The following is a 288,358-nucleotide window of genomic DNA, read 5'->3' as shown; positions in this document are numbered from 1 at the left end:
CAATTTTGTGTGTCTGGCACTTTGAAATGCACGTTACAGGCAAAATCTCATGTACTCCTTACTCCAACTCCATGAGGTAGGTAACTCTTACCGCCTGCATTTGACAGATGATTAAAGAACAGAGAGGTAAGTACTTGCTTAAAGTAACACAGTGAGTGATGAAGCCAAGGCTATATTTCAGATAGCAGGGTTTTTATAAAACTGCCCCAAGAATCAAGAGCATGACCTTGGGTGGCCTCAGAGCCTCAGTTTTCTATTCTTAAAATGAGAGGAGGTTGATCTCAGGGCTCCTCCCAGCTCAAACATCCTACAAATATATTGAAACATGATCTTCCCATCCAGCCAGACACTCTCTCTTAAACAAAGTGTAATGAACAGCACTTTGTGCTGGCTCAGAAGAATAGACAGTTTTCAGGAGGTAACCAGGTGTTAGAATGGCTGTCTTTTTTTAATTCTTAAAAATGAAAAAGTTACGGCCAGGCGCGGTGGCTCACGTCTGTAATCCCAGCACTTTGGGAGGCCGAGGCGGGTGGATCACGAGGTCAGGAGTTCGGGACCATCCTGGCTAACATGGTGAAACCCCGTCTCTACTAAAATTACAAAAAATTAGCCGGACGTGGTGGCGTGCGCCTGTAGTCCCAGCTACTTGGGAAGCTGAGGCAGGAGAATGGCGTGAACCCGGGAGGCGGAGCTTGCAGTGAGCCAAGATTGTGCCACTGCACTCCAGCCTGGGCAACAGAGCGAGACTCCATCTCAAAAAAAAAAAAAAAAAAAATGAAAAAGTTACGTTAGCACTACTAAGAGCAATACCTGGGCATTCAACGTGTTGGGTGGAAAAAGAACTATCAACCTACTGAGTGGATGGGGAAATTTGAAGTCATGCTCTTGTGTTATGGCATTGTGTTGCTGTAACCAAGGCTTGGGGAGGCTTAGTGCCTCAGCTGTTCCATCAGCTGGGAACTATTCATGTTTCTCAATTCTCAGAGTTATTGTGCTTTAAGCAGAATCATTTTCCACAAAGACATTTAACAGGTGGCCTAGAGTCCCTATCTGGTGCCCAGGACAGTCATAATAACCAGTCCTTGCTGCAGACAACTTTTCAGAAGAGGAAGTGCCTTTCTTTACAACCTGGAGCAGACTTCATCTGGGACCTGCCTCTTGTTGATTTATCTTAAGTCTACTTTTATCATTCCAGGGAAGCCCCATAAATAAGCTACTCCTGGCTGTGGCTATGGGTTCATAAATCTCACTTCAGCACTTAAGAACACCACCTTGGTTAGGTCACCTAACACCTCCAAACCTCAGCCTCCTCACCTGGAAAACTGAGATTATGTTAGGCTCATGCAAAAGTAATTGCCGTTTTTGCCATTGTACTTTACAGGCTCACTGACAGTATTAATTAAGGGATTTTTTTATACGAGAATATGCCCAGCATAGGGTTTCTATACATTAAGTATTGCATAAGCATTTGTTAAATCGAAATGGTAAGTGGCAAATCTCACAGCCTGGAAGAGGAAAGTTAAAGATTGTATGTCATGCAGAGGAAAGTTATTTTGGAACTCTATGTAGCCTCCAAAAGTAACTGGAAATTTCATTCCATTTATTCAGCAAGTCTTTATTGAGTATCTACTGTGTACCAGGCACTGTTCAAGGCATTGAGGATACAGAGATGAACACAACAGGCAAGAAAGTGCTCACATGGCACTTAATGTAAGCTACTTGGAATTTTCAAAAGTTTAAATCCACTTGGAAACACAGTATCACTTAAAGCTATTAGGCCATTAAGAAAACCCTGTCCCAGGCCAGGCACGGTGGCTCACACCTGCAATCTCTGCACTTCGGGAGGCCGAGGCGGTCAGATCACCTGAGGTCAGGAGTTCGAGACCACCCTGGCCAACATGGCAAAACCCCGTCTCCACTAAAAATACAAAAATTAGCCAGGCATGGTGGCACACACCTCTAATCCCAGCTCTCGGGAGGCTGAGGCAGGAGAATCGCTTGAACCCAGGAGGCAGAGGTTGCAGTGATCCAAGATCACACCACTGCACTCCAGCCTGAGTGACAGAGTGAGACTGCTTCTCAAACAAAAACAAAAAACAAAAACCACCTCTGGCCTCTAAGCTTGGCATTAGCAAAGGACAGCCACATGCTATTACAACACATTTCTTGATGGCCCTATCAGAGAGCAAATTCCTGGGCTGGAAGGATGGTACTCTCACCCAGTGTGACATTTCCTGTGTCCTCAGGTATCCTTTCTGGCCTCAGTGGACAGGCAGTGTGGCGTAACACAGCCTCTCTTTCCCAACATATGTTCCTCAAGGCATAACTAGATGAGCAATGGAAACTTCCCACATAAGTTCAAGCAACAATGGATTGAACCAAGTTAAACAGGTTTCTTTGCTTCAGGCCTTCTCTGAGACTTTAGTAAGCTAAGTCGCTTATGAACCTCCAAGAGAGGATTTGCAATTTGCAGCCTTCCCACATTGCTTTGACCATGGAATGTTCTTTATTCCAGAGCAATGTGGAATGTGGTTCTTTATTCCAGCATGTTCTTCACTGGAGAGCAAGAGACCCCAAAGGACTCTTTCAGGAGGAAGACTGGTCTTCAACAGCACACATTTCCAGGCTTGGAAAGAAGTCAGGAGCCCCGAGTTCTGGGCCCAGTATGACACTGACTCACTGTATGACCTCAAGTGGGTCAACTTACCTCCCTAGGGCATAGTTTCCTCAGCTAGAAAATATGTTTGTGCTGTTAAGGTGGGCTAGGTAATGAAGAGGAGGGAGGAGGCTGAACTACAACCCCCGAAGGTCTCTTTTAGGAGGAAGACTTCATCACCAGGGAGGCCACCAACCTCCCTGGTGTACAAGCAGGCTCAAGACTTTCCACTGGCCTGTAGGATTCAGTGAGCCCCTCACCACCAGGACCCTGTGTTGGACTGGGCTGCATTCTCCATCCCAAGGATTGTTCCTGCTTCTCCCCTTCAAACCTACTAGAGGCTCTCCATCCTATGGCCTACTAGTTCCCTAAACCCCCTCCATAGCCTGTGCCAGCAGCCAAGTAGAGCCTTTAAGAGGTTCCAGGACAAGCAAAACTGAGCACAGTCCCAACTGAACTGTTTCTAGAGGGCCAGGTGAAAATTGTACAAATAGTATTCCTATTTCTAGCAGGATCAACCATGTACAAATAATATATTGATCTCTCCCCCTTGAGAGAGCTCTCACTCTATGTATAGATATCTATGGAAATATATCTAGAAAGAGAAAAAAACCCTAGAGAAGATGCAGCCAATACAATAAAATATTAACAGTGGTTTTCTTTGGGTTATAGGACAAACCACTGCTAATATTTTATTATTTAAAATATTGAACTCTTTAAACGTTTCTACATTTCCTAAATGGCCTTTAATAAGCATGTATTATTTTTATGATGCAAAAACAAAACTAGCCCCTCCCCTCCCCCTTTGTAAAAGTCATCTAGTGTAGGTCTGAGTGTGGAAGAAACCACCCAGCATTTTGTCAAGTTGCCCCAGCAAGAGTCCTCCGTGTTCCTGTCTCCCATTACCTTGGCTTACTTCCGTGATTCCTAATTTTCAACACCAACACCCAAGAAGTTTTTAATAGCTCCTCAGCTGAGTTCCTGGCATTTCCCTGTGACCTCCTGATATCAGCTGGTGCAGGCCCCAAGGCCTCAGAGTAGCCATATGTAGTCGTGTGGATTGTCCTCTGCACAACTCAAGGAGTTACAACTGAAATATGACAATGTGAATGGCACCTCCTAAGTTGTGCAGTGCACAGTCCACCCAACCATACATGGCAGCCCTGCCTGGTGCTCCGAGCCATTATCATGATTGTCTAAACATTTTATTACATGAGGTGCTACTCAGAAGACGAAAGTCACTGGGCTTGGGAGGTAGCACACTGATCTATCACAGCATGGGCTCCAGAATCAGATTGCCTGGTTTATACACTGCCTCTGCCACTTAACAGATGAGTGATCTCAGATAAATTATTTAATTTCTCTACTAGCACAGCTTCAGTTTCCTTACCTATAAAGGGAGATAACACTAGTACTTACCTCCTACTGTTGCTCTGATAATAAAATAAAGTTAAAAAATAGCTCGTTTAATTTTCTGTCCCATAGTAAGCATTCAGTATGTTAGCTATTATAACTGATTCATTTCCTATGAAGTCACACACAGAGACCTACGACAAGGTCTTCCATGCTAATTACATCTTGTATTTTTATTTAGCTTTCTCTGAGTAGGGTGTGGTGGCAGGCACGCTAGGGTGGGAGTACGTTCCGTAGGACCAGAGCTGACTCACGGGTACTCACCAAAGTCGCACGGAGTCCAGAGAGCCAGGCTGATTCGGGGATGGCGAGGGTTGCCTAAGAATAGACACCAGCAGCAACGGCAAGAGACAAGGGCAGGGACGCCAAGACTGCAGCATCCAATGGGAAAGACACTGGGGGGTGCCAAGGACGGAGTCCTTGAACTTGAACGAACTCCTTGAACAGGAGCTCCTGAACCACCGCTGGGAGACCCTTGGGATGCTCCCAGCTTGTGTGTGGAGACACTGGGTCTGTTGGGCCTCCTTAAATGTCAGAGTTAAGGCCGTTTCTTTCTACAGGAGTTAGGGTTGGCTCCAGCTGTGAGTTTTGAAAACACCTGAAATAACAGTGGCATGGCCGACGCAGTGGCTCGCACCTGTAATCCCAGGACTTTGGGAGGCTGGGGTGGGTGGATCACTTGAGGTCACGAGTTCAAGACCAGCCTGGCCAACATGGTGAAACCCCATCTCTACTAAAAATACAAAAATTAGCCAGGTTTGGTGGCGTACGGCTATAAGCCCAGCTACTCGGGAGGCTGAGGCAGGAAAATGGCTTGAACCGGGGAGGCGGAGGTTGCAGTGAGCCAAGATTGTGCCACTGCACTCCAGCCTGGGTGAGAGTGAAACTCCATCTTAAAAAAAAAAAAAAAAAGGCGGGGGGGCTTGAACAAGATAGAAGTTTATTTCTTGCCCAAGTGAAGGTGTGGAGATGAGAATCCCAAGGCTGGTCTTATGGCGCTGCTCCTTCCAGCTCACGCCTCCATTCTCTTCAGGGTATAGCCTCATTCTTGTGGTCCAACTGGCATCCATGTCTAGGCTGCAGTGGGAAAGAGAGCTGAAGAGAGGGAGGTGGTCTAACATTGCCAGAAGCTGCCACACAGCTGTTCCTCCTATGCCCAGAACTTAGTCATGGCCACACCTGGATGCAGGAAAGCTGAGCAGAGTCTTTATTTGGGGCAGTATATTAGTTTCCTGTTGCTGCGTAGCAAATCACCACAAACTTAGCAGCTTGAAACAACACAGATCTATTATCTTACAGTTCCAGAGGCCTGAAGTCTAAAGTGGGTCTCCCTGGGCTAAAATGAAGCTGTCGGTAGGGCTGGTTCCTTCTGGAGGCTGTAGGGGAAAACCTATTGTCATGCCCCTTCCAGCTTCTAGTTGTCCGCGCTTCAGTCCTGGTCACCTTCCGTCTTCAAAGCCAGCAATGGCTGGGCGAGTCTTTTTCCCGAGGCCCTTTCTCTGGTTCTGCCTCTTTTCTGCCTCCCTCTTTCCCATTTAAGGGCCCTGTGATTACACTAGGCACACCTGCATAATCCAGGTTAATCTCATTAAGAACAGTTTATTAGCATCCTTAATTCAACCTGCAACCTCAATTCTCCCTCCCCACCCTTTCCATGAAACATAACAGATGCCTACGTTCCGGGGATTGGGATGTGAACATTTTTGGGTGGAGTGGCAGGGGATTATTCTACCTACCACAGGCAACTGTGGCAAAAATTCTGTCCCTGTCGAGAAAGCAAGGACATCCCAGATTCTCCAACCAAGCTATGATTTCAGAGATGGTGCCAATCAGAATTCGGGATGAAGCCATTGTTTCAAGAAACGGGCCTGTGGCCCAAGCCAGGTCAGTCATGTCATTCCTCGTAGTTGGGCTGGAATTTTGATATTCTTTTTTTCTAGGATCACCAGTTCTGAGAAGAGTGAAAACAGAGACGTAGCAGTGGCCATCTCTGTCACCATTTGAAAAGCCCCCTGGTGTTGAACCCAGTGCAGAAGTGAGCAAGGATCTAAAATGGAAAGAAAGAGACTGAGGCTCAGGGCGTCCAGCCTTGGCCACAGCCCAAGATCCACCCCTGGGCTTTTCAAGCACGTAGGCCAATACCTCTCTTCCTCTCTTGGGTTTTTCCTTAAACTAATTTGAGTTTCTTTCACTTGCACCCACGTGCCCTCACTAATACACTCAAGAAATATATGTTGGGACATGGCACAACTTCCCAGAACCCTGGGAACCCTAAATTCTAGATATAAAATGCTATCATTCTACATCAATGATTAGGACTGTGAGTCCCTTCCGGCTTTTATATGCCCTAATTAATATTCAAATGTCCTTGAGGTCACTTGGCCTAGCTCAGCCCAAAGGCATACACAATTTCTCCAAGTCCGTTATTCTACATGGGAAATGCCTCATGTAAGCAGAAGGCCCCACCTGACAAACTTGCCTTCTCTCCTCCTTATGCATCTGCTGGGAACACTAACGAACACTCATGGGTAACTAACTGCAGCTCTCCATGGCTCTCGTAGGACATCCATATGGAAACTGGTGGCAGCAGGAAGAAGAGGACCCCAGAGAGAAAGAAGAAACGGCTTGCTTTCTTTGAGTGGCAGCTGCAAAGGAATGGAGGTGTTTCCTCTCTTCCCAAGCCTCTTCCCTAGCACAGCATTTCATGGCCCAAGTCCCTCCCTAAAGTCCAGTTCTTGGCTCTGCTCCAAGTTGTTCCAAGTGAAAGTCACATCTTGAAATGCAGCCTGAAGCAGGAATACTACCTTCCGGGAATTCAGCCATTAAGAAAGACATTTAGGAGGAATAAACGTTACCCAGCGATCTACTATGCAGGGTAATGTCAAAATCAGAGCCCCCTGGAGCTGCCAGAAGGGGCTGTGGAACTGAAGAATTTTCCAAAGCACTGAGAAGCCATGTTCCTAATGTAAGTATCCCATTCCAGAATCCCCTGTGGGTAGGGTCCCTGGCTCATAAGAGCAGGTGTGCACATCCCTCCACAGACTTAAACATGTCCTGGTACCCTTCACATTCTCTCAGGTGGATGGGACCTTCTCTATCATGCAGGGCTAGAGAGCCCTGAAGCTTCATCTGGCTTCTGGTGGCTTTAAGGACACCAACATCATTTTAGGTCACTAATTAAATGAAAAATTAATCCTCATGATCTTAATATTTGGACTAAAATGAAGTGTGAAATCATAGTAATAACCACCATTTATGTAGTGCCTCCCAGGTACCAGGCACTTGACGCCATTACCTTCTCTAAACCTAACCACGACCTACCAAGGAGGCCTTATTATCCCCATCTTACAAACCCAGAGAGGGTAAGTTAGTTGCCCAGGGTCTCACTTACAACAAGAAGGTATGTGCTCAAACATAACTCAATTCTATGGAATTAATTAATAAATTTTAAATGAATTTAAATGAATTAATAAATTTTAAATAATTTAAATTAATTTAAATGAATTAGTTAATACATATTAAATTATTTTAAATAGTTTAAATTAATTTAAATGAATTAATTAATACATACTAAATTAATTTGAATAAATTGATTTATTAATAAATTCATTTAAATTCATTAATAAATCAATGAATTTTATCTAGCAGATAACTCAAAATGAATGCCTCATTGTAACCTATGATAAGGTTGTTGTAAATAAAAGCTCCACATTTATTTACCTTCTATATGACTTTATTCTGAGAAAAATCCCTCGATGACATGGAGTTGAAGACTACTGAGGTTGTGCAAAGACCCCAGATCTTCGAGAGTGGGTTTTGGATGTAATTCTGGCTCCACCACTGACTAGCTGTGCAATTTTGGACAAATCAGGTGCTACGGTTTGAATGCTTGTGTCTCTTTCAAAATTTATATTGAAACTTAATTCCCAATGCAACAGTCTCAAGAGGTGAGGCCTTTCAGAGTGATTAGGCCAGGAGGGCTCCACCTTTATGAATGATGAGTGCCTTTATAAAAGGACTTGAGGGAGCAAGTTCCTTCCATCCCTTCCGCCACTTGAGGATGCAACACCATGGCGCCATCTTGGAAGCAGAGAGTGAGCCCTTGCCAGACATCAAATTTGATGGCACCTTGATCTTGGACATACCAAACTCCAGAACTGTGAGAATTAAATTTCTGTTCTTTATAAAGTACCCAGTCTAAGGTATTTTGTTATAGCACCATGAAGAGAGTAAGCATCAAGTAAGCAAGCTGAGCTTCAATCTTATGTTAAAAATTGGTGCTACAAATACCCACCTCTCTGGGTTTTTGTAAGGATCTTAGATAATTTCTGTGAAGTACCTAGCAATGAGCACATAGTGAGTACTCAATTGCACGTTGTTATAAGAACTGAGATAATGATAACTGATTGACCTGGGACAAAGTCATGGGCTCCATGTATGGGCAGATGGTAAAAGCAAAGAACCCACTGAAAGAAAGCCTGGGAGAGATACAGTTAGGAGACTGGATGGCCAGCCCAGAGCAGAGGTCACCAGACAGTAAGATTCAAGGGCAGGGAAGTGTAGAGAGGATCAGAGGCTGTAGGGGGAGAGCTGAGAGTTATGGAAGTGGTTCCATTACCAACGTGCCAAGGACTCCATGGCCTGGAACTCAAGAGCTGGCTTCAGGTAAAACCCCCTCTAAGACCTCTCCTCCAGAAGGCACACTTGCCCAGATGCTGACCTAACACCAAGGCTCTTGAGTTAACTTCCTATGCAAAGGGGCTGAGGCTCACGCAAGTTCACTTGCTCACTTGCTCTTCCACCATAAGATCAACAGCCCCTCTGCCTCCCCTACCCCCTTCCCCCATCACCCTCCAGGAGGCTGAGTTGAAACATTCTCTAGAGACACCTTTTCTTTGCAAAGGATGGTTGGGAGGCCCTTAAAAAGCAAATATTCAGCCTCATAAACATGTCATAAATCCATAGCCAAGTTCTCCATGTTCTCTGTGTTTTTCTGTGATGCATCTAATATCTTTCTACCCATGACTTTGAACCTACATCTTCTAGGTTCAGGTTACTAAGAAGTGGCTGTTCACAGGAGATTTTATTACTATTTACTACTCTTGTATGGATGGAGCAGTTGCTTCTTTTTTATTCATCTCCAAGAAAATGTATTCCCTGATGATCTCAGATAAAACCTATGAGATAGATTTTCTTTTCTTTCTTTCTTTTTTTTTTTTTTTGGAAGAAGTTCCTTCTACTTCTGGTAGGTTATTTTCTGACCTGGATTTTCCAGAAGCTGGATTGCCTTAGTGGTTTGAAAGTGGTGGTCATTATGTGGGAAACTGTTAATACATCTACTTCCTTCCCTCAGAATGAATGTGCTCAAGACAAGTGCCATCTGATGCCCACTAGGCCCCTTGCAAATTCTGTCCATAAACATCCACAAATGACAAAATGCAGGAGAGCCAACTCTTGGTTAACCAGCATTCCACACACTCAAACTGTCAATTACTCAAAGCTTTGTACTTGACTTGAGAGGAGAAGACTAAGAACATGGAAGAAGCTGATATTAGAAGGTTTGCTCTAGAAACCAAAATCTTCCAGTGGCTGTTTTGATAATCCCAATAATTGCTAGGAGCTTATGGGATGCCAGACACACTGTTAAGTAGCTTATTTTTTATTTATTTATTTATTTATTTATTTATTTTTTTGAGACAGAGTCTCCCTCTGTCACCCAGGCCAGAGTACACAGGCACAATCACGGCTCACAGCAACTTCTCACTCAACCTCCTTGCTCAAGTGCTCAACCCACCTCAGCCTTCCAAGTGGCTGGGACTACAGGCACACGCCACTACACTCAGCTAATTTTTGTATGTTTTATATATATGGGCTTTTGTCATGTTGCCCAGGCTGGTCTCGAACTCCTGGGCTCAATTCAAACCATCTGCCTTGGCCTTCCAAAGAGCTGGGATTACAGACATTAGCCACCATGCCCAGCCCACACACATGATATAATTAAATCCTCACAACCCTTAAAGAAAGTAGTGTTATTGTCCCCATTTTGCAAATAAGAAAACTGAGTCTTACAGTGGTTGAATAACTTGCATCACACAAGTCTGCCCTTGAACTCAGGACACTGACTTCTGAGTCCACAGGTTTAACTCATACTCGGTTGTTCTAGGAAATCAATAAATCCATGTCCAATACCTACAACTACTGCAGAGACCTTTAGAGCTGGTTGAAAAAAGCCTATTCACCTGTCTTTTTATAGTCGAGGAGGCAGATGCCCAAATAGAGAAAGGAGTCCATCTGAACTCAGCCAGCAACCACTAGCACCAGGATTTGAAACAAGTTCATACCCGCAGGGCGTTGCCTAGAGGCTGCATGTTTAGAAAGATGACAGTCTCCTGTCTCCCACAACAGCCTCCCCTACGGTTGCTAGGGCTCCCTAAAAATAGCACAGTGAGATCATATCTTTTGGACCTATTTCCAATAAGAAAATTGGGAGGGGAGTAAGTTAATCACTTAATTAAATTTTTTAATCAATTAAGTAGCAGGGCCAAATTGAAGATTCCTTTGGATGTTAGATTCAACAAGCCAACATGATAGACAACAGCCATTGGCCAGGTGCGGTGGCTCACACTTGTAATCTCAGCACTTTGGGATGTCGAGGCAGGTGAATCACCTGAGGTCAGGAGTTTGAGACCATTCTGGTGAACATGGTGAAACCCCTCCTCTACTAAAACTACAAAAATTCGCCCAGGCATGGTGGCACATGCCTGTAATCCCAGCTACTCGGGAGGCTGAGGCAGGAGAATCACTTGAACCCGGGAGGTGGAGGTTGAAGTGAGCCGAGATCACGCCACTGCACTCCACCCTGGGCAACAGATCAAGACCCCACCTCAAAAAGAAAAAAAAAAAAAAACAGCCATGAAGTACACACAATGGTCCAAGTTCCATCCCAATCAATTTACATACTTTAACTTAGTTCTTCCTCACAGAGCTAATGAGGGGGGACGAATATTACCCCCACTTCACAGGTGATGAAACTGAGGCACAGAGAGATTAAGTACTTGCTCAAGTTCTGTTAACTTTACCTAATATCCATATAATAATGCTTCCACACATATTTTCTTATTTAATATCATAAGCTTGAGATTTACAGATAAATATTTTATTATTTTTATCACCTCCATTTGTGGGAAACCGAAGTTTTTGCCTTAGCCCTGTCACTACTGAGCTAAGGAACCCTGAGCTTTTCCTCTTCAGGCCCCAGTGTCCTCCTCTGCAAAGTGAGAGGCTTGGAACTGGATTGTTTCTGAGGTCTCTCCAGTGTAAATACCCAAGAAAATAAAGAGACAACCTTGTTCTCTGGAATGTCCTTCCCTTATGGTCTGACAAATGTGAGGTTTCTTGGCTTAAATACAGGTAGGTTGGCATCCCCTCCGTGGTTGTAAATAAGTATGTGATTTAATTATCCATGTGCCCAAGGGCAGAGGAGAGTGGATGCATTATTACATTGATCTTATCAAAGCCTGTGTAATCCAGGATGAGGCCTCTCATCTGGCACAACATCTCTGTTTCCACGAGCACTAGATGTATGGTCTGGGCAGGCTTCTCTTGAGATGGTGATGAAGATACAGGAGTTTACTCATGAAAAGTCCTGGGGGCACTAGCCAAGAAATAATCCACATGTTTCTCAATATATTTTCCTTTAGGACAGAGGGTAGAAGAATTTTTGCCATCAGGCCACAACTCTCAAGGGCTAAGGCAGCAGGGAAACTCCCCACTCTCATATGCATGGCAAGATCAGAGTCCTCGTGTTTGTTCTGAGTGTTTTTGTTTCAGTTTGGTTCTTGCTTTTTAAGGCGATTAATTCTGCTTATATTTAAAAGGGCACTGTGTTCTGGCAGGATTTACTTTTAAAACAAAAGGTGAAGGATAGATAAGAAATTAATAGACCCGTTGAGTACATGATGACCTATCATAGCTTTGACACCTGACATTTGGATAGTGGGGAGCACATGGGAAATAATATGGTAAGTCTTTCAATTAATCAAAAGGTTCAGAGAACTGGGCATTTTGTCAGAAACTGTCAAACAACTATAATGTGTTCAAACTTGGCTTTTCACCTATTACTAGAGTGAAGATTGTTTTTTTCTACCCAACATAGAACTTTCCTGCTCTACAGAACTCTCCCACAGTGTGTCATAGGGTAAGGCAAGCCTACTTCTACTATAGAAGCCAAAAAGACCAAATATTCACTGTCCTGGCTTCCCTTGCAGCTAAGTCACAGACAATTAAATAGACATATGGACTTTCAATCAGAAGCTTATGATGCACAGAAGGACCAATGGAAAAGGCATTCTGGTGAGGCCAGCAGCAGTAGCAACAATGTCTGATATCCAGGGACCATGATGGCAGCAGTGGTATACTTGGTAGTGTCCTCTGTTCAGCGGGGATGACAGCAGTATCCTCACTAGACTCTTCTCTGGTACGATTTTGGGCATAGTCTGGGCTGTCATCTTGCTTTCCTTGTTCCAACTCATGTTCCAAGCCTGGGTCTTCCTGGTGATTATGTGAGTTCCCCAGTAGCTTGTCAATAAATTCCTTTTCTTAAATCAGCCACAGTTGGCTTCTGTTATTTATAATTAGGAATTCTAATGGATATACTAGTTATATGACTTGGATAAGTTATTTAATCTCCCTGACTCAGCTTCCCTGTCTGTAAAACGAGAATCATACTCCTCTGTCTTTACAACAGAATATCGTTCAGTCATAAAAAGAAATGAAATACTGATACATGATACAATATGGATGAACCTTAAAAACATCATGCTAAGTGAAAGAAGACAGACACAAAAGGCCACATATTTCCTGACTCCATTTCTATGAAGTGTCCAGTATAGAGAAATCCACAGAAACAGAAAAGGGATTAGTGGTTTCCAGTGGCTAGAGAGAGAGAGGGAATAGGGACTTCTAAAGGTTATAGAGTTTTCTTCTGGAATTTCCTTCTGGAAATAGTATGAGAGGCTCATCTGGGTTACTGGGGAGCTCACAAAATCACCAGAAGACCCAGGTTTGGAACATGAGTTGGAATAAGGAAAGCAAGATGGCAGCCCAGACCATGCCCAAAATCACACCTGAGAAAAGCCTAGTGAGGATACTGCTGGCATCCCCGCTGAACAGAGGACATTACCAAGTGTACCACTGCTGCCATCATGGTCCCTGGGTATCACACATTATTGCTACTGCTGCTGGCCTCACCAGAATGCCCTTTCCATTGGCCCTATTCTCTGCATCATCAGCTTCTGATTGAAAGTCCATAGGTCAATTTAATTGGCTTCTAATTTCCTTCGGGAATTAGATAGTGGTGATGGTTGCCCAAACCTGTGAATATACTAAAAACCATTGAATTTTACACGTTTAAAGGGTACATTTTAAGGTATGTGGATTATATCTCAAAAGAGGGCTTTCACATTTATTCAGTTCTTCATCACTGTTTCCCTTTATGCCCCACCTACTTTCTCTCCTAACACTGATAGTTGACCTCAGCACTACTAAGAAAGCGTCTGGCAACCTTCCATGCACAGCAGCCCCATCAGACAGAGACCCTCCCTCTCTGGGGGTCTCCCCAGATCAATTCCACAGGAGACTGTGATTGGCCCTACTTGGGTCACATGCCCATCTATGGCCCAATCACTGTTCCAAGGGTAGGAACTGTAACTGACTCAGCTTTGTTACTTGGCAACCCCTGTTGGTATTGTGGGAGGAGAGAGTACTGTGATGAGCAGCCCTACAGGAACCATGTGGAAAAGGGAAAATTTTACCCCAAAGGAAAGGAGGTACGGTTAGCAAAAAAAGGGAAGATGAGATGGTGTACATGGTCACCAACATCTATCCTGATTCACCATGATCACTACAGAAACCAAGCCTGTTCTAGGGGCGCCAGCAAGACTCTCGTTGAGGACATTAAAGCTGAGACCTAGAGAATAAGTAGAAATAATGAAGTACCTGAGCAAGATTGCTATAGGCAGCAGGAATGCCTCACAGCAGGTAATATATGTTAAAATGCATCATCGACACTAAACCACTGAATATGTTATTTTTATTATTTTAAGGCCCAGGAATCCTGACTCCCAGATGAGGTCCCTTTCTACTCGAGAGAGCTGGGACTTAGACAACACCCGGCCTCAGGTTCCCCTGCAGAAGCTCAATGCTGAGAGCCATCCCTGTCAGTGGAGTAACTGCCTCATTCTTGAAGACTCTCCAGCTGTTTAGTATCACAAGCACAGTAAATACCATTTCATGCCTAGTGTTCCAGCCCTCTTCTCACATAAAAGCTATAATCAGATATTTTAATAGTCCTTGCTTTCATCTAGGTAAAACTGCTCTAAGGGATGATAACATCAGCTCAAGCACATTGCTTGGATCTTGGAATGCTCTGCAGAGCGGGCTTTTTTTCTTTTTCTTTTCTTTTCTTTTTTTTTTTTTTTTTCTTCTTTTAACTGCAAAAAGGGATAGGGGAAGATTGCAAGACTGGCCTGATACAGATTCATAGACTTTCTGGGGCTGGAAGAGAACATTAAAGTCAATCGCCTGCTCATCGTAAAGATCAGAAAATCAAGGAGAACTGACTGGAAGGCTTTAGTTGACTTAATCAAATCCACACAGATGTTCCTGTCCCTTGAACTGCCCATTTCTGAGTTAGTCAAGGCCCATTTGGTTGCAAAGAACAGAAAACTTAAGAAGTCCACGGGTGGGGTTGAATCCAGGGGCTCGAACAGTGTCATTGGGACACATGTTCACTCTCTCCTTGGGGTTACCAACTGTCCTGGTCTGCCTAGAACTGAAGGGGTTCCTACGATTTTAAAACTTTTAGTTTTAAAATCAGGACAGTCTCAGGCAAACTGTGATGCATTGGTCACCCAAGTCTACATCTTCGGTTATGCTGTCCTCTGTTAACTCCATTCTCTGGCAGGTTCTCCTCTCACAGAGGCAAGACAGCAGCCAACAGCTACAGGGTTTCACCCCACCCTCTCAGCAATGCCTGTGGAAAGGGGCCTTCCCAGTCTCACTGGCAGAAGTCCTGTAATTGGCTCTGATTGGCCTGATTTGGGTCACATGCCTTGAATGCCCCACTGTATCCAGGAGGATGATTGACCAAGCCTGTGCTCACCCTCCTAGACCTTCTAGAAAAAGACACACAAGCCAACCTACTGGTCACCATTCCATCACTATAATTTTATGCCCATGTGTGATGCCTCTCCAGGATAGCAACCCAGAGAGAGAGACAGAGACCCTCCCTCTCTGGGGACCTCCCTAGATCAATTCCAGAGAATACTCTGATTAGCCCTGCTTGGGTCACATGCCCATCTATGGCCCCCAATCACTGTCCCAGGAGTAGGAACTGTAATTGGCTCAGCTTTGTTACTTGGCAACGCCTATTGGTATTGTGGGAGGAGAGAGCACTGTGATGAACAGCCCCACCAAACCACACAGAAAAGGGAAAATTTTCCCCCAAAGGAAAGGAGGGCCAGTTAGCAGAAAAAAGGAGGATGTATGAAACCATACACATATATGGTTACTCACCGTTTATTTAGGGATAAATATTTGGATATCCCTAATCCAAAAATCCAAAATCTGAAATGCTCCAAAATCCAACATTTTTTGAGTGCTGACATGACATTCAAAGGAAATTCTGATTACATTTTGGATTTCAGATTTTCAGATTAGGGATACTGAACCAGTATATATATAACCATATAAGAAGATACATAACCCAGGAACCCTATAGCAAGATGGCACTGATGATCCAGTGACAAATTGTTCCTAGAACCTAGATGTCAGATCCAGGTGACACAACTTACAGAAGCACTTTTTGCAAGCACATAACACTGCAGTGATTTCAACAGGACTTCCTCAGTCTGTACAGGCAGAATCCCATCACCATAAACCCAAATGTGTCTCCTACAAGAAAAAGCGGTGACCGAAAGAAGCAGTTCCCCCAAAACATCTTCCAGCTTGAAACCCTCTGGGGCACTTTGCTAAGAGTGGAGCCTCTGTGCTTCCCACATCAGTAAGACTGTGACACCTGTAAGACTCACTGCATGTTAAAGCTGCTGCATGCAGAGCAGACAAGGCAAGGGACCTGAACCAGGAATCTCCTCTTTATCCCTGACTGGTTGCACTGGGTATTTTCCATTTTCCTTTCCAGACCCAACACTTTGCCCTTGTCTGCCTCGGTCTGTGCCCTGGGAGGCTGACCCATATGGGCTGCATCAATGGGCTCCTTTGACCTCTAGCTTCTGGTCGGGCTTTGCCAGTGAAGGCACTGGCAAGACATCAACAGGCAGAAGGAGAGTGAGTTCAGAATACTGATATCCCTTTTGGCTGCATCCTTCTACCAAAGGCCACAGCTCCTATCTGGAGACCCCCCTATATCATAGCCCTTCTCTCCAGGGCCCTGTAATTGCTCCCTCTGTCTCCCCCTTTAGGCCTAGGGATGGCGGTGTCCCTCCCCATGGCTATCCCCAGGGTGCCCCCCATCCTTTGTTCATTTCCCTTGCCCTGCCCATTCCACTGCAAACTGTCTTTTCACCAAACTATCCTCAATCCCCGCCATCTGCAATTGCCATGTATTTCCTAAAAGGACCCCGATTTGATATCCCAGCTAGGTGACCTAAAGCAAATTACTCACCTTCCGGGAACCTTAGTCTTACAACTGAGAATGAGGATAACTATACTTATGTCTCAAGGTCATTATGGGATGACATCTATGGAATCCAGCACGTTGCGTGACACACAGCAGACACTGCCTGTAGACATAGCTCCTGCACTAGACTGGTCTGATCTCTCAGACCACAGATGTCATTTTATTCATCTGTGAATCAGTAGCACCTAACACTGAGTGTGGTATACTCCATGTGCTCAATAAATGTGATTTTATATAGTGTCCTTCTCTTTTTGGCCCTTCTTCCTTCCCTTTGGTCCTGGAAAATAGGTAAGAAAAATAAAGCAGCACTGGACATTGATCCCTAATGTCCACCAATGCCAGAAGCTGATTCTTCATGTTGTATCTTACATTTTTGTTATGTTGTAAAAGGAAACTGATTTGGTCACATACAGTCCATGTGCTTTCTCTAGAAGGAACCCAGCCAGGAAGGGATGCTATTTAAACATGACGGTCCTGTCCCAATATTTGGAGACTTTGTACTTCAAGACAATACTCTGGACCCATTGGTTTCCCCTTGCTTAGGGACTTCTAATACAGCTTCAGTCATTTCAACTGTTTAAAGCACAAGAAAGTGGAGTGCTCCTCCCACAGGGATGGGCACACACTGGTTTCAACATGCCTCCAGTGTTCTAGGGTTGAACACCACGGGAGATGCTCACCTCACTCGCATAGGGCTCTCTGCTTCTATTCTAGCTGAAGACTTCATATGGCAGAGGAAGATCTTCGCAGCAGGTCCTAACTTGTCTTCCACTCATTCTCCGTATCTCCTTCCATGCAGCCTCTGCCCCAGCCAAACTGAGTTCACCACCTTTTCCAAAACACCGCAGATACTCTCACTCTTACATGGCTTTGCCCTCTCCCTGGAGTGTCATCCTCCTTGTCATTTGTCCAGTGAAACTATGCTCCTCTTTAATTTTTATTTTTTCAATTTTTTTTTCCTCGAGACAGAGTCTTACTCTCTCACCCAGGCTGGAGTGCAGTGACACAAGCTCGGCTCACTGCAACCTCCACCTCCCAGGCTCTAGCAAACCTCCCACCTCAGCCTCCCAGCCAGCTGAGATTACAGGCACGTAGCACCACGCCCAGCTAATTTTTGTATTTTTTGTAGAGATGGAGTTTCAGATGTTGCCCAGGCTGGTCTTGAACTCCTGAGCTCAAGTAATCCACCCATCTCGGCCTCTCAAAGTGCTGGGATTACAGGCATGAGCCACCACGCCAGCCCCAGGCTCTTCTTTTAAGTGTCACCTCTTCTCTGGGACCCTCCATGATTTCCCCATAACAGAATAAGTTCTTTCCTTCTCTGCACTCCCTTATTTGCACATGTATACCATGCATTACATTTTATTGGAATGGGTCTGTCTCCCCAATAGAGGATCATAATCTCTAGCATTTATTAATCATCTACTATGTGCCTACTGCTTCATTTAATTCTCATCTCATTTAATTCTCACAACTCTGTGAAGGAGATCCCTAGACCACAAATGCCATGACTGCAGAGACAATCTGGTAAGTGGGATTTATATTTGTTTGGGGTAGGTTTTGTGTTGTTTTCTTGCTTTTTTCTTTTCTTTTCTTTTCTTCTTGTTCTGGAGGCTTTTTTGTTTTGTTTTGTTTTGGGGGATTTTTCCCCTCAGTCTTCTACCTCCACTGCATGCATTGTCACATAGCAAGAATTCAGTAACTGTTGAATGAATGAAAGTCAGTATTATTTTTACACATGGAAACACTCTAGGCCGGGCATCGTGGCTCACACCTGTAATCCCAGCACTTTGGGAGATTGAGGTGGGTAGATGACTTTGAGCTCAGGAGTTGGAGACCAGCCTAGGCAATATGGTGAAACCCCGTCTCTACTGAAAATACAAAAATTAGCTTGGTGTAGTGGCACACACCTGTAGTCCCAGCTACTCAGGCGGCTGAGGCTGAAGAATCGCTTGAACCCCAGAGGCAAAAGTTGCAGTGAGCCTAGATCAAACCGTTGCACACCAGCCTGGGTGACAGAGTGAGATCCTGTATCCAAAAAAAAAAAAAGCCTGGGCACGGTGGCTCATGCCTGTAATCCCAGCACTTGGGAGGCCAAGGCAGGTAAATCACTTAAGGACAGGAGTTTGAGACCAGTCTGGCCAACATGGTAAAACCCCATCTCTACTAAAAATACAAAAAATTAGCTGGACTTGGTGGTGGGCACCTGTAATCCCAGCTACTCGGGAGGCTGAGGCAGGAGAATCGCTTGAACCCGGGAGATGGAGGTTGCAGTGAGCCAAGATAGCGCCATTGCACTCCAGCCTGGGTGACAGAGCGAGACTCCAGCTCAAAAAACAAAACAAAACAAATACAAAAACAAAAGCATAAAGAAAACACTTTAAAGCACAGACTTGAATGAATGTGCCCATGGCCTCTCACACTATGCCCAACTTATTCCCGGTGGGCAAAGGCCACAGCTCACTTATCTTTATTTCACCAGTGGCAGGGCCTTGGCGTGGCACTCAGAAACTACCAGAAAAAGGCATGGAGAAGGAACAAATGAATATTTGGTTTCCGCAAATCCCAAAGGATTTTCATTTGATGATAGCCAATAGAAAAAGGTGAAGTAATAGCCAAGTTCTACCACATGTCTGTAGAAGTCAATTTTCTCATTTATGACATAGACATTTTTGTGATAAGTCTGCGAGGAGGAAAGTACATTTGCCTAAGTTTCTTAGATAAAATCAACTTTTAAAGTAGCCTCCTCCCCTTATTTTATATGACTTCTGGCATGACATCTTGGAAGTCTGCATATAAATCAGATGTTTGTAGAGCCAATTGACTTAAATATCACAGAGATTCGCGTTTTCAAAAAATACCATACGTATCTTCTGGGAAAATGAAGACTGCTTCAATAAAATGAAATCCACACCCAATGTGCATCACCCCGGGGCCCAGCAGGTTACAAAACTTTGTTCAAATGCTTTGACTTAAGAGATTTTTAATAAAGGGACCAGTTACAGAGGTGCAGATGATAGGGTTCGTGGAAACTACGAGACTAGCATCTGTGGGAAGCTGTTGCTACCTCTGGGTCTTAAGGGAAAAGGGGAGGAAAGTGCTTTCACAGAATCCAGTGACAGCTGAAATCAGGGCAGAGGGGTGGCCTGGCAGGAACTGAGGTCACAGAAGAACTAAGGCTTAGGTGCTGATGCCTAAGTTCTTCTCATCTTCTGCTAAGTACCTTCAGCGACCAACAGCAACTGGAAACCAGACAGCAAGAGAACCCAGGTGAGGTGGTTTGGAGGGCTCAGCCTCCTTAGGCCTAAAGAAGAATACAAAATGGATTGGAGAGAAGTGAAGGGGAGAGATGCAGAGAATAACCTGCATGGTCCACCCCTTTTGTATCCACTCAGCATCTATCTTGCCCCTCACTCGGGTGAAGAAACTCTCATCCTCAGCATTTTCGAGACGGAGTCTTATACACTGTCACGTCATGGTAAGAGATGTCAATACAGTCATACTCTCACCTGGAACCTAAATTGTAGTGTGCTTTTCACACAACGGAGCGGAAAGGTGAGAGGGAAAAGAAAATTATAATCCATTAGATAAGACGAGCATAACAGTTACATTCCACACCTCAGTAACTGGTCATGTAACGGAAATCAACAGCCATAGCTTCCTCCTTCCCACCTCTCCTTACCCTCAGCATCTCAGATGGGTGGAGTTTTTACCTGATAGAATGACTCAACCCTTTATTTCCCAGGATCCAAGCCCTAGTGATCCTGTATTACTGAGCTGTCACAGTTTGCCATCAACCATTATGATCGCACATAGGAGTGCTAAGAAGTGACCCACTGAGTCTTTTAGGCTCCTAGACATGGTTTTTTTGCCATCGTTAGATAGCAGTGGCCTAATTTCCCTTGATTAAGATCAGTCACTCCAGTCACTACAGTAACCTTCTTGTCTGTCTGTTGATTCAGTAGCATGAGGATCTTAAAATGCCTAGGGGACAGTTTTAGCTTCAGATTTAATAGAAGCATGTCTGTTTCCTCAGTGGCAATCAGAATCTGCAAATGCACCAACCCAGGGTTTCAGGGATGAAAACCCAAAAGGCTACATCTAAGTTACTATGTGTGATAGTCTCAAACGAGATTGGGCTACACCCATTCCTTCCACCCTTGGTTCCAAGACCACATACTCTGGACATAGAGGAAACAACACCATATCGACCTCCTTCTGTAGGGCAGTATCCCTACATTTTTACAATGTTATTTCTTAGTTGGTCTTTAGAAGGTCATTCTGCAGTTCTGCAAAAGCTTCTGAGTGATGAGTTACATATAAGATCAGTTCATTTCACCAATAAGAGCGCGGGCCTGTACTTCTTTTGCTGTAACGTGAGTTTCTTGGTTATTTAGAGGTGATATTGTATGAGTTATCAAGATAATCAAAACTCCTCAGACTACGCAATGACGGCTATGAAAAACCAGTCAGCTATGTCTTCAGTCCCGATTCTCATTTACATGGAAGAAGAATGTTCTTCTAAATTCTAAAGTCTCTCTCTCTGTACTTTTCTCTCCTGTTGACCTCAGGAAATCTTTGAGAGAGGCAGATATGGTAGGATAGGAAGAACACAAGCTTTGGAGTCAAAAGTCCTGGATTCAAATTCCAGTTCTACCACTGGTGAACTGTGTGATTCTGAGCAAGTCACCTACTTAGTTTCCTTGTGAATACAACAGAAATGTTATACCTCCTTTGTAAGGTTTTGAGGTAAATTAAATAAACCAATGTAAGGCCAGGCATGATGGCTCACACCTGTAATCCCAGCATTTTGGGAGGCCAAGGGGGGAGGATCATTTGAGTCCAGGAGTTCAAGACCAACCTGGGGAACATAACAAGACTCTGTCCCTATAAAAAATATAAAAAGTTAGCCAGGTGTGGTGGCACATGCCTGTAGTCCTGGCTACTCAGGAGGCTGAAGCAGGCAGATCCTTTGAGCTGAGGAATTCGAGGCAGGAGTGAGCTATGATTGCACCACTGTGCTCCAACCTGGACGGCAGAGCGAGACCCCATCTCAAAAATAAAATAAATACACAAAGCAACACAGATGAAAGTCATTCACACGATAGGCACTCAATAAATGTTAGTCCCTTCCTCCTGCCTTCAAACTAAATTTCATGTCTGAAGCATGAATTTTAGAAATCATTTGCAACAAAACACGTGCCTTGGGTACATTTATAAAATCTCACCAAATGCACTTTCTCTGGGCTCGCCCTTGCTGCAGTGATGATACTCTTGCCATGGTTTTATAAGCAAAATCTACAGCTCTAAGCTTTTCAATACTTCATCTTTGACTGTCACAGAGGGATAATTCAACATTCTTTTCTGTCTCAGTATTTCTAAATCTGCCAGTTTTGTGCAACACAAAATCCTTTCTCTGGGCTTGAGTCCAGTTTTCTCAGCAGATGATTTCTTTTGGTAAGTCCTAATACAAATCATTCTTTCTGGTCTAATTCAACCCTTGGCCCCAGTACACACATAAGCACGTAAGATTGGAGGGGCTCTGGGGAGTAACGGGTGAAGGAGAAGGTGAGTGTGTGTGACCCTGTCTCTGGATACTTCTCCTGCATGGAAGGTCTACACTGTCAGGACCAGTTTGCAAGAAACAGAAATCAACCCTGGCTCAGGCAAAGATTTTATTAAAAGACTATTTGGGTGCATAGTATCAGCAAGAGGCTGAAGACACAGACTTGAGAAATGCAGGAACTGAGAAAGCTCCGGAGGACCAGGCCGCAAGAACCATAGGAAAGCTCCCACCACAGGAACCATTTGTGGTCAGCACCCCTCACCGATGCTGGCAGGAATGCCCTCCCAACAGAGAACCACCAACCTCCTTCCCTCACTCCCCCAAAAGAATGTGTCATTCGCCAAACCTTTTAGTCACATCCTGGTACCCTGGCTGGACCACAGCAGAGAGTGAAAAGATCAGATCTTTTTAGGTCCTGTTTTGGAAGTGAGTGTGACCTCCCACCAACACTGCACGCAGTGAAGCACCCTCTAAAAATCAGGGGGCTAGCAGAAAATGGGTCCTAACCAGATGGCAAAAAAAAAAAGAGAATTTTTACCATGAGTTCATCGACTTACTGATTTCAGGTCATTTCATTATTTGTTTGTTTGGTTAAAATAAAGTTTATTATAACCACTTTATAGAGAGAACTAGCATGATATATAAAATATATAATTATATATATATATTCATAACATTTTTAAGGCATTTGAAAATGGAACATGTACAGGAGTGCTGTAACCACTGGCACAGAAAGACCATTTTATTCAAGATGGATCAGATAGGTGAAGGTAACAAGAACAGATCCCTTCTGAATGTTGTTCCAAATACAGTTCCTGCCTCTTCCTCTGGGCAGGCCTGGGCAATTAGGAAGAAATCCTTCCAGCAACACAGGCCATCTCCCCAGGGGCACAGGAAGCACAGAATTTGTTCTGTTCTTGGCCTGAAAGCCAGAGAAAGTGAAGTCTCTCTCAGAACAATGAGACTGCAGTCCTCAGGCTTCCACTCAACCATTTATTTCTTCTTTTACCTAAACCAGAATCTTGAAAGGCCCTGCTTGGCGCTTCCCTTTCCTCATCCCTTGCAAGGAGGCAGTCAGGGTGTCCTACAGTGTTTGCATCTTAGGTATGGAGTAAGTCTGTCCCGGCTCTCTGTGGCACTCCCAGTTCTGCTGCTCATCAACTGCTGCTTGGAAACAGCCACATCCTCCTAACTGGTCTCTTGCCCTCTGTCATGTACTTCTTCTATCCATCTCTCTACTCCGCAAGAGAATCTCCCATAGCGCTATCTGCCCATTGGCGGTCTCCTGCTTACAGCTCTTCCATGGCTCCCATCATTTCAGACAAAGCCCGGGCTTTCCAGTGAGGCACATGGAGGCCTCTGCAATCTCACCCTTGCCTATTTCCCCATCACCAGCTATCCTCATGTCCTGCTCCACATACTATTCTTCACCATGTCCTATGCTGCTCCTCTCCTCTCTGCCATTGTTCCTACTGTCTCCTCTCCCCGGAATGCCCACCCACTCCCATCCTTACCTCCATTTGCTTGATTAGTTCCTACCCATCTTTTAAGACCTAACTGAAGACCAACTCCATGAAGCTTCCTCTGACTATTCCAGGCTGATTAGGTGCTTTACCCTCCTAAGTGTTCTAATAGTACCCTGTATCTATCTCTCTGTCTCTCTCTCTCTCTCTCTCTCTCTCTCTCTCTCTCTCTCTCTCTCTCTCTCCCGCTCTCTCTCTCTCCCCGCCCCCCCATCCCTCCCTACCTCCCTCTCTTCTCCACCCCCCTCACTGCACATAGGCTCAGCTTTAGATATACATATTAATGTCTCTCTCTCTCTCTCCTTACAGCCTGTACACTCACTAAGGGTAAGTGTTCATCTTTGTGTTCTCAAAGCTGCTTTAGAAAAGCCCCAGGATCATAGCAAGGGCATGATGCATCCCTATTGAGACAATGAATGAATAATAATTTGTAGTAAATTTTACCACCCCAAGAATGCTCTAAAACAGAACTAAAGATAAGCATTCCTATTGCTTAGCTGATAGAGCAGGGGAAAAAAAAATCTAAGACATGCACCATCTCTTCAAAATATACACAGTTTCAAGACATTTAGCAAAGGTTTTATGGCATACCATTTTTAGCAAAGCAGATGCTTAAAAGACTAAATTATTTCTTAAATTACTATCAACCATGGTTGAAAATATTATGTCCTTTAAGGGACTGAACTTCTCAGGCTGTAGTTGGAATGAAAGAGAAGATGAACATTCTGTACTTCTTTTTAAATCACTTTCTTCTTCCTGAAATGAAGGCACTATTTAAAAGAAATCAAGGATCCATTTGCTTTTTATTCTTATTGAATCGCCTGAGAGAAGCAGTTAAGACGGCTTGCAGTTGATGGGCCACAGTTGACACACACTGAGATCTCCTATGTGCCAGGGATCAGGTATTTTTTTTTTCATAAAATAACTTCTATACAGGATTAGTAGATCTGTTTACATACAAAAAACAGAAAGGACCTCATTACAGTCAGATTTCACATAAATTACACATTGACTTTTAAAAACTACTATTCAATTTCATTTAAAGTCCCTTTTAAGGACAGCATTAGGAGAAATACCTAATGTAGATGACAAGACGATGGGTGCAGCAAACTACCATGGTATGTATATACCTATGTAACAAATCTGCATGTTCTGCACATGTATCCCAGAACTTAAAAGTATAATAATAAAATAATAAAGTCTCTTTTAAAAATTTCATTTTTGCTGGGTACCGTGGCTCATGCCTGTAGTCCCAGCACTTTGGGAGGCCTAGGTGGGCAGATCACAAGGTCAGGAGTTTGAGACCAGCCTGGCCAACATGGTGAAACCCTGTCTCTATGAAAGATACAAAAAATTGGCTGGGCGTGGTAGCTTACGCCTGCAATCCCAGCACTTTAGGAGGCTGAGGGGGGCAGATCATGAGGTCAGGAGATCGAGACCATCCTGGCTAACACGGTGAAACCCTGTCTCTACTAAAAATACAAAAACTTAGCTGGGCGTGGTGGCAGACTCCTATAGTCCCAGCTATTTGGGAGGCTGAGGCAGGAGAATGGTGTGAACCCGGGAGGCGGAGCTTGCAGTGAGCCGAGATCGCGCCACTGCACTCCAGCCTGGGCGACAAAGTGAGACTCCGTCTCAAAAAAAAAAAAAAAAAGAAAAAACAGATACAAAAAATTAGCCGGGCATGGTGGCACACTGTAATCCCAGCTACTTGGGAGGCTGAGGCAGGAGAATCGCTTGAACCTGGGAGGCGGAGGTTGCAGTGAGCCGAGATCATGCCATTGCACTCCAGCCTGGGCAACAGGGCAAGACTCGGTCTCAAAAAAAAAAAAAAAAAAAAAAAAAGTCATTTTGAGGCCAGGCACAGTGGCTCATGCCTGTAATCCCAGCACTCTGGAAGGCCGAGGCAGGCGGATCACTTGGGGTCAGGAGTTCAAAACCAGCCTGGCCAACATGGTGAAACCCCATCTCTACTAAAAATAACAAAAATTTGCTGGGCATGGTGATGCACGCCTGTAATCCCAGCTACTCAGGAGGCTGAGGCAGGAGAATCACTTGGACCCAGGAGGTGGAGTTTGCAGTGAGCCAAGACCGCATCACTGCACTGCAGCGTGGGCAACAGAACAAGACTCTGTCTCAAAAAAAAAAAAAAAAAAAAAAAAATCATTTTCAAGGCACCGTGCATGAAATAAACCAAAGACTGAAGCACTTGAGATAAGTGGGTGTTGGGCACCTCATATAAACAGTTATAGGTTGCTCTGGAACTGGGAGTATCACTTGGAAAAAACTGGAGAGGTGAAAAGTTTGCAGACTACAACTGCAGACTTTTGCTTTCTGTGAAAAAATGACAGACACAACAGGCAAAAATAGACAAACCACCCCAGAAAAAGGACAGGAGGAATTGTGTTTTTCTATTTCCTAATGAAAAATTGTCATCACTGTTAATGATCATCCTTCAATCAATAATGTCAAAGATCCATACAACATGGCTGTGCATGGTGGCTCACACCTGTAATCCCAGCACTTTGGGAGGCACAGGTGGGCAGATCACTTGAGCTGAAGAGTTTGAGACCAGCCTGGGCAACATGGCAAAACCCTGTCTCTACGAAAAAAAAAAAAAAAAAAAAATTAGCTGGACATGGTGGTGCACACCTGTAGTCACAGCTACTTGGGAAACTGAGGTGGGAAGATCACTTGAGCCTGGGAGGCAGAGGTCGCAGTGAGCCAAGATCACACCACTGCACTCAGAGCAAGACTCTGTCTCAAAAAAAAAAAAAAAAAGAACCATACAACCACAACCATCTTTATAATGTGTGTGTGTATAAACGTGAAAACAGAACACCAAACAGGTTACATGACTTCTCCAGAATCCAACAGATCAAGAGCTGACTCACACAAGGAAACACACTTAAATGACTCAGAAAACGCTTCTCCAATCACTAGAGTCGACCAGTCAAAACATGCAGTGGTGACAAAAATGTGTGCAAGAATAACCAGCAGCAGATCTGCATTTATTCTGGTGGTCAGGGAAGGGCTTCCAGGGTGCCTGATTTTCAAATCTGTTGTTTCTCTAGGATTCTGGTTGACTTTGAAGAGTAATCGCTTTTGGGGCTTAAGTACCTGTTACCGTTTTTCTTGTATTCTTTGGACAAAACTCATTAGATGAGAAGTCCTGAAAATATTCAGTTACTGGGATGTGTAAATCAGATGATTTGAATTTTACTTCAACATTATATTTCTCAGGGACATTGGTCAGAACAGTAAGTGTAATGGAATATTCTGTCCCTGTTGGTTTGGTCTCATGGTGTCCAATTCTGCTACTACCAGCTAGCTCTGTGTACTTCAGTGAGTCTCTCTTCTGTGAGCCTTAGCTTTCTCATGGGTAAAGGAGGACTGGACTAGGTCACCTCTAACATCTATTCTGGGTTTTTTAATTTTGTTTTTGTTTTTGAGACAGAGTCTCGCTTATGTGACCCAGGTTGGTCCCAAACTCCTGCTGGTCAAGCAGTCTTCCTGCCTCAGCCTCTTAAGTCGCTGAGATTACAGGCATGAGCCACCACACCCAGCTCCTGTTATGATTTTTAAGCAGACCTATGAGTAAGTTAACACATCTGAGCCTCAGTCTCTTCATCTGTAAAATGGGAATAAAAAGGTCTACCTTGCAAAGTTACATGAACATTGTTGATAAAAGTAAACCACCAGACACGTATCTAGACAAATTTCAGTCCAAGCTATTTTTGCACATGAGAAATCTCAGAACTAAAATATGACACTCACTCATCCAAGATACCATTTGAAGGATTATTGATAGGCTGGTTTTAACCAATTTCAGGCACTAATATTGTATTGAAAGCTCTGCATCCATAACAAATTTAACATACAAAATTGACGGTCACAAATTTAACATCCTCACTTTAAAATCTTTTTTTAAAGATACACTAGAAATTTGACCTATTGATGTAAATGTTGTGGTTTCATTCACTTCCTTATATTACACAAAATTTAGCAGGCTTGTCTTCAAATCCTTTTTGCTACTTATTAAGAGAAAAAAAAAAAGAATTTTCATTAAAACTGAGCAATTGGCCTACAAAGGGGGGAGGAGGATTACAAAATCCCCTTGACTCTCTCTCAGAAACAGAACCAGGCCCACATTTGAGGAATGCCAAATGATTCTCATTAAAGTAATGAGCATACTTTCAGTGACATGTGTCTGACCGCCTTTAATTTAGTTGGCAGGACTTGTGGCAGCCAGAAACCCAAAAATATCACCCAGCTGGCAATTCCTGCTCACACACCTAACAGACGTATTTCACACTGTTTCAGAGATGCCCCACCCTAGACAGATGGGGTGTAAGGTCATATGCAAATTGTTGTGACATTAAACATACATTCCTTGTGACCACACTAACAGGTTGAATTTAATACATTGAATTCCCCTAGTTCCTTCTTTATAAAATTCCCTCTAACTTGAACAGATTTAGTTGCTTTCTGCTCCTGCCCTACCCAACAAGCTAAAGTTATTTTTAACTTACAACTACTACTGATAAGTACTTTTCACCAAAAAAAAAAAAAAAAACCCTTTCAGAAAGAGACACTATGAAAAAACAAAGTATCATTGCACTTCAGTGAGAAGTAGTCAGCCCCTCAGCCAAAGCTATAAACCAAAGTCATTTTGGTTTAGAAGCAACAAAATACTTTATGTTTATGATTTTTTTCACAGTCCTTTCTACAATTTCTGTAAACAGTCTTATGAGGAAGTGGACAGGTAAATTTGTGTTGTGTGTACCTTTGAAAATATAGTCTTCCAGCCGGGTATGGTGGCTCACTCCTATAATCCCAGCACTTTGGGAGGCCGAGGTGGGTGGATCACCTGAGGTCAGGAGTTCAAGACCAGCCTGGCCAAGATGGTGAAACCCAGTCTCTACTAAAAATACAAAAAAGGCCAGGCACGGTGGCTCACACCTGTAATCTCAGCACTTTGGGAGGCCAAGGCAGGCGGATCACCAGAGGTCAGAAGTTCAAGACCAGCCTGGCCAACATGGTGAAACCCTGTTTCCACTAAAAAATTACAAAAATTAGCAGGGCATGGTGGCAGGTGCCTGTAATCCCAGTTACTCAAGAGGCTGCGGCAGGAGAATCTCTTGAACCCAGGAGGCAGATGTTGCAGTTAGCCGAGATCACGCCATCGAACTCCAGCCTAGGCGACAAGAACGAGACTTCGTCTCAAAAAAAAAAAAATTAGACGGACGTGTGGCGTGCACCTGTAATCCCAGCTGCTCAGGAGGCTGAGGCGGATAATTGCTTGAACCTGGGAGGCGGAGGTTGCAGTGAGCCGAGATCGTGCCGCTGCACTCCAGCCTGGGTGACAGAGCAAGACTCTATCTCAAAAAAAAGAAAAGAAAAAGAAAATATAGTCTTCCACATTTTCTACTGAATAAGGCCCATTTCCATAGTTCAAGTGTAATAAATAGTAACTAATAAGATGCAAGGAATTATTTCATTATACTTGTACTCCATTAGACACATTTGTCCCACATCTGGAAATTTGCTGAGTGAGCTATGCTCCATGCCCTTAAAACCTTACAGTTTGATGGGGAAGGTGGACATGACTTAATTGAGTAAAAGATGGAGGTGCAAACTTTGCATAAAGATAATGACAATAAAGAGCCATTAGCATTGGCACTGTTAGAAGTCCTTCATACATATTACCTCAATAAATCCTCAAAACACCTTTTGAGGTAGGTACTATCATTATTCCCATTTTACAAAGGAAGGAAGTATGGTACAGAGATGTTAAGTAACTTGCCCAAGATCACACAGCTTTTTAAGTGGGGACTATGATTTGGACCCAGTGAGTCTGGCTCTAGTCAGGGTTAGAGGTAAGCCTGGGTACCCGCTGGAGTCCCACCACATCTGCTAGGTGATCTCATGCAGGCTATTTAACTTTTCTGAGCTGAAGTTTCCTCATCTATAAAATTGGACTAGCCAGGAGATCGAGACCATCCTGGCTAACATGGTGAAACCCCGTCTCTACTAAAAAATACAAAAAAAAACAAAAACAAAAAAAACTAGCCAGGTGCGGTGGCGGGCGCCTGTAGTCCCAGCTACTCGGGAGGCTGAGGCAGGAGAATGGCGTAAACCCGGGGGGCAGAGCTTGCAGTGAGCCGAGATCCGGGCACTGCTCTCCAGCCTGGGCGACAGAGGAAGACTCCGTCTCAAAAAAAAAAAAAAAGAAAAGAAAATTGGACTAGCAATTTCTAGCTCACAGGTTTATGAGGAGTATGAAACAGGAGTGTGTTTGCAAAGTGACTGGCACACTGTCCTCAGCATGGCAGACATCTATCATCAGTGGAATAGGACATTAATTTTTTTTTTCTAAGATGCCACCTTTTGACTACCTTCCCCATCTGCCTCACTAACCCGTAAAGCATCACTATTGGAGAATGCAGCTATACGAGGCAGGACTGTGGACTGCCAACCCTCCCTTTGCCCCACCCTGCTATGTCCCTAGAAGTAATAAAATGTCAATAGGTAAAGACATAGGAGTTAGCGTTAGTGCCTTCCAGGTCAGCTCAACAACATTTGTTGATTTTTTTTTTTATTTTATTTTATTTTTTTTGAGAAGGAGTCTCACTTTTGTCACCCAGGCTGTGCAATGGTACAATCCTGGCTAACTGCAACATCCACCTCCTGGGTTCAAGCGATTCTCCTGCCTCAGCCTCCTGAGTAGCTGGGATTACAGGCACACACCAACACGCCTGGCTAATTTTTATATTTTTAGTAGAGATGGGGTTTCACCACGTTGGCCAGGCTGGTCTCGAACTCCTGATCGAGGTGATGCGCCCTCCTTGGCCTCCCAAAGTGCTGGAATTACAGGTGTGAGCCACTACGTCAGGCCCATTTGTTGATTTATTGATGTAAATGTACCATGTACCAAGAACCTTGTTAGACACTGTGGCACTAAACTCCTAAGACACAGTCCTGCCATCAAGGAGCTCACACTCCTAGAGGGGAGAAGAAAACACAAAAAATGAAATACCCAGCATGTAATTTGGGTAATGTGTTATACAAAACTATGCAGGAGAGGCAGTAGCTAAGTGTCTAAGCAATGAAACACACAGCCATGGTACACACGTTGTGTACACTGCCAAACCATTATGCTGCATGGGGTCCTAACCAGTCTGTGCTGTGCCTTGTGAAATTCTCTGAGTATCCACCTGTCTCTATGTCTTCAACCTGAAGCTATAACACTGATATTTTGCCTTTGGTGATTCTCAAATGCTCAGCTATGATAGGGTTTACAATCACAGAGCCTTCACAAAGTCAAGCCAGCATCTGATGTGAAGGTAACTGTTCTGGACATAGCCTAGCAAGTTCTTTTTCTTGAGGGGTCCAGCATCACAAAACTTCCCAGTAGAAACCATGTGTTTAAGTAAGTGTCAGCTGCCTGTACTCCTAATGCTTTGGGAGGCCAAGGCAGGAGGATCACTTGAGGCCAGAAGTTTGAGATGAGCCTGAGCAACATAGCAAGACCACATCTCTCAAAAAAATTTTTTCTTAATCAACCAGGCATGGTGTTGCACGCCTCTTGTCCTAGCTGCTCAGGAGGTTGAGGCAGGAGAATCACTTTAGCTTAAGAGTTCAAGGCTGCAGTGAGCCATGAATTGCACCAGTACACTCCAGCCTGGGTGATAGAGAAAGATCCTGGTTCAAAAAAAAAAAAAAAAAAAGTGTCAATTTAGATTTTTTATGGTGGGAAAAATCTAAAACAGTCAATCATACTTCAGAAGAAGCCTGCATTAAGATATGATAGCAACACTTCTGGGTTTTTTTGTTTTGTTTTGTTTTGTTTTTTGAGCAACAGAAAGCTGAAGGACTAGAGACAAACACTGAGGCTTCCTAAGATTAGTTATTAGACAAAAAGACAAGGACAAAAATAATTGTAATCTCCTATTTGTGCTTGAATTTTAGAAGTTAAAGAAACTTTCACCAACTTTGAGCCACTCAACCCTTTATAGTAGTCAGCCATCAACACAATAATGCTGTGTAACAATAAATCACAAAAATCTCAGTAGCATTCAACAAGACACATTTATTTCTTGCTAACACATCTGTGGGGTCAACTGGCGTGTCTGCTCCATGTGTCACATCCTGGGGACACATGAACATCACGCAAGCCACTCCAGGAGCAGTGGCTACTCAGGGTATGCTCTTTTCATGGAGCAGGTGAACACACAAAACATCAAGACCAACCAGGCAAGTACATACATCAGATCCTCTGCTCACATCACATCCATCAGCATCCCATTGGCTAAAGCCAGTCACATGGCCAAGCCCACTGTCAAGAATTAGAAAAATACACATCACCAAAAAGTGTGGGCGCATGATGCTACTGGAAAGGAGGGAAGAATGGTTACTAATAATTCAATCTACCACAGCTTTTAAACCATCCTGAAAGGTAGGCATTATTGGCTCCATTTTTTCATGACAGTTGAGTAAATGGGGCCTTAAGAGTTTAAGTCATTCATCCGAGGGAGGACAGGTAGTAAGTATGCTGCTCCAGCAGAATTAGAATTCAAATCTTCTACCTTCTGGCCCTTTGTGGTTTCTATAGGTATGTAGCTAGCTTACTAACACATAACTAACACACATCTTTAATAATCACATCCCAGCTGGGCATGGTGGCCAACGCCTGTAATCCTAACACTTTGGGAGGCCAAGGAAGGAGGATCAGTTGAGCCCAGGAGTTCAAGACTAGCCTGGGCAAGATGGCAAAACCCCATCTCTACAAAAAATATAAAAAATTAGCCTGGTGCAGTGGTGAGTGCCTGTAGTCCCAGCTACTGGGGCTGAGGTGGGAGGATCGCTTGAGCTGGGGAGGCTGAGGCTACAGTGAGCCATGATCACTCACTCTAGCCTGGGTGACAGAATGAGATCCTGTCTCAAAAATAATCATAATCACATCCCTTAATTATGCAGATACCAATTCTCTCCAACAGAGACCAGACACAACATTGCCTCATTTGTTAGCACCATCACAGTGTTTAACATTTGTTTGGGACTTCTGTAATGTTTTTACAAGCTTTTTTTTTACTATTATTACACCAATAAATTATTTACGGTGGGAAATCTAAATCAGAAAGCTCTGGCTACTTGAAAACAAACTTTATTAAAAACATCTTCCCAGTCCAACATGTAGCCTCATAGGGCACACACAGTTTCTTTGCCTGAGCCTTAAAGATTACACCGAGTCATTGGACGAGATGATATTGACGGCAGCAGAGAAAGGAGTATGGAAGAATCAAGTTTGAAGCTAATGCTTGAGCGTGGGATTTTTACTCTGCTGCTGCTGTCCTGTGCAAACTAATTGCCAAATAGACCAGGCTGTAAAGCATCATAACTAGAGGTGATGAAGGGCAAGAAGCCACCCTCACGCCAGCAGCCTCCCATGTCCATTCACTTATTCACACAGTTGCTGAAGGCCTGCACCGGGCCTGGCAGTGTGCAGGGGCTGAAATGCCTCCAGAACAAGACAGACCAGCTCTCATGGAGTTCCCACTGCTGACAGGGGTAGATTGTTACAACAACAACATAAAGTAAAAGCAAACAGGGTAGTTTCAGATTGTACTGTAGCATTGGCCCTGGGTACATCATTTAACCCCTGTCTTAGAGTGTTCGGGTAGGGTGGGGGCGCTGTTCTTTTTCTCCACTCCCACCCTGCGGGAACCAGATACCTCCCGGGGCTTCCTCTCCTTCCCCTCCTTTGCTACCCCAGAGGCAGGCCTGATGGAGGACTGGTTAGTGACAGCTAAGAGGTCCGGAGGGCTGGGAGGCTGTCCCTCCTCCCCGCTCCAACCCTCGCGCGCTAGGGCGGGGTTGGAGCTGTGAGCGAGGTCAGTAGGCTGCGCCCCCTACTCTCCGCCCGGCTACGCGGTGCCGGCCACAGCTCTGCGGACGGTCTCGGAGGCTGATCTGGCTGCGGAGGTCCATCCTGACAGCTACAGGGCAGGAAGGGGGCTGGCCCTGCTCCCCACGCCCACCACGCAGGGACCCAGACGCCGCTCCGGCCGCTTCCCTGCACCTCGTCAGCCCGGGAGCTGCAGGAGACCCGAGGACAGCTTTCCGAGCGCCGGGCCTCGCTCTGGGACGACGGTGTCCTGGGGGAGGGGAGGGCGCGCGGAGGTGCCAGGGGCTGCGGCGGACCCGGCCTGGCAGCACCGCTTCAAGTTTCCACCGGCGCGGTTGTGCAACCGGGAGAGGAGCGTGAGCCGCAGGCGCCTCGGAAAACAAGCCGAGCCCATAAACAAAGCCACGTGGCCTCCGGGCCGGGGGGCCGGGCTAAGAGCAGGCGGCTCTTCCGGCAACAAAGAGCAGCGGCCGGCAGCGGGCATAAATACTGCGGCAGCGACTGCCGCGCAGCACTCCCGGAGCCTGCAGCGCCTGAGACCACCCCCCCCGCCCTCCGAGCCCGCCGCCCGGCAGGGTGCCCCGCGCCGTTCCCGCCGCCCCCACGCCTGTTCCCGGCCGTCGTCCCCGTCGCGGGCCCCTGCACCCCGAGCATCCGCCCCGGGTGGCGCGTCCCCGAGGCCACCAGGCCGGCCTCTTTTCCCCATCCGTCCCGTCCGCTCGCGGTGCCATGCCATTCCTCGGGCAGGACTGGCGGTCCCCTGGGCAGAGCTGGGTGAAGACGGCCGACGGCTGGAAGCGCTTCCTGGATGAGAAGAGCGGCAGCTTCGTGAGCGACCTCAGCAGGTGAGGGGACCCGCCACCAACTTCCAGCCCCCGCGAAACTGACCCGGGCTGGTCTAGGGGGCGCAGGGACCGCGAATGAGGCGTAGGCAGGGCTGGAGCGGGCTGAGGAGGGAGACCGTGGCCCGGAGGGTGGGACTGCAGTGCCTGATTTCTGTAGAGGTCTCCGGACCATCGGAGACGGGAAATTCGGTTTCTCTTCTTGTTCAAGGTCAGTGTCTCCAAGTGGACACGACTCCTTACAGAACACCTGGTCCCTCTGAGAGTCTGATGACATTCGCGGATCGTGTCCCCAAACGCTCGCTGAAACTTAATGACACAGCTTTAGTGGTCCATGCTTTAAGGACACAGAAGTCGCGCACTTTGCCCTTGTGGGGGCGCGGGCTGGTGGGCTGAGCCCCTTCACCGCGGGGTGGCCCGGCTCCCAGCGCCCAAGCACTGTGGACGCGACGGGTGACGGGATCCGACGCAGGTCCCGCCTGGAGCGGTTCCAGGCCCTGCCCAGGCACGGGCAACCACAAGTGGCCGGGAGGATGAGTAACTAGGAAGGGACAGACAGATGGTCCCTGGAGCAGCCGCTTACTGGGCGGACTTGGGAGCGGTGGAGGCTCGGGGCTGCAGAGGTGCAGAGGAGGGAAGTGGGCAGGGGATGAAACCCACGACAGCTCTGCTTCTGGGAGGACAGGGCTCTTGCACCTGTTTCCTCGGTGGCCCTCTCGGTCGATCGGCTTTATATAGAGAGTGCGCTCCGTTTCCAGGGGTGCCTGTCAGCTGCGAAAAGCCTGCCTGGCCCCGGTGAACCTCTGGATTTGAGGTCTTACCTGAGCCCTGTGGTCTGATGGGAAACCTGAGGTCCGCTGCGCTCCCCGCTCAGCTTGGCGAACGACGCTAGCGCCCGGCTAGTAAGTCAGGTAGCCTGGAATTTCTCAGCCCCTGATCTCAACAGTTGACTTTCAGAGACTCTTAGCATTTAGTCTCGTGAGGCGGGGGGGCGATGAAAGTGGTTCCAGAAGGGACTGGTGCAGCCAGAGTCACCCTTGGGAGCCTTTTCCTGCCGCCTTTGGTTAAAACCATGGGCCCCTGCACCCTTAAATTGGCTTCAATGGAGAATTCTGTTTCTGGGCCAGGTTCCCGCTTACTGAGATTTACCAGTGGTTGCTTGGAAAAAGCATTGGCAATAAATTTTGAGAAGACTATCAAGAAAATGTGGTTATTTTGTCAGCTTGACCTCCCGTGCCTCCCATTTGTTTGCGATTTGTAATGCATCAAATTCCCATTGTCTCACAATGTAAAGAAAGACATTATTTAATCCTGGTGGTCTGTCCGGAGAGACTTAAGCATATTAACTGCCAGCATATAACCATTTATGTTGTAGTTACTTGGAGGCAGTCCCAGGGGAATTTAGGGACCACCATAAGGAAATCTTATTTACATAAAATCAGGTAATTTATTTACAGTAAAGTAAGACCAACTGCTGTTGACAGACTGTGTCTTTTATCTACTGGAGTTACCAATTATGCCTAAATTATTCTCCCTCAACAAAATGGGAAACTTCCTTCCTCCTTGTTCCTAAGGACAATGATCTAATATTTTGGTACTTTATTTCTGTCTACAAGTTCAGGTTCTTTCTAGAAAAGTGCAGAAAGGGTCTGAAGAGTCATATTAGAGCCACTCACCCAAATATAATTTCAGGATGCTTCTCAGTGGATAGCAGATGATTGCGTTCAGCAGGAGAAGATTTAAAATGTAGGGTTGTATTAATACTCACGCTACTCGGGAGGCTGAGGTAGGAGGATCGCCCAGAAGTTCAAGGTGGCAGCAAGTCATGACTGTGCCACTGCGCTCCAGTCTGGGCCACAGACCAAGACCCTGTCTCTAAAAATAAATAAACAATTAAAATTTGCTTTAAAATACCCTGTACCAGCATCAGGAGAGAAACTGGTGTCACTCTCCCTTAGAAATAAATAGTGGCATCTTTGTCTTCACAGTGTGGAAGACCTGAAGATGGTCTTAACTTACCACAAAAGTTTAGACTGGGCTGGGATCAGGTGGCTTCCTGCACAGCCCCCCTCCCATGTCCCTGTCCCCTTCATAAGCCTCTTTTCTTTCTTCCCATTTCACACCTGAGCTGGAGCTGTCACATCCATCATCATTACCGCAAATAGTCATTGATATACTGACCACCTGTGGTCTCCTTTGAGTCAGCGTTTAGGAATCATTGGGTAGCCTCCTAGCAAAGCAGCTGGCTGTTTGTTTGCAGGGTATTTTTTTTTTCCAGCAACTGTAAACAATCCCTTCCCTACTTAGCATGAGAAGCCTGCCAACTTCTTAAAAGCAGTTGGCCTTCTGTGGTCTGGGTGTGTCATCTTAAATATCCTCAGTTTTTGGTGTTGGTGACGTTTCCCCGTGATGTCAGGTTTGGGCTGCGTGTCTGCCTACACAGGTGAAGCTGAATGCTTCTCCTGTTTTGAGAAAACAAAAGGCAGGCCCTTAAGCGGGCAAGGATCATGAAATAGAACTACAGAGACATGGTAGACTAATTCTCTAATTCCACAGACCATTCAGCAAGCGGCCCGAACAAGAACCCAGGATAAAGGATGCATGTGTTGGTTTTCAGCCTGGGGTTATTATTTTGTGTTGACCAAGGCTTGTCCACACAGCACACCTATTCTGGACTCAGCTGGCCATCTTCTCTGTGGTCCGGGACTCCAACCTTCTCCAGTGTAAAATGTTACAAATCCAGTCTCAGCCTTGTGTCCAGGAGTGAGATCATGGGAGGATTTAAGATAAGCTTAAAGCAGGACCCCTTCTCAAAAATGTTGAAATTATATAAAATAGAAGGGGAATGGCAAGTGTTAAATATGGTGGGGCAGATTTAAAATGCAAGGAAAGAGCTTGGCGTGAATTGGGATGATCCAAGAATGCTTCAAGGAAGTGGTGGTTCAGGCGCCTGCACAGCCCTCCTCAGCAACCACCCCCTCACCGCCCACCCCCAGGATGAGTAACCTAAGCTGTCTGAGCCTCTGCCACTCTTTTCTAAGCCTACACTTCTGTCTTTGAAAACTGACTCAAATGTTGCTTTACTGTATAGCTAAGGCTGGACCCGGAAGCAGGAAGTTTACCTTGGTGCCTGGATAAAAATAATAGTTCAGATTTTATGAGTGCTTACTGTGTGCAAGACACTGTTCTATGAGCGTTATACACTAGGCTGTTGGTTTCACCAGAGCATTCTGGGTACTAGCCTTGTGAGTTTGGCGATCTAGAGATGTGTCAGTAAATTGGCGTAGAAATCTCACTGGCTTTCATCAAGGCTATATAACTACAATTAAGCCTCTGGAGGCACGTCACAGCTTTCTTAAATGGTTTTTATTGCAAATGAAATGAGAAATAGGGCTTTATTTTTTTTTTCATTCCCTTCTTTATCTGCTGCCAAAACAGTCTTATTTATGGTCTTATTTTGAATTTTTTCTACATTTTTAAAAAGTTGCCTTAAAGTGTCTTGGTATGTGGTAATGTGGGGCTGGGGAGTGCGTCTTTTTCTTATTCTAGGCCTGTGCCTATAAAAATCAAGATTAGTAAATAGTGACTACAAAATAGCAACTTGCTGGCTATTATTGAATTTAGTGAAGAAAGCAGCCTCGTTGAGATGGTTTTGCTTATTAAAAAAAAAAAAAATCCAGTGCTCCAATTCCTAAATGGTGGTGGTTTTTCTTGTTAAAAATTTCGGTTGTAATTTTCCATTGGCTTTGCATTTTCTTGAAAAGGACACAATTGAACTCTCAAAATAGCCTCTGACTGAATATATTATTGCTTAAAAGAAAACATATAAGTAGGCAACACAAATAAACCCCATAGGCCTTCTTTCCAGGCCCTACCTCCGGAATCTAATACCAAGTGAAAATATAGGGTTTCTCTTTGGTTAAAACTTTTCTACATTCGACAGTGAGAGAACATCATCAATTATGTAAAATTCTTTCTAAACTAGCTTTTGAAATGAGTCACTCAGGCTTAAAGCAGGTTATTGTAGTTTCTGAGGAAAGTGAGTGCTCCAGTTCCTTTAAAGAATGTTTTCAACTGGAAAAGAAAAAGATGAAATATAAATATTTGACCTTGCTAAGTAATGATCACAGTGTATGGCCCAGGCTCGGAAAATCTGCTGCTGAACCTTAAATGTTGAGAATAAGACAACCTCATTTTATGATTCTCTCTATGTGGAATTTATACTGTAGGTTTTTGTTGTTTGTGGGGGGTGTGTGTGTTCTTTCTAAGGAAGCCTTCATGTGGTATTTTTGCACACAAAATGTTCTAGCTTTGCTTTCTAAAGCTGATCTCAGCTGTGGTACATCACGGACCACTCAAATGACCTTCCATCTTTTGCTGTTTTTCTCAACGTTGATTGAAATGTCTTAAGTTAGCCTCAGGAATTCAGCTCTGTTCTTTGTTCTGTCCCTCTTTTCCTTCTGACCTTGGAGCAGAAAATCAACTGGTCAGTGATTCTATACCCCTATAGTCATGCAAATAGACAGAAACACACTCCTGTGTTATACAAAGCTTGGCCCAAAACACTCATCCTTGGCTTGTTTTCAAAAGTGCCTCTGAGAGGACATTTCTGCAGGACTCTATCTGAAACCTAAAAATATCCTGTTTCCCTGGATGAAAAGAAGGCTATCGAGTTTAGTAGGAAACTCAGTAAATGGTATTAAGCATGGCCTTATGAAGGAAGATTAACAAATGATTATTTATCATGTTAGCCCTTAAGGGTCCAGAAAAGCAACACTGAGTATATTGTTGGAGATGTCATATGTGAGCATATTAGCAAGATACTTGTACTAACTGAAGTGCTACTTAAGACAGTATTGTATTAATAACAAAAAGATACTGGAAGTTGCTTCAAATCTTTTTTTCTCTTCTACCATTTATACAATGCCAAGGAAATAGAGAAGTGCAGATGTACATAATTATACCCAGCAGATGTACATATTTATACCCAACAGATGTATATCCAAAAAAGATATAAATCAAATTGCATTTTAAATTCAGCAGAAAAACTCAGAACATTAAAGGAGTATAAAATATCGGTGGTATAGCAAAAAAAAAAAAAAATCTAATTTATGTTTTACCAGTTGGCATTATAAATCCTGTTTTATATACTTCGTGGGGGTTGAGGGAGTTAGGGAACCTATCTTATCATACTTCAACATTTCTCCTGCATTCCTTCTGTGGAAATTATTCAGATTTACTTTGAAGTAACATTGTATAGTTGAATAGCTTACTACCCCTCAAATGATTGCTCAGCCCACCGAGGGAAATAATCGCCAGGCCCGAGGTGAGCCTGCCCATCCTTCAGTGACCTGTGAATTAGGCAGGTACATCCAATGTCTGTTCAGCCCTTATAAACTTATCAATTATAAGTTTACCTTGTACAGTCAAGACCCAAAGTCTTCGCCTCACAGCATGATGCCTAGTGTGTGTTAGTCAAGGCACTACATGAAACCTAAGCAACTAGCACTATACACAAAGCATCTCCTAGAAATGGAGTTTATATGTCAGATTTTTGTAAATGTGATTGTGTTTTAAAGACATGTTGGAAGGATACTACTTAAAAGCAGCTTAAGTATACTTTAAATGGATGAATTGTATGGTATGTGAAGTTTATCTCAACGAAGCTGTGTTTTTTTGTTGTTGTTTTCTTTTTCTTAAGCAGCAGCAGCAGCAGCTTGGGGTAGAGGCTTTCGCAAAATGAAGGCATTGTGTAGTACAGCGATACCAGTAATCACCCCTCCCCTCCATTCATCGTTTTTGTTTCAAGTAATATTGTAGTACTCTGCATTGCTCTTAGTTGAAGAGTAGAGTGCTGTGTGTCAAATTACAATGCAAGGCACTGTTAAGGAATTCAAAAGAAGTAGAAGCTCCCATCCCTGCCTTCCACACAGATGTGAACTTGCTTCATCCTAAAGGAGAAGTCTGTGCCTATATAGACTTTTTATTTTTTTTGAGTGATCATTTTATTGTTTTATTTTGTTTGAGAAGCCTGTATGTTTGTTTGTCTTATAACTCAGTGAGTTATTTATAGAAACAGCTCAGGTTCATGTATAGCTGTTACATCTCATCCTCTTTGTCTTCTGTTATTCATAGTTACTGCAACAAGGAGGTATACAATAAGGAGAATCTTTTCAACAGCCTGAACTATGATGTTGCAGCCAAGAAGAGAAAGAAGGACATGCTGAATAGCAAAACCAAAACTCAGTGTAAGCCATTTGTTTTGAACTTCAGAAAAAATCTGTTTGAAGATAGTTATGATTGGTTCTTGGAGGAAAAAAAAAAAAAAAAACACCTCCCATGTCACACGTCTGCCTCAGTGTTTTACTGTGTGTCCCTGACAGAGGTTACTGAGATCTTAGCACTCAGAAACCTGGCTGTGCATTTTACAAGCGAGATTAACATATTCTTTATAGTCTTGTTTATAAGTCAGTTGCTAGTTGAGGGCCTTTTTTCCTGCCAGTCATTTGTATTTGGTTATTTTACAGTGATGTGGTCGGCTGAATCAGTTCCAGTATGTATTTTTATTTTGAACTGTTTTGAGGCTTTGAAAACAGATTTTTCTCCCTCTTTCCTTCTATAAATCCTATTAACATTTCTAGATACTATATGTAAGTATCAGCAGAGAATATAAAGTTGTATTAATAGCAGGAATTACAGGTTACTTTATCTGTAACGCATGTTTTCCTCATGTTATCTGTTTGATTTCTACTTTTCATGGGCTTATAGAAGTTTCAGGTTTGGCATTGAAAATAAACTTGTACTTGAGTATTAGGTTTGTGTGGTTTTTTTATTTTTTTATTTTTTATTTTTTGGTGTTTTTTTGTTTGTTTGTTTTTGTTTTTTGAGACAGTCTCTCTCTGTCACCCAGGCTGGAGTCAGTGGCATGATCTCAGCTCACTGCAACCTCCACCTCCCGGGTTTAAGTGATTCTCATGCCTCAGCCTCCTGAGTAGCTGGGATTACAAGCACCTGCCATCACACCTTGCTAATTTTTGTGTTTTTAGTAGAGACGGGGTCTTGCCATATTGCCATGTTGCCCAGGCTGGTCTCAAACTCCAGGGCTCAAGCCATCCACGCCCCTCTGTGCACAGCATGTGACTCAGTCTGTCAAAGCCTAATTTCATTTTTTGGTGGGGACGGAGTCTCACTCCGTCGCCCAGGCTAGAGTGCAGTGGCACAATCTTGGCTCACTGCAACCTCCATCTCCCGGTTTCAAGTGATTTTCCTGCCTCAACCTCCCAAGTACCTGGGATTACAGGCGCCTGCCACCACACCCAGCTAATTTTTATATTTTTAGAAGAGATGGGATTTCACCGTGTTGGCCAGGCTGGTCTCGAACTCCTGACCTCTAGTGATCTGCCTGCCTCAACCTCCCACAGTGCTGGGATTTCAGGCGTGAGCCATTGCATCCGGACTGTAATTTCTTATGGCATAATGTTTTAGAAAATAATAATAATAATTTGGAGCTTTGGTATAGGAAATCTGGCTATCAAAGATTTAGAGTGCTTCAGACAAAGCAACTTATAGCCCCAGTATTTCTACACTGCAGAAATTAAGCACTTGAAACTCCTTAGGTTGTCAGTAGAGTCCTTATCTTTTTTGTCAAAACTTTTAAAACTTTGGAATACATGAAATGAAATGTTTTAAATCTTGAGCATGTTGCAGATATTAAAGCTGTGTATTCTTTTTGTCTCTATAGATTTCCACCAAGAAAAATGGATCTATGTTCACAAAGGAAGTACTAAAGAGGTGAGCATCCATTCATTTACTAAGTTATGCTAAACCTTATCCCTTCCTGATAGCGTAGGGAGGGAGGGATATGGTAGGGAGGGAAATTACTTCAAATCATCAGTGTCTTCTTGGATGTGGGAGACAGCAGCTATTAGTCTATTATCTAGCCAACCATCAGAGTTTGGAACAACAGAGAGAGAAAGAAGCAAAAGTCACCAGGTGGACCCTCTAGACGTTCAATGAAATTATGTATGTAAAAGTGCTTTATAAAGACTGACATGCCCATCTCAACCATATTATTATATCGTCCTGGGTTTTGCCTGAGGGCAATGTCTCCCTTTTGTTCTAAGATCTCTTTGGACTTCAACTCAGTTAAATTTCAGTCCTGGAAGGAATAATCACTAAATATAGTAGAAGTTTTCAGTGCCTGCTCAGTGTGATGTGGGAGGGGACAAGACATTATAATAACTACATTTGTATGGCACTTTATAAAGCCCTTTTATGTATATTTTCTCTCTGCACAGGCATTTGCTAAAATAACTAGGATACAAGCATATGAAAGAATTTCTCTGACTGTCAGGGACCTCAGTGAACATCTAGTTCCCTCTGTGATTTGAGGTCCAGAGGGGGTCACTGATAGTCCCAAGACCACCCAGATACCCAGATACCAGGACTACGAGCCAGGACTTTATACTCCCAATTCCCTCTGTGTTCATAGGTTAAAAGATCAAAACTTCTTTGCTTTCTCCCAAAACCTTAAAAACACTTTTGATGATCACAGTGAGAAAAGCACTATTGGTATAAGGCAAGCTGGTGACACAGTTGGCGCAGGTAGGTCTAATTCTCCTCCTAGGAGTACGTTACAGTCACCAACCATCATGACCTCCCGTATCCCATACCTTGCTCCCAGTCTTCCCTTAATACACAATTACTTATGATTTTTCTAGACTAATATGTGGAAAAATCATAAGCAAGGTCCCAAATGGTACAAGTCAAGAAAAGGGCGTGTTTAACATGTGAGGGGCTGACTGAGGTAGCTGCTGGCTGTGTTACCCACCTTGGTGCCTCTCAAGGGCTTGTGGGTACAGGAAAGAAGCCAGTGCCCCAGGTCACCTAAGACAGGCATCAAGCTCATTTGGCAAAATCCAGTTGGGTTGTTGTAACTGGCTCATTCTGACATGGATGACCTCTGCATGCAGGAGTAACTTCTGTGCCTTTGTTTTCGCGTTCAGCGCCATGGATATTGCACTCTGGGGGAAGCTTTCAACAGACTGGACTTCTCAACTGCCATTTTGGATTCCAGAAGATTTAACTACGTGGTCCGGGTAAGTCTCAAATGCCTAAAGGCTCATCCAGGCCCTTTCCCAAGTTGAATCATCTCTTTGGGTTGTCTTGAAGTGGTTTCCCCAAAAAGTAACTTTTTAGGACCTTAAGAATTTTGAGGCAAGCAGAAAACAGACCCCTCAATCTCCTTCTTCCCCAACATACTTCAAGTTCTTAAGTGGGTCGCACTAGGATGTCCCTGAGATTGGCCAGGACGGGCAGGGGCCGCCATATTACCCCCGTGAGTGGGTTAAAGAGCCAGCCTCTTCAAGTGAAATTTCACGCCAAGCCCCTTCCAAGCCCGCCCTGTGGATACATGGGAACATGTCACAGGCAGCACCAGCCCTGGCAACAGCCTTAGCAAGAGAGAATTCAGCAGGAAGCAAACCCTAGAGCACTTTGGCCTGTTTCAAAACCCAGCACCTCTGACTGTTCTCACTGTCTCCCACTTGTCCTACTTCAGCTGACTCTGGGGGACCCCAAGGCATTCTCAGAAGAGGCCACAAAACTGGATGAGTTAAAGCACCTCCGTGTTTTGTGCCTGTGGTTCCCTTCCACCCCCGTGTGATAACAGTATTCAATCCCATGTCCACCGAAAGCTTAAAACTGCCTGTTTTGGCCAAGTGCAGTGGCTCACACCTGTAATCCCAGCACTTTGGGAGGCCGAAGTGGGTGGATCACCTGAGGTCAGGAGTTTGAGACCAGCCTGGACAACGTGGTGAAACCTCATCTCTACTAAATTCAAGAAAATTAGCCAGGCGTGGTGGCACACACCTGTAATCCCAGCTACTCAGGAGGCTGAGGCAGGAGAATTGCTTGAACCCGGGAGGTAGACATTGCAGTGAGCTGAGATCACGCCATTGTATTCTAGCCCGGGCAATAGGAGTGAGACTCCATCTTAAAAAAAGAAAAAAATACAATTCTGACTGTTTGGATCTGCCATTTTCCATTTTAAACCCATTTTGAAAAAAAAAAAGACTGATTGCGGTGACTCATGCCTGTAATCCCAGCACTTTGAGAGACTGAGGCAGGCGAATCACGAGGTCAGGAGTTCAAGACCAGCCTGGCCAACATAGTGAAACCCTGTCTCTACTAAAAATATAAAAAAAAATTATCCGGGTGTGGTGGCAGGTGCCTGTAATCCCAGCTACTCAGGAGGCTAAGGCTGGAGAATCACTTGAACCTGGGAGACAGAGGTTGCAGTGAGCTGAGATGGCGCCACTGCACTCCATCCTGGGCAACAGTGCGAGACTCCATCTCAAAAAAGAAAAAGTTAATGAGCAAAATATTAATGATGAATATGGTAAAGCAGATCAGCTTAACCATGACTGTCATGTTATTATTTTTAATTGGTTTATTATTTTGTTATCTCTGCCTACCCTCCAAAGCTCCCTTGTGTATTTTTGTCAGCAGTCAACCTGGGAGGTAGCAGCTGTTTGGGTTTTAGGCTCAGAAGTAGGAGGGAATTTTCCCCCGTGGGTGTGGTTGGTTTGGTTTTTATTTTCTTTTTCCTGGATTGTTGTGCTTCTCGGTGCTGTGCCACTGAGTCAGATGATTGCAGAGGCTCAGCCAGGGTGATGACATTCAAGGCCCCTTGAGACCTGGATCCTTCACCTGTCATCTGGGCAGATGCAGGCTTGGCTGTCCAAAGTGACCTGATAAAAACCCAGGCCTGCAAGAAGCAGGTTAGGAGCTGTGAGCTGAGCCTGTGACCAACAGAGCAGATATATTCGCTCTTCAGCTAAGCTCTTCTTCCAATCCAAAAGGGATAAAAATAAGAGACCTTCTTGGGTGAAATGTTCACGCCATTCAGTGTGACTCTGCAAGTTCACGGAGGTCACCTAGTCCTCCTAGGGCCCACAGACTAGTCTAGGCTGGTTGGAAATGGGCCCAGGATGATCTGGAAGCTTCTACTGCTAAGAATACGAATAGTTTCCATCTTCTGGGTATTAGAGGAAGACGCTTAGATCTGATGTCTTATTACAAACTGATCTTCAAAATGGTCAGTTTTTAGATGGCCTTCCTTTCTACCTGCTTTTCCTTTTACAAGAAATAAAGCAAAGGAACAAGCATCATGATAGTGAAAATCTATTTCATCCAATATGTTCATTTTCACCTTTTATCTTTTTAGTAACCCTATAAAATATGGGTGCTTTGATTATCTCTCTTTAAACAAATGCTAGTACAGTAAGATAAAATGACTTGTCCACGATCACAAAGGGATGAAATCAAGATCTGAAATCTGGGCAGTCTTAGAGTCTACACTTTTAACTGCTACCATGAGTTCTCTGTGAGCAGAGGATCTGAAGTAAAACAGCCTGAGGGCAGGTCCTAGCTCCACTGATTTCAAACTGTCTCAGCCTCCCTAGAGACATGGTTTCCTCCTCTGTAACAATGACTTACCTCAACTTTCCAAGGTAACTGGGGAAACTTAGTGATATAAACAGAAGCACTTTGCACAGTAGAATCTATAAGCACTTTGCACAGTAGAATCTATCTACTGTGCAAAGTCAGCCGCTAATGTTTACTATTACCCACTTACCAAAATTATTGATTTCCCCCTAAGATGCCTTTTCAGTTGAGTTGATTAAAATGTTTTCTACTTTTAAAAAAATAATTGGTGAATCTGGCACTTGCGTAAGACGCAGCACAGAGAACACGTATCCAAGAGTATCTAATTGTAAAATACATCATGAGCATTTTGCTTTAAATAATCTTAGAGAAACTGCTGAATGCTTTCAAAGTTGTTAGGCTCAGAAATAGTGGAAAAATATGTCTATTTTGCAAAGAACAATTTTTCCCCATCACTATTAGAGACCTCTGTAATTTGAGGAATAATATGTTATTTTTATAAAGAACTTAAAACTTTTTAATGATAGCCACCGTGTTTTGAGGTTTTCCTTCTTAGGAACTCAGTATACTTCTCATACACTCTTATCCTTAAACCAACTCTGCAAAGTAGCTTGCCAGTATATTATCCCCATCATACTACTTTGACCTAATGGTGTTTAAATGCTACAATGATTACTGGTTTCACTAAGGAGCTAAACTGATTTTAAGGGCCATTTGGAGGAAAAAAAAAAAAGTTCAAAGCCTTGAGAGCCAAATACATTTTCTGAAAATCTGTTATGTTCATGCTGGTTGTCATCTTCCCAAAAAGAGCCATGCAGAGGTAATAAAAGAGACGGCTAACACTGCTATCTCAAAGTGTTATCACTCAGCATGAAAATTTCATGGAATGTTTAGAGTTGGAAAATTTTTTACTATAACTTGGAAAGATGTTTATATAACATTTCTACATCAATTTCACTGGCTACAAGCTACATGTATTGGCCCTGCTCCCTCCCCTACACAGCCCCAGTGACATAAAGACAGTTCTAGCTATGTGTTTTAAAGATTTCACATCTCTAGAAGCAGCAGCTTACCTACTCGTAGAAGGACATTTAAAACATAGTTTACCCTATAGCTCAAGACCAACACATTTTGGAAATTCCCTCGGGGAGCTGGAGAGGATTCCAGAGGCTGAGCCAGTCGGACTGGAAGTTTGTAAACATGAGTAGGTGAGTGCTGACTAACCAGGTCACAGAGAGGTCAGAGGATTGAGTGAGTCTTGAGCATCAAGTCAACCAGGAGAAGGTTTCAGAGACCATCACCCATGTAATGGCTCTGCAGTGAGCCTGCTGTGATCCCAGTGGTTCTTAGCCCTGGCTGCACATTGAAATCACCTTCGAAGCTTGTTAAACTACAGAAGCCCACCTCTGGAGTTTCCAATTTAATTAGTTGAAGGTGGTACCCAGGCATTGCTACTTTTAAAACGTCTGCCTGGTGATCTCAATGAGTTTTCAAGTTTACAGACCAGCTCGGAAACTACTTTGGAGCCCAGATATTACATTTTGCATATTAATGAGAATTTTTAAACAAAGTGCATGGAGACATTAAACTCTAGATATGACTTCTGGTCCTTCAGGAATTTAGTGATGGAAAGAGGACAGCCCCTCCTATATTCCAGCTCAAAGTTCGAAGTTTGTTTTTTGTGGTACCTTCTGCGCATCAATCACTTTACTTCTCTGAACTATAAAACTGGGATAACCATACCATACCTATACTGAAGCATTTTTATGAGAATGAACAAATAAAATGTAAAAATAAAGGCAGTGGGTGTAAACGTGTTATATACATTTCAAAATGCAATGTAACTTACTTTTCAGAAAGTTAAGTAGGATTTTAGCATATGCAACCACCTTTCTAGGGTGACTAAACCTGAAGACTCAATTCATAGGCCAGATACAGTTGGGGACAGAGATTTGCCTATTTGCAGTGGGACTTCTGAGGCCCTTAGAATGGTTGTACATTTTTAAAATCTTTATATTCTCGCCAGAGAGGCTCAATGACAGAAAACACCAACATTTATCCAAACAACTGCCCCTGTTCCCTTGGTCCCTAGTGAGTCCCTTGAGAAACTGCATTATTGGGATAAGATGGAATTAAGATAAAAACTGAGCAGTACCAATAAAAAGTATGGCTTTAAAAGGTCATGAAAGCAACTGTTATTTGGTGTCTGTTATTGCTGAGTACAATGTAATACAGAGCTTAAACTTGAATTCAAACTTGTACTCCTCTAAAACCTGTATTATTTTCTCCAGGCCCTGCCACTATAGCCAGTGAGGGAAATAGATGAAATAAATCTGACTCTACCTTGAAGGTCTGCAGCAGGGGTCAGCCAACTCCTAGCCCTCAGGTCAATAGCCTACCATCTGTTTTTATATGGCCCATGAGCTAAGAATGATTTGTACGTTTTTCAATGTTTTAAAAAATTAAAAGTATAATATTTCATAACACATGGAAATTATGTGCAGCTCAAATTTCAGTATCCATAAATAAAGTTTTATTGGAACAGCTATGCTCATTCATTAGATACTGTCTGTGGCTGTTTTTGTGCAAAATGGCAGAGTTGGGTTCAGAGTTGAGCAACAGAGAGCTTATAGCCTGCAAGCCTAAAATATTTACTATCTGGATTTCTACAGAAAGAAAAAAAAGTATTGCCCCCTGCCATACAGTATAACTGATAGCCTGAGAAGTGTGCATTAGAAGAAGTTACCTACTCTGACACCATGAGAATGAATTTGAAAAGAACCAAGATGTGCTAGAGGCAGATAGGCTATGAAGTTTCGGAAGGGTAGCATTACTGTGGGCAGGATATTCAAGAAAGACTTCAAGGAGAAAGTGGGATTTAAACTGGTCTTGAGTAAGGGTAGAACTCAGGGGAACTGGTTTGAGGCAGGCAGGCAGGTATAAGGTCTGTTGAGAGATCAGTGAGCAGAATATTCAAGTATGGACAGAAGTAGCACAGTGTGCTTTAGAATATAGATCATGGGCTGGGTGCAGTGGCTCATACCTGTAATCCCAGCACTTTGGGAGGCTGAGGCAGGAGGATCACTTGAGGTCAGGAGTTCAAGACCAGCCTGGCCAACATGGTGAAACCCTGTCTCTACTAAAAATACAAAAATTAGCCAGGTGTGGTGGTGCACACCTGTTAATCCCAGCTACTTGGGAGGCTGAGGCAGGAGAATCACTTGAACCTGGGAGGCAGAGGTTACAGTGAGCCAAGATCGTGCCACTGCCCTCTAGCCTGGGTGACAGAGGCTGTTGTTTTAGAAACTCTGTCTCAAAAAAAATAATAATATAAGATCATCGAAGGGTGTTGCCACGAGCTGGTTATTATGATCTTGGGCAGGCCTCTGTTGCCCATCTGTAAGATGGAAATGATGACAATAGCACCCTGCTCCTAGATATGATGAGGACTAAATGAGATAAGCAGTTTATGAGTGTTAGTCATGTATAGTAAGAAGTTTATAAACACTACTGATGATTGTTCATTTAAATATGGCTAGAAAAGGAGATTGGACAGACTTGAGAAGAGGCTTCGAGTGTGAGGCTACATTATCTAGTACGCAGGAGGAAGCCACTGGAAAAAAACAAGAAACAGCACCTTGGCCAAGCAGTGTTTCAGAAGGTCATGACTTCTAACAGGCTCTGGCATCCCCAGATGCCATCAACCAGCAAATTATAAATCTGTTACTTTGTGGTTTACAAATTCCATCTTTGTGTATCTACGTCTTTGATAAGCACAGTCAGGCTGTACAGTAGGCAGATGTTGTTAACCCATTTTAGAGGTGAGGAAGCAGAGGCCAGGGAACTGGGTGATTTGCACAAGGTTGCCTGCCCAGGAAGGGACGTGGAATAGAGGCAGGACCTAAGCCTGGTTCTCCAACTCCTGCTCCAGTGCTCTCTCCTTTCAACCGCATTGCTTAGAAGGCAAAATGCAAAATGGAGCCTGCCTTTTATCACCACTAAAATATTTGCACACATGCACACACGCTATCACAGGAGAGGGTCTTAATGCCAGAATGACCTTTGATCTGATTACTCCTAGCTCTCTCTATGGGATGAGAATGAGCCCAACTCTATAGTAACTGTAGCTGCCATTAACAGCCCAGGAAGGTCAGGGAGAACTTGAGTACCAGTTTTCTCACTGGAGTAAACTGACCCATACATGCTAGTGGATGAAGAAGGACAAATAAAAGCTTGCAACCCCAGTTTCTTTGTCCCTCTGCAGCAGAGCATCACAACCTAAACCGATGCACATTCCTATTTTTTTCTGCGTTACCACCCTAAGTGCATTTGAATGTTTCCAGCAAGTTACTGCATTCCTACCACCCCTGAAAGCATTTTCCAAAAACATGTTTTAGTTTAAGTTGACTGGCGGTTTGGCAAACAAAAGGCTGGAATATGGCACAATGACTCAAATTTAAACCCAATGCCTTAAATTAAAGGCATGCTGTTGCCAAGCCCCTGGTGGGCCTTGATGTGCATCAGCATCCTGGCCCCTTCACACAGGTTCCTCTGCCACAGTGACCTTGGATTCACTGGAGGCTGTACATGCAGAGGCCTTCCTCTGATGGAGGGTGGCCTCAGCCACCTGGGCTTTAAACTGGTGCTATCTGGGATGAAGGAAAGGCCAACCACTGCAGCAGCAATAAAGGCAAAAGAGCAGAATCATGGGCCTGTTTGAAAATGATGCACAGAGTCAGGCGTGGTGGCTCACACCTGTAATCCCAGCACTCTGGGAGGCCACGGCAGGCAGATCACCTGAGGTCAGGAGTTTGAGACCAGCCTGGCCAACATGGTGAAACTCCATCTCTACTAAAAATACAAAAATTAGCTGGGCTGATGACACACTGCTGTAATCCCAGCTACTCTGAAGGCTGAGGCATGAGAATCACTTGAACCCGGGAGCCAAGATCTTGCCACCGCACTCCAGCCTGGGTAACAGAGGGAGACTCTGTCTCAAAACAAGAAAAAAGAAAAGAAATGATGCACAGAAATGATTGTGATCCCACCCTTCTGAAACTTCCAAGCCTATCTGCCTCCACCATATCTTGGTACTGGGAGCATTCACTTAGTCCCAGCTACTCAGAAGGCTGAGGCAGGAGAATCATTTGAACCCAAAAGGCGGAGGTTGAGGGCACAGGGTGGGTCCCTCAGTGACTGCTGGTTAAACTGCTAGTGATTTCATGGGAGGAAATCTGTATCTCCTGGAATTTCTGGCCTTGTTATTCATTTTTATTAGCATTCAGGCAGGCAGATCCTGAGGTGTCTAGGTGCCCACAGAAGTGGAGGCTGCTCACAGACACGGGGACATGGCCACAGCATTAGAGGGGGCTGTGCGGAAAAAGGAGGCCACCTGAAGAAGTGGGAGATGCCCGCACCACCCTAGGTGTAGTAGGGTATTTGCAGAAGTAGGAGGGTACCCACAGAAATGAGGGCTCCCGTGGAAATGGGGGAAGATTAAGAGACTAGAGCATAGACTCCTAATAGTATAAAATAATTTAAGCATGCACTCTCAATTTATGCATATTCATAAATTCACTTAGAACTCATACACCTCTAAAAGATGCCAGTAATGACATCTACCCTGCAGTGTTGCTGTGAGAATGAAACTGAATGTCAACCTGGTAAATGCTGTAGAACCACACCTGGGATGTGGTAACATTCAAGGAGTGTAGTAGTTGTTGCTGTTACTGTCATCATCAACTTGAGGGACCTTATTGTGGGCATTAGAAAATACACAAAATCAGAGATTAAAGATCATATAAAATACTGAGATTTCTGTTTTGTTAGTTTTCTACCTGATTTTCTTTCCAGTACTACTTCAGAGACTGCTGGATTGAAAGTGTGCCCATTTTGTATAATTTTTTTTCTTGATGACTCAGGATCTAAACCTATAGCACTAGCATCCCAGCAGTGTTTTTTCTTTTTTTTTGTTTTTGTTTTTTGTTTTTGTTTGTTTTTTCTTTGTTTTTGTTTTGTTTTGTTTTGAGACAGAGTCTCGCTCTGTCACCAGGCTGGAGTGCAGTGGCACGATCTCAGCTCACTGCCACCTCTGCCTCCTGGGTTTAAGTGATTCTCCCGCCTCAGCCTCCTGAGTAGCTGGGATTACAGATGCCAGCCACCACACCCGGCTAATTTTTGTATTTTTAGTAGAGACAGGGTTTCACCATGTTGGCCAGGATGGTCTCTATCTCTTGACCTTGCGATCCACCTGTCTCAGCCTCCAAAAGTGCTGGGATTACAGGCGTGAGCCACCGTGCCCGGCCAATGTTTTCTATTAAAATTCTAGCTAAGCATCTTGGCCCTGTCGGGGGCTTATCACACCTTGGGATGTGCCAAATTGTTCAGGTGAGCTGGGTTTTCAGTGCCAGTCCCACAGACCTTTTCTCATCCAAGGAGGGATGCTCCTGAGAGCATTTACACTGTGCTCTAAGTATCTGGGACCCAGAATCTAAAGGCCTCATGAGTCCAGTAAAGGAAGAGGTCTCCGACGGCAAGAAGTGGGAATTGACAGCATCCTCCTGCTAGGTCTCCATATGCAGCAAATTGCTTCAAATGAATGCTTTTGAATCCCTGAACAGGTATTTCTACATTGGGCCCAAACACCTAGTGTTGCCATAGCCACTTGAGAATCATGTCAGACCTGGCCCCTGCTTGTCAGGTGCTTCTGGGCTACTCTGGGGGGGACAAAGTATAACTATTCAAATGGCAAATTGAATTAGCACAGTCTGGGAGCCTTGGAGATGGCTTCTTGAAAGAGGTAGAACCTGAAATTCTCCTTCCTTGGGGGACGGCCAGTATTTGGCCAGATGGAAAGACAAGTGGAAGGCTTTGCAGAGACAAGCGATGTAAGCAGAACCTAGAAATGGGAAGGAGCGAACGTGAAGGGGAATGATTTTGGGTCGGGGTCAATAGCAATATGACATTCAGCCTGTAAAACTGTAGGGCAGAGGTGAGCGTTGCTGGAATAGATGGGAGCTCAGTTTAAGGAAGATCACTGCCAAACGTCACTGTTCAGATGGATGCAATGGGGAATCAACGGCCATTATCAATTCAAAAGTAACCAGGGCCAGGTGTGGTGGCTCACACCTGTAATCCCGACACTTTGGGAGACTGAGGCGGGTGATCACTTGAGGTGAGGAGTTTGAGACCAGCCTAGCCAACATGGTGAAACGCCATCTCTGTTAAAAATACAAAAATCAGCCGGACATGGTGGCAGGTACCTGTAGTCCCAGCTACTCAGAAGGCTGAGGCAGGAGAATTATTTGAACCTGAAAGGGGGAGGTTGCAGTGAGCCAGTTCACACCACTGCACTCTAGCCTGGGCAGCACAGTGAGACTCCGTCTCAAAAAAAAAAAAAAGAAAGAAAAGTAACCAGGATGGGTGAAAGATGAAGAGGCAAGTCTCTCTCTGCTGAGAATACAATTAATGCATATAAACTTGGCTCTCCTTATTATTTTAACTCCCTCTGTTAAAAGAGAGCTGTTTCACTTGCAAATAATATTTATCCAATCTTGACATGCCTGCAGATTATTAATGTCGCTGAAATTTTTTTCTCTTTCAACCTGTCAGTGTTCAAGCTCAAAGTCAGAAGAAAACTTTCCAGGTTTTTTATCTGTGTTATTCGCTGAGTAAATAAGGGTCTTGGAAGTACCCAGCACTCAGAGCAGGGAGAGGCACTGCCTAGTCTAACTGAAGGTTTATTATAGAAGACGCCACCTTCCTATAGATGGACACCCAACTTGGGTATTGAGCATGTGAGGCATGGCAAGGCTGCTTGAGGCTGGGCCTCGTTTCTGCCTTTGATAACTCTGGCAGATTTTCCAATCAGACATATACTTCATACTGTAGCACCCCACTTGTATACAAGATAAGGAATTTGGGGATAAATTGTGTTCTTATTCTTAACAATTCTGTATGAGAATGATAGAGTATACTTAGGTAAGAGCCTTGTGGTTTTGTCCTTTTAAACTAACAGGTAGAAGAAGCTGCTATTTTTGTTGATGCTTCTGAAAGCCCAAGTGTTTACTGTCCCTCCAGATCTCAGGCTGCTTGCCCTTCTGGAAAGTGTTTGAGATGTGTTTGCATTATAAGTAATTTACTCCTATGGCCCATGCCACTCCTGGGGCATCAGTCTGGAACCAGTCCCCATACAGATATCAGCCTGACCAGCCAGATGGTCTGCCATGGACCTTGATATGTCATTTGGCCATCATGAGCCGCCTCACCTGTAGCAGGAGGAAATTTGGGTAAACTGTTTCCTGAGTCCCTTCCAGCTACAACACTCTTTGATTCAAAAAGACAAATGTATGTTTAAAAAAAACACTATTTGTTGAGTGCCAGGCTGGGGGTAGAGTGGGAAACAGGACAACACTTGCTGTCTTGAGGGTTCCATCCTAATTAGCCCATCAGCAAGTAAGTGAGCAAGACCAGTTCAGATATGCATAAATGGAACAATGAAGAACAATGAAACCATAGTAAGATGAAGATGGCACCAGGGAGGCTTTCACATGAGATGGCCAGGAAAGGGTCCTCTGAGCCCGGGGCAGGCCACATTTGAACTGAGACCTGAGGGATGGGATGGAGCTGAGCATGTAAAGATGTGGCAGAGGCAAAGGCCCAGAGGTGAGAATAAGCTTGACCTACTCAAGAGACAAATAACCTGTGTAGCCAGAGCAGAATGAAATTGTGCAAAACTAGGCTGGAAAAGGAGTAGAAACCAGATCAGGGAGAACCTTGCCAGTCATGGTAAGGAGCTTGAGTTTTTTCCTAAGTGCAAGGAGAAGCCATTTGAGGATTTTAAGCAAAGAAGTAATGTGAACTGATGGATTTTTTAAACTATGAATGCTATACTAAAATAAATTGTAGGGAAGAAGATGTAAGAAGCCTGCTCTTGACACAAGTGTAGTGAGATAAGAGGGAAATCTCTCTTCTGCCCATTCATCTTGCACACACCACTTCAAACTCTGGTTCATATCCGCTCTGAGATTTGCTAGACGATATTGCTTGCAACTAGATTTGTCTCCTGTTCGTTGCCTCCAGAACTAGCATGAGCCAAAGCTGAAGGGCAGGATGTGGTTTCAGCATGTGGTGACCACCATCCCTCCCTCCAGTAGCTCAGAGCCGTTCCTGCTACTGCACAGCTCGTCACTGCAGATCATGCCGGATGCCCAGAGTGCCCACACGATAATGACACCATGGAATTCCAGAGGAGCCGAGAAGCCTCCTCCTCCTTCCCCTTCCCTCCCCCTGCCTCTCTTTAAACATAGCCACAAATTACTGGCACCTGGGCTAAAATTTGCCCAGTCAAAAACAAGCAGCCACTTCCAAACAAGACATTTTCCTCTGTTCTCTTTTTCTCTTGTGGCTAGGGGCAAAGAATCCAATTGGCTAAGTCATGTTGGTACACAGATTGCTAGATACAAACCTACTTTCCTAGGCACACAGCTCTCTTAACACAAATAAAAGCGATAAATTTGGGCTGTGCGCGATGGCTCACGCATGTAGTCCCAACACTTTGGGAGGCCAAAGTAGGTGGATCACCTGAGGTCAGGAGTTCAGGACCAGCCTGGCCAACATGGTAAAACTCAATCTCTACTAAAAATACAAAAAGTATCCAGGTGTGGTGGCGAGCACCTGTAATCCCAGCTACTCAGAAGGCTGAGGCAGGAGAATCATTTGAACCCAGGAGGTGGAGGTTGCAGTGAGCTGAGATCGCACCATTACACTCCAGCCTGGGCAACAGAGCGAGACTCTGTCTCAAAAATAAAAAAATAATTTGAAAGTCGGTAAATTCTGCTCTCTTCACCACTAGTTCCATACATCACTACCTAGTGGCTCTGGGCCTATAGAGTGATGCTGATGTGGGAAGTAGAACCTGTGGTTTACCTAAAGCAGTTGCTTCATCCTAAATGTGCTCTTAGCACTTTCTGGGCATTATAGCGCCCTTAATATTAAAAGTTGATTACCAGTCACAGCATAATATTATGTAAAATTTCTAGACTCTGTTTCCCCAGAACACAACAGTAAATGGTATTGCTCCATTTTTGGAGTAAAATTTGGCCCTCCATGCAAATTGATTGGCCTTGACAAACTGAAGTCCTGAAACTGTCAGAATATATGTTCTGCCAGGCACAGTGGCTCATGCCTGCAATCCCAGCACTTTGCGAGGCTGAAACAGGAGGATCACTTGATCCCACAAGTTCAAGGCCAGCCTGGGTAACATAGGAAGACTCTGTCTCTACAAATAGAAATAAAAAACTTAGCCAGGCATAGTGGTGTGCCCCTGTGGTCCCAGCTACTTGGGAGGCTGAGGTGGGAAGATAACTTGAGCCTCGGAGGTCAAGGCTACAGTGAGCCATGACTGTGCCACTGCACTCCAGCCTAGGTGACAGAGTGAGACTGTCTCAATTAAAAAAAAGAAAATGTGTTCTCTATTAGACATATCTGGGCTCAAGTCCTGGCTCCACCATTTGCTACTGCTGGTATGGCTTTAGGTGAGTGCTTCTCTGAGCCTCAGTATCCTCATTGGTTAAATGGAGAACCTACCTCATTGGGTTGTTGTTAAAGATAAACAAGATTACACATGTATAGTGCTTAGCGCAGTTGCTGACACATAGTAAGCACCCCATTGTTATTGTTATTGTTATTGTTAGCAAAATAAGACTCCATGGTAGAAAAACCATGCAAGTCATAAAATGTATCAGCATTAACTTTTATCAACAGATAGGGTGCTATTAAATGTATCACCAACATAGTAAAATGATAGAAAGGAATATTACAGTGTGAAAGCATTTATGCATTTGTTTGACAACAGGTACAATTGAAATACAAATATGCATTTGTTTGACAACAGGTACAATTGAAGCAATTCCAAAGGTCTTTAAATGGGTTGTATTTGCCCTGTTAACTCAGTATTTCCTGACTGGCAATAATTTTACTTGGTAATGCTCTGTATTATGGTAAAAGCTAACGATAATAATTTATCGAGTATATTCTTTGTACCAGGCACAGTTATGAATGCTATGTGAACACATTTAATCTTCACTGCAACTCGGAAGTAGGTACTATTACTGTGCATATTTTGCAGGTGGGAAAACTGAAGCGGACAGTTTGCCTCTGGAGCCCTCACTCTTAAACTCTATGATATATACCAGAAACTCTATGATACAGCCCAGGTGCCAAATCTGGCGCTCCACCTGATTTGTAAATAAAGCTTTATTGGAACACACCCACGCCCACTCATTGACACATTGTCTATAGCCATTTCTGTACTATAGCTTCAGGGTGGAGTAGTTGCTCCAGAGACCATGTGGCCCACAAACCTTAAAACACCTACTGTTTAGCACTTTATGGAAAAAGTTTGCCAACCCCTGATGTCAACTTTAAACTTCACAAAAAGACTGGAGTTCAGAAAGGAAAGAAAGAATACCTTGTAATAAAAATGCTTATGTTTGGTATTTACTGTGGATTTGTACATATTTATCTCACTTAATTCTCATAGCAATCCTGTGAAGTAAGTAGTCTTTTTATTTCCATTTTAGAAATGAAGAATCAGGAGTTCAGAGGGATTAAATGATTTACACTGTAGGCTGGAGAGCAAACTCCATGAGTCTAGGGATCATGTGTCTTCATCGTCATGTCCCTGTCACCTACCACGATGCTGGCACAGGGTGGACACTCAGAAAATACTTGCTAAATGAATGACAGTTACAAAGGTCATCCAGCTAGAGAATCCAGGTCTTCTCCTATTCCAGGGTTCTTTCTCCTGACTCCACAACTGTCTGACAGTTAAAAAAAAGGTCCGGCGGGGGGGGGACTTTCCCTTGAGATAGGATGAAGCCCAGAGTGGTTAACATGTCATTATGCTGTCAATTGACAAGTTTTTGCTGCTATGTTCCTCCTTCTCCTTAGTCAGAGAAGATAATCAGACCAAAAGGCAGTTCGTTTCTCCTCCAATGCACAGTCATGGTGTTGAGAGTTTACTTGTCCTTGTGATTGGTGCATATTTTGACAAGATTAAAACTGACACCCTCATGAGATGGTAGTCACATGGAATCTGGGTTTTGGATGGATTTCAGGCAGTGCTCTGGCTGCCTTCCTCCCAACCCCTTGCCCCACCTCCTACCCAGTGATGAGTCACAGTGCACAGCCGATTGCCCTTCAAGAGCTGACCCAAGGCTTTTGTTTTCTTTCATCTGCTTCATGCTGGTCATGTGAGGATCAGGGTATTATTAGACCATCATCTTGGGCTTCTAAATCTTGCTGTTGGTCAGGGAGATACATGAAAGGTTTAGTCAGTCCCTTTGTGCCATTTTCACTCCTCTCTTGACTGTCACATGCTGGTTGGTGGCAAAGCTAAACCACAGAATTCAGTGTGATCACCGCCCATGGCCATGGTCTCTACTGGTGTTTTGATTTCCCGCCTCTTTTAGCAGACACTCGGTGAGCTCCTAACTTCAGACTAGATCACCAGTACTGATTGTAACAAACCACCTCCTCCTCCGGTCAGCTGGCCTCATCTCTCCCTGCATGTGGAAAAGATACAGAAGCAGGGAGAAAAAGGAGTTTGGATGGGGGTGGGTTTTTTTATATGTAAAGTAAAATTACATTCAGGAAATTAAAAGTCTGTGTGTGGTTTAACAGGCTCCTAAAGGACTCCAGAGGGACAAAAATTTTACACAAATGCCATGGAAGCAGAGGTGCTCTGAATTGCCTAGGCTGTTGATCCAAAAGTTTCCATTCTCCTCTGCCACCCAATCTTTAAAATTTCATTTTGCTTCTTCCCTTGGGCTTGATTCCAGCGCCCACCAGAGTGTCATGCTCAGTGTTTATTGACCTGAAATGAAGTCGGGCTGAAACCTAGCCAGGAGATGAAATTCTCTTAGAGAGTTTCCTAACAGCGAAGATTCTAGCTTCAATGTAAAGGAGGGTTCTCGGTTCTCTATGTCTAGTCTACTGAGTCTCAGGCTACTTATTACCCCAACTACTTTTGCACCAGCCTGATAGTTTTCTCTGGGGGCCTGGTGGGTTCTCATGAAGTTAATTACTTTCACTTTATATCCTCCTCTTTTGTTTGTTAACCCTGTGAATGCATGAAGTGTGTTCTTTTATTTTGCTGTGTTGAGAAGGACTCTGCTGAGTCCTCACTGGTTGTGGAGTGGCTCATAAGGTGGGTCTCTTGAGCCTCACTTTGCTCATCTGTTAAGTGGATTGAACTAGATGGTCTCTTAAGATTCCTTCCGGTCTAAAGTTTCATTTTTCAACAATAGGATCTTTGTTTTTTATTTTTATTTTTTTATTTTTTAAGATGGAGTCTTGCTCTGTTGCCCAGGTGGGAGTGCAATGGCACAATCTCGGCTCACTGCAACCTCTGCCTCCTGGCTTCAAGCAATTCTCCTGCCTCAGCCTCCTGAGTAGCTGGGAGTACAGGCATGTGCCAGCATGCCCAGCTCATTTTTTGTATTTTTAGTAGAGATGGGGTTTCACCATGTTAGCCAGGCTGGTCCTGAACTCCTGACCTCAAGTGATTCTCCCGCTTTGGCCTCCCAAAGTGCTGGGATTACAGGCATGAGCCACTGCACCCTGTCTGTATTTGTTTTTTAATCTTGCCACATCGGTAAAGAATTTTGCTATAGAAGGAAAAAAAGACTGGACTAAGTATGCACTAACCTCAGTTATTATCTTCCTTTATTTTTGTCTGGCGATTATGGGGTGGTAGGAATGGGACATACTTTTTCAACAAACAAACTGGCTGGGCTTGGTGGCTCATGCCTGTAATCCCAGCATTTGGAGAGGCCAAGGCGGTCGGATCACCTGAGGTCAGGAGTTTGAGAGCAGCCTGTCCAACATAGCAAAACCCTGTCTCCACTAAAAATACAAAAAAAAAAAAAAAGAAAATTAGCCAGGCATGGTGGCGGGCATCTGTAATCCCAGCGACTTGGGAGGCTGAGGCAGGAGAATCACTTGAACCCGGGAGGCGGAGGTTGCAGTAAGCTGAGATTGCACCATTTCACTCCAGCCTGGGCAACAAAGCAAGACTCCATCTCAAAAAAAAAAACACTCTGTTTAGCACCGAATTAGTGCCAGGCACTTGCTGAGGGCTTTATGTGCATTCTCCTATTATCACTCACAACAACCTTGTATTATTGACTCTACCTTGTATTAAAGGTATTAAATACTCAACCTTGTATTAAAGACTCTAAGTATTACTAGTATAGGTGAACAAACTGGGTAGGGCACCAAGAAATATAGTAACTTGCCCATCATCATGGAGCTAATACATGGTCAAATCAAGACTTGAATCTAAGGCCAAGAGCTACAAGGATCCAAGTTTTTAGCCACAGTGACATCATATAAAATACATCCCTGCATTTCTCTCTCTTTCTGTGATAGGCATCTTTCTGCAGAAATTTAAGTGCGATGAAAGAGTCTAATTAATAGACATGTTTATTGAACACTGCAGAAGCAGGAGGTATCAGGATAAGACTCTCCACTTCCATGGAAAGTGCACGTGGCTGCTGAACATGGGCTTTAGGTGCCTTGTGAGCAGTCAGTGCCAATAAGGAAGAAGTTCAAGCGGGGGCAGAAGAATTCCCCTGGGGAGGTGATTCTGCAGAACTCAGCCATTCACAGGTCGTGGGAGATTTTGTTCCCTTCAGGATACGTCAGCTTCACTTGCTGAAGTAGGACAAATAGAATGAATTAGCCCTGGCTGAAGCCAAAATTCTTTATATTTAAAAGAAGAAAAGCAATTAAATACTCAGCCCAATCCTGGGTTTTGAATTACCCCATTTATCTTTCACTCTGAGCATCTGCTTTTTATTGCATTGTGGCCCTGCCTGCCATTTATCTCTCCCTGTCAGTCTGTATCCACGTGTCATGGGACTCAAAAGTGAAGATTAGAGGAGAAAAATATCTCTGTATTCTAAGCCTGGCAACTTCTATTTTTATCCTCAGCTGTTGGAGCTGATAGCAAAGTCACAGCTCACATCCCTGAGTGGCATCGCCCAGAAGAACTTCATGAATATTTTGGAAAAAGTGGTTCTGAAAGGTGAGCCTTCTGTCACTCTCTCGCCCCTTTTAATAGGCTTGGAGGTGGGCAGATGGGTTTTCCAATAGAGTGGACATGTCATTAGATTTAAAGATGTGTGAATGGATGAAATGAACAACTCCAGCTACATTTCAGAGGCACTAAATTCCAGTTCAGAAGGGGGTGCAGTGCATCCTCATGGCAAAGGGTGAGACCGTCGCCCTCCTGTCCTTCCTTTGGGACCATCTACTTGCCCTACTAAAAGCCTCGTAGGCTTCTCAGTGTAGACACAGGTCCCAACACTGGCTCCCGAGCCTCCAGGTCCCAAATTCCTAGAAAATCGACACGTGTACAAAATCAGAATAGATTCGTAGACTATTCGAGCTAGAAGGAACCTTAGGTCTCTGGTTCACCTGACTCATTATACACATGGAGAAACTGAGGCCCATGAGGAGAAGTGATTTGTCCACAATCACACAGAGTCAGCCAGACAGGATTAGAGCCCAGGCTCCAAACCCCTGAAACTATGCTCCTTCCACTGACTGTCCTAAAGGGGGGGTCACTTCTGGGCAAAAGGAGTGGCTTCTGATCAGGTGAGCCATGGCTGCTGGGAGAACAATGAAGAGAAAGAGGCTTTATAGAAAATGAGAGAGAAGAGAACCAAGAGGGACCTAGATAATGGAAACTCTACCTTTTGACCTCAAGTGCAGAAGTTTGGCCAACCGTATAGTAAACACGCGTGAGGAAGAAAACCGTATCCCCAGAGGCAGTGCCTGGGTAACATGACTGGAATAGAGACAGAGAAAAGCTCATGTGTAAAATACAGGGTGTTCCAGTATCATAACTTTGATTATTTTTTTCTTTCCCACTCAAGTCCTTGAAGACCAGCAAAACATTAGACTAATAAGGGAACTACTCCAGACCCTCTACACGTCCTTATGTACACTGGTCCAAAGAGTCGGCAAGTCCGTGCTGGTTGGCAACATTAACATGTGGGTGTATCGGATGGAGACGATTCTCCACTGGCAGCAGCAGCTGAACAACATTCAGATCACCAGGGTAAGCGGGCAGGCCCAGCCTCCTCCCAGCAGTGGGTTCCTCCACGGAGACACTGAACAGCCTCGCCAAGACTTTGAATTCACTCCCAGGACAGAAGAGTCCGGTCTTTTCTGATGGCTGCTTTGTCCTGGTGCTGAGGGCGGGCTGGGGGACCTCCTGATAAAGGGAGGTGGGAAGAAAAACTTGGCAAAACGGGATCAAAGTACATGAAAGATGGCAGCCTGGTGAACTACTGTGGGAAAGCTGGAAACTGGGCTTTTGGGGAGAAGCAGCCCCGCTGCTGAAATCTTTAGCGGGGTTCAGAGATGTCTGTTTGCTCATTTCCTCATAAAGGATGACTTGCTTGCCGCTTTAGGTTGCTGTCTTGAATATAACAGAGCTGGGAAGGCTTGGAGAACTGGTACCAGCCTTTTAAAATCCTAGTTCCGATTATTGGTAGTTATGACAAAGGAAGCCTTTGATTAAAGTCTGCGAGCTTACATGTGGGAAAATGATGAGCAATTCTCAAAGCACAAAGGAAAAGCCCTATATTACCAGTGAGGTTTGGCGATCTACAGCAGTTGTTCCTTTTGGCTTTCACAACCTAGCTTGGCCCTCAGCTCTTGTCCTCCTAATAGTGAGCAGGAGGACCAAGGCACAAAAAAAAAAAAAGGAAGATGCTGGTGCAATCTCTTAGGACTCACTAATGGACAGACACACTCAGGCGGCTCATGTAGCACTTTGCTTACTTATCTCATCACAGACTGTAACTGGCTTAAGTGGTTTCCGGGACCCACACTGATAAAATTTGAGGTTGCCTCATATCAGGAGAAGGTAGCAGGAAGAAATCCTTTGACTGCTTTTAAATAACTCTTTTACTAGATGAAGTTTTTAGAATGCATGTTCATGACTTTACTGGTAATTACCTCTCTGTCCCTTCGCTTTTTAAGCTGTGAAACAGAATCATTCGAAGGCTCAGAGTTACGTGACTTCCTTAGAGTCACGTAGGTTACAACACCTACACGCTGTTGCCACAGACACACACGCAGAGCAGAGCACAGATGCAAGTCATCTTTCAGAAATCATCTCGCGTATTTGATTTGTTTAAGAGAATGTACATATTTATTATGAACATTCACCTGATTGATTCTAATAATTTACCCCATTCCTACATCTCAAGTGTAGGCACATAGTCTGACCGTGTGAACGTGAGACCCAAGTTCCCAGCTTCTCTCTCACAGAAAACCCACATACACGTTCTACCTGGTTTCTGGCATTCTCTATGGCCTGGACTGACTGACTAGGATTTTTCTAAGACCAGGAGAGAACTGCCAAGCCAGTGATATAAACAAGCAGGTCCCATGTGTCCCAAGGGCACTTCCCTTCAGCAACTTCAGAACACCCATTTAGATGGTCACAGTTGGCCAGGTGCGGTGGCTCATGTCTGTAATCCTAGCACTTTGGGAGACTGAAGCAGGCAGATCACTTGAGGTCAGGAGATCGAGACCACCCCAGTCAACATGGTGAAACCCCATCTCTACTAAACATACAAAAATTAGCCAGGTGTGGTGGTGCACACCTGTAGTCCCAGCTACTTGGGAGGCTGAGGCAGGAGAATCACTTGAACCCGGGAGTTGAAGGTTGCAGTAAGCCGAGATCACACCACTACTTACCAGCCTGGGTGACACACTGAGACTGCATCTCAAGGAAAAAAAAAAAAAAAGGAAAAACTCTAGATGGTCACACTTGCCTGGAGCTTGCCTCTGTTCCCTCTGTCCACCTCCAAGGACCCCTTCTGGCCACATCTGCCCGCATACCCTGCACTGCCATAGGCTTACATGCTCAGAACCCTTCTTAGCTGATCCACCAACGCTCTTCGGAGCTAGCTGTTGTAGCTGTTGTTACCCCTCTTGGAGTGGAGGTGGAGTGGCGACCAGAGATGCCCAGTGACTTTCCAAGCGATATACAGCAGTTAGGGCCAGAGCTGAGGCCAGAACCCTGGATTCCATATTCCTAAAATGTCAAAGCTTGCTTGAGTTTCCAAACTTTTTCAATCCAGCTTTCTTCCAACTATTTATCCAATGATCCAGCTGTTTAAAAAACTCTCTTTGATCCAATGAGATCCCACAAAGAAGAGATCAAACACTGAAGTTCACTCACTATCTCTTCTACATGAGGAGGTCCAGCCAAGCCAAGTCATTCTCTGCACTCTCCAGGCTTGGCCCTGCCTCAGGGTTTTGAAGCTTGCTGCCTTCTTTGACCATCCAATCTATGGACGTCACCATCATATCACCTTCCTCTGAGCAGTTATGATCTGAAATTGTCTATAATGTGTACTTTTCTGTCTCTGTCCACTGGGTTATAAACTCCACAAAGAAAGGACATTACCCATCTATTCCCTGTTCCTGGCACAGAGCAGGAGACAGTCAGTAAATCTGAGTTGAATGAATGAGTGGTTGAAAGGGAGTCTCCTTCCATTGCCTGCCTGAGTACTCGTTCAGTGTTCAAAAGAACACAGTTGGAAAACATGGCCCTGTATTATGAATGATGATGATCATTTACCAGCTGCAGGATTTCTTTTTTTGAGACAGGGTCTCTGTCGCCCACGCTGGAGTACAGTGGCACGATCTCAGCTCACTGCACCCTCCACCTCCTGGGTTCAGGCGATTCTCCCACCTTAGACTCCCCAGTAGCTAGGATTACAGGCGTGCACCACCATGCCCGGCTAATTTTTGTATTTTTTGGTAGAGACAGGGTTTCACCATGTTGGCCAGGCTGGTCTCGAACTCCTGGCCTCAAGTAATCCACCCACCTCAGCCTCCCAAAGTGCTGGGATTACAAGCATGAACCACCACGCCCGGCCCCAACTGCAGGATTTGAGGCAAGTTATTCAGTCTCTCCATGCCTCACTTTCCTCATTTGGAAAATAGTTGCAGTAGTGTCAACTCATAGCCATCGTGTGAGATTTAATAAGTTAATATATAGAAAGCAAATGGCACAGTGCCTAATGTACAGTAAATATTGTAAACATGTCAGCTGTTATTATTAAGGGCTGGCTCTGTGCAGGCCCTCTTCTTTTTTTTTTTTTTTTTTTTTTTTTTTGAGACAGAGTCTCGCTCTGTCGCCCAGGCTGGAGTGCAGTGGCCGGATCTCAGCTCACTGCAAGCTCCGCCTCCCAGGTTTATGCCATTCTCCTGCCTCAGCCTCCCGAGTAGCTGGGACTACAGGCGCCCGCCACCTCGCCCGGCTAGTTTTTTGTATTTTTTAGTAGAGACGGGGTTTCACTGGGTTAGCCAGGATGGTCTCGATCTGCTGACCTCGTGATCCGCCCGTCTTGGCCTCCCAAAGTGCTGGGATTACAGGCTTGAGCCACCGCGCCCGGCCTAGGCCCTCTTCTAAGTCCTTTACATGTATTGATTAACTCACCTAGTGAAGAATTGTTAAGTAGGAGTCATCACAGTGGCTAGCATTTACTGGGCACTACACTGAATGCTTCTATGCATTATCTCATCCGCCCCACCCAACAACATTGGAGGATAAGCTTTTTCTCATGTTATAAATGAGAACAATTAGAACGAGTAGTTAAGAATCATTTGGCTGAGGCCTCATGCTCAGTAGGATGTAACACAAGAACTGAACCCAGGCCTGTCCACAGAGGCTGTGCTTTCAACCACTGTGCCTTCCTCCCGCTGTCCTCTGTCCCAACCCTCCTTGGCTCTGAGCTTTCTTATGTTGAGAGCTGTACTGGAACCCACAGAGCCTTAAAGGGCTTTTCTTTTTTTGTTTTTGTTTTTTTTTGTTTTTTTTTTTTTTTTTTTTTGAGACAGGGTCTTATTCCCATTGCCCAGGCTAGAATGCAGTGTCACGGTCCTAGCTCACTGCAGCCTTGGCCTCCCAGGTTCACGTGATTCTCCCACCTCAGCCTCCCAAGTAGCTGGGACTACAGGCACTCGCCACCACACCCAGCTAATTTTTGTATTTTTAGTAGGGAGGGCGTTTCACCATCTTGCCCAGGCTGGTCTCGAACTTTTGGGCTCAAGCAATCCTCCTGCTTCAGCTTCCCAAAGTACTAGGATTACAGGCGCGAGCCACTGCGCCCAGCCTCCACACACAAGCTTAACTCTCCAGGGGAAGGAGAAATGGAGAGAAAGAGAAAAGACTTAATTACTTCAGTCTGGACTGTATTTTAAAACTTACTTTTTTTTTAACAGTTTGACCCAGAGAGAAGTACATTATTACATGCAAATATGAAGTTGACTTTCAGAGTAAATGCTTTCTATTTTGCCAAAATTCTATCATTCTCCTCCCAGCATAAAATCTTATTTTCCTGCGAAATGTTCATATCTAATTCTATGGAGCCCATTTTTACTGGCAAAATAATATAATAAAGAATGAAGGAAAGAAATTAAGAGAACTGGGTCTTAGGGGGAAAAAAATCAAAGACAGTGACAGTATGTGGTGGGCAGGGCACTGTTTTGAAACATGTGAGGAGTGACATAGACCCGAATGGATGTTAGCCAAATGCTTGACTAGAGGAGCGAGAGTGACTAATTTTTCTTTTATACGTTTATATTCGAAAGGAGGAGGCATGTAAGCAGTTAACCACTTATCAGGAGGAAGGGCTCAGCATGGGGTCTGGGCACGGATTTTGGAAAAGTTCAGGTTTGAAAATTTGACAGAGTGAACTCCGCCAAGTGGGCTTGCCTTTAGTAGGAGTTAATGTAATAATTGGCCTGGGAGTTTTAACCAAAAAAGTAGAGGCTTTGAAGTGTTGGAAACGAAAAGAAAATCTCGTGGCAGTTTTATGAGCTCATATGATCAGCAGCAGATGAAAAACGATAAATAGGTCTAGGGCCTTCTGCGGCTGGCAAAGACCTGAAGTTTGCAAACAATTGAGAGTTCTGCCCAGCAGCCTGGGGTAGAACTGAGCCCTATAAATTGTCAAGTCATGGATACTTTGAATGAAACAGGAGGCTGAAGTCCTTCTACAACTGAGATTGTTGGAGCTGGGAGGGATCCTCAGAGTCTTCTAAGCCATTCATTTTGGACATGGGGAGACTTCCCAGGGGATCCAGATGTGCTGCCTGTCGGTCGGTGTTCCTCCCCTGCACCTCCCATTCTTCTCCGCAGCTCAGCCTTCCCAAGGCCCCTTGCCACCGCTCCCTCCCCACCTCATGCCTACCCAGCCTTGCCGGGACACAGGAGAGAATTGCCCAGACCTAGTGTCTCCTGGAATCCTCCATGTGTTTAGGCTTCGATGTGCTTCATACAGAGTTTGGCTCCTGTAAAAATTTGGGCAGGGAAATTGATACCCATTCTCAGGATATTTTCCCCTGAGCTAAGGGAGGGTTTCTTCATCCTGTATTGTTTTTCTCCTGTGACCTCTCAGAGGTCACAGAACATTGATCTAAAAATGTGAGTAGTCCAAAATCAAGAGCTCACCCAGAACCAGCAGGGGCAGGACAAGGAGCCGCAGTCCCAGGTGGTCTATTGATCTATCTGGATGGCAGCATCCTGTTGCCATTCAAGACACATCAGCAAATACACGTGCGGATTCCCAGGTGCAGATTCTCCCCACGGAGCTTTGTGCTTCCCTCCATGACAGCACTTACTGTCTTATTTTATATTATTTTATGATTATTTGTTTCTGCCTCTGGGTCTCTCACCAGCCTAAAGAGCTTATTGCAGCCACTTCAGCACCAGGCCATAGCAGACGCTCAGGAGAGGTGGCTTGTGCTGGGCTGGTCTACAAGGGACATAAAATTAGACCCTGCCTTCAAGGATGTAGATCTGGGCAGGGTATCATAAGCTCATCAAAATTTAAAACAATAAAGGCTTAAATATATTAGTAAGTTCAGGGGTGTACCAGAAGCTCTTGGAGAAGCTCACAATTAATTGCCAAGGTATTATCCACAGACCAACAGTTTTCACAATGTTCCACGGAGGCCTCGGTTAGAATAGAGATGTCTCAAGGGATGGTGGAGCTTGGGCCAAGGGCTTCTGGACCTGCCATTCCCAATGTGCGTGCGTGCACGCACACACACACACACACACACACACACACACACACACACCCCAGCACAGAGTCTTTGTGTTGTTTTCTACCTATTTAATTATTTGGGCTTCATTCATTCCACCGGTATTTGTTGAGTGCCTTCTATGTGCTGGACACTCCTGTAGACACCCAGGACACAGTAGCGAAAACAGATTAAAATTCCTGCCTTCATAGAACTTAAGTTCCAGCAAGAATGTTCCTTTCAAAGTTTCTTTTAGAAAAAAAGCTCATGTTGCATGACAAAAAGAAGGATATTGCAAAAAGTGTCTCAAAGAGGTCCTAGGAATTCTAGGAAGGTGCAGTGGGTAAGGGAGTCACAAAAACAGAGAAGGCCTTTCAGAGGAAGTAGGTTTGAACTGGATCTGAGCAGGACGACCACGTGGCCGAGCAGAGAGGACTGGGGAGGCGAGGGCATTGAGGTCAGGCTGAGTCAGGTGTGTTTAGGTGCCAGTGAGTAAACCTACTTGGAGGGACCTGAGGTCTGGAGGGCGGCCAGAGAGATGGGTCTTGGGGTGGCTGGCTGGGCCACTCCATCCAGGGCAGTGAGGCCTTCAGGAAAGCAGCAAATCTTGTAACTCTGTGAACTGAGTAAAGCACATGCACCATTTGGAGAGTCTTTAAGAGTGAAAGTTTCAAGCTTTGGAAATGTAGGGAGATCCCTCTGGCACCACTCAGCTCAGCCCACTCCACACAGTTCTTTGTGGCTCACGGCCATGGCCTCGTGTCTGCTTTTGGGATGGGGAGATTTACTCTGCTTTCGAGCTCTTATCAATAAACTGCCTCGAGGGTGGAGGACGGGGGCAGCTGCATGCCTAGAAGGCCTGGTGAATCGCTGCTCTCTGGCATCCCACCTATTGTCACCCTTCTCTCTGCAGCCTGCCTTCAAAGGCCTCACCTTCACGGACCTGCCTTTGTGCCTACAACTGAACATCATGCAGAGGCTGAGCGACGGGCGGGACCTGGTCAGCCTGGGCCAGGCGGCCCCCGACCTGCACGTGCTCAGTGAAGACCGGCTGCTGTGGAAGAAACTCTGCCAGTACCACTTCTCTGAGCGGCAGGTGGGCAAGGCCCAGCGGGCTTTCCTCCCACCCTCCTCTGGCCCCCACCCCAAGCTTCCTTGGTGCCCTGCTCAAGCCTGAGGTCTGGGTTCGCCCTACTCCAGGTTTGACTGAACCTTCCCTGGTTTGACTGAAAAATGACAGTTGAAGGAGTTTTGTGATTTTGTTTCTTGTTTTTTGAGACAGGGTCTTGCTCTATGGCCCAGGCTGGAGTGCAGTGAGGCAATCATAGCTCACTGCAACCTCAGCCACTTGGGCTCAAGCGACCCTCCCACCTCAGCCCCCCGAGTAACTGGGACTACAGGCTCATGCCACAACACCCGGATAATTTTTTTATTATTGTTTTTGTAGAAGTAGGGTCTCTCTATGTTGCCCAGGCTGGCCTCAAACTCCTGGCCTCAAGCGGTCCTTCTGCCTCGGCCTCCCCAAAGCACTGGGATTACAGGCATGAGCCCCCATGCCTACCCAGTCTTGAGTTTTTAAATAGAGATGTTGTCTGTGTGTTTTTTTCAGGTAGTTTTTATGAAAAAAATTGAACTTACATTCTTAACCTATTCTTATTTTACAACTCACTCAAAAAAATCATAAATTGGCACCCATCCTTTTTATCTATAACCCCATAACTTACATTTTCTGAGTGCCTTAAAGTACTTTTTTTGTTGTTTTTTTCTTTTTTTTTTTGAGACAGAATCTCACTCTGTCACCCAGGCTGGAGTAAAATGGTGCAGTCTCGGCTCACTGCAACCTCTGCCTCCCTGGTTCAAATGATTCTCCTGCCTCAGCCTCCCAAGTAGCTGGGATTACAGGTGTGCGCCACCATGCCCGGCTAATTTTTGTATTTTTAGTAGAGACAGGGTTTCACCATGTTGGCCAGGCTGGTCTCGAACTCCTGACCTCAGGTGATCCGCTTGCCTCAGCCTCCCAAAGTACTGGGATTACAGGTGTGAGCCACCGTGCCCGGCCTTAAAGTACTTTCATAGATATTATTTCATTTTATTCTAATGGCCCAGGGAAGGATAGGTATTGTTGTGCCTACTTCAAACAGATGAAGGGACTAAAGCCACAAATGGCTAAGTGACATATCCAAATTAATGAAGTAGCTCTTTGGGTGAAGAAACTGGCCCTGACCTTGAATTTGGACCTTCAGACACCAACTCCAAGCCTGTTTCCCTTCATCATGCTGCCTCAAGTTTGTTGGTCTTTTTCCAGTTTCTTTATATGGATGTGTGAGTTCAACAAGTTCTGTTCATGAAGCCACTAATATTTAGATATAAACTAGAGCCCTGGTGCCAAGCAGTTATTGCGTCTCCCTGGAAATGATCACTCAAATCTATAGCAAAGAAAAGATTGAAGTTGTTTATTGAGATCCCCTAAACTTTAAAGGACCATCCAGCCGCAGTTTAGTAAAGGTCACTAGCAACGTGTCACCAGCCACCTGTGTTTTTGTTTTGTTTTGTTTTGTTTTGTTTTGTTTTAAGCTTGGTGAAAAGCTACTGTTTAACTGAGGAGAGCTAACAAGGTACTTGTTTATATAGTGACAGTTCTCCCCTCGCTATTGTAGAGCTGAAAAGAGGGGGAAAGGGTGAGAGTCAACCTTTTCAGAACCAGAAAACCACAAGCCATCTTCTTGACAAACTCTCTTGCAATTTCTTTTATTCATTTGATTTTTTAGATCCGCAAACGATTAATTCTGTCAGACAAAGGGCAGCTGGATTGGAAGAAGATGTATTTCAAACTTGTCCGATGTTACCCGAGGAAAGAGCAGTATGGAGATACCCTTCAGCTCTGCAAACACTGTCACATCCTTTCCTGGAAGGTATGTGTCTCAGAGGTGGCTGCCACAGACCCCCAGCCCAGTCCCTAAGAGCCAAGAGTGCCAGCCAGCATGGTGAGGCCAGCGCCTTTCCGCCTCTTCCCCATCATAGCCCCCGGCTGAAAGTCAGGGTAAACTGATTCAGTGCCTGGGAGGGTGGGGGTTCCCTTTGTCTGACAGACTTTCATAGACCTCCATTTTCTTCACTTTTCTTATGTTTACATTTTTCTGCATTCCACCCACCCACCCACCCTTAAATCCTCCTCTCTCTGTGTGTACCAGTACACACACTTACACACGGAAACACATGCCTTCGAGTTTTTCCAGACTTGTAAAATGTTTTCATTGATGCGTAATACATAGTTTCAGGGTCCATGTGATAATGTTATTCATGTAATTTGTAAAAATTAAATCAATGTACTTGACACATTCATAACCTTAAGTGTTTGTCACTTATTTATGCTAGAACCATTCCAATTCTTCTCTTCTGGCTATTTTGAAATGTTCAATAGTTTTTTGTTGTTTTTTTTGAGGCGGAGTCTCACTCACTCTGTCACCCAGATTGGAGTGCAGTGGTGGGATCTCGGCTCATTGCAACCTCCACCTCCCAGGTTCAAGCGATTCTCTTGCATCAGCCTCCCTGAGTATCTGGGACTACAGGCACATGCCACCACACCCAGGCTAATTTTTGTAATTTTTAGTAGAGATGGGGTTTCGCCATGTTGGCCAGGCTGGTCTTGAACTTTTGACCTCAAGTGATCCACCTGCCTAGGCCTCCCAAAGTGCTGGGATTACAGGCATGAGCCATCGCGCCCAGCCTGAAATAATCAATAGATTATTGTAAATTACGTTCACTTACTGATCTAACAGCAGGTCTTACTCCTTCTATCATACCATGTATTTGTACCCATTGATCCACTTCTCTGCATCCCCTTCCTTTTCCCTTTCTCTGCACTGGTAACCACCAGTCTACTCTCTGTCTTCATGAAATCTACTTTTATAGCTCCCACATACAAGTGAGAACATGCAACATTTAGGCCTGGGGCGGCATTATTGACAGAGAGTCGTTGCTTTGAAGTTGGAAAATGCCTTTTGGTGCCAAAAGCCAATGAGAGGCCTCTGAGAACTTGAAGCTAACCGTGTGTTCCTTTCCAGGGCACTGACCATCCGTGCACTGCCAATAACCCAGAGAGCTGCTCCGTTTCACTTTCACCCCAGGACTTTATCAACTTGTTCAAGTTCTGAATCCCAGCACATGCCAACACTTCAGAAAGGTCCCCCTGCTGACTGGAGAGCTGGGAATATGGCATTTGGACACTTCATTTGTAAATAGTGTACATTTTAAACATTGGCCTGGAACTTCAGAGATAAGTCACGGAGAGGACTTGGAGGGGAGAAATGCAGTTGCTGACTGGGAATTTAAGAATGTGAACTTCTCACTAGAATTGGTATGGAAAAGCAAAATACTGTAAATAAACTTTTTTTCTAACAATTTGCCAGCAAGACTATAAGGGCAATAATTCTGTTTCAGCGGTGAAAATGGAATCCTCTTAATGGTCACAGAAACTCCCTTATAGTTCCCTAGGAAGAAAAAGGCAAAACTCAAATACAAAATAGGACGCTTTGTTTACAATGTGAAAATGTGTTTAGAAAAGAAAAAAGAAGAAGGAAAGCTACATAGGAGAAATCCCTGGGCTTTGGGGTTTGATCTGGTGTTTGTTTTGAGAAGGCGAAGGAAGCGCCACCCATCCTAAACCTGCATGGGCACAGAGCCTTACCCTACAGAGATACCACACAATGGTCTACCTCTCAAAGTGTAGAGTGCCCTCTCTGACGACGCATGTGATCCAGTAGGCAGTGTCTGTTTTTCTTGTAAGTGTTCTCATCACTATAAAAAGTGATTTAAAATGGAAAGGGATATTGGAGGCAACCCTCATCTGGTTCCACACTTCCTTTTCAGGCAAACAGGGCCCTCCTTGGAGTTATCTGTTTACCAGAACAACCCGAAAGCACACGTTCCTTTTTTCCTGTCATGTTGTAGCTCATTTGGGGGAAGAGAAGGCCAACTTAAAACAGTCCCAGGGGAGGATTGCTTGAGCCCAGGAGTTCGAGGTTTGCAGTGAGCTATGATCGTGCCACTGCACTCCAGCCTGTCTCCAAAACAAAAGCCATCCCAGAGGAAGTCCTGCTGCAGAAAAGATGATAGAATTAGTCACCCAACTGATAGCTGTGAAGACTTTCTTATTCCTGCTTAACTTTCTTCCTTGGATATCTTCATGGATAAGCCTGTGTCTGTGGACAGAGTGGGGCCCAAGTGCTGAGGCTCGGAAGACAGGTTTTACAATCAGCCAGTTAAACATCTTACCAGTCGCCGTTCCCCTTGCCAGGGGGATGAGCTGAGGAGCTTCTTTTCTTTAGGTCCAACATCAAAATGAGTCCATCTGAGCTAAGGCTTTTTGCAAAGGTGATTAAAAATCAAGGCTGGAGTTCCAGCCAAATAGGGAGGAGAGGTACCACAAGTTCATCTTAAACTTGCTTCCAGGCTGGATAGTTAAAACAGGAAGATCCCAAGGGGATTTTGCGAGGCAAATAGCAGCAGGTAACTGTGGAAGAAAGGAAATCTCAGGACCTAGTGAGTTCATTGTAAAATATTCTTGGGAGTAGATGGGGGATCTACTCCCAGTTTTTTACTTTCCACAGAATGTTGTTGCTTTCCTACAACAATGTACATATATTTGCAGTTGTATATGCTTTTCTTTTTTTTTTTTTTTTTTTTCCCAAATAAAGTTGTCACCCTGCATGCCCTTGGCAAATAAGTGAAGCAGAAATAGGAACATGATCCACATGCAAGTTGAGGAACAGTTTATCTTTAAGAACTGACCTTTGGGGTGACCTGGAAAGGGGGAAAGATGGCTAAGCACGGAGAGAAATGAGGCAAGAGACAAGCTATGATACAACACCTCTTCAACCCCTGCCCTCAATAGCACACAACCCATGTATCAGCTTTCTGAAGAGAAGGAACTTACTATTCAGTGCTCCTCACTTTGCAATGTTTCTGCTATGCCAGGATTTCTCCAATTTTTTTTTCATTATCATCCCCCCAAGGAGAAAAAAATTACATTGAATTTAGATTTTCCCTAATAAGGAAAATTAAATATGAAAGAGTAGGATTTTGTTGGGTAAGATTGAGCTTTGGAAGATCACGAACCATTATACTATCTAAGGTGTGTTTTCTTTTTTTTTTTTTTTTTTTTTTTTGCAGTCCCTCTCCCCCCTGAATCAATTTCACATTGGGAATGCGGAACCTAGACTGTTGAATAAAAAGCTACTTCTTCCATAATTATCAGGTTCTCTCCAATTTCTCAGCCTCCTCAAAGACGTGGGGTGGAGTTGGGTGTGCCACCACTGAGAGAGCTCTGGAACCTTTGACTCTCGGTGACATTTTTAGATTTAGGGGTTCGTGGCCTTCCACATGTTGCCACCAACTTGCGATCTCTGCCCCTTCATGCTGATCAAGAAAATAGAAACTCCTTGTCGCCTTCAAGTTTGCAATCCCAGAAACATTGCCTGCTGTGGACTGTCAGCACAAAACTGGGAACTGGTCTCATTTAGACTGTCAGCAGTGCACGTGATTGTACGATAGACCCCAGGCAACCAGGTGCATCTGGCAAGATGACCCCTGCCCCAAGAGAAGGGTTACAGTCTTCTTAAATGTTTACCAAGATGGTGCCGGTGGGCTCTCCCCATGTCCTTTGGTGTTACTGGAGTTGGTGTATGACAGAGTCAAGGAAATGTTTTAAGGAAAATGAAGAATAAATCAACCTTTATGGTTCTCTTTCATTGGAAGAGGAGAATAAAGAAGGAAATGGCAGGTAGAGAGGGAGGGGGAAAGGAATAGAAATGGCATGTCTTTGATGTTGTGGCTTGTGTGGGGATGATGGGAAGAGCACAGCAGGCACAGCGTATCTGTGCTAGTGCCACGTGGTATCTGTTAAGTATGGCCAGAGCCTCACATATAAGTGAAGAGAGTTAAGACAATTATTGCTCTTTGAACAATAATAGTCTATAGAATTTCTATTGGCAAACTGTCCCAGACAATCTGACCTATCAAACAAAAGCAAATAATCCCTGTCTCAGAACTGCTGGTCTAAAAGCCAGAAGGGGCATGACGATGGAAATTGCTAGAAAAGAGAGAATGCTCTACTCTCTTTCCTGGGCCTACCTACCCCCATCCTAAACCCTGTAAAACAGAATTTCAAAATAGATGTCAAATATGAAGTAACTCAGACTTCCAAAGAAGGAAGGAGTTCTGCCCAGGGCAGTATGAGCAAATCCACAGGGATGTTAAGATTTGGTCCAACTCAAAGGTTTATGGGCAGTGAGCCTAGAGTCTCTTGAGAGTAAGCACTTGCATTTGGGACAAGGAGAATATGTGAAGCTCAGGAGTGCTCACACTAGAGCAAGATCTGGAAAAAAAAAAATCCAATGGCATTTTAAACTAGATTGCATTATCACTCAATGCTGTTACTTTGAGCAGACAAATCAGTTGAATGGGAGGGCAAATGGCAGAAATGAACAAAAGCTGTTAGGTGAAAGCATCCCCAATGTATCAGTTGTGAGATGATTTTTGTTTAATGATGATCAGGTTTACATTGAAGTGGCTTGGAAGATGTATTTCAGAGGGACTGGGTTTGCACTGCAAATCTGAACACTAGAGCAGGTTCTACTAGCACTTGGGCAGTAAGGTAGTGGGTGTGTATAATGCTGTTGCCACAGTTCTCATCTTTGTGGATTCACATACCCTTTCCCATGAAGAGCTTGCTACTAACAGAGGCTCCTTGTTTCTGTTGTTTTTATACGGGAGAAGAGAAAGACCTTGGAATTTCAATTGTCTAAACAAGTGGTATGATTTACTAGGAAGCAAACTATTCAAGAGATGTTCAACAGTATATCATTCTTAGCATTCAATACAATGTTTATGATAAAATATACACCTGAGTTTATGTTTTTCTGCCAGGCTGAAAGGCAATAATGTCTTGCTATGCAAACACTATTTTATGTGTGGATTTTTTAACTGCAATTTTATGTGTGAATTTTTTTTAACTAAACTCTATCATCATTTTCTATGTTGACATCTTTTTTTTTTTTTTAATCTGTTTCCAACTCTGAGTCTGTGAACTGTCTCTTCTGACTGGATGCTGGCCTAAAATCCTATTAGTGCTTAAACAGACCTCGAAACACTCTGATCCTCTAGGCCAATACAGAGATGTTGTTATTTGATATATCTTGGGTCCTTGATGGCTTCAACAAACAAGGTCATAATTTGTTTAAATTCAATGTTTTCTGTAGATACTTTCTTCTCAGTTTCATTAAGGAGAGTAACCATCTTTGGTTTTCCAAAGAATGGAAACTCCTACCCCAGACTTCAGACTTAGAGCTTCTGCCTTTCACGATCACGATGAGGAAGAGATCCAGAATGTTTAGGGGACGTGCGTCAGCCCACCTGGTACTCAGTGGCAGAGCTGAATGCCAACTTGAGGCCTCCTGAGGCCTGACCTTGTGTGCCCCCAGCCCTCCACCCCAAGCACCTTTTGGTGTGGCTGGAGACACATGACGTTGGATGTGATTTTTCTCAAGCCCTTCACTGTGGAAGGCATGGGAGACTGCCCAGCACTGGGCATCTGGCTGTTAACGTTTCCATTTCAAGTCCCTGATTCTTACTGGAGAAGTTAAGGAGCCACTTAATGTTTTTATAGACCTCTGATTCTGTTGTGAATGTGGCATTCCAATGAGTACAACCTGCTTGCTATAAAGAAAGCAGCATATTTTGACAACTTTATTTTTTCCTTGGGTACTTACATTTTTATTACAAAAACGGCCCTTATTAAAAAAAAGGGCTGGGCAGTGACTTACTTCCTAGAAACTGAGATTCCAAAGCAGGTGTTTCCTCTCCGCTAGACTCAGAGGTACATTTAATCCATCTTCTCCATTTCCTCCTTCAGGACCAGCTATGAGATTCAGTGCATTTCTGTCCCAGCGGATGTTCATTCTCCGCTAAACTTCATCTTTTACTAAGCAAAGGGGGATTATTCCATGAGGCAGCCAGGAGCAAGGGGCCATGATATTCATGACTTTGTCTGCTGAGCATTTTTCAAAGTGTCCTTGAATTCACTCAGCAAACAAAGCTTTCTGGAGAATCTCTCAAAACAGGCCCTGCTCCATTTGGCCAAAAACGATGGCTGCTCCAAAACTCTGAACTTCTTGAAACTCCATCTGCTACATTATTTCTGGAGTTTAAACACGACTTTTTCTGTCTTTGAGTATAGATGTGTTTGTTTAATTAACGAAGCACAAATCTGTTAAGCAGAAGGCTCCAAGCTGTATTCTATACTTGGGAACCCTTGGTGCCATCTTTATTTTACCAAGTGCCAATCACCATGGCTAAAGTGGGTGTATATTACAGCCTGTGTCCTAAGCTTAGACGCTTTAATGTACTTTTTTAAATGAAAAATATTAGAGGGGGTTGAACATTGTAACTAAAGCATAAAGCTAGACCAATTACATGCAGAGATGTTTATTTAATATTGTGTGAGCTGAGTCCATCTGTATAAATTATTTGCACACTTTTCTTGCATGATGAACTGATTTTTTTATAGTTGTTTGTACCAGACGGTGGCATATTTTTGTAAAAAACTTTTGACACTGAATTGCAATAAATGTTTTTCCAACAACACACACTGGTGCATTTTTAGTATGTCCCAATTCAAGTTGGCTTTTTATCATACTAAATATGTTTATCTTTTGCCTATTGAGACTTATATTCCTTCTCCCAGAAACTTGTCACCATTTTTGTAAAATTTCTAGGAATCCATAGAAAAACAAGCTTGTTGCTGAATACCAACCTGAGTCCATAATACAGCGTTATGCTTAAACTGAAGGTTTTCATATACTATTTGCACAGCAGAATGATTAGGGAATAATGAATTTTGAAGTCAACATCAGTTTATTCATCAACAGGCATTTATGGAACAGCTGCTATATGCTAGACCTGTGCAAGGCACTGGGAATAGGGTGGTGAACAAGATAGAAATTGTCTTTGCCTTTTGTGTGTGGTTTTGTTTTGTTTCGTTTTGTTTTGTTTTTTGGTGACAAGGATGGGATCGTCCTTACCTTAATGAAATTTAGATTTTAGTAAGAAAGGGGGCCGGGGTGCAGTGGCTCACGCCTGTAATCCCAACATTTTGGGAGGCCGAGGCGGGTGGCTCACTTGAGGTCAGACGCTCAAGACAAGCCTGGTCAACATGGTGAAGCACCGTCTCTACTAAAAATACAAAAATTACCTGGGCATGGTGGCACATGCCTGTAGGCTCAGCTAATCAGGAGGCTGAGGCAGGAGAATCTCTTGAACCTGGGAGGCGGAGGTTGCAATGAGCCGAGATAGCGCCATGCATTCCAGCCTGGGTGACAGAGGAAGACTCTGTCTCAAAAAAAAAAAAGGCAGGGGGAGGGAGTGGAGGAGAAAGCAAGTAAAAAAAAATTATTTGTAATAACCAATACGAAGGGAATAAACAAAGGATTGAGATATAGAATAACAAGTGGGACCCAGTTAAGACAGTGAGAACCGAAGCAGCGGGGGCTTCTCTGAAGAAGTGATGTTGAAGGAGCCAGCCCCAGAGGAATGAGGGCAAGAGCATTCCGGAAAGAGAAACAGCTTGTACAAGGTTCAAATCATGGTCCTGCCACTTACCTGCAGAGTGGCCTTTGTCACCTCACTTCACCCCTCTGTGTCTCAATTTCCTCAACGCTAAGAATACCTATCTCTTATGGCTCAGAGGGTTAAGTGAACTAACACATATGAAGTGCTTGGAGACAGGCACAAAATATGAGTACAGCCAGTGTTAATGATTATTGTTATTCCCTGAGCAACAAGAGTCTAAGAATCGGGTTCAGAATTGCACTGTGTTTCCAGGAGGGTATGATATATTCAGGTGACTGACTTGCGGGAGATTGGCTTACTTGATACTTTCACTCTGGTACACCCTTCACTCTGACCACTAACTGTCAATCAGAAAATGACAAAAGGTACATGAGAGTAATTAGAGATCATTTTTTTAAACCTCCACCAGGGTCACAAAATCTCACCATTCCCTAAATATGACAAGTCTTCTTTGCTCAGGTAGTGTGCCTCCTTAGTATGTTCTACCATCTGTCTGATTAGCACCTTTGGGCCACTTCCTCACTAAAGTCTCCCCAAGCCGAGTAAATCTCATTTCCCATCACACTTCTTTGCCTAGGGACTTTGTTACATTGTAGTCTTACTTGTGGCAATTGCATGGTACCTAGCACTGTGCCAGGACTGAATGAATTAATAGGACCATATCTACCAGGGGTCCCCAACCCCCAGACCATGGACCAGCACTGGCCCATGGCCTGTTAGGAACTGGGCCATGCAGCAGGAGGTGAGCAGCAGGCAAGTGAGCGTCACCACCTGAGCTCCACCTCCTGTCAATCAGCGGTGGCATTAGAGTCTCATAGGAACATGAACCCTGTTGTGAACTGCGCATGCGAGGCATCTAGGTTGTGTGCTCCATATGAAAATCTAACGCCTGATGATCTGATGTAGAACAGTTCCATTCCAGAACCATCCCCCCCGCACCCCCTGGTCCACAGAATCCAGTCTCTGGTACCAAAAAGGTTGGGGACCACTGATATATACACTCAAAAAATGCTTTTGAAAGTCTTAGGACCATATACTTACCCTTAACTAGAACAAAAATTGGCATGAGTTTATGTGCATAGATAGAATTACTTACAGCTTTTTGGTTTAAAATTACTGTTTGTTGATAAAGTAACAAATACAGAGACCCAGTTTTCATTAAAGTTTCCTTTAAATTCCACTAACAAATCTTGATATTTACAAGCCTAGTAAATTTTAATACAAAATAGTAGGACCTTTTATTCCTCTTAATAAACTCAAATTTAATAGATCACATTCCCTCTAAAAAGTAATTCTCTTTTACAAACTTAATAAAAAAAATCCTTTAAACATTTTAAAGCTGCAATTATAAATCTGTTACTTTTGATTTGTAAGCACTTCAATTATAAATTGAATGCATTTGCTTTTTTAAAAAGCACTGCAGGCTGGGCGCAGTGGCTCATGCTTACAATCCCAGCACTTTGGGAGGCCGAGGCGGGTGGATCACGAGGTCAAGAGATCGAGCACCAACCTGGCCAACATGATGAAACCCCATCTCTACTAAAAATACAAAAATTAGCTGGGTGTGGTGGTACAAGCCTGTAGTCCCAGCTACTCAGGAAGCTGAGGCAGGAGAATCACTTGAACCTGGGAGGCAGAGGTTGCAGTGAGCTGAGATCGCACCACTGCACTCCAACCTGGGGACAGAATGAGACTTTGTCCCAAATAAACAAAGAAACAAACAAAACACTGCAAATACCTGCTCAGATAAGCTTACAGCCTTAATAAGCAAAACATTCTCAAGTAAGTTACAAATTTAACAAATTAAGCATGAATATATTTTATCTCAAACTCTCTTAGAAACTCTAACATTGTTAAGTAAAATTATCATACCTTTCCATTTAAAATCATATCTTACACTAATTACTTATTTTAAATGGAAATCATAAGGCTACCACGGTAGGCAAAATAATAGCTCCCTAAGGATGTCCACATCCTAATTCCTGGAACCTATGAATATGTTGCTATGTGGTAAAGAGAAAAACGCAAATGTGATTAAATTAAGCACCTTTAGATGTCGGGGTTATCCTGGACTACTTGGGTGGGCCCAATGTAACTTCTTTTTTTCTTTTTTTTTTTTTTTGAGACTGAGTCTCACTCTGGACTACAAGCACATGCCACCATGCCCAGCTAATTTTTGTATTTTTAGTGGAGACGGAGTTTCACCATGTTGGCCAAGATGGTCTTGATCTCCTGACCTCATGATCCCTCCTAGGCCTTCTAAAGTGTTGGGATTACAGGCGTGAGCCATCACGCCCAGCCTTTTTTTTTTTTTTTTTTTTTTTTTTTTTGAGATGGAGTTTTATTCTTGTCGCCCAGGCTGGAGTGCAGTGGTGTGATCTCAGCTCACTACAATCTCCATCCCCCAGGTTCAAGCGATTCCCCTGCCTCAGCCTCCCAAGTAGCTGGGATTACAGATGCCCGCCACCACACCCGGCTAATTTTTGTATTTTTAGTAGAGAACGAGGTTTTGTCATGTCGGCCAGGCTGGTGTCAAACTCCTGACCTCAGCTGATCCACCCACCTCGGCCTCCCAAAGTGCTGGGATTACAGGCATGAGCCAGCGCCCCCAGTCCCAATGTAACATTTACGGAAGGGTCTTTAAAAGTACAAAAGGAGGCCGGGCGCGGTGGCTCACGCCTGTAATCCCAGCACTTTGGGAGGCCGAGGCGGGCGGATCACAAGGTCAGGAGATCGAGACCACGGTGAAACCCCGTCTTTACTAAAAATACAAAAAATTAGCCGGGCGCGGTGGCGGGCGCCTGTAGTCCCAGCTACTCAGGAGGCTGAGGCAGGAGAATGGCGTAAACCCAGGAGGCGGAGCTTGCAGTGAGCCGAGATCGCGCCACTGCACTCCAGCCTGGGCGACAGAGCGAGACTCCGTCTCAAAAAACAAAAAACAAACAAACAAAAAAAAAGTACAAAAGGAATGCAGCAGAGGTCAGACTGATGCAACACAAGGACTCCACTGGCCCTTGCTGACTTTGAAGGTGGAGGGGGAGGCTACCAGCCAAGGAATGAGAGCAGCACCTATAATCCGGAAAAGGCAAGGAAAGGGATTCTCCCCTAGAGCTCCCAGAAGGGAACAGAGCCCTACCAACATCTTGACGTCAGTCTACCAAAACCTGTGTCAGATCGACCTGCTGAACTATAAAAATAACAAATTTGTGTTGTTTTAAGCCATTGAAAGTGTGATTTGTTGCAGTAGTAATAGGAAACGAATACAGTTAAGCTGGCAGCTTCTCTAGTATGTCTACAACATACTAGAGAACAGCTTTTCCCTGCCAGTTCTGCCCCCACCCCAGACAAACTCCCACTGTCCCTACTGCTGCATAGCCCTCAACCCAAGCTGGGCAAAGATCTGTCTGAAAATAAAAGGCACAACCATCTTCACTGCCTAATTCAGCAGCAAGACTTATTTTGACCACCAGATATGTGGAAGTGCAAAAGCTAGACAGGGGGTGTCAGCCTCTGTCCATGGTAGGTGTGAAGTTTTCTCCTTCCTGTTTCACATAGGCTTAAATTGAGGATGACACCAATCACGTTTCTGCCCAAGAAACATCACAGAGAATCGGCGTTGCAAATTATCTCCACTGAGCAATGTTTATGAAGCAGCAGTGTCCTGGGCACTGGAGCAGCCAGGAAGAAGAGTGAGCTTAGCCCTTGCCCTCAGGGAACTTACCCCGCTGGTGGAGGAGTGGGAGGGGCTGGAAAATGTGTATCAATTACAATACAGGAGCCAAAGTTGTAAATGCCCAGAGTCAGTTATGATGCACTAGAGGAGTTCAGATAGGAAGAAGAACTGAGTTCACGCTTTTGAGAAGGAGAACAATGTGGGATGAAACATGAGCTCCTTCATTGGAAGCCAGAAATGGGACTAGGGATCAAAGGCCAGAGAACAATACTTAACACTTCCCAACCAAAGTCCATTCTGTGCATTGATAGATTTCTTGGGAGGGGAAAAAAAGTACTCTAAGGTTTGGACAGAGTTCCCTTTTAGAGAGAATTAAAGCTGTGTCCCTGGGATCTCAGTACCAGAGCTTTCCCAGTGTTCTAGAAAACTGACAGAAGCTCAAATGACCTGAGGTTCATTTGGTTCTAACCAAATGAATCAAATGAACCTTCAAATGGTTCTGTGATGGTTAATTTTATGTGCCAACTTGGCTAGGCCATGGTACCCCAATGTTTGGTCAAGCATCAGTCTAGTTGTTGCTGTGAAGGTATTTTTTACGTGTGATTAACATTTACATCAGCAGACCATGGGTAAGGCCTTCCATAATGTGGGTACACCTCATCCAATCAGCTGAAGGCCTTGAGAGAACAGAGTGACATCTCCTGAAGAAGGAATTCTGCCTTTAGACTGCCTTTGAACTCAAGATGGCAACATCAACTCTTCCTTAGCTCTCCAGGCTGCCAGCCTACCCTGGAGATTTTGGACCTGCTACTCTCACAATTGCATAAGCCAATTTCTTTCCTTTCTTTCTTTTTTCTTTTTTTTTTTTTTTTTTTTTTGAGGTGGAGTCTCACTCTGTCGCCCAGACTGGAGTGCAGTGGCACAATCTCGGCTCACTGCAACCTCCACCTCCCAGATTCAAGCAATTCTCCTGCCTCAGCCTCCCGAGTAGCTGGGACTACAGGTGCCTGCAACCATGCCCTGCTAATTTTTTGTATTTTTTAGTAGAGACGAGGTTTCACGGTGTTAGCCAGGATGGTCTCCATCTCCTGACCTCGTGATCCACCCGCCTCAGCCTCCCAAAGTGCTGGGATTACAGGCGTGAGCCACGGCACCCAGCAAGCCAATTTCTTAAAATAAATCTACATACATACTGTATTAGTCTGTTTTCATGCTGCTGATAAAGACATACTCGAGACTGAGAAGACCATGCTGCTGATAAAGAGATAACCCAAGACTGGGAGAAAAACAGGTTTAATTGGACTTACAGTTCCACATGGCTGGGGAGGCCTCAGAATCACGGCAGGAGGTGAAAGGCACTTCTTACATCCCAGCAGCAACAGAAAAATGAGGAAGAAGCAAAAGCAGAACCCCCCAATAAAGCCATCAGATCTCTTGAGACTTACTACACAAGGATAGCACAGGAAAGACCAGCCCCCATTGTTCAATTACCTCTCCCACAACACGTGGGAATTCTGGGAGATACAACGCAAGTTGAGATTTGGGTGGGGACACAGCCAAACCATATCACATACATACATAGATGATAGAGATAAATAGAGATAAAGGTACAGAGAGAGATTTTTAAAAAAAATTTTTTTGAGACAGGATCTCACTCTGTCGTCAAGGCTGCAGTGCAGTAGTACAATCATAGCTCACTGCAACTTTGAACTCCTGGCCTCAATGGATTTTCCTGCCTCCGCCTCCTGTGTATCTGGGACTACAGGCACACACCACACACTGGGCTATTCTTATTTTTTGTAGAGATGGGGTCTTGCTATGTTGCCCAGGCTGGTCTCAAACTACTAGCCTCAAGCAATTCTCCTACCTTGGCCTCCCAAAGTGCTAGGATTACAGGCATGAGCCATTGTGCCTAGCCAAATATAGGCCAATTTTAAGGAATAAAACATTTCACTTTACCTAATAAAGTAGTTAAAAGAATAAAATATATCAGCCAGGTGCAGCGGCTTACACCTGTAATCGCTTTGGGAGGCCAAGGCGGGCAGATCACTTGAGGCCAGGAAGTCGAGACCAGACTGGCCAACATAGTGAAACCTGCCTCTACAAAAAATACAAAAATTAGCCTGGGGTTGTGGCACGCACCCGAAACCCCAGCTATTCAGGAGGTTGAGGCACAAGAATCGCTTGAACCTGGGAGGTGGAGGTTGTAGTGAGCCGAGATCATGCTGCTGCACACCAGCCTGGGCGATGGAGCAAAACTCTGTCAAAAACAAAAACAAACTACCTATATAAGCATATATGGAGATGATAGATGATAGATAGATAGATATAGATAGATGATAGATAGACAGAGATACTAGACAGAGATTTAGAGACAGAGAGATCATATATATATATACACACACACACACACACACACACACACACACATTATAAATAGAGAGAAAGACATGCACCTCCTACTGGTTCCATTTCTCTGAAGACTAATACAAGCTCCTAGAAAGAGAAAAAGGGCAAGGAAAGTCTAGAGGAAGGTTTCAGAAGGCAGGGGGAAAGGGAGAAAAACCAGAGAGAGAACAGAATCCAGTGGCCGCAAGGGCAGTCGGCCAACCACCACATCCTGAGAAATCAGGCTTGGCAGATGCCAAAGAGCGCAACAAAACAGTCACTCCTGACCCACATAAAAGTGCCTGTGTGGCTCCCTCTTTTTTGTACTTTTAAAACGCCTATTCAAACGTTTTCATTACATTGTACGATTTAATCCTTTCTTAATGTCAAAAGTGTCCCGAAGAGCCCCTACTTCCTTCAGAGAGGCAGAGCATAGCACAGTGGTGAGGGGCCCAGGATCTGAAGCCAGCCCACCACTTCCCAGCTGTGTTGGACAGTGTGTTAAACCTTGACCAGCCTGGCCAACAAAGTGAAACTTGCCTCTACAAAAAATACAAAAACGCCTCAGTCCCTCCATCTGCAAAATAGGCACAATGACAGCATCTGCATCATAGATTTGCCATGAGGAGTCATTGAGTTAGTGCATTTTGCATGATTTGATACGTTATGTGGTTAGAGCAGTGCTTGGCACATAGTAAGCTTTACATAAACATTTATTATTCGTATTCACTAAGTCCACTTTCCATTTTTTGTCTCTGTCTCATATGCTCAAATCTGCCTAGCCTTATACCCAGTGTTGGGGTTTTTTGTTATTGTTGTTTTTTCAGAGACGGAGTATCGCTCTTTCGCCCAGGCTGGAATGCAGTGACATGATCTCGGCTCACTGCAACCTCTGCCTCCCAGGTTCAAGTGATTCTCCTGCCTCAGCTTCCAAAGTAGCTAGGATTACAGGCATGAGCCACCATGCCCAGCTAATTTCTCTATTTTTTTAGTAGAGATGGGGTTTCACTATATGTTGGCCAGGCTGATCTCGAACTCCTGACCTCAGGTGATCCGCCCACCTCAGCCTCCCAAAGTGCTGCGATTATAGGCATGAGCCACTGTGCCTGGCCTACCCAGTGTTCTTTTATGACACCACCGTTGTCTCTCCCACACAGCACCTAGTGTAAAACTTTGGGAAGAGTCTGTGAAATATGTTTCCTGCACCAGATACCCAAGGTCTCTAGGATAAACCTTCATTAGCCTTGCCAACCAAATGAGCTTTCTATTGGAGGAAGACTTGCTGACAAATAACTGAAATATCTCAACTTGTGCTAAGACCCTGCCTCTGATAAGTGGGAATACACTAGACACAGAGCACTGTTCGGCTTCCATTTCCCTCATGTGGATGAACACAATGCTCTCTCCTTCCCCAGCTAGGATTTGTCCCTCTTTCTATGTCTGGCACTTCACAACTATGAAGGGCTTTGATATGAATGTAGTTTTTGCAACAAAGGTGAGAAGAGAAAAACCTTGAAACCAAGCAAACCTAAAACCATGAACTCTATAGACTCAAAGTGATACCTCACAGAGATCTGAAGAGGTGACGTGGTCCAGCTTCTGCCACCTTCCTACAGGCATACCCACCACCCCCATTTCACAGATGAGACAACCAAGACCTAGAAATGTTAATGACCTGCCCCCAAAAAACTGTAATAGGGCATCATACTCTGTAATTAACTAATTACTGTAATAGATGTTGAATGGAGTTTACTTTATTTTCCCAGAACTTTAGTTAAAAGTTAATGCTGGCCGGCCATGGTGGTTCATGCCTATAATCCCAGCACTTTGGGAGGCTGAGGCAGGAGGATCACTTGAGGCCAAAAGTTCCCGACAAGCCTGGCCAACATAGTGAGACGCCCATCTCTACAAAATGTACAAAAAAAAAAAAAAAAATTAGTCTGGGATGGTGATGTGCACCTGTGGTCCTAGCTACTCAGCATGCAGGACTATTTGAGCCCAAGAGTTTGAGGCTGTAGTAAACTATGATCACACCACTGCACTCCAGCCTGTGTGACAGAGGAAGACCCTGTATCTAAAATAAATAAATGAATTTCTTTTAAAACCCAGTTCAGAGGACAAATGGCATTGAGTATCCTCCTGATATTCTAGTTTCCAATTTCAATAGTTGGAGCCAGCCACCTCCCTACAAGGTTTATCAAGAGGCCAGAATTGATCCTACTCATTCCCAGCATCAATATAAAAGAAGGGGTGAGGAGAAAGGACACCCTGGAAAGGAGAATAGTATTCATGGAAAGAGCCTGTCTTATCCTGTAAGTCATAGTGGGGACTCCAGGGGAATCATTCACAAAGCGCCGAAGTGGAACAGCATCGTTCATCTGGGGTGATACCTGAGATTCGTTGTCTCATGGCCACAGAAAACTAGGACACAGACACACAAAGAGTGAGTTTAAGAGCAGAAGTTTAATAGGCAAAAGCAAGAGAATAGCTCTCTCTGCTGCAGAGAAAGGGGTGCCCAATGGGTTTCGGTTCCATGGTGAAATGCAGGGGTTTTTTTCAGATGAGCTTGGGGCGGTGTCTGATTTACATAGGGACAAAAGATTGGTCAGATCAGGTGTGCCATTTCCATAGGGTGTGAATTTCTGGACACTCCACCTTAATCTTTTATTATGCAGATGTTCTCTACCTGGCTGGCACCAGGTTGCTTCTTTCTGTATTGTACATGTGGTAACAAATAAAAGGGAAGATGGAGCCTCCATGTTGAACATACCTGGCCCCCAGGTAGCCCTTTCTATTGGCACAGAGGCCGGCATTCACCTGTTCAAGCTTCCAGCTTGCTTATCTGTTTGCAGCTTGATATTTTCGGTGTGATCTTTATTAGAAAAAAGAATTTCTTAGGCTGATTTTTGTTAAAAGGGAAGCCCTGCAGAGGACTCTTTTACCCTCAATGTCTGCCTAAATAATTCTTTTTCTTTTTCTTTTTCTTTTTTTTTTTTTTTTTTTGAGACAGAGTCTCACTCTGTCACCCAGGCTGGAGTTCAGTAGTGGCACGATCTCGGCTCACTGCAACCTCTGCCTTCCGGGTTCAAGCGATTCTCCTGCCTCAGCCTCCTGAGTAGCTGAGATTACAGGAACCCATCACCACGCCCGGCTGATTTTTGTATTTTTAGTAGAGACAGGGTTTCACCATGTTGGCCAGACTGAACTCCTGATCTCAAGTGATCTGCCTTTCTCGGACTTCCAGAGTGCTGGGATTACAGGTGTGAGCCACCGTACCCAGCATGCCTTAATAATTTCTTTCTGTCTTCTGCACCAGAAGCTCCAGTTGGGCAAGTGTATGGGGAAATAGTCCCAAAGGACTTGCTCCCATGCCCCACGGGATAGCGAGCTTGGAATGCCTACCCCGGGGAGACCCGGCAGCAACAACCCACAGGGAGAGGAGAGAAACCTCTTTTTGAACGGCCAAGTCAAGAGGCAACTCTGCCTACTCCTAACTACCACCCCACCACACTCTTATCCCCCAACACCCATATAAGCTCCAGAAACAGAGACAGCTACAAGGGTCCCAGTGGCCATTGGGAGCTTTGCCCTGCACTGTCAGGGAGAAAAGGAGAACTGCAGATGGATCCAAGATAGACATTATGAAATAATGTTCTGTATCAGAAGTGCCAGCAACATGCAAGCCGGTCAATCATTCTCCTATGCATGGCTGCTGGGTCAACAGACTTGCATATATTGCTTGGGGCTGGGGAAGAGAGACTTGGACAGGACAGAGGCCTGGGAGCTGGAGGGGTGGTGAGGCAGCTTTCATTGCTCCCAGCAGCATACAAGGGTATGAGAGCTTTCCATAAATTGAGAGGATACCAAGAAGGTAGCTGGGTTTGAGCCATCTTTGCTGCTTCTCATTAATGGATGTCCCCCAGTTCAGCGGCCTCAGCAGCCAGTAAAGGAGGTGGGGACTGAAGTGGTGTTTGTGGAACCATCCCAGCTCCCAAACAAGGGCTGCTAGTCACTGTAATTACAGGCTTGCAGCCTGTTACTGGGGAGGAAAAAAAACAAGGATAATAGCTCCATCTGCCTGTGGAATCCAAGCTCTCTCTGAAATCATTCAAAACATCTATTTTTATTCAATAAATAGAATATAGTTGCCCCCTACCTGAAGAGGACCATGGCCTCATAAATGACATCATTGCATCTGGGTAGCATTTTGTGAAACTGAGAGGCTCCTCTGAGGTTCCCAACCATACAAATCCCCCAAAACATATTCTTTAATCAAGAATAGTGAGTTCCACTTCATAAGCATAAGACATGTTCATTAATCCATACTGTGGAGCAGGATTCCAGATGCCCAAATCCTGCATAGCGTCTTAGATCCAGTGAAACAGACTCGTGACTGAGACACAGAGCCCGTCAATTCTAAACACCTTTCCCGGATCAGCCGCCTCCTCTCCTCCACCGCCTGCCCTCTGACACAAGCCCTCAGCATTGCTTGCCTGGAATTTTGCAAGAAGTGCTTAACCTATCTCCCCTCCTCTAGGCTGAAGCCCTCCAATCCACCCACTTAGCTTTCCCATAGGTCTTTCTAGAACACATTCCTAATCGTATCACTCCCCTGTTTATAATTACTCAATAGATCACTGTTGAATCTGGGTAATGGGCAAATAATTCCTTTTACTATTTTCTCTATATTTGGTAGATTTGAAATGTTACATCACAAAACAGGTAATTTGTCAATGAAGATGGCACTAGACCATTAACAATGTCTGTAGCAGGAAAAGTCACAAGCAAAACCCCTCAGACACCAAGTTAAAGAAGGAAGGGCTTCATTCCTCCAGGAGCGCCGGCAAGACTCACGTCTCAAAAACCAAGCTCCCTGAGTGAGTAATTTCTTTCCCTCTTAAGGGCTTACAACTCTAAGGGGGTCCACATGAGAGGGTCGTGATCGATTGAGCCAGCAGGGGGTACGTGACTGGGGACTGCATACACCGGTAATTAGAACGGAACAGAACAGGACAGGGATTTTCACAGTGTTGTTCCATACAATGTCTGTAATCTACAGATAACATAACTGATTAGGTCAGGGGTCGATCTTTAACTACCAGGCCCAGGGTGTGGCGCCAGGCTGTCTGCCTGTGGATTTCATTTCTGCAGTTCAGTTTTTACTTCTTCTTTCTTTGGAGGCAGAAATTGGGCATAAGACAATATGAGGGGTAGTCTCCTCCCTTATATCTATCTACCTCATTTTGGATGGGAGGAGGGATTCGGATGGACACACAGAGGACATCCAAAACAACAAACAAAAAATAACTGCGTAATTTGGAAGTTTGCCAAGAGTTACTTTTTTCATTTTTGTAATAAATGTTAGAATCATTTGGAATCTTCCCATTAACTCTGGTCTAACACCCCAGCTCACTGCCATGGCAACAGGCCAGTACTCTCAAAGCCTCATCGAAAGCCACATGCATCCTCTGTTCCAGCCACACCAAATCGGTGCAGCTCCCTGAACGGATCGCCTACTTCATGCCTCTGTTGCACGTGTTGGTCTCATTGTCTAGAATGCCCTTCCCTGACTCGTCTGCCTGGTAAACTCTCTCCCTCCAAAGCCTAGCTAAATTAAAGGCTTCTCTAAGCATCACCCCCTCCAAGTCAACCCTTTCTTCACTTCTCATTCATTTTCCACCCTTCTTTGTCTTCTTTGTGGCCTGGGAGGTGGACCTGCTGAACGGCATCTGTGGGTTCCTTGGCTGTAGCTTCTGGCCAGGCCTGGCCTATAGAAGGAAGACAGGAAGATTGGAGCATGAGGCAGGGTGAGGGTGGAGTGTTTATTCCAAATGACGCCTCCTTGCCAGCCCGCAAGAGAGCTGGGTGTCGATTGACTGTCCGTGCAGCCTCCCTGGAATCTGGTCACACCCACACCCTTGCTGCTGCTTTATGCGTAAGGGTGTGAAGCCCCTGCATCCACTTCCTATTGCTGCTATAAAAAATTACCTCATATCTGTGGCCTTAAAACAAGACAAATGTGTTGTTTTATAGTTCTATAGGTCAGAAGTTTAAAATGGGGCTGGGCGCAGTGGCTCACATCTGTAATCTCTTTGGGAGGCTGAGGCGGGCGGATCACCTGAGGTCAGGAGTTCGAGACCAGCCTGGCCAACATGGTGAAACCCCATCTCTACTAAAAATACAAAAATTAGACAGGCTTGGTGGTGCCCACCGGGAGGTGGAGGTTGCAGTGAGCCAGTATCTCACCACTGCACTCCAGCCTGGGAGACAGAGAGAGATTCTGTCTCCAAAAAAAAAAAAAAAAAAGTCTAAAATGGGTTGGCAAGGCTCCATTGCTTCTGGAGGTTCTAGGGAAGAATTCATTTTTTGTCTTTTTCGGTTTCTAGAAGCTGTTTTCATTCCTTGGTTTGTGTCCTCGCATCACTCTGGCCTCAGCTTCTATGGTCACATCCCTTTTCCATCTCCGACCTTACAGCCTCCCAGTTACAAGGACCTGTGATTGCATTGAGCCACCTGGATAATCCAGGATAATCTCCTTCCATGAAGGTCCCTAACTTAACCACATCTGCAAAGTCTCTTTTATCATGTAAATTAGCATATTCACAAGAACAGGCGATTTGAACCTGGGGACTCTGGGAGCCCATTGCATTACCTACCATGGCTCTCCATCATTATTTTTGTTTTATCTTATTTGAGACAGTCTCCCTTTGTTGCCCAGGCTGGACTGCAGTGGTGCAATCACAGCTCACTGCAGCCTCGACCTCCTGGACTCAAATGATCCTCTCACCTCAGCCTCCCAAGTAGCTGGGACTACAGGCACACGCCATCATGCATGGCTAATTTTGATTATTTTTTATAAAGATGAGGTCGAGGTCTCACTATGTTGCAGAGGCTGGTCCCAAACTCCTGGGTTCACACAATCCTCTCCTGCCTCAACCTCCCAACATGCTGTGATTACAAGCATGAGCCACCAGGCCCGGCCCACAGCTCCCTATTATTCATTACCTTGGCCACTGCATCGTCCTTGGTTGCTTCTCCTAACCCTGCCCATGGCTTTGTAAACACTCCATTTATACGTTAAGGGAGATGTTATACTCCAAATGATCCAGATGAAGTATTACTTCTGTTTCTTGCCAGGACTCTGACAACAGAACCATCCAAGATAGGACTTTATTCTGCATTTCCAGCCTCATCTGTCCTTTGGTCCCACACAAACCCTCTGAGGTTGTAATTCTCCTCTAAACAACCACAGGCCTTTCTCATGGGTTTCATATCCAGATTACCAGGGAGGAGGAGGGACACAGAGACCAAGATGGGAAGCCCCAGAATCACAGGAACCATGGGAGGGCTCAAGGCTATCACGCAACTGGGGATTCAGGTCAAGCGTAGTGAGATCTCTACGGGGAAGGGAAGCCTCAGGTCACATCCAGGTGACGCTATTGTATGTGCAGTGACGACGCAGGGTGCAAGAGTTGTGTTAGAGGACAGTATGAGACCACCTGAACAGAGTGTACATGATATGTACACTTGGCACCAGGGTATGGTGAAAATGCCTCCTTCCTCACTGAGGGAAAGTTCTTTGGTCCCCACCATCTCTAATAGTTTGTCATCCAGGCTCCACTTTGATTCCAGCAACACTGATTTCCAGTGGCAAGGAGGTGGCTACTACAACACTACAACAGCTCTGGAAGGAAGCTCTTCTCTGGGCTGTGCACAAACCTCCCTGTCATTTGCTCATTAGTCCACTTCTGATCCCAGAAACCACCAATGTAAGTCTAATTCATGTCCGCACTTCAGCCCTTCAGATATGGAAGACAGCCCTTGTGTCATCTGCCCTGTCTTCTCACACAAACCACACTCAGTCAGGATGGAACTCTGAGACTTCTGCAATTATTTCTAAGCTCTTCACCATCTTGTTCCCTGCCTTTGAAAGCAATCCAGAACTTCAAGACACAGGAGCCAGAAGTGACCCAAACAGTGTAACTCATCCCTCTCCACTCTGTATACGCCATGTATGTTAGTATATCATATTTTCATGTGTATATTAAGATGGAATTAATTGTGGGAAGCAACAATGACCTACTGTTGACCCACATTATGTTTTCTGTCAACTAAAAGGCCTGGGACTTCTGGCTCTCCATCACGTTGAACCTTTTTTTTCAACCTACCTATAGGACTTCTCATTTTCATTACTATTACGTGATATCCTGATTTCCATCTCTTCTTCAAGTCTACAAAAATTTTTAGAGGTCACACTTCTGTCATCTGTCTTTTATCTCATACTTTCTGTATCTTTATTCAAGTTGGCAACAGAATATATTGAAGAGGATGAGACAAAGGGAAAAACCCCACCCACAAGTTTCTGAACCTGTGACTCGGCCCATCAGTGTGCCATGGCTCCACCAGCCTTCAAACCATCCGGCTGTGAGTTTAGTGGCCACGTTTCTCCACTGTGCCCACATCTAATCATGAGGGCCTGTGCCAGCTGCTATAATGAAAACAAGACACACTTCATTCAGGGCATTCTCCTTTCTACACTTCATCTTAGCCAAAAGGCCGAGAAGCGATGGGCACTCTCCTTTCTAAGTAGTCTTACACAGTAACACGATAAATTTAAAAAGCAATGAGGTTCCTTTGGTATGAATTTATTCTTGAATTTATGGCGGCCTTTCATGATCATAGGTTCTCTAAGTATGTACGTTAATTTTCCCTCCTGGAAATACTTGACCACCTGTACCACTCCTTCTTCCACCAGCTTCCAAGGTCCCATACACCTTGTGTTGCATACAGGAGGGTTACTGGTTGACGGGCACAGAAGTGGGAAGGAGTCACTGTATACCCTTTTGCAATTTTATTTTATTTATTTATTTATTTATTTATTTATTTATTTATTTATTTTATTTTTGAGATGGAGCCTCGCTCTGTCACCCAGGCTGCAGTGCAATGGCGTGATGTCACCTCACTGCAACCTCTGCCTTCCGGGTTCAAGCAATTCTCCTGCTTCAGCCTCCTGAGTAGCTGGGATTACAGGCACCCACCACCGTGCCCAGCTAATTTTTGCATTTTTAGTAGAGATGGGGTTTTACTGTGTTGGTCAGGCTGGTCTCAAACTCCTGACCTCAGGTGATCCACCCACGTCAGTCTCCCAAAGTGCTGGGATTACAGGTGTGAGCCACTGCACCCAGCCCCTTTTGTAATTTTAGATCTTGATATCTTATAAATGGATGATATGTTAAAAAATAATTATTTAAAAAAAAAAAAAAAAGATGGCTCACACCTGTAATCCCAGCACTTTGGGAGGCCGAGGCGGGCAGATCGTGAGATCAAGAGATCAAGACCATCCTGGCCAACATGGTGAAATCCCATCTCTACTAAAAATATAAAAATTAGCTGGGCATGGTGGTGCATGCCTGTAGTCCCAGATACTTGGGAGGCTAAGGCAGGAGAATCACCTGAACCCAGGAGGCGGAGGTTGCAGTGAGCCGAGATCACACCACTGCACTCTAGCCTGGGTGACAGAGCAAGGCTCTGTCATAAATAAATAAATAAGCTATTTTCTTCTATTTGAGAAAATCCACAAAATATTCATTTCCAAATTCTGCATATCACCTTTCTTTCCTTAGGTAAGGCATATAAAAATCCCTGACATGTAGCACCCCTTCCTTAGTTTCTAACCTAACAAGCCATGTCCTGGAGATGAGTCCCATAACAGTATTTGAAATTGGGGTATTTTATGCTATGGTTCCAAATGATTATCCCTTTGTGTAAAAGAATAATTCTTCCTTGCCCCATTGACATCTCTGACATGTAACTTACTTCTGCCAATGTAATGCAAGCAGAAATGACCTGTGTCACGTTGAGTAGATGTTTTAAGAGCTATTGCATGGTTCCACCACAACTCTTCTCATGTGCCATAGATTGGTGTGGCCCAGATAGGGGCTATTTCTTCAGCCTGAATCCCAATTGAAAAGCCACAGTGGACTCACAGTGGACCTATATATAACACAAATGGAAAATAAGATTTTGCTGTATAAATCACAGAGAATTGAGGGTTACATGTTACTGGAGCAAAACCTAACAAAAACTGACTAAGATAGTAATAAGTGTACATATTTGTTTACTTTAATACCCCATGAGATGGTATTTCCCCAAATTAAAATGTATGAGTCACCTTAATTTCTCCCCTTTCCCTTATCCTCCACATCCAATCCTCATGGATCAAGTCTTGTCAATTCCCAAATCTGTCAATCTGTCAGCTTCTTTCTCCCACAGCTGCTGCTTCATCCAAGCCACCATCATTTTCTGCACAACGAGGTCCAACCACCTTCTTATTCCATCTAGTCCTTTCTCCACATGGAAGCAAATCAGATCACGGCACTCACCTATTCAGGACCCTTTGGAGAGTTTCTATTAAACTTGGAATAAAACCCAATTTCTCATCAAGAACCATGCAGACCCTGCATGATCTGGTTCCGGTCTCCTCTCATTCTGTTAGGCTCCAGCCACACTCATCCTGTAACCCAGGGTCCCTGGTCTTTGGGTGCACGCTATGACAGGGTAACCACTTGTAACTGTTGTGCCTTGAGTTTCCATTGTTCTAGGAAGAAGCCCAGCTATAGCAAAACAAAAACCAGCTGGAAGTAGAGATGCCTCAGTTAGAGATGAACTTTGGTGAACTCTCAGCATCACCACACTAAAAAGCCTGCCCAGGGAGGAGCCTATTCTCCATTTTCTTTTTCTTTTTCTTTTAAGGAGCAGAGAGTTTAATAGGCAAGAAAGGCAAGAAGGAAGGGAGAAGGAAGAAGCTCCCCTGTACAGAGACAGAGGGAGGGAGGCTCCAAAGCCGGGAGAGGGAACTCCACCTACCACAGATACCAGCTAGGTACCTATACAGAGGCTGGAGGAGGTAGTGTCTCATTTGCATAGGGATCAGGGGTTGGGTTTGACTGTGTCATTCACATAGCCCTCAAAACAGCTGGCCCTCCCACCCTAGCCTTTTGATATGCAAATGCAGGGCACCATGATGTTCTGCACACGTGGGGATAGTGGGGGCGCCCATGTTGCCAGGAACATGTGGGGAAAGGGCAAGAAGGCCAGCAGGAATCGCCATGTTTGGGTGGACCCAGTTTCTAATGGCTGGCATTCGCATATCAAAGGTTGCTGACCTGGCTCTAAGAGCCGTGGCTTTACAAGAAACTTTTCTGGGGATGCTTTAAAAAACGAAAACTTCCCAAGGACCTCTTTTCCTCTCTGCCTAAAATAATTTTTTAGTAACTCCTACGACGTTCCCCCCTGTGGAGATGCCACACTAACTGCTGTTAGGGGGTTTTGGGCGATGACTCCTTCTGGCTACTTCCTGCAGAAAAAGGGCATCGAATAGGCAACAGCAGCTAGGGCTCCTCCTGGGGCCCATCTAAGGGTCCTCGGAAGAATGGCGTGTCCATGTGTGGTTCAGTTTACAGCACCATTTGGAATTTGATTGCTTCTAGGCGAGAAGAAGCAATTCGAGTTACAGTATTGTGTATACAGGGTCCAAATATCAATACAAGACATATAAGCAAGAGAGGGCTTAATAAAGGGGTTAGCCAATTCCATAAAGACGACTGGAATTTATTAAAGAGGCATTGTAGGCACTCAAGACTGAAGCCAGCATTTTCCCTGAGCCTGTCAATCATTTTCTCTTCGCCATTTTCAATACTTTCCATGTGTGAAGAAACAGGATCTGCGACTGCACCTGCACTACCTTTACCCCCCCACCCCGCACTATCTTTACCCCACCTTTACATGCAGTGACTCAGCCAACAGCACAGTAGAAGCCCTGCTTTCACCTTCATTCCAGGAGACACTGCTTTGGGAACTATCCCCGGTATTCTTACTTGTTGCAAGTACTAAAACCCCATTGTTGCATTATCCTTGATTGTGGTCACTGGGTTCACAATAGCCCTACAAGGCTATAGCATGCCAACTAAGAACATATGTTATATGGAATCATATCGATTTAGGTTCAAATGTCAGCTGCTACTCTTGCAAATTCCTTAACTTGTCTGTACTTTCATGTCCTCATCTGTAAAGATGTTCACCCACCAACAACTGAACCCACCCATTATATGGATAACAATTCTCCAGCCCCTCGAACTCATCAAGCTCTTTCCCGCCTCAGAGCTTTTGCATGCGTTGTTCCCTCTTCCTAGGCTCTTTCCCATCATCTGGTCTTAAATGTCACCTACTACAGGAAGCCTTCCTTTACTACCCCATACAAAGTAGGATCCAGACCCTCCTCCCCATGTCCCAAATCCACTAACTCTTTGATTATTTTCTTGGTGGCACTTACCACAATTTGCAAAGATTTCTTTTTATTTTTAATTCTCTACTAGACTGTAAATACCACGAACAAAAGGATTAAGTCTTATCTAACATTGTGTCCCTACAGGCTTTGAGTCTGAGAAGCAAGCACTTGGTGCAATATTTGTTACATATGTTATATGGTCATTTTATAGACTCTAAGAAGCAATGGTTAATACAGTCAACATTGCAAACTTTATCTTAGTGTAGACCAGTTTCCTTTACTTGTTTACAAACTCTCTAACCCGATCAACTGTCATCATTATTGTATCTTTGGCCTCACTGCAATGTTGCATAATATAAATACATTTAGCACCAATCATCACTACTGCTATTCAATTCTTTTCAAATCAATAGATACTTAAGAGCATTAAGTGCTGTGTATCTTATTAATACATCAAGAGGATGAGTAGCATCACCTACTTATATGAAAAAACAGCATTATTTTGCTCATACATGTAAGTAATACCTGGAATTAATTGTGATGCTTATCATGGACCAGGGACTATGGTAAGTTTGTTACATACATCATCTCCTGTCGTCTTCACAACAGCCCTACAAGGGTATAGCATACCAAGTAAGAACATAGGTTATAAAATCATATTGATTTGGGTTCATATGCCAGTTATGCTACTGTTGCAAATTCCTTACCTTCTCCATGCTTTCATTTCTTCATTTGTAAAATGGGGGCAATAGGCTGGGCACAGTGGCTCACACCTATAATCACGGTATTTTGGGAGGCCAAGGTGGGCAGATCACTTGAACTCATGAGTTTAAGAACAGCCTGGCCAACATGATGAAACCCTATCTCTACTAAAAATACAGAAAAAAAAAAAAAAAAAAAGCTAGGCGTGGTGGTGCACGCCTGTAATCCCAGCTACTCAGGAGACTGAGACATGAGAATCGTTTGAACCTGGGAGGAACAGGTTGCAGTGAGACAAGATCACGCCATTGCACTCCAGCCTGGGCGACAGAGAGAGACCATGTCTCAAGAAAAAAAAAAAAAAAAAAAAAAAAAAAGAGGGAAACAGTAGCAACCACACCTTAGGAATGGGTGCATTGAGGATTCAATAAGATGATGCATGTAATGTGCTTAGCTCAGTGCCTGACACACAGAAAAGTGTTCCAGAAATGTTAGCTGTCTCTTCTTAACTTGCTGTTCTGGGGGTATTTTACGTCCTAAAGCATCGTGTCCGGCACAGAGGGAGAATGAGTTCCTGCCTCTTAGGAGCACACAGTCAGAGACAGCGTGGAGCACATTTGCAATCAGAATAGGACAGCAAACATGTTTTTAGAATGGTTGCATTCATTTTTATGGTCCAAGCATAGTAAACTCGTGTTCTCATTTCCTTTTCCACCAAAACAGCTATCTCTGCTCCCTGAAGAGGCCTTGGATTATTATAGTTCCTTAAATTCCCTGAAATTCTCAGGAGAGAAGGAATATTTTTTTAAAGCAAGCACAGCTTGGAGCTAGAAAACAAAAGGTTACTAGGACAATGTAACTCATTTCCTGTTTTTCTCAACTGTCTAGACACAGATCTCATAAGCATTAGCCATGAATCCCACCGTCAGGTTAAAAATAGAAGGTTTAAATATGAAATGCTGTGGTGGAGGAAAGATTATAGGTTTCCACCTTTGTCCACAAAATGACTGCTTTGAAATAGGATTTTTTGCCTTTTTTGTTAGTTTTGCCATAAGTTTTGTGAAGCAGTATTTCAATGGCAGGAATAGAGAACACCTTTTTTCTAAAGAATATATTTGCCCCTTGTAAAGCTAATGCAATTTAGGTTTTAAAAACCACTTGAAGACAAGCTTATGGTAGCCTATCCTAACAAAAAATCTGATCACAGTTATAGTACTTGAAACATTTCAGGTTATTGCACATACCAACATTTAACCTCAAAAAAATTTGTGCAACAGAAAATGCATACAGATTTGACATGTCTATTTTTTCTTTTTTTTCTATCTTCTGCCTCCATAAAATTATTAGGCAAGTATTTTGTTTTGAACATAGAATTATTCTGCAAAACAAAAAAAAATTTTTTTTGAGACAGGGTCTCACTCTGTTGCCCAGGCTGGAGTGCAGTGGTGTGATCTCAGCTCGCTACAACCTCTCCCTCCAGGACTCAAGCGATCTTCCCACCTCAGCCTTCCAAGTAGCTGAGACTACAGGAGTGCACACAGCTAATGTTTTTTGTATTTTTTAGAGACAGGTCTTCACCATGTTGCCTAGGCTGGTCTCGAACTCCTGGACTCAAAAGATCCACCTGCCTCAGCCTCCCAAAGTGCTGGGATTACCAGTGTGAGCCACTGCACCCAGCCTGGAAAACAAATTTTTAAAAACTCCTTTAATAATCCATAGGCATGCTGGGGATGGTGTCTCACACCTGTAATCTCGCAACTCAGGAGACTGAAGTGGGAGGAGTGCTTGGGCCCAGGAGTTTGAGACCAGCCTGGGCAACATGGCAAGACCCCATCCCTAAAAGTAAACAAACATATAAATAAAATGATCCATGGGTAGTGTCACACAAGTGTGGAGGATCTACAATGCTGTTTCCCAAACTTACTGAACCACAAAACCCTTTGATCAGGATAATGCTATTAATACCTCCTAAAATAGTACTCCATGGAATACCAGTTCAGGAAATAAGAATTGGATAGTTCCATGATTTCTTTTTCTGGTTCCAGAATTATATAAGGCTAGGTCTCTTCTCTGACAACCTCAGCTATCTGAATTACAACATAAAACTTGAAAGTAAACAAGTACTAATGACTCTGCAACATTGTAATGGACCTACTCTCTTTATTATTGGGAGATAAGTAGAAGGATGCCTTAGAGATATTCATGCATTTACTTGAACGTATTCATTGCGGTCCTTAATAGTTATACAGATATATGTTGAGATAAGCATAGATTTATAACATATTTATAATTTTATAACATAAACATTTAAAATTATACAATTTTATAATTTATAAATATAAACATATGCATGTTTGCTAGCATACCTACATATATTTCCAAACTCTGTCCACTAAGAGGAAGTAGAATCAATAAAACCCCAGTAGCAATGAGAATACTCAGTGCCAAGATCTTGGTTCCTAAGTCCATTTTCCAATAAAAGGAATTAGAGTTCTTTGGAGAAAAGATCAATTCCATGGCTGGGGCAAAGAAAGTACAAGATGAGCCTAGATTAAAAAGTAAGCATCAAAAGGCAAGAAAACACTAAAAATAATAAGGCATTTGAAAGGATACAGGAGCCAACCTGGTTAAGCTCCTAATGCCCAGAGCTGGAACCACTGGAGCAACAAAATAAATAATGACAGTGTTTGATTATAACCCATAAAATAAAATAAATATTCATCAGCCCATATTGATATAAAAAATGAGGGAGAATAACTCTTATAGAAGACTTCCTATTAATAGAGAAGAAAGAAAGGAAACAGAAAATCACTAATAGGCAAACGATGTAGTAATAATTGTGACAGGCAAGAATCATCCATAGATGCTAAAACTAGTGGGCGAAGGTACAAGAAACAGGATATTTGAATAGTTTTGTTTTTCTCTTTGTTTTGAGACAGAGTTTCGCTCTTGTCCCCCAGGCTAGGGTGCAATGGCACGATCTTGGCTCACTGCAACCTCCGCCTGCTGGGTTCAAGCTATTCTCCTGCCTCAGCCTCCCGGGTAGCTGGGATTATAGGCATGCACCACCACTTTTTGGTAGAGATGGGGTTTCACATGTTGGCCACGCTGGTCTCAAACTCCTGACCTCAAGTGATCTGCCCGCCTTGGCCTCCCAAGGTGCTAGGATTACAGGCGTATGCCACCACATCCAGCAATATTTGCATAATTTTAAAGTATTTCCCCAAGATATTTGTTAGTCACCAAGGGAAAAATGGTAATTTAGCAGAGAAACCTGGAAGACACCACTTTAACCCAGAGATCAACATTAATTTCACCAGTAATAATGTATACCGGCATTGTGTACTTCTTGATACGGTGTATGAGAAAGGACATAACATTACTTCTGAGGTATTCTTGCAAAAACTGTATTATCTCAATTTAATCAGAGAAAATACAGACAAAGCCAAATTGGAGGGCATTCTACAAAGTTACTGACCAGCTTTCTTCAGAAGTGTCAAAATCATGAAAGACAAAGAAAAACTAACTTATAAAAGACAAAGTTTGTCTCCTTCTCATAACTAAGTTCAATTGGAGCTCAAGGTTTGGATCCCGGATCAGAAAAAACCATGAATGGGAAAACCTGCAAATTCAAGTCAAATCTATAGTTTACTTAATAGTATTGTAGCAATGTTAATTTCCCAGTTTTGATCATCATACTCTGCTTACATAAGATGTTAAACAGTAGGGGAAGTTGGGTGACGAAATATATGGGAATTGTCTGTATTATTTTTGTAACTTTTTTAAGACAAAAATTATTTCCATTTTTAAAATAACAAATAAGTTCACAAGTCAAATATGTATAACTCAGTGTCTTGCATACCGATGATATTAATAATAACAGTAATAATAATAACAATGCGATTAAAAAAAAAAAAACTTTTACTTCCTGACGACCCATAATGTACCAGAAGCTTTTATATGTGCTCTTTCCTTTAACATCCACAATTAGAGGTCATAAAGTTAAGTAACATAAACAAGATGATATTTCTAGTAAGTGGCAAAGTTATAATGTCAACTTTTGTTATAACCTAGCAGGGAAGATCAAAGTAAATTACTTACTGCTTGAAAGAGACCAAATAGAAACCTAAAATTATGTGGCAATGTTGACTATATGTGCTACATGATTTCTGTTTCTTGCTCATTGTCTAAGACTTCAAGGCAGGTCAACAATGTAGAAATTCAAGAATACAGGCTGGGCATGGTGGCTCATGCCTATAATCCCAGCACTTTGGGAGGCCAAGGCCAGCAGATCAGTTGAGGTCAGGAGTTCGAGACCAGCCTACCAACATGGTGAAACCATCTCTACTAAAAATACAAAAATTAGCCGGGCGTGGTGGCATGCGCCTGTAGTCCCAGTTACTTGGGAGGCTGAGGCAGGAGAACTGCTTTAGCCCAGGGCATGAAGGTTGCAGTGAGCGGAGATCACACCACTGCACTCCAGCCTGGGCAACAGAGCAAGACTCCATCTCAAAAAAAAAAAAAAAAGAATTTCAAGAATACAAATTAATTAATACCCTAGGTGAGTAATGGATGCCTTACTTTCTGAATAATTTTCTACGAAAGTCCCTCAGGGCTGTATGCCTTGGAAGATTTTCCCAGACACTTTCTTACACATTGATTTTGTGATTGGTTGTATGTGATTTAATAATACATGCAACCACCAAATGAGACAAGTTTCATTTTCTCCATTTTTGCAAAAAAAGAAAACTAAGTCTCAAGCGGATTGAGAGACCTTCCACTGAACACCTTCCCATCCCCTCATCCCAACAGTTAACAGTTAACAACGGGCATTTGTGTCCATTCAAATGAAGGTAAACTAATATCCAGGACATCCTTGGATAAGAAAATAGGTAATGAAAGGAAAGAGGGAAGAGGGAAGAGGGCAAGAAGGAAGACACTTTGGCTAATGAGTACACATGAAAGCTCAGCTCAGCCACTTAACTGTGACCTGGGCAAGTTACTCTCCCTGCCTCTTTCTCTTCCACAGAAAAAAGAGTTTTAGTAAGTATAGGGGGTTGTATAGACAAATGGAATTATATCAAACTTAAAAACTTTTGTGCACCAAAAGACACAATCAATATTGTGAGGCAACTTACGGAATGGAAGAAAATATACTCATATAATACATCTGAGAAGGGACTAATATCTAGAATATATAAAGAATTCCTTCAACTCAACAACAAAAATCAAATAACCCAATTAAAAAATGGGCAAAGTACTTGAACAGATGTGTCTCCAAAAGTGATATACAAATGGCCAATAAGCACATGAAAAGATGTTCACATTACTAATCATCAGAAAAATGCAACTGAAACCCACAATGAGATATCACCTCACTCCCATTAGGATGGCCACTGTGAAAAGAAAGAAGGGAGATTGTATAACAACTGCTTGCTGGTAAAGATGTAAAGAAATTAAAACATTTGTACACTGTTTGTGGAATGTAAAATGGTACAGCCCATGGAAAACAGAATGCAGCTTCCTCAAAAAATTAAAAATAGAATTACCAGCAACTATATGACCAGCAATCCCATTCCTTGATACATATCCAAAAGAACTGAAAAAAGATCTCATGGAAATATTTGCACATCTATGTCACTTGCAGCATTATTCACAATAGCCAAGAGGTGGATGCAACCTAAATGTTCAGTGATGGAAAACTGATAAAGCAAATGTGATATATACATACAATGGAATATTATTCAGTCCTTCAAAATAAGAAAATCCTATCATACACTATAATATGAACGAAACTGGAGGACATTAAAGCTAAGTAAAATAATGCAGATAAATGCTTTATGATTTCACGTATATGAGGTATCTAAAGTAGTTACACTTACAGAAACAGAAAGTAGAATGTGGTTACTGGGGGGGGATATGGGGAGAGGAAAATGGGGAGTTGTTTGATGAATACAGAGCTTCCATTTGCAAGATGAAAACTTCTGGAGATCTGTGGCATGATGATGCAAATATACTTTACTGTACACTTATAGATGGTTAAGATGGTAAGTCTTATGTTATATTTTTACCATAAATAGATAAACACATAAAGTTTTGAATGCATTGGTGTTTGGGGTAGGAGGAAGCATATTCCCTACCCCACTACCCTCTTTGGGGGCCATGCAAGAATCCCTATCTTCTGAGGCCCTTTCCCAACTCATCTCCTGACATGGTGGGCATCCCCTTGCTCTGGCCTCCTGCTTCAGTTTGTTTACCTCTCATTTAGAGACCTCGAACCTCCAGCACATTGGGAGGCCCAGGCAGGTGGATCACCTGAGGTCAGGAGTTCGAGACCAGCCTCATCAACATGGCAAACCCTGTCTCTACTAAAAATACAAAATTAGCAGGGAGTGGTGGCCGGCGCCTGTGATCCTAGCTACTTGGGAGACGGAGGCAGGAGAATCGCTTGAACCTGGGAGGCAGAGGTTGCAGTGCGAGACCATGCCATTGCACTCCAGCCTGGGCAACAAGAGTAAAACTCCATCTCTAAATAAGTAAATAAATAAAATAAAACAAAAATAGACACCTTGAACCTGTCTCTTGTATTTACTGCTCCTCTGGCCCTTGCCTCTCCCTTTCTTCCTTGCCCACAATTCTACAGGGTTTGGTCTGGTTCTAACTACTCCAAGGAACCCTCTGGAACCTGGATATGAATGGCCAGTAATTAATTTATGAAATCAGACTCTCAGCCACATACTATACTCAAGATATTAAAGCCAAGCTTAAAGACATTGATAAAACACTTAATACAAAAATTATCATATTATGAAAACACTTTAAAAATTATTTCAAACATCAAAATGGCACTTAAACCCCATTACATTAACAATCTTATGACACTATCTCATGCCGTTGAATACGTGATAAAACCTTCATACAATATCTGGTGGGAATGTAAGTTGGCACAAACATTTAGAAAAGCAATTTGGCGGCCAGGCGCAATGGCTCACTCCTGTAATCCCAGGACTTTAGGAGTCCAAGGCAGTTCGATCACTTGAGGCCAGGAGTTTAAGACCAGTTTCACCAACATGGCGAAACCCCCTCTCACTAAAAATACAAAAATTAGCCAGGAATGGTGGTGCATGCCTGTAGTTCCAGCTACTCGGGAGGCTGAGAATCACTTGAACCCAGGAGGCGGAGCTTGCAGTGAGCTGGAATCACGCAACTGCATTCCAGCCTGGGCAACAGAGTGAGACTCTGCCAAGGGAAGGGAAGGGAAGGGGAGGGGAGGGGAGGGGAGGGGAGGGGTAGGGGAGGGAAAAAGAAAGAAAGAGAGAAAGAAAAACAATTTGGAATATGTTTCAAGAACCACAAACATTTCCCGGCCCTTTGACCTATTAATCACATTCTCAGGAATTTGCTCTAAGGAAAATTATACTATTAAAAAAAGAACTTATATATAGAAGATGTTTATTTCCAAGTTATTTATGTAACTGATATGGTAACATAATCAAAATGCCACTTAACTGTTTTTCTTCCATCATCCCTTTAATGTAAAATGGTATCACCCATGAAAAACAGAATGGAGGTTCCTCAAAAAATTAAAAATAGAATTACCAGCAATCCCATTGCTTGATAGATATCCAAAAGAACTGAAAACAAGATCTCAAAGAGATATTTGCACATCCATGCATACAGTTTGCCGGGGGGGAATAGGGACGAGGGGCAGCAGGAGGAAATAATCTTGTCCTCACTCCAGATGAAAACAATTGCAGGCTCCTGCCTGCTGTGTCACTTTCAGGTAATGACAGTCTGATAGTTACATCAAGTCACAACCACGGTCTTACTAGAGTAATTCAATGAGTCAGTTCATTCTATTAATCAACAATTCCATTTTCACTCAAAAGATTTCTTCCCCTTCTTTGTGAGAGCTGGCAGTTCCCAGGGAGATGAGGGGAAACTAGTCATTTTCTTCCATCTTGCACCATGCGCCATAATCCTCCTCCACTCACTGGCTCCTGGTTTGGATCCCATGCCCAAACGGACAGAAGGCAAAGAGGTTATGTCTGGAGCTACTTTAATTGGCTTCTGAGTGGCACAGTTGTAAGCTGACTTCCTGCTCACTGGGCTTTGCAGCTATAATAAAGCTGCCTCTCACTTGGGGCACTTTTCTTGGGATCTTTGGTGATTCCCATCTCTGGGAACCTCTCCAGCTGTAATTCTCAGAACAAGGGAAAAGCATTCCATTCCAGCTGCCATTGCTCTCAGCCCCGGGTTCTCTGGCAATCCCCTCCACTCAGACTTCACTCTTTGGCTTCCTCTCACCCTCCCAGAGGGTCCTCTTGGACAGGATTTAAAATAACTTTCATGCAGAATGACAAACTGCAAATGGGTATACAACAGAATACGACTCTAAGTTATAGGGAAAGAATGAACTATTGATACATGCAACAACATGGATGGAATTCAAAGATGTCATGCTGGCTGGGTGCAGTGGCTCATGCCTGTAATTCCAACACTTTGGGAGGCCGAGGTGGGTGGATCGCTTGAGCCCTGGAGTTCTGAGACCAGCCTGGGCAACATGATGAAACCCCATCTCTACTGAAAACACAAAAATTAGCCTGGCGTGGTGGCGGGCGCCTGTAATCCCAGCTACTCAGGAGGCTGAGGCACAAGAATTGCTTGAACCCAGGAGGCGAAGTTTGCAGTGAGCCAAGATCGTGCCACTGCACTCCAGCCTGAGTGACAGAGTAAGACTCTGCTCAAAAAAAAAAAAAAAAAAAGATGTTATGCTGAGTGAAAAAAGCCAATCTCAAAAGAGTACATACTGCATAATTCCATTTACAGAACACTCTTAAAATGACAAAATTCTGGTGATAGAGAACAGAGAAGTGGTTGCCAGGGGTTAGGGTTGGCAGGAGGGTCTGACTACAAAGCTATAGTATGAGGGAGTTTCTCTGCAGTGACGGAAGCTGGTGATGGTGTCCTTGTTGTGGTGGTGATTACACATATCTATATGTGTGACAAGATTTTATAGTACTGTGTATACACACACACACACAAAAGCATGTCAAAACTCATGAAAATCAAGTAAGGTCTATAGTTTAGTTCACAGTATTGTGTCAATGTCAATGTCAATTTTCTAGTTTTGAAAATATACGGTGGTTCTACATTATCATTAGGGAAAGCCAGATGAAGGGCACATGGAACTCCCTTTTATTTTTGCAATTTCTTCTGAGTCTTAAATTCATTCAAAATAAAAGGGCTCTGGCCCAGTATCATCTCTCCCATGGGACCCACACTTTTTTTTTTTGCCTGAGACGGAGTCTGGCTCTGTTGCCCAGGCAGGAGTGCAGTGGTGTGATCTGGGCTCACTGCAACCTCCACCTCCCAGGTTCAAGTGATTCTCGTGCCTCAGTCTTCCAAGTAGCTAGGATTACAGGCGCATGACACCACACCCAGGTAATTTTTATATTTTTAGTAGAGACAGCGTTTCACTGTGTTGGCCAGGCTGGTCTCAAACTCCTGACCTCAAGTGATCCGTCTCCCAAAGTGCTGAGATTATAGGCGTGAGCCATGGTGCCTGGCCAAGGGCCCACATTTAAGCCCCGGGAAACACTCTCTCATCTCTTGCCCCAACAAACCCTGGGAACACAGTACCAAACCCAGCCCTCTGTGTCCTGCTGCCACAAGCCACTCTAGCCAGTTACATATTTCCCAACCGTAGGAAATACATAAGTTAAATATGTGGTCCTATGGGAGCCCCCATTGTACCCTTGAGGTGAAGGTGGTAGCACTCCTGGCCCTTCCCCCTGGGGAGGGAGAGTGGAGGTACAGCCTGGCAATGCTCTCTCCAGTGGCGTCTCTTTGCCCTTCCTCCTCATGTCACTGCCACTCTGACCTCTTGTGTATTCAGTCTGAGGGGATCCAAGGTTAGGCAACATGTTCATGAGCATTTCCCTGCTATTATGGATGCTGTGGTCCCTGCCCAGATCTCCCCTTCCTGACTGAGGCCCTCATTTCTATTCCGAGTCTCTCTGAAAATTGCTCTAAGCTGAAGGGAGTTACCATGATCACATGTTTGTCCCAGGGGCAGCCTGCATCCATTGACTGGTCCCTTTAGGGGTATAAAGACCCAGCCTTCTTGCCCCAGAAGGCAACAATTCTGCAAGACCATCTGTATTAGTCTGTTCTCACACTGCTAAGAAAGACACACCTGAGACAGGGTAATTTATAAAGGAAAGAGGTTTAATGGATTCACAGTGCCACATGGCTGGGGAGGCCTCACAATCATGGTGGAAGGTGAAGGAAAAGCAAAGTCACGTCTTAACATGGCGGCAGGCAAGACAGCATGTGCAGGGGAACTCCCCTTTATAAAGCTATCAGATTTCGTGAGATGTATTCACTATCATAAGAACAGCACAGGAAAGACCTGCCGCCATGATTCAATTACCTCCCACCAGGTCCCTCCCACGACACATGGGAATTATGGGAACTACGATTCAACATGAGATTTGGGTGGAGACACAGCCAACTATCACCATCCCAGCTCTAGAGGTTCCTGGGGATTGGCTGAGTAGGGATTGCATCACAGTTCAACACCTCCCTGTGTCTCATCCTCCTTCCTTTCTTCCACCTTAGCTGTTGAGCCCCAAACACTCCCCCAATAAAACGCCTCCATACAAATGTCCATCAAGAGCCTTTTACAAGGAACCTAACCTGTGACACTTGATGAATTCCGTATACCACGTCAATCTCACACTCACTTTGGATTCTGATATCTATTTAATTGGTGCCTGAGTCAAAACTGAGAAAGGGGAAGTCCCAGTTAACATCATGGTATACTTATAACAGGAATAAACAATAGCAATCAAAGAGAAACTTAATAAAGCATGGCAAATCAACTTTATGGGTTATTCAATAAACAGTAAAAATTATAAGCATTTTGCAGCAAAATATTCCAGAAGAATAACTGTGATCTAATATTAAGAGAATATAAAATTTATTCGGGATTGAAACCCAAAAGAGCAATAAAGAACATCTTGGGGATATTTGGAGAAGTTTGAATACAGACCACATATTAGACATCATTGTTGCATCAATGTTAAGTTTCTTGGACATGATAATAATATCGTCATAAGGCAGAAGAATGTCTTTCTTAGGAAATCCTTCTGAAGTATTTATAGGTGAAGTCTCCTGATATTTGCAACTTGCTTTCAAGTTCTTCAGAAAGAAAAATGTGTTTTTCAGTGAGTGAGAAAGAGAGAAAGAAAAAATGTGGTTCCCTACAAAGAGCAGGAATACTCATTTCCTGGAGCCACCTTATTCCCATTCCTGTACTAAATGCTCCCCCTGGTGTACCAAGAGAGCAGAATGCATTCATCAAAATGTATTTCAAAATGCCCTTCACCGTGGGAAAGTAAAGTCCCAAGACTTTTAAAGAACTTGACCAAAGTGACACACTTTTTAATATATCTTCTCCCAAGTCCTGATCAACAGTATAGTTCCTGTTCCCCAGTTTGCTCTCTGTGGTGTCAAAATCTTGAGTTTCAATTCTGGTGAACTGGGGGCATGCTTGGGGAAGGAGTGAAGAGAAGGGTACCTATAGCCATGCCTGTGAATGCATGAGCTCTGGAGTCAGTCAAATGAATCCCACTTTGGCCACTTATTGGCTAGGGAACTTCTTTCAGTGTCAGCTTCGTAATCCGTGAAGTGGGAATGATAACAAGACTCATATCAAAGAGGATTAAATGAGATAACACAGACCAAGACTTAGCATGGGGCTTGGCACATAGTCTAATTGGAATTCAATAAGTAGTAATCAATTATTATCATCTTCTCCTTTTTGAGGCGGCTCCTAAGAGTGCCTTAGAAGTCCTAGTGCCTTGTGTAGTTCAAAAACTACTGCCCTAGAGTATCTGAGTTGTATACTTAACTCTGCTGAGAAAATCCATCCAATGTTCTTTCTACAGAGTTATAATAACTAATCTCATATTAAAAACAAAACACAGGCCCAGCACGGTGGCTCACACCTGTAATTCCAACACTTTGGGAAGCTGAGGCAGGCAGATCATATGAGGTCAGGAGTTCAAGACCAGCCTGGCCAGCATGATGAAACCCCTTCTATACTAAAAATACAAAAAAAAAAAAAAAAAAAAAAAAAAAAAGCCAGACGTGGTGGCACACGCCTGTAGTCTCAGCTACTCGGGAGGCTGAGGCATGAGAATCACTTGAACCTGGGAGGAGGGGGTTGCAGTGAGCTGAGATCACGCCACTGCACTCCAGCCTGGGTGACACAGTGAGACTGTCTTAAAAAAAAGAAAAAATTAAAAAGAAAACCTCCCGTTTAGGGATACATGCACTGAAAAATATTTTTTCACTAGATTTCCCCCTCTCACACATTATTTCCAGAAAAATGATTTTTTAAGTTCTCTAATTTTCTGCTCACGCGTGGGCCTCCTGGGCTTCTGCCCGTGACACTGTAGCCATAGCCTCCTCCAAAGCAAGTCACTCTTGTGCCCCATGTCAAGAAGGAGCACAAGAGTCTCTCTCCTCTGCCCCAACTTCATGCTCCCAACTGTCTTCTCTTCCCCCACATACTTCTTCTTGCTCTATCTCCCTTCCTTTCAATAAATCCTTATTAAGCAAATGCACATATATGTTTTTATCTTTTAGTACAGATTTCCACTTGCTCTTTAATTGTATTACATATATAATATAGGTTCACTACATATTTAATATAGGTTTAATTTGAAAGGCAAAAACAGCAATTACTTTTGCACCGACTAATACATACAAAATAATATTTATATCATGTTTAAGGTTTTTTTTTTTTAAATTTTGGCTGTGTGCAGTGGCTCATGCCTGTAATCCTAGCACTTTGGGAGGCCTAGGTGGGTGGATCACTTGAAGTCAGGAGTTTCAGACCAGCCTGGCCAACATGGGGAAACCCCGTCTCTACTGAAAACACAAAAATTAGCCGGGCGTGGTGGTTCACACCTGTAATCCCAGCCACTCAGTAGGCTGAGGCAGGAGAATTGCTTGAACCAGGGAGGCAGAGGTTGCAGTGAGCCGAGATCACACCACTGTACTCCAGCCTAGGTGACAGAGGGAGACTCTGTCTCGAAAAAATATATATCTATATATAGAGAGATATTTATAGATATATAGATTTTTTTTAAATGTTAAGCCGCCACTCAGCTTAAAAAACAAACATTTCATCAGCCCCCTGTTAATAAGCCTACAGGTGGTTTCCAACTTCCTGTTGTTATGCCCACAGCTACAATGAGTATCCTTGTGTATCCACCATTTTATATGTGTGCAGTATATATCTGTAAGATAAATTCCTAGATGAGGATTTCCTAAGTCAAAAGGGATGGTCACAGGTCATTTCTATCGAAAAATATCTGCATTGCCCTCCCCAGAAGTTGAAAACAATTGATTCGTTTGTTTTTGAAAGTTTGCAAGATGCCTAGAAGTTTAACAGGTGGCAAAATCATTTAAGTGACAGAAGACAGGAAAGCAAAAAGATCTTACTTAAGTGACATTTCTTGTTAAAAACATATAAAGCATTAACCATCTCTTGTTTCCCCTGAGGCAATCATGTAAAACAACTCCTGAGGGTGCCTTCAGTACTTGGGGAAGGGCCCGTATACTTCATTCTGGTATAATTCCTGTAAGGATTAATATTGCTCAGAACTGACAGGAATGATTACTTCCTGCAATGAGGTAATTATGGAATCAAGTTCAGCCACACTTTTTGTGACTTTGTTTACTTTAAAATGCCTGCTGCGTTAGATATTTAAGATGTGCATCTTGGGTTCCAAGTTTTGAAACAAAAATCCCTGCAGAGGCAGAGGCTGCAGTAAGCCAAGATTGTGCCACTGTATACCAGCCTGAGCGACAGAGCAAGACTGTCTCAAAACAACAACAACAAAAATCCCCACAATATATAAGTTCTCTCAATATTCAAAAGCATAAGGAACAAGCAGGATGATTATTAACAAAGGATTTATCCAGAAATACAACAACTGTCAGATTATAGGAACCTCTGCAATGCAATGTCATGGCCACTGGGGTTTGGCATTGGAGATGCAAGCAACTAAATATCACCCGCCTTGGGGAGGGCCACTAACTTGAGCCCTGCCATAAGGATCAGACCTGAAAAGATGTTCTTAAAATCCAGAGATTGAAGAAAGTCAATATTCCCCCACCTGACCAGATGCCTAACTCAAGAGTATCAGCACATTTTAGAACCAAACATGAATGGGCTGAGATACAGTTCCTCACCTCTCTTGCCACTTCCTGTAATTAGCCACAGCAGCCACCACTTTGGAAAGGTACTAAAGTTTACCCACTTACTAAAAACAGCCTAATTACACTTAAAATTAGCAATATACCTAAATCCATATTTCATGACACATGGTCCCAGAACACCTGCAGTAGACTTCTGGGTGGGAAGTGGGAGTGAGTCTGGCTATTAAAATGCTGATTTCGGCAATGGCTCACACCTGTAATCTCAGCACTTTGGGAGGCCGAGGAGGGTGGATTGCCTGAGCTCAGGAGTTTGAGACCAGCCTGGGAAACATGGTAAAACCCCGTTTCTACTAAAATTACAAAAATCAGCCAGGCATGGTGGCACACGCCTGTAGTCTCAGCTACTCAGGAGGCTGAAGCAGAGAATCGCTTGAACCCAGCAGGCAATGGTTGTAGTGAGCCAAGATCGTGCCACTGCACTCCAGCCCAGGCGACAGTGCGAGACTCCATCTCAAAAAAAAAAAAAAAAAAAAAAAAAAGCTGATTTCTGGACATGGGGTTTGAGGATATTGGTAACACAAACGGTTGCTCACTACGAGTCCTCACTGGAAACAGCACTAAAGAACCACTATGTGGACTGACTCCTCTGTGCAAGTCACTGACAGCGCCCCTGTGTTTATACTGTGGACCCACGAACCAAGCAGCCATGGCGGCAGGGACGGAGGTGTGCATGGACTCAGCCACTGTCTTTCACTCACCAGAGCTGACTCGGCTGCCTTCTCGCTGAAGCCATAAGTGGAGACCAAGGCTGAGCTATGGCATCTTAATTATGAGGGATCCCTTCCAAAAGGGAAGACAGAGCTTTGCGCAGTGGCAGTATCATAGCCAATGAGGTTTATCCGAGGTGCGATAATTGCTAATTGAAAACAAAATGGAAGACAGGTGACTTTTCCCCCTCCCTTGAGTAAACACTTCTTCCACAGATGAATTTCCTTTTCCTAATTACCATGCTTCTGCCAGCAACTTACCAGCTCATTGAATGCCTCGTCCACTGCCACAATGCCAGACACCCACATTGCTTCTGATCACAAATACATTCACAACAAAAGAAATGGGTCCATATGCTGGTGCCCCCCAGATGCTCTGACCTCACCGTGGTCCCCAGGGGTAGGTGATCTTCTGGATGGTAGAATGAATGGCCCATTGGAGACTGAGCTACAGCATCTGCTGGCAGACACCCCCTGGTGATGCTGGGGTTCTGTCCCTTAGGATGCAGTAGATGCTGTGAACCAGTGACAGTACTGCCAGAGTTCACAGGTCTGGGCACCAGAGGTAGACGTGAGTGCATCTCTGACTGCCACACCTATGACTGTTTCTCTAGATGTTTGTTTCCCGTCTCCATCACTTTGAATCAAATGCCTTTTGGATTCACGTAGCGAGTGATTTCTGCTGTCTGCCGCTGAGACCTGACTGGTATGCTCACTAAACCAGAACCACCGGCATTTGCCTTTCTAACAAGTTTGACATTTACTCATAAAGGTTCTTTGAGGTAACTACAGGGTAAGTTACTTCAGGTGGATGGTTGTGAAGGACACTTCATCACGACCGTGGGGAAGCTCAGTGACCCACTCCTGCCCTACAACAGACAGCACCTTGCTAGTGACCCATTATCTGATTACAGAATGTGGGCATGAACTGGGTGAACTGGGAACTAGGTAAAATGGATAGCAGCCAGGCCCTGGAGCAGGAATGCCTAGATCCAAATCCTGTCTCCACCACTCACTAGCTATGTGGCTTTACATAAGTCACTTTACTTCACTGTGCCTACACAGTGTAACATGAGGAGAATAATGGTATCTACCTTATATTATTATTTTGAGGATTGAGGACTGAGGATTAAGTGAGTTCATACACATGAAGAGCTTAGATGCGCTAATCTGGGGCCAGGCACAATGACTCATACCTGTAATCCCACCGCTTTGGGAGGCCAAAGCAGGTGGATCACCTGAGGTCAAGGGTTCGTGACCAGCCTGGCCAACATGGTGAAACCCTGTCTCTACTAAAAATACAAAATTAGCCAGGCGTGATGGCAGGTGCCTATAGTCCCAGCTACTCCGGAGGCTGAGGCGGGAAAATAACTTGAACCCGAGAGGCAGAGGTTGCAGTGAGCTGAGATCGCGCCAATGCACTCCAGCCTGGCGACAAGAGCAAAACTCCGTTCAAAACCAAAACAAAACAACAAAACACTTCACCTTGCCACGTATGAAATATTATCTTCCCCGCCAACACACACACAATCTCATTTAAGCCTCAAAATAATTCTTAGGTGAGGCAACAAAGGCCCAGAGAGGTTAAGTGACTTACCCAAGGTCACACAGTATGTCACTCACAAATGTAAAACTGTAACGGGGGCCAAGGACTTAAACTTATTTTTCCTGTATTCCAGATGCAGGGACAAGATCTCCTCAGCATCTGGCCCCAAGGAGGTCAAACATAGCCCTGCATCCTGTGGGCCTTGAGTGGGAACTGATTCAACCGTCACCTATGGCTGCAGAAACAGCGTGTGCCATAACAGTGTGACTGTATTAACATCTTGCCCCACAATTTCCTTCCAACGTTCTTCCCAGAAATTGCTCTAAAACTCCCAAGTCCCCATGGAAACCTCAGGAGAGATTGCCTATTGACTCTAAGAGAAATTCTGCTACAACTGCTCCCTAAATAATAAATGGATGCTTTTTTTTTTTTTTTTTTTGAGAGGGAATTTCGCTCTGGTTGCCCAGTTTGGAGGGTAATGGCGCAATCTCGGCTCACCGCAACCTCTGCCTCCAGAGTTCAAGCAATTCTCCTGCCTCAGCCTCCTGAGTAGCAGGCATTTGCCACCATGCCTGGCTAATTTTTTTGTATTTTTAGTAGAGACAGGGTTTCTCTACGTCGGTCGGGCTGGTCTCGAACTCCTAACCTCAGGTAATCTGCCTGCCTTGGCCTCCCAAAGTGTTGGGATTACAAGCATGAGCCACTGCAAGCAGCCTTGTTAAATTTTATTTATTTTTGTGTGTATGTGGAGACCAAGTCTTGCTCTGTCACCCAGGCTGGAGTGCAATGGCTCGATCTCAGCTCACTGCAACCTCCACCTCCCAGGTTCAAGAGATCCTCCTGCCTCAGCCTCCCAAGTAGCTGGGATTACAGGCATCTGTCATCACACCCAGCTAATTTTTGTATTTTTAGTAGAGACAGGGTTTCACCATGTTGGCCAGGCTGGTCTCGAACTCCTGTTCAAGTGATCCACCTGCCTTGGCCTCCCAAAGTGCTGGGATTACAGGCGTGAGTCACTGCGCCCGACCAATAAATGGATGTTATTAAAAGCCTGGCCTGAACAGATACCTGCTGTAAAGCTCAGGGCCAAAGCCACATTCTCCCTGGACTGCCAGGGTAAAAGACATAGTTCATTCTCTGGTGCTAGGCTGCATGGTCAGCTTGGAGGAAAGGGGAAAAGTGTACTGTGAGCTCCTGCTCTCAACATCAAACACAAGACATGGTGCTTTCCATATCTGTGTTTGTGACAAGGGGCTGGAATGAGGTGCCTGCCAAGCATGTGAGAGAACTAATTAAATAAATCCATGGTGTTCTTTGCTCTCTGCAGAAGTCATTCATAATGTGCTTTTCAGACCACAAGGTGGAAGACTAGGGCTTGGAGTTAAGGCTGAAGGGACTGCAGACGAAACCTGTTTGAAAAAGGACAAGATAATCTAAAAAAGCAACAGAATCTAGTCAAAGAGAAGAATTCAAAGAACAAGACTTCAGCAGCAGTTTTCCAGCATTATCCTGAGACTCAAGGGAGTGGCGGACTTGATGTTCCAGACCCCTTTGGTGACAGGACTTGTTCCTTTATTGAATACTTGAGGAATATTTGTTGAGTGCTTACTATAAGGAGTCAGATACTGTACTAGACACTATATTACAGTGGAGAATAAGGCAGGGAGGACTCACAGTGCAATGGAGGGAGATAGAAAACAGACTTTTAGACCAGGTGTGGTGGCTCATGCCTGTAATCCCAGCACTTTGGGAGGCTGAGGTGGGCAGACCACTTGAAGTCAAGAGTTCGAGACCAGACTGGTCAACATGATGAAACTCCATCTCTAATAAAAATACAAAAATTAGCCAGGTGTGGTGGCACATGCCTATAATCCCAGCTACTTGAGAGGCTGAGGCAGGAGAATCTCTTGAACCCAGGAGGCGGAGGCTGCAGTTAGTCGAGATCATGCCACTGCATTCCAGCCTGGGTGACAGAGCAAGACTCCATTTTAATTAAAAAAAAAAAAAAGGAAAACAGACTTTTAAACAAATAAGTGTGCAAGATCATTTCAGTTAATGATAATTGCTATGAAGAAAAAAAGGTACTGTCATGTTGACTGGGGCAGTCAGCTTTAGATGCGTCATCAGGGAAGTATTACCAGACTCGGAGCTCAGACCTCAATGTCAGGGAGTGTCAGCCAACAGAAGACAAAGGGAAAAAAAAGGGTCAGATCAGAGTAAACAGAATGTGAGGTCCCTGAGGAAGGAATGAGCTTGTCCTGCTCACCAAGAGAAACCTAATGGGGGAAGCAGGACAGGGAATGGGCCAGCAGTGGCAGAGCTGAAATCACAGAGACAGCTGCAATCCAGACCACACAGGGCCCGAGAGCCAGGGTAGAACAGTGGATTTAGCTTAAGGACATGCTGAGGCCATTGCAAAGTGGTAGTGATTTGTTGTTGTTTGAAAACAGGGGAATGAGATGGTCTGGTTTTTAACAGATCACTCTGTATGAAGGAGAAATGAAGCAGAAAGAAAAAAGAAAAAAAGATCACTTTGGCTTCTTTGTGGAGAAAACATTGCAAAGTGGGAAGAGGTCAAGGAAAAAAGCAAAGAGTTATTGGGGTGGTGCCTGAGGCTTCCCCATGACCTGGATGAAATATCCCTGAAAGTTAGCCAGCTTTCTTTCATCTCTGTCAATGCTGAAGAAGGGCTGCATGAACCAAGGGATGGACTGAATCAAAGGGAGTGTCCTACGGAGTGAGAACCGAGGAGTGTTTGCCCTGCTCGAGACAGTGGCCCTGGAGGACAGAGGTTTGGATGTCATGGGAGGTCTCCTTGGAGGGGCAGAAATGGATAATTCATTCTTCATACTGGAAGAACTGGCTGAGGGCCAGGCAAACAGCAGTCTCCCCTGCTGACCCACATCCCCCTGCAGTACCAGCCCCTTCCTCTGCCCCCTTCCCAAACCACTCTACTTCCTTCCTCCCATTCCCTCCTGAACCCACTGAAATTAGGCTGTCATCCTCATCACTCCACTGAAATTGCCCAAAGACCTCCACACTGCCAAAACCAATGGTCATCTCAGTCCTCAACTTACTCATCAGCAACATCTGACGGAGCTGACCCCTCTCCCCTTCTAATACCACTTTCTCCTTTGGGCATCCTTGTTTTCTCCTTCCTCCATGACCATTCCATCTGCCTCCCCATCTCCTAAGCCCTAAATAAAAGGCTAGGTCCCTGGACCTTTCCTCTATCCACACACATCCTTTCAATGATATTATAGAGTCCTGTACCTTTAAATATCATCTATTAACGGATGTCTCCCAATTTGATATTCCCATCCTACACCTCTCCACTGACTCTGGGACCCCTTTATCCAACTCATATATATATATGTTATATATATATAACATATATAATTAATAAATATATATTTAATAAATTATGAGTTGGATAAGGGGTATATATATTTAATAAATTAATTATATATGTGTGTGTGTGTGTATATATATATATATATATAGAGAGAGAGAGACAGTCTCGCTCTGTTGCCCAGGCTGGAGTGCAGTGGCGTGATCTCAGGCTCACTACAACCTCCGCCTACCACACCTGGCTACCAACTCCTATTTGACAGCTCCTTAGACACCCAACTGGCACCTCAAATTTAGCATACCCCCAATAAAATTCTTGATCTTCCTCCCCAAAATTACTCCACCCACAATCTTCCCAAACTCAGTAAACAGCAACCAATCTTCCACTCAATGTAGAAGTTCACTGTCTGTCTTCTCCACAAGAATGTAATATCCATGAGCGCAGGATTCACTGCTGAATCACCAGGGCAGTGATACAGCAACAGTAGAGGTCTTCAACTCCTGGCCTCAAGTGATCTGCCTGTCTCAGCCTCCCAAAGTGCTGGGATTATAGGCATGAGGCACCACACCCAGCCCTCCAGCTCTTTTAAATAAGCATCCTCCATGAAGAATTTCTGCAAATCATCAAGGTGTTAATTGCTATATGCTGAAGGTACACAAGCCCCTACCAGTCTGAGAGTCCCGTGTAAGTCATTTTCTCTTTCAAAGTCCTGATGAAAAGGGGACTCACAGAGAATCCAAACCACAGCCTGCAGGCTTCCTCATGCTTCTGCTTCACTGCTGAGCCAGCCACTGGTCATGGCCTGTACTGCTGTCAACCACCAAAATACCAGACTCAGTCAGAACATTGCTGTCCACTGTTCTCCTACGGAAAATCAGCAGTTACTTCCAAGGTTCCCACGGAGCCACATGGGGCCCCCAGTAACACAGTTCTTTCTTTCCTTCCCAAGAGACAGGGCTTTCTAGAGAGTAAGAGAAAAGGGGTAAGGGTGCACCGTGGCACATCTCTCATTGCACCTGCCATCAAGGAACCCTCTAATGTATAATCATCTAGTCTGGTCCCCTCAGTCAGATGTCATCTTCACTTGCATTGATTTTCTCTCAGGGACCTGTTCATATTTTTCTCTCCTCTAGCAAAGGCATCTCTGAGGACCTCTAGCCCACGGGACAAGCCTATACGCGTCTGAAAGCTAAATGAGAACACAGACCATTTGGCTTCTTTCCCACAAGGCTCTTGAACCTCATGCAAAACAACAGGACCAGATAGACATCTGTGTTCAGGGTTTGTGAACATTCTGGGAGTGGTGACAATTCCACAAAAACTGTGGGACACAAAGGGGGCAGTCTGCACAAAGACACAGAAGCTCACACCACAAATTCTTTTTCTTTTTTTTTTTTTTGAGATGGAGTCTCACTCTTGTCGCCCAGGCTGGAGTGCAGTGGTGCAATCTTGGCTCACTGCAACCTCCACCTCCCAGGTTCAAGTGATTCTCGTGCCTCAGCCTCCCGAGTAAGTGGGATTACAGGCATGCGCCACCATGCCTGGCTACTTTTTGTATTTTGGGGAGAGACGGGGTTTCACCATGTTGGCCAGGCTGGTCTCGAACTCCTGACCTCAAGTGATCTGCCCGTCCTTGGCCTTTCAAAGTGCTAGGATTATAGGTGTGAGCCACCGTACCCGGCCTGGAACACCACAAATTCTTATTTCTGACCCAGCTAAAAATATCCTGTTACATGCTTGAATGCGCACTGAATTATTTAGGGAGGACTGAACAGCCAAATCAAAACTCACCAAGAATTCTGTGACTTAAAAAATACACAAGTTTGTCTCCTATGAAAGAGTTCCACAATATAGTATTTAGACAGGCATGCAACTCGGCTCCACAGAGTCACCAGGAATCCAGGTTGAAGGTGGCTACCAACTGCCTTTGATAAGTAGCTTCTGAGGTCTCTCCAGTCACACCATTTCATCCAGTAAGAAAGCGGGCAAAGGTGTGAAGGAGTGGGCAGGAGTTTCACAGGTCATGTAAGTGGTACACACACGTCCTCTTGTATCCAGCTGGTCACATGTCCACACCTGACTGCAAAGGAGACTGGGAAATGTAGTCCATGGCAGAGTAGCCACACATCAGTCACAAGGGACAGCAAGCTATGGCCCAAGGGCCAACTCTACCAGCTCTTGGTTTTGCAAAGTTGTTTTTTTTTTTGTTTTTTTGTTTGCCATATACAAACATATTTTTATATGAAATTATATAAAATACAGAAAGAGGCACAATGAATGTATGCAGGATGGTGGTTACCCTGAGAGAGTAAGGGGGTAATCAGAAAGCAGCATGAAGCTTCTCAGGTGCTTTTTTTCCTGAAATTGCATCCTGGCTCTACTACTTACTAGCTAGTAACTTGGTGAGCTATATGAAAACCTCTCCCTGCATCAGTTTCCTTATCTGTAAAATAGGGATAAAAATAGTACCGACCCCATCATATCAGAAAATTGCCTGGCATACAATGACTTCCAGATAATACACAATGAGCTCTATTAGTTATTTTCTCTAGACAGTTATATTCTTAAAACCAGGGTGATTATCAAAAAGGACATTAGATTTATCCATCACATTGTATATTTTTTAAAAAGAACATGTTTATATATTAATTATAAATAAAAATTAATCTTGTAATATGAATATTAAGCAAAAGACAAGCACTGCTCTTTAGTGGTATGTGGATCTGAGCCTAAGATTAAGTTTTATTATAAAAATGTAAGTCTAATTTTTTTAATAGTAAGCAACTCAAGCCTAGCAAAAATACTGCTTCTGTTGCTACTCAGTGAGAAAACATATTTATATATTTAAAAAGCTAAGCGATTTGTACAAGGACACCTAGACAGAAAAGTAAACTTAGAATGAGGTTTCTGATAATGAAGGTTACTGTTTTTCCCCTCTACAGACAGACTGGCAGAATATTCAAGCAGACAATGAACAGGGCACAGATGATAACAGAACCCTGACGCTCAGCTCAGCGGTGATCAGTTCGGAGAGATCAGGACGTGGTCAAAAATTGCAGGCTTCCCCATGTTGTTGTTGTTCCTACTTTCGGCTTGGAACCAGACAGAGAAAACCAAACATACTCCTCCAATCACTTAGGATGTCCAGCTTCTAGCTGGAAAAAGAAAACCACGTTTTTCCTTAACCTCCTAAGTTCATAGTTGGAGCAGAGTCTGTTGTGGAAGCTGTAAATCCAAGATTAGGGCTGAGCAGATTATGTTGTCTGGTGAGGACTTGGTCTCTGCTTTGAAGATGGCACTGAGAGGCTCCGATGAGTGGAGGAGCACCAGGGCTCTTGTCTTGCGCAAATTGGATAAAATGACACAGACACAGTTGGAGTTGTTTTAAGGAGCAGAGCGTTTAATAGGCAAGAAAGAAGAGAGAAGAAAGAAGGAAAAAGTTCCCCTGTACAGAGACAGAGGGAGGGGGGCTCCAAAGCCAAGAGAGAAGACCCAAGTTTTACTGGAGCTCAGCCATACCTATTCATTTACATATTGCCTGTGGCTGCTCTTTTCGGCTACAAAGGCAGAGTTGAGTAGTTGGGGCAGAGGCCTTAAGGCCTGCAAAGTCTAACATTTACTGTTTGGCCATTTGCAGAAAACATTTGCCAACCCCTGCTCTAGAAAAAGAAGAGAAGGGCCAGATGCAGTGGCTCATGACTGTAATCCCAGCACTTTGGGAGGCTGAGGTGGTGGGGGGATCACTTGAGGCCAGGAGTTTGAGACCAGCCTGGCAAACAGGGTGAACCTCTGTCTCTACTATAATAAAACCACACACAAAAAATTAGCCAGGTGTGGTAGTGCACACCTGTAATCTCAGCTACTCAAGAGGCTGAGGCCCGAGAATCGCTTGAACCTGGGAGGTGGAGGTTGCAGTCAGCTGAGATCGCGCCATTGCACTCCAGTCTGGGTGACAGAGTGAGACTCTGTCTCAAAAAAAAAAAAAAAAAAAAAGAAAAGAAAAAGAAAAAGATAACAAAACATAACAAAACAATGGATTTGGTGGGACAACTAGCAGTCTACGGTTTCATAATTCATCTTGGGGCCGGGTGCAGTGGCTCACGCCTATAATCCCAGCACTCTGGGAGGCTGAGGCAGGCGGATCACCTGAGGCCAGGAGTTCGAGACCAGCCTGGCCAACATGGTGAAACCTGCCTCTATTAAAAATATAAAAATTAGCCAAGTGTGTTGGCGCACGCCTATAATCCCAGCCACTGGGGAGACTGAGGCAGGAGAATTGCTTCAACCCGGGAGGCTGAGGTTACAGTGAGCTGAGATCATAACACTGCACTCCAACCTGGGCAACAGAGTGAGACTCTGTCTCAAAAAATAAAAAATTTTTAAAAACTTTAAAAATTCATCTTGGAAATTCTTATGAAACAAAAACATTTATTGTAGCATTTTTTTTTTTTTTTGTCATACCAAGAAGCAAAAAACAACTTATAAAGGACTGTTAAATTATGGACCATATGTATCGCAGAATACAATGTAGCCTTTAAAAAGAATTTTCTCATTCTTGTTGATTTTCCAATCAATATGTACTGATTAGAAAACATTCAAATATATTAACTTTAAAAAGTAAAATGTATTTTTATTTGTTTAGTGAAAGGAAAAAAAGTAAAATACAGTACAATATGTTTAGGATGCTACCATTTGTCAGGGGGGGAAACAGAATTTAATGTATAATACATACCTCTATGTTTACACAGGCATAGAAAATTCCTGGAAAGGAGGATATAAAATAAACTGAAAAAGAGGTTGTTTCTGGGTGGGAACATCAGGAAATTGGAGGACAAAGCAGGAGGGAAGTTTACTTTTCACCAAATACTCTTCCATACATTTTGAATTGGTACAATGTACATGGTACCATCTATTTTTTAATTAATTAAAAACTAAACCAAGGAAAACACACAAAAAGGTTTGCATTTACTACCATTGCTAACCAATTCCTCTTCTGAAAGACATACTTTTCTTAAAAGCTCCAATTTATTTTTATTTATTTGTTTATTTTTAAGACAGTGTCTAGCTCTGTCACCCAGGCTGGAGTGTAGTGGTATGATCACAGCTCACTGCAGCTGGGAACTTCAATCAGGGAGAGCCAGTTCTACTGAGCTGGGAACCATTTTATATTTTCTTATTTGCTTCCCAACTCCTTGGTGTGTCAAGTTTTCAGAGATACCCTGTTTCTCTTGCTTTCATAGTCAACTGACAAATTCTGCTTTAGGCAGGGCGCAGTGGCTCACGCCTGTAATCCCAGCACTTTGGGAGGCCGAGGCAGGCGGATCACGAGGTCAGGAGATAGAGATCATCCTGGCTAACACAGTGAAACCCCGTCTCCACTAAAAAGACAAAAAAAAAAAAAAAATTAGCTGGGCATGGTGGTGGGTGCCTGTAGTCCCGGCTACTCAGGAGGCTGAGGCAGGAGAATGGCGTGAACCTGGGAGGCGGAGCTTGCAGTTAGCCAAGATCACGCCACTGCACTCCAGCCTGGGCAATAGAGTGAGACTCCGTCTCAAAAAAAATTTTTTTTTGCTTTAGTCAGCCAGGCGCTATGGCCCATACTTGTAATCTTAGCATTCTGGGAGGCCGAAGTGGGTGGATCACGAGGTCATGAGTTCGAGACCAGCCTGGCCAACATGGTAAAATCCCCTCTCTACTAAAAATACAAAAATTAGCCAGGTGTGGTGGCACATGCCTGTAATCCCAGAAACTCAGGAAGCAGAGGCAGGAGAGTTGCTTAAATCTGGGAGGTGGAAGTTGCAGCGAGTCAAGACTGTGCCACTGCACTCTAGTCTGGGCAACAGAGCAGGACTGCATCTCAAACAAAAACAAGCAAACAAACAAAATTCTACTTTAGTCCCCTGCTTTTCTTGAAATTTCCTCTTTCCAAACAGAAAATCCTCTCACACATGTTGAATACTAAGAGAAAGAAACATGACCTCAAAGAAAACTTGTCTTAGTTTGGGTTCAAAAACAAAAAGAAAAAAAAGTTTAAACAGAAAAATTAAGCACAGACAGACACAAATAACAGTTCCTAAGCCTGATAAACAATTCTGAAGAAAAATCTTGTAAGAAAACCTATCTTTTGGCCGGGCGCGGTGGCTCAAGCCTGTAATCCCAGCACTTTGGGAGGCCCAGACGGGCGGATCATGAGGTTAGGAGATCAAGACCATCCTGGCTAACACGGTGAAACCCCGTCTCTACTAAAAAATACAAAAAAACTAGCCGGGCGAGGTGGCGGGCGCCTGTAGTCCCAGCTACTCGGGATGCTGAGGCAGGAGAATGGCGTGAACCCGGGAGGCGGAGCTTGCAGTGAGCTGAGATCCGGCCACTGCACTCCAGCCTGGGCAACAGAGCGAGACTCCGCCTCAAAAAAAAAAAAAAAAAGAAAACCTATCTTTCAGTTAAAAATAACAGAAATACAACTCACACAAGCTGAAGAGAAAAAGGAATCCACTGGCTCAGAGAACCAGGAAGTGCAGGCCGGACACGGTGGCTCACACCTGTAATCTCAGCACTTTCGGAGGCCAAGGTGGGTGGATTGCTTGAGTCCCGAAGTTCAAGACCAGCCTGAGCAACATGGCAAAACCTCATCTCTACTAAAAATATAAAAATTAGCCGGGCACTGTGGCACACCTATAGTCCCAGCTATTCAGAAGGCTGAGGTGGGAGGATTGCTTGAGCCTCAGAGGTGGAAGTTGCAGTAAGCAGAGATCACACCAGTGCTCTCCAGCCTTGGTGACAGAGCAAGACATTCTCAAAAACAAAAAAGGGGGCTTGGTTGCAAGCACAGATCAATCTGAAACAGAGCAGGCAAGTCCCAAAGTAGGGCTGAGCCCATAAGACTTCTCGGCTTTGCCTAGGAAAGAATTCAAGGGCAAGCTGAAGGTGAAAGAAAACAGCTTAGGCCAGGCGCAGTGGCTCACGCCTGTTATTCCAGCACTTTGGGAGGACGAGGCGGGTGGATCACGAGGTAAGGAGATCGAGACCATCCTGGCTAACACGGTGAAACCCCATCTCTACTAAAAATACAAAAAATTAGCCGGACATTGTGGCGGGCATCTGTAGTCCCAGCTACTTGGGAGGCTGAGGCAGAAGAATGGTGTGAACCTGGGAGGCGGAGCTTGCAGTGAGCTGAGATTGCGCCACTGCACTCCAGCCTGGGCGACACAGCGAGACTCCATCTCAGACAAAAAAAAAAAAAAAAGAAAACAGCTTTATTGAAGCTGTGGTGTTAAACTCTGTGACCGCTCCTGCAGAGCAGCTTTACCCTGTAGGCAGAGAGGAGCAGCTCAGGGCGGTTTGGCAGTCACATTTATACCTACTTTTAATAACATGCAAATTTGGCCAGGTGCGGTGGCTCATGCCTATAATCCCAGCACTTTGGGAGGCCGAGGCAGGCAGATCACCTGAGGTCAGGAGTTTGATACCAGCCTAGCTAGCATGGCAAAATCCCATCTCTATTAAACATACAAAAATTAGGTGGGCATGGTGGTACATGCCTGTAATTCCAGCTACTTGGGAGGCTGAGGCATGAGAATCGCTTGAACCTGGGAGACAGAGGTTGCAGTGAGCCGAGATCATGCCATTGCACTCCAGCCTGGGCGATAGAGTGAGACTTTGTCTCAGAATAAATAAGTAAATAAAAATAATATGCAAATTAAAGGGCAGTTTATGCAGAAATTTCTAGGGAAGGGGCCCAGGCGTGGTGGCTCATGCCTGTAATCCCAGTACTTCGGGAGGCGAAGGCAGGCAGATCACCTGAGGTCAGGAGTTCAAGACCAGCCTGGCCAACATGGTGAAACCCCGTCTCTACTAAAATACAAAAATTAGCTGGGCATGGTGGTGCACACCTGTAATCCCAGCTGCTCAGGAGGCTGAGGCACGAGAATCACTTGAAACTGGGAGGCGGAGGTTACAGTGAGCCAAGATCGTGCCACTGCACTCCAGCCTGGGTGACAGAGCAAGACTCTGTCTCTAAATAAATAAATAAATGGTTACAGTTGTACCCTCCATAGCATAAGGCAGAGGAATCGCATTAAATCTCAGTTTCTCTTTTTTCTTTTTTCCTGAGATGGAGTCTTGCTCTGTCACCCAGGCTGGAGTGCAGTAACATGATCTCAGCTCACTGCAACTTCCACCTCCCAGGTTCAAGCAATTCTGCCTCAGTCTCCCAAGTAGCTGGGATTATAGGCGCCCACCACCACACCCAGCTAATTTTTGTATTTTTAGTACAGCCAAGGTTTCACCATGTTGGCCAAGCTGGTCTCAAACTCCTAACCTCATGATCCGCCTGCCTCGGTCTCCCAAAGTACTGAGATTACACGCATGGAGCCACCATGCCCAGCTGACAGTTTCTTAATAAGTAGAAAGCTCATCTAAGAACAAAAGGTCAGATATCCTTGCTATAAGAAGTTGTTCATTTTTAAAGCAGAATCATGAAAACATGAGAGCTGATACTATATGTCAGTGTAATGCCAAATATCTTTCATTTGGAATGATACGATTAAAGCCACATGATCAAGATGTCTTCCAGAAGGCACATGTAATAAATATATTTTAAAGCCCTGGTTCTCATCTACAATTGAGGCATATTTAGGTATTTCAGATCATCAAGGGTGACACAAAAATCTTCAAAACAAAACAAATGTTAAATCAATTTTATTTAAAGCCATAAATAAATAAACCAAGTAACACTCAAATCTGAGAGGGCTGCAAACTTTTTAACAATACCATAGTCCAAAAAGACTAATACTTATTGCTGATTCAGCTCACAATATTACCCCTTTCCAAACAACAGCACATTGAAATGTTCAAGAAAACATTTTATGGGCACCTTTTATGGGCATTTGAGATTCACAGAGCAATGGGCCATGGCCCTGCCCTCAAGGAGCTTACAGTGTAGCTGGAAAGACACAAAACATCCAGAACATACATGAGGGGCTGGCTCTACCTCCACACCTCTATCTGAACAAAAACGATTACTGGCTTAAGTCCTCGTGTTTTAACAAATGAGCCACAGGAATATCTTAGCAAGTACACACTACATCAAGTTTCAATTTGACATGTCAAAACAAAAGTTTTTATGTTGTTCATTTATATTTGTATTCACTCAGATTTCCACTCAATCAAATTAAAAGAGAAAGACATAATTCCAAGCCAACTGTACCATAATGTTTGCTGTCCTCGATGAAGGGATAGCTTGTTCATGTCCTAGAATTTCTCCACAGTTCCACATCTTGAGGCCAAGTTTAACCGTTTTTACTGCCAAACCGATGTGTAAATTCGGATAGTGTGTAGACAGCGCCCCATCCTACCTCGGGATCCATACTGATGAAATCGTTCAGGTTCATTTTGGAATCTAAAAAAAAATATGAAAAAAAAATGTCCACTGAAAACACAATTTTGGTTTAACAGCAATAAAACAACGCAGAAGACCAAAAGTAGGTAAAATTAGTCAAATGGATAAGGGCTCAATGTCACCTCTGTGGTTTTCTTGCCTGGAATGTATAACTTCAATCCAATCATGACAAAACAAACACACCCAAACTGAGGGAAACAGAATGTCAGTGAAGAGGGGACGACACAGAGAGTCAGAGCTCCAGAGATCAGCAGAGGGGACCCCCTGGGTCTTTGGCTAAGTACTGATCTTCTCTTCTATGGAACGAAACTGCATGAGGCCAGGGAAAGCAGCACCAGGAAGGAGTGGGTCTAATAATCCCCAGAACTTCCACAGGGCTAGAAATAATTCATGTCACCACCAGCCAGAGTGGAGAGAACTCTTAAGATGCGGCATTCAGTGGCATCCTCAAAAGGGTCATGTCAGAGTAGGGGGGCTAAATTAGCCCTCGATGAAAGGCTGCTCTGAGCCGAGCACGGTGGCTCACACCTGTAATCCCAGCACTTTGGGAGGCCGAGGTGGGCAGATCACTTGAGGTCAGAAGTTAGAGAACAGCCTGGTCAACATGGTGAAACCCCATTCTCTACTAAAAATACAAAAATTAGCGGGGTATGGTGGCACGCCTCTCTAATCCCAGCTACTTGGGAGGCTGAGACAGAATTGCTTGTACCTGGGAGTTGGAGGGTGTAATGAGCCAAGATCATGCCACTTCACTCCAGCCTGGGCAACAAAGCAAGGCTTTGTCTCAAAAAAAAAAAAAAAAAGAAAGAAAGCCTACTGTGAACCTTTACTCAAAAAGATTAAAAGCAGCCAGGCTTGGTGGCTCACACTTATAATCTCAGCACTATGGGAAGATGAGAAAGGTGGATCACTTGAGGTCACGAGTTCAAGACCAGCCTGGCCAACGTGGTGAAATCCCATCTCTACTAACAGTACAAAATTTAGCCAGGTGTAGTAGTGGGTGCCTATAATCTGAGCTACTTGGGAGGCTGAGGCAGGAGAATTGCTTGAACCCAGGAGGGAGAGGTTGTAGTGAGCCAAGATCGCGCCACTGCACTCCAGCCCGGGCAACAGAGCGAGACTCTGTCTCAAAAAAAAAAAAAGGAGTTAATCCTGGCCAGCGTGGTGGCTCATGCCTGTAATCTCAGTATTTTGGGAGGCCAAGCTAGGAGCAATATACTGAGACCCTATCTTGATTAAAAAAAAAAAAAAAAAAAGAGTCAATTCCATAACTAAATCCAACATACCTAATAATGCATGTATCTAAAACATGCATTAATTTAATGTCGGTTTTCTTTTTTTTTTTTGAGACAGAGTCTCCCTCTGTCACCCAGGCTAGAGTGCAGTGGTGCCATCTCGGCTCATTGCAACCTCCACCTCCCAGATTCAAGCGATTATCCTGCCTCAGCCTCCTGCGTAGCTGGAATTACAGGTGTGCACCACCACGCCTGGCTAATTTTTAGTTAGTTAATATGGGCTGGACACAGTGGCTCACCCCTATAATCCCAGCACTTTGGGAGGCCAAGGCGGAAGGATCACCTGAGGCCAGGAGTTCAAGACCAGCCTGGCTCACATGGCAAAACCTCATGTCTACTAAAAACATAAAAACTAGCCAGATGAGGCTGGGCGGGGTGGCTCATGCCTGTAATCCCAACAGTTTGGGAGGCCGAGGCGGGCGGATCACAAGGTCAGGAGATGGAGACCATCCTGGCTAACATGGTGAAACCACGTCTCTACTAAAAATGCAACCAAAAAAAAATTAGCTGGGCGTGGTGGCGGGCGCCTATAGTCCCAGCTACTCAGGAGCCTGAGGCAGGAGAATGGCATGAACCCGGGAGGTGGAGCTTGCAGTGAGCAGAGATCACACCACTGCACTCTGTTGCCTGGGCGACAGAGTGAGACTCCGGCTCAAAAAAAAAAATAAATAAATAAATAAATAAAACTAGCCAGGTGTGATGGTGCATGCCTGTAATCCCAGCTAATCCGGAGGCTGAGGCATGAAAATTGCTTGAACTCAGGAGGTGGAGGTTGCAGTGAGCTGGGATCATGCCACTGCACTCCAGCCTGGGTGACAGAGTCAAGGGAGGGAGGCAGGGAGGGAGGGAGGCAGGGAGGGAGGGAGGGAGGAAGGAAGAAAATTGGGCTGGCAGTGCTCACCTCAGCAGCCCATATAGTAATTGGGCTGGCAAAAGCCCAGCACAAAATAGCATCCAATGAGTAGTAGTCATCAAAACCAAAGGAATCGCCCCAGTCGGACCAGGGCTGACAAGGGGTTCACTAAATGCCTGCTATGCACTAGGCTCTGTCTTAGGTGCTCACATCTCGAGGGGAAACAGGTAGCTGCTAAAGGCACACTGTGCCCAGACAGGCCCTGTAGAGCAGGTTGCCAGAGATGCTAAGGTAGACCCCTCAAGCCCTCTCCTTACCAGGAGCTTCCCCAGTTCTCACACTGAGGCCAGGAAGCAGCTCTGTACACCAATAAGCAATTCCAATATAAATTTTTTTAATTATGAGAGCTTTTCATAGGGAGCCTCAAACATCAGAGTTTGAACCCTCTCTTAGTTCCCTCAAATATGCCAAATGTATTTTTTAGTTTCTTCCTTGTTAAAGTATTTTTTTCTTTTTCTTTTCTTTTTTTTAGACGGAATCTCACTCTTGTCACTCAGGCTGGAGTGCAGCGGTACAATCTTGGTTCACTGCAACCTCCGCCTCCTGGTTCAAGTGATTCTCCTGTCTCAGTCTCCCAAGGAGCTGGGACTACAGGCACAAACCACCACGCCCAGCTAATTTTTGTATTTTTAGTGGAGACGGGGTTTCACCACATTGGTCAGGCTGGTCTCGAACTCCTGACCTCAGGTGATCCACCCACCTCAGCCTCCCAAAGTGCTGGGATTACAGGCATGAGCCACCACGCTCAGACCCTTGTTGAAGTACTAACACTACTGCCCTACTTTTCTGACATGCTGCAGAGCTCACAGAGCACTTTTACACAGACTGTATTTTCTAGGTGTTGGGATGATCTCACCCCTAAGTGGGACTGTTGAGAATTACTTACAAACATAAATAATGCTTCAAACTCATATGAATGCCAAACAATAGTAATAGGGTGAAGGAACCTTTATCTTCTTAAATGTCAGGAAATTATCAACTGGACTGATACCTAAAAGCACATAAATGAGACAAATGGTACAATCAAACCTGCTAGCGCTCACCTCCCTCTAATGCAGATTTTATTATATAGCCAAAGTGACATTTCACACATCATAAGGATGCAATGGGGATTTCTTTCACCATAGCACAAAACCCTACCATGGCAAGGCGCTACTAGTCCCGCTGTTACATGACACAAGCATGCGAGTCTCCTGATGTTCAGTGTCCCCGCAGTAGCTACATCCAATAATCCAGCAGTTTGCAGGTGCTATGCTTCTGATCCTTAACACACTTTGTCTCCCACAAGTTCTCATGCCTTCCAGTCCTATTCCCTGTGCCTTGATTTCTGAATCTAACACGCACACAGAAGTAGTATTTCCTATGACCTCCTTATTTATGGAATTTTTTTTCTTTTCTTTTTTTTTTTTTTTTGAGACGGAGACTCACTCTGTCGCCCAGGCTGGAGTGCAGTGGCCCAATCTCAGCTTACTGCAAGCTCCGCCTCCCGGGTTCACACTATTCTCCTGCCTCAGCCTCCCGAGTAGCTGGGACTACAGGCGCCCACCACCTCGCCCGGCTAATTTTTGTATTTTCAGTAAAGACAGGGTTTCACCATGTTAGCCAGGATGGTCTCGATCTCCTGACCTCGTATCCGCCTGCCTCGGCCTCCCAAGGTGCTGAGATTCATGCATGGAGTTTTATTCAAAGAATGACCTGACTTTTGTCCTCTGTTAAAGAAAAATGCTGATGTGTACATGATCAATCAGAATCCCTTTGAGAAGGCATCCTGGCTCACCTCCAGTCTCAATGCAGGGATACGGCGGCGGAGGCTCTCTCCAATTCCCACTCGAGTCTTTCATGTGAGATCGGTCAGAAGCAAAGTTCTTCAAATATGAATCTGCACGGATCACTCTAAATTTCCTGCAGACAAATCAATATACACTCACATTAGGGAGGTGTCATGTTTGAAATTCCAACCAAATTTTTATATGGACTCATTTCCTATGACATGTACAAAACTACTCATGCATTTCTGTATGGTTAGTAACACAGGCAACTTTACTATCTATTAGAGAAGCATAGGAAATGATCAACTAAAACCCGAAACAGAAAGACAAAGGCACAAAAACATGTCTGGTTGCCTTGATGTACTCAATTTGTGTATCAAGGGCAACGGGCATGATTTTCTGATGCTGCCTTCACAGCCCTCTCAATGGTGACACCAGGTATCCCCACAAACCCCCAAACAAAAAGAGTATAAGAAAAATCCCCAACCTGCTTGAAATTAAATGTGTGGGATCTCAACACACAAAATTTTAAAAGAATGCCAACCTTTTATATGATAGATAACTTTTAAAGTTTTAAAACATTTTCAATCTCCTGTGTTGCAAATACATCATTCTTAAACATCAACTCAATGGTGATGCCAGACGAGATCTTTACAAAACAACTGTCAAAAAAAAGAACCTCTGGGGAATCGTCAAAGTCTTACTTCAGAAAATAAGTAAATCCATGCTGAATGTCCTCACCTCCTAAACTGTGGGTGAATGTCATCATCAGACTTAAAGGCATCTTCTACATAAGTGTCAAAGGGGCAGGGAAATGGCAAGACAGTATCGAGATCATAAATGAAGCTCTGTCCTCCACTTGAAACATGAAGCAAAACAACATGGTAATCCTAGAAGTAAAAGTTGCTAAAGTTAACCAAGTTACTTCATAATGATGAAATCCCAGTATTCAGGCACACACATTATCACTAAAAAGGATATAAGACTGCTACAGCCCTCCTTATAATAGCAAAATAAAATAAAGCAAACACAACACCCTGAAAACATTAAATGTCCACAGATAGGGAAATGGTTAAATAAATAATGGAAATGTTCATAGTCATTAAATGCACATCCTCTGAACCTGCAATTTTACCTCTAGGAAACTTTTTTGTTTGAGATGGAGTCTTACTCTATCACCCAGGCTGGAGTACAATGGCATGATCTCAGCTCACTGCAACCTCCACCTGCCGGGTTCAAGCAATTCTCCAGCCTCAGCCTCCTGAGTAGCTGGGATTATAAGTGAGCACCACCATACTCAGATAATTTTTTGTATTTTTAGTAGAGACGGGGTTTCATCATGCTGGCCAGGCTGGTCTTGAAACCCTGACCTCAGGTGATCCACCTGCCTCAGCCTCCAAAAGTGCTGGGATTACAGGCATGAGCCACTGCACCCAGCTCCACCTATTTTTTTTTTTACTGAGACAGAGTCTTGCTCTATCACCCAGGCTGGAGTGCAGTGGCATGATCTCAGCTCACTGCAACCACCACCTCCTGGGTTCAAGCGATTCTCCTGCCTCAGCCACCTGAGTAGCTGGGACTACAGATGCCCGCCACCACGCCCATCTAATTTTTGTATGTTTAGTAGAGATGGTGATTCACCACGTTGGCCAGGCTGGTCTCCAACTTCTGGCCTCAAGTGATCCCCCCCGCTCAGCCTCCCAAAGTGCTGGAATTACAGGTGTGAGCCACTGTGCCGGCCCCACCTGCTATTTGTTAAAAGCTACCTGCTTATAAAGACACATGTGCGCATTCAGAAGTACATTTGCATGCATGCGAATGCAGAGGAAAACGTCTGCAAGGATGTCCTCCAAACTAATAACAAAGCAGGCTTCTGGGGGTCAGCCTGGAGAGGAGGAGGATTTTAATTTCTAGTTTGGAACCACTTTTGCAATTAAAAGAAAGGAAAAACTATTTTTTTTTTTTTTTGAGACGGAGTCTCGCTCTGTCGCCCAGGCTGGAGTGCAGTGGCCGGATCTCAGCTCACTGCAAGCTCTGCCTCCCGGGTTTTTACGCCATTCTCCTGCCTCAGCCTCCCGAGTAGCCGGGACTACAGGCGCCCGCCACCTCGCCCGGCTAGTTTTTTGTATTTTTTAGTAGAGACGGGGTTTCACCGTGTTAGCCAGGATGGTCTCGAACTCCTGACCTCGTGATCTGCCCGTCTCGGCCTCCCAAAGTGCTGGGATTACAGGCTTGAGCCACCGCGCCCGGCCTGGAAAAACTATTTTTTAAAAAAAGAAGTTAGCCAAGCCTTCATCTGTAGCCACTAAAGGAGAAAGAAAAAGACAGCTTTTCCCACACAGCTCTGTCACGGCGTGGATGTTAATTCTCACCCTCACTCTCAGACTCAAGGTACTGCCCAACGCCGGCGATGAGCTGAAAGGGATTTCAGGGAGGTGATCAAGGGACATGAGCAATGTGGTGCTCTGAGTTCTTCCAAAGAAAAATGCTCTCATAGAGAACAGCACTGTGAAATCAACGCAACCTAGCAACATTAGTAATACCATCTTATATTTCCACAGTATTTCAGAGTTTAAAAGGCACTTTCTTTCTCAAATATCATTCTATTTGAGCCTTGTATAAATCCTATGAGGTAGGAACAATACTTAAGACTAGGGATGTTGTGCCTTTAAAAGCCTGAGTGCTGCCTTTGGCTCTAAGTCTATCTTAGCAAAACAGAAAGAGATTAAAAAATGAATGCCTTTTCTCTGGACTTCCCCAGATGTATCCTACCCTCCATGCCCCCAAACAGTCCACCATTGCCTCCCACTGGGCCTGCTCATGTCATTCCCCTCCATCTGCAGCAACCTTCTCTACCTCTTCCCACCACACAAGCTCCAGCTAAAGGTTTTCTTCCCATGAATCAATGTTTTATCTTCTCCCACCCCCTGCCAGAATCGCTGCCTCACTCAAATTCTGTTTCTCTCTTAACACCTTCTAATTCATATTACAGGTGTTTTGTTGTTGTTGTTTTGAGACAGAGTCTCTCTCTGTCACCCAGGCTGGAGTACAGTGGCACGATCCCGGCTCACTGCAACCTCCGCCTCCGGGGTTCGAGCGATTTTCCCACTTCAGCCTCCCAAGTAGCTGGGATTATAGGCACGTCACCAAGCCCACCTAATTTTTGTATTTTTAGTAGAGATGGGGTTTCACCATGTTGACCAGGCTGGTCTCAAACTCCTGGCCTCAAGTGATCTGCCTGTCTCTGCCTCCAAAAGTGCTGGGATTATGGGTGTGAGCCACTGTGCCCATATCAGTTTTTTTGAACCGCACCCTCTCTATTCTATGTGAAAGACTATGCTGCTGAACTGCAGATGCAAAGATGAAAAAAGTAAGTTCTCACCCTCAAGAAGTTCCCAGAGAAGTGAGTGGGAACCAGGTAAACTGCTGCAGGACATTGTAGAGAATAGAGAACATCAGAGGTGGAGAGCAACGCAGGCAGGAGCAGGTAAGCGCCTGGTTCCAATCTCAGCCCCTCCCCTTGGCAGCCTCAGTCTCCTCTTTTATAAAATGGAGATAACCAGAGTGACTAACTCAAGGGTGTCCAATCTTTTGGCTTCCCTGGGCCACATTGGAAGAACTGTCTTGGGCCACATATAAAATACGCTAATGATAGCTGATAAGCTAAAAAAAAAAAAAAAAAAAAAAAAATCACAAAAAAATTTCATACTGTTTTAAGAAAGTTTACACATTTGTGTTGGGCTGCATTTAAAGCTGTCTTGGGCCACACGCAGCCTCCAGGCTGCAGGTTAGACAAGCTTGGTCTACCTCACAGTGCTCCTAGAAGCCTTAGTGTGTAAATGGTCAACCCTTTTAAAAGACAACCAAAGGCTGAGCATGGTGGCTCACGCCTATAATCCCAGCACTTTGGGAGGCCAAGGCAGGTGGATCACATGAGGTCAGGAGTTCGAGACCAGCCTGGCCAACATGGTGAAACCCCGTCTCTACTAAAAATACAAAAATGAGCTGGGCGTGGTGGTGTGCACCTGTAGCCCCAGCTACTCGGGAGGCTGAGGCACAAGAATCGCTTGAACCCAGGAGACGGAGGTTGCACTGAGCTGAGATCATGCCACTGCACTCCACCCTGGGCAACAGAGCAAGACTCTGTCTCAAAAACAAATAAATAAATAAAAATACAAAATTAAAGCCAACCAAGAAAGGAAGAAGACAGGAGCCCAATGGCCAAGGAGAGTTTCACAGAGGAAAGGACCCCATTGCGGAATCTTGCCTGATGGGGACAGCTTTCCAGAAAGAACGTACAACTTGTGAAAAGGCATAAACAGTGACTATTTACAACTTTCTGGTAAGCTCAGGTCCACATTCCTATACACTAGGCAGCTGAGGGACTGCAGAGGAAAAGCAGTGGCCCAAAATTGCCTTCACGGCACAGATGAGGAGCCAAGGAATGCAGGCTTGAGCAGCAGCCTCACTCTCTGAGTTGGTTCAGTGTCTGCCCAGCGGCCAGGAAAAGACTGACTGTGCTAGAAGCAGGGATGTCACCTACAGATGCCACCATCTGCTCCATGTCATCTGGTCTAAGATAGAAGCACCATAGGCATATTTTCTTTTAACTTTTTGTTTTGAAATTGTTATAGGAGGACGGGCACAGTGGCTCATGCCTGTAATCCCAGCACTTTGGGAGGCCGAGGTGGGCAGATCACTTGAGGTCAGGAGTTCGAGACCAGCCTGGCCAACATGGCGAAACTCCATCTCTACTAAAAATAAAAAAGTTGCCGGGCGCGGTGGCTCAAGCCTGTAATCCCAGCACTTTGGGAGGCCGAGACGGGCAGATCACGAGGTCAGGAGATCGAGACCATCCTGGCTAACACGGTGAAACCCCGTCTCTACTAAAAAATACAAAAAACTAGCCGGGCGCGGTGGCGGGCGCCTGTAGTCCCAACTACTCGGGAGGCTGAGGCAGGAGAATGGCGTGAACCTGGGAGGCGGAGCTTGCAGTGAGCTGAGATCCGGCCACTGCACTCCAGCCTGGGCGGCAGAGCTAGACTCCGTCTCAAAAAAAAATAAAAATAAAAATAAAAATAAAAAAGTTAGCCAGGTATGGTGGCACATGCCTGTAATTCCAGTGACTCGGGAGGCTGAGGCAGGAGAATTGCTTAAATCTTGGGGGGCAGAGGTTGTAGTGAGCCGAGATCACACCACTGCACTCCAGCCTGGGTGACAGAGACTCCACCTCAAAAAAATAAATACATAAATAAAATTTTAAAAAAGAAAGTAATTATAGGAACGATTTTTTTTGAGATGAAGTCTCACTGTATCACCCAGGATGGAGTGCAGTGGTGCAATCTCAGCCCACTGTAACCTCTGCCTCCCAGGTTCAAGCAATTCTCCTGCCTCGGGCACCCAAGTAGCTGGCACTACAAGCACCCGCCACCACACGTGGCTGATTTTTGTATTTTTAATAGAGACGGGGTTTCACCATGTTGATCAGGCTGGTCTAGAACTTCTGACCTCAGTTGATCTGCCTGTCTCTGCCTCCCAAAGTGCTGGGATTATAGGTGTAAGCCACCACGCCTGACCTGAAATTATTATAGGAATGATTTTAAATGGCTACGGTGGTAGATATATTTGTGATGTCATAGACTTTTATCCATTTAGCATAGGAAGGGACTTTGGCAATATTTAGTCTGGGTACACATTAGAATTATCCAGAGACTGTGTTAACAATGTAGTTTTCTGATTTAGTAAATCTAGAAAGGGGTTCACGATTTAGTGTTCTTGAACTATACTCACTACTACTCACTGGTGTCTCTACTCACTCAGCGAGGCCTACCCATGCCCTACAACAGGACAACAGCGAAACAAAGAAAAACCTGCCAGAGGGTGTGGCGAGACTTCTCGCAACAGGATTCCCTACCTTGAGCTGCTATGAGATGTGTAAGGCGGACATGGCTACAGGTCCTTCCCCTCCAAGTTTCCCTAGGATGGGGAGTGAGACCACCACTCAAAATCAGCTAAGCTGTTCAGCAACAAGGATGACTTCTCGTGCACACAGACCGTCTGTAACAGGGGTTTGGTACCACTGCTAATAGTAACTGCCAACACTTCCTGAGTACCAGTAGCAGACACCAGGAAGATGCTTCCTGTGCATTATCTCATTTAAGCCTCACGACCCCACTGACCAGGGGCAGACATTGAAGAGAGAGGGTAAATAACCTATCCGGATCCCACAGTTGACCAATGAGAGGCCTTGGACTTAAACTCAGTATGCCTGACTCCAGAGCCCATGCTCCTAACCCCAGAGCTGAGGGGCTTGGGCTTTCATGCAAGAGCAGCTTTCACGAAAGATCACCTGCTGGCACCGGAACTGAGAACGTCAGCTCTGTGAGGCCAGGGGTTTTCATCTGTTTTTAGCCCGGCATATAAAGCACACTCAATATATACATGTTAAATAAATGAATGAAGCCAATCAAATGATACATAATTTTAAATAAATACCCAGAAACTAGGAGTTCGTTACATTTCATCAGTGTTGTTTTACTTTCACTTTGTTTTCATGTTTATTAGCACAAAAACTCCATTTTTTTTTCTTTTCTTAGAGATGGAGTTTCATTCTTTTTGCCCAGGCTGGAGAGCAATGGCACGACGTTGGCTCACTGCAACCTCTGACTCCCAGGTTCAAGCGATTCTCCTGCCTCAGCCTCCCGAGTAGCTGGGATTACAGGCACACGCCATCACACCCAGCTAATTTTTGTATTTTTAGTAGAGACGGGGTTTTACCATGTTAACCAGGCTGGTCTCGAACTCCTGACCTCAGGTGATCCACCCACCTCGGCCTCCCAAAGTTCTGGGATTATAGGCATGAGCCACCATGCCCAACCCTGGCCTCCATTCTTTAGGGGAACGGGTTAAGGTGACATGTAGATGTGTACTAAAAAGGACCCAGGTCTGAGACCCAGTTCTGCCACTGACCATGAGACTCTGAGCTACTCACTTTGCTCTTCTGTGTTTATTTCTTCCCTAAAAAATAAAGGGGCGGGAGTAGATCTGTATTTTTCAAATGCCAGTCATGTTCACCTGGGAGTTCATCAAGAACACGAACTCCTGAACTCCTCTCTAGATTTACTAAATCAGAAAACTACATTATTTATTTATTTATTGAGACAGGGTCTCTCTCAGTCACCCAAGCTGGAGTGCAGTGGCGCAATCTCAGCTCACTGCAGCCTCCACCTCCTGGGTTCAAGCAATTCTCCTGCCTCAACCTGCCAAGTAGCTGGGACTACAGGTGCGTACCACCACGCTCAGCTAATCTTTGTATTTTTTTTAGTAGAGACGGAGCTTTGCCATGTTGGCCAGACTGGTCTCGAACTCCTGGCCTCAAGTGATCCACCTGCCTCAGCCTCTCAAAGTGCTGGGATTACAGGGTGTGAACCACTGCGCCCAGCCTAATATTTGTATTTTTATTAGAGATGGGGTTTCGCCATGTTGGCCAGGCTGGTCTTGAACTCCTGGCCTCAAGTCTGCCTTGGCCTCCCAAACTGCTGAGATTACAGGCATGAGCCACCGCGCCCAGCCAAAAACTACATTTTTAACAGTCTCCAGATAATTCTAATGTGTAGCCAAAGTTCCTTCCTGTGCTAAATGGTAAGAGTCTAGGAGATCACAAATATATCCACCATTTAAAATCATTCCTATAACAATTTCAAAACAAAAAGTTAAAAGAATATATGCCTATAGTGTTTCTACCTTAGACCAAATAACATCTATTCTCAAAAGGTCAATTTATTAATAATTATCACAGCCTTTATCTACTACTTAGGTCACTTATGCTTTACCAAAACATACAGAACACTAAGGGGTTACAAGTCACAATGCATCAATACTCTCTGTATTAACTGTCTTACCCAGATCACAGGTCCATCTCCAGGTCTCGCCTGTTGTTTCCAGATAGGTATCTACAAAACACAATGCATTTCATAAGCCATGCCTTCAGTTAAACCACTACTAAATTATTTTCCTTTTTTTTTTTTTTTTTTTTTTTTTTTGAGACGGAGTCTCGCTGTGTCTCCCAGGCTGGAGTGCAGTGGCGTGATCTCGGCTCACTGCAAGCTCCGCCTCCCGGGTTCACGCCATTCTCCCGCCTCAGCCTCCCAAGTAGCTGAGACTACAAGCGCCCGCCACCACGCCCGGCTAGTTTTTTGTATTTTTAGTAGAGACGGGGTTTCACCATGTTAGCCAGGATAGTCTCGATCTCCTGACCTCGTGATCCACCCGCCTCGGCCTCCCAAAGTGCTGGGATTACAGGCTTGAGCCACCGCGCCCGGCCTCCTTTTTTTTTTTTTTTGAGACGGGATTTTTTTTTTTTTTTTTTTTTTTTGGAGACAGAGTCTTGCTCTGTCGCCCAGGCTGGAGTACAGTGGCACAATGTGGGCTCACTGCAACCTTTGCCTCCTGGGTTCAAGCGATTCTCCTGCCTCAGTTTCCCAAATAACTGGGATTACAGGTGTGTACCACCACAGCCAGCTAATTTTTTATATATTTTTTTGATAGACACAGGGTTTCACCACGTTGGCCAGGCTGGTCTCGAACTCCTGATCTCAAGTGATCTGCCCGCCTCGGCCTCCCAAAGTGCTGGGATTACAGGCGTGAGCCACCGCGCCTGGCCAAGACGGGATCTTGCGCTGCTGCCCCGGCTGGAGTGCAATGGCTACTCACAGATGCCATCATAGTACACTGCAGCCTTGAACTCTTGGCTTCAAGTGATCTGCCCACCTCAGCCGCCTCACAAGTAGCTGGGACTACAGGCACATGTCACTGTACCTGGCTACTACTAAATTCTTTAAAGCAATACATACATGAGAAATAAAATATTTTTAAGCATGCAAAAATCAAGGTGAAGGAATGAGTGAAGAGGAAGAAATCTAAATCCTTCTAAGTATCCCCAAGAATGAAAGCTCTCAAGAGCACAAGTTATTGTATGATGGTCTTCAGAGAGTGAAAAGGGATCTGAACTAGGAATCAGAAGTCCTTGCAGGTATCAAGTCTTGCTTTCCCATTTAATTATTCATAGGGCCACCCTAAGTCTTAATTTTCTCATCTATAAAATGAAGCAAGTTGTCCAAACCTTGCCTGCCTTCACAGGGCTTCCATTGGGATCAAATGAGATGATGCCTGCAAACGTGTTTTACAAAATACGAAGGGCTTCCTTTTTCTAATTCCTCATATAAGTTGACTGTAGTTCTATTTAAACTCCAGAGACAAATCCTTATTTTAAAACTGAGAGTATGCATATCTAAGCAATTTTTTAAAAGTCTACATCTTCCATCTTGAATTTAAAAAAAGAAAAAAAAAATGGCCAGGCACAGTGGCTCACGCCTGTAATCCCAGCACTTTGGGAGGCCAAGGCAGGCAGGTCACCTGAGGTCAGGAGTCGGAGACCAGACTGGCCAACGTGGAGAAAGCCTGTCTCTACTGAAAATACAAAATTAGCCAGGCATGGTGGTGGGCACCTGTAGTCCCAGCTACTCGGGAGCCTGAGGCACAAGAATCCCTTGAACCTGGTAGACAGAGGTTGCAGTGAGCCGAGATCGTGCCATTGTGCTGTAGCCTGGGCGATAGAGCGAGACTCCGTATCAAAAAAGAAAATAAAAGACAAACAACAACAACAACAAAAAAAAAACCAGGTCTACATTAATGCCTAAAGAAAAGGGACTTAATCTGTGTAGACCATCACAAATTTCCTTACCTAAAATAAGGGACTAAACTGGGCATGGTGGCTCACGCCTGTACTCCCAGCACTTTGTGGGAACAAGGCGGAAGGATCACTTGAGGCCAGGAGTTCGAGAACAGCCTGGCCAACATAGCAAAACCCCAGCTCTACTAAAAAATACAAAAATTAGCCTGGCGTGGTGGCACATGCCTGTACGTCCCAGCTACTCAGGAAGCTGAGGAAGGAGATGAACCCGGGAGGTGGAGGTTGCAGTAAGCCAAGAATTGCACCATTGCACTCCAGCCTGGGCAACAGAAGGGACTCAACTCATCTAACTCAATCATGCCTTGTAAGGAAAAAAATCTCATTCAAAAGAAAACTTTTAAATGTTGCTGTATTTTATAAAGCACACTTCAGAAGAGTACTACACCCATGCTATATTTTGCTTCTTTTTTTAAATTTAATTTAGCTTCTAATGTCATGTTAAATCTCGTTTTCTTCCTGCACTCACTCACCAACTTACCATCTTCCTCTCATTAGATATGAAGACAGCATAACATTCTTGCAAAGGATACTGGTCATGGTTTTTGATGTATTCACAGAGCTTCCAAATATTTTCTTCACTGAAATAAAATAATTGTTTAATCAAGATTAGAGAACATCTATGTGTCTTTTAAATTTGAACAAAATACTGATGATGGCATCAAAAAGTTGGAAAAGACCTTAAACACCATGCCATCCAACAACTAGCTAACGTTTGAATCTCCTCTAAAACATCCCAACAAGCTGGTATTCAACCTATACTGTGTGTAAACCCCTCTCCACATAGAGGTGATTACCTTCCCCAGCAGTGCTTGTACATGGAGGCATTTTATAACTGATAAAATGTCAATATTCTATGAGTTTTGGGCCCAGCAACTTGAGATACAGCTGAAATTCTAACTCAGTCACTTACAAGGTAAGAACCTTTGACGGAGGACGGGCAGGGTGGCTCGGGCCGGTAATCCCAGCACTTTGGGAGGCCAAGGCGGGCGGATCACGAGGTCAGGAGTTCAAGACCAGCCTGGCCAAGAGACCAGCCTGACCAATATGGTGAAACCCCGTCTCTACTAAAAATACTAAAATTAGCCAGGTGTGGTGGTGGGTGCCTATAATCCCAGCTACTTGGGAGGCTGAGGCAGAAGAATTGCTTGAACCTGGGAGGCAGAAGTTGCAGTGAGCCAAGATTGCCTCAGCCTCCTGAGTAACTGGGATTATAGGTGCATGCTCCTATGCCTGGCTAATTTTGTGTTTTTATTTTTATGCGTTTTTTTTAGATGAAGTCTCACTGTGTCACCCAGGCTGGAGTGCAGTGGTGCGATCTCAGCTCACTGCAACCTCTGCCTCCCGGGCTCAAGCGATTCTCATGCCTCAACCTCCCAAGTAGCTGGGATTACAGGCTTGTGCCACCATGCCTAGCTAATTTTTGTATTTCTAATAAAGACAGGGGTTCATCATGTTGGCCAGGCTGGTCTTGAACTCCCGACCTCAGGTGACCAGAGGTCTTAAACTCCTGACCTCAGGTGATCTGCCTGCCTCGGCCTCCCAAAGTGCCTGGATTACAGGCGTGAACCATCTTGCCTGGCCCCTTTGTATTAACTCTAAGCCCACCCTTACAGGGGAATGAACAAAGAGAAACTACAACCTATACCTCTTCCCATATCCCTCCAAATTAATGACTCCCTCTTCTTTTCTGCATGCATCTTTTATGGCCTTCTATGATGCCTGCCATTTATGGATTTGTATGTCTCTGCTCATGGTCTATAAGCTCTAATTTATCATCATATCCTCCAAGCACTTAGCACAGTATTTTGTACATTATAGGCTCTTGAAGATATTTGCGGTAAACTCCCCAAAAACTTCTATAAGCTAGACAGATAAGTGTCTTCTTCAAACCTGGCCTTAGAACATTTAGAATAAGGAAATTTTATCTACTATATATATGCCATATGTGATGCTGAAACAGTCAGTAATTTTTTTTTTTTTTTAAAGGTTGTCTCGCTCTGTCACCCAGGCTGGAGTGCAGTGACACAATCTCGGCTCACTATAACCTCCACCTCCTGGGTTCAAGTGATTCTCCTGCCTCAGCCTCCCAAGCAGCTGGGATTACAGGCGTCCACCACCACGCCTGGCTAATTTTTGTATTTTTAATAGAGACAGCGTTTCACCATGTTGGCCAGACTGGTCTCAAACTCCTGACCTCAGGTGATCCACACGCCTCAGCCTCCCAAAGTGCTGGGATTACGGGGGTGAGCCACCATGCCCGGCCCAATCAGTAAATTTTTATTAATCTATAGTACATATCATATGAAGTAGTCAGTATCAGTAGCAATCTCCCTCTCTCCAACTTTTTTTTTTTTTTAACCACAACCATCACTTTTCCCTTGTGGTTTCCTATTTATTTTAGAGAAAAAGAAAACCATGGGAGAAAAATATGTCCAACTGCCATATTTTAAGCCTAGTCTTATGGAGCATTGAGACAGGTAAGGCAAAGATTGATGAACTGAAAGAGTGTCTACTTCCATAAGATGGTGACCATCCTCAGGGCTGTTTATGCCTTGCTTCATTTTTAGGTAGCATGGCATGGATGAAATTAGGCTTTGGGCCGGGAGTGAGGGCTCACACCTGTAATCCCAGCATTTTGGGAGGCCGAGGCAGGTGGATCACCTGAGGTCGAGAGTTCAAGACCAGCCACGGCCAACATGTGATGGCCAACATGTGAAACCCCATCTCTACTACAAATACAAAATTTAGCCAGAAGTGGTGGCGTGCATCTGTAGTCCCAGCTACTTGGGAGGCTGAGGCAGGAGAATCGTTTGAACCCAGGAGATGGAGGTTGCAGTGAGCCGAGATTGTGTCACTGCACCGCACTCCAGCCTGGGCGACAGAGCAAGTCTCCATCCGCCACCCCACCCCCAACCCCCAATTAAAAAAAAAAAAAAGAAACTAGGCTTTGACAGACTGAGCCACATTCTGTGAACACTAGAAGGCTATAGTAACCAAAACAGCATGGTACTGGTACAAAAACAGACACATAGACCAATGGAACCGGTTAGAGAACCCAGAAATAAAGCTGCATATTGACATTTCCAGCCATCTGATCTTCAACAAAGTCCAATAACAAGCAATGGGGAAAGGATTTCCTATTTAATAAGTGATGCTGGGATAGCTGGCTAACCATATGCAGAAGATCAAAACTTGACCCCTTCCTTTCACCATATACAAAACTCAACTCAAGATGGACTAAAGACTCAAATGTAATACCTACAACTATAAAACCCTAGAAGAAAACCTAGGAAATACAACTCCAGACATAGGCCCTGACAAAGATTTTATGATGAAGACTCCAAAAGCAATTGCAACAAAAACAAAAATTGACGAGTGAGACCTAATTAAACTAAAGAGCTCTGCACAGGAAAAAAAAAACCTATCAATGGAGTAAACAGACAACCTACAGCCAGGCGCTATGAGGCTTGCGCTTGTAATCCCAGCACCTTGGGAAGCCCAGGCAGGAAGACCACTTGAGCCCAAGAGTTCAAGATGAGCCCGGGCAACACAGCGAGACCCTGTCTCTACAAAAAGGAAAAAAATGGTGGCACACATCTCTAGTTTCAGTTACTTGGGAGGCTGACATGAGAGGATTACTTGAGCCTGGGAGGTCAAGTCTGCAGTGAGCTGTAATTGTGCCACTGCGCTCCAGCCTGGGTGACAGAGTGAGACCCTGTCTCAAAAAAACAAAAACAAAAAACAGACTACCTACCGAATGCAAGAAAATATTTGCAAACTATGCTCTGATAAAGTCTAATATCCAGAATCTATAAGGAACTTAAATAAATCCCATTAAAAAATAGGCCAAGGACATGAACAGAAACTTCTCAAAAGCAGACAGACAGGCACAGTGGCTCACACCTATAATCTCAGTACTTCGGGAGGCCAAGGCGTGCGGATCACTTGAGGTCAAGAGTTCAAGACCAGCCTGGCCAACATGGTGAAATACCATCTCTATTAAAAATACAAAACTTAGCTGGGCATGGTGGTGCACGCCTGTAATCCCAGCTACTCTGGAGGCTCAGCCGGGAGAATCATTTGAACCCAGGAGGCAGAGGCTGCAGTGAGCCGAGATTGAGCCACCGCACCCCAGCCTGGGCAACAGAGTGAGACTCCATCTCAAAAAAAAAAAAAAGGAAAAAGAGACATGCACACAGCCAACAAGTATATGAAGAAATGCTCAACAGCACTAGTCATTAGAGAAATGCAAATCAAAACCACAATGAAATACCATCTCACCCCAGTCAGAATGGCTATTATTAAAGTCAGGCCAGGTGCAGTAGCTCACATCTGTAATCCCAACAGTTCGGGAGGCCAAGGCAGGAAGATTGCTTGAGCCCAAGAGTTCAAGACCAGCCTGGGCAACATGGCACAACCCCACTCTACAAAAAACATAAAAATTAGCTGGGCATGGTGGTGTACACCTGTAGCCCCAGTCACTCGGGAGACTGAAGTGGGAGGATTGACACCAGGTCAAGGTTGCAGTGGGCCATGATGGCACCTCTGCACTCCAGCCTGGGAGGCAGAGTGAGATTCTGTGTCAAAAAAAAAAAATGAATAAATAGGCCGGGCACGGTAGCTCACGCCTGTAATCCCAGCACTTTGGGAAGCCGAGCAGGCAGACCACGAGGTCAAGAGACCGAGATCATCTTGGCCAATGTGGTGAAATCCCGTCTCTACTAAAAATACAAAAATTCGCTGGGTGTGGTGGTGCGGGCCTGTAGTCCCAGGTACTCAGGAGGCTGAGGCAGAACCGCTTGAACCCTGGAGGTGGAGGCTGCAGTGAGCTGAGATTGCACCACTGCACTCTAGCCTGACTACAGAGTGAGAATCTGTCTCAAAAAAAAAAAAAAGAATAAATAAAAATAAACAAATAAAAATAATTTAAGAAGTCAAAAAAGCGGTGTGCACACCTGTACTCCCAGCTACTCAGGAGGCTGAGGTGAGAGGATCACTTAAGCCCAGGAAGGTGAAGCTGCAGTGAGCCATGATCATGCCACTGCACTGCAAGCCTAGGTGACAAAGTGAGATCCTGTCTTTAAAAAAAAAAAAAAAGGCAAAAAATAACAGATGCTGGCAAGGTGGTGGAGGAAAGGAGATGCTTATACACTCCTGGTGGGAATGTAAATTAGTTCAGCCACTGTGGAAAGCAGTTTGGAAATTTAGCAAAGAACTCGAAACAGAACAACCATGTGACCTAGCAATCCCACTACTGGGTATATACCCAAAGGAATATAAATCCTTCTACCATAAAGACACATGCACACATATGTTCATCACAGCACTATTCATGATAGCAAAGATATAGAATTAACCTAAGTACCTATCAATAGTGAACTGGATCAAGAAAATGTGGTATATATCATCCACCGTGGAATACTACACGGCAATGACAAAGAACTAAAACCATGTCATTTGCAGCAACATGGATGGAGCTGGAGACCAATATCCCAAGTGAATTAACGCAGGAACAGAAAAGCAAACACCGAATGTTCTTGCTTATAAGTGGGAGCTAAACCTTGAGTACACATGGACACAAAGAAGGAAACAGTAGACATGGGGCCTACTTGAGGGTACAGGGTGACAGGAGGGTAAGGATCAAAAACTATCTAACTGGTAGTATGCTCACTATCTGGGTGACAAAATAATTTGTACACCAAACCCCCAAGACATACACTTCACCCATGTAACAAACCTGCACATGTAACCCCAAATCTAAAATAAAAGTTGGAAGGGGAAAAAAAAGATTTTTATTACATCAAAACTCAAACAAAATATGTGATTGGATAATATCTGAAATGTTCTTTAGACTCTAAACAAAAGCATAAATGAGTCAAAAAAAAAAAAAAAAGAAAGAGCTGTGGATCATTACATCAAAACTCAAACAAAATGTGATTAGATAGTATCTGAAATGTTCCTTAGACTCTAAACAAAAGCATAAATGACTCAAAAAGAAAAAAGAAAAAAGAGCTGTGGATCATTACATCAAAATCCAAACAAAATATGTGATTGGATAATATCTGAAATGTTCTTTAGACTCTAAACAAAGCATAAGTGACTCAAAAAAGGGAGGGAGGGAGGAAGGAAGGGCGGGTGGGCGGGCGGGCTGCGGATTTGCCCCAAGCTGTCAGCTGATCATCTTGGTAGCAGAAAGGTTGGGATGTTGCAGGGGTTCCCAGAGATGAGCTGAGGTCACAGATGCATGCAGATGGCGGGGATCCCTGGCACAAAGCAGGCACTCCACAATTGTTTGAAAAACACAAAACAAGTCAGAATCAGAAATGCTCTGCCGACGACACAGTCCCAAACAAATACCAACTGCCACTATTATCATTAAGCAGGGTCTTGAAGCATAAGTAACATTTGGAAGCTAACATGACAGAAGCTAACAGAAGTAGACAGGAGGCACTCATTTCAAGTTTAAAAACCTGCAGGATGGCCAGGCATGGTGACTCATGCCTGTAATCCCAGAACTTTGGGAGGCCGAGGCGGGTGGATCACCTCAGGTCAGGAGTTTGAGACCAGCCCGGCCACTGTGGTGAAACCTCATCTCTACTAAAAATACAAAAATGAGCCGGGCATGGTGGTGGGTGCCTGTAGTCCCAGCTACTCGGGAGGCTGAGGCAGGAGAATGGCTTGAGCCTGGGAGGCAGAGGTTGCAGTGAGCCGAGATGGCACCACTGCACTCCAGCCTGGGTGATAGACTGAGACTCCGTCTCAAAAATAAAAAAACCCCACAAAGCTGCAGGAGCCAAAGTAGTGCAGTGCCCCCACCTGACATGTTCAGACAGGGTAGAGCACTGTTTCTCAGCAAAAGGCGATTTTGCCCCCCAAGCCCTACAGGACACTTAGCAATGTCTGGAGACATTTTTGGTTGTCACAACTAGAGCTAGGGTGCTAACAGCATCTAGTGGGTAGAGGCCAGGGATGCTGCTACATGTCCTGCAATACACAGGACAGCCCCCATAGCAAAGAATTATCATGCTCAAAATGTCACTCGAACCTAGGCGGAGAAATCCTGCGGTAGAGTGGTCAACTCTTACCATTCTTCTACAAGACTGCTCTAACTCTGATACTCCAATTGTACCAGTCTCCTCACTGTTTCTATCATACAGCACAATTCCTTCTCAGAGCCTTTGTACCTGCTGTTCTCCCTGCTTAAATGACCATCCTCCAATAGATGCAAAGCTCTCACCCTCTTTTTTCAGATCTCTGTTCAAATATCACCTTATCAACAATGTCTTCTCAAAATATCCTAATAGAAAATAAGCCACCATCCTTTATCTTATTTTTCTCACAGCACTTAACACCACCCAAACATGGTTTACTTGTTTTTGTCTGCCTTTTTTTTTTGAGATGGAATCTCGCTCTGTTTCCCAGGCTGGAGTGCAGTGGCATCGGCTCACAGGAATCTCCTCCTCCCGGGTTCAAGCGATTCTCCTGCCTCAGCTTCCCGAGTAGCTGGGATTACAGGCGTGTGCCACCACACCTGGCTAATTTTTGTATTTTTAGTAGAGGCAGCCTTTCTGCATGTTGGCCAGCCTGGTCTCAAACTCCTGGCCTCAAGTGATCCGCCCACCTCAGCCTCCCAAAGTGCTGGAATTACAGGCGTGAGCCATCGCACCGGACCTTATCTGCTTTTCTCTCATCAAAATACAAGAACCAAGGGATCCATGAGTGAATTTGTCCATCTTGTTCACTGCTGTATCTCCAGTGCCCAGAAGTGGGCCACATACTCCAAGTGCCTAATACACATTTATTGAATGAATGAATAAAACAATGGACATTAGGGAGGAGAACTAACGGGATTTAGAAGAGGCAGGACAGAAAAAGAGTGCAGCAGTTAAGATGCATGAACTTCAAAATCACGAAGATGTTCCAGTTTCAGCACCACCACTTGCTAGATGTGTGATCTGGGGGCACACAACAGCCTCTCTGTGGCTCACTCTTTTTATTAGTAAAATGAGGATAACGATAGTAAAAGAAGCTACTCATGGACATCGATGGAAGCACCTGCCACTGAGCCTGACATGCAATCAGGGCCGAACAAATGCTCGGTGGCATTGATTTAGTGACAAGCAGAAGGGGGAAGGGTAGTTTTAGATAGCACTGAGGGTTCCTGTGCAAGGACTAGAAGAAGCTGGGGAAGAAACCATTACTCAGGAAAGAGTAGGCATGGGAATGAAAAAGGACCAAGGCAGGGGCGGTGCTTCAGCTGCAGAGGTGGCCTAGGACAGGGGTGCAGAGCATGGACTCCGGGGCCAGACTCTGCCTGTAAATCCCCACTCCTTCATTCACAAGTGATGTGGCCCTGCGCAAATTACTTGCAGCCCTCTGTGCTTCAGTGCTCTCATCTTTAAACTGGGGATAACAATACCTACCTCTTAGGGTTATTGTGATACTCAGTGATTTAGTTTACCTAAACCACCCAGAACAACGCGTGGCATATAGCAAGGGCTGTGTGAATGTAACCATTATTATAATGACAACATGGTTAAGATCATGGTTTCTGGTGCCAGAGAGCCCGAACTGGATTCCTGGCTGCTATTAGCTGGGTGACCTTGGGAAGTTATCCCAAACTCTCTGTGCTTCCATTCTCTTCCAAAATTAAAATGACCTTCGCCTCAGTCTGAAACCCCACATGCTTCAGCAGAGTAACTTCCAAAGGTTTTCAGAGCTCCACCCTCCCTAGCCCCGAAGCAGAGATCTGCTGAGCAAATCCAACCGACAAGCGCCAGGCACAGGTAATGCACTATCGACCCTAGGATTCCGGACGAATTCCCAACCCCATCCAACAGCCCACGCTCTACTCAAGAGACAAGAGCTGCCATTCCCGCTCCCTACTCCCGCAGAACTGTAGAACCCGCCGGTAGAGGCCGGGAGCGCCCCCGAGCAGGGGCCGGGAAGAGGCGGGGCCTGGTTGCAACTCGCGGCCCGGGAGCCAGGGAGACCCAGAGGCTGCGCCCGCGCCCCCTCACCAGTAGCAGCTGCTGTAGACACAGGCGTCCCGCGGGGGACTGGCCGGCTGGTAGTGGACGGCAGTGGGGCCATTACCCTCCATGGCCAGCTAGCTCAGCCAGCGCCGACGCCGGAGGAAGACCGACTGGACCACACGTAGGAAAGGGCGGGCGTGTAGCGGCACGCGCGGGCTCTCAGGGCGGGGTGGGAGGAGCCCGGGGCGGCCGGGACAGTTTCCGGGCGGTGGGGCCAGGAGCGCGGTGGGCGGGGCTCGCAGCACGAGTTCTCAGCGCGGGAAGCCGGGGACGAAATGGGCAGAGCTCGGGCAAGCGGCGCCAGTTCCTGGGAAGGTGGAGCCCAAGCGAAGTGGGCGGGTCCGGGGTGGGGTGAGCGGCGAGAACTCCCGGTGGGCGGAGCCCGGGACGAGGAGGACTGCGTGCTTCCGGGTAGGCGGAGCCCGGCTGGTGGGTGGAGCCCGGGGTGGGGCAGGACTGGAGGCTTGGGCTCTCGTGGGCGGAGTCAGGGGCGGGGCCCCGGTGAGGTTTGGGAGAAGAGGGGTCTTTGGCGGCGGCTTAGGGTGGAGCTAGGTTTGGGCTTGGAGTTGGGCCCTGAATAGCGCTTCGCTGTGAATCTCCCGGGGAGGCTCTTCCAACTTGGGGCTGAGCTTCTGCGCTGTGGAGAAGCCAGGTGAGACACTGAAATAACAGAGGTTTGGGTGTGAAAATCCACACTTCAGCACTCAGCCTGGAGTCCGCGGGAGCCCAGAGAAGAGGAGGGGAGTGGAGGTTAATTCCAATATGACCGCATCGAGGACGCTTTCCGAAAGGGATAGCACACCAAATCTCACTCTATTGTAACTTAATCTTTTAAATTGGAAGACCTATATCTATTGGCTCGAAAAGATATATTAATTCCCTGATATAGTAAATTTGAAAAAAAAAGTTTAAAGAGTCCATATGGTATCGTTTTTGTGTTAATCATGTGTTTGTTCATTTACTGGCAGTCTGGAAGAAAAGACACCATATTGTTAAAATAGTATTTAGGGCCGGGCGCCGTGGCTCAGGCCTGTAATCCCAGCACTTGGTAAGGCCGAGGCGGGTGGATCACGAGGTCAGGAGTTCGAGACCAGCCTGGCCAAAATGGTGAAACTCCGTCTCTACTAAAAATACAAAAATTAGCTGGGCGTGGAGGCGCGCGCCTGTAGTCCCAGACACTCGGGAGGCTGAGGCAGGAGAATCGCTTGAACCCGGGAGGCGGAGGTTGCAGTAAGCCAAGATAGTGCCATTGCACTCCAGCCTGGTCGACAGAGCAAGACTCCGTCTCAAAAAAAGAAAAAAAATAGAATTTATCTATGGTGAATGAATAGTATTAATATCAGGGACTTTCAGTTTCAAGGACTTTACACTTTACAGTCTTCTGAATTGTTTATATTTGCAATGAGGATAACTCGCTAATCAGGGTACTTCCCATTATAAAAACTGAGATGTTTACATTGATTTTAGCCATCCACAGTCTGATTTTCCAATCTCTTGAGTCCCAAAGCCGATAAATCCTAAAGACTTTGAGCCCAGTTCCTGTGTCAATTACCAATTTTATTGCCTCTCAGCTCCTAATACAAACTTCCACATAGCCTCTATGCTATATAGCAACTCTGTTAAACATTTCTCCTTTAGAGTGGGAAGCCCTATAAGCTAGAAGGAATTGGGGCCGTATCTTTAACCTCCTCAAACAAAACAATTACCAGCCAAGAATTTTGTATCCAGTGAAACTAAGCATCATATAGGAAGGAAAGATACAGTCTTTTTCAGACAAATGGTGAGAGAATTCGCCACTACCAAGCCACCACTACAAGAACTGCTAAAAGGAGCTCTAAATCTTGAGACAAGTCCTGGAAATACATCAAAACAGAGCCTCTTTAAAGCATAAATCACACAGGACCTATAAAACAAAAATACAATTTAAAAAGCAAAAACAAAAAAAAGGCATACAGGCAACAAAGCATGATGAATGGAATGGTACCTCACAACTCAATACTAACATTGAATGTAAATGGTCTAAATGCTGCATTTAAAGTGAGTGGGACGGGTATGGTGGTGAGAACATCCTTGTGGTGTCTGCCCCAGCCCCAGACTCAGAACATGGTCCCTCCCTAACCTTGCAGTTTTAGCCTGGCAATAACCTTTATTCAGCCTCTTGACACAAAAACCAGGGTTCTCCCTAACTTCCCTCTATACAGTAAGGTACTGAATAGATTTTCCTTATATGTTGTAGTTATGCCTTTATCATAGTTAATAAATTTTTGGGGGGGGTGGACAGGGTCTCCCTCTGTCACCCTGGCTGGAGTGCAGTGGCGCAATCATAGCTTACTGCAGCCTCAAACTCCTGGGCTCAAGTGGTCCTCCCGTCTCAGCCTCCTGAGTAGCTGAGACCGTGGGCACGCGCCGCCGTGTGCAGCTAACATAATTAATAGTTCTTTACATTTAACTTCCCTTGCTTGATCTACTGTATAGTTTCTTATCCTGAGTGGGCACAGACTACTTACTACAGGACTTTGAAGCCAGGCTGGGTAGGTTCTACTGTTGTAACCAAGCGAGTTATAGAGAAACGCCGCACTTTGAGAGAAATTATGGAGTCCTTTATTAGCCAGCAACTCGGAGACAGCTAACGCTCAAAATTCTCTCGGCCCCGAAGAAAGGGCTAGATTCTCTTTTATACTACGGTCTCAGTAGGGGAGTGGGGGTTAACTGAAACAATTTTACAGAAGCAGAATTGGCAAAAAGTTTTAAAAAAATTAATTGGTTATAGAAGCAGTTACAAAAAAGTAAACAGTTCCAGGTGCAGGGGCTTAAACTATCACTAAGAGATAAATGCAGGGGCTTTTAAGTGCCTTCCACAGAGCACATTCCCAGGAGCTGCTGGTACAGCCTGACCCAATATCTTATCAGCAGGTGCATTCCTGAAAGTGCTTGGAGTCAGTTTACGCTAGTTATTCCCTTAAGGGGGATAAAGGGGACTGCAAGTGAAGAAACTAAAATGGAGTCTGTCCGGCTCTCTCTGCTAGGACAGAGTCACTCAGGTTAAAACAAGGTAGGGTTATCACACTACAGCTTGCCGGTTGGGTGACCTTGGACAAAGTTACTTCACTCTTCTGTGTCTCAGTTTCCTCATCTGTAAAATGAAGTTAATGATAATGCTACTATCTCATAGGGTCATTATGAGGATTAGTTGAGCACTTAGAATAGTTGGTGGCATATAATATAAATGTTAGCAACTATTTCTGGTTAAAAAAATCTGATTTCATTATTTTCCACATACCCTATATATATATATATATATATATATATATTTTTTTTTTTTTTTTTTTTTTTTGAGATAGAGTCTCACTCTGTTTTCCAGGCTGGAGTGCAGTGGTGCAATCTCGATTCACTGCAACCTCCGCCCCCACCACCTCAGCTAATTTTTTGTATTTTTTTGTAGAGGCGGGGTTTCACCATGTTGGCCAGGCTGATCTCAAATTCCTGACCTCAAGTGATCCACCCGCCTCGGCCCCCACCGCCATACTCTTGTCTCTGAGTGTCTTATTCTTCCTTTGATACACCAAGCCTTTGCACAAGATGTATGTACACTCTGTCTGATGCACTCTTTCGCATGCCTTATTTGCAGCTTTTCCCAGGATGAGTTTATTGTTGGCCTCCATCTTCCTGCAGCTTTTTTTTTTTTTTCCTGTTTTATCACAACTTTTTGTTCATGTGTCTTGAACAGCAGTAGCATGCTCGGCAACTCAATCTGTCTCTACCTCTGCCATGAGCTCTTCCAGGGCACGGGTCCTGAGAGGTAAAATAATATAAATAGTGCTGGAGTCAGAAACACACTCGAATCTTATCTTGGCTACTTACTAACCTGAGTGACCTTGGATAAGTAACACTAGGATTTCTGAGTGTCAGTTTTTTTGCAAAATGAGGATAATAATAGTAGAGTGCTTATCTAATGGGTGCTGCAGTGAAAATTAATCTCTGCAGAACACTTAGCATAGTGTCTGGCACAACATAGGTACTGTCAAAAATAAACACAGTCGTTGAACATCAGTCAAAGCGATAAAAACAGATTTTATTCAGCAACTATTGACGGTAGGGGAAAGAGCTGAGCTCCATTCCAATTGTGCAGAGGTGATTTGGGCATTTCAAAAGGAGAATGAGGCAGCAGGGAGGAGCTGCGGGGGGCAGCACTCAGTAGAGCCAGGGAAGTGAAAATTACAAAGGGTTGGTCAGTGTAAATACCATTAGGCCAGCCGTGTCTGCTAGCTGGCAGTTATCTAAGTTAGGATTGTATCCTCCCACAGAGACTGGGAGTCCGAGGCCCTATCCTTCCTGATGATTACATTTCAAAGGAATGGCTCTCTAAGTCCTTGAGAAGGACTTCTGAGTTGTAAATAATACATATTTACAATTCTAAGCCCTTTTAGTAAATGCTCTAAGAAAAGGAGGTCAGGGGCCTATCATCAGGTACTGGCAACAACAAATAGTAAATTTTCCTGGCAGCTTTGAGCTTTCTTAGGCAGGCATTTTAATGGGGGTCTGGGGGAGAAGGCTGACATAGCCTTATACTGCTAGAAGCCATGCTAGAGTTTGGTCAAGTCTGTTAGTGCAGGGATTTGGAACCGAGTTGTGCTGAGAGTTCTGCAGTTCTCAGTACCCTGTGTAATAAACAACTACATAGGCCGGGTGTAGTGGCTCACCCCTGTAATCCTAGAACTTTGGGAGACCAAGGCTGGAGGATCGCTTGAGGTCAGTTTGAGACCAATGTAGGCAACACAGCAAGACCCTGTCTCTACAAAAAAAAAAAAAAATTTTAATTAGCCAGGCATGGTGGTACCTGTAGTCCTAGGTACCCAGGAGGCTGAAGCAAAAGAATTGCTTGAGCCCAGGAGTTTGAGGCTGCAGTGAACTATGATTGCACCACTGCAGTCTGGCCTGGGCAACAGAGTGAGACCCTCATCTCTTAAAAAATAAATAAGTAATTTAAAAAGAAACTACATAAATTTGCAGTGATGATTATTATCCTCACATAGCTCTGAGCAGGGTATAAGCATTGTAGCTGGCATAAATCCTTGTTGAATTGATATTTTTATTAATTAAAATATAGGTGACATTGCTGTAACAAAGAAACCCAAAAATATTAGTGACTTAAATGAGATACAAATGCATCTCTCATGCCACAGCCTGAGCATATACATTCCAGAGCTGATATAGTGTCTCTGCAATATCTGTTACCCAGGCTCCTGATGTCTTATTGGGGGCCATAACTAGAGTGATGCCCTAGTCCGCGTGGCTGAAGATGGCTTGCCACCTTACCTGCTGATTGCATTCTGACTGGTAAGACCAGGGAAAAGGAGTAGTGGGAGGTTCAAGGACAAAATCTGCAAGTTGTACACATCACGCTGCTCACATTCCACTGACCAAAAGATGCTCACGTGATCACATCCAGGTGTAAAGGAGATCAGGAAACATACAGTTTATTCTGAGCAGTGCAGGTATTATTTGAGTGTCTCAAGGAAGAAGGGGAGAATGCACACTGAGAGATAACCAGCAGTTTCTAAACTGCCATATTGTGCTTTTTTTTTCCTGTTTCTAAACTTTCTCTTTTTTTTTTTTTTTTTTTTTTTGAGACGGAGTCTCACGCTGTTGCCCAGGCTGGAGTGCAGTGGCGCGATCTCGGCTCACTGCAAGCTCCGCCTCCCGGGTTCCCGCCATTCTCCTGCCTCAGCCTCCTGAGTAGCTGGGACTACAGGCGCCCGCCACCGCGCCCGGCTAATTTTTTGTATTTTTAGTAGAGACGGGGTTTCACTGTGGTCTCGATCTCCTGACCTTGTGATCCGCCCGCCTCGGCCTCCCAAAGTGCTGGGATTACAGGCTTGAGCCACCGCGCCCGGCCTCTAAACTTTCTCTTATAAGCAGGAATTACTTTTTAGATTGAAAAAAATAGATCGTAAAAAACATAGAGGCCGGGCGCAGTGGCTCATGCCTGTAATCCCAGCACTTTGGGAGGCCAAGGCGGGTGGATCACTTGAGGTCAGGAGTTCGAGACCAGCCTGACCAACATGGAGAAACCCCTGTCTCTACTAAAAACATGAAATTAGCCAGGCGTGGTGGTGCATGCCCATAATCCCAGCTACTCGGGAGGCTGAGGCAGGAGAATTTCTTGAACCTGGGAGGTGGAGGTTGCAGTGAGCTGAGAGGGCGCCATCGCAGTCCAGCCTGGGCAACAAGAGCAAAATTCTGCTAAAAATATAAATAAATAGATAAAAAATATGATCCTACAATAGAAACTATAAAAAGGGATATGGTTTCAGAAGACTAGGAGGTACTGAGAACCAGATTCTGACCTACAAACTCCAATGATCTGGTTAAGGAAGAAATATGAGATGCTACTCAAAGAAGCCTGTATCTAGTGAAATTAAGATATTAAAGGGCAAGTATTTAGAAGAGAGATAAATAACAAAGGAAATTATAAGAAAGACCACAGACATGTAAAAGGAGGTCCAGGGAATCTATAGCACACAGTACACTGAGCTTTAAGGGTTTTTTTAACCTTTTTTTTGGAAGGATGTGCTTTTAATGCTTTTTTTTTTTTTTTTTTTTTTTTGAGACAGAGTCTTACTCTGTCACTAGGCTGGAGTCTAGTGGTGCAATCTTGGCTCACTGCAACCTCCACCTCCCAGGTTCAAGCAGTTCTCCTCCCTCAGCCTCCCGAGTAGCTGGGACTACAGGTGTGTGCTATGACATCCAGCTAATTTTTGTATTTTTAGTACAAAACTAAACCAACCCCAGGTGATCCACCCGCCTCAGCCTCCCAAAGTGCTGGGATTACAGACGTGAGCCCCCGTGCCCAGCCAAGGATTATTATTAAAAAACAAAAACTAGAATGGGTGTAGTAGCTCAAGCTTGTAATCCCAGCACTTTGGGAGACTGAGGCAGAAGGATCACCTGAGCCCAGGCGATCAAGGCTGCAATGAGGTATGAGTCAGCCACCGTACTCCAGCCTGTGTGACAGAGCGAGACCCTGTCTCAAAAGAAAAACAATTTGGCAAAACAAAACAACCGAAACTCTGACATTCCCACTTATTTTAATTTGCATTTATCTGATTTGCATTATACTATTTTCCCAAGTTAAAGCGATCATGTCAGTACAAAGCAGTTTGTGCTATGGCAGCAAGGTACTATGTGAACTCAGAGGGTAGAGTCCTTATTGCTGGGGGTGGGAAGTTGGCTGGGTTGAAACACAATGAAAGACCAATCTGAAAGAGATTGGGGTGGAAAGCAGGTCCATACTTGTGGTATTAGATTCACTGCTGTGTACCATACCTTACATGGGAAAACTGAGAAATTAAACTATATACGTTCAGGAGAGGTCAATAGAGAGGTAAGGTTTGAAAACCACATTGTAAGAATATATCAGCAGGGCGCCGTGGCTCACGCCTGTAACCCCAGCACTTTGGGAGGCAGAGGCGAGTGGATCACCTGAGATCAGGAGTTAGAGACGAGCCTGGCCAACACAGTGAAACCCCATCTCTACTAAAAATACAAAAATTAGCCAGGCGTGGTGGCACACGCCTGTAGTCCCAGCTACTGGGGAGGCTGAGCCATGAGAATCGCTTGAACTTGGGAGGCGGAGGTTGCAGTGAGCTGAGATGGTACCATGGCACTGCAGCCTGGGTGATAGAGAGGGACTCTGTCTCAAAAAAAAAAAAAAGAATATATTTTCCAGGCCAGGCGCGGTGGCTCACGTCTGTAATCCCAGCACTTTGGGAGGCCGAAGCTGGTGGATCACCTGAGGTCAGGAGTTTAAGACCAGACTGACCAACATGGTGAAACCCATCTCCACTAAAAATACAAAAAATTAGCCACGTGTGGTGGTGGGCGCCTGTAATCCCAGCTACTCGGGAGCCTAAGGCAGGAGAATTGCTTGAACTCAGGAGGCAGAAGTTGTAATGAGCCGAGATTGCGCCATTGCACTCTAGCCTGGGCGACAAGAACAAAACTGCGTCTCAGAAAAAAACAAAAAAACAAAAAGCAAAGAATATATCTTCCCTTCTCACTTCCTGTTCCCTTCCTCTTTCTCTCCTGATCCTCCAACCCCCAAATCTGAAAAGGGTATCTGCCTCACGTGGCCTTCCACCATTGGTTTTGTGGGTGTCTTTTCTAAAAATACTGGTAAAATTCCTCTTGCAGCTTGAGGTCTCACACCAGTGTTCCTTTTTTTTTTTTTTTTTTTTTTTGAGACGGAGTCTCACTCTGTTGCCCAGGCTGGACTGCAGTGAGGCAATCTCAGCCGACTGCAACCTCTGCCTCCCAGGTTCAAGCAATTCTCCTGCCTCAGGCTCCCGAGTAGCTGGAATTACAGGTGCCCACCACCATGCCCAGCTAATTTTTTTTTTTTTTTTTTTTTGTATCTTTATTAGAGATGGGGTTTCACCACGCTGGTCAAGCTGGTCTTGAACTCCTAACTTTAGGTGATTCACCTGCTTCGGCCTCCCAAATGTTGGGATTACAGGTGTGAGCCACCATGCCCAGCCACCAGTCACTGTTCTTGGTTGCAAACAACAGAAAGCATTTCTGGCTAACTTAAGCAGAAAGAAAGGTTTACTGGAAGGTTGAGGAGGCGAGAATTTGGGTGTGACTTAGAGGAGAGGAAGCACAGCCCAGGTTACACTGAGATAATGCTCCAAACATTTAAGAAACAGTTGGTTAAGATGCCACCATTTGGCATATGCCTGTAGTCCTAACCACCCAGGAAGCTGAGGCAGGAGGATCTCTTGAGCCCAGGAGTTTGAAGTTACAGTGAGTTATGATTGCACCAGTGGGCTCCAGTGTAGGCAACAGAGAAACACCTTGTCTTTTTTTAAAAAAGAAGGAGGCCGGGCGTGGTGGCTCACGCCTGTAATCCCAGCACTTTGGGAGGCCGAGGCCGGTGGATCACCTGAGGTCAGGAGTTTGAGACCAGCCTGGCCAACACGGTGAAACCCTGTCTCTACTAAAAATACAAAAAGTAGCCAGGAGTGGTGGCAGGCACCTGTAATCCCAGCTACTTGGGAGGCTGAGGCAGGAGAATCGCTTGAACCCTGGAGGCAGAGGTTTCAGTGAGCTGAGAATGTGCCATTGCACTCCAGCCTGGGTGACAAGAGTCAAACTCCATCTCAAAAAGAAAAGAGAAACCACTCTTTTCTAATAATGCCATGCCTCTGTATCCTTTGCTCTGCCACCAGGAATAATCTCTATCCCCGCATCTTTGGGTCATTCCTCCCAGAGGCAATAAATGCCTCAGATAGGAGCAGCCCATTGGCTGGTCCAAGGTCACATGCCTGAGTCCTCATTGCCAGGTTTCCAGGGAAATGAAGTGTATTTCCCTGTAGGATTTCCACAGAAGGAGACTGGGCCCTGCCTCAACCAAACCCACCCAAAGAGAAAAATCTCCCAGATAGAAGGCGAATCTGGGATATAGCTAAACATGGAATAGAATAGCTAATATATGGCAAATGTCAATAATGTCTCCCCACCTCCATTCAATTAATGTTTTTTCCTCTCTTGTGGGAAATCAATAAGCTTCGGTATACAATTTAAGTAAGCTCACATTTGCAATATTCCTGAAAGAAATCCCCATCCAAACTAATGTATACTTTCTAATTTTGCTACCAAAGAACAGAGAGGGACCCACTTATGACCTCATCCCAAATGAGGTAGTGGAATCATGATTAGCTCTTACCTGAGCCTCTTTTCTGTGGCACGTGAAGTAAGAACACTTGAGTCTTTTTGAAGCAGTCAGGGGTTGCCAACAAGAACCTCCGTTTTTGTTTTTGTTTTTGTTTTTGTTTTTGAGATGGAGTCTCACTCCATTGCCCAGGCTGGAGTGCAGTGGCGCAATCTCGGCTCACTGCAACCTCTGCCTCCTGGGTTTAAGCAATTCTCCTGCCTCAGCCTCCTGAGTAGCTCAAGTGAGTACCTCCTGAATCTCAAGTGATTCACCTGCCTCGGCCTCCCAAAGTGCTGGGACTACAGGCGCCCACCACCACACCCAGCTAATTCTTGTATTTTTAGTAGAGATGGGGTTATACCATGTTGGCCCAGCTGGTCTTGAACTCCTGACCTCAGATGATCCACCTGCCTCAGCCTCCCAAAGTGCTGGGATTGCAGGTGTGAGCCACCACACCCAGCCTCTACTGCCTTTTCTTTTCCCCCCTAAATCAAGTCACTCCTAACTAGAATAGTTAAGATTAGGAAAGATAAAATTGGTCACCAACAGAAGACCAATCCCAGACCAACTGTACTATATACATTTCCCAGGGCTGCTATATGTAACACATTACCACAAACTTGGTAACCTTTAAAAACCAGGAATGTATTCTCTCACAGTTCAAGAGTCCAGAAGTCTGAAATCAAAGCATCAGCCAAGTTGATTCTTTCTGGAGATTTGGAGGAAGAATCTGTTCCATGCTTCTCTCCTGGCTTCTGGTGGTTGCTGGCAAACATTGGCATTTCTTGGCTTATAAACGCATCACTGCAATCTCTGCCTGTCTTCACATCACTGCCTTCTCTGTGTCTGTATTCACCAATCTCTCTATCCTTTCCCTTATAAGAACACTAGTCACTGGATTTAGGGTTGACCATAAACCAGAATAATCTCATGTTGAGATTTTAATTACATCTGCAAAGATCCTATTTCCAAATCAGATCACATTCACAAGGGGAGGTTTATATCCTTTATGAGGGCACAGTTCAACTCTCTAATCCAACCAAAAGCTGAAGCCAGTGTGGTAATTTTATTTTTTATTTTTTATTTTTGAGACAGGGTCTCACTCTATCACCCAGGCTAAAGTGCAGTGGCAAGATCTTGGCTCACTGCAGCCTCCACCTCCCAGGCTCAAGTGATCCTCCTGACTCAGTCTCCCAAGCAGCCGAGAGTACTGGCGTGCACCACCACACCCAGCTAATTTTTGTATTTTGCGTAGAGATGGGGCTTTGCCATGTTGCCCAGGCTGGTCTTGAACCTCTGACCTCAAAGGATCCTCCTACCTTGGCCTCCCAAAATGTTGGGAGGGCTAAAGCCACCACACCTGGCCCCAGTGTGGTAATTCCTTAATGTTTAATATTATAAAGAGAGAATAAAGGGATAGAGAAAAGCTTTTGGCTGACCATCTGTTAGTGTTCTGGAATTTTGATTGGTTTGCTTAGTTGTTTTTTTTGTTTGTTTGTTTTTTTAACTTTTTTTTTCTTTTTTTTTTTTCTTTGAGACAGAGTCTCGCTCTGTCCCCCAGGCTGGAGTGCCGTGGTGGCGATCTTCTCAGCTCACTGCAACCTCTGCCTCCCAGTTTCAAGCAATTCTCTTGCTTCAGGCTCCCAGGTAGCTGGGATTATAGGCGTGTGCCACCACACCCAACTAATTTTTTTTTTTTTTTTTTGAGATGGAGTTTTGCTCTGTCCCGTAGGCTGGAGTGCAGTGGCCAGATCTCAGCTCACTGCAAGCTCCGCCTCCTGGGTTCCCGCCATTCTCCTGCCTCAGCCTCCCGAGTAGCTGGGACTACAGGTGCCCGCAACCTCGCCCGGCTAATTTTTTGAATTTTTTAGTAGAGACGGGGTTTCACCGTGTTAGCCAGGATGGTCTCGATCTCCTGACCTCGTGATCCGCCCATCTCGGCCTCCCAAAGTGCTGGGATTACAGGCTTGAGCCACCGCGCCCGGCCTAATTTCTGTATTTTTAGTAGAAACAGTTTCACTATGTTGACCAGGCTGGTCTCGAACTCCTGGCGTCAAGTGATCCACCCGCCTCAGCCTTCCAAAGTGCTGGGATTACAGGCATGAGCCACTGAGCCCCGCCTGCCTTCATGTTTGACAACCCCAAGAATAATCAATATTCTGACTTCTAACAGCAAAAGTTAGTTTTATCTGTGTTTCTGCTTAATATGAAAGGAATTATACATTTTAAAAATCAGGCTCCTTTTGCTTAATATTCTGTTTGCAAGATTTATTCATATTATTGCATCTAGTTGTTGTACATAGTTTTTGACCTAGCCATTGCAGTTCTAGAAATTTATTCTACAGATACAATGTAGAAGTGATATTTGAACCTATTTATTCATAGCAGTTATGCAATAGCAAGAGAACAGAAACAAATGTTCGGCAAGAAAGGTCTGCTTAAATAAAATACGGTGTGTCCACAAAGGGAGGAAGTTCTTTATGTACTCACAGGGAAAGATCACTAAGACTTAGATAAAGCAGCACAGTACAGAATAGAGTGTACAGTATGCTGCATTTGTGTAAACAAGGTGGAAATGAATACCCATGCAAACACATGCTCTCATACTTACTTATATAGTATAAATCAGAGGTTAGAAAACTAGCCGGATGTGGTGGTTCATGTCTGTAATCCCACACTTTGGGAGGCCGAGGTGGGCAGATCATCTGAGCTCAGGAGTTGGAGACTAGTTTGGCCAATATGGTGAAACTCTGTCTCTATAAAAATACAAAGAAAAAAAAAAAAATAAGCCAGGCGTGATGATGCTTGCCTGTAATCCCAGCTACTCGGGAGGCTGAGGCAGAAGCCTGGGAGGCGGAGGTTGCAGTGAGCTGAGGTCGCACCATTGCACTCCAGCCTGGGCAACAAGAGAGAAACTGTGTCTCAAAAAAAAAAAAGAAAGAAAGAAAAAGAAAACTATGACCTCTTTGGGCCAGATACATCCTGAGACCAGTTTTTGTAAATAAAGTGTTATTGAAACACAATCATGCCCATTTGTGTCTATATTGTATGTGGCCACTTTTTCACTACTATGGGATTGAGTAATTGCTACAAATATCATACCATCCACAAAACCTAGAATATTTACTCTCTGGCTATTTACAGAAAAAGTTTGCCAGTCCCTAGAGTAGTAGGTTAAATAGTGGCTCCAAAAAGATATATTCAAGTCCTAACCCCCCTCTTATCTGTCAATGTGATCTGATTTGGAAACAGGATCTTTGCAGATATAACTAAGATCTCAAAATGAGATCATCCTGGATTTAGGGTGTGATCTAAATAGTTTAATGACTGATGTCCTTATAAGAGAAAGGGGGGGCTGAGTGCGGTGGCTCATGCCTGTAATTCCAACACTTTGGGAGGCCAAGGCAGGTGGATCATAAGGTCAGGAGTTCAAGACCAGCCTGGCCAAGATGGTGAAACCCCGTCTCTACTAAAAATACAAAAATTAGCCGGGCGTGGTGGCAGGTGCCTGTAATCCCAGCTACTCTGGAGGCTGAGGCAGGAGAATCGCTTGAACCCAGGAAGCTGAGGTTGCAGTGAGCTGAGATCACGCCATTGCACCCCAGCCTGGGCGACAGAGTGAGACTCCATTTCAAAAAAAAAAAAAAAAAAAAGAAAGTGGGGAGAGATTTGAGTACAAGCACAAAAAGACAGGAAAGAAGGACATATGATGGTGAAAGCAGAGTGTGGACTTACACTCCTACAAGCCAAGAAACTCCGAAAGTTGTCAACAGACACCAGCAGCTGGGAGACAGGCATGGAATAGTTTCATACGCAGAGCCCCCAGAAGGAAGCAACATGGCCAACACCTTGGTTTTGGATTTCTGGCCTCCTGAACCACCAGAGAACAAATTTCTGTTGTTTTAAGCCACCAAGTTTTTGGTAAGTTGTTGCGGCAGCCTCAGGAAATGAACATGCCTGGTATGGATGATCTCTGGAAGGATACCCAAGAAATGAATAACTTTGGTTGTTAATGGGAAGGGTGACAAGATGGCTAGCAAACGGGCGTATGAAGGAGACTTTTAATCCATATGCTCCTTTGTAACTTAAAGCATAACCGTATGAATATACTACATCTTGAAAAATAAATACAATATAAGTAGAAAAGTTAATAACTCCTAATTGGTCTAGCCCAGGGAAGAGAGTTACCTCTGATTGTAGTGGGTGTCTAAAATAATCACTGTAAAGCGTGTTGCCTTTTTAGTCTGCTCAGCTCTGACCAGCTAAAATAGCCTCCTGCTGGTGTGGCTTCCTGTGGATGGCCTCACAAGGTCACTTTATGTCAACAGCACACCTAGACAAAGTCCTTCTGCTGAAGGCAGGCAGGATCTTCTGTAGGCTGTGATCTGAAATAGATCCCCCCATCTGTGTCCATTTCGCTTCTGCTCACTGCTACTAGTCCAGGCCACCATCTTCTCTCACCAGGACGGTGCAGTAACCTTCTAGTTTTTCATTCTACATCTGTTCTTGCTGCTTCCAATCATTCGCACCAAAGAGCGAATCATGTGACTTCTTGCCTTTGCTGTCCTTTCACAGTTGCTCTTTGCAAATAGATCAAAACCACACTCCCATCCTGGCGTGGTGGCGCTTGCCTGTAGTCCCAGCTACTCAGGAGGCTGAGGTGGGAGGATCGGTTGAATCCAGGAGTTTGAGGTTGTAGCAAGCTGTGATTGCGCCTGTGAATAGCCACTGCACTGCAGCCTGGGCAACGCAGGGAGACCCTGTCTCTAAAGTAAATCAAATGCTTAAAAAAAAAAGAAAACCCTCCTGGCTGGGCGCAGTGGCTCACGCCTGTAATCCCACCACTTTGGGAGGCCTAAGTGGGCAGATCACCTGAGCTCAGGAGTTCGAGACCAGCCTGGGCAACATGGCAAAACCCTGTCTCCACGAAAAATACAAAAAATTAGCTGGGAGCAGAGGTGTGCCCCTGTAGTCCCAGCTACTCCCAGCTACTTGGAGGCTGAGGTGGGAGAATCTCTAGAGCCTGGGAGGTGGAGGTTGCAGTGAGCCAAAATCCTGCCACTACATTGGTGACAGCCTGGGTGACAGAGTGAGATCCTTTCTCAAAACAACACCACCCCTCTCTACTGTGCTCTTGAAGCACGCCATCTGGCCTATGCATACCCTTGTATTGCTACTTCTCTAGCAATCAACTCTTTCCTCACCATATTCCAGAACAGCATGACACAAATCACTCTGTGGATAAGAATCACCGGAGACTTCCTGAAAGCAAGTTTCCAGGCCTTATCGCAGACCCATGGAATCAGGCTCTTTAGAGAAGGCACCTGAAGCTGTGTGTAATATGTTGATTTTGATTATTATTATTATTATTCTTGGCATTGAGACCTGCTTGATTTATTCTGATTATTTAATACACAATGACGCAACTGTGATCCCAAAGCGTGCAAAGTTAAAGCCTTCAACTGCAGCTGAGGAGAGGGCAGGAATGGTACACCTGGGGACGGTGGTGAGTCAGGAATGAGGGGCAGGCGGCTATGACCAGGGCAGCCTTCTACCCGGGGCCAGAGACAGGGAAGTGACCTGAGGAGCAGGACCCAAGGGTAGCCCAGGGTCGAGGAAGGGGACAGAGACCTCCCCTTGGCCTAGGTCAGGAGCTCAGAAGTGCCACATGGCTGAGGGAGCAGTGGGCCAGAGGCAGGGCCAGGAGAGCACCATTTTCTGGGGGACTGGGGGCAGGGAGGTGCCCTACAGGAGAAGCCAGTAGGGGCTGCCTGCCCCTGGGGTGGAGACCAGGCTGGAGCAGGCTGGAGCAAGACCTGAGGCAGGCGCAGGGCCTGAGAGCCCGGCTGGCTGGGCTCTGGGGGGCTCCCAGAGCAGCCTGGCCCAGGGAGCAGTCCTGACTCTGCAGGGGATGCCCAGTGAGGGGCCACAGACCCCTCAGAACTTCCCCCACTCTCTCCCTGGAAAGGAGCTGGGGAACCCATAGTGCAAATCTGTGGACCACTCAGTGATGGAGGGAGGCTGTGCCCAAAGGTGGACACTGGGGGTTGCCCCCTCCACCACCTCGGCCTCCACCGCTGTCCTCAGTACAGCGCTTCTCCTAAGAGTGCAGGCCGTGGACGCCACCCTCGATCTGGGCCGACATGGTCCGCTTCTCAAACTTGAGCTCTCCTGAGTACATCATGGACTGAAGGACAGACAGGTTGCGGGCCCTGATATCATGGCAGCCATGCTGCATACCCGCTATGAGGTAGGGCACGAACTTCTGAATGGACCCTTTGTCCTGGTGGAGCCCAAGACACCCTGTGTGATCTTCACCTTATCCCCCTTGCTGAAGTATCGTTTCTGGCTGCTGCTGTTCTTCTCCATGGCATCCAGGGAGCCTGTGCCTCAGTATTTCTTGAGCCACACCCCGTCTGAGAAGAAGTACTCACAGGGGGCCTCCAAGGTGGCAGCCAGCAGTTAGCCCATCATCACTGTGGAGGCACCAAGGACCAGCACACCTTGATGTGCCCTGTGGTCAGGATGCCACCATCGGCTATGATGAGCACACCAAAGCGCTGGGCTCAGCCACCTTGTACACAATAGTGCCCTGGGGCCAACCTTAGGCCATCACTTCCTGGGTGATGCAGAGGGAGCCGTGGCCCATGCCCACGCGCAGCCTGTCCACACCAGCGTCAGTCAGGTTCTTGGCCTGGGCTGCTGTCACCACGTTCCCTCCAATCACCTGGAGATGGGGGTACTTCTGTTTTTTTTTTTTTTTTTTTTTTGAGACGGAGTCTCGCTCTGTCGCCCAGGCTGGAGTGCAGTGGCGCGATCTCGGCTCACTGCAAGCTCCGCCTCCCCGGTTCACGCCATTCTCCTGCCTCAGCCTCCCGAGTAGCTGGGACTACAGGCGCCCACAACCGCGCCCGGCTAATTTTTTGTATTTTTAGTAGAGACGGGGTTTCACCGTGGTCTCGATCTCCTGACCTTGTGATCCGCCCGCCTCGGCCTCCCAAAGTGCTGGGATTACAGGCGTGAGCCACCGCGCCCGGCCAGTACTTCTGTTTGATGTAATGCACCATGGCAATCTGATAACACCGAGTTCCCTTGGGACGAGTCCAAGACTATGACGTTGATGCCCGCCTGGGTGAGCAGGTCCAGGCGGTATTTGTCATCCTCACAGGTGCCCACAGCTGCCCCGCACAGCAGCTGCCAATGGGAATCCTGGGAGGCCACAGGGTAGTCTCGGTTCTTCTTCAGGTCAGTGCAGGCAATGATGGCCACCAGCTCATCATGATCATTGACGATAGGCAGCTTCCCTTTCTTGCTATGCTGCAGAATCTCATTTGCCTCTTTCAATGTCACTCCTGCTGGAGCCACCACCAGCTTGATCCTTGGCATCATCACCTCACTGAGGAGGGTGGTGTGGTCCTTCTCAGCAAGAAAGTCAATGTCTCGGGAGGTGACAATGCCCACCAGCTTGCTGCCCATGGTGCCTGTCTCAGTGATGGGGATGCCGGAGAAGCCATGCCGCATCTTGGCCTCCAGCACATCACCCACAGTGTGCGAGGGTCTCAGCACCACGGGGTCCGTGATGAAGCCCTGTTCAAACTTGACCTTCCGCACCTCGTTGGCCTGGAACTCTGGGGTGCAGTTGTGGTGAATGAAACCAATACCTCCCATCAGAGCCATTGCGATGGCCATGTTGTCCTCTGTCACAGTGTCCATGGGGGAAGAGGTCAGCGGTGTCTTCAGCGTGATCTTCCAGGTGAGGGTTGAGGTCAGGTCTGCCTCATCAGCTATCAAGTCTGAATCCTGGGAGAATCAGGAACTCCTAGGTGAGGCCATGGGCCCTGGTGAAGAGCTGCTGTGCAGTGAGCCCATCCTTGGGGACATAGCCGGTGCCGCCGCTCATCAGGTAGTCCGCCATGCTGCCGGAGACCCCATGACCCAACATAAGGCCGCCAGCCTGCTGGTGCGGGCCAGGGGTGGATTATTTTTATTTTTTGAGACTGGGTCTATGTTCCCCCGACTGGTTTGGAACTGCCGGGCTCAAGCGATCCTCCCACTTCAGCCTCCCAAGTAGCTGGTACTACAGGCCCACACCACCACACCTGGCTTTGTGTACTGTGTTTAATAAGCTCCCTGGGGAATTCTATCTTTGAAGTTCTAGAAGCATTTTCAATTATTTTGGACTTCCTACCTCAGGGCCTTTGCACTTGTTCTTCTCATTCCTGGAAAACTCTGCCAATTTTTTGAAGGGCTGATTCCTTCTCATGTTTTATGTGTCATCTAAAATGTCGCCTCCTCAGACTGACCTTTCTTTTTTATTTATGTATTTTTGAGGCGGAGTCCCGCTCCGTCGCAAGGGCTGGAGTGCAGTGCCATAATCTTGGCTCACTGCAACCTCTGCCTCGCTGGTTCAAGCAGTTCTCCTGCCTCAGCCTCCATAGTAACTGGGATTACAAGCGTGTGCCACCAAGCCTGGCTAATTTTTGTATTTGTAGTAGAGACAAGGTTTTGCCATGTTGGCCAGGCTAGTCTTGAACTCGTGACCTCAAGCAATCTGCCTGCCTCGCCCTCCCAAAGTGCTGGGATTACAGGTGTGACACATGCCTGACCTCAGACCTACCCTTCCTTCCTGCCTGCCTGCCTTCCTTCCTTCCTTCCTTCCTTCCTTCCTTCCTTCCTTCCTTCCTTCCCTCCCTCCCTCCCTCCCTCCCCTTCCCTCCTTCCCTCCTTCCCTCCCCCCTTCCTTCCTTCTTTTTGAGATGGAGTTTCGTTCTTGTTGCCCAAGCTGGAGTGCAGTGACGTAATCTCAGCTCACCACAACCTCCGCCTCCCGGGTTCAAGAGATTCTTATGCCTCAGCCTCCTGAGTAGCTGGGATTACAGGCGCCCGCCACCACGCCTGGCTAATTTTGTATTTTTGGTAGAGACAGGGTTTCTCCAGGTTGGCCAGGCTGGTCTAGAAATCCCAATCTCAGGTGATACCCACCTCGGCCTTCCAAAGTGCTGGGATTACAGGCGTGAGCCACCCTGCCTGGCCTCAGATTGACCTTTCAAGTCCACTGTATGTTTCTTTCCCTTCAACCACTCTCTGTCACGTGACCCTGTTTCATTTTCTTTGTACCACTTGCTATAATGAAGTTACCTTGTTTATTTACTTGTTTATCCACTGAGTACCTCTTAGAATGTAAGCTCCGTGAACCTAGGGTTTCTGTTTGTGTTGTTCACTGCTTTACTCCTTGCACCTCTAACTATGCTTAGAATAAGATGGGGGCTCAATTAGAATTTCCTGAATAAACAAATCAAATGAGATGGTATATACAGTATATAGTCTTGTGGTTTTTGTTGTTGTTGTTGTTGTTGTTGTTGTTTGACAGAGTCTCGCTCTGTCGCCAGGCTGGAGTGCAGTGGCACCATCTCGGCTCACTGCAACCTCTGCCTCCCAGGTTCAAGCAATCCTCCTGCCTCAGCCTCCCAAGTAACTCGGGCTACAGGTGTGCGCCACCACGCCCAGCTAATTTTTTGTATTTTTAGTAGAGATGGGGTTTCACCATGTTGACCAAGATGGTCTCAATCTCTTGACCTTGTGATCTGCCCGCCTCAGCCTCCCAAGGTGCTGGGATTACAGGCGTGAGCCACCATGCCCAGCCGTATATAGTATTTTAAAACCAAGTAATGGTAAACTCTGCTACTTTTTAATTTTTTAAACTGTGCTACTTTAAATATTGTTCCTTCCTTTTTCACTTATGTTGGTTAAACAATTATTTTAAAGCTTTTTCTATTGTAAAAGTGAAACATATTCGTGCAAGAAAAATCAGAAAAATTTTGTTTGGGCATAGTGGCTCACACCTGTAATCCCAGGCTTTCGGAGGCCATGGTGGGAGGATTGCTTGAGACCAGGAGTTTGAGACCAGCCTAGGCAACAGGGTGAGACCCTGTCTCTAAAAACAAATTAGCCAGGTGTGATGGCACATACCTGTGGTCCCAGCTACTAGGGAGGCTGAGGTGGGAGGATTGCTTGAGCCCTGGAGGTCAAGGCTGCAGTGAACCGTGGCTGCAACACTGCACTCCAGCTTGAGTGACAGAATAATAATCTGTCTTCCTGGGGACGGAGGCTTGCGCCTGTAATCCTAGCACTTTGGGAGGCCGAGACGGGCGGATCACGAGGTCAGGAGATCGAGACCATCCTGGCGAACACGGTGAAACCCCGTCTCTACTAAAAAGTACAAAAAAACTAGCCGGGCGAGGTGGCGGGCGCCTGTAGCCCCGGCTACTCGGGAGGCTGAGGCAGGAGAATGGCGTAAACCCGGGAGGCGGAGCTTGCAGTGAGCTGAGATCTGGCCACTGAACTCCCGCCTGGGCGACAGAGTGAGACTCCGTCTCAAAAAAAAAAAAACAAAAAACTTACATTTAGTTTATTGTCTTTCTCCTTCCACTAGAGTTTAAGTTCCATTAGGTCATTTTTGTTCTTTTTATTCACTGCTGCATCCCCACTGCTTAGAATAATGCCTGGCACATAATAGAGTCTCAATATGTATTTAACAAATATTTAATGAACTGCAGTTATCCAAATCAATAAACAGCTTTCATGTATTTCACTAGGATCCCTCGGACATTCTGATCATTCAGCGTGTTATCTATTTCAAGTAACTGCCATCTTAGAGGAGCCATCTTCTGTATTCTGTGATAATAGCAAACGCTTATTGAGCACTTACTATGTGCAAGCATGGCTCCAAGGTATAACAATAGTATTTTAGGGCCTTAGGTATTATAATCGGAGTTACTTTCCGAGTATATATACATTCCGAAATACATCTAAAAAGTATTTGTTGTATATCAGAACTTCACATTTAACTGGGAGTCCTGCTCTCTTTTTTGAGACAGTTTCTTGTTTTTTTGGGGGGGGGGTCTTTTTTTTTTTTTTTTTTTGAGACAGAGTCTTGCTCTGTTGTCCAGGCTGGAGTGCAGTGCCACGATCTCGGCTGGCTGCAACCTGTGCCTCCCGGCTTCAAGCAATTCTCCTGTGAGGAAATTAGAACCTGGAGAGGTGAATAATTTGTTCGAGATCTTCTACGTGGGATGTTCAATGGCAAAGATGAGTGCAGAACCCGCGTCCTTAACTAAACGATGGCACTCTGCTGAGTTGCTTTTAGCTCCTTGTGTTTTCTTTCTTTTTGGTAGTTAACTTGTTTTCGTTAAGCCCTCAATTTAAAAAAAAAAAAAAAAAAAAAAAAAAAAAAAAACTCTTAAGTCTCAAAGTCAAAACCTGTCAAAGGCCAAGTGCTTTATTTCCCTCCATTCAAGGAGTGGGCATTTTGCTTTTGAATCCTGGATGGCGGGAAGCAGCAAGCAGGTGTCAACAGGGGTGGGGAGGAGACGCCGGGCCCCGCCAGCCAATCAGAGCGCGCGGAGGCCTCCCTTCCCCCGCCGCCGTCCACGCGCCAAAATTCCAAACGGGCTGTGCACCGCTCCCGTCGTCTCCTTCCGCCGGGCTCAGCGAGCCGGAACTATGTGAAGAAAAAGAAGTCAGCGTTGTCCGCCGACTGTCTGCTCACATCCTCTATACTGTCGGCCTGTGTTCCTCTCCACGTTGGCCCGGCCTCCTTCGCTCTACAAATGGGAGGAGAGTTTCGAGCCTGCTGTTCTATGGCGGCGGCGTGGGCGGGACAGGCGGCGGAGGGATCCTGGGCGCGCGCGCTGCGGCCGCTGGCGCGGAGCTTGTGGCGCCAGAATTCGGAGCGCGGAAGAGCCAGAGCTGCGGCCGCCTGGAGCTGGAGCCCTCTGCAGTCGCGCACACCGAGGCCATTAGGGAGAGAAGATGGTGGTTCTCCGCAGCAGCTTGGAACTGCACAACCACTCCGCCGCCTCGGCCACGGACTCCTTGGACCTGTCCAATGAGTTCCTCAGTCTGGAGCAGATCGGCCGGAGGCGGCTCCGCTCGGCTGGCGCGGCGCAGAAGCAGCCCGTGGCGACCACAGCCAAAGCGGGCGTGAGTACCGGCCTGAGGCAGGCTCCCTGGGCGGTTCCCGTGGGGACTGTCCGCAGCCCGGCGCCCGGAGGGGCCTGGGGGTGGGCGGCGCCGGTCTAGGTGACAGTTGTCGGGGACGAAGTGTGGTCGAGGACGAGTAAAATGGAAGCTCTGGGGATCGGAGGTGCGGGTCGGGTCGCAGAGCTGAGGCTGGCCGGGAGAGGACTAAGCATTTGGTCACCACCTACTTTTACGCAAGAGGAAATCGAAGCCTGCCACAGCGGAGTGCAGTCTGGGGCCAAGCGGCAGCTGTTCGGCCGCCCCCAAGATCCCCCTCCCTGGCCGATCGATCGCCCAGGCTCCTGCCCTAGGTTCGCGTCAACCTGGAGGCAACACGCATCCTCTGACTGCTTTCTGTCTGCGCCATAAACGTTGGGGGGTGGGAGGGAGCACAGGGACGGACAGGTTGTAATTCAGGCTCTCTGACCTCCATTAACGATCCAGAGGGGTTCCGTAATAAGATCGCAGTGAATAATACCCGGTTGCATAATGTGGAGGGATGAGGACCAACATTTCCTGTACCCCCCCCCTTCCAAGCCTCATCATAACCCTTTGAGAATGCATAGTTGTGATATCTCTTTGACAGATGAAGAAACGGACTCAAAAAGGTAAACAGTAAGGGGTAGATCTAAAATTGGAACTCAGATTGCCTGCCTCCCAAATCGTTCCCTTTCTCTTCCGTCATGCTGCAGTTACAGTGTCTATAGGGGAAGTTTGGAAGGGAGGAGGGTCCTCTTGAAAGAAGTGCTGCTTCTAGGTCTGAAGTACAGTGAAGGTTTTTGCAGGGCAGAGTTAAAGCTGAGCAGAGTTACTCTCCTCCCATCCAGCTCCCCCCGCCAGCTGCCTGAAGAGGCCTAGGTGGAAGGGTTTCAGCATTCACAGAAGGTTGAAGTCGAGGAAGCTCGCTAGTAAATTTAGTTAAAGCAGCAAGTAATATAGTTGGATTCAAGGTGTTGAAGTGAGCGAGGGTAGGCATGGAGTAGGAAAAATAGGACCTGAGAGAGGGTTGGGAACTTGGGAGTGAGAATGAGAGGCTCAGGGGAAGTGTCTGGTGGAAGTGACAATGTAATCCTCTTCAGTTCAGCAGACGATTTCAGGGTCTTGGATTAAGTCTCCTATTAAGATCTTGTATATAGATAACTATATAAAATTAGTTGCCGGTATCTTCTCTGGGCATCCCATTCTGGTTGCTGCTCTGCTGAGGGGAGTGGGTTAAAAACTTTAGTCCCTTCAGTCTCTGAAATTGTGATTCTGAATTGAAAAGACAAGTAATTTCCTGACTCAGGATTTGTTTCTCAATCATGTGCCAGTAATTGGCAGAGACCTGGAGAGGCCAAACACTTCTGCACTGAAGTTGGTTACTGGACTTATTAACCTGTGTTCAGAAAAGCTATTTCAATACTGATTGATTATTTATGTCCGGGATAACACTAGATCATATGAACATAATGATACATACTGATGTATTGAATACTGGTTAAATACATAGACTTTTTTTTTTTTTTTCTTGGAGATAGAGTCTCGCTCTCTCATCCAGGCTGAAGTTCACTAGTGCGATCTCAGCTCACTGCAACCTCCACCTCCCGGGTTCAAGCAGTTCTCCTGCCTCAGCCTCCCAAGTAGCTGGGATTACAGACTTATGCCTCCACGCCGGGCTAATTTTTATATTTTTAGTAGAGACAGGGTTTCTGTTGGCCAGGCTGGTCTCGAACTCCTGACCTCAGGTAATCCACTCGCCTCAGCCTCCCAAAATGCTGGGATTACAGATGTGAGCCACCCTGCCTGGCCAGATATACAGCGTCTTAAGAAGACTGTTGGCCGGGTGCGGTGGCTCATGCCTGTAATCCCAGCACTTTGGGACACCGAGGCGGGCGGATCACGAGGTCAGGAGATTGAGACCATCCTGGCTAACACAGTGAAACCGAGGTGGGCAGATCACAAGGTCAGGAGATTGAGACCATCCTGGCTAACACGGTGAAACCCCGTCTCTACTAAAAATACAGAAATTAGCCGGGCGTGGTGGCGGGCCCCTGTAGTACCAGCTGCTTGGGAGGCTGAGGCAGGAGAATGGGGTGAACCTAGGAGGAGGAGGTTGCAGTGAGCTGAGATCGCGACACTGCACTCCAGCCTGGGGGACAGAGCGAGACTCCGTCTCAAAAAAAAAAAAAAAGAAAAAGAAAACTGTTAATTATGAATTTCAGTTTCTGCTTCTCAGGTTTACCAGTAATCAGCAGGTTTCTACACTTGTTAATTGGGGTGATACCCACCACATTGGTAGTGAGGATTAAATGTGATCAAGCATGTAAGGAGATTAATTGAACAGTTAGCATATAATTAGGACTCAGTCGTTGTCAGTTATTAAGACCATCGTCAGTTTTAGTTAATGGCCACTCTGTTTTTTTTCAGTTCCTCGGGAAAAAAAACCTTAGGTCATTGTTGACTCCTCACATCCAGTGCATTAGCAAATTCTGTTGGCTCTACTTTCAAAATATATTCCAAGTCTGACCACTTTATATGTCCTCCAGTGTTGCCATGCTGGTTCAAGCCATAATCTCTTTCCTGGATTATTTACTTATTTATTATTATTATTTTGAGACAGAATCTTGCTCTGTCACCCAGGCTGGAGTGCAGTGGCATGATCTCAGCTTGCTGCAATTTCCGCCTCCCGGGTTCAAGTGATTCTCCTGCCTCAGCCTCCCAAGTAGCTGGGATTACAGGCACACACCACCACGCCCAGCTAATTTTTGTGTTTTTAGTAGAGCTAGTATTTCACCGCGTTGGCCAGTCTGATCTCAAACTCCCGGTCTTAGGTGATCAGCCCACCTCGACCTCCTGAAGTGCTGGGATTACAGGTGTGAGCCACCACACCTGGCTATCTTTCCTGGATTATTGTAATTCTTGATTGGCCTCCTTCCTGTTTTCTACTGTTTGATGTATATATTATGCCCCCGCCTTCCCTCAACAATCAGTTCTCTTTATGTATTTATTTACTTATTTTTGAGACAGAGTCTTGCTGTGTCACCCAGGTTAGAGTGCAGTGGCACCATCACGGCTCACTGCAGCCTCAACCTCCCGGGATCAAGTGATCCTCCCACCTCAGCCTCCTAAGTAGCTGGAACTACAGGTGCACGACACCACACCCAGCTCATTTTTAAGTTTTTTTGTAGCGATGGAGTCTCACTATGTTGCTCGAACTCCTGGACTCAAGCAATCCTTCAGTTTCAGCTTCCCAAATTGCTGGGATTAAAGACATGAACCACCATGCCCCACCAATAGTCAGTTCGTAATGCAGTGAATCTTTTTAATTTTTTATTTTTTTTGAGACAGAGTCTCACTGTGTCTCCCAGGCTGGAGTGCAGTGGCTCGATCTTGGCTCACTGTAAGCTCCACCTCCCGGGTTCACGCCATTCTCCTGCTTCAGCCTCCCCGAGTAGCTGGGACTACAGGGGCCCGCCAACACACCCGGCTAATTTAGTGTATTTTTAGTAGAGACGGGGTTTGACCATATTGGCCAAGGTGGTCTCAATCTCCTGACCTAATGATCCGCCCACCTTGGCCTCCCAAAGTGCTGGGATTACAGGCGTGAGCCACTGCGCCCAGCAAATGCCGTGAATCTTTTAAATTAAAAGTCAAAACAGTTGATCACTCAAAACCTTCTTGAGACTCCCTATTTAAGTGAAAGTCTGTAAGTTTGGGAGCAGCCCTAAGCATCCCTGCCTCCTTTATAATGACATCTTTTTCTACCCCTTTACAAAACCCACTCTTTCCCAGCCACACAGGCATAGCTACTCCTTTAATACCAGGGCCTTTCCATTTGGTATACCTCTCCTGGAAGTACTCTTCCCTTGGATATCTGCATGACCAATTCTTTTAACTTTTTTTTTTTTTACATTATTTTAAACCAAAAAACAAAACCTCAGGAGTTGTACTTTAATGTGGTCCAGAAATTGTACAAATAAATAACTCAGTCCTTATAACCTTACATGGTAGATAAGATTTTTTTTTTATATGAGAAAACCGATGCACAGAGACTTAAATAACTTGCCCAAATTCACCTTATAGTAAGCTGTGTGACTATGATTCAAATTTAGGAGTCTGTCTACCTCAAGTCTTTGCTAAAATTTCACCTTTGCAATGATGCTTACCGTAAGCACCATATTTAAAATTACAAACCACTCACCTGACATGCCTCTTTATTCTGCTTTATATTCTCCTAACACTTATCACCTTCCAACATAATCTATACTTTGGTATTTTTAAGTATTTTTCTCTCTTCCCAAATCAGAATGTAACTGCACGGGGACTTGGATTTTGACTTTTTGTTTGGCAGTGTTACCCCAGCACCTAGAACAGAACCTAGCAGGAAGTAAGTGTATATTAAATATTTGTTGTTGATTGTTGTTACTCTAAAGAGACGGAAGTCTAGCAGAGGAGACCTAACAGCAATATACAGAGATTATTTGCCATAAATCCCATATTTGTGGTATATGGTGGTTGAGCAATTAGAATGCACTCAGCTGGATGTTGTAGGGTAGAAAGGATTCCCCCCAACCCCCACCACAGTTCCCAGCAGGCATTATACCTTTTTGAGACAAAGTACTCCTTCCTTTTATACGTCAAGGTGTCTGTGTACACCAAATTATAATTTCAGTGTTACTTAGCATGGGATTTGATTAAAATAAATCAATGGTCTTTAGGGGTAATATATTCATACTGACAAGCCCATCAGTACCAAAAATGAAACATGTCTCTGTAATTGGAATATTTTCTGATTTGGGGACTTTACATTCAATACATTTGGTTGGATTTCACCTTGCTGTTTATATCAACCATGCATTTCAGAGACTTCATTCCCTGATCACCCTGATTATATTTGGATATTTCTTAGTTTCCTCAGCCATATATTTATTGACAGAGCATTTCTTAGACTAGGTTACTTTTATGGTTGGTTACATTTATTCATATTAATTCATTAACTTGAATTTTTCCTAATCTCAGGCTGACCTTTCTTTTCAGAACTTCTCCTTTCATTACCTCTGATCAGGCTGACATTATTTTCAAGTTCTGAAGTTACCTATAGTCACCTATTTATTAACTACATTCTGTTTTTACATTTTGAGTATAATGTCATTCAGCTGGGCTTATGGATTTGTGTTTTTGTTTTTTCCTGACTTATATAGGTTCCCTGAATATTGTGGTGGTGGTGTTCTAAGTTTGTTTTTTGTTGTTTTTTTAAAACTTTTATTTTCATCCTACCAACTTTATGACTTTGGATATCTTTTCTGTAGTTTCTTTTTCTTCCAGAATCAGATTAGCCATTGTCTATTTCTGTACTTTCTTTGTTTTCTAAGGTCTAAGGTTTTTTGGTTTCTGTAAATTTAGGGTTGTTTCTCATGTTGAAGAGTCACTTAAGGATATATAGTAGGGTGATTTTTGTTAATCGATGATGATCGTACATTACTTTTGGTATTTCTTTTTTTTTCCTTTTGAGACTGTGTTTTGCTTTTGTCACCCAGGCTGGAATGCAATGGCGCAATCTCGGCTCACTGCAACCTCTGCCTCGTGGATTCAGGCAATTCTTCTGCCTCAGCCTCCAGAGTAGCTGTAAGCGCCTCCCAATTACAGGCGCCTGCCGCCACACCCAGCTAATTTTTGTATTTTTAGTAGAGACAGGGTTTCGCCATGTTGGCCAGGCTGGTATCAAACTCCTGACCTCAGGTGGTCCACCTGCCTCAGCCTCCCAAAGTGCTGGGATTACAGGCATGAGCCCCTGCGCCTGGCCTACTTTTGGGTTGTTTACCTACATTTTTATTTTTCCATGTGTTAGGTAAAATAAAACATTCTTCAGTATGTAGAAGGTACTATTTTAAACATTGTTTATTTTAAAGTTTGGAAAGATACTCAAAACTCAGCATGAATATTTGTAACATATAGGAGATTTTAAAAACTTAAAGCATAACACAATACAGAAAAATGAAAAGTATACAGCTTAATGAAGTATCACAAAGCATAGATAGGGAGCTTTTGGGTGTGGCAGTGAGTGGTGCTCCCTGGAGTTGGGTGACATGTCAGTTCTGTATTCAGTCATAAGCAAGACAGGGCCCTTGATTTTAGGTTTAGAAGTTATAGCTTTGTTTGGGAGACAGTGAAGAGCCGGAAGAGGGATCTGATGAGACAGTGTTTAGGATGAATTATAGTTAAAAAATCTAGAGTTAAGGAAGACCAGTTAAAAGATTGTAATGGTAGGCTGGGCGGGTGGGTCATGCTTGTAATCCTAGCACTTTGTTTGGGAGGCCAAGGTGGGCAGATCACCTGAGATCAGGAGTTCGAGACCAGCCTGGCCAACATGGTGAAATCCCGTCTCTACTAAAAATACAAAAATTAGCCGGGCATGGCGTTGCACACCTGTAATCCAAGCTACGTGGGAGGATGAGGCAGGAGAATTGCTTGAACCCTCGAGGCGGAGGTTACAGTGAGCCGAGGTTGCACCATTACACTCCAGCCTGGGCAAGAGAGCGAGACTCTGTCTTAAAAAAAAAAAAAAAAGATTATAATGATAATAGCTACCACTTACATAGCAGTTGTTATGTGCCAGGCATAATACTTGATAGACACATATATTTCTCCTGTTTATGAACTATTGTTATCCTCATTACAAGATTCTTAGTATCTAGTATCCATATACTAAGTATTCTAGATTACTAGATCCTTAGTATATGGAGACTAGATACTAAGGATACTTAGTATATTGATATCCTTAGTATATGGATACTAAGACACCTTATGTAACTTGCACAAGATTACACGTCTCTAAGTGATGTGCCAAGAATCAAATCCTAGGCACTCTATCTCTAGAGTTTGGGTTCTTAATTAATGCATTGTTACCACATATACCAAAACAGAGAAAACTAGAGTTTAAATTAAGGTGATATTAGTAGGAATGGAGAAAAATGTCAAGAAACACAGCGCAGGATCTCTGAGAGTTGAACACAGGGAGGGAAGACAGTGTTGTTTCCAGCTAAAGAAGTGAGCAGTAGACCATTGGGAGGTTTTTTTTTTTTTGGTGATGGAGTCTAGCTGTGTTGCCCAGGCTGGACTGCAGTAATACAATCTCGGCTCACTGCAAGCTCCGTCTCCCAGGTTCATGCCATTCTCCCGCCTCAGCCTCCCGAGTAGCTGGGACTACAGACGCCTGCCACCATGCCCGGCTAATTTTTTGTATTTTTAGTAGAGACTGAGTTTTCACCGTGTTAGCCAGGATGGTCTTGATCTCCTGACCTCATGATCCGCCTGCCTCGGCCTCCCAAAGTGCTGGGATTACAGGCATGAGCCACCGTGCCCAGCCGACCATTGGGAGTTTTATGCCAGAATTGCTAAGAGGTTGGGACTGGTTATCCTTTTTTTTTTTTTTTTTTTTTTTTTGAGACGGAGTCTCGCTGTGTCGCCCAGGCTGGAGTGCAGTGGCCGGATCTCAGCTCACTGCAAGCTCTGCCTCCTGGGTTTTTATGCCATTCTCCTGCCTCAGCCTCCCGAGTAGCCGGGACTACAGGCGCCCGCCACCTCGCCCGGCTAGTTTTTTGTATTTTTTAGTAGAGACGGGGTTTCACCGTGTTAGCCAGGGTGGTCTCGAACTCCTGACCTCGTGATCCGCCCGTCTCGGCCTCCCAAAGTGCTGGGATTACAGGCTTGAGCCACCGCGCCCGGCCAAGGGGACTGGTTATCTTTGAGGATGAACAGAAAACAGCAAAGCACAGGCCGGGCGTGGTGTAATCCCAGCTATTGTGGTGGCGGGCGCCTGTAATCCCAGCTGTTTGGGAGGCTGAGGCAGGAGAATGGCATGAACCCGGGAGGCGGAGCTTGCAGTGAGCCAAGATGGTTCCACTGCACTTCAGCCTGGGTGATAGGACGAGACTCCATCTCAACAAAAAAGAAAAAGAAAACAGCAAAGCACGAAAAGAATTAAGGAGGTCTGAAGCAGTGCCTATATTTTAAAGGTGAGAAGTTGAATCATGGAACCAAGAGTATTATGTAAACCAAGGGATCGAAGCATTTTAAGAAAGTAGAGGCCAGGCACAGTGGCTCACATTTCTAATCCCAGCACTTTGGGAGGCCAAGGTGGGAGGATCACCTGAAGCCAGAAGTTCGAGACCAGCCTGAGCAACATAGTGAGACCCCCTCCCCCATCTCTAAAATAAAAAAAATAAAAATTGGCTGAGCACAGTGGCTCACACCTGTAATCCCAGCAGTTTAGGAGGCCAAGGCAGGTGGATAACTTGAACCCAGGAGTTCAAGACCACCCTGGGTAATGTGGCGAAACCCTGTCTCTACAAAAACTAGCTGGGTGTGGTGGCGCCTGCCTGTAGTCCCAGCTACTCAGGAGGCTGAGGGAGAGAATCGCTTGAACCCAGGAGGCAGAGATTGCAGTGAGCTGAGATCGTGCCGCTGCACTCACTGCACCCCTGCCTGGGCGACAGAGCAAGACTCGTCTCAAAATAATAAAATACGTAATCATTAGCCAGGCGTGGTGGCACATGCCTGTAGCCTCAGCTGCTACTGGGGAGGCGGAGGCAAGAGGATCTCTTGAGCTCAGGAAGTTGAGGCTGCAGTAAGCCATGATTGTGCCACTGTACTCCAACCTGGGTGACGGAGCAAGACTGTATCTCTGAAAATAAATAAAGAAGTGATCAGTTCTGTAGAAGTCAGTGAGGTTGAGAAAAGCCTATTGGATTTGGCTATTGGGAGATAGTTGTGAATGTACTGAAAGAGCTGTAGAGGCAGAAACTAAATTGGAGTTTACAGAGTAGGTGGTGAGGTGATGTAAACTCATGTTTAAAGACAAAGCTAAGAAAGGATATCACAAGTATAGTGTTATAACATGTATATCATTGAGTATTAGAATATACTGCTGTTTAAGTTTTCAAGGAGCCCTAAATTTGTGTTGAGTACATCCTATTTAAACCTCATTTGTTGATATTTGAATTGACTCAGACAACTGACCCCCTCCACCCCCAAACATACTTTTTAAAAAATGAATTTAAAGCTTGAATAAGCTTGGTCTTCTGTGAAAAATAACGTGGAATATTTTTATTTTGCAACTGTGTCTACTTTATGAAAACTTCTTTTTTGTCGTTCTCTTGCTGCTTTTTCTCTATGCTAATTTACTGATTCTGCAAGGTCATGAGAGACTTAAAATTTAACAAAATACTAACATTTCCTCTCTTAAAACTTCACTTTTAAAGAACTATCAGTGCTCTCAATATTTAAGTAGATTTTAGCCAAAGAATAGATGAGAATACTACATCTCTAGGTTAAAATTTCAGATTAAGTTTGTCTTCTCTGTTTTTTACTTTTTAGGAATTTTTTTCTGGTAGTGCATGTGAAAATGTGAAAAATAGAAAGTGAAAGTCCCCATCTCTGTCATCCAGTGTTACTGTTAACAGTGTTGAACTTACCTCTTGGAGATTAGATGACTTCGATTTAATACCTATGCTAGTCTTCCTTAGGAAATAAGATATATGCAAGATAATTCATGTAGAGATGTTTATAACATCAGAAAAAATTGCAGGCAACCTAAATATAATACATTCAGCAGTTTGTTAAATAGATTCATGTAATGGCTGAAATACTATTCATTAAATTTTTAGAGTAATATTTAATGACATGAAAAAATGTTGATATTGCCAGAAAAAACTTATAAAACATATATAGTATTATCTCAGTTTTTAAATCATGTAAATATGTTTGCATAGAAAAAAAATGGTTTTTGCACCAAGAGATTAAAAGAGGTTGTCTGTGGATGGCTGAAATTAAGGGTGACATTTTCATTTTCCCAGTTATAATGGGCATGTATTGCTTTTATTTTTATATTGCTTTTGTTAGAACTGTTTTTGAAAGATACAGTTAAAATTTTTTTAGTGTATACTCTATATAGGGGACTCCCCCAAAACATTTTTTTTCACCACATTGTTGAGTCTTTCTTGCTGCCTAGTGCTTATTTGGAGAGAATGACAAGGCATTCACTATGCAAATCAAAGATTCTCTTTGTCACTTACAAGATTGTCTTCCAAGTTTCTTAGGAAATGTTTTTTCCTAGTATTATCCCCACCCACCCCTTTTCTTGTTTTGTAAGGAAACAAAATCTTTTTTTATCCTCAGGAATGTGGTAGCATTTATTTTCTTTTTTAAGGTACCAAAATATACATAACATAAAATTGACCGTTTTAACCATTTTTAAGTATATAGTTCGTTAAGTACATTCACATTGTTCTGCAACCGTCAGCACCATCCAGCTCCAGAACTTTTTCATCTTCCAGAACTGAAACTGTGTACCCATTCAGAGTACTGAAACTCTGTACTCCCAGTTCCTGTCTCCTTCTAGTCCCTGACAACCACTATTCTACTTTCTGTCTCTGAATGTGACTGTTCTGTGAATCTCATATTCCTAGAGTAATCATATTTGTCTTTTTTTTTTTTTTTTTTGATATGGAGTCTCTCTCTGTTGCCCAGGCTGGAGTGCAGTGGTGCAATCTATGCTCACTGCAACCTCCGCCTCTTGGGTTCACGCCATTCTCCTGCCTCAGCCTCCCACGTAGCTGGGAGGCGCCCGCCACCGCGCCCGGCTAAATTTTTGTGTTTTTAGTAGAGACGGGGTTTCACTGTGTCAGCAAGGATGGTCTCGATCTCCTGACCTCGTGATCCGCCCGCCTTGGCCTCCCAAAGTGCTGGGATTACAGGTGTGAGCCACCGCACCCAGCCTTGTCTTTTATGACTTGCTTATTTTACTTGGTGTATCTTCAGAGTTCATCCATATTATATCATGTGTTAAAATTTCCTTTTTTTAAAAAAAGGAATGATATTCCATTGTATGGACCATGTTTCGTTGGTCTGTTCATCTGTCAATGGACACTTGGGTTGCTTCCCCTTTTGGGAATTGTGAATAATGCTGCTATGAACATGAGTGTACAAATATTTGTGCAAGTCCCTGCATTTGCTTCTTTGGCTATATACCCAAAAGTGGAATTGCTGAATCATACAGAAATTCTGTGTTTAACTTTTTGAGGAATTGCCTTACTATTTTACATTATCACCGGCAACATACAAGGATTGCAGTTTCTCTGCATCCTCACCAGCAATTGTTATTTTCTCCTTTTTTGGTGTGTGTGTGAATAGCCATCCTAATGTGTATGAAGTGTTATCTCAATGTGGTTTTGATTTGCGTTTCTCTAATGACTAGTGATGTTGAGCCTCTTTTCATGTGTTTATTGGCTATTTGTTTATCTTTGGAGAAATCTCTAGTCACATCTTTTGCTTATTTTTTAATTGTTTGCTTGTTTTGCAAAGGAGTTCTTTAAATATTCTGGAGATATATATATATATATGTGTGTGTATACATATATATAAAACCCTATATACCTTATCAGTATATGATTTGCAAATTTTTTTCCTATTCTGTAAGTTGCCTTTTCACTCCATTGATAGTGTTCTTTGTGCATAAAGGGTGCTCATTTTGATGAGGTCTAACTTAACATACTTTTATTTTGTTGTCTGTGCTTTTGGTGTCATCTAAGAAATCATTGCCAAATCCAATGCTGTTTTCTCCTAAGAGTTCCTAAATTGGTTTTTAGTTCTTTATTCTCTCATACAGTTTTAAGTTATCATCTCAACTTCCCCCTCTTTTATTTATTTCAAAGGATGTAATTTCTGTCATCTTTTGATGTTGACATTAAAAAGAATAAAACTATTATGTCAGACTTTACGTGTATCCACTGCATTCTAAAAACCAGTTAGTTGATATGTTGTGGAACATTTAAAAATAAGAACATGAGCAAACTCTTAGCAGACAAAGTTTACCTTGATTCTTTTTTTCTCTCCTTTAATTTGCATTTTCAGTCCACTTAACCCGCTGCATTTTATGTTGATGTGAAATTTTTTTCCATACAAGCCGTTTATTTGAAATGCCAACTATATGTAAGACAGTCAGTATTAGCATGCTTATCAATAACAGTAAAAAAATAGAACCAGTGAAAACCTCTGCGTAGCTGTAATGGTACTCAAAAGAGAATTGTATCCTTTAAAAATGTTTTACACAGGTGAATTCAAGTTTGGAGGTACCTAAATAAAAATACTACGTATTTCTTTAAAAACTTTTATATGCAATTAAAGTATAAACAAATCGTACAAAGTACTGGTTATGCAGGTTGTAGACGACACTTGAATAGGACATGAAATCAGTTTAAGAAAAATTTCTGAGCCTTAGAGGGCTTCTGAGTGCCAAGAAATAAAACGTTTGTGGGTGGAGTTGTTAGAATTAATGCTCTGTCAATCAAAACAACAAGAACATATTATCTACTTGGATTTGAAATGATAAAACATAGAAAGTAAGATTTTAAAAATTATTTCACTAATCTCTGTATCATTCCAATTTTGTGAGCAAGAAAAGTAAGATTTTATTAGCTCTCACATGGTTGAAGTTCCCTTACCCACCCAATTAGTTCATATATCTGTGGATGTATCGTAGTTATTGCTAAAGACAGTGCTCTCTTGAAAATGCCTGGCATGGGCCTGGCACATGGGTGCTCATTACATACTCTTCTTGCTTTCTTGCCTTTGGGATGGGGAGACACTGCACTGCAAAGGTAGCCCCTCCATTCTGAAGACATTGCTAGGAGAGAGTCTGGACTTCTACCTGTGACCAGGGTGAAGGGAAAATTCTTGCCTTGTCAGAGATGGATCAATGACTATGAAAAACCTACCCTGTGATCTTTTTCAGTCTAAGCATTAAAAGCTTCTAAAGCAAAACAAACAAGCAAAAAATCAAGACTGTGTTTTTGTGTATCAGTTCCATTGTTTTTATAAATGTAAGTATTGTTCATATAAGTAAGTAGACAGTAATGAAAGGAGTTATGCTTAGCAGTGCCACTCAGTTTTGTTTTTGTTATGCATCAAAAATCACTTGCCAAAAATAATTTTTAATGTTCTTTTAGCTTTATTAGGTCTCCTTTCAATTTTATTGAAAGCAGAGAATTGAAAACCACCTAATAAGGGAAGGTATTGCCTTTCTTTAGTCATTCAATTTTTTTTTTCTTTTTTTTGAGATGGAGTCTCGCTCTATCACGAGGCTGCAGTGCAGTGGCATGATCTCAGCTCACTGCAACCTCTGCCTCCCAGGTTCGAGCAATTCTCCTGCCTCAGCCTCCCAAGTAGCTGGGACTACAGGTGCGCGCTGCCACACCCAGCTAATTTTTGTATTTTTTGTGCAGAGGGGGTTTCACCATGTTAGCCAAAATGGTCTCTATCTCTTGACCTCGTGATCCGCCCGCCTCAACCTCCCAAAGTGCTGGGATTACAGGAATGAGCCACCACGCCCAGACTATTCATTCAATTTCTTAACACCTACACCAGTGTTTTTCTTTGGCTTTGTGAAAGTTGTTAATACCTTGAAGTGTCTACAATAGTGACATTCAGAATGGGTGAGAGATAGAACTTTCTTTTTTTATTTTATTTATTTATTTAGATTTAATTTTATTTATTTTTAAAATTATAAGTTAAATTTAAGTTCTGGGATACATGTGCAGAACGTGCAGTTCTGTTACATAGGTATATATGTGCCATGGTGGTTTGCTGCACCCATCAACCCATCATTTACATTAGGTATTTCTCCTAATGCTGTCCTTCCTCATGCCCCCCAGTCCCCAAAAGGCCCCAGTGTGTGGTGTTCCCCTCCCTGTGTCCATGTGTTCTCATTGTTCAACTCCCACTTACGAGTGAGAACATGCAGTGTTTGGTTTTCTGTTCCTGTGTTAGTTTGATGAGAATAATGACTTCCAGCTTCATCCATGTCCTGTAAAGGACATGAACTCATCCTTTTTATAGCGGCATAGCATTTCCATGGTATATATGTACCACATTGTCTTTATCCAGTCTATCATTGATGTGCACTTGGGTTGGTTCCAAGTCTTTGTTATTGTGAATAGTGCTGCAGTAAACATGTGAGTGCATGTGTTTTTATAGTAGAATGATTTATAATCCTTTGGGTATATACCCAGTAATGGGATTGCTGGGTCAAATGGTATTTTTGGTTTTAGATCCTTGAGAAATCGCCACACTGTCTTCCACAATGGTTGAACTAATTTATACTCCCACCAACAGTATAAAAGTGTGCCTATTTCTCCACATCCTCTCCAGTATCTGTTGTTTCCTGACTTAATGATCACCATTCTAACTGGTGTGAGCTGGTATCTCATTGTGGTTTTAGAACTTTCTTTTTTAAAATGGAGAAAGGCAAATGAATGGGATGCCTTGTGCCTTTTCAGGCTGATCAGTTTTAAGAAAAAGGACATGAAAGTTGATAATTTGGAAGTAGATTCCCTTTAAATATTCCTAGGAAATTGGAAATATTCCTTGGAAGTTTTCCTTGGAAAATGGAAAAAAAAAGTCGTACATTACACTACACTGATCTAAGATGTAAATATTTGTCTTAAAAATAATACACCACCCAAGGTGTAAGTATTCTTTTTTCAAACATCCTCAAATATAGGTACACTGATAAAGATGGTAACAAATCATACACATCATTTACTATTTTTGAAGTACCTATCTAATTTTTACACAGATTATTGTGGCATAAATATCCTTTTTATTGTGAACCAACCAAATATTTTGCTCAAATCAAACATAAATGCCCAGATAAAACAACATTCAACAATAGAGTAAAGCCAGTCTGGGATGTGATCCAGGGACTCAAATGTTTGGTGTTTTTTTCCTAAAGCATTGCCTGTTTTTCTAAACTGATCAGTTTTCAGAGTAGTAGGGCATAGAATTATAGAGTTGTTAGGACCTTTGACTTTGACTTCTGTCTTTGATTTGTTTGTTTGTTTATGACAGAGTCTTGCTCTGTCGCCCAGGCTGGAGTGCAGTGGCCAGATCTCAGCTCACTGCAAGCTCCGCCTCCCGGGTTCACGCCATTCTCCTGCCTCAGCCTCCCGAGTAGCTGGGACCACAGGCGCCGCCGCCACCTCGCCCAGCTAATTTTTTGTGTTTTTAGTAGAGACGGGGTTTCACCGTGTTAGCCAGGATGGTCTCGATCTCCTGACCTTGTGATCCGCCCGTCTCGGCCTCCCAAAGTGCTGGGATTACAGGCTTGAGCCACCGCGCCCGGCCTCATTTTTGTATTTTAGTAGAGACTTGGTTTCACAATGTTGGCCATGGCCAGGCTAGTCTCTTATCCTGACCTCAAGTGATCCGCCCATCTCGACCTCCCAAAGTGCTGGGATTACAGGCATGAGCAACCACGCCTGGCCCATCTTTTTTTGTTTGTTTTGTTTGTTGTTTGTATTTTAGATACCTTTGACTTACAAAAATAAGTCAATACTCTATGTGAAAATACTCTATGTGATTTCAGAGCGGTGTATGAGCTTTGCAATACTTTATGACAGAACCTCTAGATCATAAAGCAGCCCATTAGTTTCTAGTCTATTTATTGTACTAAAATGAAGTTACATAGAGCTGTATGGTTTTTACAACAGATTAACATACTTAAACAGTTTTGTTTTGTTTTGTTTTGTTTTGAGGCAGGGTTGTTGCCCAGGCTTGAGTGCAATGGCTCGATCACGGGTCACTGCAGCCTCCACCTCCCAGGCTCAAATCATCCTCCCACTTCAGTCTGCCAAGTAACTGGGACCACAGGTGTGCACCACCATGCCTGGCTAATTTTTTTGCAATTTTAGTAGAGATGGGGTTTTGCTACGTTGCCCATGTTGTTCTGTTACTTGTGAGCTCAAAGCAATCCACCTGCCTAGGTCTCCCAAAATGCTGGGATTACAGGCATGAGCCACCGTGCCCAGCCCCTAAACAGTTTTTTAATTCAGCTGTTGCATTATCTGGGTTAAACTGGGCAAAATATATAGTAATAACTCTTTTTCATTGTTCAAGCCAAAATTATAATTCTGATGGACCAGTTATTTTGAGATTGCTGCTGGTGGTTAGGTGGCAGTATTTTGGTGAGTCTGTATCTTTCTTAGGTCTTTCTAACTTCCATAGCCTTAAAATAAATGAGTACCTACTATAATAAACTATTACAACTTTTTATCAGTGGTGGAAAACTTTACTGTCAAGACTACTTTTTATAAAGTGGTTATGAACTACTTGTTATGAACTATAAACCAGTAAATTTTATTAGCTGCTTCATAGACATTGCTGATACTTGTTTATCATGAAATAGTTATTCTAGATACTAACTTGTAGTTTCTTGGGGAGATACAAAATGATTCTGCACAAAAAGCAGTTGTTACTAACTTGTAATCAGAGAATACTCTTTGGAGGAATTTAAATTGGGAGTTTTGTAAAGAAAAACTTAGATGGCTTTCTTAATTTTTCTTAAAGGATGGGTCATCAGTTAAGGAAGTTGGAACCTACCACCGGACACGTGCTTTAAGAGCTTTGAGAAAAGATGCACAGAATTCTTCAGATTCTAGTTTTGAGAAGAATGTGGAAATAACGGAGCAACTTGGTAATGGCAGGCATTTTACAAGGTAATACAAAATGGTTGAACACTAATTCAAAATAGTTTTAAAGCAGTAATTTAGGATTTGCATTTAATTTTTGAACTGTATTTTTGACTGGTCATCAAGGTTCCAGGGCCATAACATGTAGTTTATTTGAAAATAAATGATCACAAGTGAGTATTACTAAATAAAAAATTAATATGTGACTGGGTGCCGGTGGCTCACGCCTGTAATCCCAGCACTTTGGGAGGCCGAGGCAGGTGAATCACCTGAGGTCAGGAGTTCGAGACCAGCCTGACCAACATGGAGAAACCCCATCACTCCTAAAAATACAAAATTAGCTGGTGGCGCATGCCTGTAATCCCAGCTACTCGAGAGGCTGAGGCGGGAGAATCACTTGAATTCGGGAGCATTTCAGCCTGGGAAACAAGAGCGAAACTCAGTCTCAAAAAAAAAAAAAAAAATACGTGGCCAGGCACAGTGATTCACACCTGTAATCCCAGCACTTTGGGAGACCGAGGCAGACGAATCACGAGGTCAGGAGTTTGAGACCAGCCGGGCCAATATGATGAAACACCATCTCTACTAAAAAAAAAAAAAAAAAAAAAAAAAAATTACCTGGGCATGGTGGCACGCACCTGAGGTCCCAGCTACTCGGGAGGCTGAGGCAGAAGAATTGCTTGAACCCAGGAGGCAGAAGTTGCAGTGAGCTGAGATCGTGCGACTGTACTTTAGCCTGGGCAACAAAGCGAGACTCCATCTCAAAAAAAAAAAAAAATTTAATATGTACCTATTCATGCTTTTATTATTTGAAGATGATACCTGTGATACGTATGAGTACAGCTAACAAGGTTGGCTGATGTAGGATCAGTTCTCAGGTATTTGAGTATCTAAAGAGACCTTTTGTGACTATAACTTAGGTCATGATTTATGGCCTCACTTAATAGTCTATACAAAGCCTTCATTCATAATCGTAGTTCTGTTTCTGATTGCTTGCTATAAAGTTTTTTTTATCAATTCTGAGTCATTTATGAATTTCTATGTGTTGGTGTAATTTCTAAAGCAGTCTGTACATACGGTTTTTTGGTTTTGTTTTTAGTCTAATGAGGTGGCATGAAACCCATTTTAAACTCAAGAAATCAATTTTAGTGGATCAGGTAGTTTGGCTAAATTCATGGAACTGGAATATCTTTGGTTCAGGGCAAAAAGCCCTAATTAGAATAAAATTTGTTTGATGAAATAATTGTTTTGGCTGGGCACCATGGCTCACGCCTGTAATCCTAGCACTTTGGGAGGCCAAGGCAGAAGGATCACTTCAGTCGGGGAGTTTGATACCAGCCTGGGCAGCATAACGAGACCCTATCTCTACAAAAAATAAAACAATTATCTGGGCATGGTGGCACACACCTGTAGTCCCAGCTACTGTACAGGCTGAGGCAGGAGGATCACTTGAGCTGGGGAGTTCAAGGCTGCAGTGAGCTGTAATCACACCACTGAGAGTGAGGCCCTGTTTCCAAAAACAAAGAAAGAATCGTTCTTAGATTACTTATAAATAAACAATTTGTAATGACCTAGAAGACTGAAATCCTCCTGCTCTTAAATGGAATTTTGATTTTTTTTTTTTTTTTCTTTTTTTTTGAGACAGAGTCTTGCTCTGTTGCCCATGCTGGAATGCAGTGGCATGATCTCAGCTTACTGCAACCTCCGCCTCCCAGGTTCAAGCGATCCTCCTGCCTCAGCCCACCTAGTAACTGGGATTACAGGCACACACCACCATGCCCAGCTAATTTTTGTATTTTTAGTAGAGATGGGGTTTCGCCATGTTTGCCAGGCTGGTCTCGAACTCCTGACCTCAGGTGATCCACCCACCTCAGCCTCCCAAAGTGCTGGGATTATAGGCATGAGCCACCATGCCGGCCTGGAATTTTGATTCTTTTATTTTGTATGCCATATTTTCTAGATAAGCAAGGTTATGCCCTTTTGAGTTTTTAATTTTTTTCTCAGCTATTTCATCATTCTTTTAATATATATTTTTTAATTTGCATCTTATTTCATCCATTGTTTAGGGAGTGTTTTATACTGTATTTTATGAAATCAGCAGTTAAAACATACGACAATGTTTATGGGACACTAAAAAAAAAACACAGTTGCCATCAATAAGACACATTCCAATTTCGGAGATGTTAAAATGGGGGGAAATGCACAACGATGAAGTACAATATAAACTAGCCCGATATTTCTGAAATTTGAAGTCTTAAGGTTTGTTCTTCTGGGGTAAGGTAGTGGTCCATTAACTGTCTCTGAGAACTTAAAATTGTTTTTCACAATCTGAAGAAAAAAATAAACATTTTAGGCCCCCTAAATTGTTACCTTATAGAGAATTGCCATAAAATCTGAGGCCATACATTTGTGTTTACAGTTGAATTGGCACCAAGTAGTACTACTTTAGTTATCTTAGATTAATGAGATAAGAACAGAATTAGACCTGAATTCATAAATAATGCATCTGCTTCTGTATGAAAGGCAATGTGATGTGATAGCATGACATACTATTTAAATAAATGTTTGGCACACTTCCAATAAAGAGAAGTGGATGAGTTGCCTCATCATGGTACCAGCAGTATATAGTAAATATGATACACAACATGCCAAACTCAAGAGAAACTGATAGCAGTCAATACCACATTCATACACCAAATGGTTATTTCGTTTTAGCAAAACCCCTTATTACATTAATTGTTTAATGGTTTTATAGTTTTATTTGTCTAAAACTTATAGATGAACTTCTATTTAGTTTGGTTTACATAGTCATACAAAAAAATTAATGTTGGAAGTCCTGTTTTTACCTTTGAAAGGATCTGTACATTATTCAAGTTTATAAAACATTGTACTTGGCTTTATGTTAGAAAGGTTTTAAGGGCGTATAATAAAATAAATGCTTTCTATCTGGATTTAAAGAAGAATGACTTGGTATTTTTAATTAGATTACTTCTAAAATATAGAATTTCTATCCTTTTTATTAATTATTTTTTTCTTTATGAGACTATTACCTTGCTCTGTCACCCAGGCTGGAGTGTAGTGGCACGATCATGGCTCATCGTAGTCTCAACCCCCCCAGGCTCAAGTGATCCAGTGGTCCTCCCACCTCAGCCTCCCAAGTAGCTGGGACTACAAGTTTGCACCACCACACCTGGCTCTTTTTTTTTTTTTTTTTTTTTTTTTTGAGACAGAGTCTCACTCTTTGTCCAGGCTAGAGTGCAGTGGCACAATCTTGGCTCACTGCGACCTCAGCCCCCTGGCTTCAAGTGATTCTCCTGCCTCAGCCTGTGAGTAGCTGAGATTACAGGCATGCCCTACCACACCCAGCTAATTTTTGTATTTTTAGGAGAGATAGGAGTTCACCATGTTGGCCAGGCTGGTGTAGAACTCCTGACCTCAAGTGATCTGCCTGCCTTGGCCTCCCAAAGTGCTGGGATTACAGGCATGAGCCACCACACCCTGCCTCATTTTTAAATTTTTTGTAGAGATGGAGTCTCACCATGTTACCCAGGCTTGTCTTGAACTTTTTTGGGCTCAAGCAATCCGCCCTGCCTCAGCCTCCCAAAGTGCTGGCATTACAGGCACTAGCCACTGTGCCTGGCCATATTAATTTCTTAATAACAGCTTTATTGAGATATAATTTATACACCATACAATTCACAATTCTAAAGTGTACAATTCCATGGTATGTGTGTGTGTGTATTTTGTTTTTTGAGATGGAGTCTCGCTCTGTCAACCAGACTGGAGTGGAGTCTTGGCTCACTGCAACCTCTGCCTCCCAGGTTTAAGCAATTTTCCTAACTCAGCCTCCTGAGTAGCTGGGATTACAGTCATGTGCCACCATGCCCGGCTTTTTTTTTTTTTTTAGGCAGAGTTTTGCTCTTGTCGCCCAGGCTGGAGTGCAATGGCATGATCTCGGCTCACTGCAACCTCCGCCTCCCGGGTCCAAGCAATTCTCCTGCCCCAGCCTCCCGAGTAGCTGGGACATGCCACCACGTCCACGGTACAGAGTTCCTGTACAAAAATCCTCTCCCTACATTTAGGTCATTATTACAAATAGTGATGATTATTTTGCGTAATGGTAACATCAGTATCTGTTTGCATAAGGCTTATATAAAAGAGCCTACAGTATTTTTGAGTCCTTTTTCATATACTTTCCCTGTTTCTTTTTCACTGTTGTCAGCATGCCCAACTATAGAAATCTCTTTATTTCCTTCCTTTTCATTCTTTTTTTTACTCTTTGTTTTCAATCTACTTGAGGCTCAAAGACCAGAAGATCAAGATTCTTAGAGAAAGACAGAAAGATACGAGTAACTGTGTCATGAGGGCAGGATCTACATACTTACTTGATCCTGGGGCTCTTAACTAGGGTACAGTGATTATGTATAGTCTTCACAGAGGGTACACAAAACCTCTGAAGTAATGTTTAAACTTGTGTATACCATAGCTTTCATCAGATTTGCAGAGGTTGACAAAGTCCAGCTGCATATTTTTGTAAATAGTTTCCTTGGAACACTGCCATGCCCATTCATTTTGTGTGTGGCTCCTTTCACCCTGTAATGTTAGGTAACTGTGACAGAGGAGACTGTATGGCTCACAAGCTTAAAATATTTACTGCGTAGCAATTGAAGGAGAAGTTTACCAACCCTTGGAAGGTCGCTTTCCTCCTGCAGGCAAAAAGAAGGCAGTGGGGGTGGGTGGTTCAGAAAAATAGTGCTTTAGTCATTCTATTTCTAGTGTCTGAAAGGGGCCTGGTTTATAAAATGTATAGACCTCCCTCTATAAAGGGAGGAGCTCCTTTATGAGAAAAGTCTGTGAGCCTTTGAAGAAACTATAAGCCTTTACCTACTCAAAAGTTTGTTTGTTTGTTTTTTGAGATGGACCCCGTGCTCTGTTGCCCAGGCTGGAATGTAGTGATGCAATCTTGGCTCACTGCAGCCGCTGCCTCCCAGGTTCAAATGATTCTTCTGCCTCAGCCTCTTGAGTAGGTGGGACTACAGGTACCTGGCTGCCTTGTTTTTGTTTTGTTTTGTTTTGTTTAGTAGCAATGGGGTTTCACCATGTTGGCCAGGCTGGTCTTGAACTCCTGATCTCAAGTGATCCACCCACCTCAGCCTCCCAAAGTGCTGGGATAACAGGCATGAGCCATTGTGCCCAGCCAGAAGTTTTTATTTTCTTCTTAATTCTTACCTGTCTTCCAAGAGAGATGAGGAATTAGTGAAGACTTACTTTGTTAACGAGAATATATAAGTTAACTCATCTGGGAAAGATGGTTTGATTTTACTTTAAGTTGTATTTGAAATTCCACATACAAACCAGCTCACTTGCAAATGGCTTGATACATAGGTCGATTAACAGATGCAGCCTAAGTATGGAAAATTGAGTCACTAAAAACAAATTAATGGCACATACTGTTTTGCTTAGATGTTTTTTGTTTTTTCTTTTTTTTTTTTCGTGGCAGGGTCTCACTCTGTCGCCCAGGCTGGAGTGCAGTGGCGCGATCTCAGCTCACTGCAAGCTCTGCCTTGCAGGTTCACGCCATTCTCCTGCCTCAGCCTTCCCAGTAGCTGGGACTACAGGCGCCCAGCACCATGCCCGGCTAATTTTTTTGTAATTTTAGTAGAGACGGGGTTTCACCATGTTGGCCAGGATGGTCTCAATCTCCTGACCTCATGATCCGCCCGTCTTGGCCTCCCAAAGTGCTGGGATTACAGGCGTGAGCCACCGTGCCCGGCCCCCACATCTTTTTTCTAAAACTCTACTAAGCAGCCAGGTGCGGTGGCTCACGCCTGTTATTCCAGCACTTTGAGAGGCCGAGGCGGGTGCATCACGAGGTCAAGAGATCGAGACCATCTTCGCTAACACAGTGAAACCCCTGCTCTACTAAAAATACAAAAAAAAATTAGCCGGGCATGGTGGCGGGCGCCTGTAGTCGCAGCTACTCAGGGAGGCTGAGGCAGGAGAATGGTGTGAACCCGGGAGGTGGAGCTTGCAGTGAGCCGAGATCATGCCACTGCACTCCAGCCTGGATGACAGAGCGAGACTCCGTCTCAAAAAAAAAGATGAGGGGGATACTTTTTTATAGAGCTTGGAAGATGTTTCCAATTCACAGATTGTGTTTGCCAGTTTGTAGATGGAATAGATCATTTACAAATGGGACTATTTCTACATGTGAGTGAAAATCATGCATATAAAGATTGTAGCCAGCAGGTGTTTTTAAAAGACAATTAACATATCACTAAGAGGCATTAGTTGTGTTTATAGTAATAAATTTCTCAAGGATATGGGACCATTATACCCTTGTGTCGTAAAACAGGTCTTGATTTTGCTCGGTTTAGTTCAATGTTTAGTTCAGCTCTACTTAAATACTTAAGGATTTCATTTCATATTTCAACACGCTTTTGATATATTCTGTTTAGCTAAGAGTTATTACATATATCATTGAACTTCAAATCAGAGATCTTAGGCTTTGTTTAACTGTATTTAACCATAACTTATATAAGCATACAGATTGTCAAGCTTTTTTTTTTTTTGAAACAGGATCTCGTTCCATCGCCCAGACCAGAGTGCAATGGCGCGATCTTGGCTCATTGCAACCTCCACCTCCTGGGTTCAAGCGATTCTCCTGCCTCAGCCTCCTGAGTAGCTGGGATTACAGGCACCAGCCACCACGCCCAACGAATTTTTGTATTTTTAGTACAGACAGGTTTTCACTATGTTGGTTAGGCTGGTCTGGAGCTCCTGACCTCAGGTGATTCACCCACCTCGGCCTCCTAAAGTGCTGAGATTACAGGCGTGAACTACCTTGCCTGGCCTATTTTTTTCAGTATATTTTAAGTTTTTAGGTGTCTTAGTATTTGTTCTCCAGGCTGATTTAACTTTTTGTCTTGTTTGTAGTGTTATGGAATATAAGAAATACAGTTATGTCAGTTATAGCCAGGTATGGTGGCTCATGCCTATAATCCTAGCACTTTGGGAGGCTAGGGTGGGAGAATTGCTTGAGGCGAGGAGTTCAAGACCAACCTGGACAAAAAAGCGAGACCTCTCCATCTCTACAAAAAATGTTAAAAGTTAGCTGGGTGTAGTGAGGCATGCCTGTAGTTCTACTACTGGAGAGGCTGAGGTGGGAGGATTGCTTGAGCCCAGCAGTTTGGGGCTGTAGTAAGTCATGATTGTGCCACTGCACTCCTGTTGGACGATGGAGTGAAATCCCATCTAAATAAATAAATAAAAATAAAGTTATGTCAACTGTTTTGAATTCATCTCATTTTTTAAAATATAGGCAGTTGGCCAGACAGCAGGCTGATAAAAAAAAAGAAGAGCGCAGAGAAGGTAAGTACTGTTAAAGGCATTTCAGATCTTAAAATATGTAATTAATATTCTGTTTACCAGTTTCTTGAGGTACATACAATAAATTTTACATATTTAAAGTGTATAATTTGTTAAGTTTTAACATAAGTATATGCCATGAAGCCATCACCACAATATGATAGTGAAGGTAGTTACTACCCCCAAAAACTTCCCCAGGCCCTTTTATAATTCCTCCTGGCTCTTCTAGCTTCTTTCCTCCCTCTGACACTACCCCCCGCCAGATTCCTGAGCAAGTAATTTCATTGGAACATAGCTATGACCATTCATTTTGGAATCTGTTCTCCATTATTATAGCTTAGTTTATATTATCTAGAGTTTTACATAAATGGAATCATCCAGTATTCTTTGTTTGGCTTCTTGCACTCACCGTAATTACTTTGAGAATCCGTGTGGTCGCTTTTTTGTTGCTGAGTAGTATTTCATTATATGGATATTCTATTGTATGGATATACCACAATTTATCTCTTCATCTTTTGAAGTACTTGAGTTGTTTCTGGTTTGGGGCTATCACAAAGCTGCTTTGAACATTCGTGTACGAGTCTTTGTATTACATATCTTTCCTCTTCTCCTGGGAGTAGATGGGCTCAATCTTATGGTAGGTGAATGTTTTAACTTTATTTTTGTCTTCTAATGTTTTTAAGAAAGCTAAGTTTAAGATATCGTAATTTTGTTACATGAAAGTATAGCTTTTCAATTGTTCATTTTAGAATTGTTTTATAAATACTATTACTTCAAATGTTTCTATTTATTTTTATGTATGCATTTGTGAAGACAAAGTGATTCCAGTTACTCGGTCATTGAGGACTAGAAACATCGTTCAAAGTTCAGAACACTTACATGAAGATAATGGTGATGTTGAAGTACGTCGAAGTTGTAGGATTAGAAGTCGTTATAGTGGTGTAAACCAGTCCATGCTGTTTGACAAACTTATAACTAAGTAAGTAAAAATTCCTTAGGTCAAAATGATTTATCTGTCAGAGACTTTTTGTTCGGGAAGAATCATGGATTTCAACCAGCCCAAACATTTAATGCATTCTACTACGTGAAGCATAGAGGAGAATGATTATTTGTGGTTTTTTGTTTGTTTGTTTGTTTTTGAGACGGAGTCTAGCCCTGTCGCCCAGGCTGGAGTGCAGTGGCATGATCTAGACTCACTACAAGCTCTGCCTCCCGGGTTCAAGCCATTCTCCTGCCTCAGCCTACCGAGTAGCTGGGACTACAGGCGCCCGCCACCACGCCTGCTGTTTTTTTTTTTGTTTTTTTTTTTTTTGTATTTTTAGTAGAGACAGGGTTTCACTGTGTTAGCCAGTATGGTCTCGATCTCCTGACCTCCTGATCCGCCTGCCTTGGCCTCCCAAAGTGTTGGGATTACAGGTGTGAGCCACTGCGTCCAGCCTGAGAATGATTATTTGAGGTCTTTTTGACAATTCTATATATGTCTCTATTCTTGGAAAGAAATTTAAAAATATTTTTATACAAGTAAATCAATGCTTTTTATAAAAATATTTAAAACCTTAGTGCCAAAAGATTGCAGTGGAAGAAAATAAAGGTTTTTAAATTCTGCTACTCTTTTACAATTTTCACTTATATTTGTATCTTGTTTTTAAAGCACTGCTGAAGCTGTACTTCAAAAAATGGATGACATGAAGAAGATGCGTAGACAGCGAATGAGAGAACTTGAAGACTTGGGAGTGTTTAATGAAACAGAAGAAGTAAATATATTCTTCTATTAAGGGAATGATTTAATAATATCCAGTTAAATTTTTTTTTATAGTACCTAATCCATTTTTGCTTAAACATCACTTTTTCCAGCATTTATTTAATCAGTCAACAGTTACTGCTAGAAATTTAAGAGTTTATAGCTGTAAATCTCTTCACTTTGAACAAGATTGGAGGATCCAACTTAATTTTTTTAATAAATAGATTCCAAATGTTAATGGCTTTTATTTAAACATTTTAGAGCAATCTTAATATGTACACAAGAGGAAAACAGAAAGATATTCAAAGAACTGATGAAGAAACAACTGATAATCAAGAAGGCAGTGTGGGTTAGTCTCTTCTCTTGTTCTGTCTTCTGGGATTGAATTTAAGAACTTTTTATTTAGTAGAAAATAGCCTTTTTATTTAGAAAGTGTGACATTTATGGTAGTTTGTGAGAGATCAGAGGATTGGTAACTTAAAAGTGGGGACAGGGGAGAGCTTAAAAGGATAGTATGTTTTGTTTGGGAAAGTAACTGAAATCAGCAATCTAAAGCAAATAATATTGGTTTGCTCGTGTAATACATCTGCTATGGACAACACGCTGTATATCTCTTTTTTAGTTTAAAGGTGATGAAAATTATGTTTTGCTATTCCATTTAGAACTTATTACCATAATCTATTAGAACTTGAGTGAAAATCAGTTTTCTGAAATGCATTTTAAATGTTTGGTGAGCATGTTTTACCATAATCATAAGTAGATTGAGTTATGCAGCATGTAACTCCATGACAGCCAGATGGGCTGGGTGAAATGTCAAACTTAGGTTTAGAAAGCAAAAGCTTAATGAGGAAATTGGAAAACTTGTCAAAAAGTTACGTTAACTTGGACGCTTAAGTTTAGTCACCTATATTAATGAAATTCATAGAAAGACTATAAATTTTAGTTTGGTACTTGCTTAACAGTAGTCTTCAAACTTCTTTCTCTGTTTCCTTTTTTCCTTCCTCTCGTTTTTGTACAGTTTTTAGTATTGGAAAAGAATTATAAGTTCTTCCCATGAACAATCTAGGAGTAGATAAGCTTTAAAAGGGTGGATCTTTCCCAACTCACCTATGTTAAAAATTGTTAACATTTTGCTGAGTGTCCTTCTGGAAGTAAGTATTTCTTAATCGTAGAATCATCTGAAGAGGGTGAAGACCAGGAACATGAAGATGATGGTGAAGATGAAGATGATGAAGATGATGATGATGAAGATGATGAAGATGAAGAAGATGGAGAAGATAATCAGAAACGATATTATCTTAGACAGAGAAAAGCTACTGTTTACTACCAGGCGCCACTGGAAAGTAAGTGCTGTACATACTCTTTCCAGGAGATGTGATTATATTAGCTTTATATTTGCTGTTTCTCCTCTGTTATTCTTGTCTTTTTGGTATTTTTCATATTTTCATTTTGTTGAATACTCATTACTGTTGTCTTACCTATCCTAAGTTTGTAACAAATAATTTCTCTGAAGAAAGTTAAATGTTAGCCTTGACAAAAGCAAATAATTGGGCTATTTTTGAATTTTATATCTGTCTTTATTTTAAATTGCACAGCTTTCTACTTAATTTGTCAGCTTGTATAGAGATAGGACTTCTTTTGATTTATGTTACTATTATACCACAGTACTTGTGAGCATGAACATGCAAGGCTGATAATCACCTGTTACACATCTCTACAGTCACAATGGTTGTTTATGGCCAGTGTGTGTTTTTGGTTGGTTGGTGTCTGTGCTATACATATTATCAGCTGCAACCCTCTGAACATAAATGACTTCAAATATGAACAGCAAAATATTTTCTTTTTTTTAGAACCTCGTCACCAGAGAAAGCCCAACATATTTTATAGTGGCCCAGCTTCTCCTGCAAGACCAAGATACCGATTATCTTCTGCAGGACCAAGAAGTCCTTACTGTAAACGAATGAACAGGTTTGGTTCTGAAATAGTGATTGATTTATGACAACATAATTGTGGTTATGTTAGAGCTGGACTCTAGACTTTCAGGATTGGGTGTATTAGGATAAAATTCTAGAATTGTGTATTTGGGAGAGCTTAGTTTCTATGCCTTTAGTAGTCTAATCCCCAGTACCACTGACTAGTTTTTGCTTTTGCTTCCACTAATAGGAAGTGTTAGTAACTACGTTAGTAAGGTAGTTTATTCCATTTTTCCACACTTTAATAATAGAGCAACCATAGACTCAGGGTTTACTGTAGTCCTGTCTCTGTGTGAAGCATTTTACGGAGATCGTTTCGTTTAATCTTCACATTAAGTTAGAATATAGGTTTAGTCTTTTCTTTGCATACTATCACAGATGCATTTTCCTGCCATATCAGATGTTCTCAACTACATGGCCTCTAGACCTTTCACGACTCTGGTTATCTTTTTCTGGATCTATTTTGTAATTTGTTCCTCTTCTGTTGTAGGAAACATTTATTTTCTTTGACTGTTCAATATTTGTGGATTTCTTTTCCTTCTACATCCCAACAGTTGTTGCTTGTTGGTCAAATTTAAGTCCAAAGAGATAAATCTTCTATTTTTATTTTACTTACTTATTTTGGGGGAGGTGGGGCGGGGTGGAATCTTGCTCTGTTTCCCAGGCTGGAGTGCAGTGGCGCGATCTTGGCTTACTGCAACCTCTGCCTCCTGGGTTCAAGCGATTTTCCTGCCTCAGCCTCCCGAGTAGCTGGGACTACAGGTACCTGCCACTACGCCCAGCTAATTTTTGTATTTTTAGCAGAGACGCGGTTTCACCATGTTGGCCAGGCTGGTCTCAAACTCTTGACCTCAAGTGATCCACCTGCCTCAGCTTCCCAAAGTACTGGGATTACAGGTGTGAGCCACCACACCAGGTCAAAGAGATAATTCTTGATACTTCCTCATCAATACATTGGAATAATCATGATAATAGTAGCATGTTGGTAGTTCATCAGTGAGAGAGAAGACTAAGAAACCAGGAAAAAAATTTTATTTGTATGGGAAATGGTACTTTTTTCCCTTAATATTATAATTTTCTCAGAAGTAAGACCGAAGCCTTAGGATATTTCAATTATTTGAACAGTTCTTGGAAGTTTTCTCCTAGAAACAGACCTTCTGATCATGTTTTGGTCATGAAAGGCAGCACCTTTATAAGTGCTGAAGGTTGATTTCTTTTAGGAAAAATAAGAAATGCTCTTTGTGTCCCTAGGTCTTTTCATTTCATTGTAATTCATTGTAAGAATCACAAGTGTACATCTAGATTTCTTATTTCATCATCCTATTTCACATGACCAGGGTCCAAAAGGCTGGAGGATCAGGAAGACAAACTCAGTCTCAGGGCTTCTGAAGATTAATTGCACTTGAAAGGAGGCTGCACATCAGTATTCTCACAGGCCCCTTAGAATATAAAGACCTCTATTTTGGTGGTGAAATGTAATGATCTTCAGAAAAGGAAAGGAAGGTACAGTGTTCCCTAGAATCCCCACCACCACCAGGCACAGGACCGAGGCACTGTTATGGTTACCTGACTCAAGGGGTGGATCTCTGTTTGATCCAGCAGTACTAAGAGTAGCAGCTACTTTGGGATTTTATTTGTCTTTTATTTTTTTAAGAGGAAATCTCGCTCTCTCGCCCAGGCTGGAGTGCAGTGGTGCGATCTTGGCTCACTGCAACCTCCGCCCCCTGGGTTCAAGCAATTCTCCTGCCTCAGCCTCCCTAGTAGCTGGGACTACAGGCGCCTGCCACCACACCCGGCTAATTTTTTTGTATTTTTAGTAGAGACAGGGTTTCACTATGTTGGCCAGACTGGTCTCAAATTCCTGACCTCAGGTGATCCACCCACCTGGGCCTCCCAAGTGCTAGGATTGCAGGCGTTAGCTACCGCGCCTGGCCTCTTCTCCCATCTTTAATGAACGTATGTTTCTGGAAGTAACATACTTGTTGGTTGACTAACTCTACAGTTACCACCTACAATGTATGTGGGTTTTTTTGTTGTTGTTTTTATCCCTTTGATGTTCATGAGTTTCCATATTTGGTTCACAGTGTCTAGTCTTCCCCTGTGGAAAAAGCCTCACATCGTTGAGTAGCTCCTTGTTACAGATTTTTTTTTCTCCTCTAATTATTTGGGGTTTTGTTTTTTTTTTTTTTTCTGACTTTTTTGTTTTTTTGAGACGGAGTCTTGCCTGTTTCCAGGCTGGAGTGCAGTGGCGCAATCTCGGCTCACTGCAACTGCTGTCTCCTGTTTTCAAGTGATTCTCCTGCTGCAGCCTCCCGAGTAGCTGGGATTATGGGCCTATGCCATCATGCCTGGCTAATTATTTTTAAAGGTAATGTTACCTTTGAATAAGGTAACATAATAGCACAATTGCATCACTAGTATTTCAGTATATTCTTCATCTTTTGTCAAAGAATTAGAACTGGCAAGAAGTTGAAGTTCTTGGTTAGATTCAAAGTGCTGGTCCAGTGTCTGTGGGTGTAATAAAATGGAGATTGGGGGATGAGCACATGTGGGCAGATATGTGTGTTTAAAACATTTTTTATTTTTTATTTATTTTATTTTTGGTTTTTGTTTTTCAGATTTAGGAAACATTTTCCTTTCAAAATGGGTTATACTGACTTGCCTCAGCCCCTTCTCCTTTTTTTTAAATTTTTTGTTTCCGTAGGTTTTTGGGGAGCAGGTCGTATTTGGTTACATGAGTAAGTTCTTCAGTAGTGATTTGTGAGATTTTGGTGTACCCATCACCCAAGCAGTATACATTGAATCCAATTTGTTGTCTTTTATCCCTCACTCCCTTCCCACTCTTTCCCCCTGAGTCCCTACAGTTCATTGTGTTATTCTTATGCCTTTGCATCTTCATAGCTTAGCTCCCACTTATTAGTGAGAACACATGGAACATATGATGTTTGATTTTCCATTCCTAAGTTACTTCACTTAGAGTAATAGTCTCCAATCCCATCCAAGTAGCTGCGAATGCCATTAATTCATTCCTTTTTATGGCCGAGTAGTATTCTATTGTGTATATATACCACAACTTCTTTATCCACTTGTTGATTGATGGGGATTTGGGTTGGTTCCACATTTTTGCAATTGCGAGTTGTGCTGCTATAAACATGCATGTGGAAGTATCTTTTTCGAATAATGACTTCTTTTCCTCTGGGTAGATACCCAGTAGTGGGATTGCTTGATCAAATGGTAGTTCTACTTTTAATTCTTTAAGGAATCTCCACACTGTTTTCCATAGTGGTTGTACTAGTTTACTTTCCCACCAGCCATGTAGAAGTGGTCACTGTATACACACCAACATCTATTATTTTTTGATTTTTTGATTATAGCCATATTTGCGGGGGTAAGGTGGTATTGCATTGTGGTTTTGATTTGCATTTCCCTGATCATTAGTGATGCTGAGCATTTTTTCATACGGTTGTTGGCCATTTATGTATCTTCTTTTGAGAATTTTCTGTTCATGTCCATAGCCCACTTTTTGATGGGATTGTTTTTTTCTTGCTAATTTGTTTGAGTTTGTTGTAGATTCTAGATATTAGTCTTTTGCGAGATGTATAGATTATGAAGATTTTCTCCCATACTGTGTGTTGCCATTTTACTCTGCTGATTCTTCCTTTTGCTGTTCAAAAGCTCTTTTTTTTTTTTTTTTTTTTTTGAGGCGGAGTCTTCACTCTGTCGCCCAGGCTGGAGTGCAGTGGCACCATCTCGGCTCACTGCAAGCTCCGCCTCCCGGGTTCGCGCCATTCTCCTGCCTCAGCCTCCGGAGTAGCTGGGACTACAGGCGCCCGCCACCGCGCCCGGCTAATTTTTTGTATTTTAGTAGAGACGGGGTTTCACCGTGTTAGCCAGGATGGTCTCGATCTACTGACCTCGTGATCTGCCCACCTCGGCCTCCCAAAGTGCAGGGATTACAGGCGTGAGCCACCGCGCCCGGCCTCAAAAGCTCTTTAGTTTAATTACGTCCCACTGGTTTATCTTTGCTTTAATTGTTTTTGCTTTTGGGTTCTTGGTCATGAAACCCTTGCCTAAGCCAATATCTAGAAGGGTTTTCCTGATGTTATCTTCTAGAATTTTTATATAGTTTCAGGTCTTAGATTTAAGTCCTCAATCCATCTTGAGTTGATTTTTGTGTAAGGTGAGAGATGAGGAACCAGTTTCATTCTCCTACATGTGGCTTGCCAATTATCCCAGCACCATCTGATGAATAGGGTGTCCTTTCCCCACTTTATGTTTCTGTTTGCTTTGTTGAAGATCAGTTGACTGTAAGTATTTGATTTTATTTCTGAGTTCTCTATTCTGTTCCATTTGTCTATGTGCCTATTTTTATACTAGTACTGTGCTGTTTTGGTGATTATGGCCTTATAGCGTAGTTTGAAATCAGGTAATGTAAAGCTTCCAGATTTGTTCTTTTTGCTTAGACTTGCTTTGGCTACGTGGACTCTTTTTTGTTTCCATATGAATTTTAGGATTGTTTCTTCTAGTTCTGTGGAGAATGATAGCTGGTATTTTGATGGGAGTTATGTTGAATTTGTTGCTTTTGGCAGTGTGGTTGTTTTCACAATATTGATACTACCCATCCATGAGCATGGGATGTGCTTCCATTTGTTTGTGTCATCTGTTATTTCTTTCAGCAGTGTTTTGTAGTTTTCCTTGTAGAGGTCTTTTGCCTCTTTGGTTAGGTATATTCCTAAGTATTTTGTTTTATTTTCAGCTATTGTAAAAAGGGTTGAGTTCTTACTTCACTCTTAGCTTGGCCGCTGTTGGTATATAGTAGAGCTACTACTGATTTGTGTACATTAATTTTGTATCCTGAAACTCTGCTGGATTCTTTTGTCAGTTCTAGGAGTTTTTTGCAGGAGTCTTTAGGGTTTTCTAGGTGTACAGTCATATAATCAGCAAACAGACAGTTTGACTAACTTTTTACTGACTTGGATGCCCTTTTATTTTTTTTCTGTTGTCTGATTGCTGTGGCTAGGACTTCCAGTACTGTGTTGAATAGAAGTGGTGAGAGTGGGCATCCTTGTCTAGTTCTAGTTCTCAGAGGGAATGCTTTTAACCTTTCCCCATTCGGTATTATGTTTCCTGTGGATTTGTCATACATGGCTTTTATTACATCGAAGTATGTTCTTTGTATGCCGACTTTGCAGAGAGCTTTAATCATAAAGGGATGCTGGATTTTGTTGAATGCTTTTTCTGCATCTATTGAGATCATGTGATTTTTGTTTTTAATTCTGTTTAAGTGGTGTATCACATTTATTGACTTGAGTATGTTAAATCATCCCTGCATCCCTGGTATGAAACCCCCTTGATCATAGTAGATTATCTTTTCGATATGTTGTTGGATTCGATTAGCTAGTATTTTGTTAAGGATTTTAGCATCTATGTTCACAGGGATGTTGCTCTGTAGTTTTCTTTTTTGGTTATGTCCTTTCCTAATTTTGGTATTAGGGTGATACTGGCTTCATAGAATGATTTGGGGAGGATTCCCTCTTTCTCTACCTTGTGGAATAGCGTTTACAGTGTTTTCAAACTGAAGTAATGACCTTTCTACAGTATAGAGTAATTAATTGCTAAGAACCTGGACCCATGGCTAGGACTGTCTAGGCTTGGAGCTCAGCTCTACTAGTTATTAGTGGCCTTTGGCAAGTTACTTAACTCTGTTTCAGTTTTTTGTTGTTGTTGTTTTTGGTTTGGTTGGTTGGTTTTTTGTTTTTTTTTTTTTTTTTGAGACGGAGTTTCGCTCTTTTTGCCCAGGCTGGAGTGCATTGGCGCGATCTCAGCTCACTGCAACCTCCGCCTCCCGGGTTCAAGCGATTCTCCTGCCTCAGCCTCTCAAGTAGCTGGGATTACAGGCATGCGCCACCATGCCTGGCTAATTGTTTGTATTTTTAGTAGAGACGGGGTTTCTCCATGTTGGTCAGGCCGGTCTTGAACTCCCTCCCAACCTCAGGTGATCCACCCGCCTCGGCCTCCCAAAGTGCTGGGATTACAGGTGTGAGCCACTGCGCCTGGCCTGTTTCAGTTTTTTTTATCTGTAAAGTGAGGATAGTTGAACCTGTCTCAGTATTGTGAGAATTAAGATGAGTTAATACATGTAAAGCATTTAAAATAGTGTCTGCCATACATTAAGTGCTGTATGTATTTGTACTTTGATGTTTAAAAATAATCTCCATTTTGCAAATCAAATGTCAGAAATTTCACGTTGGTCCACAGGTTGTGTTATTGTTTGCTTTTAACTTTGTTGATTGTGAAATAAAAAACTGGAAATCATCAGTATAGTAATGTATAGAATGCAGATATTTTGAATAAACATATAAGTTTGAATTCTGACAACATCAATGACTGATTCTGATATTTTGAGTAAATTATTTAACCTGGAAGCCACACTGGCCCTAACTGTAAATTGAGCCTACTAATAATCCACTTTTCCACAATTTTAATTAAGATTAATACTACATCAAGCACACGATACAGAAAGCAGTCAGTTAATGTTAGTCTTTTTTATTAATTGGGAGGTTAGTCTGAATTCTGTGACTACACATAAAATTATGTGAATACATTAAAGTCTAATATTCACGGTAATAATGAATAAGTTAGTTTTTCATATAAAATTGCAGACTTGTACTGGATATAATAATTTTAGTTTCAGGCTGATCACAAAGATGGTCTTGGGTGTATTTGGGTAGATGGATGGATGAAAGATTATTTTCTCATTTATTTCTGTGTTTCCACAACCCCTTATCCAAAACCCTTGGAAAACCATTTGTGTTTCAGAATTCAGACTTTTTAGCTGGATTTACAGATAACACACAACCTATGTAGTATGGCAACATTAACATCTCTAGGGTCTCCAAGCCAGCACTGTGTAGTCAAATATATTAATAATTCTGTAGTAAAACATATGAATAATCATAGTAAGTGGGACAAAATATAAACTAAAAATTGCCTTGTACTATGTCAGGTTATGATTTGCTGCAAGGGAATAATGGGATAACTTCAGAGTGTTTTGGATATACGTTTCTGGAACTATATTATGCAGATAATAGATTGTGAACCTTTTATATTTTTGGAAATAACTACTTACCATCATTGCACTCTGACTCAGCAAAGTTCTAGACCCTGAGCAAGTTAATTAAAGTTCTTCCTAGCCAGACTCTTTGTTTTTTCTGTGAGTCTTTTGCAACCATTCAAAGGTAGAAGTGATTAAAAATTTTCTTGTATATTTGTAATACCCAGCTTCTTATTTAGTATTACCATCCAGCCTAAGTATTTGATAGTATGTCTTTCTTTTTTGTGAGAAAACTTATGGGTTGAGTAACTCATCCGCATTTACATGGCTGTTAAGTGACAGTTGTGAATTTACAGTGGATGGTATACTGTTGATAAAAGGCCATCTTATTCTTCACTGTTTCCTAGCATTTAAAAAGTCTTTCTTGATACCCTTTTGTTTACATAAAATCTCATGTCCTTCTTTTAAAATTGTTTGATATTTTAGGCCGGGCATGATGGCTCACACCTGTAATCCCAACACTTTGGGAGGCTGAGGTGGGCGGATCAGAGGGTCAGGAGTTCAAGACTAGCCTGGCCAACATGGTGAAACCCCATCTCTACCAAAAATAAATAAATAAATAAATAAAATACAAAAGTTAGCTGGGCATGGTGGCGCATGCCTGTGGTCCCAGCTGCTTGGGAGGCTGAGGCAGGAGAATTGCTCAACTGGGACCCAGGAGGCAGAGGTTGCATTGAGCTGAGATCACGCCACTGCACTCCAGCCTGGGCTACAGAGTAAGACTTCGTCTCAAAAAAGTTATTTGACATTTTAAAGTAGGTGATTTCCTCCCAAATGTGAATATTATATATAGTGTAATATTGAAAATAGTTTCAAATTACAGTCCCAAATCCTTTTTTTTTTTTTTTAAATAGAGGCAGGGGCTTACTTTATCACCCAGCAGGCTGCAGTGCAGTGGTCCAATCATGCACTACAGCCTCGTCCTCCCAGGCTCAAGCAAATCTCCCACCTCAGCCTCCTGAGTATCTGGGACAACAGATGTGCACAACCATACCTGTCTAAGCTTTTTGATTTTTAGTAGAGACCAAATCTTGCCAAGTTGCTCAAATGATTTTTAGTTGAGATGAAGTCCCACTGCATTGTTCTCGAACTCCTGTCAAGTGATCCTTCCTACTCGGTCTCCAAAAGTGTTGGGATTACAGGTGTGAGCCAACATGCCCAGCCCAAAATATTCTAATACCCTCTTTATCCCACCTTTCACTTCAAGAATAACTGGTTTGTGTCAAGACTAAGAAGTCACCCTGCCTTCTGTCTTCATGAACATTTGATATTCAGCTCTGCCACAGCCCTCAGTCTTTTTTCCTTTCCTCTCAGTTGTTTGTCTTTTATTCGCTTTGAAAGATTCCGCCAACAAAGTTTATGTCAGTGGGTCAGCAGATAAAATAATTTTATGATAAACCTTTTTGGAGCATTAGATATTTCTGATGCTTTTCTTATGCCTTTTCTTTTTCCTGCCCTCCATTATCATGATTTCAATTTTCTTTTTTACTTTAGGCGAAGGCATGCAATCCACAGTAGTGACTCGACTTCATCTTCTTCCTCTGAGGATGAACAGCACTTTGAGAGGCGGAGGAAAAGGAGTCGTAATAGGGCTATCAATAGGTAAGTGCCATATCAATACCTTTTTAAACCAACAGATACATTTTTTAAAAATTGATAAGAAAACAATAATTTGGATATAAGTATAGACTGGCTGATTAAAAAGTTGCACAACAGGTTAATGTATAAACTAGAATACTGTCTTCTTAGAATTACCTACAATTGAAACAGAATAACAGGTTAGAACATATGACTGATTTCTTGCCAAAATTTTTTTTTTGAGACAAGGCCTGGTTCTGTTGCCCAGGCTGAAGTACAGTGGCACGATCTTGGCTCACTGCAACCACCACCTCCCGGGTTCACACGACTCTCCTGCCTCAGCCTCCTGAGTAGCTGGGACTACAGGTGTGCATCACCACACCCGGCTCATTTTTGTAGTTTTAGTAGAGATGGGGTTTCGCCATGTTGGCCAGGCTGGTCTCGAACTACTGGCCTCAAGTTATCCACCTGCCTCAGCCTCCCAAAGCTTTGAAATTAAGCTGTGAGCCACCATGCCTGGCCCGCTTGCCAAATCATTATATATGGCCCACAGTGGTTCTGGTCAAACAGTGACTTAAGGAAATAACCTTTTCTTTTTCATTTCATGTATTTTTTTTTCTTAGAATAATGATAAGTTCTGAGGAACTCTTAAGGAAAATGGAAGGCTTTACTCATTTCATAACTCCTTGTCGTATAAGTTCACATATACTAACCAACTTATTTGATTTTCCCAATAATTGTTTAAGGGAGATAGAGCAAGGATTATTTACATTTTATAGATGTGGTTGAGTAAATGAAAATGCAGTGCTTAGGTGCTTGGAATTTTTTTTTTTTAAATAGAGATAGGTTCTCACTCTGTCACTCAGAGTAGAGTAGAAGTGAGGCTGGTCTCGAACGCCTGACCTCAAGTGACTTGGCTGGGATTACAGGCGTGAGCCACCACACCTGGCCATAACTATTTTTGAATAGTTTTGAAAGTAGTTAGGGAACTTCCAGCCTGTCCAACATGGTGAAACCCCATCTCTACTAAAAATACAAAAATTAGCCGGGTGTTGGTGGTGCGCACCTGTAATCCCAGCTCCTCAGGAGGCTGAGGCAGGAGAATTGCTTGAACCCCGGAGGCAGAGATTGCAGTGAGCCGAGATCACGCCATTGCACTGCAGCCTGGGTGACAGAGTGAGACTCCGTCTCAGAAAAAATGCAAAAGACAAAACAATACAACAAAAAAGGAAGTAGTTAGGGAACTTGCTTGAGAGGATTGATGTTGGATCCAAATGCTGGTAGACTGTGAATATTTTTTCTGAGAGGTATTATAGCAGAGTTGTTATAGGTCTGGAGACAGACCACTTGTGTTTGATTCCTGGCCCTGCCATTTACTAGTTGGGTGATCTTGGACAAATCAGTTAATCTTTCTATGTCTTGGTTTTGTTTTAAAATGGGAAAAATAATAATACCTTTCTCATAAGACTGTTGTGAGAATTTATTGACTTAATCCATGTAAAGCACCTAAAACTAAAACAGTGTCTGGCAAATGGTAAATACCCTGTCTATGTTAGACACCTCCATTAAAATGTAGGTTGGTACTATCTGATTTCACCACCATGAATCACTTTACAGTGCCTGTGGCATCTTGATATTTTTATTTCATCATGTGTCTTTAATTTCATAATAAAGCTTCAGATATAAATATTTCTAACACTTAAGTTCTGGACCTATTACAGAAAATTAGGAAATTAAAATACATATCTTAAGATTGCTCCAGTTAAAATTTAGATTTTTTTTTTTAACTTAAATGTTTATATTCAAACATGGAATTTGGGAAGGAGGGTGAGTTGATGGGTTTGTGTGGTTTTAAATAGGTGCCTCCCACTAAATTTCCGAAAAGATGAATTAAAAGGCATGTATAAAGATCGAATGAAAATTGGAGCAAGCCTTGCCGATGTTGATCCAATGCAACTAGATTCTTCAGTGAGTATTCTGTTTTGAAACATATGCTTGATCTATAATGTGCTTTGTTTTAAAGTTAAAAAAAGGAACTGATGATTTTTCTTTTCAGTCAAAACTCTAACCTTTAAAGACGTTTTTTGTTAATCTTAAGGTCACAATTAAGGTATTATTAATTCATTGTGTATGGGTTAGGTATAGTTAAGGTGTGGGGTGACATTTTAATCTGGACTCCAAATCTAAGAATGTAAATGTTCGCTTCCATTACCAGGTACGATTTGATAGTGTTGGTGGCCTGTCTAGTCATATAGCAGCTCTAAAAGAGATGGTGGTGTTTCCATTACTTTATCCAGAAGTCTTTGAAAAATTTAAAATTCAACCCCCAAGGTAATTTAATTATATTTTTAATTTTAGCTGAAAATCTGTGCTACTCTTGCGTCTTATAGTTCTTATACCTTATTAACCCATTTTTAAGCGATAGTTCCCTTTTCCCTTTTCATTATACAACTTTTCTCTCTGAATCACCTTTATAGAAGCAATAATTTAAATAAACTTTTAAAAGTTAATAAACTTCCCCCATCATAAAAGTAATATACCGGGCCGGGCACGGTGACTCATGCCTTTATCCTAGCACTTTGGGAGGCCAAGGCGGGTGGATTGCCTGAGCTCAGGAGTTTGAGACCAGCCTGGGCAACGTGGTGAAACCCCGTCTCTACTAAAATACAAAAAATTAGCCAGGCCTGGCGCCGTGCACCTGTAGTCCCAGCTACTTGGGAGGCTGAGGCAGAACTGCTTGAACATGGGAGGCGGAAGTTGCAGTGAGCTGAGATTGCACCACCACACTCCAGCCTGGGTGACAGAGCGAGACACCATCTCCAAAAAAATAAGTAAATAAATAAATAAGTAATGTACCATATGTCAATCACAGGTAAACATTGGTAGGTTTTAAATTAAATTTTGTAATTAAAAAAATTAGAAAGTGGCCAGGCACAGTGGCTTACGCCTGTAATCCCAGCACTTTGGGAGGCCGAGGTGGGTGGATTATGAGTTCGGGAGTTCAAGACCAGCCTGGCCAACATGGTGAAACCTCATCTTTACTAAAAATACCCAAAAAATTAGCTGGGCATGGTAGCGGGCACCTGTTGTCCCGCCTATTTGGGAGACTGAGGCAGGAGAATTGCTTGAACCCGGGATGCGGAGGTTGCAGTGAGCCGAGATGGAACCACTGCACTCCAGCCTGGGCAATGCAGCAAGACTCTGTCTCCAAAAAAAAAAAAAAAATTAGAAAGTACCAGGCATGGCGGCTCACACCTGTGATTCCAGTGACTTGGGACACTAAAACAGGAAGATTGCTTTAGCTTAGGAATTTGAGGTTGCAGTGAGCTATGATTATGCCACTGCACTCCAGCCTAGCTGACAGTGAGACCCCCATCTCTAAAAATAACGCGGAAAGTTATTAATATTAAATAACATTTACTTCTTACAGGAAATGTTGGACGTGCCTAGTTAAAGTAATTTAGTAAATTAAAAAGAAATTTCTTGAATTTTCTTTCACATTTCTTCCTTGCAACCTAAGTTTTCCCCCATACAAATTGAATTACATGATTGTGATATGTGATTCCATATGCAAGGTGAGATAATATGAACATGATGAATGAATTGTTAAAATGTTTCAAATAGAGTTTTATTTACAGTTTCAATATTAATTTTACAGTATCAGTATTAACTCTCAGGTTTTAAGTTGTGCTTTGTGGCATGAAACTGTACAATAATTCAGTTGTCTTACACATTTAATTTTCTAATTAATCATGAAATTGGTTTCTAATTTTTGTTTTAAAAGTCTGCTTTTTAAATGTAATACTAAAATGTTAACGTATTGTTTTACAGAGGTTGTTTGTTTTATGGGCCACCTGGAACTGGAAAGACTCTGGTTGCCAGAGCACTTGCCAATGAGTGCAGTCAAGGGGATAAAAGAGTAGCATTTTTCATGAGGAAAGGTGCTGATTGTCTAAGTAAATGGGTAGGAGAATCTGAAAGACAGCTACGATTGCTGTTTGATCAGGTACGATATTAAAATTTTATATATCTGGATAGTTCTGTAATCTAGGCAGATGTGTGTGAGGATTAGATAACTCTTACATTTAATCAGTGTTCTAAATAAACCCAAAAGAATTAGACTAAATATGTAATCTTTCTAGATTATTTTCTTTTATATGTCGAGATGACACTGACCTACAGTGAACAGTTTTATAGTAAGAAGGGAAAGAAATAATTGGATCTTAGTTCTTTGGAGTCTTAGGTCTCATGCCTAGGAAGAGAGTGGTAATCTCATATTTCGAGACAGTAGTAGTGAATTATGGCTCAGTATGGGAATTGGAGACTAGTTCTGCCCTGGGGCGGCTTTCATTTTCATATCCCGGATTGTATTGACAGTACATTGTGAGATAATACATTCTGATCTCCTGAGGCGTATTGCTGCAAATGCTTTTAAATCTCTTTTTGGAACTCTCCTGAGGTTCTTTTTTAATTTTATGTTTATGGAAATGGATAAAAACTGTGGCATCTTGCTAAATAATGTTTTCCCATCCTGTCATGGAGGAAGACTATGTCACTGTCTTCTATTCTTTGTCTTGTTTCCATAGGTAGTCTTCAGTAGATATTTTTGTGTGTCCAGGAATGATAGCTATATGAAATCTAAGGTATATAACCAGTGGAGTATGTCTTTTGAAGACTTCTAGTCGAAAATGCAATTGAAAATTAAACCATATGTCATTATAATTTAGTTTGAATTCTTAAAACCCAGTTATTGGAACTTACATTTAAATTTATAAATTATAAATAGTTATAAATTATAAATAAATTGAGGCTGAGGCAAGAGAATCACCTGAACCCAGGAGGCAAAGGTTGCAGTGAGCCAAGATCACGCCACTGCACTCCAGCCTGGGTGACAATGTGAGACTCCATCTATTAAAAAAAGAAAAATTATAAATAAATTCTGGTAAGCAAGTTTGAAGAAAAGCTGATTGAAATAGTGTATATTCAGCTTTATAAATTCTGGTAAGCATGTTTGAATGAAAATTGATTAAAATGGTTTATATTAAGTCTACATGTTTGAGGCTGTTTATGCTAACAAATGACCACTCAATCTACTTTCTAGGCCTATCAGATGCGCCCATCAATTATTTTTTTTGATGAAATCGATGGTCTGGCTCCAGTACGGTCAAGCAGGCAAGATCAGATTCATAGGTAAAACTTGCTTGATGGCACTTCAACATTTCATGCTATTTCCTGAGTGGTATTATGTGTGAGAGATAGAATGTTAAATGGTAAAAGAAACTTTATAAGCTAATAGTTCCTTTCTTTGGTAGTAGAACCCTATTATATAGTACAAAAATAAAAAATGTGGACAGGCGCAGTGGCTCATACCTGTAATCCTGGCACTTTGGGAGGCCAAGGTAGGCGGATCACTTGAGGTCAAGAGTTTGAGACCAGCCTGGCGAACATGGTGAAACCCTGTCTCTACTGGAAAAAAAAAAAAATTAGCCAGGTGTGGTGGTGCACACCTATAATCCCAGCTCCTTGGAAGGCTGAGGCAGGAGAATTAGGAGAATCACTTGAACACGGGAGGTGGAGGTTGTAGTGAGCTGAGATTACACCACTGCACTCCAGCCTGGGTGACAGAGTGAGACTCCCTCTCAAAAAAAATAAACCTGCTCCGAGTGTCAGTGCGTTGTAAAGCATGGTTGAAAAGTCTTGGTTACAGAAGATTTAACTCATGATAGAAACAAATGTCGGCAGGTCAGTGATGTTAAGCCAGTAGTAAGAGTAGGGCTATGGTGGGGAATGTGACTGAATGTCCTATCACAGGAGCATATCCAGTTGCTTTTATGTCTGACCTGTTACTGATGTGCAGAAGCTTACCCAGGCGTGAAAAATCGATTTTGTTCCCTCAGATTTTATGTTCAAATTAAGTATCTTAAATTTTGCCAGCTAATTTGGATGCTTTTAAGACATTGCCTGCGCTAAACAAAATCTAACTTAGGGCATTACTACTAGTTTAGGATTCTAATACTAGACCAATCTCCTCATTTTAAAGAGGGGTAAATTGAACCCTCAACCCCGATGATTAGTTGCTTATCCAAGGGAGCACTTTTATCACTTTTACTAGTGCTACTATCCCAACCTGAATCTAAATTGTTTTTAGTCCCAATTTATCTCAGTTTTTTAGAACTTCTTTTTAAATGGTTTCATGAATGACGTGTAATTGCTTAATTAATTTGGAATATCCAAATTAATGATATGTCATTATTAAAAATAATGATATGTCATTAATTTTAATTAATGATACGTCATCCCAAATGGTTTAGCCAGCATCCATTAAGCTTCTAGATCTAGGCCAGGCACGGTGGCTCACACCTGTAATCCCAGCACTTTGGGAGGCCTAGGCAGGCGGATTACAAAGTCAGAAGATTGAGACCATCCTGGCTAACACGGTGAAACCTCGTCTCTACTAAAAAAAAAAAAAATACAAAAAAATTATCCAGGTGTGGTGGCGGGCGCCTGTAGTCCCAGCTACTCAGGAAGCTGAGGCAGGAGAATGGCGTGAACCCAGGAGGCGGAGCTTGCACTGAGCTGAGATCGCGCCACCGCACTCCAGCCTGGGCGACAGAGCGAGACTCCCATCTCAAAAAAAAAAAAAAGCTTCTAGATCTAGCTACCACTTTCCAAGAAATACGAAAGATAGAGGGACAACTTAAATGACCCTATCAGGAAGCAGTCAGCCCAGTCCGGAATGGGCAAAGGAGATTCTACAAGCCAAATGACCCAGTTTCTTCAACAAATAAATGGCATGGAAGGAAAAAAATGTAAGAGGCACAGTAGGAACTGTCAAGGAATTGAGTGACAAATAAGTGTAGTGTGTGGTTACATTTTGATTAAATCAAATGTAAACAGGTATTTTGAGACAATCAGGAAAAATTAGGTATTAGATATTAAGGAATTAGTCACTTAGGATGATGACATTGTTGGGTTTGTTGTAAGTCCTTATCTCTTAGAAATACATACATGAAGTACTTACATGAAATATTTATGAATTGAACTGTGTGTCTGAGGTTTTATTTTTCTTTTTAAAAGTGGTCAGGTGAAGACAAAAAAGGCATACTGATAATTGTTGAAGCTTCGTGATGGAAATTTGGAGATCATTTTACTATTCTGTCTTTATAATAAAAAGTTTAAAATGTAATGAAAATTCTGTTATGCTTTATGAATATTCTATTTTATTTTGGTGTTCTTTGATCATGTATATACAATGGAAATTTTATTATTTTTAGATACTGTGTGTCCTACCTGGTGCTACCAGCACTTTTTTTCCTTTTCTTTTCTTTTTTATTTTTTTGAGACAAGGTCTTGCTCTGTCTGTCGCCCAGGCTGGAGTGCAGTGGTGCAATCTTGGCTCACTACGTACAACCTCAGCTTCCCCAGTAGTAGGACTATAGACCCAGGTCATGTCACCATGCTGGCTTTATTTTTTTTATTTTTATTTTTTTAATAGAGACGGGGTTTCCCTATGTTGCCCAGGCTGGTCTCAAACTCCTGGCCTCAAGCACTCTTCCCACCTCAGCCCCCAAGTTCTGGGGTTACAGGCGTGAGCCACCATGCCTTGCCTTTTTTTTCTTTTTGATGTTGTATATTGTTTGGGAACTCTTAAGTTCCTTTGTGAAATTATGCTTTATGAAATATCTTCTAGGATTCATTTGTGGGGGTCTAACGACCATCTGTTTTCCATTGATTTCAATTTCTTTTTTTTTTTTTTTTTTTTTTTTGAGACGGAGTCTCGCTCTTTCACCCAGACTGGAGTGCAGTGGCCGGATCTCAGCTCACTGCAAGCTCCGCCTCCCGGGTTTACGCTATTCTCCTGCCTCAGCCTCCCGAGTAGCTGGGACTACAGGCGCCAGCCACCTCGCCCGGCTGGTTTTTTGTATTTTTTAGTAGAGACGGGGTTTCACCGTGTTAGCCAGGATGGTCTCGATCTCCTGACCTCGTGATCCCCCCGTCTCGGCCTCCCAAAGTGCTGGGATTACAGGCTTGAGCCACCGCGCCCAGCCCCATTGATTTCAATTTCTATGTGCCATTTGGTATGTTATTTTATAGATTTTTTTAATCCATTGGATATAGTGAGATGCCCTGAGAAAATTTATTCACGTGTAATACATTAAATCTTACCAAAAGAAGAAATATTACTGAATGATATAGACTGTGTTCATAGTATTAATCTCTTCTCTCTTATTTTTAAAATTTAGTTCTATTGTTTCCACCCTGCTAGCTCTTATGGATGGATTGGACAGCAGAGGGGAAATTGTGGTCATTGGTGCTACCAACAGACTAGATTCTATAGACCCTGCTTTACGAAGGCCTGGTCGCTTTGACAGAGAATTCCTTTTTAGCCTACCTGATAAAGAGGTAAGAATTTAATGTCACTCAAATTTTGACAAAATATATTGCTGTTTATTAATCATAAGTCTTGGTGTAGTAAAAATTTGGAGATTCTTGAGTTTTGTATCCTGGTCTTGTCTAGTGATAGCTGTTAGTGAACAACTCAAATGCGGACAAATTTTTATTCTTTTCTTTAAATATAATAATGCCTTCCCAAAATTACTCTTAAAATTCTTTCAATTTGAGTGTAGCCTTTGGATGTTCTAAGTGTTGCTTCAGAACATGTGGCTTAATGAGTAATTAATCCTTAGCCAGTTTGTTAGCCTTGGCTTTTTCATGAATATCATATAATCCTACCAAGTTTTTTTAAGTCTACTTAATCTTCTGGGAACCAAAGAGGAAAATATATGAAGAGCTGTCTGTACTCTTAAAAACAGCTCTTAACATGCACCAGAATGAATAGCTACTTTAGTAGTTACTTATTTTCTCTTACTTATATTTATGACCAGTATAACTTTAGTGCTATAAATGCAAATATGTTTAATAATGAGACAAGTCCATTAAACTCTAAAAAGTACATCCTTTTTCTTATTTTCACTTTCATATTTTGCTTATATTGAGTTTTTTGTTTGTTTGTTTGAGATGAAGTCTTGCTGTCACCCAGGCTGGGGTGCAGTGGTACAATCTCAACTCACTGCAACTTCCGCCCCCAGGATTCAAGCAGTTCTCATGCCTCAGACTCCCGAGTAGCTGGGATTACAGGCACATGCTACCACGCCCAGCTAATCTTTGTATTTTTAGCAGAGAGTAGTTTTCACCATGTTGGCCAGACTGGTCTTGAACTTCTGACCTCAAGTGATCCACCTGCCTCGACCTCCCAAAGTTACAGGTGTGAGCCACTGCACCCGGCCAATATTAAGTACTGATCACTTTAAAATTTTAGGTAATAAAAAGTATTTTTAATTGAAATTAATCTGAATAGCATTTATTATTATAGTTGTAAAAAATTAAATTGTTTTTATTCATAGGCTCGAAAAGAGATTCTAAAGATTCACACCAGGGATTGGAATCCCAAACCACTGGACACATTTTTAGAAGAGCTAGCAGAAAACTGTGTTGGTAAACATTGTTTTAAGCAATTAAAATAAATACTACATTTATTTGAAATATGAAACAAGTTGTATTAGGTTGGTGCAAAAATAATTGTGGTTCTTGCCTATAAAAGTAATGGCAAAAACCACAATTTCTTTTGCACCAAACTAATAAAGAAATACAAGGTTATATTTGTTTCTTATCTCTTATTTGTGGCATTTTCTTCTCACGAAGTCTTGGTATTAAATAGAGATATTTGACAAATTGGCCATAAGAGGCAGAGTAAATAATAATATAATTGTATAAAATACAATATATTATTATATCATAATAATATAATAGCTATTCTTTACTGACTATGTTTTAGTCATCCTTTTAAGCATTCTATAAATATTATTTCATGTAATTTTCACATCATTCCTATGATGTAGGTAGCAGTATCTCTACAGATAAAGAAATGGCTGGAGAGCATTATGTGAATTTTCTAAGGTCAAACAGCTAGTAAATTACAAACTGGAATTTGAATCTAGTCTGTGTGATTTTAAAACTCTTGCTTTTGACCTCTGTGCTATACTTAGTGCTTGTGTTATTGCACTCGTAAAAGTTGATTGATTGTTGTTGGCTATTACTACCTGATAAGTTTACTGGGTAGAAGAGATTTTGGTTTTACTACTTTTAAATATTTGCTAACTATATTGCGAGGCTGATTTTTAATTTTCTTTTAACCATGGTCATGCTAATAGAGTTTTGTGTTTCTTTGTTTGGTCGGCTGGTTCTTTTCTTCCCCTGGTTGCTTTGGATAGGATACTGTGGAGCAGATATTAAATCAATATGTGCTGAAGCTGCTTTATGTGCTCTACGACGACGCTACCCACAGATCTATACCACTAGTGAGAAACTACAGTTGGATCTCTCTTCAATTAATATCTCAGCTAAGGATTTCGAGGTAGCTATGCAAAAGATGATACCAGCGTCCCAAAGAGCTGTGACATCACCTGGGCAGGCACTGTCCACCATTGTGAAACCACTCCTGCAAAGCACTGTTGACAAGATCTTAGAAGCCCTGCAGAGAGTATTTCCACATGCAGAATTCAGAACAAATAAAACATTAGACTCAGGTATAAAACTTGATTGACCATTTAAAGTTAGTTTTTATAATCAGTAAAGTGAAATGTTTCATACATACCAGAAATATTTATTTGTAAAAGAATCTCTTGAGAAAAATTTGGTAAGGCTTTACCTGGGATATTTGAAGGAAATTTACCCATGGATTGCCCTTAACTTAATTTGCTGTAAGTTTGGGGTGCATTTTTACATTTACTTATTAATTCATATCTACAGAAATACTTTTGATTCTTTGAAAAAAATTAATTGAAGTATGCTAACTTGGTAACTGAAGCATTAAAGATTTGCTTTGCAATCCAGAAGTTACTAATGTGCAATTTTTTGGTTTTATAGATATTTCTTGTCCTCTGCTAGAAAGTGACTTGGCTTACAGTGATGATGATGTTCCATCAGTTTATGACAATGGACTTTCTCAGAAATCTTCTCATAAGGCAAAAGACAATTTTAATTTTCTTCATTTGAATAGGTATATTTTTCTTGCAAATCAATGTTTTGCGTGTGTAAATTTTCTAAAAATAGATGTGGTTAAAAAAGTAAAAAATGCTAACCAATCTGCTTTTTATTTAAATTAAACTACCAGAAATTTTTTGTTGTTATAGTTGTCACAATAGTAGAAATTACAGTCTATAAAAATATTCCTAAAAAGCTTTGGGTATCAGTTGTTTCCAGAAACTATGTGAACCATGTTATGATTGGTTGGCCTTATTGGCAAGACATTTTACTTATGAAAGTTTATAATTGACAATTTAGGGGGAAATTTTAAACTGTTTTTTCTAAAATATAGCTTATTAATGATTTCTCTTTCAGAAATGCTTGTTACCAACCTATGTCTTTTCGACCAAGAATACTGATAGTAGGAGAACCAGGATTTGGGCAAGGTTCTCACTTGGCACCAGCTGTCATTCATGCTTTGGAAAAATTTACTGTATATACATTAGACATTCCTGTTCTTTTTGGAGTTAGTGCTACATCCCCTGAAGAAACATGTGCCCAGGTAATTTGTTGGTGCTCAACTATAAGACAAAACAGCCTTTTGGAGATAAAAGCTAAAATTGCCTCATTTTTTTGCATTGTGTTTTTTTTGTCTTTCTGATTTGTAACTTCAGGTTTACAAAACAGAATTATGCATGATTGCTTAATCATTAAAGAGAATAACTTTAAATCCCACATTCACCCTTAATATCTTTGTGACCTTAGTAAAGTTGTTAGATCTCTCTCATTTTCCCCATTTGGAAAATGGAGATAATAATACTTACCTCATATGGCTGTTGTGAGAATTAAATGAGTAGAGTGCTTAAAATGGTGACTGCTCCTTAGTAAGTACTCAGATATTCTGCTTTTCGTGTTTTTGGTATTTGTATATTAACTTTTGTTTGTTTTTGGTTTTGGTTTTTTTGAGACGGAGTCTCTCTCTGTCACCAGGCTGGAGTGCAGTGGCACAATCTCAGCTCCCTGAAACCTCCGCCTCCAGGATTCAAGCAATTCTCCCGCCTTAGCCTCCTGAGTAGCTGGGACTACAGGCGCATGCCGCCACATCCAGCAAATTTATTTTTATTTTATTTTATTTATTTATTTGTATGTATTTTAATAGAGATGGGGTTTCACCATGTTGCCCAGGATGGTCTCGAACTCCTGGGCTCAGGCAGGCAGTCCACCCTCCTCGGCCTCCCAAAGTGCGTGGATTATAGGCATGAGCCACCACGCCTGGCTATGTTAACATTTTTAAAATATAAAAATATGTTATATTTGTAGTTTTGTTTACTTTTGATTACGACAGAAAAATCTAGATTTCTCCAACTATTTTCTAGTTGCTTGAAGAAATTATCTTTTCAAAAAAATGAAACTTTTAAACAGCATTTAAAAATAAGGTTGTGGGATTTTGGAGGAGCATTTTAAAAACTTGAGGACTTTATATGTTATTTCTGGGAGGTTAAACATTGTTTCAGACTAATAGAAGTAGCATTATTAACATGTTGACTCTAACTGAATTTGTTTTGTTCTCGCTCTACTAGGTGATTCGCGAAGCTAAGAGAACAGCACCAAGTATAGTGTATGTTCCTCATATCCACTTGTGGTGGGAAATAGTTGGACCAACACTTAAAGCCACATTTACCACATTATTACAGAATATTCCTTCATTTGCTCCAGTTTTACTACTTGCAACTTCTGACAAACCCCATTCTGCTTTGCCAGAAGAGGTAATTTATGTGGGGGAGAGTCATTATACTTTTAAGAAGAGAGTTGTTTGTACCAAAATAATCATAACTTACTGAAAAAATTCAAATGCTATAGAAGTGAATAAAAGGATAAGTTTTCTTGCTAAAGATACCATTGTTAACTATTTGGTATATGTGCTCATTGGGTAAGATGGTGTATGTATATGTGTATGTATATATTAAGGATACATAAATTTTTTCTCTTAAAAAATAGGATAATATGTTGGGCGCGGTGGCTCACACCTGTAATCCCAGCACTTTGGGATGCTGAGGCGGGTGGATCATGAGGTCAGGAGATCGAGACCATCCTGGCTAACACGGTGAAACCCTGTCTTTACTAAAAATACAAAAAAATTAGCCGGGCGTGGTGGTGAGTGCCTGTAGTCCCAGTTACTCCAGAGGCTGAGGCAGGAGAATGGCGTGAACCTGGGAGGCGGAGCTTGCAGTGAGCCGAGTGAGCCACTGCACTCCAGCCTGGGCGACAGAGTGAGACTCTGTCTCAAAAAAAAAAAAAAAAAAAAAAGTTTTTAAAAATTGGGATTATATGATACATACTATTCTGCAATTTGCTTTATTCAATAAATGTGTCTCATGTATTTGTTAGTGCTAAAGTCTCTTTAAGAGCTGCATGGCTTTTCCACTTTTGATGTAGTATAATTTATTTATCCAAAGCCCTGTTGATAGGTTTTTTGGTTGTTTTCCAGATTTTTTTCTACTGAACTGTTATAGTGAGCATCCTTGTATTTTAGTTTGTATGAACACTAGTATGTGAATTTTTCTAGCATTGATTCCTAGAAGTGGAATAGCTGTAGCTGAGTATTTTACATTTACAAGTTTTAACAATACTAAATTACTCATTCAAGTTTGTGCCCATTTAGACAACTGCCAATAGTGAACAAAAGGCCATGCTGCTTCTGACTGGAATACTCTTACGTATTTGCCTGGCATCATTTTTTATTTTTCTCAAATCTCTGCTCAGATATCATCTCAGGGAGGCCTTCTGTGATCAGAATTTCTCAATAATAGCAATAGCTCTTCTACCCATCATACTCTTTTCCCTTTTCCTACTTTATTTGTATTGCCTCCTGCCATTAAATATTAATTTGCTTGACTCTGTTTCCCCATCAGAAAGTAAAGTACCTGAAATTAGGGACTATTTTTTGTTACCTTTGTATCCATAGAGCACATAACAAGCATATTGTAGGCTTCTGTGTATTTTAATGAATTAGTTAAATGTTTTTTTCCACACCTTCGACAAAATTGGTTTACATTTTTTAGTACACTAGTAGGAAGATAAGCTCAAATACTTATTAAAGAAATATTTATTGAGTGCTTATTTTCTCCCAAGCATGGTTCCAGGCACTGGAGATATAACAGTGACTAAGATAGACAAAAATGTATATCCTTACACATATAGGGCTAACATTTTAGTTGAGTGGGGGAGAGAAGTTTTAAAAAATTTATAGCCGGGCGCAGTGGCTCAAGCCTGTAATCCCAGCACTTTGGGAGGCCGAGACGGGTGGATCACGAGGTCAGGAGATCGAGACCATCCTGGCTAACATGGTGAAACCCCGTCTCTACTAAAAAAAAAAATACAAAAAACTAGCCAGGCGAGGTGGCGGGCGCCTGTAGTCCCAGCTACTTGGGAGGCTGAGGCAGGAGAATGGCGTAAACCTGGAGGTGGAGCTTGCAGTGAGCTGAGATCCGGCCACTGCACTCCAGCCTGGGCGACAGAGCAAGACTCCGTCTCAAACAAAAAAAAATTTATAATACTAACTATTGTTGTGGAGAAAGATTTAGCTAAGGAGTACCAAAAGAGTATGGGTAGGTTGCAGTGTTAAATAGGCTAGATAAGGCCTCAGCAAGAAGTTGATATTTGGCCGGGTGTGGTGGTTCACGCCTGCAGTCCTAGCACTTTGGGAGGCCAAGGTGGGCGGATCACCTGAGATCAGGAATTCAAGCCCAGCCTGGCCAACATGGTGAAACCCTGTCTCTACAAAATATTAGCGGGACGTGGTAATGTGTGTCCGTAATCCCAGCTACTCGGGAGGCTGAGGTGGGAGAATTGCTTGAACCCAGGAGGTGGAGTTTGCAGTGAACCAAGATCCCACCATTGCACTCCAGCCGGGGCGACAAAGCAAAACTCCATCTCAAAAAAAGAAAAAAAGATGATGATATTTGAGGAAAGACGTGGAAAAGGTAAGGTTGTGAACTATTGGAATAGCTGAGGGACAAAAGGTCCTAGCGGAGGAAAAAGCAAATGCAGAGGCTCTGAGGCAGATCTGTGTCTGGCAGCTTGGAAAAATAGCAAGAAGGGCAATGTAGGAGGAAAGGAGGCCAAGGTTATCAAGGGACCAGATTATGTCCCCAGTGACTCTGTATAATAATAATTGATTACAAAACCTGCAAGTTAAATAAGCTAGGAAATGAATATTAAGTATATATTATAAACTCTTTGAGTGGGGGAGGTCCTTAAAGGTTTCCAGTTTACTTAATTATCTAGTTTCATACTGTATCGCCTTTATGTGGATATCTTACCTATGTTGAAACACTTTCTACACAGTTCTTTTTGTTACCTCTGACTCCTAAAAATCCAGCTTATTGAGGGAGGCTTTCATTTCTTTTTCTTTTTTTTTAAACCATAAAGGGGTCATGCTAACCTTCTGTATTGTTCTAATTTTAGTATATGTGCTGCTGAAGCGAGCACAAATCTTCCACTTCTTAATCTCCATTCATTTCCCAGATTGCATATAGAACTTGACTAATACATCTTCATCATGACAAGTCTTTGTATATTTGAATACTCTTTTCTGTCTTGCTAACCCAGGCCTTTTTCACATTAAACAGGATATGGTATATTCATTAGGGCTATTAATAAAGTAGAAGTTTATTTCTTACTCACTTTAACAATACTAGGCAGGTTGATTACATTGGCAAGTTTGTCTTCTGCTGTGCAGTCATTCAAACACTCAGGCTGAAAGATATTTAATTTTATTTACTTGTTTGTTTATTTATTTTTGGAGATGGAGTCGCACTCTGTTGCCTAGACTGACAGTGCAGGGGCACTATCTTGGCTCACTGCAGCCTCAGCCTCCTGGGTTTAAGCAATTCTCCTGCCTCAGCCTCCCAAGTAGCTGGGATTACAGGTGTCCGCCACTATGCCCAGCTAATTTTGTATTTGTAGTAGAGATGGGGTTTCACCATGTTGGCCAGGCTGATCTTGAACTCCTGACTTCAGGTGATCCACTTGCCTTGTCCTCCCAAAGTGCTGGGATTACAGGCATGAGCCACCTTGCCTGGCCTGTTTTCTTATTTTCATCATGTAGCCTTCCAGGTCGCTTTCAGTCCAGTCAACTGAAAGGACAGGCTCTTGCTTGTGCCTGACTTAGAAGTGATGTAAATCACTTCCTTTCATATTCCACTGGCTAAAGCTCAGTCACATAGCCATACTTCATTGCAAGCACGGCTAGGAAATCTGACCTAGCTGTGTGCCCAAAGAACAAGAATACAGATTGTGGTAATAGTAGTAGACTTTGTTACACAGCACACCAGGTTGTAGTTTCTTCAAAATTCTAGTCACTCTCCTGAATGTCTTTCTTTTTTTCTAGTTCTTTTGGAAGTCCAGAGCCAGAATGAATGAAGTACTCTAGCAGTGTTCTGATTAACACAGTGGAAAGAAAGATTGTTAGCCATAGTATTACTGGCTGCTGCTTCTATCAACTGAAACTATTAATCATTTTGAGATTTGAAATAAAGATAATGGCTTTATGCTCTGGGTAACAAGACAGACAGACTAGGTGAACTTTGTATGGATGTGGGGAGGTTGAAAAAAGTAATCAGTTTAATCTGGGGAAACTTTATTGAGAATGTGGAAATTCTGTACCAAAATTATTTTCTTAAAAGATAGCTTCTCTTACTTTTTTTGTTAGGATAATGTTTTCTAAGTCTATAATTGCAAATTGGGTAAAATATTTTAATACCACATTCTATAAGTAGGGGAGAATGGGCCTGGGACTAGGAATTGCCTATTTTTAGAAAATGAATAGTCCATAAGCATGCAAATAAGCAAGTTTTCAGTGATTTAGTGATACCATTGATATAATATTAGACTATACTATATGAGAAATACTGTGTAGTCCATTATTAGCCACATTAAAATTTGTCCATCTCAAAACTGCAGTCAGAAAACGACTGTCTATATGCATGAGCACAAGTGGACCCACTCAGGCCAGTATGGAAAGATGAGAAAGAATGCTGTTAGTGGATTTGGAGTTTTCATGAATCCATGAAACGCAAAGTAGTGAGGATTACATTGATGAAGATGACCACAATTCACAGCATATGCATGAAAGAACTACTTTGAAAGGCAAGAGCGATTTCTAGCTGAGGATCAGTTCTATGAAGGAGTTGAAAGAACCTTTGAGCCGGGCGTGGTGGCTCACACCTCTAATCCCAGCACTTTGGGAGGCCGAGGCGGGCAGATCACTTGAGGTCAGGAGTTTGAGACCAGCCTGGCTAACATGGAGAAACCCCATCTCTACTAAAAATATGAAAATTAGCCAGGCATAGTGGCGCACACCTGTAGTCCCAGCTATTTGGGAAGCTGAGGTATGAGAATCGCTTGAACCCGGGAGGCAGAAGTTGCAGTGAGCCAAGATCATGCCACTGCACTCCAGCCTGGGTGACAGAGCAAGACCCTGTCTCACAACAAAACAAAACAAAAACAGCATTTGGACAACCCTGGGGTAATTGACTTTCTTCACTTCTAGTCCCTATACCAAGCAGCAGTCAGCAGGGTTGTTTGTCCTCAGCTAGGGCAGTGTGGTTGTGCCCCAGGACTAATTTAACAGGCTTATATATGGCTGCTGATATCAGGAGAAATGGGGAGCCCCTGTGCCCACAAGACAAATTGTAGGCACATTTCTGCTTCCATTATAGACTAGCTTTCATAGTCACTGGAGGGAGAAGCTAGAATAAACAGAAATAGCACCTATGGGCAAACAGATTTAAAAGGCAAACACGTAGTTATAAATAAACATTTGAGGAAGGACAACCTCATGAATAATATCCATGTATCACCAACACAAACTGTGACAAAGAACCGATTGGAGACATTATAAATGAAACAACCCGTGTAAAAAGGAAATAAAATTTTTTATAGGCTGAGAAGGGAGCAGACCCAGATGAAGGGCAAATTAGCAAAGTGGAAGATCGTAAGACCAGTAATTCTTAAGTATGTGATACAAAAGTACAAAGACTTGAAAAGTATGAGGAAAAAATTAAAACAAATGGAGGAGATAGATTAAGGTCTCATGGGATTTATGGGAGATAAAAACAAGAAGTTTAGGGAGAAAATATTCACACAGTAGAACATTTTGTACAGTTAAAGAATACTATGAGTCTTCTTAAGATTTAAAAGCCCCATGTGTTCCAAGTATGAGAAATAACATCACTTAAATAATGCCAAAGGTACAGAGAAAAATCCAAAAATGTTCCAAAAGAAAAAGCATACTAGAAAGGAAGGAAAGTCAAATTGCTTCTATTTTCTCATTGGCAACAATGACCGCTAAGGAGATAGTAGAGCAATATTTTCAGTGTTCTGAAGTAAAATAATTTTGACCTATAATTTTCTGTCCAACCAAGTTAGCATTTGCATGAGAGAACAAATAGATATTTTTGAACATGTGATGTCTACAAAACTATGCTTATAAACCCCTGACTAGAATAATTTTTATTTTATTTTTTGAGACAGAGTCTCGCTCTGTCACCCAGGCTGTAGTGCAGCGGCATGATCTCAGCCCACTGCAACTTCCACCTCCCAGGTTCGAGTGATTCTCCTGCCTCAGCCTCCTGAGTAGCTGGAATTACAGGCACACATCACCATGCTTGGTTTATTTTTGTATTTTTAGTAGAGAAGGGGTTTCTCCATGTTGCTCAGGCTGATCTTGAACTCCCAACCTCAGATCCGCCTGACTCGGCCTCCCAAAGTCTTGACATTACAGGCATGAGCCACCACACCCATCCTAGAACTATGTAATCTTGTTAACTATAGTCATCTTACAGTGCTCACACTTGTAATCCCAGCACTTTTGGAGACCAAAGCAGGTGGATCACCTGAGGTCAGGAATTTGAGACCAACCTGGCCAACATAGTGAAACCCTGTCTCTACTAAAAATACAAAAAAAAAAAAAAAAAAAAATTGCCAGGCATGATGGCAAGCATCTGTAATCCCAGCTACTCAGGAGGCTGAGGCAGGAGAATTGCTTGAACCCAGGAGGCAGAGGCTGCAGTGAGCCGCCAAGATTGCGCCACTGCACTCCAGCCTGGGTGACAGAGCAAGACTCTGTCTCCAAAAAAAAAAAAAAAAAACTTACTCCTCCTGACTGTAATTTTGTATCCTTTAACAAATCTTTCCCTATTTCCTTCTTTTCCTCACCTTTCCCAGCTTCTAGTATCTTCTAGTCTACTTTTTAGCTTACACATGTAAAATATACATGACAAAACTGGGAGCCCGAGGTGGGCCGATCACTTGAGATCAGGAGTTCAAGACCAGCCTGGCCAACCTGGAGAAACCCAATCTCAACCAAAAAATACAAAAATTAGATGTGCGTGGTGGTGTGCACCTATAGTCGCAGCTAATCGGGAGGCTGAAGTGGGAGAACCGCTTGAATCTGGGAGGTGGAGTCTGCAGTGAGTCGAGATTGCACCACTGCACTCCAGCCTAGGTGACAGAGTGAGACCCTGTCTCAAAAAAAAAAAAAAGGACTTATCATTTTAACAACTTTTTTAAGCATGTAGTATAGTCGCATTAAATACATTTACAATGTTGGGCAACCATCACCACTATCCAGATCTTTCTTGTTATCCCAAGCAGAAACTCTGTACCTATTAACGGTAATTCCCCATTTCTGTCTCCCCACAGCCCTTGGTAACTTCTGTTATAATTTGTCTCTGTGAATTATTTATTCTAGGTACCTCATAATTTGAATATGTATTTGTCTTTTGTATCTTGTTTAGTGTAATGTTTTCACGGCTCATCCATGTTGTATCTTGTGTCCAAATTTTATTCCTTTTTAGGGTGAATACTTTTCCATTGTATGTATATACCACATTTTGTATCCATTCATCTGGTGACAGACATTTGGGTCATCTTCACCTCCTGACGTTTCTGAATAAAGCTGCTATGATTACTGGAGTACAAATACTCGTTTGAGTTTTTGTTTTCAGTTTTCTTTGGTATACCTAGAAGGGGAATTGCCACATTGTATACTAATTCTGTGTTTAAACTTTGAGAAACCACCAAATTGTTTTCCACAGCAGCTATACTATTTTACATTCTTACCAGCAGTCCACTGAGTTTCCAATATTTCTCTTGTAGCCCACACTTAACTTCTGGCCTTTATATTTTGGTTTTTGTTTGTTTGCTTGCTTTTTCTTTTTGAACAACTGCTCTTTCTTATATCTCATCTCATTTGGGGTTGGGAAAATTAATTAATTGATCTCAGCAGACTTTTTAAGTATCAGGGCCAGGCACAGTGGCATATGCGTGTAATCCTAGCACTTTGGGAGGCCAGGGCAGGAGGATCACTTATGCCTAGGAATTTGGGATCAGCCTGGGCAACACAAGGAGACCCTATCTCTACAAAAAGTTTAAAAATTAGCTGAGTGTGGCAGTGCGTGCTTATAGTGTCAGCTACTCAGGAGGCTGTGACAAGAGGACTGCTTGAGCCCAGTTTGAGGTTGCAGTGAGCTACAATTGTACCACTGCAATCAGCCTGAGTGACAGAGCGAGACCTTGTCTCTTAAAAAAAAAAAAAAAAGAAAATGAAAAAAGTAAAATATCAAGTTAGTTCCTTTATTAATTGTAGTTTGGATTCTTGAGTTCTCATGATTTTTAGTTCCTTAATCTCTTGTAAACCTGGTTTATACATAAATCTAACATTCTTTAAAGACTTGTTTAAAAAATATACAATTTAGCTTGTCATTAAAAATATGTGTATAATAACCTGCTATTGTATTAAATGACTGACACATGCATGTCTTTTTTTTTTTTTTTTTTTTTTGAGACGGAGTCTTGCTCTGTCGCCCAGGCTGGAGTGCAGTGGCCGGATCTCAGCTCACTGCAAGCTCCACCTTCCGGGTTTACGCCATATTCTTGCCTCATCCTCCCGAGTAGCTAGGACTACAGGCGCCCGCCACCTCGCCCGGCTAGTTTTTTGTATATTTTAGTAGAGACAGGGTTTCACCGTGTTAGCCAAGATGGTCTCGATCTCCTGACCTCGTGATCCACCCGTCTCGGCCTCCCAAAGTGCTGGGATTACAGGCTTGAGCCACCGTACCCGACCAACACATGCATTTCATATGCATGTGTGTATATATACTGCATATATCTGTGTATATACTGGACAGATGCTCCTTGACATATGATGGGTTTTTTGGATATAACCCAATTGTAAGTGGAGGGACATACTGAATACATACCACTTTCATGCTGTTGAAAAGTCTAAAAATTGTAAATTGAACCATTGTAAGTTGGGGATCATCTGTATATATGATATATATTGCATTTGTTTTCTTTTTTAAGGTGCAAGAATTGTTTATCCGTGATTATGGAGAGATTTTTAATGTCCAGTTACCGGGTAAAGAAGAACGGACAAAATTTTTTGAAGATTTAATTCTAAAACAAGCTGCTAAGCCTCCTATATCAAAAAAGAAAGCAGGTTAGTTTCTATATCAAAGTTAATATTTAATAATTTTGAGAAAATGGGAATGAAATAGTTAATGGCATTGACATATGTCTGATAACACAAGCTCAAAACCTCAGTCATGAGGTTGATGCATCTGCTGCTTAAAACTCTCTATACTTCCCATTAAAATAGACTGAAGTTCTTAAGGTACACAAGGTATTTCATAGTATAGCCCCAGTCTTTCTTTTTTTTTTTTTTTTTGAGATGGAGTCTTGCTCTGTTGCCCAGGCTGGAGTGCAGTGGCGCCATCTCGGCTCACTGCAAGCTCCGCCTCCTGAGTTCACTCCATTCTCCTGCCTCAGCCTCCTGAGTACCTGGGACTACAGGCGCCCACCACCATGCCTGGCTTAATTTTTGTATTTTTAGTAGAGACAGGGTTTCACCATGGTCCCGATCTCCTGACCTCGTGATCCACCCGCCTCAGCCTCCCAAAGTACTGGGATTACAAGTGTGAGCCACCACACCCGGCCCCCCCAATCTATCTTTCTAAGCTCATTTTGAGCACTTGTGTTCTGCTCAGCCCTCCACCGCCACATTTTTTCTTATAAAACACTATCTTTAAACCATATGTAACATAATTTTACCTTTTCACTATTTTATTAATTCTTGCTCTCTTGTTAGTAAAGCTTCTATCTCTATCCCTCATCTCTGTCTAAAGAACTACTTATTCTTTTATTTTTATTTTTTGAGACAGGGTCTGTGTCACCCACTGGAGTGAAGTGGCATGATCGAGGCTCACTGCAGCCTCAACCTCCTGGGCTCAAGCATTCTCCCACCTCAGCCTCCCAAGTAGCTAGGACTACAGGCTCATGCCACCATACCTGGCTAAATACTTGTCCTTTTAGTATACCTCATTTATTCTTTATTATGAAGCCTTTCCTAACTTATATGGGCAAAATGAATTACTTCTGCCTTTATGACCTGTCATACTTTTAAAATACTACTAATATGGCATTACGATTATATAATTATGCCTCTTACTCCCTTAGTAGTTTGTCAGCTCATTGTGGCAGGACTCTAATAATCCTTTTTTTAATCCTGAGTACTCATTGGATATCTATTTAAACAAAATAACCTTTTGTTATATTTGAAACATATTATACATTTTCATTAGTTCAAAACTAGTAAAGAAGGCTTTTTTATAGTTAGAATATTTTTGTCCTGGAAATAATGCAATTTCAAAGTTTAATAACCTCTTAAATTATTTGGGTGTTTATTTGTTTGTTTGTTTGTTTTTGAGACGGAGTCCCTCTCTGTCACCCAGGCTGGAGTGTAGTGGCACGATCTTGGCTCACTGCAAGCTCTGCCCCCCGGGTTCATGCCATTCTCCGGCCTCAACCTCCTGAGTAGCTGGGACTACAGGCACATGCCGCGATGCCCAGCTAATTTTTTGTATTTTTAATAGAGACGGGGTTTCACCATGTCAGCCAGGATGGTCTCGATCTCCTGACCTCGTGATCCTCCCACCTCGGGCTCCCAAAGTGATGGGATTACAGGTGTGAGCCACTGTGCCTGGCCGCCTCTTAAATTATCTTAAAATGGAACAGAGGTAATGACTTGTAGGAATTAGCATTCCAAATTATAAGTTGCTAATGATTTCTAGAGGGGATGTAGGGTTAGAGATTATGGTAGTACTTTTATATTCCAAATCTTTGGATTCCTTGCATATGTAAGGAAGATAATCCCTCCAGTCCTGACTCTGTTTTCACTAAATCACTTGTTAACCCTCAGTGTTATGGAGGAGCAATAACTAAACTCTTCCATTCATGTGAAGTTTTGCAGGCTTTGGAGGTACTCCCAGTAGCACCACCACCTGAGCCAAGATCACTGACAGCAGAAGAAGTGAAACGACTAGAAGAACAAGAAGAAGATACATTTAGAGAACTGAGGATTTTCTTAAGAAATGTTACGCATAGGCTTGCTATTGACAAACGATTCCGAGTGTTTACTAAGCCTGTTGACCCTGATGAGGTATTTATTTAATCTTTGGATCAAGTGTATTCTAGGCTATAATGCTTCACAATCAAAGGATATTTGAAGAGTTTATGTGGTTCTGCCTACACTCTGAACTAGTTTTATCTATTTGGAAACATGTACCGGATTAGCGTCCTAAGCACATGGAGACTTTAAGAGCAGGGTAACACATTTTCCTTTCCTGCAGACAATTAACTTTGTCTCCCCAACCTAAACATTCCAGAAGTAATTGAGAATGTCTTATTTTGTTTGTTATTTTTTTGAGACACAGTTTTGCTCCTGTTGCCCAGGCCAGAGTGCAATGGCGCGATATCGGCTCATTGCAGCCTCCACCTACCAGGTTCAAGCAATTCTCCTGCCTCAGCCTCCCAAGTAGCTGGGACTACAGGCATGTGCCACCACGCCCAGCTAATTTTTGTATTTTTAGTAGAGACAGGGTTTCTCCATGTTGGCGAGGCTGGTCTCAAACTCCTAACCTCAGGTGATCCACCTGCCTCGGCTTCTGAAAGTGCTGGGATGACAGGCATGAGCCACCATTCCCAGCCCTTTTTTTGTTGTGTGGGGTTTTTTGTTTTGTTTTGTTTTTTTGTTTTTGTTTTTGTTTTTTGGTTTTTCGTTTTGTTTTGTTTTGTTTTTGTAGTAAGGGTTGGGGCCTCACTCTGTTGCCCAGGCTGGAGTGCAGTGACACAATCATCTTTCACTGCAACCTTGTCGAGATAGGGTCTTGCTATGTTGCCCAACCTAGTCTCAAACTCTTGGCCTCAAGCAATCTTCCTGTCTCAGCCTCCCAAAGTGCTGGGGATAACAGGCATGATATTATTATGACCTGCACAGTTGGAAGAGACCTGGAGAGCCAGGTCTTAAGTTGCCCTGAAGGATGGGTGGCAATTGGATGAGGAAAGAATATAGGCTGTTACTGGAGAATACAGCTGCCCAAGGATAGGAAACAAATACAAACCAATAACAGCCTTAGATCAAGTCAAAGGTTTTATGTTAAATATATTATCATAACCTCTTACGTATTTATTCTCTATCTCCTGTATTGCCTAGCAGAGAAACTTGAGTCACATGTTATGTTTAGAGTTAATTTTGTGATTTGATCATTTGCTTGAATTTTAGGTTCCTGATTATGTCACTGTAATAAAGCAACCAATGGACCTTTCATCTGTAATCAGTAAAATTGATCTACACAAGTATCTGACTGTGAAAGACTATTTGAGAGATATTGATCTAATCTGTAGTAATGCCTTAGAATACAATCCAGATAGAGATCCTGGAGGTGAGCATTAGTGAATTTTTTTTCAGGGGGTGGAGTTGGGGGGCAGTTAATACTTAGGGTTGATTTTTATGTCAGGTGCTATATTATAAACATAATCAAAATACTATTTAATCCTTACAACAACCTTATCCCCATTTTACAAATGATAAAAATGAAGTGTAGAAAGGTGAAAAACATTGCTCAAGGTCACACTTCCAGGAAGGGGCAGAGTGAGAATTTGAATGCAGGTTTCTTTCATTCCCAAATCCCTGTTTATTAACAATTACATGATAGATCCTCTAACGAGACACAAAATGGCTTGTATATTTTGTATATCAGTGCTTTTCCTCAAAGTGGAAAAGTAGGCACTCTGTAATGAAATGGTTTTTAAAATATTCTATTAGTTAAGACCATTATACTTTTCATTACAAAAGCAATATAATATAGGACTTACTAATAGTAATATTTTTAAAAATCCAGTCCTCCATTTCCTTTCTCCAAAGGCAGACACTGTTTGAGGATATCTTTCCAGAACTTTTTCTATGCATATACCCCTTCTGCTCTCACCTATCCCCTCTATTAATATAAAATTTAATGGGTGCAATGTATGTTATTTGGGTGGTGGATACCCCCAAAGCCCTGACTTCATGTGTAGTCTGTGCCTGTAACAGAATTACACTTGCACCCCATAAATTTTTACAAATTTTTAAAAAGAAAATGTATAAAGGATTTTTAATGATGTGTTTGTTCTGCAGCTTGTCCATTTCCAAGAAATGTTCTTTCTTGGGTGCTTATTTAATTTTTTGATCGCTTCCTGTTCTTACGGATGCAGAGTTCTTTAACTCTCACCAGTGGATAAAAAAATACATTTTAAAAATAGTTGTTTTCTGTATTAATTTCCCCTCCAGTACATTGGCTTTCTGTTTTTAAATTGGTGGTTCTTGTTAGATAGATTGATTAGTATAGGAAACTACTGAAAATGTTTTCAACAATTGAAAAGCTTACTATTCTTTCCCTCCCAGTCCTCTAGCTCACCTTCCCTAGGCATATCCCTGTAGTTCAGAGTTCTAGAGTTAACCAGTGGGAAACAGACTAACAAGATGAGAACACTCCATTGTATGTAGGAAGAAGGAACGAGGTACCCTGGAGGCAGAGGGCTTTCACTGTTGCATTGCAGTCATGCTGCTGCTGCTGCTCCCTTTCTGTCTATTGTGGCAGTCTAAAATTACTTCAGGCTAGTGGTGTCAAATGTTAGTGGACATCACAGTCTCCTAAAGGACTTCATAAAATACAGATCACTGGACCCCATCTGTAGGGTTTCTGATTCTGTAGGTGTGGACCCTGAGAATTTGCATTTCCAATGAGTTTCCCTGTGACACTGATGCTGCTGGGTTCAGGAATCACTACTTAGACCTTGCCCTGACTTTCTTCAGGCCCAAATGCCATTTTAGAAAGCCCACTTCAACATTCTGCATGTAATATACTGTATAACCTGGGAGTGAATTTTGCAGACTCTTGTCCTTTGAGGAGTATTGATGTGGCTCAAGCAATCCTGCATTCACTTATTCCGTCTTCTGCCTCAGATCATATTCCAGTTTGTAGTATTCATACTCTGAGCTTAGGATTTTCCCAGTGTTTCCTGTGGAGGGTTGTTTTTTCATTGTCTTTGTCTAGTTTCTTTGTCAATACAATAACAACCTCTATATACCTCTTGCAAAATTCTTTCACATTCCTTGTTCACTGATGACACTGATAGCCTTCTCTTTTAATTTTTGTTATTGTTTGATTTCTTGCTATTGATTTTTTTTTTCCCCCGATATTTCAAAGGGATCTAAACAGGACAGAGAGTAAAATTGTTTGGGTTTAGTCTGCCGTATTGAATCAGATGTCCAGAACATTAGATTAGCACCAGAAACAGAATAGGACAAAAAGGAATTGTAAGAGCTACTACTATCTTAGACCAATATGCTGAGTTTATTTTTGTTATATTATTGAAAGGGGGAAATTAAAAATTATTTTTATTCACTTCATAGATCGTCTTATTAGGCATAGAGCCTGTGCTTTAAGAGATACTGCCTATGCCATAATTAAAGAAGAACTTGATGAAGACTTTGAGCAGCTCTGTGAAGAAATTCAGGAATCTAGAAAGAAAAGAGGTAGGAAAGTGATTTGGTTGATTTGTACCAACCTAATATTATGAATGAATTTCAGAATATATGAATTTCAGAAGCATCTGAAAAGGATGCTTCAGATGTATTTTGTACTTTTAGTTAATCCTTCATGTAATTTTGAAATCTGGAAATCCTTTTGACATCCCACATATCTGTTTATAAGGTTGTAGCTCCTCCAAATATGCCCCGTCTTACTACCATGTGATGCCAAAGCAAAATTCCACTCTTGCTGGTGACAAAAGATCAGACCCAGAGCAGAATGAAAAGCTAAAGACACCAAGTACTCCCATGGCTTGCAGCACTCCTGGTAAGTACTCAAGTAGTTTTTGTTTATGAAATTATAACTTTATTCTTTACTAATGCCATTCACTTTCTCCTTTATTTTCCTTTATTTGTGTTAAAGCAATGAATTACATTGATTTTCTTACTATTAAGACAACTTTGCATTCTTGAAATAAATCCAAGTTTATAATGTACCACTTGCAACCCAAAAGCCACCATCTAATTGTGGACTGACTGGATTTGAAACTGATGTCTGTAAATTCTGGTCTATTTCCTACTCCCCCGTTATTCTTAAGAGGTAACTCCAGAGATTACCAATTCAAAGCCTGTAGGGTTTTCTGAGGCCTGCCCTCCTTGGCAGACTTTTAATTCCAATTTTTGTTCTTTAAGCCCCATTGTCAGACTCTGCTCAGCTTCTTAGCCTCTGTTATTCATTTGTTTTCCCAGATTTTGGCATTGTAATTCCTCACTACTTTTTTTTTTTTTTTTTTTTTGAGACAGAGTCTCGCTCTGTCACTCAGGCTGTAGTGCGGTGGCGCAATCTCGGCTCACTGTAACCGCTGCGTCCCAGGTTCATGCCATTCTCCTGCGTCAGCCTCCCAAGTAGCTGCGACTATAGGTGCCTGCCACTAAGCCTGGCTAATTTTTTTTTTTTAGATGGGTTTTCACCGTGTTAGCCAGGATGGTCTCGATCTCCTGATCTCATGATCTGCCTGCCTCAGCCTCCCAAAGTGCTTGGATTACAGGCATGAGCCACCGCGTCCGGCCATTCCTCACTACCTTGTTAGATCTCTGTGTGCGTGTTAAGGTTAGGGTTAGCGGTGTTTGCTGGGGTTAGAACCTTCTATTGCAAGTTTGTCCATCCTCGGGTAATTGATTTGAGATAGAGAAAGAGTAAACCCTTCTTTTGAAGAAATGGGAGGAGGCAGCTAGGAAAGGAAAGAGGAGAGAAGAAAATTAGCAAGAGGCCTTCAGTACCAGAATGCTGACAGTCAAATCAACTTTAAGCAAGGATATATATGTGTGGAAATTAATGACATGGAAATTGGCTCCCTTAAAACAATCGTTTGATAGATTACCCAATAGGATTACATATTTTGTATCCACCAAAAAACATGTACAAGAATATTCAAAGAAGCAATATTCATAATATTAGATTGGTACAAAAGTGGTTGCAGTTTTGCCATTAAAAGTCATGGTTCAACACTGGGAGTAGCTCAAATGCCCATTACCAGTAGAATGGAAAGATATGAATTATTATACAATGAGAATCCTTAAACGTCAACTACATACAACAGCATAGATGAACCTCCCAATGTTGAGTGAATCCTAGATATATTCACATGTGACATAAATTTTAAAATATATATTTAAAATTTTTATGTATGAAGTCAAAAATGGGCAAAACTAATCCATGCTGTTATAAATCAGGATATTGTTTACCTTTTAGGATATTATGACTAGAATTAGAATAAGGGTGATTTGGAATGTTAGTATATATTCTGTTTCTCAATCTGGGTGCCGATTATGTGAGTTTCTTCTGTTTGTGGATGGATATTCATTTGATGTTTATGTTCTGAGTACAATTGACCCTTGAATAATAACGAGTTTGAGGTGCACAGGTCCACATATGTGTGGATTTTTTTCAATAAATATCTTGGAAATTTTTTTGGACTTTGCAACAGTTTGAAAAAACTTGCAGATTGAATTGCATAGCCTAGAAATAGTGAAAAAATTAGGTATGTCACAGATGCATACAATATGTATAGACAGTAGTCTATTTTATCACTTACCACTATAAAATATACACAAGTCTATTTTAAAAAGTTAAGATTTATCAAAACTTAACACACAAACACAGATCGTACATAGCACCATTTGCGGTCAAGAGAAATGTAAACAAATATAAAGATTCAGTATTAAATGACAACTAGGTCGGGGGCAGTGGCTCACGCCTGTAATCCCAGCACTTTGGGAGGCCAAGGCAGGCAGATCACGAGGTCAGGAGATCAAGACCATCCTGGCTAACACAGTGAAACCCCATCTCTACTAAAAATCCAAAAAATTAGCCAGGCATGGTGGCGGGCGCCTGTAGTCCCAGCTACTTGGGAGGCTGAGGCAGGAGAATGGCGTGAACCCGGGAGGTGGAGCTTGCAGTGAGCCGAGATCGCGCCACTGCACTCCTGCCTGAGCAACAGAGCGAGACTCCATCTCAAAAAAACAAGAAATAAATAAATCACAACTGCATAAAATTAACTGTAGTACATAACTGTACTACCATAATTTCGGAGCCACCTCCTGTTGCTGTTGTGGTGAGCTCAAGTTTCGTGAATATCTGCTTAAAATGATGTGTGATGCAGTGAGCAATTGACCTCTCTAGTAAATTGCTTATTGCAGTAGAAAGTGATTTGCAGTTCTCAAGTATTTTTTATTTTTTATTGTGTTTAGCATAGTACAAAAAACCTTGAATAACACCACAGGACACATAGGAGGTGCCACTAGTAATGCTGGAAGTGCTCCCAAGAAGCAGAGAAAGTCATAACCTTCTAAGATAAAGTTGAATTGCTTGATACGTGCCATAGATTGAGGTCTGCAGCTGTAGTATCCTGCCCTTTCAAGACAAATGAATCCAGTGTAAGGACCATTGAAAACAATAATAATAATAAAGAGCCAGGCGTGGTGGCTCACGCCTGTAAACCCAGCACTTTGGGAGGCTGAGGCGGGTGGATCACTTGAGGTCAAGAATTTGAGACAAGCCTGGTCAACATGGTGAAACCCCGTCTCTACTACAAATTTAAAAAATCAGCCAGGTGTGGTAGAGAGTGCCTGTAATCCCAGCCACTGGGGAGGCTAAGGCATAAGAATCACTTGAACCCAGGAGGTGGAGTTTGCAGTGAGCCAGATTGCATCACTGCACTGCAGCCTGGCTAACGAAGCCAGACCCTTGTCTCAAAAGAAAGAAAAGAATACTGGGCGCAGTGGCTCACACGTGTAATCCCAGCACTTTGGGAGGTCAAGGTGGGCAGATCGCCTGAGGTCAGGAGCTCAAGACCAGCCTGACCAACATGGTGAAACCCCGTCTCTACTAAAAATACAACAACTAGCTGGGCATGGTCGTGCACACCTGTTGTAATCCCAGCTCCTCCTGGAATCTCAGCTCCTCAGGGGACTAAGGCAAGAGAATTGCTTGAACCCGGCGGGGGCAGAGGTTGCAGTGAGCTGAGATCATGCCACTGCCTTCCAGCCTGGGCAATAGAGCAAGACTGTCTCAAAAAATAAAGAAAGAAAAGAAGGAAATTTGTGAAGCTGTTGTTGCAGCTACACTAGCAGATGCAAAAACTTTGTACTTTTTGTGAAATACCTTTTGTCTGATATTGAAAATGCAGCTTTTATCCGGATGCAAGATTGCTATAAGAAAGCCATACTAATACATTTCTAGAAAAATGTATTGTAGTACAATTCTAGATTCTAATACAATTCTAGAAAAAATGAAGTCATTATATGACAAAGCAGAAGGAATTTAATGCCAGCAAAAGATAGTTTGATAATTTTAGAAAGGTTTGGCTTTAAAAATATCAAGATAGGTCCAGGCGCAGTGGCTCACGCCTGTAATCCCAGCAGTTTGGGAGGCCAAGGTGGGCGGATCACGAGGTCAGGTGATCGAGACTATCCTGGCTAACACGGTGAAACCCCATCACTACTAAAAATACAAAAAATTAGCCAGGCATGGTGGTGGGCACCTATAGTACAGCTACTTGGGAGGCTGAGGCAGAAGAAGGGCGTGAACCCCAGAGCTGGAGCTTGCAGTGAGCCGAGATTGCACCACAGCACTCCAGCCTGGGGGACAGAGTGAGACTCCATCTCAAAAAAAAAAAAAAAAAAGAGAAATCAAGATAACAAGAGAAGCAGCTTCTGACAACCAAGAGGCAGCAGACAAGCTCCCAGACACCATTAAGAAAATCACTGGACAGAGGCCAGGCACTGTGGCTTGTGTCTGCAATCCCAGCACTTTGGGAGGCCAAGGTGGTAGGATTGCTTGAGGCCAGGAGTTTAAGACCAGCCTGGGCAACAGAGCAAGACCCCATCTCTATAAAACCAAACAAAACACTAGCCAGGCATGGTGGCACACATTTGTAGCCCTACCTTCTTGGGAGACTGAGGCAGGATGATTGCTTAAGCCCAGGAGTTCAAGGCTGCAGTGAACTATTGATTATGCCACAGCACTCCAGCCTGGGTGACAGAGCAAGACCCTGTCTCAAAAGAAGAAAGAAAGAAATAAAAGAAAAAAACCACTGGGGAGAAAGGCAATCTTTAATTGTCCTTTGTCATTTCTACTACCTAAAAGTTTTACCACTTCTTTCCAGGACTTCTGCTGTGTGGTTATATTGCCTGCTGTGTGGTTATATTGCATCTAGTCTAGACAGAATATTTAACCTCTCTGTACCTTAGTTTCTTCATCTGTAAACTGACGATGATAATGGTAGCAAACTTCATTGGGTTAAAGTGAAATTTTTGTATTTGTTTTTGAGACGGAGTCTCGCTCTGTTGCCCAGGCTGGAGTGCAGTGACATGATCTCGACTCGCTGCAAGCTCTGCTTCCCGGGTTCACACCATTCTCCTGCGAGTAGCTGGGACTACAGGCGTCCGCTACCATGCCCAGCAAATTTTTTTGTATTTTTAGTAGCGATGGGGTTTCACCGTGTTAGCCAGGATGGTCTCGATCTCCTGACCTCGTGAGCCGCCCGCCTCAGCCTCCCAAAGTGCTGGGATTACAGGCATGAGCCGCCATGCCTGGCCGGGTTAAAGTGAAATTTTAATGAGTAAGCATACATAAGGGACTTAGAAGAATTCCTAGTATATGCTTGATGCAGTGGGATACGCCTGTAGTTGTAGCTACTCAGGTGGCTGAGGTAGGAGGATCACTTGAACCCAGGAGTTTGGGGTTGTAGTGCGCCATGACTGTGCTTGTGTATAGCCATTGCACTCCAGTCTAGGCAATGTAGTAAGATAGTTTCTAGTATATGATAAATGCTCACTCAATAAGTGTAGCCTATTTCAAGTTTGGCCCTTCTTCCAGTCCATTTCTCATACTGCTGCCAAAGTAATGTTTGCAAAATATTCATCAGACAGATCATGTCAGTACCCTCCTTAAAATTATTCAAGATTAAAAGTATTCAAGATAAAATAATTTTTACCATTTTATGATCTGGGCCTTACCCACTTCCTCCACCTTCTCACAGTATGCTCTATTCTTGTTTCTGTATTTTAACCATACAAAACTACTGTGGTTTCTCACTATCCTTTCATATATCAGGGTTTTTCACTCTTCAAATTTTAGAAAATGGTTGAATGTTCTTTCATCATTTTTCTTTAAATTTCTTGAAGCTCAGTTGAAGAGGAAAATTCGCAAAAAGTCAAAATGGTACTTAGGCACCATAAAAAAGCGAAGGAAGATTTCACAGGCAAAGGATGATAGCCAGAATGCCATGGATCACAAAATTGAGAGTGACACAGAGGAAACTCAAGACACAAGTGTAGATCATAATGAGACCGGAAACACAGGAGAGTCTTCAGTGGAAGAAAACGAAAAGCAGCAAAATGCCTCTGAAAGCAAACTGGAATTGAGAAATAATTCAAATACTTGTAATATCGAGAATGAGCTTGAAGACTCTAGGAAGACTACAGCATGTACAGAATTAAGGAGAGAGAAGACTGCTTGCAATGGAGATGCTTCTAGCTCTCAGATAATACATATTTCTGATGAAAATGAAGGAAAAGGTACGTCTTTTTCAATTAAAATAATTTACTAATTTTAAAAGATATTTCAAAGTTTCTAAACAACAAATTGCATCCTAGTTTATTGCTTTTTGCTTGCCTTTCAGAGCGCAGATGTTAGTTAATTAGAAAACAATAGCAGTATGTTTACTATTGAGCTAGTAAGGATAGTTACAAGCTGTGGCATCAAACAGACCTAGATTTGAGCCTCCAATTCACTACTTAGTAGCTTGTGACCTTTGGCAAGATACTTAACTTGTTAGTCTGTTTGCTCATCTGCAAAACTGGGGCAGATAGACAGTTGCTTGGTAATGAGATATTTTGAAGATTAAATGTAACAAACTAAAGCATATGATACCCTTTCATTTTTAAGCAAAATAAGAGTCTGCTATGATTCTTGCTGAGTGGCATGAACAACTCTTACCCACCCTGATCATTTTTCTGTCCCTTATTGTAGGTTAAGTTCAAGATTTTTTATATTTATTCCACGGACCCTGCTCCGCAAATTTTCTATTTAGAATTGTCCTCATTTGAATCTTCTGGAACCCTTGACAGTAGGTTTGTTTGGATTTTAGAAAAGCCAAACATTATTTAATCATACAAAGCAAAATTGTGGATAATGGGGCCAGAAATTTATTTTGGTCAAAAATAAGCATTGACTAAGTTAATGGATTTTTTTTTTTTTTTCCAGTGGCTGATACACTGAATGCAAGCCTTTTGCAAGGGCTTCTTTGACATGAGTTCTAAGTGTATTTGAGTAATTAGCAATAGTAGTCTAGGCTATACTTTCTAGTGTGAATATTTTAAATGTTAATCTTCTGGCTGTATAATATGTTTTGGTTTGAATCAGATTTGTTTTATTTTTCTTGTATCGTTTTCTTTTTAACAAGAATACTATTTAGCGGTACAGGTACTTGCTTAGATATCAAGAAATCTGGGTTCTTATCCTGGCTTTCACAACAATTAGATGTATATCCTTAGAAAAGTCTTTTCACAGCCGGGCATGGTAGCTCACACCTGTAATCCCAGCCCTTTGGGAGGCTGAGGTGGGTGGATCACGAGGTCAGGAGTTCGAGACTAGCCTGGCCAATGTGGTGAAACCCCGTCTCTACTAAAAATACAAAAATTAGCTGGGCGTGGTAGTACACGCCTGTAGTTCCAGCTGCACCGGAGGCTGAGGCAGGAGAATTGCTTGAACCCAGGAGGCGGAGGCAGAGGTTGCAATGAGCCGAGATCATGCCACTGCACTCCAACCTGGGTGACAAAAAGACTGCATCTCAAAAACAAAAAAAAAGAAAGAAAAGTCTCTTCCCCTCTTCTGGCCTTATTTTTCTCATTTATCGTTGAGTGTATTGTTCTAAGTCATAGATCAGCAGACTTCTTATTTAAAGAACCAAATACCAGATAGTTAAATACTTTAGCCTACACAGGGGCCCATACAATCTTGGTCTCTGTGACAACTACTCAACCCTGCTGGGAAAACTACATTGACAGTAGATAAAATTGATGTGGCTGGGTTTGTTTGTTTGTTTTGAGACAGAGTCTTCCTCTGTCATCCAGGCTGGATTTCAGTGGCATGATCTCTGCTCACTGCAACTTCTGCCTCTTGGGCTCAAACAATCCTCCAACCTCAGCCGCCCAAGCAGCTGGGACTATAGGCATGTACCACCATGCGCAGCTAATTTTTTTTATTTTTTTAAAGAGACGGGGTTTTTCCATGTTGCCCAGGCTGGTCTTGAACTCCTGGACTCAAGGGATTCACCTGCCTCAGCCTCCCAAAGTGCTGGAATTACAGGCAGGCTGTGTTCTAATAAAACTTAATTTACAGTGATAGGCCAGATTTTGACCATGGATGGCATTTTACAACCCCTGTTCTAGATTATTGAGGTCCCTTCTAGCTTTTCAGTTCTGTGTGTCTTGTGCCCAAGTAGAAGACATTCTAACCTGTTGAGAATCCCCTTGAAATACTCAGTATGAAACATATGTCTCAAACTGTCCTTAATTTTTGAGTGTATGAGTGGCGGTATCTCAATCTTAAAACAGAATGAGTTAATAAGCCAGAATTGCTGTTTATGTCCTTAGTAAACATGCCCTGTTTAATCTGCCTATTACTATTATTTTAGGCATCATATCTATGGACCAAATAATAATTATTTGATTTTTCATTCTAGAAATGTGTGTTCTGCGAATGACTCGAGCTAGACGTTCCCAGGTAGAACAGCAGCAGCTCATCAGTGTTGAAAAGGCTTTGGCAATTCTTTCTCAACCGACACCCTCACTTGTTGTGGATCATGAGCGATTAAAAGTATGTAAATTGAAATCATAATGCTTTTACTCTGCAGATTAGTAATCCCCAAACACTGGCTTGTGACTAGTAGCATTCTGGCTACATGGGATTTACATGAAAAAGTAAAACGTTTTTTCCTCCAAACTTCCCTTTACTGTTCTTCTCCTTCCCCTGTTCCAAATTAAGAATAGGTCAGGCACAGTGGCTCACACCTGTAACCCCAGCATTTTGGGAGGCCAAGGTGGGCAGATCACCTGAGGTCAGGAGTTCGAGACCAGCCTGGCCAACAGTGCGAAACCCTGTTTTTACTAAAAATAAAAAATTAGGCTGGGTGCAGTGACTCATGCCTGCAATCCCAGCACTTTGGGAGGCTGAGGCGGGCAGATCACAAGGTCAGGAGATTGAGACTATCCTGGCTAACACAGTGAAACCCCATCTCTACTAAAAGTACAAAAACAAAATTAGCTGGGCATGGTGGCAGGCGCCTGTAGTCCCAGTTACTCAGGAGGCTGAGGCAGGAGAATGGCGTGAACCCAGGAGGTGGAGCTTGCAGTGAGCCGAGATCGCACCACTGCACTCCAGCCTGGGTGACAGAGTGAGACTCTGTCTCAAAATGAGCAAATAAATAATAGATAAAATAAAATTAAAAATTAGTTGAGTGTGGTGGTGGGCACCTGTATTGCCAGCTACTGGGGAGGCTGAGGCAGGAGAATCACTTGAAACCGGAGGCGGAGGTTGCAGTGAGCCAAGATCGTGCCACTGCACTCCAGCCTGGGTGACAAGAGCAGAACTCTATCTAAAAAAGAAAAGAATTATTACTATTATTTTTAAATATAAAATAGATTTTTATTTCTTAAAAAAAAAAAAATAGACAAAGTCTCACTATGTTGCCCAGTTTGGTCTTGAACTCCTGAGCTCAAGTAATCCTCCCACCTCAGCCTCCCAAAGTGCTAGGATTATAGGCATGAGCCACCATGCCTGGCCCAAAATTAAGAATTATATCCAAGGATCCGTGGTAGGAATCAAAGGGAAAATAAAATAGCTAAGTGATTCTTATAGCTGCCATGTTACCTGTTGCTCATTCTTTTCCCCTGCCTATTCCCCTAAATTCAATTTTCAACCTAAGCACTGTAATAAAATGACCTCCTAATAGCTAATAATACTTGCCTTTGTTAAACTGAACTCTTCTTGCCATATCTGTAACAGTTGACACTATAGATAACTCTTCTTCCTTAACTATTGTGTCCTTAAATCATCCTTGCCTTCAACTACTTTTGTAAGCGTCTCAGGGTTTTTCTGATCATTTGCTCTGTTACTCTTTACTTTTGGAATAGCCATCACCTCTGTAATGGTGATCCTACATCTGGATCTCCACACCCTGACACACCTAAACAACAGTCTTATCTCCTCAACCAACAACTTGGATGTGTTACAGTTGCCTTAACATATTTGAAATAAGATTGATTTCTTGCCCTTTTCCTTCAAAAGTAAAAACATTCTGCATCTCAATTCCAATTTACCTGTTTTATTTTGGCCACATTTCAAGTCTGAGAACATTATACATTTATCAAAGATACATTATTTGTAATACAGATAAGAGTTTTGGCATTTTAGAGGGAAATCTGCCCTGTTTAAGTACAAAGTGAACCTGTTAGTACTAATGAACTTAGGAAAGCCTTTCTCTTGAATGTAGCAGAGCTAATAAGAACTCAATGTCTACACTTCTTAGAGAAGGAAGCAGCAATATTCCTGGAGTAGTTTCTCTAAAAAAACTGCAGTCTTTCTGAAAAACTCTATTAAAAAGTATGTGTGGAACTGAAAGTCCATATAAATCTCATGACAGTAAAATGGTATTCCTAGTGCTGAAACAGGAATTTGTGTGTAAGTTCACTATGTTATGTTGTTTGGGGTTAAGAGTAGCAATTATTATTCTACTTAATTGTTATAAATTTTACAGCTTTGTTCTGCTCAGTATACATGTATGTCATTCAGAGTCAATTCATTACTGAGACTATTTCAATTTTTACTTTTTCTGATAATATAACCCATCAAAATAGACTATGTAATAGTACAGTATATCCATTAGGCATGCAATAAATAATGGCCTTTTATCAGAAGATATACTTGGTATAGAATAATTTGCATAAAATATGTAGTTGGAGGTGACTATTTAATGTATTAAATTGCAGTTTTTAACATGCTGATCTAAATTATTGGTCCCATACATTGTTTTTATGACCATTACCTGTAGCCATTTTAGTTAGTTGTTACTTAACTATAATGGTGTGTTTTTGTTAATTATGAGGTAATGGCAGCATATTCTGGTAGGACCAGACTTGAAGAATTACAGAAATCCAGTAAGTCCACCATTTTAGTCATGAGAAAAAAACACTTAGCAGATGGAAAATCCTTTTTATATAAGAACCCTGAAGTGGTGAGGTAGTTCACCATTTATGTAGTATCTTTTTTAGTTTCACATAATAAAATTAGTTAAAATGTACTTATACTATCATAAAATCTCCTGCAAAAAAGCTTTGCTTTTCTCCTGTTAATCTAAATTGAGGTTAGTTTTTAATTTGTAGATGCTTATGGCTAGACTTAGAATTGGCAATCCCCTCAGCTCTAGTTTTTAGAATAGGAGTTACTCAAGGTCAAGGCCAGGATTATAGATAGACTTAAGTACATTTAAATGTCAGAGCCACTGCCAGAGGCTGCCCTGTGTCATCAGATGACTTGGTCTGCCCTCTGTCAGGCTTTTAATAATTCCCCAAACCTTCTAAATTAAATATCTTGTCTGAGGAAGTTTCTCTCTCACACATATTGACACTCATATTTTCTTTTAGAATCTTTTGAAGACTGTTGTTAAAAAAAGTCGAAACTACAACATATTTCAGTTGGAAAATTTGTATGCAGTAATCAGCCAATGTATTTATCAGCATCGCAAGGACTATGATAAAACATCACTTATTCAGGTAAACTCTTGAGTGGAAACTTTTTACAAATGCTCTTATGGTCACATTAATATATCACTTATGTAGGATTGTTGAGGCTTTATTTAATCTGCATAAGAAACTGATTGTAAGAACTTAAAGATCATCTTTCTGTTTCCAAAATTGATGTCCCATTCCATAAAGATCTTTTTTTTTTTTTTTTTTTTTTTTTTTTTTTTGAGACAGAGTCTCGCTCTGTCGCCCAGGCTGGAGTGCAGTGGCCGCATCTCAGCTCACTGCAAGCTCCGCCTCCCGGGTCTACGCCATTCTCCTGCCTCAGCCTCCCGAGTAGCTGGGACTACAGGCGCCCGCCACCTCACCCGGCTAGTTTTTTGTATTTTTTTAGTAGAGACGGGGTTTTACCGTATTAGCCAGGCTGGTCTCGATCTCCTGACCTTGTGATCCACCTGTCTCGGCCTCCCAAAGTGCTGGGATTACAGGCTTGAGCCACCGCGCCTGGCCCAAGATCATTTTTAATATGTGGATTATGAATTATTTCTAAATGCAAGTGAGTTTAGTATTTTTCCAATCTAGGACTTAGTTTGTGTATTTGTTTATTTATTTGGAGATAGGGTCTCTGTCTCCCAGGCTGGAGTGCAGTGGTGTGATCTCAACTCACTGCAACCTCCACCTCCCGGGTTCACGCGATCCTCCTGCCTCAGCCTCCTAAGTAGCTGGGACCACAGGTGCCTGCCATCATGCCCAGCTAATTTTTGTGTTTTTTGTAGAGATGAGGTTTTGCTGTGTAGCCCACTCTGATCTTGAGCTCCTGAGCTCAAGCCATCCACCCGCCTCAGCCTCCCAAAGTACTGGAATTACAAACATCAGCCACTACACCCAGCCAGTAGTTTGTGTCTTTAATAAATAGTGGAACATAAATTATGATACCCTTTTTGTGTGTGTGTATTAATGAAAAATAATAGCTTCTTTTAAGACTTGTCAGCCAGGCACAGTGGCTCATGCCTGTAATCCCAGCACTTTGGGAAGTCAAGGCAAGTGGATTGCTTGAGCCCAAGAGTTCAAGACTAGCCTGGCCAACATGGTGAAACCCCATCTACTAAAACAACAAAAATTAGCCAGATGTGGTGGCGTGCACCTATAGTCCTAGCTACTTGGGTGGCTGAGGCATGAGAATCACTTGAACCTGGGAGGCAGAGGTTGCAGTGAGCCAAGATCAAGCCACTGCACTCCAGCCTGGACAACAGAGTAAGACTCTGTCTTTAAAAAAAAAGACTTATGTACTTAATCTTCCTTTATGGTAGGTATTAGAGTGTTAATTATAGCATTATTTATTTTTGAGACAGGATCTTTCTCTGTCACCCAGGCTGGAGTGCAGTGGCAAGAACATAGCTCACTATAACCTGGAACTCCTGAGCTCAGGCAATCCTGCCTCAGCTTTCCAAGTAGCTGAGATTATAGGCAAGCGCTACCACACTGGGCTAATTTTTAAATTTCTTATAAAGATAGAGATTTTGCTATGTTGCCTAGGATGGTCCCAAATTCCTAGCTTCAAGCAGTCCTCCCGCCTCAGCCTCCCAAAGTGTTGGCATTAACAGGCAGGAGCCACCATGCCTGGCCTTATTATTTTTAATAACAGATCATTTCACCAGATAGAGTGCTAAATTTAAAAAAAAAAAAGATATTACTTACCTATGCATATTATTGGTAACTACAGAATATAAAAATGATACCCATTAGTATATATATAGTATTTAGTATACCTACTAAAGTATACTATGTAGTATAATATATATAATATTAATACCTACAAAGTGTAAAATACTAAACTCTTTAACTACATCAGTACCTTGATTAATACTATTTGAATTTAACATAAGATGAATGCACCCCAGACTCATTTCAAAGTTATTTAAATAATGAAGTCCTATAGGTAAAATCAGTTTATGTGGCAGTCTTAAATACTGAACTGAATGTTTATTTTCACTATCAAATATATACATGAATATTAATATTCTTAAGGTTGTTTACTGAAAAAAAACAGTAATGAAATGTTTCTTTAGCTTATTCCATATTGAAACTTACTGTTTGCTCTTCCTCCCCTTTATCTAGAAAATGGAGCAAGAGGTAGAAAACTTCAGTTGTTCCAGATGATGATGTCATGGTATTGAGTATTCTTTATATTCAGTTCCTATTTAAGTCATTTTTGTCATGTCCGCCTAATTGATGTAGTATGAAACCCTGCATCTTTAAGGAAAAGATTAAAATAGTAAAATAAAAGTATTTAAACTTTCCTATTTATGTACATATTAAGATAAATGTCATGTGTAAGATAACTGATAAATATTGGAACTTGGCTAGAACAAGATCCTGTAGTAATAGTAATAATAGTTGAAGTTTGGCCAACTCTTAATAAAGTTATTTTGTTAACTAATGTTTTATGGCACTTAAGAGTAATTAGCAGCGTTAAATTTTGTTGGTATTAAGCACTTTTAATTTTATCCTTCCTAAAAATAGTTTATTGTATCAGACAAGAAACTTACTTAACCATTGTGTCCTTCCCATCTTTTTTGTCATCTTTGTTTTCTTTAATGCCCTCCTGCCATCTGCCTTGAGATTCCCTTGTCTTCACTTAAAAGCCAGAGTGCAAGTCATGATTTGCGGGAGGGCTCTTGAACAACTTCTGGCTGCACCACAATTCTGTACTTGAGTATCACAGTTATTGTTTTTGAGACAAACATTTTTATAATTCTAATTTGGGTTAATAAAGATTTTAAATATTTCTTGGTTTACTTTTGTAATTATATACACAACAAATGTATTAATAACTACCTTGTTAAACACCTTTTAATAGCACAAAGTTTTTATATTTGCAAGCTGTTGATATCTTTCTAAAATTGTGTTTAGGTTATATTCTATTGATACTTTTTATATGCAATTTTATAAATATAAATATTATAATTTTATATTAATGATACCAAAAATACATTTCTTAAGGTTAAACGCATGCACTTCCATGCATACTTGCTTTTGGGGAGAGTGGGGAGAAGACATTCTAATAATTAGTTTGTAAAATAGCTTCTGTTGGAAACCTTTTGAGAGGAATAAGGAATGGTCATCTAAAATGAGAGACTCTGGATTTTAATGCAGTTCAAAGTTGAGCTGTATTTTTGTTGTTGATTTATCTGGATATTGTTTTTAAAGCCTTCTAAAACCCAGTAAATTCGATACCTTAATTAGTAGATACTGTCTTATGTAATGCATAAAGCAGTGCCAGTCACTGAGGACATTTAAATATGCCTATATTTCTGGAGATACACATTCTCATTTTTGTTGGTTTATTATAAATTATTCTTCTAGATGCATCTTTTATAACTAGGATTTCATTTTGTGTGTATAGCTTATGTAATAAATTCTAAAGGTAAAAACTGTCTCTAAAATTTGTTTCTATTTCTTAAGTATTTTAAAACATACCAAAGATAATTCAGAGCACAAGAAGTGTAAAGTCTGTTCTTTCATGTATTGCTGTGCAAATTTAAAGTGCTGTTGACATTGGAATGTTTATATGGTGCATGTATTTTAGGTACAAAGACTAAAGTGCTTCCTGAAATGTCTTCTACAGATTTTAGAAGTGTTATGGCTACATTCCTATCTAGAGTTTGAAAACCATGCTGAAATTGCCGTGTTGAATGTTATCTCTCATTTGTTGCTCAAAAGTGCAGTTTAGGCAAGAAAAACAAAAGGAACTCAGAATAGAAAGGGAAAAGTGAAACTCTCTTTATTTACAAATGACATGATTTTATATGTAGGAAATCCTTTTTTGAGACAGAGTCTCACTCTGTCGCCTAGGCTGGAGTGCAGTGGCATGATCTCGGCTCAGTGCAACCTCTTCCTTCCAGGTTCAAACAATTCTCCCACCTCAGCCTCTTGAGTAGTTGGGACCACAGGCACATACCACCACGCCCGGCTAATTTTTGTATTATGTAGGAAATCCTAAAGAATCCACAAAAAATCTGTTAGAGGTAATAAAAGAATTCAGCAGGTTGGGTGTGGTGGCGCATGCCTGTAATCCCAGAACTTTGGGAGGCCAACATGGATGGATCACTTGAGCTCAGGAGTTCAAGGCCAGCCTGGACAACATGGTGAAACCCTGTCTCTACAAAAAAAATGCAACCATTAGCTGGGCATGGTGACATATACTTGTAGTCCCAGCTATTCCCTGGGAGGCTGAGGCAGCAGGTCAGAGCTTGAGCCCAGGAGGTCAAAGCTGCAGTGAGCCAAGATTGCATTACTGTACTTCAACCTGGGCGGCAGAGTGAGACTCTGTCTTTAAAAAAAAAAAAATCAGCAGAGTTACAAGATAGAAAACATACTAAAATCAGTTGTATTTCTATATACTAGCAATGAACAGTCCAAAAGGGAAATTATGAAAGCAATTTTATTTACAATATCTAAAACAGTAAACACCTAGGAATAAATTTAACCAAGGATATGTAAGAACTTACATACTGATAATTACAAACTGTTGCCAAAAGAAATTAAATAAGACCTAAATAAACAGAAAGACAGTCTGTATTCATGGTCTGGAAGACAATACTGGTAAGATGGCAGTAATCCCCAAAGCAGTCTACAGATTCAATGCAGTTTCTATCAAAATCCCAATGGCCTTTTTTTGAAAAATAGGAAAGTAAATCCTAAAAATTATATGGTATTACAGGGTACCCTGAATAGCCAAAAAAATCTTGAAAAAGGAGAGAACTCACTTCCTCCTGACTTTGAAACTTACTACAAAGCTATATATATCAAAGCAGTGTAATACAGGCGTAAGGTTAGACATATAGGTCAATGGAATAGAAAGTCCAGAAATAAACCATTATATCTATGGTCATTTGATTTTCAACAGGAGTGTCCACATCTATTCAATAGGAAAGAACCATTTCTTCAACAGATGGTGCTGGGACAACTGGATATCCACATGTAAAAGAATGAAGTTAGATCCCTACCTGAGAATAGCTAATGCGTGCTGGGCCTAATACCTAGGTAATGGGTTGATCTGTGCAGCAAACCACCATGGGACACATTTACCTGTGTAACAAACCTGCACATCTTGCACATTTACCCTGGAACTTAAAAGTTGATTTTAAAAAAAAAAATGGATTAAAGACCTAAGTTGAATAGCTAAAAGTAAAATTCTTAGAAGAACACAAGGATATTTTCATGACCTTGAGTTTGGCAATTAGATAAACTGGACTTCATCAAAATTTTAAAATTTTATGCTTCAATAAATAATATAAATAACTCCTAAAACTCAACAACAAAAAGACAACCCAATGGATGTGGATGTTTTTGATGACATTACCAATATTTAGGATACCAGGCAAATATTTTGGAAGATACCTGTTTTGGAATAGTCTAATGTTTTTCTCATGACCAGACCAGGATTATGGGTTTGGGGAAGGAAGATCACAGAGGCAAAGTGGTCATATCAAGGTTGCATACTAGTGATGTGATTTTTGCCTATTGGTTGACTTTGATCACCAAGTGAAGTAGTATTTCTCAGGTTTCTCCATGGAAAAATTAATCTTTTCTGAACTATACTTCTCTCTTGTGAACTGTACTCTGAAAAGAAGTCACACAATGGACAGCCCACTCTTAAGGAGTGAGGAGTTACACTCTGCCATTTATTTTTAGGCCAGTTCTATCAGTGATCCCTAAAATGTATGCATTGTAGAGTTAATTGAGCTTATTTTAGACTCGTGTCTTCTCCCTACTACTCCCCACCTTATACACAAGAGTATTTTGTTGTTCAAAGTAATGTAATTAAGAGATTGCTCCCTGACATTGAGGAAAAGATTGCCAGCTTGCCTCCTAATACCCATTCTTCCATTATTTGTAACGAAGTCCCATTTGGAAAATTATGTTTCATGCATTGCAGCAAAATATGGCCACGTGACTAAATTCTAGCCAATGAGATAGGGAAGTTGCACAGTTTCTAGGAAAGCTCTCTGGAAGGGCAAGGATGAGAGTACTTTCTGCCTTCTGAGCTTCCTATACACACAGACACATATATATACATATATACAGTTAAGAAGTATCTCTGTGTTCATGATAATTTTAGGGATTCTTGAGTGGATCTCTGTTACTGATAGTGGAATGTAATTCTTAACCAGTAAAAGCATATAAAATAAATACGTGTTTTTTTCAACTCATTTCCTATAAGCAGCAGATCCTGAGCAAGGTCTTCAGAGACCCTTAAGCATAAAACATACTGTCTCCAATTCTTATATGTATTTCTTTATTGTTAACAGCTTTATTGAGGTATAATTTATATATCGTAAAATTCACTGATCTTAACAGTACAATTTAATGATTGTTAGTAAATTTACAGAGTTGTACAACTATCAGCATGAATCAGTTTTAGAACATTTCTGTCTCCCCAAAAGAGAGATTTCCAGTCTCTTCCTTGTGCCCATTTGCCATCAGTCCTCCTACCCCAGGCATTCCCTAACCTACTTTCTGTCTCTATAGATTTGCATTTTCTGGACATTTCATGTAAATGAAATTATAGTCTTTTACATCTGGATTCTTTCACTTAACATAATGTTTTTGAAATTCATCAGTGTTGTAGCATGTATCAGTAATTTGTTATGTTGTATTGTGGAACAGTATTTCATTGTATGGATATGCCCTTTTGCCTATTCATCCACAGTTGATGGACATTTGGATTGCCTCACATTTTGGCTAATACGAATAGTACTGCTGTGAACTTTACATGCATGTGTGACTCATGTTTTCATTTCTCTTGGATAGGTACCTGGGACTAGAATTGCAGAATTATATGGTAAATTTATGATTATCTTAAACTGCTCTCCAAAGAGGCTGTTCCATTTTACATTTCCATTGGCACTGTATGAGGGTTCCAGCTTGTCCACATTCCTACCACCTTTGTTATCATCTGTCCTGTTTTGTTTACCTTTTTTTTTGTTGTTGTTGTTGTTGTTGTTGTGAGACAGTCTTGCTCTAACACTCAGGCTGGAGTGCAGTGGCGCAATCTTAGCTCATTGCAGCCTCCGCCTCCTGGGTTCAAGCATTTCTCCTGCCTCAGCCTCCTGAGTAGCTGGTACCACAGGCACTCACCACCATGCCCAGCTAATTTGTGTATTTTTACTAGAGACAGGGTTTCACCATGTTGGTCAGGCTGGTCTCGAACTCCTTGCCTCAAGTGATCCTCCTGCCTCAGCCTCCCAAAGTGCTGGGGTTACAAGGCATGAGCCACCAGGCCTGGCCTTGTCTGCTTTTAATAACCATGCAGGTGGGTACAAAGTGGTACTCTTTGTGGTTGTTAACTGCATTGCTCTAATGATTAATGATGTTGAGACCATTTTTCATGTATTTATTAGCCATTTGTATATCATCTTTATTGAAATGGCCTTTTGAATATTTTAACCATTTTTTAATTGTTTCCTTATTATTGAGTTATGAGAGTTCTTTATATATTCACTATTTTCAAGAGAGTTGCCAAGGCAGTTGGGAAAGAATAGTTATTTTTTAGCAAATGGTGCTGGATTAATTGGATATTCACATGCGAAAAAAAAAAAAGTGAAATTAGATCCTTACCTCACACTGCATAAAACATTAACTCAAAATGGATCAGAGACCTGTCTATAAAAGCTAAAACTATAAAACTTTTAGAAGAGAAGGTAAGAGAAAATCATGATCTTTCTTTTTTCTTTTCTTTTTTTTTTTTTTCTGAGACAGAGTTTTGCTCTTGTTGCCCAGTCTGGAGTGCAATGGTGCGATCTCAGCTCACTGCAACCTCCGTCTCCCAGGTTCAAGTGAGTCTCCTGCCTCAGCCTCCCACATGTAAGCTGGGAATACAGACATGTGCCACCACGCCCGGCTAATTTTTTTGTATTTTTAGTAGAGACAGGATTTCTCCATGTTGGTCAGGCTGGTCTCGAACTCCTGATCTCGGGTGATCCACCCACCTCGGCCTCCCCAGAGTGCTGGGATTACAGGCATGAGCCACCGCACCCAGCCAATTTTTCTTTTTTCCATAGCTTCATATTTGAAGTGACACATCATGATCTTAAGCAGAAAGTTCTTATATATACTAAAATCACAATCCATAAAAAAACAAAAAATGATCAATTGGACTTCATCAAAATTAAAACCATTGGCACCCTATCGGTATTTTCTATATATGTGTAGATGGTCCTCGGCAATGACATTAAAAGAGAAAAGTTGCCAGTTTCAGCTATTAGTTGATTACAGTTGGAAATATCTGGATTTTCAGGTAATGTAGGGATGCTGTCGAGGCAGAAGAGAATAGTTTTTTGAGACGGAGTCTTGCTCTGTCACCCAGGCTGAAGTGCAGTGGCACAATCTCGGCTCACTGCAACCTTCACCTCCCTGTTCAAGCTATTTTCCTGCCTCAGCTTCTCGAGTAGCTGGGATTACAGGTGTGTGCCACCACACCTGGCTAATTTTTGTATTTTTAGGAGAGATAGGGTTTAACCATGTTGGCCAGGCTGGTCTCAAACTCCTGACCTCAGGTGATCCACCCACCTCAGCCTCTTAAAGTCCTGGGATTACAGGCGTAAGCCACTGCACCCAGCTCAGAAGAGTGTTTTTACAGTCCATATTTTGCACATAACCTTTGTAGTACGCTGAGAAATTACCCCCTCCCCCACTCCCAAAGATATCTTTGTCCTAATCCCTGAAAACTGAGCGTTACATTATATGGCAAAACAAAAAAGAAGGAAGGGTTTCTTTTAGATTTTGAGATCTTGAAATGGGAGATTATCCTGGATTATCTCTGTGGGCCCCAGATCAATCACATGTATCCTTATAAAAGAGCAGAGGGAGATTTTACACAGAAGGGAGAAGGCTGTGAAATCAGAGTTGGAGATTGGTGTCCTGCAGCCGCAAGCCAAGGTAATGTCAGCAACTAGCCACCAGAAGCTGAAGGAGCACACACCATTCTTTCCTAGATGCTCCAGAGTTGTGCAGCCCTGTCAATCCCTCGATTTTGGCCTAATGATACTGATTTCAGATTTCTGCCTCCAGAACTGAAAGAATTTTTTAAACCACCAAGATTGTGGTAACTTGTTATAACATTTACAGAAAACTAATACATACAACCTTATACCGACACAAAATTGCCATTTTATAAACAATGCCTTTTCTTGCACATGTATCCCAGAACTTAAAGTATAATTTTTTTAAAAAGTAATAAAAGAAAATACCTTTTCTCAGGGCTTTTGTTCAGGCTATATCCTCTGTCAGCAATAATTTTTCTCACCCACCCTCAACTCTCCTTTCACTTGACTACTTTAGGCATCAGAGATGGTCCAGAAAGATCTTAATTCCCCAGGCTAAGTTAGGACCTTCTTCTAATTTCGCATAGCTTCCTGTATAAGTCCCCTCCACTTTTAAATTTAACTTCAAGTATACAGAATTAATTGGCATGCATCATGACACACTCGTCATCGATTCATGCATGCCCCACCTTTTGAAAGTTTATTTTTTTAAATAATAAATGCCCGTAAAACCTGTTTAAGAACTAACCAAATCACCTATTGGACACATTAACCCGTTACCACCCACTGTAATTGTAATCCTCAATCACTCATCATTCTTTGCTTTGTATTGTATGTATTTAATTGCATATGTGTGTTCCTACAAATCACGTTTTAAGTATCAGATTTTTACCATAGTGGTATTATGCTACTGCATGTATGATATCTTCTGGAGCTTCCTTTTTTCACATAATGTTATTGCTAAAATTTTTTATAGGATTGCATATTGTACATCATTCGACTGCTATATAATCCATTTTGTGAGGAAACCACAGTTTATCAATCCACTTTACCATGGGGCATTTAGAGTTTTTCCAGGTTTTGATTATTGTAAATTGTTTGAAGGACATTCTTGCACCTTCTGTCTGTTGTACGTGCTGTGCTAGAGATCCACTTAGGCATTAGGAAACACCATACTGAAGATAAAATAAGGAAAGATTATTGGTGCAGGGGAATGTCAAGTAGTAACTTGGCCCTAGTTACCTTTCCTAGGCTGTAATGGATGAGGAGTGGCTGTTGAAACCCAAAGGAAGTTGCATGTAGTCTGCCACCTTGAGAAAAGCAGTGATCTGCAGTTACAGTGTCGAGTCAGCCCCAGGCAATATTACATCACAGAGGGAACCAGGAAAACAAGTGCTCTGACTTCACAGCTTACACACAATTTGTTGGAGTCAGAGTGGGGAGAAAGGACCCTGTCCTCCAAATATCAGGGATCTGTGCTCTGATTGCTGCTCCTGATTACACAGGTGCAGATGAAGGTGGACAGCCTTTGTTTCACTTCCCTCCCATGTTGCAAGTCTTTTTCCTGTGGCTCTCGGGGTATTTAATTACCCTGGTCAGTACAGTAATTGCTGTCTTTGCCAGTTGGTTCAGTGGCATGGGGACCTAAAAGAGGCCAATCAGTTGGAACAATGATCATGTTCTCTGGTGAGAGTTTCTTCCTTGAGCACTAAGATAAGATTCTAAAGTCTCTGATCTCAAGGTCTCAGGAATGGGAAGCAAAAATTCCAGTGGGTTATTAAATGCAATGGTGAGAGGGGACACAAGTTATCTCTACCCTTACCTTTCTATTGCATTTTGGAATGTGAGGGAGATGGCATAAAATACTGCTGGTTAACACATATACTGCAAAGTTTCTGGAAAGATGGTGGAGTGGGAAGCACCAGGAATTTGTCTCCCCACCTAGAAGACAAATGTACTGGCAAAATCAGTCTGATGTTACTATTTTGGAATTCTAGGGTCTGTTGAAGGCTTGCAACTTCCAGGGGAAGGCTTGGAAACTAAATTGTGGTTAATTCAGTCAATTTCAGCTTTTAGCACAGTAGTAGTTACCCACACTCAGCCCTGTGACAGGCAGTTGTGCACATGTTCCTGCAGCAGCTTACACACAATTTGTTGGAGTCAGAGTGGGGAGAAAGGACCCTGTCCTCCAAATATCAGGGATCTGTGCTCTGATTGCTGCTCCTGATTACACAGGTGCAGATGAAGGTGGACGGCCTTTGTTTCACTTCCCTCCAATGTTGCAAGTCTTTTTCTTGTGGCTCTCGGGGGATTTAAAAGGCTGGCACCCTTTTTCCCTTTTGGGAGCCAGACATTAAGACTAGACCATTCAAAAACAACTGTATATATTGTCAGATGTGGTGGCTCATGCCTGTAATCCCAGATCCTTGAGAGACCAAGGAGGGAGGATCACTTGAGCCCGGGAGTTTGAGACTGCAGTAAGACATGATTGTGGCACTGCACTCCAACCTGGGTAACACAGACCCTGTCTAAAAAAAAGTGAAGAGAAAAGCCTCAACAACTGCATATGCAGGGAAAATTAGAAAGTGACTGCATGCCCAAAGAGAGGCTCAGAAAAGCTGAAAAGATCTGAAGTTTACAGCTCAGACTGATTCTTGGCACAGAGACAAAAATTAAAAAAAAAAAAAAAAACAACAATAACAAAAACAGCAAGCCCTGGGGAAAGGGAAGAATCTGATTTCCAGAGTTAATACAGTAATATATTTAAATGTTCAGTTTCCAACAACAAAAAAATCACAAGGCTTACAAAGAAACAGGAAAGTATGGTCCATTTAAAGTAAAAAAAAAAGAATAATCAACAAAAACTTTCTGAAAAAGACCTGATGGCAGATAAACCAGGCGAAGACTCTTAAAAACTGTCTTATACTAAGAGACATGTAGTATGAAGAAAAAAAACTGTCTTAAAGAGCTCGAAGAACTAAAGGAAAATGTGGAGAAAGAAAACTGTGTTATTTATTTTATTGCTTTTACTATTATTAATAAAAAGACAGACTCTACAAAGAAATCAGAAAGAAATTCTGGAGCTGAAAAGTGTAATAACTAAAATGACAAATTTAGTAAAGAGATTTAAAGGCACAGTTGAACAGAAACCTGCAGAAGAACAGTCAGCAAATTTGAAGATAGGATACTGGGAAGTACGGAGTCCGAGGAACAGAAAAAAAAAAAATTGAAAAAAATGAACGGAGCTTAAAGAACCTGTGGAACACAATAAAGTAGACTAACATACACACTGTGGGAGTTCCATAAGGGGAAGAAAGAAAGCAGCAGAGATATTTGGAGAAATAATGGCTGAAAACTTCCCAAATTTGATGAAAGACATGAATATAAACATCCAAGAAATTCAGTCTCCAAGTAAGATTATCTGAAGGAGATCCACACCAAGACACATAATCAAACCTTTGAAAGGCAAAAGAATCTTGAAAGCAGCAAGAGAGAGGCAACTCATCACGTATGAAGGATACCTCGTGGGATTATCAACAAATTTCTCATCAGAAACATTGGAATATCAAAGGCAGTTAGCTAAAATGCTAAAAAACAAAAATCAAATAAAAAACCGTCAACTATAGATCTTATATCTGGCAAAAGCTGTCCTACAAAAATGAGGGAGAAATTAAGACATTTTAAGATAAACAGAAGTTGAAGGAGTATGTTACCACTAGACTTGCCTTGCAAGAACTGTCAAGGGACTCCTGTAGAGTGAAATGTCAAAAAAATACTAGACAGTAACTTGAACTTGTATGAAGAAATAAATATCTGAATAATGGTAAATACATAGGTGAATATAAAAGCTAGTAGTAGTATTACAGTAATGGCTTGTAACTGCACTTTTTGTTTTCTACATTATTTGAGAGACTAATATATATTTAAAAACAATTAGTACTGGGCTCGGCACCATGGCTCATGCCTGTAATCCCAGCACTTTGGGAGGCCAAAGCAGGCGAATCACCTGAGGTCTGGAGTTCGAGACCAGCCTGACCAACATGGAGAAACCCTATCTCTACTAAAAATACAAAATTAGCTGGGCATGGTGGTGCATGCCTATAATCCTAGCTACTTGGGAGGCTGAGGAAGGAGAATTGCTTGAACCCGGGAGGTGGAGGTTGCAGTGAGCCAATATCACGCCACTGCACTTCAGCCTGGGTGACAGTGCGAGACTCCATCTCAAAAAAAAAAAAAAAAAAAAGAGGAAAACACATATTTGCTGTTTAAGCCATTATGTTTTGGGTGGTTTGTTAAGCAGCACTAGCACAAAATAATTATTAGTACTAACTAGTGTTGCTATAACTTTGGTTTGTAACTCCACTTAATTTTATTTTTTTTTTGAGACAGAGTCTCACTGCATCACCCAATCACCCAGTCTCAAAGTGCAGTGGTGCAATCTTAGTTCACTGCAACCTCCACATCCCAGGTTGAAAAAAAAAAAAAAGGAAAGTAATTCATTTAAAAGAATTATTTGTTTATGTTTTTGGAGAAACGATTTATATGGATGTAGTTTTGTGACAGTAACAACTTAAAGGATTGGGGATGGAGCTGTAAAAGAGGGTTTTGGTATATTACTGACATTAAGGTGGTATGAATTCCAATTTGAGCTTTATAAACTTGGTAATACCATGGTAAACACAAAGAAAATCACTATAGAATAGGCACAAAAAGAAACAGGAAAGGAATGTAAACATTTTGCAGCAAAATCAACTAAACACAAAGAAAAACAGTAATGCAGGAAAATAAAGGTAAAAGATGATAAGGCATACAACAGGGATAAAGCAAAATGACAGTATAAAGTAATTTATAATGACTTTAAATGTAAATGAGTTAAACTCTCCAGTCAAAATATAGAGATTGACAAAATGGATAAAAACTCATGATTCAACTATATGCTGTCTACAGGAGACTCACTTTAGGTCCAGACACAAATAGGTTGAAAGTGAAAGGGTAGCAAAAAATGTTTCATGCAAATGGTAACCCAAAGAAAAGCAGGGTGACTATAAGACAAACTAGATTTTAGTTTTAAAAATTTACGAGAAATAAACTCACAGAATGCATTCAATAAATGAACATCCATCTGTTCTCCTCCAACCCTGCTTTTGTCTGTCCTCTCCTTTTGTCTGTTAGTCTCTCACTTAATTTTTCTCTTTAATGAAAACTATACCTAACTTTTGGTTATCTATGCTGATGGAAAGCAGGTGAACAGGAAGATCTTAAATGTGTAAATTATTCAAAAGACTCTTTAAGGCACAAGAAAAGTTTATAGACAAAAAAAAATGACTTTTATTAATAAAGGTTCAATAGAGCAGGAAGATAGAAACATAACCATTACACACAGTCCGTCAGAATATATCAAGCAAAAATTGACAGAATTGAAGAAAGAAAATAGATGATTCTACAATGACATTTGGAGACTTTAATACCCCACTCTCAATAATGGATACAACAACCACACAGAAGATAAGCAAATAAATAGAAACCAACTAATGTAAGAGTCATATACAGAATGTTCTACCCAACAACAGCATACACATTCTTCTCAAGTGCAACATGGGACATCTTCCAGGATACACCATATTTCACAATTTAAGTCTGAATACATGTAAAAAGATACGAAGTATCTTCTCCGATCACATTAGGATGAAATTAGAAATTACTAATAGAAGTAAAACTGGAAAATTCACAACTTGTGAAATTAAACAATACACTCTTAACCAATGGATCAGAGAAAACATCATAAGGGGAATTAGAAAAGAGAGACAAGTGAAGATGCAAACAACATATCAAAGCTTATGTGACACAGTGAAGCAGTGCTAAGGGGGTACTTTATGACTATAAACAATTTCTATTGTAAAACAAGAAAGATCTCACATCAATAAACTAGTTTTACAACTTAAAGAACTAGAAGAAAAAGAGCAAACAACCAAAAGCTAACAAAAAGAAAGAAATATTAAAGATTAGAGCAGAGAAAAACAACATAAGGAATAGAAAAACAACAGAGAAAATTAATGAAACTAACATGGGTTCTTTGAAACAATTCAATCAACAAAGTTTTAGCTGGATGGACTAGGAAAAGATGAGAGAAGACACATTACTAAAGTCAGAAATCAGGCCAGGCATGGTAGCTCATGGTAGTAATACCACTTTGGGAGGCCAAGACAGGTGGATCACTTGAGGTCAGGAGTTTGAGCCCAGCCTGACCAACATGGTGAAACCCTGTCTCTACTAAAAATACAAAAATTAGCCAGGTGTGGTGGTGGGTACCTGTAATCCCAACTACTCAGGAGGCTGAGGTAGGAGAATTGCTTGAACCCGGGAGGTGGAGGTTACATTGAGATGAGATAGGACCACTGCACTCCAGCCCGGCAGACAGAATGAAATTCCATCTCAAAAATAAATAAATAAATACATAAATAAATGAAATAAAATCAGGAATGGAAATGGACTGATGTTACAGAAATATAAAGGATTATAATAGTACTGTGAGCAATTATATGCCAACAAGTTGGATACCTTAGATGAAAAGGACACATTTATAGAAACACAAAACCTACCAACACTAAATCATAGAGAAATAAAAAATCTGAATAGATCAATAACAAAGAGATTGAATTTGTAATCAAAAATTTCCTGACAAAGAAAAACCCTGGACATGATGGCTTCACCAGTGAATTCTAGCAAACATTTAAAGAACTATACCAATCCTCAAATTTTCTAAAAAAAAATTTTTAAAGAAGGAACACTTTCTAACTCATTCTGTAGCCAGAATTGTCTTGATACCAAATCCAAAGACAGTACAAGGAAACTACTGACAAATATTTGTAGTTTTCTTTAGTATCCTTTACAAACACTGATGTAAAAATCCTCCACGAAATATTAGCAAACTGAATTTAGCAGCATATTAAAAGGATTGTAGGCCAGGCATGTGGCTCACTCCCATAATCCCAGCACTTTGGGAGGCCAAGGTGGGTGGATCACTTGTGGTCAGGAGTTTGAGACCAGCCTGGCCAACATGGTGAAACCCCATCTCCACTAAAAATACAGAAAATTAGCTGGGCGTGGTGGCTTACTCCTATAATCCCAGCTGCTTGGGAGGCTGAGGCAGGAGATTCGTTTGAACTCGGGAGGTGGAGGTTGCAGTAAGCCAAGATCACGCCACTGCACTCCAGTCTGGGCGACAGAGTGAGACTCCGTATCAATTAAAAAAAAAAAAGGATTGTACACCATGACCAAGTAAGATGTATTCCTGGAATGCAAGGATGATTCAACATACAAAAATTGATCAATGTATATGCTAAATTAGCAGAATGAAGGGGGAAAAACACATGATCATCTCAGTTGATTCAGAAAAAAAGCATTTGACAAAATTCAGCACACTTTTATTATAAAAACACTCAACAAACTTGAATAGAAGGAAACTACCTCAACATAAAGCTATATATGAAAAACCCACAGCAAATATCATACCCAATGGTGAAAGACTGAAAGCTTTTCCTCAAAGATCAGGGAGAAGACAAGGAAGAGCACTTTTGCAACTTCTATTCAATGTAGTACTGGAGGTTCTAGTCAGAGCTTTTAGGAAAAAAACAAAAAGCATTTATGTTGGAAAGGAAGAAGTAAAACTATCTGTTTGCAGATAAACCTTATAAGTAGAAAAAAACAAAGATTACACACACATACACATGCCAAAGAAAAAACTGTTAAGAGCTAGTAAGTGAATTCAGCAAAGTAGCAGGTTACAAAGTCCACACACAAAATCAGCTGCATTTCTAAACACAATGATCAATCTGAAAAGGAAATTGCAAGAAAAATTCCATTTACAATAGCAACAAAAAGAATAAAATATTTGATAATTAACTGAACCAAGGAGGTGAAAGACTTGTACGATGAAAACTACAAACCATTGGTGAAAGCAATTAGTGAAGACATAGATAAATTGAAACACATCCCATGTTCATGGATTAGCAGACTTAATATTGTTGATGAGGTTAACATAACCCAAAGTGATCTACAAATTCAATGCAATCCCCATTAAAACCCCAGTGACTTTTGGGGAATTTTTTGGAAAGATAGGAAAACCCAATTCTAAATTTCATATGGAATCTCACAACACTTTGAATAGCCAAAACCATATTGAAAAAGAAGAACAAAGCGGGAGGATTCACACTTCCTGATTTCAAAACTTACTGCAAAGCTACAGTAACCAAAACAGTGTGGTACTGGCATAAAGACAGACATAAGGACAAATGGAATCAAACAGCGAGCCCAGAAATCACCCTCACTTATATGGTCAAGAGATTTTTGATAAGGGTGCCAAGACCATTCAATGGAGAAAGGACAATCTTTTCAACAAATGGTGCTGGGAAAACTGGATATCCACATGCAAAAGAATGAAGTTGGACCCTTACCTAGCACCATATACAAAAATTAACTTAAAATGGATCAATGACCTAAATGTAAGACCTAAAACTATGAAACTCTTAGAAGAAAATATATGGCAAAATTTCCATGACATTGGAATTGGCAATGACTTCTTGGATATGACACCAAAGCACAGATAATTTTAAAAAATAGAAAAATTAGACTTCATGAAATTTTTTAAAATTTTGTGCATCAAAAGACACTACCAACAGAGAAGAAAGACAACCCACTGAATGGGGGAAAATATTTGCAAATCATATACCTGGAATTAATATCCAGAACATAAAGAAAACTTATAAAACTTAACAACAACAAACTCAATTCAAAATTGGGCAAAGGACTTGAATAGACATTTCTCCAAAGAAGATATGCAAATGGTCAATCACATGAAAAGATGTACAATATCACTGATCATTAGAGAAATCAAAACTATGAGATACCATCTCACACCCAGGAGGAAAGAAAATTGGCCAGGAATGGTGGCTCACGCCTGTAATCCTGGCACTTTGGGAGGCCAAGGTAGGTGGATCACCTGAGGTCAGGAGTTTGAGACCAGCCTGGCCAATGTGGCAAAACCTCGTCTCTACTAAAAATACAAAAATTAGCCAGGCATGGTGGTGGGCGCCTATAATCCCAGCTACTCAGGAGGCTGAGGCAGGAGAATCGCTTGAACTCGGTGGGTGGAGGTTGCAGTGGGCTGAGATTGCACTACTTCACTCCAGTCTGGGTGAGAGAAACTCCATCTCAAAAAAAAAAAAAAAAAAAAAAAAAAAAAAGCCCAGAAAATTACAAGTGTTGGTGCAGGTATGGAGAAATTGGAAATCTTGTGCACTGTTGGTGGAATTGTAAAATGGTACAGTCACTGAAAAACAGTATGGCGGTTCCTCATATGATTCAGCAATTCCACTTCTAGGTATATATTGAAAAGAATTGAAAGCAGGACCTTGAAGAGATGTTTGTATATCTACGTTCACAGCAGCATTAGTCACAATAGCTAAAATGTAGAAGCAACCCAGGTGTTCATCCATAGATGAACGGATCAGCAAAATGTGGTGTGTGTGTGTGCGTAAATATATATATGTGTGTGTATATATATATGAATATTAAAAAGAAGGAAATCCTGACATATGCTACAATATGGATGAACTTTGGGGCCATTTTGCTAAGTTAAATGAGCCAGTCACAAAAAGACAAATCCTATATGATTTCACTTATAGGAGGGTATCTAGAGCAGGCAAAAGTCATAGAGACAGAAAGTAGAATGGTGGTGGCCAAGAGCTAGAGAAAGGGGAGAATGAAGAGTTGTTATTTAATGAGTGTAGAGTTTTAGTTTTACAAGATGAAGAGAGTTATGAAGATGAATGATGGTGATGTTTGCACAACATTATGAATGTATTTAATACCACTGAGCTGTACACTTAAATGTAGCTAAGACCACAAGTTTTTCGTTATTTGTATTTTACCACAGTAAAAAATAAGTGGAAAAAAAAATATATGCTCTATCCTGTAGGACACCACCCCAAATTCAATGTTGTCTCCCCCCGATGCCATAACAGTCTTCACAGGCTAGTTCACTATTTTATTAAGCCAGCTGCTTCTAGGTGGTATGATACATGGTAAGACAAATGAGTTCTGGGAGGTAAGCTTATAGCCTACATTGTTTGCCATAAAAACATCTCCTGATCAGAGATGAAGTTGTATGGAATACCCCAAAGATGGTTAAGGCAATCTATATGTTCACGGATGGTGGTACTGGTGGAAACACTATGGTAAAGAATCACAAATCAATATTCAGATATGTTCTGATACTTTATTTTCTGGTGTTTCCATTGCTGTGAGAACAAAGTGCTTCCTCTTCCACTTCCCACCAGGTAGCCAGCTATTCTCCCTGGGTAATAGTGCTGGACTGGGGCCTCAGTATTGATCTTGCTCTTAGCTGTTTTGGTACTACTCAGCAGACATAGGTGGGTCAGCCTTGATGAGGACAAGACCATTTTGTTGAGCAGTTGCATAGCCTTCATTCCTACTGCCGTAATCACTTTGTAAAAACCTTCGAGTGAGCACTGGGATGACTGGGAAAGAAACTAACATCTACAGGATGAGGTCCTCTTGTCAATTGATCAATGAGAGGCTTTCTGGTTTGAATACTCTTTGATAGACATTTAATAATTCACATACTCTACATACCTATTTAGTTTTCCCAAAAACTTCACGTCACCAATTTTCCAATTTCATTCCCTTCAAGTCCTTGACCTGTCAGCCAGCTCATTATCCACTTCTCATAGCCCAGTGTAGATCAATACTTCAGGCTCTTTCTCCTTTTACATGATGTGGATTACCAGATATACCACTCAAAGTTCTTGCCTGATGGGATAATTTCCCTTAACCGTCGTCTTGGTTACCTCTAAGTGGGATTTGTAGAACAGTAGTCATCCACTTTTGGGGTTGGTGCCTGCATACTGTATAGACCCATCTGTGAATCAGATCAACACGTTTTTTCTTCATTAATATACATATATGTATGTGTGCGTGTGTGTATATGTATATGTCTTGTATACATATATACAATAACATATATATAAGTTCTTCATTAACTGATATATGTATATATATGGTATATGGTATTTTGTACATGGTATGAAGTATGTTTTAAAGAATATATATATAATTGACATAATAATTATATAACTGGGATATAATAAACTGCATTTATTTAAGTACACAATTGATAAAATTACAAATCAAGTTGCTACATTTATGTACAAGTCTTAGAGGTGGCTGGATAGTAGGTATATGTTTAACTTTTAAGAAACTGAGGCGGGGCGCGGTGGCTCACGCCTGTAATCCCAGCACTTTGGGAGGCCGAGGCGGGCGGATCACAAGGTCAGGAGATCGAGACCATCCTGGCTAACACGGTGAAACCCCGTCTCTACTAAAAATACAAAAAATTAGCCGGGCGCAGTGGCGGGCGCCTGTAGTCCCAGCTACTTGGGAGGCTGAGCCAGGAGAATGGCGAGAACCCGGGAGGCGGAGCTTGCAGTGAGCCGAGATCGCACCACTGCACTCCAGCCAGGGGGACAGAGCGAGACTCCGTCTCAAAAAAAAAAAAAAAAGGCCGGGCGCGGTGGCTCAAGCCTGTAATCCCAGCACTTTGGGAGGCCGAGACGGGCGGATCACGACGTCAGGAGATCGAGACCATCCTGGCTAACACGGTGAAACCCCGTCTCTACTAAAAAGTACAAAAAAAACTAGCCGGGCGAGGTGGCGGGCGCCTGTAGTCCCAGCTACTCGGCTACTCGGGAGGCTGAGTCAGGAGAATGGCGTGAACCCGGGAGGCGGAGCTTGCAGTGAGCAGAGATCCGGCCACCGCACTCCAGCCTGGGTGACAGAGCGAGACTCCGTCTCAAAAAAAAAAAAAAAAAAAAAAACTGGTAAACTGTTTTCCAAAATGGTACCATTTTACATTCCCACAATAATTCTATTTCCTCCATATCCCGGCCAATACTTGGAATGGTCAGATATTTTTTGGTTTTTTTAGTCATTCTTCTAGGTATTTAGTAGTATCTCATGATTTTAATTTGCGTTTCCCTACTGATTAATGATATCGAGCATCTTTTCACATGCTTATTTGCCATCCATATATCTTCTTTGGTGACATGTCCAAATCTTTTGCCCATCTTAAATTTGATGCCGTGCACAGTGGCTCATGCTTGTAATCCCAGCACTTTGGGAAGCCGAGGCGGCAGATCACTGGAGGTCAGGAGTTCAAGACTAGCCTGGCTAACATGGTGAAACCCCATCTCTACTAAAAATTAAAAAATTAGCCATACGTGGTGGCACATGCTTGTAATCTCAGCTACTCAGGAGACTTAGGCAGGAGAATCACTTGAACCTGGGAGGCAGAGGTTGCAGTGAACTGAGATGTTGCCACTGTACTCCAGCCTGGGCGACAGAGCAAGACTCTGTCTCAAATAAATAAATAAATAAATAAATAAATAAATAAATAAATAAAAGAATCATGTTCATAATTCCTAAGAGTTTTGATAAACCTTAAATTCATCTGATTAGTTTTAAAAAAAAGAGTTCTTTATACACTCTAGATACAAGTCCTTCATATGCTTTGCAAATATTTTCTCCCACTCTGTGGCTTGACTTCGCAAACTCTTAATAAGTATTTCAAAAGCAGAAATTTTAAATTTTGATAAAGTTTAAATATATCACTTTTTTCTTTTATAAATTATAGTTTTGACATTTTATCTAATAAATATTTCCCTCAATATCCCAACAATTTTCTCCTGTATTTTCTTCCAGAAGTTGTTTTTTTTCTTCCAGAAGTTTTATAATTTAAAGTTTTACATTTAGAGCTGTGATCCATTTTGAGTTAATTTTTGTTTACAGTATGAAGTATGTTTTGAAGAATATCCATATGCAGCATTTTGGGAGGCCGAGGTGGGCAGATCACCTAAGGCCAGAAGTTCGAGACCAGCCTGGCCAACATGGCAAAACCCTGTCTCTACTAAAAATACAAAAAATTTGTTGGGCGTGGTGGCGCACACCTGTAATCCCAGCTACTTGGGAGGCTGAGGCAAGAGAATCGCTTGAACTCGGGAGGCAGAGGTTGCAGTGAGCTGAGATTGCACCACTGCATTCCAGCCTGTGTGACAGAGCGTGACTCTGTCTCAAAAAAAAATAATAATAATTCATATGCAAAGAAGAACTATCCTTTTCCCACTGAATTGCCATTGTGCCTTTGTCAAAAATTAGTTGTCTCTATATGTATGGTTTCATATCTGGGCTCTATTCTGTTCCATTGATCTACTTGATTACTATACTCCATACTCTATTCTACTATACTGCATACTCTTGATTGCTATAGCTTTATAATAAGTCTTAAAATCAGATAGTTTTAATTCTCCCTCTGTGTTCTTCGTTTTCAAAGTTGTTTTGGCTACTCTAGGTCTTTTAAATTTCTGCGTGAATTATAGAATCAACTTGTCAATTTCTTCCCCCACCCCCACAAAAAAAGGCCTACTAAAATTTTAACTCAAATTGTATTGACTCTAGATTGAATTTAGGGGAAAATTGACATTTTAACAAGTTTGAATCTTCCAATCCATAAATACAGTATATCTTTCCATTTACATAGATCTTCTTTGATTTCTCTCAGCAATGTTTTCTAGTTTTCCTCATGTAGAGTTTGCACATTTTTTGTCAGATTTATTCCTAAGTATTTTATATTTTTGAATCCTATTGTAAGTGCTACTGTATTGTAATTTTATTTTATTATTATTATATTTTTTGAGACGAAGTCTCGCTCTGTCAGCCAGGTTGGAGTGCAGTGGTGCCATCCCAGCTGACTGCAACCTCTGTCTCCCAGTTTCAACAGATTCTCCTGTCTCAGCCTCCTGAGTAGCTTGGATTACAGGCACGTGCCACCACGCCCAGCTAATTTTTGTATTTTTAGTAGAGATGGAGTTTCACCATGTTGGTCAGGCTGGTCTCAAACTCCCAACCTCGTGATCCACCTGCCTCAGCCTCCAAAAGTGCTGGGGTTACAGGCATGAGCCACTGCACCCGGCCCCTGCATTGTAATTTTAATTTCCAATAGTTTGTTGCTAATACGTAGAAAGACAATTTTTTTTCCTTTTCTTAAAACTTATTTTATGTTCAGGGTTACATGTGCAGGTTTTTTATATATGTAAACGTGTGTCATGAAGGTTTGTTGTACAGATTACTTCATCACCCAGGTACTAAGCCTACTACTCAATACTAGGTACTGAGATCAGAAAAAATACAGTCATTTTCTGATCTTAAAGGATTAGAAAAAATACATTCCTTTCTCCCAACCTCCACCCTCAAGTAGGCCCCAGTGTCTACTGTCGCCCTCTTTGTGTCCATGAGTTCTCATTATTTAGCTCCCACTTGGAAGTGAAAACATGTGATATTTGGTTTTCTGTTTCTGTGTTAGTTTGCTAAGGACAATGACCTCCAGCTCCATCCATGTTCCCACAAAAGACATGATCTCATTCTTGTTTATGGCTGCATAGTATTCCATGGTGTATACATACAACATTTTCTTTACCCAGTCTGTTGTTGATGGGTATTTAAGTTGACTCCATGTTTTTGCTATTGTGAATAGTGCTACAATGAATATTTGCATACATGTATCTTTATGATAGAATGATTTATATTCCTTTGGGCATATACCCAGTAACGGGATTGCTGAGTCAAATGGTAGTTCCATTTTTAGTTCTTTGAGGAATCGCTACCTGCTTTCCACAGTGGCTGAACTAATTTAAACTCCCACCAATAATGTAGAAGCATTCCCTTTCCTCCGCAACCTTGCCAGCATCTGTTATTTTTTTACTCTCTTTAATAATTGCCATTTTCACTGGTGTGAGATAGTAGCTCATTGTGGTTTTGATTTGTATTTCTCTAATGATCAGTGATATTGAACTTTTTTTCATACGCTTGTTGGCCACATGTATGTCTTCTTTTGAAAAGTGTCTGTTCATGTCCTTTGCCCACTTTTTAATGGGGTTGTTGGGTTTTTGCTTGTAAATTTGTTCAAGTTCCTTATAGATGCTGGATATTAGACCTTTGTCAGATGCATAGTTTGCAAATATTTTCTTCCATTCTGTAGGCTGTCTGTTTACTCTTTTGATAGTTTCTTTTGCTGTGCAGAAGCTCTTTTTCCTTAGATCCCATTTGTCAATTTTTGCTTTTGTTGCAATTGCTTTTGAAGTTTTCGTTATGAAATCTTTGCCCATTCCAATGTCCAGAATGGTACTGTCTAGGTTGTCTTCCACTAGCCACTGCGCCTGGCCGAAAGCAGGATCTTGAAGAGATATTTGTACACCCATGTTCGTAGCAGCATTATTCACAATAGCTAAAATGTGGAAGCAATCCAGGTGTCCATCCATGGATGAATGAATAAGCAAAATACGGTATATACATACAAAGGAATATTATTCAGCATTAAAAATAAGGAAATTCTGACATATGCTACAATATGGATGAATCTTGAGGCCATTTTGCTAAGTTAAATGCACCAATCACAAAAAGACAAATCCTGTATGATTTCACCTATAGGAGGTATCTAGAGTAGTCAAAGTCATAGAGACAGAAAGTAGAATGGTGGTTGCCAGGGGCTGGGAGCTGGGGAGTTGTTTAATGATACAGAGTTTCAGTTTTGCAAGATGCCAAAGTTCTGGAGATTGGTTGCACAACTCTGTGAATATACTTAACATTACTGAACTGAACACTTAAAAATGGCTAAGATGGCAAATTTTATGTTATGTGTATTTTACCATAATTAAAAAACAGAAATAAAAGACATACAGATTGGAAAGGAAAAGTAAACCTGTCTTCATTCACATATAGCATGATCATCTGTGTAGAAAATAGAATCTACAAAAAAGAAAAAAAGAAAAGCCTCTAGTACTAATAGTTGAGTTTAACAAGGTTGTAAGATACAAGTTTGACATAAGAAAATTGTCTTTCTGACTTAAATGTAAAATCTAAAACTATGAAAACCCTGGAAGGGTTGGGCACAGTGGCTCACGCCTGTAATCCCAGCACTTTGGGAGGCTGAGGCGGTTGGATCACCTGAGGTCAGGAGTTCAAGACCAACCTGGCCAACCTAGTGAAGCCCTGTCTCTACTAAAAATAAAATACAAAAAAATTAGCCGGGTGTGGTGGTGCACGCCTGTAGTCTCAGCTACTTTGGAGGCTGAGGGAGGAGAATTGCTTGAACCCAGGAAGTGGAGGTTGCAGTGAGCTGAGATTGCACCACTGAACTCCAGCCTGGGTCACAGAGCAAGACTCCATCTCAAAAAAAAAAAAAAAAAAAAAAAAGGTCCTGCTTCCAGGCCAGGCATAGTGGCTCATGCCTGTAATCCCAGCACTTTGGGAGGGCAAGGCGGGCAGATCATTTGAGTTCAGAAGTTTGAGACCAGCATGGCCGACATAGTGAACCCTCGTCTCTACTAAAAAGTACAAAAATTAGCCAGGCATGGTGGTGCACACCTGTAATCTCAGCTACTCAGGAGGCTGAGGCAGGGAGAATTTCCTGAACCCAGGAGGCGAAGGTTGCGGTGAGCCGAAATCACGCAACTGCACTCCAGCCGGGGTGACAGAGCAAGACACCATCTGAAAAATAAAAAAATAGAATATCCTGCTTTCAATTTATTTTATTTTACTTTATTTATTATTATTAATTTTTGAGACAGGGTCTTACTCCATCACCCAGGCTGAAGTACAGTGGTGTGACTATGGCTCACTGCAACTTTGACCTCCCCAGGCTCAGGTGATCCTCCCACCTCAGCCTCCAGAGGAGGTGAGACCACAGGTGCATGCTACCACACCTAATTTTGTATTTTTCTGTAAAGACGGTGTTTTGTCATGTTGCCCAGGCTGGTCTGGAATTCCTGGGCTCAAGCAATCCACCCTCCTGAACCTCCCAAAGTGCTGGACTAACAGGCGTGATGTACTGTGTCTGGCCCTGCTTTCAATTCTTTTGAGTATATACCTAGAAGTGAAATTGATGGATCAAATAATAATGCTATTTTTAATTTTTTGAAGAACTGCCATACTGTTTTTCATAACAGCTATATCATTTTCCATTCACAACAGAGCACAAGCGTTTGAATATATGACTAACCCAGTTCCAGAATCCTATTCTGAGAAGTTTCTGTTTTTTGTTTTGTTTTAACCTAGGTCTGGTGTCAATTACTGTATCAGTCAGTGTCTTAGCATGCAGTAGTACCTGTGAAGAGCATTTATTTACAAATGTGTAGGTGCATGGTGCTAGTTACTACCCCTAAGCCCAAAGGAACAAGGGCGGGGAATAGTTACTGCAACCTGGAAAGAGAAAGAGTCATGTAGATTCTGCTACCTTGAGGGAAGCAGTAACCATCAGATGAGGGATATGGGCACCCCACAGCAACCTCACAGAGGGAACTGGAATAAATGCCCTAACCTCACTCTCACTCTTTTCCTGCTGTTGCTCCCCAGCAGCTAACCCAACCAGAAGCAATGGTGTATGGGATCCCATTGATGCAATCCATACAAGTCAGACACCTTAGTGGAAAACAGGATGAAGAAGGGCAGAAAGCAGACCTGGAGGGACAAACAGAAAGTAGCCAACACTGCTGTATATACCTAGAGTCATAAGGCATGTGAATGTCCACCGTTAGGAGGTGATGTCAAACGGTTTTCAAAACGGCCACAGAACTTCCACTCCACTTGTAGTGTACAAGAGACTTTGTGAATGCATGTCTCCTCCTCCAAAATTTGAAAATGTCAAACTTTGTAACATTTATCTATTAAATGGTGTAAAATGGCATCTTACTGTGGCCTTCATTTCCACTGGCCCAATCATCAATGATTTTATACATGTTTATGGTCCATAAGTAATTCCTCTCAGTAAAATACTTGTTTATATCTATATCTTACCACTATCTCAGTTTATTCTACGAATCTATAAGCTCCTTGAGAATAAATACTGTGTCTTTGTATATCTAGTGATAAAAGTACACGATAAATACTTGTTAAATAATTGAGTTAATGTTAGAGGCAAATGCTAGAACCAACGTTTCACTCAACAGAAAACTGGTGGAGTTATGAATGCCTGGAAGTAATGATGGAAAGAACAGGCATTTTAAGTTCCTCCCCTTGAAGTGGATCGTCCTCAGAAGATGGGGAGGTTTTCGTGTGAGAATAAGGTCAGGAAGGAAATGAAAGAGGTTTTGAATTGATTTTATATGAAGGAGAATTTCTCACCTTGGAGTAGGAGTTCTACAAATTTCAAAGCAAAATGTAGGAGAATCGTTTTTGCTTTTTAACATTTTTGGTCAGGGAGAAGAGCATGATTGGAATAGGGCATAGCAAGTTGCAAAAACACTTCTTCAAATTAGTCTAAGGGGATCAGTGACAGCCATGTGGCCGGATCAATGTGCACTTTTTTAGTCTTTTTTTATATTCTGCCACTTAGCATCATTCCACAAAATTTAGCATCATTCCACAAAATACAGCATACAGCTTTCTTGAAGCAAATTTTTTCTTCTGCCTGCTTTCTTATGCCTACTCTACACTCATGTGATTTTTCCTCCAGATTCTATGGCTGTTCTTTTGTTCTTAAACATTTTGTCTTTTTTTTTTTTTTGATTGAGGTGGAGTCTCCCTCTGTGACCCAGGCTGGAGTGCAGTGGCACGATCTTGGCTCACTGCAACCTCCGCCTCCCAGATTCAAGCAATTCTCCTGCCTCAGCCTCTCGAATAGCTGGGATTACAGGTGCCTGCCACCACACCCGGCTAATTTTTGTATTTTTAGTAGAGACGGGGTTTCACCATGTTGACCAGGCTGGTCTTGAACTCCTGGCCTCAGGGAATCTGCCCGCCTCAGCCTCTCAAAGTGCTGGGATTACAGGCGTGAGCCACCGCGCCCAGCCTTTCTGCCTTTTTGATGGCATCCTCCTCTACCTTTAGCTTCATGTTGTTCTGCAGATTTGGTGTGGGGTTCTGTTCTCTTACCAGTCAATACTGTTTTCCAAGGTGGTGTTTTCTACTCGCAAGGCTTTAAATACCATCTGTATACAACTGCTCCCGAATTTCTATCTCTAGGTCATATCATTTTTCTGAACTACAAGCCCATGTATCTTGATCTTCCCCTGAAACTTGCTGCTCCTCCAAAGTTCCTTGTATCAATAAATTCCACTACCATCCATCTAAATGCTGAAACCAGAAACAGCTTCCCTCTTCCTTCTTTTTGTTTTTTTTGTTTTGTTTTGTTTTGTTTGGAGATGGAGTTTCACTCTTGTTGCCCAAGCTGGAGTGCAATGGCACAATCTCAGCTCACTGCAACCTCCGCCTCTCAGGTTCAAGCAATTCTCCTGCCTCAGCCTCCGGAGTAGCTAGGATTACAGGTGCCTGCCACCATGCCCAACTAATGTTTTTGTATTTTTAATAGAAACGGGGTTTCACCATGTTAGCCAGGCTGGTCTCGAACTCCTGACCTCAGGTGATCCACCCACCTCGGCCTCCCAAAGTGCTGGGATTACAGGCGTGAGCCACCGCGCCCGGCCTACACTTGGCCTTTTTAGTTATTTTTCTTACCTCTGGGCTCTTTGATACGCTGTTCCTTTTGTCTAGAATGCTCTTTCCTTTTCCTATACCTATCTAACCTCTATTCCTTATCCTTCATTTATCAGCATAGAAGTCACTGTCTTAGAGAAGTTTTTCTTACCTCTGGAATCTAAACAAGACTTCGTATTTTAACCTCTCATTTAATGTACAATATTCCTGCATTACATATTTCATGATTTCTAACTAGGTATTTTTTATTTTTTAAAGGTATCAAAGTGGCCTTTATTCATTTAATTTTCCTTTTAACTTTTATAAATGCTATCACAAATTCTAAAGAATCTAAAAGAGTGAAAATTTTTTATTATGAAGATGCAGATCTAAGAACAGAAGGATAACTATATGCTAGCTTATATATAGTTCCTTGCAAAAATAATGATACATTAAAAAATAGTAGAAAATAAAAATCTGGGCTGGGCGCAGTGGCTCACGCCTGTAATCCCAACACTTTGGAAGGCCAAGGCAGGTGGATCACCTGAGGTTGGGAGTTCAAGACCAGCCTGATCAACATGGAGAAACCACATCTCTACTAAAAATACGAAAATTAGCTGGGTGTGGTGGTGCATGCCTATAATGCCTGCTACTCAGGAGGCTGAGGCAGGAGAATCGCTTGAACCCAGGAGGTGGAGGTTGTGGTGAGCCAAGATTGTGCCATCGCACTCTAGCCTAGGCAACAAGAGCGAAACTCTGTCTCAAAAAAAAAAAAAAATCTGAAAAGTTATCGACATCTGAAAATGGTAAGTAACTTCCTCTGCATCTTAGTTCTGATCACTTCTGCAGAAGAATCAAGCATATTTGGGTGAAGAGAGTATTTAATTATTCTATTTTTATTAATAATATAGTGTGTCCTTCAGAACTTGGTGTAGTCTTTTTTTTTTTTTTTTCTTTTTTTGAGACTGAGTCTCACTCTGTCACCCAGAGTGGAGTGCAGTGGTGCAATCTCGGCTCACCGCAACCTCCACCTCCCGGGTTCAAGCAATTCTCCTGCCTCAGCCTCCTGAGTAGCTGGGATTACAGGCATCTGCCCCCACGTCCAGCTAATTTTTGTATTTTTAGTGGAGACAGGGTTTCACCATGTTGGTCAGGCTGGTCTCAAACTCCTGACCTCGTGATCCACCTACCTCGACCTCCCAAAGTGCTGGGATTACAGGCATGAGCCACCTGCGCCCAGTCAGAACCTGGTATAGTCTTTAAGAATCATCTGAAGTTTCTGGCTCAGCACAATGTTCCCTCTGGCCTTCAGTCTGCCAGTAACAGATGCCTTCTGAGGTTCAAGCTTGCCTAGAACTACCTCCACGAAATCTCCATCTGAAAGTATGATGATTGCATCAGCAAAACCTTTTCCAGGTTCTTGATACACTTTTCCAGAACCACTTTTCAGGTCACTTAGCGGCAATATTTCCACCTTTATTAATACGTCACTCAAATACAGCATTTACTTTCTTTGCCATCTCACACCCAACATCCTTAAGGTCGTGAACTTTTTCCTCAAATACAAGAGTATTCTGAAGTTCCTCACCTTCAGAGGGTGTCTTAGCTGAAATATCAGATGTTGGCATAAGTTTCACATATGCATTTGAAATGATATGTCTCTAGTTCCTTGGACCTTGGTTTGAAAGTGAATTCTGTTTCCTTCCTTCCACATCTCAGTTTGTCGAGTTTGCCCTGGATATACTGGTTTTGCAAAACAAGTCTTAATCATCTTGAATCTTTGACACATTATAAAACATGCCTGGCAAAAAATCTAAATGTACATAATCCATGTACACATGTCAAAACGTGCTAGGCTAGCAAAGTTAGGATCAGCGTGTGACAGATTCCAGTCTCTGCTGAGGCAGTACAAAGCAGCCGGATTGAGAGTGGTGGTATCTGTAAGTACAGCGTCAGGTGGTCTATCAGGTATGGCTACAGTTACCTTGACTTTCAGGTCCAATTTCCACCAAAGCCTCCAGAGCCAATGAGAAAGAGAACTGATTATAGTACATAAATTCCTTCTCAGAATAAGAATAGACATCCATAAGAATTACTACACCAGATCCTTTATCTAGGACATCAGCAACAACTGTTTCACATTTTCATTTTCCTGCTCTAGGAAGTGGTTTATATAACTGCATGTATTGCTCCCCATAAAGAACCTTTGCAAAGTTCCTTGAAAGCCCAGGAACTTCTGCTAATTCTCCACCCATTATAGATTTCTGATTTATGATAACTCCAAAGGCAGGCAAACAGAAGAACTCAGAGCTTCCTCCATGAACAAATTTAAAATCTTTTGGATCCTTGACTGATGCTTCCACTCCAAGGGCATACATAATAGCTTCCAGTTCTGTATAAGCAGAAGAAAATGGAGGGAGTGTATGGCCAATAGCTCCAGCAAATCCTGATGTTCCTGTAGATGTTGCATGACGGATATGATTTGTTGAAACTACTCCTTCTGAATCTATTTTACTTAGAACTACAATTACACTGCCAGTTGATTTTTGGATACCCTGAGGCTTGCGGGCATTCTCGAAGTCACACGTCTTCTTCCAGTTAGCCTTCACTGCTTCAGGAGTCACTGGCTGATTTTGTCTTACAACCACTACAAGGGTCCGGTCCCAGAATAATTTTCTAATCCATCCTGCTCCAACCTCAAACAAACCCCCATTCTCCTCACAACTCTCACGGCAAAGCTAAAGCGATGCTACATAATCCGGCTTTAGGGCTTCCACAAAATCTTCAGGCATATTTGAGTCCACCCTGATTCAGCATTAGCAGAAATAGTTTTACAGTGAATGTTGCTTTTCCTGCCTTCAACTGCAATAGAATTTGCAAGGACCAGAAGACCCAACTTTGCAGCACTATAATTTGCCTGGCCAAAGCTGCCATATATTCCTGAAGCTGATGAAGTGATAATGATCCTTCCATATTTCTGCTTCTTCATATGATCCCACACTTCCCAGGGTCACCTGGAATAAGCCCCGCAATTGAATTCTGTGGACGATATCCCAGTCCTCATCACTTATCCTAGCAAAAGAATGGTCCCTCAGAATTCCAGCATTGTTGACCACAACATCTATTCTAAAAGCATCCAGTGCTGTCTTTACAATCTTCTCTCCTGTTTTCACTGAATCATAGTTGGCCACCACTTTTCCACCTTTGTTTATTATTTCTTCAACAACCTTATCAGCAACTAAGGAGCCTTTACCAACTCCCTCTTAAATAATTCACAACAACTAGTGCTCCTTTTTCTACAAAAGCCAGGGCATGAGGCTGGACTCATGGTCTCACCACTGAGTTTCAACAGCTGGTGATACCGGTCACTGGTGTAGGGGAGGACTGTGCCCATGCCTATGCAGTGACACATACCTTGACTAGGGTTTTTTTTTTTTTTTTTTTTTTTGAGACGAAGTCTCACTCTTGTCTCCCAGGCTGGAGTGCAATGGCATGCTCTCGGCTCACTACAACCTCTGCCTCCTGGGTTCAAGTGATTCTTCTGCCTCAGCCTCCCAAGTAGCGGGGATTACAGGTGCCTGCCACCACGCCTGGCTAATTTTTGTATTTTTAGTAGAGACAGCGTTTTACATGTTGGCCAGGCTGGTCTCGAACTCCTGACCTCAGGTGATCCACCTGCCTCAGCCTCCCAACGTGCTGGGATTACAGGCGTGAGCCACTGTGCCCGGTATTTTTTAATGCTTATTTATTTAATATTGGTTTCACTAAGAGATCATAGGCTCTTTAAGGTCAGGAATGATGTTTTGTTTTCTTTTGTTTTATGATTATAGATCTAGCACCTACCACAATCAGTTCACAGTTGGCACTAAATAAGTATCAGTTGACTTAATTGCTGGATAAATAGATAAGAAGAGGATCAAGAAAGTAGAATAGAAAGATATGAGTTTAACAAGAAATGGAGGCACATATGGCTACAGTGAAGGGAAGCCCATACTTCAGAAAAGAAGAGAAGGATCTTGCTCATAATGGCTTATTTTTAAAAAGATACAAGATCATCTTGATTATATTTTTAGAAGCTGCTTCTGTTAGATTTATCTCATTCCAAGGCCGTGAAAGAACAAATTTTCAGTTTGATTTTCTCACAGTTAATTGTTTACATATTGGGTACCTTCATGAGATTGAAATCCATTTAGTTATGACTGTATATTCTAAGCTTTGCATAGTCAGTCAGCAAAATAACTGCAGAAAGGACTGAAAGGTTGTGGGAGTTTTGTTTTGTTTTCTACTAGCTCTGGGAACAAGTATAAAATACCAAGAAATATTATATTTATATATAAATACTGATAAGAGAGCATTCAGCAGTTAATTAATTAGGTTAAAAACACATGGGGCCAGGTGCAGTGACTCACACCTGTAATCCCAGCATGTTGGGAGGCTGAAGCAGGCCGATCACCTGAGGTCAGGAGTTCAAGACCAGCCTGGCCAACATGATGAAACCCCATCTCCACTAAAAATACAAAAATTAGCTAGACATGGTGGGACATGCCTGTAATTCCAGCTACTCAGGAGTTCGAACTTGGGAGGTGGAAGTTTCGGTGAGCCGAGATCGCACCACTGCACTCCAGCCTGGGCGACAGGGTGAGACTCTGTCTCAAATAAATAGATAAAATAAAATAAAAACAGATGGGTTTTTGCTGGACACAGTGGCTCATGCCTGTAATCCTAGCTCTTTGGGAGGCTGAGGCGGTAGGATCGCTTGGGGCCATGATTTTGAGACCAGCTTGGGCAACATAGCAAGACCCATCTCTACAAAAATAATAATAATGATAATAATAATAATAATAATAATAATAATTTGCCAGGTGTAGTGGCACATGCCTGTAGTCCCAGCTACTCGGGAGGCTGAGGTAGGAGGATCACTTGAGCCCAAGAGTTTGAGACTTCAGTGAGTCATGATTGCCCTACCACGCTTCAGCCTAAAATATAGCTCTGAAAAATAACACAAATAAAAAAACAGACGGGTTCTATTGGTTAAGATTCTTTGGTTGTAAGTAACAGAAATCCTCTAACTTCAGCAAAAAGGCACATTTTTGAAAGGATGTAAATTACCTCATGGATGTTTAGAACAACCAAACGTCAATGAGAGGGAACTAGTCCTGCTCCAAGCCCTTGGCTGAAGTTCCTAAAATAGTTGTCATTAATGTGACTCGACAAAGACAAAGCCACTAAGACTCAGTGATTCTCTGTTCTAGACTTCAGAGTACCCTCTCGGCTCCAAAGAATTGGATTGGTCCTGACGTCCACCCTAGTTCCTTCCAGAGACCGGTATCACATAATTTAGACATTATTAGGGGAAACCCACATTATAAGAAACTGTGACCCTCGCAGGCAACCCGGGAGTTGTCTGCCACAAAAGTTTAGCAGACAAAATTTGCTGACTTACTCTCTCATGTCCATTTGAGCCAATTATTTGACACATGTGGTGAACACTCACCTTGTGTGTGGATTATAGACAGTATCTCATTTATACTTACAATGCCATAAAAGGCCTAGTAGGTAGGTTCTAGTATTGTTTTTATTCTACAAATAAAGAAACAGACGCTTAGACTAATTAAGTCATTTACTCACTATCACACATAAGTGGCAGAAGCAGGACTTAAATGAGGTCTCTGTGACTCGAAACCCATGTTCTTAACCACCTTCCTTGAACAAACACTGTATGGCTTTGGCACTCAGCATTCCAGTACGTGCCAATGGCAATTTCCTGCGAATGTTTGTAACCCTCCACCTGAGGGTTTTCTCATGACTCACGCTGGAGGTGGTCTGGAAGTGACAAATAGTTAACACCCCTGTGAATAGTTTCTGGCTAGACATAGATGGGAGTTGGTGAATAATACCCCTGTTCCCTTGGCCCTTTGGTGGGATACCTCTGAGGTGTGTTCTATACCTTATCTCTAGGTTCTCCACTAGAGTTGAGCACTAGGTCCCACAGCAGCAACCTGCTTGAAACTGTACCGTTGCTAGCTTCCTTCCCTTCCCTTTCTTATATCCCCACTCCCCTACTCATTCTTCTTGGCTTCATCTCCCAAATGAACCACTTGCCCTCATATCTCTTACTCAGGGTCTGTTTTAGGGGCAGCCCAACCTAAGACACCCACTCTCTTTAAAAAATAAAAGTAGAAAAAAATGAAATACTCCAACAACAACTTTTTAAAGGTTTCTCAGCTACCAGACCTCACAAACCAGCATTAATATCCCCAGTATTTTATTGAGACAGCATTGCAATTTTATTTTCAAATTTCTTCCCATTTTAAAGATTGTTTTATTCGTGGCAATGTTAAGTTGTGCTTCTAAGAGGAAAAATCTGGAAGTTTTGTGTTTAGGCTATGTACTTTTAGTGTGCAAAGGTTGGAAATGAAATCACTACATTTGAGCCATCAACCCTGCCAACATCCAAGCTCTGGCTGGGAGTCAGAGAACAGCACTTAACATGCAGCGAGAGGGCTCCTGAAATACTTCTACCTTCGGAGCACATGCTGAATCAAAATGATTTAAATGCCCAAAAGATATGGAACTAAAACATTTAATAGATCAAAGGGAGCCAGACATGAGTACCCAGGACATACAGACATTGTGAGCTACAAGTATTGATTTAAAGGACCATTGTGAAACTTCAACTGGCTTGAAGATTGACTTGTGAGGAAAAAAGGGGGGCTCAATGCAAGAGATAATGTATTCATGAAATAATTTGGAAACTGATTACGTGTGATGAATCCTAATTATAGCTATTTACTGTGGTGAATATTTAGGAAAATCAGGATCTTAAAAAAAGACACAAGCTTTTGCTTTAATTATTTAGGAATAAAAATAAGTTACCTCCAATTTTATGTTCTGTAATTTTTTTTTCATTGAGTTTACATGTTTTATATTTAGGACCACTACATATGTCTCTTTTCTGTTTCTTCCTTAAATTTTTCTTAAGTCTTTTTTCCCATCCCACTAGGGAGAAAATGTAAATTACCATCAACCAAACGAATTCCCTGGTTTCTTCTGAACCTTCACCTCACAGCTGTTGCATGAAATATAATCACTAAAATACTAGCTAAATGAAAATGTCTATCCAAAAAGACATTTAAAAAATATTCTTAGAACAAATAACCTTGCAGGAGAATAGTCAGAGACAACTACACATTTTCTTTCATCTAAAAATAGCCAGTTTGGAAATACACTAAAATGCTAATAGTGGCTAGGAAGGGAGAAACATAGATGGATTCTCATCTCTATTTTTTAATGTTTCTATAGTGAAGATATTCCTTTGTTCATACAAATGTTTCATAAAAATTTAAAAACTGCTTTTAAGCAAAAATTCTTTTTTTGTTATAAAACCTGAAATATCTTAAAGGTGGGCTGAAAAAGATCAGAAAAAAAAATCCTTGTGTTTGTAAACTGAAAAATTTTAAAATATAAAATAAATTTAAATATAAAAAGTATAAATAATAAAATTTAAATATAAAATATAAAAAATTATTATGGCTTTGGGCGAGTATTTTTCAAGTAAGTTGTTAAAAGTCTGCAAATCTATCTGTATGATCAGAAAGGTGTTTAACATTTGGGTATATGTGTAACATAAGCACAGCAATATATTACCTTGTTGGCTGTAAATTGCATACTTGCAGTTTCATAGCTGGATGCATAAGCTATGAAACAGGAGGGAAATAAATATGTGAGTAGACTACAAATTGAGAAATTAACTTAGTGAGAAGTCCAAGCTAATCAGTCTATATTTAAAAAAATTTTTGTAAATATTCCAAAAGCATATGTAGTAACACCTACGTCTATATTTTCAATTTTTAACATTCATAACTAAAATGAGATCAAAGTAGCTAAAACATATTACAATTTTTTTTTTTTTTTTTTGAGACAGGGTCTTGGTCTGTCACCCAGGCTTGAGTGCAATGGCATGATCACTGCTCACTGCAGCCTTGACGTCACCATGCCCAGCTAATTTTTGTATTTTTTGTAGAGATGGGGTTTTGCCATGATGGCCAGGCTGGTCTCGAACTCCTGACCTCAGGTGATCTGCCTGCTTCGGCCTCCCAAAGTGCTGGGATTACAGGTGTCTGCCACCATGCCCGACCTGCCTTGACTTTTTTAATAATCCAAGGCACAGAAGGATGGACCGTAAGCTTTACTGTGTGGTGGAAAAGGAGGGCCTGTGGAGTCAAACGTGCATTTCAATCTTCTGGAACAGGTTCTCCAAAAAAGATGCCTTTTGGTAAGGTAACATGGAAGAAACATTTACTGCTCACCAAAATACCTATTTACTCTACCACATTTCCTGTACCTAGCCACATCCCTTGTATAAAAAAGAGGAAGCAGCCTGGGTCCCTGAGTCACCACTTAGAGGCAAATTGCCCTAGAGAATCACTGAGGGCCCAAAGAAGCCTCGATGGCTGAAAAGTTATGTTAAGACTGGGTATTGGGGGTTTGTTACAGCAGCATAGCCTAGTCTGTTCGGAGAAATAGAGATAATGTATTCACATGATGGCTGTCGACCTTCTGATGGAAAAATCTCCAGCCCTACCAGGGTCCTGCAACCCATTATTTGAACTTCTGCCTCCACAACTTGTGGAACTTGAGCAAATAAATCTTACGCCCCAATTTTCTTATCTACAAAATGGGGGATGTAGTATTAATACTCATAGGATTGCTCTGAAAATTACATTAGGTTATATAGAAAAGTACTGACCTCAGAACCTGGCAGGTAGAGGTTCTTCATCAGAGTTGGTTACCTCCTTTCCCCCTTGCCTGAGGCCAGTGGTTCTCAAAACTGACTGCATTTTGGAATCATTTGGGAAGCTTTTTAAAAACAGAACAGTGCCTGTAGCTCACCATAAACTGAATAAATCAGAATCTTCGGAGGTAGAGCTGGGGCATAGATTTTTTTTCTTTCTTTGAATAGACCAATAAAAAATAGATGTTTTTAGAAAACACCAGGTGATTCTATTGTTAGCTGCTAAACCATGGCCTTTGGCAATGTGTAAACAAAATGCTATTTGATTAAACATAAGATAAACTCGCCACAATATAAAAAGCTTTCAAAAAGTATCCAGTATGACCACCCTTTTCATAGACTTGGAACTTTAAAAAATTACAGACCACAGACAGTCAGTTAAGTAGTTACTGAATATTCTTAGGGACTGAAAGACATTCCGAAATGCAGAACTGTGGATAAGCCCAGGAAAGAACAGGCTGAGATACTACTTGCATTTTGTAGTTTATAGTGATGACTGTTTTCCTCCTGCTGCGGGCTGAATTGTGACTCCCTCAGAATTCATATGGTAAAGCCCTAACCCCCAGTGCCTTAGAACGTGACCGAGGTTGGACATAGGGTCTTTGCAGAGGTCATTTAAAATGAGGTCAGGAGGGTAGATCCTAATCCTATGTACTGGTGTCCTTATAAGAAGAGCAAATTTGAACAACAACATATAAAGAGGGAAGACGATGTGGAGACGCAGGGAGAAGATGGCCATCTGCAAGTCAGTAAGATAGGCATGGAAAAGATCCTTCCCTGATAGCCCTCAGAAGAAACCCCAGCCCTGGCTAGGCGCAGTGGCTCACGCATGTATTCCCAGAATTTTGGGAGGCCAAGCGGGAGGATTCCTTGAGGCCAGGAGTTGGAGACCAACCTGGGCAAGGGAGTGAGACCTCTGTGTCTACAAAAACTAAAAAAAGAAAAAAAAAAAAAAAAAAAGGAAAGAAAAGGAACCAACTCTGCCAACACCTTGATTTCAGATAGTTTCCAGAACTGCGAGAAAAATAAATTTCTGTTGTTGAAGCCACCCAGTCTGTGGCACTTTTTTTTTGACAGCAGTCCTAGTATAATATGCCTATGTTAGAGCTAAGGCATGAAAATGACAGACCATAATATGCAGTCCTAGCATAATATGCCTATGTTAGAGCTAAAGCACGAGGTAGTTATTTGGTGAGTGCGTGGGAGAAATAGCCCCATGCATCCACTTTATCAAGAAATGTAGAGAGAGGAGATGGATTTTATAAGGTCCTTGAAGTTGAGTCCTTTCACTATTTGATGGAAAGGTAAATTCAAATTGTAGAGAAGGCGACATATGTCCAGGAGATGTAAAGCACTGTCTTTGCTGGCTCACAGCCATCTTCTGAAGGCACTGTCCTTGCTTACAGCCTCTGCTGCCCAAGTAAAGCTGCTCTTTCCCCACAAGACTGGCTTCCCCTCCTAACCCGGCAGATTGCACTAAGCTGACCTTTTAAGAAGAAACGTGCTGGACCAATCAGGTTCTCTCTTTAGATTTGGGAATTGGTGCATTAGCTCTAATGAACAGAGCTCAACAGTCATACTGGACTCCTTGGCTGAGGCTACTTGGCCAGGCCATGTTCTTGAGGAGACTTAAAAGGAGTCAAGAGGCCAGGTGCGGCGGCTCACGCCTGTAATCCCAGCACTTTGGGAGGCTGAGGCGGGCAGATCACATGAGATCGGGAGTTCGAGACCAGCCTGACCAACACGGAGAAACCCCAGCTCTACTAAAAATACAAAATTAGCAGGGCGTGCTGGCCAATGCCTGTAATCCCAGCTACTCAGGAGGCTGAGGCAGGAGAATCACTTGAACCTGGGAGGCAGAGGTTTCGGTGAGCCGAGATTGCGCCATTGCACTCCAGCCTGGGCAACAGGAGCGAAACTCTGTCTCAAAAAAAAAAAAAAAAAATCTGTTTAAAAGGGAGACAAGAGAGGAGAGGATGGAGTAGATCTGCAGGGTCAAAGAGTAGCTTTCGTTCCTGGATTGAGCTAGCTTACGAGAGTTTCTGTACCTCACAACCAGAACTGTGTTGACTGGAACAGTATGAAATCAAGAGTGAGAAAATCAGGGCCAACGTCCTTCCCTGAGGAGCCACATACATCAGTCTGGTCTCTCTTCCATGCAGATTCATAAGACTTTCAGGCTGGAAAGACCATAGAGAGCATCATCAGGCTGATATTTTCTGGGCAGTTAAGGTAAGCCAGGCGCTTTTCATGAACTATTAACCCTTTGAGCTAGGACACAACAATTGTAATGTTATCTTCATTTTACAGATGAGTGAAAACATAGACAGGTTAAGAAACCTGCCCTCAGTCACATAGTGTGGTAACTCAATGACAGAAATGGCCACCATTGTTTGCCGTTCCTGTAACCTCATCCTTTGCGATGTGACTTTGCAGCTGCTTTCAAGAGGTGGGATCAAGCCGAAAATGGCAGTGCACACCTGTAGTCCTAGCTACTCGGGAGACTGAGGCGGTAGGATGCCTTGAGCCCAGGAGTTCAAGGCTGCAGTGAGCTGTGATTGTGCCACTGCACTTCAGCCTGGGCAACAGCAAGACCCTGTCTCTCTCTCTCTAAAAAAAAAAAGGAGGTGGAATCAGGGCTTGCTCTGTGATTGGCCTTGGTCAGCAAAATGTGGCAGAAACGACAGTTATGTCAGCTCTGAGCCTAGGCTTCAAGAGACCTTAAAGGCTGCTTCTGGCTTTCTTGGAACCCTGTGGTTGCTTATGAATGAGTCCAGGCTATTCTACTGGAAGATGAGACACGTGGCCCAGTTCCCGCTGTGATCAACAGCCAGCCATCCACTGAAGGTGTGGCTGCAGCCGTCCTGCATAAGCCAGCCCCTGGACATATGAATGCAGCTGTCCTAGACCAGGCAGCCCCCAGACAGCCCACCTGCTGACCACAGATGCCTGAGCAAGTCCAGCTGAGATCGGCCAAACCTGCTCCAGTTCAGAACCATCTAGATGAGCAGACTCACCCAGCTGACCCACAAACCTCTGAGGTAAATAATTGCTTCATTTTTTAAGCCACTAAATTTTGGTGGGTTTGTACTTCCTGATACAGTTAGCAAGTGGCAGAGAATCTGGGATTTGACAGTGACCATCTGACTTCAATGACAGTGAAAGGTCTCAAATCCAGTGCACACTGTAGCTTGGCTAATGCAATGCCTTCTTTCTTAGAAGCAGTGTCTGTAACATCTTTATTAGGATTTAGGACTAGTCAGGATGGATTCAAAATCCAGCTTACTTATCCTGGGTAGCTTAATGTCTCCAAACTTTAGCTTCCTCATATGTTAACTGCAAACAATACTCACTATCTCACAGAGATACCAGGAGGATATAATGGGATAACATATCCAAAGTGCTCTGAGTTTAATGACCTTTCCTAGAATATGGAAAGTCTGCAATGGGTCCGAAAGTTCTTAATGACTGAAGGCATTTCCTTCCCAGTGTTGATGTCCATGTAACTGACAATTTTAGGAACGGTACCTCTTCTCAGAGTTTTTGTAGTTTGTAACCCTTAGTTATTTCTACAAGAATTTTTTCCTTAACTATAAGCATTTGTTTAGACGAGTATTTCTCAAAGTCTGCAGCTGCATGTCAAATGTAGATTCATGACCTCATCCCAGACCCACTGAATTAGACTCTCCCAGGAGTGGGGTCTGAGAATCTATTTTTAAAGAAAGTTCTCCATAATTTTCATGAACGTTAAAATTTAAGGGCTGCTACTTAGACTTCTCTGCAAAGACTGAAACACAGTGAATTATTGCATTTTCTCACTCTAGTGTTGTTTTCTGGTGGGGTGTTCCCTAGGGTTATTCGTATGCTAAGTTTTTAGGTTAAAAAATATATACTGCCACTTTTTCCTTAGAAGTCATGCTGATATAGCCACCAAGGTTTTTTTGATTGTTTGTTTGTTTTGAGATGGAGTCTCGCTCTGTCACCCGGGCTGGAGTGCAGTGGTGCAATCTTCTTGGCTCACTGCAATCTCTGCCTCCCGGGTTCCAGCGATTCTCCTGCCTCAGCCTTCTGAGTAGCTGCGACTACAGGTGCACGCCACCATGCTCAGCTAATTTTTGTATTTTTAGTAGAGACAGGGTTTCACCATGTTGGCCAGGATGGTCTCGATCTCCTGACCTTGTGATCCACCTGCCTCAGCCTCCCAAAGTGCCGGGATTACAGGCATGAGGCACCCTTCCTGGCCAAGACACTAAGTTTTGGTGGATATAGAGTTACACGCCAATGAATGAATCAACCCAGATGACACTATGATTAAAATATAAAGTGTATCAATGTGTTACTCTTTGAATGAATACTGGAAAATCAGTTTTCCTCTCTGTTTTCCTTGTTTTGCATCTATAGTCCTGTAGTCCTATATATGGTCCTATGCTAGAAGTAGAGGGAAAGAGTGGAGGGAAGGAATTTTACAAGTACCAAGAATACTGACTTGTTTTTACTGTTGTTATTACTAGTAATATTATTATTTTCACAGAGCAAGCACTAAGAGAAACAGGAAATGGCTTGACCCCCAAACTGACTTAGAAAGTTTGTTCAGCCTGAATTGGTTTTAGTAGGAACAGTTTTGTTCACCTTCTAATGTAGCCATTAGAGAAAATAGTGGGAGCACTTCACTAGGGCTAAATTCTTTTTTTTTTTTTTTTTTGAGACGGAGTCTCGCTCTGTCGCCCAGGCTGGAGTGCAGTGGTGCGATCTCGGCTCACTGCAAGCTCCGCCTCCCGGGTTCACGCCATTCTCCTGCCTCAGCCTCCCGAGTAGCTGGGACTACAGGCGCCCACAACCGCGCCCGGCTAATTTTTTGTATTTTTAGTAGAGACGGGGTTTCACCGTGGTCTCGATCTCCTGACCTTGTGATCCGCCTGCCTCGGCCTCCCAAAGTGCTGGGATTACAGGCGTGAGCCACCGCGCCCGGCCGCTAGGGCTAAATTCTTAAGTCCGCCTAACTATAGTCAAAAGTTTAAAGTGTCTTAG

General features: G+C 42.7%; 3 protein-coding genes, 1 non-coding gene and 3 pseudogenes across 10 annotated transcripts; 4 read left to right on the top strand and 3 right to left on the bottom strand.

Moving 5' to 3' along the window:
- The first annotated feature begins 34,195 nt into the window (after positions 1-34,195).
- Positions 34,196-77,819, top strand: FBXO32 (F-box protein 32). 4 transcript variants are annotated; one of them, XR_013396818.1, is made up of 10 exons: positions 34,196-34,607; positions 40,740-40,852; positions 42,346-42,395; positions 43,610-43,702; positions 61,050-61,143; positions 61,997-62,181; positions 69,091-69,273; positions 70,946-71,089; positions 72,242-72,534; positions 74,349-77,819. XR_013396818.1 is itself a non-coding variant. In NM_001257729.1 (9 exon segments), coding segments are annotated over 9 exon segments (1,068 nt in total). In that variant the 5' UTR covers positions 34,430-34,491; the 3' UTR covers positions 72,332-72,580.
- A 35,127-nt stretch (positions 77,820-112,946) lies between these two features.
- Positions 112,947-113,028, top strand: LOC114680552 (U4 spliceosomal RNA; annotated as a pseudogene).
- A 13,408-nt stretch (positions 113,029-126,436) lies between these two features.
- NTAQ1 (N-terminal glutamine amidase 1) lies at positions 126,437-150,045 on the bottom strand. Of its 2 annotated transcripts, XM_015145939.3 has the most exons (7): positions 149,901-150,027; positions 141,359-141,458; positions 139,031-139,081; positions 131,871-132,019; positions 131,138-131,262; positions 130,247-130,351; positions 126,437-127,152 (listed from the first exon to the last, which is right to left on the bottom strand). In XM_015145939.3, exons 1-6 carry the CDS (start codon positions 149,981-149,983, stop codon positions 130,269-130,271), a joined length of 591 nt encoding a protein of 196 aa, XP_015001425.1. In that variant the 5' UTR covers positions 149,984-150,027; the 3' UTR covers positions 126,437-127,152; positions 130,247-130,268.
- Positions 150,046-150,390: 345 nt separating this feature from the next.
- ATAD2 (ATPase family AAA domain containing 2) lies at positions 150,391-248,957 on the top strand. Of its 3 annotated transcripts, XM_028852900.2 has the most exons (29): positions 150,391-150,567; positions 155,155-155,252; positions 188,029-188,177; positions 195,472-195,521; positions 196,332-196,497; positions 197,170-197,272; positions 197,521-197,608; positions 198,432-198,602; positions 199,110-199,227; positions 207,841-207,948; positions 209,784-209,892; positions 210,140-210,255; positions 211,756-211,930; positions 213,026-213,114; positions 216,168-216,327; positions 217,329-217,419; positions 218,196-218,510; positions 218,851-218,983; positions 219,325-219,511; positions 220,530-220,715; positions 229,318-229,453; positions 231,255-231,451; positions 232,574-232,733; positions 234,746-234,868; positions 235,047-235,190; positions 240,551-240,943; positions 243,112-243,245; positions 246,071-246,199; positions 248,288-248,957. In XM_028852900.2, the coding sequence occupies exons 5-29, from the start codon at positions 196,472-196,474 to the stop codon at positions 248,327-248,329; spliced, it is 3,633 nt and encodes a 1,210-aa protein (XP_028708733.1). In that variant the 5' UTR covers positions 150,391-150,567; positions 155,155-155,252; positions 188,029-188,177; positions 195,472-195,521; positions 196,332-196,471; the 3' UTR covers positions 248,330-248,957. The 3 variants fall into 3 exon arrangements, with proteins under 3 accessions (XP_028708733.1, XP_077800133.1, XP_002808533.2); XM_077944007.1 differs by lacking the exon at positions 155,155-155,252 and having other exon boundaries at positions 150,426-150,567; XM_002808487.4 differs by lacking the exons at positions 150,391-150,567; positions 155,155-155,252 and adding an exon at positions 171,372-171,609.
- On the bottom strand, positions 166,125-167,664 carry LOC709912 (inosine-5'-monophosphate dehydrogenase 1-like; annotated as a pseudogene).
- MIR548D (microRNA mir-548d) lies at positions 217,472-217,568 on the top strand. Its single transcript, NR_032600.1, is given in 1 exon segment — positions 217,472-217,568. It is a non-coding gene; the product is annotated as a microRNA mir-548d (primary transcript).
- Positions 248,958-275,776: 26,819 nt separating the features above from the next.
- Positions 275,777-278,163, bottom strand: LOC100427497 (peroxisomal multifunctional enzyme type 2-like; annotated as a pseudogene).
- Between the last annotated feature and the right edge of the window lie 10,195 nt (positions 278,164-288,358).

Source organism: Macaca mulatta, chromosome 8 (genome assembly GCF_049350105.2).
Source record: "Macaca mulatta isolate MMU2019108-1 chromosome 8, T2T-MMU8v2.0, whole genome shotgun sequence".
Classification (NCBI taxonomy): Eukaryota; Metazoa; Chordata; class Mammalia; order Primates; family Cercopithecidae; genus Macaca; species Macaca mulatta.
This window is presented reverse-complemented; position numbering and strand designations above follow the sequence as displayed.

What these genes read in the sequence shown, in the direction of transcription:
- ATAD2 (XM_002808487.4), top strand. Translation starts at nt 171,439, where the DNA reads ATGGTGGTTCTCCGCAGCAGCTTGGAACTGCACAACCACTCCGCCGCC. An exon ending in CGACCACAGCCAAAGCGGGC is followed by an intron (nt 171,610 to 188,028) that starts GTGAGTACCGGC and finishes TTTTTCTTAAAG; the next exon opens with GATGGGTCATCAGTTAAGGA. An exon ending in TAATCAAGAAGGCAGTGTGG is followed by an intron (nt 197,609 to 198,431) that starts GTTAGTCTCTTC and finishes TCTTAATCGTAG; the next exon opens with AATCATCTGAAGAGGGTGAA.
- NTAQ1 (XM_015145939.3), bottom strand. Translation starts at nt 149,983, where the DNA reads ATGGAGGGTAATGGCCCCACTGCCGTCCACTACCAGCCGGCCAGTCCC. An exon ending in GTCTACAGCAGCTGCTACTG is followed by an intron (nt 141,459 to 149,900) that starts GTGAGGGGGCGC and finishes ATTTTATTTCAG; the next exon opens with TGAAGAAAATATTTGGAAGC. An exon ending in GAGATGGACCTGTGATCTGG is followed by an intron (nt 132,020 to 139,030) that starts GTAAGACAGTTA and finishes TTTTACTTCTAG; the next exon opens with GATTACCATGTTGTTTTGCT.
- FBXO32 (XM_077942535.1), top strand. Translation starts at nt 61,113, where the DNA reads ATGAATATTTTGGAAAAAGTGGTTCTGAAAG. An exon ending in GGAAAAAGTGGTTCTGAAAG is followed by an intron (nt 61,144 to 61,996) that starts GTGAGCCTTCTG and finishes TTCCCACTCAAG; the next exon opens with TCCTTGAAGACCAGCAAAAC. An exon ending in ACCACTTCTCTGAGCGGCAG is followed by an intron (nt 69,274 to 70,945) that starts GTGGGCAAGGCC and finishes TTGATTTTTTAG; the next exon opens with ATCCGCAAACGATTAATTCT.